The 220,815-nt window shown below is 45.9% G+C and overlaps 3 protein-coding genes and 1 non-coding gene across 9 annotated transcripts; 2 read left to right on the top strand and 2 right to left on the bottom strand.

The window, feature by feature from the left end:
- Positions 1–21,099: 21,099 nt before the first annotated feature.
- LOC142557414 (complement C3-like) lies at positions 21,100–163,875 on the bottom strand. 2 transcript variants are annotated; one of them, XM_075669237.1, is made up of 41 exons: positions 163,704–163,866; positions 159,287–159,447; positions 157,649–157,849; positions 153,423–153,493; positions 135,850–135,993; positions 135,136–135,178; positions 133,029–133,113; positions 130,830–130,935; positions 128,124–128,357; positions 123,570–123,746; positions 121,891–122,016; positions 118,880–118,945; positions 115,751–115,954; positions 114,260–114,412; positions 107,761–107,890; positions 106,226–106,288; positions 102,535–102,753; positions 88,956–89,115; positions 88,140–88,368; positions 83,482–83,691; positions 81,263–81,362; positions 73,977–74,078; positions 67,369–67,557; positions 66,807–66,885; positions 65,055–65,211; positions 63,356–63,454; positions 59,617–59,776; positions 57,352–57,524; positions 54,894–55,052; positions 46,457–46,567; positions 43,321–43,426; positions 43,197–43,232; positions 38,894–38,975; positions 37,297–37,384; positions 35,460–35,531; positions 33,407–33,512; positions 29,794–29,883; positions 29,009–29,113; positions 27,784–27,867; positions 25,464–25,608; positions 21,100–21,350 (listed from the first exon to the last, which is right to left on the bottom strand). In XM_075669237.1, exons 1-41 carry the CDS (start codon positions 163,769–163,771, stop codon positions 21,158–21,160), a joined length of 5,286 nt encoding a protein of 1,761 aa, XP_075525352.1. In that variant the 5' UTR covers positions 163,772–163,866; the 3' UTR covers positions 21,100–21,157. The 2 variants fall into 2 exon arrangements, 1 of the variants encoding a protein (XP_075525352.1); XR_012822768.1 differs by lacking the exons at positions 21,100–21,350; positions 25,464–25,608; positions 33,407–33,512 and having other exon boundaries at positions 27,835–27,867; positions 163,704–163,875.
- Positions 158,845–158,917, top strand: TRNAS-CGA (transfer RNA serine (anticodon CGA)). Its single transcript has one exon. It is a non-coding gene; the product is annotated as a tRNA-Ser (tRNA).
- Positions 163,876–171,413: 7,538 nt separating the features above from the next.
- LOC142557415 (post-GPI attachment to proteins factor 2-like) lies at positions 171,414–188,219 on the bottom strand. The gene is made up of 4 exons (XM_075669239.1): positions 187,799–188,219; positions 186,694–187,062; positions 180,992–181,100; positions 171,414–171,753 (listed from the first exon to the last, which is right to left on the bottom strand). The coding sequence occupies exons 1-4, from the start codon at positions 188,147–188,149 to the stop codon at positions 171,605–171,607; spliced, it is 978 nt and encodes a 325-aa protein (XP_075525354.1). The 5' UTR covers positions 188,150–188,219; the 3' UTR covers positions 171,414–171,604.
- A 5,012-nt stretch (positions 188,220–193,231) lies between these two features.
- On the top strand, positions 193,232–213,440 carry LOC142557416 (uncharacterized). 5 transcript variants are annotated; one of them, XM_075669244.1, is made up of 5 exons: positions 193,232–193,640; positions 205,679–207,306; positions 209,506–209,651; positions 211,175–211,212; positions 211,962–212,018. In XM_075669244.1, the coding sequence occupies exons 2-5, from the start codon at positions 205,742–205,744 to the stop codon at positions 211,995–211,997; spliced, it is 1,785 nt and encodes a 594-aa protein (XP_075525359.1). In that variant the 5' UTR covers positions 193,232–193,640; positions 205,679–205,741; the 3' UTR covers positions 211,998–212,018. The 5 variants fall into 5 exon arrangements, with proteins under 5 accessions (XP_075525359.1, XP_075525355.1, XP_075525357.1 ...); XM_075669240.1 differs by lacking the exon at positions 211,962–212,018 and adding an exon at positions 212,753–213,440 and having other exon boundaries at positions 193,234–193,640; XM_075669242.1 differs by lacking the exon at positions 211,962–212,018 and adding an exon at positions 212,753–213,440 and having other exon boundaries at positions 193,234–193,619.
- The last annotated feature ends 7,375 nt before the right edge of the window (positions 213,441–220,815 follow it).

The following is a 220,815-nucleotide window of genomic DNA, read 5'->3' on the forward strand; positions in this document are numbered from 1 at the left end:
AATTTTATTTTCTGATCCCTCACCTCAAAAGCTGTCCGGTCTATATTCCCCTGCACAGCTTCATTTGCAGTCTCCCCATAAGTGCAAAATGCGAGGTGTCCCACTGACCTTTGGTTGCCATCTAGTCCTGATTATACCTCCGAATTCAAGCAAACAACCGCATTTCCAAATGCAAGACCTGGAACCAATAGACCATTCCCCATACCTCAAAGCACCTCACACGTATTTTATCCCCGTTGCGCTCTGTGTTTTGTTATGGCTACATTTCTCTTCTCATATGTGTGTTGCCTTCATTTGTCCATGTACCAAGGTATTTGTATTCTTTTACTTGAGGTATTTCCTGAGCCCTGTATTGATATTATATGTTCACTGCCTTCATCGACTCATCACCATAAAACATAATTTTTTACGGCTAAATTTCAATCCTATAAATTCTCGCCTTCCTATCCACAGATATTAGCCAGACGTTGCATATCACTTTGCCTGTTAACAAGCAACACGTTGTCGTCTGCATAAAATAGTCCTGGAAGCTGCTACACTACTATCGTGCGCGGATTTTCTATGAGCTGTTAAACCCTATATTGATTTGTCCTAGTGTCCTTTCCGTCCTTCATATGCTCATCATAAGCAACAGTGGTGGATAAAGGGCATCCCTGTCTTAGTCCATTGGTATATGAACTTTCACCTCGCTTATTATCCCTTCCCCTTCAACGCAAACGGTATTTGATGGAGACATCTGCCTCAAAAGCCGTAGACAGTTGTTTCCTAAGCCTTCCCTTTCCAAAATATCCCAAGAAATATGGCGCACCACGCTGTCATACGCTCTGGTAATGTCTGAAAACGCTACGTATAACGGTCTCCTATTTTCTCTGGATATTTCAATACAACTGAGTAAGAACGAGTAAGCTATCATCCAGATGCCTTCCTATTGTGAAGCCATTCTGAAGTTCTCCCAACATGCCATTATGTTCGGCAATGCTTGCAGTATTAATTTAATCGCCTGCATTACCACCTATATATACCAATGTAACCTATATATACCAATGTAATGATCAACGGTCCATATGAACGGCATTACAAGAACTTTCTGTGGGCCTAGTTGTCGCAAACATGACAAATATTTTTAAAGCGCGAACAAGAGTCTCGGCACCAAAACAAGGTCATACACAGGATAGGCGCTACTTTCAACTATTCATTCGACGACGTCGACACGAAATATATATGACGCAGGCACATGCGCAGATGCGTTTATGGAAAAAATGCAAGCTATGGATATATGATCGAGAAACGCCTATTTCATATGCGCGTCGAGGTATGCATTCTCTCTTGTGTACAGGCTTAACGAAGGCTCACTGATGCAACCTTCGCCCCTCTTTATCATGTGATATGCTTGATATATATGTGATATGCATTGACGAAAACCCCGAAGTCGCCTTCCACGACACAGTGGGTTCAAGTAACTTTTTTGCTGTATTAGAGGCTTAATTGCATTCCACTTTTATATCTTTTGACGACAAATTCTTTTTTCAGATGGAGGAAATATGGAGGTCCCCGTGTGGCGCCAATTTTATGCGATATTTCTCTTTTTTGTCCCAAGTCACCCGCACACTGGACCATGCGTTTAAAGAAAGCGGGAAGGCTTTGCGTGTTAGATTTGGTGATGACCTTTTATCATTGCTAACGCCACAGGCAGGCTGCCTGTGTGAGCCCCAAGAATAAGTGATTTTAGATACTTTTAAACTACATGGCAAGCGATATACCTTCAAATATGAACTTCCCTTTCCGAAATCGCTTCAATTTGCTTTGAATCTTCGCTGAAGAAATCGTGCCACCACAAGATGCAGGAAAGCTTTCAAGCGTAGGCGACAAAACTGCTGATAGAAGGTTACCCCCGAGAATCATCACTGAAGTTGTTCAGGTTCCTGTTACAGACGTCTAACGAAAGAAACAACATTGACATTAACAATTTCAGGGAAAAAAGCGTGCGCTTGAAGTGGTTCCCTGCATTCGTATGGTCTCGCATAATCTCACGAAGGTCGCGAATAGGCACGAATGAGTGGTTTTCTGTGCCCTCAACAAACTTGACCGCCTATCCCCCTCGGATAGCTACAACAGGCGAAACAAGTCGAGGTTGCCGAAAAAGGCACCGTTGGCCCTATCTAAACTGCACCAGCGCAGTTGCCTATGACATTCCTTTGATCTGTGGTAAAAGCTGTATCGGTAGAACAGGAAGGTGTGTCAATGAGAGATTTAGTAGCGCGTCTTGAATATTAAAAATGTGGAAAAAACCATTTGGCGGATCACGTGAACTCTTGCGAAGGACGTATGACATCATTTCGTGACGGAAAGATTCTAGGTAAAAGCCGCATTGAGTGGGCCCGCTTGATACTGGAAGCATATCACATAAAAAAAGAAGGGGCGAAGGTTGCATCAGTTCAGCCTGTGCACAAAATTTTGCATACCTCAACGCGCATATGAATTAGGCATTTCTTGTTCATATTGTGGGGTCTCTCACACCCGTGCTCTTGGGACAAAGGAACGACAACACAGTAGTGCAAACAATCACAAGGGCATTTATTGCACCTTTCATAGATCAGTGCCTGCTAGCCGAGTTGCTACCCACAAAACATGCCGGTGGGCGCGCGACAAATCCAGAAGTCCGACTCACCGCGACCGGAAGCGAGCGAATATGTTCGCCCCATGCTGGATCCCAACGCCTGGTCCTTCGCGTGTATGGTCACGCGAATCGTGGCGCGTTCGAAGGCGGCCACGCGAGGCGGTCTCGCAGAAGCATCGGTCGGCGGCGCGCGGGATGTCCACGCCGCGCGCCGACCCGCCGGGGAAGCCCCAGCCCGTCCTCCCCTGCGCCCCCAAGTAACCCTGCCGTGAGGCGGCGTTAGCAACGCAACACTCGCGCCATCTCTCGCACTGCGCCCCAACCACATCGACTGCCGTGGACATCCCGCAGGCCACACGGCGAAGCCGGATTACAGGAGACGCGCCATGCGGGAAAAACATATCAGGGGACGCGCGAGAGTCGCGCATCCCCACAATATTGATACGGAACAGCCGCCACAGTCTGGCTGCACTGAGGAGGATAAAGACGTCGTGTGTGCCCGTTTGATATAGCGTCGCCATTTTGGCCTCCGTCAGCTTCCTTGTAAATAAATTATGAATAGCATTGGGCATCACCTACACGTAACAATACATTCACATCTTGTATTTTTTCCATAATTGCATCTGCGCATGAGCCTCTGTCATAGATATTTCATATCGATGTTATCGAGTAAACAGTTAAAAGTAGCGCCTGTCCTGCGTATGACCTTCCTTTTGTGGCGTGTCTTTTGCTTGAGCTTTAAAAGTATTTGTTTTTATGAGTGAATTCTACCTTCTGCTCCCTTATCTTCATGTGTTAATTTGATTCTACTTTGTCGCCAATCGTCTGGCATTCGCCTATTTTGTAAGCTTTTTTCGACTGCTTTCAAAAAAGCTTCCTCACCTCTTGCTCCTACTTGATTAATCAATCTAACGGGACCTATTCTACCTCTGTGGTTCTGGGCTTCTCTTCTTCTTTTCGATTATTGGTGTTTTGTCTTTTAGCTTTGTTTTTTATAGGTTTTTTTTGCTTTGAATGCTGCCGAGCGTTAGCTTTTTCATCAGGTTTCGCTCTTTCCACAGTCACGTTTGCAAATAGCCGCCTTCACCCCCCCACTTCCCGTGGTTGTTTTCATTGAGGCACATTTTGAGCATTCGTGCTTTCACGATGTCATTGGGACATTGTTGATCGGTGCAATTTCCCCCGTTATTGCGGTGTTTATATATATATATATTTTTTTTTTTGCTTCAAACGATTTTATGCCCTTATCTTTCGCCTTTACACTCGTTGTTTGGTAAGTGCCATATCCGTTTTCTTCACATATTCGCGGTTTCTGCCGGTTTTTGTTCCTGCGTTTTTTATATTATCTCCCTGTTTTGATGAGGCTCTAATAATGCATCATGGTTATTTCGGTGATCGCTTGTCACAATCTTGGACTACAACGTTACCCAGCAGGTAACTTTTACGTTTGTATGTTTATCGGCGCATGTGAGAGTGACAATGTGGACACGTGGACCGGTTCTCGAATGAAATATATGTAGGTTACTTGCTGTTCAAAAATGAACAGTGTGCCGTCTTCGCTCGTGGTGTGGTGTGCGTTTCTTTCTTGTGTCTTCCTTTTTTTTTTTCTCGCAGTTGTAAGAAACGTTCGAAACAGTTCGGGCCTTTAAACCATGGGCATTCCGATTTCCCCCTAGCCCCTAACTTTTTCTCCGATTTAGTTCAGTCGCACCTTCCCCAAATATACGGGTAATTGTCAATCAACTGGTGGCTGTTCCAATTTTCTAAGGTAGGCCTCTATAGCCGGATACACACCTGTTTGTTCTCTTCTTAACTGCTTCTCAATCTCTGACCACTTTGCCTTTCTTCTGTCGCCCTGCATGTTTATGTAGCTTATTGCACGGCGAGTACTCCTCTTTCTTCCAATTTTTTTTATAAACCGTATGCTAGTCTGAGGTTCTCCTTGGTGATCTTCATTACCTACCCTGGCCTTCTGCACCCGCACCTCCCCAACACACACACACACACACGCACACACACGCACACACACGCACACACACGCACACACACGCACACACACGCACACACACGCACACACACACGCACACACACACGCACACACACACGCACACACACACGCACGCACACACGCACGCACGCACACACACACGCACGCACACACGCACACGCACACGCACACGCACACACACACGCACACGCACACGCACACTTGTTTTTAAGCACGTGTTCCTAAGTACCAAGGTGAAGCGACAGTTTCAGGGTGTGCCTCTTATATTGGGGTATTGTAGTTGTGCGTCATAGCATACGTGACAGCGGGAATTTTGAGGTATTTAAGATCGTACGACACTTGGTGACGATAACAAGAAACCTTGAGGAAATGCCCGTAATTCCTGGGCGTGAAAGCCTTGCACGGTAGGCCCCTGATGTTGTGCGCATGTGGACAGCTGTACGTCTGGAGGGGGAACATGTCGAAGGACGACACGGGGAAGGCGGGAGATCAAAATTCAAGACGATGAGCAAAACGAGAACAAGGTGAAAGCAAGAGCCAACGTTTCGAGAAGTGGACTTGTCTTCCAGGCACCCTGAAGGAGACAAGTGCACTTGTCATAACGTTGGCTCTTGCTTTCACCTTGTTCTCGTTTTGCTCATCGTCTTGTCGAAAGACGACTGACAGACCTCGGTTTCCACTGACCTAACTGTCAACCACTATTATTAACTACTTCACACACCAGCGATTAATCCGCCGTACTTATTGGTCACAGGTTGTGCTTATTTATTTCGATGTCAGTAATGCGAATCTATGATACCAGTAACCTTTTTTCGTGCTGTGACACACTGCCGGCGATATCTTAATTTCTTGACCTATTCTTTCGCTAATATCCTTGAAGCTTCATTTTTTTCTTTTATTTCCACTTACAGAAGCTTGCAATGAAAGGTAACATGTATGGAAAATGATGGCTGACGCGAGCTTCTGTTTGCAGGATTGCAAACAGAAGCTCCAGCGCACTTGACACTTAACGACCGCAGAGTAGAGACGCTGCTATTGCGAAAACTAACAAAGTTTTCTTTTCCTTTTTTTTTTTTTTACAGGCCACGACTTCTTTGTCATCGGAGATCTGGCGACTATGGTCACCTTTTTAGTGTATATAGTGTAAATAGTGTGAACAAATACATTCTTTTCTTGCTTTTTTTTTTGCTTTTGTGTAAATAGTGTATATAGTGTAATAGTGTAATTCGTGTGAACAATTAATATTTTTTTTGCTTTCTTTTGTTGCTTTTTATTCAAGTGTATTCTGTTCCTGAAAATAGATTGCCAACCAGCTTACTTTTTTGTTTGCTTACGTGTGGATTTGAGAGGACTTTTATTTGAGTATTTGAGAATGGTCACGGGATACCTGCGGTCATGGGACCAGCAGGCAGTTTCTTTTATTTATTCTTTTTTTTTTTTTTGTGCCTCGGCATGCAGTCTTTGCGCGCGTGTACGTGTGCTTCTCCCGTGGCACTGGGGAACGGGACTTCGTCATCGCTTCGTTCGTGCCTTGTGGCTGCTGTCGAGAACCTTGCTCCAGCTACGACCTGTTTCGCAGCCGCTGTGCCTCGCCTTTGTTTAGCCAGGGGCATCGTGCACGACATCGCTTGCTGCTTATTAAGCCGAGAGGCTTAGGTGTCTGTGTTGACGGTGACTTTGGTGAAACCGCACGCACCGTGATGAAAAATAGCCGACGTCGCAAATAAAGAAAACACGTCAAAAAAAGCTTGGATTTGCGTCACATTTCTCGCGGGGGGGTCCCTGTAAACAAAGCAAAATAGTGGCTTTGAAAAGAAAATTTTGTAAGATTTGGTCTGGGTGGGAATCGATCTCGGGCCTCCGGGGTGCGAGAGAAGCATGCTACCCGGACGTAAAGGCGGGTCCACAGTTTCGCATCAGCAACTATGTTAACGCATGAAGCAGCTACGCTCGACGAAATCCGAGGACACATCTACGTGAACTGAAAGCACGAGTGGTTGAGGCTGCACGTGAGTAAAACCGGCGCCGGAGTCTCTAATAACTTTTGGCTCCTTCAGTGCGACTGTAGTTTGCGCTTGCTATTTCACGTATTGCATGCGAAACAAATGACAAGGAGACCTCTCCCTGCTGTATCGTGCAGTGCATATCGCTTCTAGTCTTCGAAGTGCGTGATGTGGTCTAAATGTACCTTGCAAACATTTTGTAGCGTTACCCAAAAAATTGCGTTCAGAAACCGGAGGCAAATGTCTAGTTTCAGTTCACAACTTTTTTTTATGCACTAGCTACAGTGGCAAAGTTGCGCTTGAGCTGAAAAAAAACGCGATAACCAAATAGCTTGAATCGCAACAGGTCACACAATACACTTTCTGGGAACACTTCAGTTGGGTTACTTTTTTTTTTAATAATGGGGTTTTCCGTGCCAAAACCACGATATGATTATGAGGCAGGCCGTAGTGGGGAACTCCGGATTAATTTCGACCACACGGGGTTCTTTAACGAGCACCTAGATCCATGTACACGGGTGTTTTCGCATTTCGCCCCCATCGAAATGCGGCCGCCGTGGTGCGGATTCGATCCCGCGACCTCTTGCTTAGCAGCCCCACACCATAGCCACTAGGCAACAATGCGGGTAACGCACCTAGACTTTAAGAAAATGAAAAAGCAGTTTCTAAGAAAACAGTGCATATTGTTTACAGTACAGCGGAGCAGCCGCCAGTAATTTTTTCGTTCCTGAAAGTAATTCGACAATTGCAATTTACTGTCCAAATTATGAAAGTGTCAATGAGGCATTTGTAGGCCCCCCCAGGCACCCCCAAATGACATCTGGCTGATGTGTTTTCAGCAACGTCCTAATTGTGTGCAATTTTTCCGACTTTCAAACAAAGCTCGCGAAATATGAAAAATACCACGTGACTGCGCTCCCACCATCCTCGTAAAGCAGCGCCCTCAAATAAGCTCATTGAAAGCAACTGCACTGCCTGCCGCAAATCCGGAGAGACAGCGCATCACCTTGATGAAGGTGCGGAAGGAGCCCCAGCAGCAGGTTTCGCGGCTTTGCAGCTATTCCTTTCTCTCTACCCGAGACTTGTTATCCATCTCTCAAGGCCGACTGATCACGCTGATAACAAAAGCCCCTTGATAACGCGGCCGAAGCGCCGCTCTCACCACGCGCCAAACGCGACAACCAGTGGAATAGGCATCTTAAAGGGGCGGCGCAAGACGACGAAGACCAAAGGCAGGAAACACAGGACAGCGTTTTCGTCTTGCGCTGCCCTTTCAATATGTTCAACCAGTACTAACTCGCCCAAATGTCGATTGTTCCGCAATAATAGGCACAGCATGTTTCAAAATCCCGCTTTGCTCGAACCACATCCACAGAGTGCGCGCGAAGCTATATTTCGCGCTAGAAACTTGCTTCGGAGCAAAGCCAAATTAAAAGGACGGTTCTTATACGCGTTACAAAAAAAAGAAAGAAAAACAGGTTTATGGCATAAAACGAAAGCGACATAAACAGAACGGGCGGCGAACCTCGTGTTGAGATAAGGCAGAACCGATGCGTTCAAGAACGTAAATAACCAGTTGTAAATGCGCCGAATTGGCAATCGGGACGCCTGCACAATAAACAAAAAAAGCATGCATCATATTTCAGTGTGCTCTTATTATCTATGAATTCGTTAGCGCCGTTGAACACCGGCTGCTGCCTAGAGGACGTATTCGAATAGGTGTCCTTCTGCAGCTACGCAGTACTGAGTCCGCTTTATCGCATCTTCCAGCAGCTTTGTTGAAGACCGACGCTCAGAAGCCTACGGCAGGCATCTGTTATCCTTGTCTTGCGCTAATCTGACGTCCGTTTAGGTCGTGTAAGCACGATGTTTCACATAACCCCAAAGAAAGAAAGCGAATGGAGAGAGGTCAGGTGACCAAGCCGGCCGATATACAGGCCAGTGCCTTTCAATCTATTGCGCATGAAAAGTCGCATACAGCCAGTTTCGTGCTCAGCTGCTGCTGTGTGCTGGCGTCCCGTCTTGCTGATACCACAGATGTGGAAGACGTGACAGCGGGACTTCGCTGAGAAACTCATCCACCACTCCAACGATTTCGTCCGCGTAACACTGTCCAGTTAGCGTGTGATCGAAGGTGGGACTGATTATAGCACCGGTGTAAATTCCGCACCCCACATTGAACGACCAATAGTGCTGATACCCACTGCCTTTGACCCAATGTGCATTCTAGTTACTCCAATAGTGCGTATTATGCAAATTTACCTGGGCGTTTCTGTGAAAATTGGCCTCATCTGTGCAGATGATGTGCCTCAAAAAGTCCGGTGACTCATCGGCTTTTGTGAGGACCAAATTTGAGAAATCTAGACGATTCTACATGTCCCTAATTTCCAAGCATTGGTGCTTGGAAGATAGGAATACGCACCCAATCTAACGAACATATAATACGTCATATAAGTATTATTGAGATTAGCCAACAAACAAGAAATGATACGCATGAGGTGCAAATGCCACGCAAACCTCTAAATGGTGCGAGTTCTATCGTGTACATCTTTATTCTGTTTATTTCCTTGCTCTAGTGCTCAAATACGTAAATGTAGGCTCACAGTATTGCGCAACAATACACAAGCTGTAGCGAGCCACTTGCTACGCCTTGCGCGTTTCCTAAGAAGACGGTGTGCACCTGAGCTTCGACAAAGATAAGCAACTAATTCTCAAGGCTAATGTTGACAAGTATTTCGCTGACAGTAAGGGATTAACAATTACCTGACTGATACACATGTGTTTGTTTGGTTGTTTGTTTTCTCTCCAGCTATGCGTTCAGGCAGGCGGAATCTGACTTGCGTTCCTTCTAAAACCTTGCTTCCAGGCTAGCATCCCCAAATTCGTCCACCCGCCGTGGTTGCTCAGTGGCTATGGTGTTAGGCTGCTGAGCACAAGGTCGCGGGATCGAATCCCGGCCACGGCGGCCGCATTTCGATGGGGGCGAAATGCGAAAACACCCGTGTACTTAGATTTAGGTGCACGTTAGAGAACCCCAGGTGGTCGAAATTTCCGGAGTCCCCCACTATACGGCGTGCCTCATAATCAAAAAAGTGGTTTTGGCACGTGAAACCCCTTAATTTAATTTTTTTAAATTCGTCCAAGCACATTGCTGTCTTTTTTTCGAGAAGCGCAGGAAGCAGACGAGCCCCAACAAGGCGCTCTGGTTTGGACATGTCATTCAGCATGGCGGCGACAGCCGTTCCTTAAAAGTTGTCGGGCCGTTTCTGCATGAAAAATAAAAAGCCTAAAGCACTTGCTTCGCGCACTGTCAGCGCCAGCCGCGACTAAATGCAACATTTGAGCTCGCCGCTCGTACATTCGCACGCTATTCAACTTAGAGAACGCATCCACCCGTTGTCGAGCCGTCCGTAATAACAATATTTGGGGTTTTACGTGCCAAAACCACTTTCTGATTATGAGGCACGCCGTAGTGGTTGACTCCGGAAATTTTGACCACCTGGGGTTCCTTAACGTGCACCTAAATCTAAGCACACGGGTGTTTTCGCACTTCGCCCCCATCGAAATGCGGCCGCCGTGGCCGGGATTCGATCCCGCGACCTCGTGCTCAGCAGCCCAACACCATAGCCACTGAGCAACCACGGCGGGTAGCCGTCCGTCCTTCAGTGGAAACGAGAGGGATTTCCAAAGGATCCCTGCAGGCAGGTGAATAGATGTAGCGGAATGAACTTTAGTTTTAAAGTATCGACTCGTATCGCATTCTCGCCGTCCTTTATTTCCTAGGACCCGTAATTAAGAATTGGGTGATGTAGGCATCTTAATAACTAAATCTTAAGAAAATTTGCCGACGACTACGCTTCTTGGTAATGCGATCTTTGAGTGCTGCTGCTGCCCCATTTCAACAACACGCAACCGCATACAGAACACGCAGCGCCGAACGGGGGCGGTTCTGCGTTTCCGATTGGGGCAGCACACACCGCAATCCGCCGCTGCGCCACCGCGCCATATTATAGTGGGTCACAGCCGCGAAGAGGAAGGGAGATTAGTAATTATTATGTAATGTTTCTTCTCAGGTGGGATAAGGAAACGGGTGGGGAACAGGGATATTGATTAAAGGTCACACACACATTCAATCACAGACAGGCCTGAATGTTAAGGGGACGAAACGCTATAACTGATTTTCGAGTCACCGCAACGGCACTGCGCCAGGTAAGAAGAGGTATAGGGCGAGTGTAGAAGTACAGCCAAGCGCAAGCACTTTTTAGAGATGGCAAATGCCACTGAGGTACGCGTTCCGCAAAAGGGGGAGCGAGAGACACGGCTGAGAGCCGTACACCCACGCGAAGCGGAGACGGAGGAGCGGAGAGCCGTGAATCACGCGCGAGGCTGCAAGTAGCGCCCGCCACGGCAGGCACCACGGCAGTGCCGCGACGGCGAGGGCGGAGTGGACGGTAGCGGCGAGAGTCACTGCAACGGCGCTGCGCGGAGGAAGGGGCGAGAGAATAGGCGAGAACACGTGATCCGGCTTTGGAGGTCAAGGGGAGGGCAAGACTCGCGCCGCGCGCGACATTGCGGCAGGAGCGTGCGCAGCATGACAGTGCGCGGATGATGCCCTTGGTTACTGCTAGGTACTGCTAGGGAAAGCCAAATGTTGGCTTTCCGCTTCCGCTTTTAACGGTATATCCCCGCTCAGACACTTAAAGCTATTAAAATGTTGCACTAAAGAACGTTTTCTATGTCGCAGATGAAGGATCGGATAATTTTTTTCTAAAAGAAGCTCTCCAGACGTACATTAAATTCATACCTCATGGCAAGAAAAGACTGGTTACAGTGGAATTTGACAAGTACGCCAAAATAACCCACGGTCGTCGTCTTGTGAATTCGACGACTCGTCAAAGATTTATTGATAAAGTGAACGTTGTCAGACCTAATATTAAAACGTGCATCTGTTGCGGAGTTGAACTGGCACTGCAGGTAAGCAATTTCCCTCTCCTCTTTTGCGCATGGTTGTCTGCGCTTGTCTATTCTATCAGGCCGTGACAGATAAACCGCACGTTCCGATTCGCCCGTCTGATCCGGCTGCCCGTCGGCTCCTCTGGTAACGCTGGTCATCCTACACTGGCAGCTTCCAAGTGAAGCATGGTGCTCAAGATTTTTTCGTTATTTCGCCTACTTCAGCCGCGTTGACAATCAATTTCAATTTGGGCAATTTATGCGTAATTCCAAATTGGTTTGCTTGTCCAGGGGTTACATTGCCAACCAACGTGTTTTACTGTTAATCTTAACTGTAAATGCAAAAACTGAATTACCTTATTAATCGTCAGCTCATGAGTAAATCCGAGACCCATGCCTTCTTTACTAAAAACAGCGAGAATATCGCCAATGTTTTTGGAACTTGCTTGCGAGCGAATAATTAATAATTAGTCGACAAACCTAAAGTGCTTAATCATTGTTCCTGTAAAGACGCTCTCGAGCACTCGGTCTAAACTGTTGAAAAAAAATCTCGCCAAGAAATTCGGGCAGCCTGAAAGCCTGAGCAGGTCCTATGCTTCTGAATCATAGCGTCACCATCCCAGGTAAAAAACATGGAATTTAAATAAAGAAACAAAAGCTTGAGAAATGACTGAACCGGGACACCGCTCTCATTCCTAAACTTTAACTCACCGTTATCCATAATGCAGCCTTTATCCTCATTAGCTGATTTTTTTTGGAAGGGAATAATATAAATCTGACGACTGGATGCCCCTCTTGTAAATATCTAACGATTTCTTCCGAATTAAGTCCTATAGACAACCGGAGACTATGGTTGCCATGCGATTCTCTCAGACACAACTGTACGCAAAGGTTGCTGAGGTTTGTGGGTCTTTATCGCAAACTTCTAGGCTGCATCCCCGACTTTTGTTTACTGTGCTAGATAGACGCTCGAGGTTCTAATCCAGCAAAAATATTGTTGCTTGATCTTTAACTTTCTAAGGTTCGAGGTGTGCCTTCTTGAAGTATTTTTTGTCAAAGCACTTGAGGCTTTCTCAAAAAACTGCCCTTCCGTTAGGAGCACGAAGTAACCTTCTTTATCAGCAGACATACCTTCCCCATCGTTTTCTGCTAAAATTGCACAAGCGGTTGTACTTTTCGCATACTGCCATTCCGGTTTCCTTGAGATTTAGCTAACACGTCTGCTCAGAAATGCACCTGAATTTATCATCTTATTCTACACGCCTGGACACTGATCTAACAGTGGCTCTATTATAGGCCGTGTCTAAGCACGGCTCTAGGCAAAGCGTTGGTCCTAATTCAAGAAAGTTCATGCGCTTATCTGGAACGGCGACTTAAGTCAGCTTCAGCACATTGTTCGTCGGCTTCGGATACTTGTCCCTCGAAGGTAGGCTGCGCCAGACGTCGCTCCAGAGGAAGTGCAGTGAAGACCGGCTTGTTCTAGACCACTCGCCTTATAGACGGCTCTCCCGATGTCTTCCTTAGATAAAACCGCAAACTGATTTGAGGCAATCCCTCCGCACCCTGGCTTGGCGGGTGCAATCAGACCGCAAGATCTTGCATATCCTCCTGGTATGGCCAACCGTGGGGCGGCACATTCCGCACCTAACTTTTTCAGGGCACGTACTAACATGGCGAATATGCCAAGACGCCACCCTTGCACGGCACTCACACACAGCTAATCTCGCGTTAAAGTAGGCCGGGTCGTGACAGGAATGACAGGAAAGGTGGCCCTCGACGAAGTGAATTAACACAGCAAGCTGGGCAAGTTGATAACTGAAAATGTTCCTAGGGGTGGGCAGCGCAACCCAGACGAAGCAAACAGGATGTAGATGATACGAGCGGTGTATGACAACTGGCTTTCTTCAAACAAATGATTAAATATATACATAATGGGATCAAGTGACGCGTACAAGCGGTGAAAGGGCGTCGGGCTATCTTGCGATTCAAAAAGACTGTTTCTTCATCATGCGGAGAGATAGAAGTCTGCTGACGCATGCGCCTGAGTTAACATGCAAAAAGTAAGCTCCCACAATCTCATAATTGAGTTGGTATGGTATTCAAGTATTTTTAAGCAAAGGTTTGCATTCACGAATTCTACAATGCGGGGCCAGATTCGAGCCGGTTGAATTCCTGATAAAGGCTTGGTGCTCCCTGAGGCCGAGGTTAAGGAAACGTCCTCTCTGCCCAAAGTGCCTTCTGCCGCACGAAAGTGGCATGACGTACACAACTCCCACTGAGCACGTCATGAAGTGCCCCGTGTGCTTGACACGGCAAATGACGTTGGACGCCTACATAGGTCTATTAACACGAGTGCATACCTTGTTTAACGTGTTCTTGGCGGAAAGACGACTTTGACAACATATTTCATGGTTGTCTTTTTTAAACCATGTCCCACCTGATGTATATAAGGAATGACTGCTTTCTTCCCATTTCGATCTGCTGCTGGCATGATTCCCCTTTTTTAAGCCTCCTCTGTTTTCAGCCTCATGGTTCCTCGGTACCCTCTTATGCTCTATGGCCTTTGTTTCATCTCCCGCTGCATTCCGCGTTTGCTTTCATTCTTCGCGCTCGGCGCTCATTTTCTCGGTTACGCCGAAGCCGTCGGACAACGCCGACGCTCGCTGCAGGAACGGGCGCTGAAGAGCTGCGCTCGAACACTGTGCGTAAGACCGTACAAGAGTGCACAGATCACCACCTTGCCTTGCCTGGTGTTTATGGATCCGCTTTCCTCGTATTTCTTGTATGAAACCGTATAGCAAGCTTAAATTCGGGTGCATATACAATATGCTGCGTTTTATTTATTTATTTGTTTGTTTTTTTGCAGAATAACCATAAAAGGACAATTCGGCTCCTTTAGATGGGTTGTCTGAAGGACGGAACATAGCATGCATAGCATGCAGATCGCTCTCAGGCTGCGGCCGTACGGCCGCGCGCAGGCGTCATATGCGCAGCTGCAGCCGAAGTGGAACGCCCCCTCAACCTCCACCCCCGGTGCCTCGTGCACGATGGGAGGCACGCTTTCCTGCCCGTTCGTTTTCCTATCACGCGGGCACGATTGAGGCGCGATCGTCGGCTCCCCTCACACGTCTTCGCTCGCACATACAGCGTAGGGCGCGCGGCAACTTTATCGCCCTTGGATTTTATACGGCGTATCACGGCGACGCCGACGGCAGAAATGCGACTGGAGTGTCCATATGATTGCTATCGCAGTAAGAGCAGCTGCAGTCCTCACTAACGACGATTGCCGAAATGTTGCCTCCCAGACTGGTTTCTTTTCTTCCCCGCTACCTAAGAGTTACATTAACGCGACAGCGTTAATATAACTGTAATATAATATTGTAACTATATAACTATATAGTGTAATATATAACGCGACAGCATTAAGGAGTCCGTGTCGCAGAAAAGCCGGTGTCGTCGGCGTCAGCACGTTGGCCGTGAGCAGTAAATCTGGGAATGCACTTAATAAAAAACGTGCAAGATGGGCTGGGTGGGAATAGAAGCAGGGTCGCCGGAGTGGGAGACGGAGACGCTACCACTCAGCCACGAGTTCAATAGTTCAAACAGGGATAAAAGCGCCTCTAGTGAATGCGGTGTTGCCTTAGAAACGTGCCGTAGACAGTTATACTGCGATGTATATCGGTAATTATGAGCATGTAAATTACAGACGTCGCAGTTACACGAGTAGCGAAGTACGTTTCTGCTACATTTCTTCTGCGCACACGCAGAGCCATCTTGCGGCAAACACAGAAGACCCCGCTCCTCGCAATGCATGGCGCTGCCCCCGGCACGTGGCGCGCCACTCGCGGGGCTTTACCTATGATCGCGTCTGCCTTCGTGGCGCGGCCCGGCTGTCCGTGCCGATCGCGAAGTTTGGCTCGCGTAGATCGTTTGAGTGGACGGTGCGGACGGGGTGCGATAACACTATCGCGTTCCACTCTTGAAGGTGAAGCTTAAGCGTCCTCCAATTTCTTTTGTTGCAAATGTTTTCGCTTATTTACCGATGCTGCTTTCCGCAGTGCTCCTTGCCGCTTTTTGACGTCCCTCGATTCTCCTGCACATATCAGCGAATGTTTGTTACATTCTGTATAGGGCTTTCATCCTTTACGTTTAATGTGTTGACGCTTATCTTTTTTTTCTGTGTTTTTGTTCTTGTGATAGGTTATCACTGTTGCATTGTGTGATTCTGCGACATAATTTAAGATGCCTGCTCACGATGTTACTTCTGAATTCGAACTTTTTGTCCTGCACCGATATAAAATGGCACTGTTTTTTAATATTATCTTTCACTGCTACTGAGCAAAAGCAAGGGGGAGGTACCTAGAAAGGCAGTGTTAATTTAATCTGCCTATAGTCCTTTCAACCCAGGCAATGCATGTCTGAATAAAGCGAAACTGAAATGCTCTCGTTGCTGTTCCTGATCCACATGTGTTACTGCAGCAATATTTCGTACTTGTCGTTTAAGTGAGTGCTGAGTGCTCTGGGGGTACTGAGGTGGTATCTGCAATGTACAGGTGCTCACCAAGCCCAACTGTCTTCCAGAAGGTTCCCTGGTCATTCTGGTCACCGACGGTGCTGAGAACGCGCGACCTTTCCTGCAGAGCGTCATTCCCAGTCTCGTGGATTCCCTGGTTGAAGTGAGCACGTTTGCGCTAGGACCCGACACTGACCTCAAGCTTGAGCAATTGGCAGCACAATGCGTTGGCGGGCTAGTTGGTGCGAATCCATGAATACTTTGTTAAGTATTGTAAAACATGCAAGTGCAAACCCATGTTTCGTGATACCACAATTTTGAAGAAGAGTCGCGACACCACCGCCCGAGAGTTATCAGAAGCATTTTTCATTCAGTCATTGGGGTCACAGTGCATTAGTGTGCCTTCCTTAACCTTGTACAGCGCTGAATTTGGTTTTTTGGATTCTGTCGCATGAGTGCGCTCTTGGGATCGGATGTTGGTGGCTCCACCGCATGGTGCTCACTGCGCATGTTCCTCTGGTTTGAGCGGTCTATAAAGGAGTGACGCAATAAAATGTCAGTTGAGAGTAGCGCCTTGTCCTGTCGTCTTTCTTGTGTCTGTCTTTTTGCGCTTAACAAAGTATTCATGGAGCAATTGGCAGTCGCAACGAAGGGCAGGACGTTCTTTGTCCCAGACCACCAACAGTTCCCAATTTTACCAATTATGTCGTGATATTTAGCGGCTTTATTGTCTTCAACGACGATAACTTAATTCATTTAGGGATCGACGGCCTACTTTCACTGGGCAACTGACGACCTTTAGGCAGTCGAAGTTCATCGCACGGAGCAGTCTTACTGCTGTAGCTTTTTTGTACTTGCGCTAAGTAGGTTCGACTCGGTTAAAACACGTTCGCGGGCTAGTTGGTTAGAATCCATCGTAGAGTGTATAAGCGCGACTGAACGAGGACGTAGAAAGAAACAGATACACAGACACAGCGCTTCTGTGAAGCGCTATGTCTGTGTATCTGTTTCTTTCTACGTCCTCGTTCAGTCGCGCTTATACACTCTACCATAGGTTCGACTGCTAGACATTCCCAAGCGAAGTATACATTTATAAAATGAATTGCTAAAGCATTAGGCATCTCGTACGTACTGCTCCAACTAAGGCATTTTTCAGGAAGCTGGCTTTCGAAAGTCGCAGGGTTTCTTGCAAAGCGTCGCCACAAGGCCCAACGTGTCTACGTTAGGCGAGAAGTCTTGCGTACGGTGTGATCATCTGTGTAACGACAGTGGCATATGGCGACGCCAATGCTATAACAGCAACGATGATACCATGATTGCAGATTTATCGCTCTATCCTCCAACACCATCTCGCTACTTTTCGCTTCCAAGTGACACAGTGAAGTGTCTCCCGGCTAACGCATTACCACTTCGCCCCTCAATCGATAGCGGCCGTCATGGTGCTACTAAGCCGTGGTGTGCTCCCGTCCGTGATGTCCGTGAAGCCGTGATGAGCTCCCGTCCGGCTTGTGGTGGCGGTTCTATGGCAATATCTTCCATTACACTGATGAGGCAGACTAAAAGCTCACCCTGCTGCCAAAAAGGGCGAATGCATGCACCAATGCACTAATAACTTAGGCAAAGCGGGCGATGTGGCAAGATCAAACCTCAGCGGAAGTTGCGTGCAGCATGCTCATTGGGACGCTCGGTACCGCGCATGCGCTATACTTGCAGCGCATGAACCTGTTGAACTGCGTTGCTGTAAACTACGCCTGAATCGCAGAAGCCGATTCATTCTCACCCTGCTGCCAAAAAGGGCGAATGCATGCACCAATGCACTAATAGCTTAGGCAAAGCGGGCGATGTGGCAAGATCAAACCTCAGCGGAAGTTGCGTGCAGCATGCTCATTGGGACGCTCGGTACTGCGCATGCGCTATACTTGCAGCGCATGAACCTGTTGAACTGCGTTGCTGTAAACTACGCCTGAATCGCAGAAGCCGATTCATTCTCACCCTGCTGCCAAAAAGGGCGAATGCATGCACCAATGCACTAATAGCTTAGGCAAAGCGGGCGATGTGGCAAGATCAAACCTCAGCGGAAGTTGCGTGCAGCATGCTCATTGGGACGCTCGGTACCGCGCATGCGCTACTTGCAGCGCATGAACCTGTTGAACTGCGTAGCTGTAAACTACGCCTCAATCGCAGGAGCCGATTCATTCTAGCAGCTGATTGCACTGACTGGCGAAGTGTATGCGAAACATGGACGCCTATTTACGTTGCAGTAGACTTCACGTGTTCCCGAGCTGTCCGCCGAAACCTATAATTGGCCTTTGCAAACTTTACGGTTTGCAAAGGCCACATACCTCTTCTGACATAAATATATCAAAAGTGGTAACAGCCTGTGCCAGGTTCCTGACTTGGCAAAATGTGTGCTTGAAAATGCAACAGACGGCGTCTCCTCTCGAAGTGAAAAGCACAGTGTGCGCGGTAAAAATGGTGTACTTCGCTGCCATCTCTGTCTTCGCTGTCATCTGTATCTACGTTTGTCAAGTTTTTGAAAGCCTTCTATATCTAGCAAGCGTACATTGGGGAATGGTTATATTAAAACCACAGCCACATAATCTTTACTGCCAAGCAAATTTACGAGCTGTGAAGTAGGAGGGACATATCCGCATTTACACGTGCTTGCAAACATCGCAGGTTGCTTTAGACTTTGGTTATGTCAGTCCGTTCGGCCGAAAGGTAATATCTCATTCTTGGCGAACCTGTAGCAACTGCTTCCATATAAGTGCGCACGCTTATCGCCAACTTAACCGCAGCAATTGCTGAAAGATATGCTGTCACGCCGGAAATACATTCTAACCAATATAACCAGACTAACTGTTTTTTACGACGAATCACTTGAAATTGGCATACGTGCTGGTAGCATAACGCAGCAGTAAGCGCGATTTAGCTCGCATGCTACGTGTCTGTGAAGGAAAGGCAACACTGTCGAGCACGCTGGTTGACTGATCTCAAGGCAAGATGTGGCATCTGTCTTTCTCTTCTGCGTCAGTGACTTATTCCAGCAGAGTAGTGTGTTCCGCAAAGCTGCCCCGAAAGGCGCGGTTGGGGCAATATCCATAATCGCGAGCTACGCGTGCCTATGTTTTTCTTTGTGTTGATTCCTCGGTGATTCCTATGTAGGTGGACAAATCCTCCACGCCATGTGAATTAATTATAGTGAAGAGAAGGAAGACGGCGAGAAGAACTCAAGTTGTTTCGTAAACAAGTTCACAGATGTATGTTTTCTTCAAACATATCTTCCGTTCATATGCCAGAAATGATTGGCGCGCTGGCTGGAGCGTTCTTTCAAATATGTAGATTCGTTTACGGTGTTCAAACATTATCAAGTGCAATGAGTGCTAAATGTTCAGAAGTCATTATACTGCAAATAATACGCAGCACAGCAATTCTCTACACAATGAGCATTATTGAGAGCAAGGACGAAGTCGTGTTTTATCTGTCTGCTGTGTCCGAAACCCTCACGGCAGTACTTTCAATTGTGGCATCACTTTCAGGAAAGTGCAAGCCAGCCAACCAAATTCCAAGAGATTGCTTCGGCTCTTTCAACGGTATCTTCAAGTACAGCGACCTGCGCCCAAAAGAGAAAATCAACTACCCTATACAAAGGGCTATCATGGGAGGATCATTTTATGTGGTAGCTAATCTTCCCAAAGCATCATCCCGCCAGGCAAAGTGTGGTGACTAAGCGTCTCTAATGCGAGACCAGGAAAAAACGGCACACTACTTGTCGAGATGAGATGGTCGTGGTCGGGGGCTCACCTGACCGCTGGGACATGTTTGTATTGGCACTGAAAGCGCAAAACAATTTCTTAATATATAATTAAATCGAGGAACAAACTGCTGGCACTAGACATGATCCTAGAATTAGACCTGCGTTAGTGGTCAGCTAGAACAAATCCATCGTGCGATGAGTGAAAGTGAAAAAAATATAACTGCCGAATTGAAATGTTTGAACAAGACAAAGTAAAAAAAATAAAGCATAGTCGTGACTTTTTATGAAGCCAACAAGTAGTTGTGTCTGTGCTCACGCACGCACGCAGAATGGATACAGTTCAACGGGATACAGGCCTCTAGGACTTCCGTAGTGTTCTTTTAATATGGTGTGTATGTACGTGCTTGCGTACACGCGCTTACAGTCAGACGCCGGATTAAGGCCGGACCCCGGCCGAAATGTCAAAATTAAATGTTTGTTTTTCCGTTTTGGTGGCGCCTACACTTCTTATATATACATATATATATATATATATATATATATATATATATATATATATATATATATATATATATATATATATATATATATATATATTGCATTTTTCAATGGGCGAAGGGTATACACAACGACAATAAGCACAACTTCACGCTTATATATACATATATAATCCACTGTTTGCGATGTACGCATTGTTCCAATTTGCACACCTGCACTATGTTTCTTTTTAATGCGCTTTAAATCCCGAGCGACCTTTTGCTTCTCGGGCGTGTCACAGTAGTACGCACGCAAATCTCTTATCCAAAGTTTGTGACTATCTCTCAGCATTACACTACTGCTATAACTCTTTATTATTCGTCGAGAAAACGACCATAGCCTATGAATATAGAACCAAATCCTCGCCATCCAGCACGCCCGCGATCGCGCCGGCAGACTAGATCTGTCAGCCCCGTCGTGGGATTAGCCGGGTGCGCGTTTTATCGGGTTTTGCTGGACCCAATAAAAGTTTATTCACTCACTCACTCACTCACTCACTGTAGACATGCATCGTGCTGCACTCGCTATATATTGTCTTGTTGCAATAAAGCTACTGTTGTTAGCCAGTGGCTTGTGTTGTCTTCTCACTGTCAAGTGTTCGTTCTTGCTGCGCTGTGTCGCACCTCAGAAACCATGTTGTTACTACTTGCCTTAGACGGAGTTGGGTGCAGTTGCCCGTGGCAACCGTGGAAAGACAATGCCACCTGAGAGTATTGCTTCCATCAGAAAGCCCTTTACAAGCAAAGGAGGAGACCTGCCTGCACTTTTGCTAAGCGTCGTGAACTGACATTGACCGCACGACTCTAGAGTGCTCCGCGCAGCCTCCATGCCTCTGGAGATGCGATGACAGCCATTGAAGAACTGAGTAAAGCCTTGCAGACCTTCGAGAGTAATGCCTGCGGCCCTTCCTCATATTTTGTGTGTTGAAGAGGCGCACGTGCTTGTCCATGCTGTATCTTATGCTGCAAAGAGAAAGTGATGAAAAAAATTTTGCGGAAAGAAAATCGGAGGAGGGTGCTCAAAGTCAAGCAATCGATTCAAGGTAGAATTCATGACAAATGCGCCTAGACACATATGGGTAAGCGCTGTAAGGGAGGGGGGGGAGGGGGGCATGTGCATGATGTGACGCTGTAATGTTTTCTGGTTCAGCCGGCGGCCTCGAGCAGCCAATCGCGAGGCAATTTTGCGTGCATTTGCGGGCTTCTTTCACGCTCGAAAGAACACTTTTATGTAGCACGTATTGAGCAACAGAAAGCTGTATGGACAGTTCTCATGTCACTTTACAATTTTCTCATTTACACTTTTCATCTAATAATATTTGGAAAGTTGATTAATTATCACTAATTATCTAATTAGGCAAAATAAAAAAATAATCTGAGTATCTCCAAGCAACAGCAAACAACATTACCTTGGTTCTGTCCAGCTCAGTGGCATTCGCATATTTTTAAACTCTGGCTAAAGTTAGCTGGGACACCCTGTATATAACTTCAAGGTGCAGGTATCTATGGTTGCCGCAAGCTTACGATTGAAGAGTTGGTGCACTTCTTAAAAAACAATTGTTTTTTGTGTCGACGTTTCCACCTTTCTTGAGACTGAAAGCAAAATGTAGAGTACTTTTTGATTTCATCTTTGAGAAAGGTTTTCTCTGGCTGACCTATTTACATAGATGCGTATGAGCAGCTTCACGTTGGCAAGCATAACAAACTTATTGGGACGTTCCGGCCGGTCACAAGCCCTAACATTGTAATAAATTTGTTTTTTTTTTTTTTTCAAAGTGCATTGACTTACTCAAATATGCATACGGCTGCCAAGAGATAGAAAAATAGATACAAACGTCAACGATATGCTGGAGAAGTTACCCAGGCTAATCACCTGGATAGCCCGACTCCGTTTGCTGGGCACAGTGGGTGACGTACACACAGAAATGTTGCATAATGTTACAGACACAAACATAGACAATGAAGATATTCCCAAACTTTCGTTGAGGCCTGTAAACCTCGGAAACGCCTGCATCACTTTCGGGTAATGCACCGGCTGTGTTTTACCACGGGCCGAGAAAGTGCCACTGCTTCAAATCCGGGTTGTGCTGCAAGTACACTATATCTGTGGGTGTGTGTGCATGTGTGTGCATGTGTGTGCATGTGTGTGTATGCGTGTGTATATGTGAGTATGTGTGCGTGTGTGTGTGTGCACTTGTGTGTGTGTGTATAGACACGTGAACTTGTATTGAAACGTGTACTTATCGAGTGACCGCATTTCACGGTCTGCATGTATCGGAAATTTCCTGAAAGTCATAGAAGATTCCAGAGTAATCGACCTTCGGGTCTTCCAGAAAGTTCTACACCATTCACATCGCGCAAGGAAATCAGATTACACAAGGTTCGGTGACAACACACAGCAGATAGAACCATCAATAATTTTCTAGAAACTTCTGATACATGCATGCGCGTCCCGCACTGTTTGGTAACATTTGTTAGGCGGTGAAACGTGGTCACCCGATACAGATAAATAAGTACATGTGTCAACACACACACACACACACACACACACACACACACACACACACACACACACACACACATATATATATATACACACACACACACACCTGGTCGTGAAAGCCGACCAGGTGGTAAAATCCGCGTCATGATTGCGGAACCATAGGTTTGCCATGTCAGTCAAGTAAAAGATGACATTTGTGAGCTTGTCGCGGTCGTCCCACTTACCGTATTTACCCGCGTATAACCCGCCCCTGCGTATAACCCGCACCCCTAACTTTGAACTCGGCGGAAAAAAAAAAAAAAAACTCGCGTATAACCCGCACGTTTACCCGAAAAAAAAAAAATGAGCGCTAGAAAGATGCAACTCACACTCAGTGATCATTTCGTTTTCAGAACATTTATTCAAACGACCGCCACCACGTCACTGGTTATCCGATTCTTAATCGACGCCGCTCTCACTACTGCCATCCGAGGCTTCATCGCCACTCTCAAAGACGTAGTCGTCCTCGGAACCATCCAGACTATTACTGATCGCACATTTTTTAAAGCTTTTGCGCACCAAATCGGCCGGTATCGCTTTCCACGCATCCACGATCCACTGGCACAGCAATGGAATATCAGGCCTTCGCACGCGTCCCGTCGGTGTGAGGGCGTACATGCCGTCGGCCATCCACTGGGCATACAGCCGCTTCACGTGTGCCTTGAACGGCTTGTTCAGGCACACGTCGAGTGGCTGTAGCATGGACGTCATGCCGCCAGGTATTATGACGAGGTCGGTGCTGGTCTCGGCAAGGCGAGCCTTCACCGCATCAGTGCAGTGGCCTCTGAAGGAATCTAGTACGAGCATCGACCGGCGTGCCAGCAAGGCACCTGGTCTTCGCTCCCAGATTACTCGAAGCCAGTCACCGACTAGGCCACTGTTCATCCACGAATTTTCTTCCGCACGCACAACGATTCCTGGGGGCAGTGGAATGCTAGGTAGCGTCTTGCGTTTGAAAATCACATACGGGCGCAGTTTCGTGCCGTCAGCCAAAGCGCATAGCATGACTGTGCAGCGCAGCTTGGCATTTCCGCCGGTCAGCACGCTGACTGATTTGGAGCCCTTTTTTTCCATGGTCGTGTCCATCGGCATCTCAAAGTACACAGGTGTTTGATCAGCATTTCCCACCTGAGACAGCAAATAGCTGTGCTCCTTCCGAAGTGCGATCACATATCGTTGAAAGTTCAACAACTTTTCCTCGTAGGCTTCAGGAAGCCGCTGGCACATGGTTGTTCGCCGCCGCATAGAAAATCCATGTCTTCGCATGAAGCGCTGAAGCCATCCACGGCTTGCACGAAACTCACGTGGAATGTTCAATTCCCGGGCCAACTTCAGGGCTTCCATTTGCGCCATCTCAGTCGAAACAGCGTGGCCACGACTTCTCTGCTCCTCAATGAACTTCGCAAGCTGCATCTCGAGGTGGGGGTACGCGCCAGTCTTCGGACCCCGAAACGCTCGCCTGTTCCGGTTCGTTGCTTCGAGACTCTTTTTTTCTTCCTCCAGTCGCGAATGCACGACTCGTCGACGTCATGCTGTCTTGCAGCAGCTCTGTTGCCGATTTCTTCGGCAGCGGCTATAATCTTTAGCTTCTCTTTCGCTGTGAAACACTGCCGTCGAGTCGCACTCATGATGCCAAAACAAAGCAGGCAAACAGTGCAAACTGGGGTAAGTACACTAAACAGCGCCTAACGCGAGGCTCAACAATGCTGGCCTTTCGTTGGCCCTTCATCGGCTTGACAAGCGTCGATGACGATGGGGATGGCGGACTACACGGGGAGGCCGCCGCACATTGCGGTGAAGCCGACCCCCCCCCTCCCAAGGAAAAAATTCGCAGATAACCCGCACCCCCACTTTTTAAACGCGTTTTTTCACATTTTGGTGCGGGTTATACGCGAATAAATACGGTAATATAGGCGCTTACACGGTCATATTTGGCGAGCCAGTCTTCCACGTCGTGGTCGTCTGTGCCGCTAAATATAGCCAGATCGCACTGCCGGATGATGCGGGGCACAGGAGCAGCAGCCTGAGATGGTCCTGGTTCATTTATTGCAACAGCTGGTGGTAGCGTCTGATTGCGGAGCTCCAGGATGTCGAAGAGAAACCCAGCACCTCCACCAAATACAACGGGGGTGTTCGCCTAGCAGCAATAGTTCTAAGTGGTAGCGGTAGGCTTAAACAGGTCGGTGCTATATCAAAACGGGGAAACCAGCACTTCTCGTCGTCGTCTTCTCTTTCACTAGCACCATGCCCACTACCTTCAGTACAATCAATGTATATGTGTGGGTGTGTGTGTGTGTGTATAAAGCCAAAAGGTAATGAAGCCAAAGAAAGCATCAAGGAGATTACCTGCGGTTGAAATTGGAATGTAGAAAATAATTCGAAAAAGGGAAACGAAAGTGGGCGAAAAGGTAACTTGACACCGCTGGAAGCTGAATCCACAAATTGCGGCGGTTGTGGATTCGGCTCCTGCCAGCGGCAAATTAGGAAGTTAAAAGACAGGGCCAAAGCGAAGGCCCATATATTCAGAAACTTACCCATGAGATCCGTTTTTTGCAACGGGCTCGCCATCTCGGCCGAAGACAAAGTAGCGTCCGCCTTCACTCAAGTCTGCCGTCGTACAGTGATGCGGAGCCAGGAACAACTTTTCACCCATCAAGACCGATGTGCTGTTCTCTGCACCTGAAATGTTCGGGTTGATAGGACGAATTGAGAAAGTCTAATTTCCGACATTTATGGCTATCCTCCTACTTTAAGATAGGAATAGAATTTAATCTTTATTGTTAAAAGAATAGCTGGATCGATTAACACTGCCTTTAGGCTGATTGGCTGATCTATTGATTCCTGATTGAGCGATTGAATGACTGATTGTTTCACTGCAACCCACCTTTCGGACCGGGCCTGATCTGACCCAGTCCGACTCGACTAACTGAACGATTGATTTATTTATTTGTTGAACGACGGATTGATTAAACGATTGAATGACCGACTGAACAATTGATTGAACGACCCATTGATTAACTGATTGAATGACCGAACGATTGAGCAACCGATTGATTGAACGACTGACTGAACAACTGATTGAACGACTGAACAAGCGGACGATTGAATGAGACTGATTGAGTGAAGGTTTTATTGAACAACCAAACGATTGATTGAACGATTGCACGACTGACTAACGACTGACCGAATGACTGATTGAACGACTGAATGACCGAAGAACTGAATGACTTACTGACTGAACAAATGAATGACTAAACTGACTGAACGAATGAACTAAACTGACTGAACGACAGTACTGACTGAATGACTGACTAAATGACTGACTGAACGACAGAACTGACTGAATGACTGACTAAATGACTCACTGAACTGACAATACAGCTGACACGACAACCAAACGACTGACTAAATAGTTGAACAACTGACTGAATGACTGAACGACTGACTAAATAACTGACTATACAAGTGACTGAATGAACAATTGACTGAATGACTGAGTAACTGGCTGGACGACTCATTGAACGACTTAATGACTGGAAGGGCGACTGAATGACCGACTGACTGAATGACTGAACTGTTGACTGACTGAACGAATGACTGACCAAACGAATAAACAACCGACCGAATGACTGATTGAATGACTGAACAATCAATGACTGACTGAACGAATGAACGAGTGGCTGAATGACGAATGAACGAGTGAATGGCTAAACTGAATGACTGACTGAAGGACTGACTGAACGAATGGCAGAAAGAGCGACCGACCAAACGACCAACCGAATGACTGACTGAAAGACTGACTGACAGACCAAACAATTGATTGATTGATTGATTGATTGATTCATCCACTGGTTGAGTGATCAATTTATTAATCACAACCGCACGAGTGGCGTTATTTATCATTTTCTGTGTGGATGATGTGCTATTATGCATGCCACTCGAGCCGATCGTGGTCCTGTAAGGAACGAGTAGTGCGCTAAACAAATAAATAAAGTAGATCACTTGGAATGTCCAACTCACGCATGTATTACACCCTCTGCGTTGAGCAGACGCCCGAACAAGTCGATAGGGGCACTACAAACAAATACGCATTTAGGTTATACTAGGTATACGGATTATGCAAACCTGGAATCACGAATAGGTCAGCCTTACAATGACCGGCGCATGCTGAGCCAGGACAGGCACAAGCGAAAGGTGGACGGTGACACCACACCGTATATTTCTTACCAACTGCCCGTGACGTGATAGTTCTGTAGTAGTGACCACTCAGCGCTAGTTTATTGTTTAATGGTAGAAAACTATTACACCGAAATCAAAAGTAAACGAAGTCTGATCCTGGTATCTTTCACGCACCCCTACTTGTCATGAAAGGGCACCAAATACAATAAATACTGCGAAATCTGTAATGTCATGCTGATGTTACTGCTGACGCACTCTGTGCATGGAACTCGATACGGCAACTTTGATATTCATTGTCACCTCGAATAAACAATCAACTGCATCAAAAGAATTCCACAGATAGCGTTTAAAATGTAATCTACTAGTTTAGAATGACTTGGTCATTCTCATTAGAATTGATTGTTTGATTGATCGATCACGACCGCACCAATGGCGTTTCTTTTTATGTGCAAATGACAGGCTATTATGCATGCCACTCGAGCCTATCATGGTCCTGTAAGCAACGAGTAGCACGCTCACCTGTGATATTTTATTATGCGCTCACCGAAAGCTTTCGCATAGACAAACTTCTTTTGCCTCATTGACTCGGGATCATCTCCTAAATCATCCTGTAGGGTGTTAAGCTCAAAAAACTATGTAATCGATACCATGCGAGTATCAAGTCACTTCCATTACCTTCTTTGAGCACAGTAGTGACGCGTAGACGTATGTGACGGAAGCCGTTGATGACGCTGTTCCCAGACACATATGCGATCCATACTGCACGTAAAACCACACGAAAATTAGCAAATGCGATCACGCTTCTTACATGCTATATGGTGTCATGGGAAGCACCCTGCAGCTGTTATCAGAAGGCTAACCAACATATTTTAACAATCAAATAGGTTTTATACTAGCCAGACTTGGTACCGGTAAATACGTTATACGGTGGTAATGACCAACTAGCGGAGCTTTTATTAACTTAATTGTGAATGTACAGTAGAACAAGAGAAAGCTTTCTTTCGATCAAGTAATTGCGCTGTGTTGACAGTGCCAATGACCTGATTCAAGTCCTGAGGTTGAATTGCGTGAACAATCACCCACTGAAATACCCGGAATTCTGACAAACATTTTTGTAGCCGAATGCTTCACTTATCCACAAATAAACATCACTGTCAATTGAGCAATAATAGGTACACTTCTTCTGTCCTCTAAATTATTTTAATGAGATAAGCAAAGGTCTCAAATGTTATCGGTAACGTAACCACTTTCCTTATAGTTATGAAAATTTTCAAAACATACTCTGTTCATTGTCGCGCCCAACTTACTCATGATACTTCTTTTTTCACCTTTGAATGCTTAAATAGAAATTTTGCATTTCTCTCTTTTTTATACTGTTAGTGCCTGCATTCTTTTTACTAACTAAACAAGCGTTTACCAGTTATTTAAAATGTGTTATCTGTTAACTATTATAGTTTCTCTGCTTTACAAGCTTGGCAACTTAGTATAGAAATGTGTAAATGATATGTGTATTCATGTCTGATATTTATCTGTTCTATATGCTGTGTTGCGCGCTAACCATGATGTACATAGAGTACTTGCATGGTTTTATTGTACCATTTGACCCACAATTATAGGCATCGGCAATGTCCAATCAGTTATAAAAAAAATTTACTTCAGTAAAACTTTTTTAATGTTTTTTTTGTAACTAGTTAGACACAGCTGAAGCCTATAATTCTGGATCAAATGGTACAATAACAACAATGTTAAAAAATTAGGTTTACTGCAGTAAAAATTAAAAACAATATGATTGATTCAATCTGTACAGAAAGTCATAATGAAAGGAAATTGTCCTTCCCGTTACTTTTCTTTAGAGTAAACAATGCAAAAAAGAAGAAGAAAAAACTGAATACTCTTTTACCAAAGTCATGCTCCTTGCAGGCCATCTCTAGGAGCATCTGCCGCTTTATTTGCACTGGTATCACTCTTTCAACGTTCAGAAAGGGCTCTCGTCTAGGACACTCAGCTGTAAGGCAGAAAAAGAACCACCTCTGTATCTCTGTATATATATATATATATATATATATATGAGAAGAGAGGGGGTTAACCGAGGGGCCTGATATTTATTAGTCATATCATAAGAGGCCAGCAAACACTGACACCAAGGACACCATAGGAGAAATTATTTGTGCCTAATAAATTAATTAAAAAACGATAAAATATTGGAAATGATAGTGGATGAAAAAACGACAGAAAGCTGAGCTAGTTGGTAAGGCTTCATTATGCAAAAAAGGTGAGGCATGCAGACAGGACACAACAGAAGTGGACAACATGTGCAGACAGGACACAAGAAAAGAGAAGTGAACACATGTTGTCCACTTCTCTTTTGTGTCCTGTCTGCACGCCTCACCTTTCTTGCATAAGGATAAAAAAACAACTTGCCGCTGGTAAGGAATGATCCCACGAAGGTGTGGGATAATTCTCCGCCTACGGCAAGTTGTTTTTTCATCCACTTTATTTTCCATTAATTTATCGTTGCTTTATTTCATTTACTAAGCACAAGTAATCTACCCTATGTTATCCTTGGTGTCAGTTTCTGTTGGCTTCTTATGATATATATATATATATATATAGTTACTGGTTCACCGAGAAGAGGTAGGAAAGAAGAGACCGAGCTGACAGCTCTGCACTGAGTGGAGTCATTACCTTCTATGCACAGGCACTTGCGTCCTTCGCAGGCCAGCTTAAGGCGAGGGTCCGTCGATCCGATTCCGTAAAACTGCGTGCAAGAACGCGCTGTCGAGAGACAAAGTAAAACATGCGTAGTCAGCGTGACAGCATTCACCGGTACACCAAACCTTCCTATTCATCCCCACCATAACTTGCCGCGTTAATTTAGCCTGTAAGCGCGCTGTAAACACGGCAACCTTCATTAAACTGCGCTTTTTATTTGCATTTGATGAGTAACTGATTCTGTAAGACGTTCTTGAGGGATAGTTGGTTCATACTTTTACATATACATACAACAAACAACTGCAGTCATGATGTGTTGTGCGTTTCTCTCGCTTGTCTTCGTCTTTTCGCGAAGTTTAAATCTCCCTTCAAACCGAATCTGCTTACTTTATTATTTCTTTCATTTATGCGTACTGTCAGTCTTGGTCGGGATTTAAAATGACGAAGACATGGTGCACAGTGCGGAGGAAGGAAATAAAACTCGCACGGAGCATTGCATTCCCCTAGCCAGCCTCCGCAAGTCAAGTCTACGCGAAGCCGTACCCTTTGTTTTCTCTCTCTCTCTCTCTCTCTATCTATCTATCTATCTATCTATCTATCTATCTATCACACACACTCCCATTTCTCCATATGTCGGGCCGACACGTCACCCATGAGTCCCAGCTGCACTTGCTGGGGCTTGGGCCCAGTGTGTGGTTCCGGGCAGGTTCTTGAGGCGATGCGTACTCGTTCCCCATGCTTTGACGAATGCGAGCTCTCTGTACACATTTTTCTCACAGTATCACGTGCGCAACTTCAGTCGTTTCTTAAAACGTATACATTTACCTTCTCTAGTTGTCAAGTGCCGGTGTGGTAGCCATGCGTTGTGGTCATAGCCATTGCGTTATCGGATGAGCGCGCGCTGATCGAGGGTCGGCAGCGGAAAACAATAAAACCTACCACAACACGAACACTTGCCAAGTCATGGCTTTCTATATTTTTTCAATGTCTGCCCAGTCACTCCCCAATACGTGGTTGCCACTGGGTCATTTCGGCGAAATCACAATCCCAATAAATACAAAAAATTAATTATTGGGTTCCCAATTCAAAAAAGAGGCAAGCCGCGCAGACACGGACACAAGGGGAGAGAAATGGACAACACAAACGCCACTTATTCTCTCTTATGTCTGTCTCTGCATGCCTTGTCCCTTTTTCTTGCATTATGAATCCTTACCAACAAGCTCAGCTCTCTGTCGTCCTAAAATTATTGGGTTTTACGCGCCAACACCACGATACGATTACGAAGCACGCTGTAGTAGGGGACTCCGCAAATTCGGACCACCTAGGGTTCTTTATTGTCCGCCTAAATCTAAGTACACGGGCATTCTGGCATTTCGGCCACATCGAAATGCGGCCGCCGTGGCCGGGATTCGATCCCGCAACTGCATGCTTAACAGCCCAGCACCATAACTACTAAGCAAACACGGCGCGTAATCCCAATCAATATATTCTTGCTGTTGCAAGAGTGTGGACAACTTTAGCTTGGCACTGCTGCCACACTCCGTGCCCGCTCCTTGCCTCCTGCATAGCATCCGATCACGTGCAATGGGAGACAGCTGACGTAAAATTAACACTGCCCCCATAGACTGTGACCAACTACTGGGAAAGTGGCGCCCTTTCAAGGTCCCCCGGTCTTTGGCATCGCTGGGCTGGCATTAATACATACAGGAGGCTATTTATGCCGAACACTTTACAGCGATATCAGGTATACGGACACTCCAGGCACATTTCCGCTATCGTCATCGCCGTGATGTTCCATATAAAGTCTAAGTGCAATAACATCGTCGCCGCGCACCCTTGGCTGTACGTGCGAGTGAACGCGGGCACGGGGCGAGCCAACAACGGTGGGTCAACTTCGTGCGTGCAAGGGGGGAAAGCAGGGAGGTAGCGTGCCGTCTTCCATCCCGCGCAACGCGGGGAGTGCGTTCTACTCCAGTGGCGACTGCGTATGGCACAGCCACGCATGCCTTATCTTGAAGACGATCTGCGGTGGGGACGGAGTGTGCAGAGTGCTGATAGCTTCATGTGTGTGCTGTGTTCTCACCGCTTAGTTCATGTTTTCGTGAGAGGCAGCCAGCCCGAAGGTGAATTGGCTCGCGGCTGCAAGTGCTCTCGAAAGCGACCGTCTTGCGTCACAGATGGACGCACGGTTCCCTCGTTGGGAGGGCAGACAGGTTTACACACTTAAAAAACGTATCTAAATATATGTGAGATACAGTCGAACCCGACTATATCGAACCCGTTTACATCGAATTATTCTATATATCGAACAATTTCAGGACACGATATAATTACAATGAGTATATATCGCAAAAATTACGCTTACATCGAACAAAAATAGCAGCGACACCCGATATATCGAACGTCAAGCGGCGGAAAGTGCCCCCGGAAGTTGGCTTTCCCTCGCGATGGCGGAGAAAACCCGGCTGCGCGGCTCCATCCAACCGCTCTCCCTACCGTGACCGCGCGCGACCGCGCTGCCTCAGACGAGCCGTCGGCACCCCCCCTGCAAAAAATGATCCTGGCCCGCCCACAGCGCTTGCTCAGACAGCCAATCAGATACTCTTGTGCCCTCGTCGTGCAAGATGGCGAAAGTGCGAGTTGTCTCGCTGTTTTTGTGTGCGCCTTGTAGGCCTTCTCACGCAGTGTTGCCGTAATGAAGCGGCAGAATTTGCCTTTTGTCGTGAAGCTCGCAATCATAAATCGTGTCGAACGCGGTGAGAAGTCGGATGTCCCCGCAGAGCACAAGATTCCGAGGAGCACTCTCGGCACGATCTTGAAGAATAAGTGGGAGATTAGGGCTAAAGCGTCCAAACTCGCGACCCGGTGCCCGTGGCGCCCGACCCGTACGCACGGCCATGTACGAGTGGTTAATCTGAAATTGCTTTAGCCGTGCCGACTTCCGCGTGCTCGGTGATGACCGTAACTTCTGATGAATGCGACGAAGCCGTTGCCAGTGTTGTCGAAGTTTGGAGCGAACTGTCAGAATTTCCGGAAGCTGTTGACGAATCAACGGTGGATGAGTTTGTGAGCGCAAATGATGTGTCGCGACCACGGGAGAGCCCGAAAACGAAGACTACATTGCCAACATCGTACCGAGCACAAGTGAAAGTGGGCACAATGAGGAAAGCAACGACGGTCCCACATCCTCCGAAATGATTGGTGCGCTCGCAATAGTCCGGTGCTTCTGCGCGAATGCGGAAAGTTGCGGCCTCAGCTGCTCCGACTCCTTAATGTGGAAAAGTGCGTGCGTCGCAGGCAGCGAAATTGCCAAAGCAGAAGAAAATGCAGGACTATTTCGTGCGAAAGTAAGCTAGTTTAATCAATAAAGTGATTTTATAAATGGTATGTGCTTTTATGACGTCCAATTATTTAGCAGGCTTATATCGAATTATGCTCTATATCGAACTGATAGGCGTTTTTTTGCGAGTTCGATATAGCCGGGTTCGACTGTATAATGTAACTTCTATTTTGTAGCTGCTATATGCTTTTGCTTTAACCGTGATGTGTCATGTGCCTGCAACGCCGCGGAAACGACGAAACTCACAGGGGTCGCTGTGGTCGTACACCTTGACTGCTGCCGCCTGGACATTACGGACGACGTGCTTGCGTTCCGTCTTGAATTTCACGCAAGTAGGTGCTTGCCATGGTATCTGGGCACCGACAAAAAAACTTTTAAGAGGGCCACTGCAAAGAATGCATTGTGTGCCAGCCAAAAAAGAACGACAGCTCCCCTGAACATTTGCATTGTCGTTTTGACTTAAAGGGACTGACAACGGGCCAGACTGTGTTGTGAGATGTTGATGAAGATTAAATGATCACGCTTTATAGTGATAAAATCCATGCTGTTCACGATTTGGGGAATTTTAATTTTAGATTGTCAAAGAAGTTTAAGAAACAGTAAGTGGCGTGGCCTCGTGGTGAAATTATGGAATTTCAAGGTAGGCTATGAGATTACTGTACGTAGGTCGGCTCTTATTAACTACAACATATTTATTGGTTAAACTTGCAGTTATATTATTCGACAATTGCGCTTTACTCTATGCTTCGTAAATCAAAAGCGCACGCATAGCTATGGCAACACGCTGAACAGTGTACCACGCGTGAAAGCGTCATTTCGTTTTAGATACGATTGATTTCGTTTTTCAGGGTAGTGGGACAGGAATCCACGAAAATACATAGCTATTATAGCAGAAATTATTTACCACATCGGAAAATATAAATCGCGGGAACATCAACTTGATAAGCAAAATAATAATTTCTCACACGGCCGCACTTGTCGTATGAATCCCATTTATGCCGGCCTATAATTGCTATCGCGCTCACTTATCACAGTTTTCAGCATGCTTCCAGTGAATTACTATATCCTCAAAGCAGACCGAAAAATTTTGATAAACATGTTCCACGGCATTTTCCATGTTACCACTTCATGAATTGACACTGCGAACGGTACTCTTTCCATTGAATTAAAAAAATTTTACCATAAAAATTGGTTGCCAGTCCCTCTTAACCACGGCGTTTACTTCGACTCTTTATAGCTCACAGCCTTTCACGAAAATGAACATCAAATTTCTCATAATTCTTAGAGAATTTCTCATGCTAAATGTACTTAACAAAAATAGCATTAGTTGATTTCCTGTATTCAATATAAGCATTGAGTTACGCGTCCAGACAAAACATTTCACATGGGTAAAATTCTTTAATATTATTGTTAGCACTCATGACATCAATACGTATGTTAAGTATAAACCTACGCGCATCCGTTCCCGAACACAGCCTCTAGCAGCGGATACTCAGGACTGGTTCCCTCAGAAAGAGATAAAGCAATATGCACCATGAACGAGTGGGACTCGTCAGTGGTTAAAGGTTACAGGTGCTTACAGAAACATATCTCTAAGGCGGTGATTTTCCGGACTGTGCACACCGGACGTGATTACGGAGCCGGAAAGACGTCATGACAGTCATATTTTAGACGCCACCTAAATCTGTTAAAATTGGCAGGACAGCTCGCCCTTTGAGGCTAAGGACGAGATTACAAATTTAAATACGCGACACAGAGCCTGGACGTCTAATGATTTGCAATTTCGTTGGCATTTGCTGGGCAAGGAATCGTGAATAATTTGGAATTTGGTGCAGCGGCCTTTCATCAAGTCATATCACAAGTGATAGCATTTAGCTAGAACATTCCAGCACATGGTCCACAATTGAAAATACTTGTTACAATCTGGGGACAGAAATTTATTCATCAGCCTATGCGTCGTCAAGATTTAGATTATATTGCACACTACACAAGGAAACGCTGATTACTGAATTACTGAAAAAAGCACTCATGAATAATTAAAAAAAAATCATTAATTGAGACATGGAACCCTTCAGAATAAATATGACAAATGTACCACAAAAGAAATGTAACATGTAAGAAAGACATACCAGAAAGTGGTACACAAGGAAGATAGGCAAGGGCTTTGTTTTATTTCTTGCGTGTTGGTATGTGTAAGTTGTGCGACACTTCAAACCGAGGACACAGTGCATGAATAATCGCATGCTCAACAAGCAAGCTGGATTCACGAATATGAGAATGTGGAGGAACGCATCCTCACCTGTTTAAAATAGAGGATCACTTTTATCTCGGTTAAGACGTACTTAGCCAGATGCGGATTCCCTGTTATTGCCTGTAAAACAAAAAGAAACATATTAAGGCTACGTTTCTCTCACGTCCGGCATTTCAGCACCTCTCAAGCTGCACTTGACCTTCATGACAATTTCAGGATTTGTTAGCAGAATACTTCAAAACATGCCTGCTTACAGTTCGCGTAAAGAACAGGTTTTTATAAGAGAATACCAGCAAACTTGATAAAGGAAGAAATCGAGAGGAAGGCATAGACAAAGTGACAGGAAGGTGACTGTCACTTTGTCTATGTTGTGTGCCTCTGGATTTTCTCCTTTTCTGCGCTTGCGCTCCACTGCGCTCTCCAATGGCCTCAATTCCAAACGCGCCATCTCTGCTTCGATTACCAATCTCATTTTTGTTGCTCCTCCATTAAAACATGTGCAATACATGTGTACTTTGCAGTAACTGATTATTCTAGAGCTCAAAATAATTAGAAACCGTCACCTTGTTGTAACTAGCAAGCTCACGCATATTCGATGTTCCCATATGCTCCGATGAAGTGCAATAACAGCAGAAGCGGGGGCATTAACTTGACTTTATCAACTAGTATTAACTACTAAGGTCCTGCTTGTTATGAAAAAGCCCAGAGATGCCAGTTGAAATGACATGATTGTTATTGCTGAAAACAATCGACACATCTGGCTGATTGATTCAGCAACACTGGTAGCCGACAGCGCTGCGAATTAACTTCGACCCCATGCGATTGTTTAACGTGCAACTTTACTTAAGTAAGCGAGCTTTCTTAATTTCGCTTCCATTTAACCACAGCCGAGGCCGGGAATCGAACCCAGGTACTCGTTCTCAGTAGCACAATGCCTTGGCCATTGAGGCTAACGTGAACCCCGGGTATCGACACGCTGCTCGACAGAACGCAAGTGGATGAAGCAATAATGTTTGACAGCGGGCTAGTTAGTTATGCATTCTTCACAGCAGTGTCAAAGCCCACGTAAACATAGAGGAAAACAATTCACCGGCGATTACGATAGTTCGTAGTGCAAAATTTGAGTGCAGCTTATACGTGTTTTCATTTCCCAATATATTGGCTGGCGCGGACAATCTGTCTCGTGCGGCACGTCGCAAGCAGAGCGAAGTTTGGCGCTTCTACCTCACTAACCAGGAGATCACGAGAGCCAGCGTGTAGGTGAAGTGCGGGCGCAATTCACAGCAGCCGCGACAGACAGACCTCCACTCATGCAGCGCTTCGTTTCCACACCGACGACGCGCGCTACTCTGGCACCATCTCATAGCCATCTCGCAGTCATCGTCGCTGCAAAGCCAGACTTGCGCAGCACTACGCTTTCATTCTCACGCTTTCTTCGCTGTCGCCGTCTTTCGTCTCCCATTGCACTCGGCGTTCCCTTTCATGCTTCGCCGTGCTAGTTCGCTCAGTTACGAGGGACAACACCGATGCCAACACTCGCTCCAGGAACGGGCGCCTAAGAGCAGCACGCTAAAAAAAAAGGGACCGGACATAGTGCCGACAACAAATCAAAAATTGCTCAGTCTCCTCAGGAAGCGACTGGCCACACAGCGTATGGACTTCCCAAGAAAGATTAATATCGAGGACCGCGTCCACACGCTGGGTGGGGTACCGCTTCCTGAGAACACTGAATGAGTTATGAGTTGTGGTTGGCACTGTATCGACCCCTCGTTTTTCCTATGTTTGGATATGCTGTAATGCTGATGTGTATGAAGGAGTCGGCAAATTTCTGCACAGGCCTACCAAATATATCTATCAGCAGAAGAGTGCCGGAAAGCATTCTTACAGCGTTCAAGTCTTCGACCACCGGATCGAAACCGCTGAGTAGTCCAACTTCGATGACAGCAGCATTGGAGTCTGACTCGCCGACATACCTAAAGCAAGATGCAATTATTTCAAGATTTTTTTGAGGCAACATCAAGTCTCCACAATAACCATACGTAGCTGCCTTAAACGCTGAATTACAGCCTGTATGCAGAGTTCCCCGATCAAAACCTATTGATCCCTATGTCTAACAGTTCCCTATGAACATAAGGGTGTCCCATGTAAAAACTCATGTGCTCCCATATATCATATCATGATCCCCATAAGGTATATAGGAACATACGAGTTTTTATTCGGGACAGTCATCTATTCCTACGAAATTATTAGGTATGTGGCAAACGTCTTTTTTTTTCGATAAGGAATATTCGAGAGCATCCTCAAGAACTTTCAGGGCCCCGACAAACCATTTTGAAAGATTAAAGCAACATAACGCCTGACAATTCAAAAACAAAACACGGCGTTGAACAACAAGCAAGCTTTTAAAACGTTTAGCATTAGACACACACTTACTTGACGCACTTGACGCACTTCCCAGCGCCGATCGGTCAATTGGTCTGTCACCGTTTTCCCACCAACTTTGGCCATTGGGTAGTCCATGATCTAATGGCTAGTACATTGAGCTGCTGTGCTGAGGGAACCGGGTTCCAAACGAACCATCTGACCAACTTGGATCCCTCGGTATTTACTACTGGGTATGTGCGGCTCTTCAGTGAACCCATTTGACGCCACCACAGGCCACTGCTTATATTCCACTTGGTATCTACAGCTTGGTATGCACCGCTCGGTATATGCCACTCGGTATGTGACGCTCTTCAATGAACCTCTTTGACGTCACCTAATGTCAAGTGTACTGGTCACTAGCCATGTTCCACTTTTGGTAATGATGATTATATAAAACATAATTAGGAATTACGCCCCACTCAAGCTAGAGTGCTAATCGCGTTAAATGTCGTCATTCATTTCTAACGAATGGATACACCGGCAAAAATTTTTTTTCATTTCGCACAAAAAAAGACAACTTCTGCTGAGCCATTTTTGTGGAAACCTTAAGAAGCTTTTACAAACAAGATGGCTCCTTACCATAAATATGTTAATCGGATCAGAATGGCTTCACTCCTAGCTTGCAAAAACCTCATGGTCAGATGCACAAATAAAGTCGACCAACCTTAATGGGAAGCCTAATTCAACGATTTTGGAGCCCATCGTGAAAGTTAAGCACTTTTGAAGAAATAAAAAAGGCACTTTCACCTTCAAGGGTTTTTTTTAATGGTTTCAAGGACCTTTACAAGCCCTGAGTCGTCAAAATGTATTATTATCAACACATCAAATTATGGGGTTTTACGTGCCAAAACCACTTTCTGATTATGAGGCGCGCCGTAGTGGAGGACTCCGGAAATTTCGACCACCTGGGCTTCTTTAACGTGCACCTAAATCTAACTACACGAGTGTTTTCGCATTTCACCCCCATCGAAATGCGGCCGCCGTAGCCGGGATTCGATCCCGCGACCTTGTGCTCACCAGCCTAACACCATAGTTATCAACACATCAATTTAACTTACTGTGAGCAAACTTCAATGTCGTAAACAAGCTTGCTCCCCTGCGGTTCGTTAGGTGGTCTAACGGTGCCGTACGGACTTGTCACTGAAAGGAAACGTGAATTAGGTCATTAGAAACAAGAACGAAGTCGATATGTCCTTGTCTATGCCAGGCTCCGAATAGCTTTATATCTTAGATATTGAGCTATGACAAGTTTATTGCATTTTCATCATCACTAAAAATGCTGCAGAAGGCCAAATGAATAATGCTGAAGTTTCTGTGTCTTAATGCATCCAAAAAAAAATGAAGACTTCAAGCCTTAAGCCACCAAAATACTTAAGCTGCTTAAGAAAATAGGTATTTCAAGCGTGTTCGTTCTCAACAACCAAAAAAAAGTGAGCCACGTCAGACATTATGCCAGTGGCGAATCCTCTGCATCAAAAATAACAAAAAACCATAGCCAACCCACCGCATGCTGACATACGATTGTCACAGCTAGCACGCATATCTTTTCGTTACCGCTATAAACGCGCTTTTTATGGTGCTTTTACGTTTTAACGATCTGTTTCAAGACATAGTAGAAGCAATGTATACCACAATAGATAAAATTATAGCCCGATCACTGTTGGTTCGAATGGATGTAAAGCAGTAATGTCTGATAAGACAGTTTCGCAGAAAGCTAATGTCAGACTTCAAAGAAACACCTCAAGGAATACGAATGAGTTTTTATTCATTATTTTTGGTATAATTACTCAGAGTAACCAAATCCAAGATAAGCACTTGGCTCCTAGTTTCCAGTTTTTGTAAGTCAGATCGAGGAACAAATCACTACGAATATTTGTTGGCGTCAATACTAACCATAGTTGTGCTCATGCTGTGCTGGAAACTAGTAGATACACAAATGTTGAAACAGGTAAGTTCATATTGTGCAGGGAGCATTGTTTTTATTTTGCAGTAGGCACGTTTCATTTTTGTTTTACTGCAATCTTTAGGCTCACAAAACAATGTTTGTCAACTGAGGGAGCATGAGGACGCCTCCTCATACTTTATTGTTGCGTTCAACCAGTTTGCCCCGCGCAAGCAAGGTCGCCTAGTGCGCGTTTAACTGGCGCTGCAGCCTGCACATGTTTTCTTCAGATCCTGTACAATGATGTGCAGTTATCTAAAGCGTCACAAAATACTGTACAGTAATGAATAACGGAACTTGCACAGGTGGCACTCAATATGTAGGAGATTAGCCTGCTAGACAAGGTTAGGTCGAAGGTCAGTATGAAATTAACTGCCTATTCTTGTGCTATGGAAAACCCCACATGCCGGGAGAGATTGTGCGTGATAATAGGTACTTAGGCTGCCGAAACGCTATCGGGTAAAAGCAACTTGCGGTGAGAAAAATAAAGTTGCACATTTGAGCATCCTACCATCATTTGAGACATAGTTTTAAAAAAAGCCGGCAGATCCCACGCCCTGTGGGAACCGATGTTAAGCGAAGCAGTCTGCGGGGAGCCTACCAAATTAACAAAATCACCATAAGAGCACCAAGACACAGGCGGCTGTTTCGTGACCTACATGACACACATCGTGACTGATCATTTATGTTCGTCATACACTCTTGTCATACAACGCAAGTTTTGGTACATACCAAGTTAACGAAACGACTGTAAGTGCACCGAGACACAGACAGACAGACAGATACTGCCAAACTGCATAAGTTCGCCAAGAAATGCTTTGCATTTAGAAGCCTAGACGTCGGATCAGAAAATTAGAGAAACAGAGAAGCTACTGTGTCTTCACTACTGCTGTCATTTAAAAATTACGTTGCTCCAGTCGACCAAAGTGCAAATTTTGTGTTGTATCACTGAGGAAGGACTAGGAGCACTGCAGGCTAGCTTTGAAAATATAGCTCGTCAAAGCTATATTTTTCCGGACTCCCCAATAAACCAAATTGGTCATATCTGACTTAAAATTCCGCCATCCTTTCAGATGGCAAAATAACGTTGCTAGTAGAATTCCATCGGAAATATTTATTAGCTCGGAAAAAATGCCTTCGGGCACATTGATCGGTTTCTATAGGCGTGGTAACGAAACATATCTGCCAATCTTGCAAAGCACTTTTCTACCACGTTTGGCACATTTAAATATTCCGAGCATGGTTTCATTCAGAACTCTCTTGATATGCATGCGACGCATTTTCGATATCCCTATTTTCATTTGTTCAACAGATTTAGAGGCGTTATGCCTGCGTGTACATTTGTGTACACAGTACTCGAATGGTCTAAAAACATCCCTGTAGGCTCACATCGTTTGACCTTTTGGACTATTCTAAAGCACAACCACAATAGGCCTGCTCATGCTTCTAATCCTATATTCTGCAGTGTTTTTCAGGTGATGGCCTAACTGCACCTAAAATCGAGAACAAGCGCTGGACAATACTGCCTCTATATATCAGTAGTAGCTCGGAAAGGTAATTAAAAATTAATTTGACCTATGAACAGTGCCACAGAAACCGGGACACAAGTAAGGACACACCAAGAAGGTCTCAAGCACGTTATCATCATCTTCGTGTCTTCCTATATGCTTTGCGTAGGCATCGTTTTAGAGCTCGGAAAAACCAATTAGGCGAACAAATGCATTAAGAAAGTTACCAGTACCTAAGAGGTTGCCACTCCCATCTCCAAGGAGGAGGAGGAAATAACTTTATTGTGTCCTGAGGAACCCCTCCCCACCCACTCTTGGTTTAGTGGCCGGCAGGGGTCGCGGGCCGCACCTACGTTGGGACGGGAAGCCCGTGAGCCTCCGCCTTTTCGTGAGCCCTCTGGAGGGCCCGGAGCTGGGTCTGGTGTGTGGTCATCGCTTTGCAGGGCGTCCACCCAGTCTTCTTCTTTAGTGAATATGGTGCCGCTTAACGCGGAGCATTGCCAGAGCATGTGCGATAGCGAGCAGTACGATTCGCCACAATCCGGACATTGCGGCTCTACTTCTGGTGAATAACGGCTCAGTCTGCCTCTCGAGGGGAACGACCCTGTCTGAAGCAATCTGAATATCGATGACTGTGGTCTAGTGAGTTTAGCGTGGGGGAGTGAGAAGATCCTCCTCGACAGCTGATAGTGTGTTGTTATTTCGTTGAAGGTGAGCAGTGTGTCTCGGTGCTCCCCTCCCTCCCCGCCACTTCGCTTGCCACGATCGCCGATCTCCAAGATTCCAAATTTTGAATGGACTGTGGCACATTTCCCTTTTCGACATATTCAACCCGTTGGTCTTTCAATTGTTGAGTTTAAGACTTCGCCCCCTACCACTCCATAGTGTAGGCTGTTTGTGCTCGTCTCTCTCTCCCCTTCCACTTGCACTATTTTTATCACCCTTAACCCTTCCCCCCGTGCACTGTAGCCAACCGTAACTATCTCTGGTTAACCTCCCTGCCTTTTTAGGCATCATTTTTCTCTCTGTCTCTCTCCAGTAGATTTTTAACCCACTGAACCCAAACAAGTCGCGCTCGACCGAACAGCGTTGTGGGTAGGGGTAAGAGGAAAGTGGTATGGGAGGAACTGTGAACATCATGTGTCATGCACATGCCCCTTTTTACTCATTTTTAACAAAAGGCACTCACATTTTGTGTTTACGAGTTCAACAATACACCGTGTGGAAAGTCGGCGGTCCTGTTAAGTTGGTTGACAGGCCTAGAGCACGGCTGCGGGTAATCTCATAATTTTATAAAGCGCACAAACGCCTGTGTGTTTCCCAGGCAAAAGCTGGAGTAACACAAATCAATTTTTCGCTTTTATTGCTTTCAAAAGACAAGGATGATCTGTGATAACTGCTCGAAGCAATCTTTCTGCCTGTGTGGTGATTCCATAGTATTCATCTGCATTCTTCTACATGCACCAGGTGCTCTCCTTCCTATTCATTTATCTAATCTCTCTTTACTTTGTATCCCAGCCTCGCAGGGAAGACTAGCAAGCCTAACGCCTGTCCATTTAAACTTCCTGCTTCTTCTTTACATCAGTCTCCTCCTTCTCCTCCTCCTCCTCCTCTCCTCTCTCTCTCTCTCTCTCTCATTTAATTTTTCAGTTTGGTGCAAATTACTGGTACATTTAAAGCTTAAAAGATAAACTACAGCTGTACGTTTATCAATTAGCTACTCGGAAATACGAAATATTATCAAGTGTTTTCCAAATTGAATATGCTAAGGCACCTAAATTGTAGACGACACGTAACCACAGCTCTCACTAATATTAGTAATTTGTAAATCGACCATTAGCAAAATACTATTGTGCAACACTGAAGTCGGCGAAAAACAGCAACTTGATCTGTAAAATTAATGTAACTCACCATGCAGCGAAGATCCAAAATCCACAGATCGACGTTCTGAAGCAAAAAAAAAAAAACATGCGAAAGTGAATCGGAATTCATGAGTCATTTTCTGCACGAAAGTTCCTTGTGCAAATGATTTTACCTCGGTCGAATCCAAGAAGCTCATTCAAAAGCTCTTCTGGGAAATCATCCAAGGCAGCGCTCTTTGCTTTGGGTGCATGGATGCCAGCTCGCACAGTTACGTTAAACTGCGGATGAAAGGTCAAACATTGTGCAGCATAATCATTTACTCTTGTTCATGACTTCACGCCATACCACAGACCTAAAGGACTTATGCCAAAAATAGTAAACAATCACAGTACAGAAAATAAAGCTCTGCGCTATCAAAATACGTAATAAGGTGGAAATATATACAGAACAAATGCTTCAAATCACTGGATTAACGTTGAGCAGCCGATACTTAAAAGGATCCACCTGTAAACGGCTTGAGATGACAAACACATAAAGCAGTTTAAGGTAAGAAGCAAACTCCTCATGCTACTCATTAGCGACTGTAATGCGATAACATTATCAGGAGTGACTCAAATACACTTGGAATCAGGGTGTCTACCAAGTTGACACTTCCCAATTCCCTGAGTTTTCCAGGTTTTCCCTGAGTGCCATTGCAAATTTCCCTGAGTGATGCAGAACTATGTTTTATATCAAGACGGGCTGAAACCATATCACCTGATGCTGTCACTCTCTAGTAAGCACATGAAAAAAATAAAAAAAGCAACTTAATTCAATTTGAATACTAAGGAGCAGTGCTTATGTTATTCAAAAAGAGAATAGAAGGCAGGGGTTAGTAAAATGCACAGCAAATAAAGTGTCTTCGAAAACAATTGCAAATAGGGTCGGACATTATCAAATACGAATAAAAAGGAGATGCATATAGAAGCAAATATTTTCTAATATGAGCTATTTCTATCAACTGAGAGCAACCTCAGTGGGATGAGGCCTGAACTCTGTCACAATTGAGATTCTCTCTCAACAGCTCGTAAGTCAACCTCAACAGTCCTGACATACTCTCAGCGCGCGCACGATGCCTGAGTGTTGTGTTTCACTGCTTTAAAGAGTGTATTTTGGTTTGGATGAGGGACACCTGCATCTCGGCATCAGCCAAAACTTTACTTTTTGAGCTCAAGCTCTTTCAAAACGGCGGCAGCAAGCTTCCTTTCTCGTTTATTCCCCAATGCGTAGGTCACTTCTGTTCTTGTCCGCCTTCCGCCACTCGTTCGCCCCAAGGACCATTTGAAGCATCTTGATCAGTTGCACAGTCCACGACCGATTTTTCGAGCTCCCTAGGGGCCGCGAAAACGTCCGAAAATCGGCCAGTTGGAAAAAAATAAATGCGTGTCATTTACTGCTCTTAGGGGCTCAAACCGCCACAGGCACGTTCGAAAACGCTCTGAAGGCCTGTCGGTACACATATTAGGCATACCTGTGCTCGTACTGTGACAGGAAATGCCGGGTGCCCGCGTGTATAATTAAAAAATACATACTGTGTTCCGTGGCAATAGCCCCTTCCCACGCTTGTTATGCTTCACTGCAATACTTTTCCGTAAGCTTTACCGAGTAACATTTCTGTACAGAGGCGAAGCTGACTTTCCCGAACCTGCATTATGCAACGCACCATGTTTTCCAAGTTTCTAAGCCAATCGCGAGGACCACAAAGGTGGAATCCGTGCCATTGCTGACAGCAGCTAATTCTTTCAATAAAAAGTTCGGCACCCAATGGCAAGAAGCTTCATAGCGAACGTCGAAGCAGCTAGGCCTAGCGTTGCCGCAGTGGTGGCAACGGGTGCCAGCGGATCTGCGTGCGAGAGTGCCGGTTCGAGGCGGCGAAGTAATCAAAACGGCAGCGGTGGTGCCTTTGATTAATGCCGTTTCGGACCTGCGGTCGCGGCAAAACGTCTGGAACACCGGGCGGCAAAGAGTTCTTGCGTCGGGAATTTCACACGTTCTGATACGTTGACACTATGGGGTACGAGGTGGTGCCGCGAAGCCGTCCAAATTATCGGGAATCCGGAAAGTCGCTCGTTGACTGTACACTGGCAACTCCTCCTGCCGACGACAGGGCGTCAAAGACGATTCATTACGATTCCTGTCTGCTACTCGAGCCAGCATTACCGCGACTTTCGACCCTTTCAATAATATTGCCGCTAATTTTCCCTGATAGAGGCCCAAATTCCCTGAGTTTTCCCTGACTTTTTCCAGACTACTCAAAATCCCTGAGAATTCCCGGTTTTCCCGGTTGGTAGACACCCTGGGAATACAATGTCTCCGGTATCGGCCCACGTTACAAATGACATCAAGGCTAGGGACCTCTGGTTATTCGAAATTTCAAATCCAAATACAGAGGTAACCGTTGCTTGATTTTGTATTCCATTTGAGAATTATTTAATTCAATGCATCAGATTACGTTTCTTTCAAATATTAGAGGAATAAGCACTTATTGAAATCTCGAAGGAGACAAAAAGATTGATGTGATGGTTGTTTCGATTAAATCTACTATGGGATATTAGTGGTTTCTGCGCAGGCGGCATCAGTTACTGAGCGAACACTTACGGAGCAAATAACTTCTAGCGATGCTGTGTATGAATGTTTTCGGGAAGAAATCATCGTCGCGAATGTTGCATAGTATTGATTCAGTCTATATATCTATGCACACCTGTGTAAATCAATTCTGTTGAAAGCACCTTCTGTTGTCATTTGTTCTTCTTCTGTCCTTTTTCATCCTGCACTACTTATTACAAAATCATGAACTAACAGGCCCTAAAATATACAATTTTTAAAGCCCGAATTAAAACATTTCTGATGGTACATAGCAAGCTCCAGAATAAATATATCACCCCTCCTCCCAAGCGCATCTGTGACCCAGTCTTGGGGATCAGTACTCTCTAATTTGCATCAACCAAACAACAAAGGTCAGTGAGTTTCCTGTAAAAGGCTGTCATTAGTGGAGTGTGCGCAGCTTGAAACAATGGCCAAAAAGTAACTATGATGGCGCGTCTACTGCTGCCATTCCTGCAGCTTTTCTGGCCTCAAGATCTTGTGTTCCAACAAAAGAACCATTCTGTGAAACCACTCCTTCATGCAGTAGTACACAGATGAACACAGGCAGTGCGTAGACTTTATAGTAGGTACTGCCCATGCAAGATGTGTTGTGATAAGAACTGGGTTCATTTAAAGTTTAACAGTGGAGTGCTTTGCATAATAAACTAAAGCGGTAAACTTACCTTGCACAACACTTCCAGTGGAAAAAGAACGTTGTACTTCATCCTAACGGAAAGCAGCCCACTTCCGGTTCCGTTAGCTGTCACACGCAACTTGCCCGACATGTCGCGAATCTGTAGCATAATAAAGTGGCAACAGGAATCCAATCCTTCTCACACAGATGTAATCAGCTTTACCACTGAAGTAACTTATCTACGACGTTTAACACTTCGCATTATACTAGCTGTCTGGACTTCAGCAGGCGCGCTAGTGGCGACATCGCGGGGCGTTGGACCAACCACAAACATGGTGAGGGAAGTTTTTTTTTTTTTTTTACTGTTCTCGTAAAATATTTTTTCAGGCCACCATACTTTCATAACTGTGATGGTGCCAATGTGTTTACATGAGCTCCTGAGCAGCGCATTTGACCGCAGTTCATGTAATGGTTTCGTACGTGCTGATTTAGCACAAGTTCACCAGATGGCGCCACCATTGTTGTTCAGCTATAGTATATGTACCATATGTATAGCATACTTGATGAACTCAAGCAGGCTAGATAACCATTTGTCACCGCCCCCTTCAGAGGGGATGCCAATAAATCATCGTCGTCGTCATCAACAGGTAGGTGTCTGGTAATTTGTCATTTCGAAAAAATTTAACTTTAGGTTGTCCGTAAATGTGTTGCCTTTTATACCTAATGTCTCAAGACCACAGACGTAGAAGTGAACGGAAGCAATCGTGGCACCATCTGGTGAAAGTGTGCTGATAAGTTACAGGTGCAAAGGCATTGGCAACATGAATAACAAATTTATAATAGATCTTACTTTCATTTTGCGCTTTACGAGAACATGCGACAAAAAGATTACGGTTATAGGTACCTCACGATGACTCTCGACGATAATGTGGTTAACATTCAAGAAATGTAGCGATGCATCATATTGCTGAAAATACGTTTGCTTAAAATTAGTAGTGGTCATCAAGGCCGCCCATGAGCATGATGGCAGACGACGAATGTATGACTGCGACGCAGTGACTAAAAAGGAATGACGTCGATGGAACTACAAAGGTGGTGTGATGACAAGGAGATAACGATTGGGAATTTATGATGATAGTAAAACGACAAAAAGCATGACGATGACGGCATGATAGTGGGATGATTCTGAGTGTATGACGACAACAGCGTGACGAAAACAATGGATGGGACAACTGGATTACGAAGCTAGAAAGACAACAATGGCACAAGCATGACAGCATGGCTCCAACGTACGATATGACAATGGATGCATGGCAACGACTGTGATGAAGACGCAATGACGCCAATGACGTGAACACGGCGGCATAATCACGACTGAATGGCGACGACAGTGTGATTGCGATAGAATTACGAACGAATGACGTCATTGGACCGACGAAGGCGGTATGACAATGACAGCATATGACGAAGACGGCATGACGACAATGTAATGGCCTTTCTAAAGTGATAATTGTAAAACTCAGGGTGTCTACCAAGTTGACAATTCTAAAACCCCCGAGTTTTTCAGCTTTTACCTGAGTGCCTTTGCAAAATTCCTTGGGTGATACAGAACTATGTTTTATGTCAAGACGGGCTGAAAGGATATCGCCCAATGCTGTCACACTCTAGTAAGCCTATGAAAATTTTTTAATATGACTTAATCCAATTTGAATACTAAAAAGCAGTGCTTATGTTATTCAGAAAAATAGAAGGGAGGGGTTAGTAAATGCACAGCAAATAAAATGTCTTTGAAAAAATTGCAAATCGAATCGGACATTCTCAAATACAAATAAAAAGGGAATGCATACAGAAGAAAATAGTTTAGAATATGAGCTATTTCTATCAACTGATAGCAAGCTCAGTGGTTTGAGGCCCAAACTTTGTCTCAATTGAGATTCTCTCGCAACAGCTCGTATGTCAACCTCAACTGTCCTGACATACTCACAGCCCGCGCACGATGCCTCAGTGTTGTGTTTCACTGCTTTAAAGAGTTTATTTTGGTTTAGATAAGGGGCACCTGCCTCTCGGCATCAGCCAAGCACGATTGAGCTCAAAATGGCGGCAGCATGCTTCCTTTCCCTTTTGTTCCCCAATGCGGAGGTCCTTTTTGTTCTTGTCCTCCTTCCACCACTCGTTCGCCCCACGGACCATCTCAAGCATGTTCTTGGTTAGTTGCACAGTCCACGTCCGATTTTTCAAACTCCCTAGGGGCCTCGAAAACGTCTGAAAAATCGGCCAGTTGGAAAAAATAAATGCATGTCATTTACTTCCCTAAGGGCTCAATCTGCCACAGGCACATTCGAAAACGCTCTGCAGGCCTGTCGGTACACATATTAGCCATATTGGTGCTCGTACTGTGACAGAAAATACCGCGTGTACGAGTGCATAATTAAGGCAAACATACCTTGTATTGCAGCAATAGCCCCTTCTCATGTTTGTTATGCTTCACTGCAATACTTTTGCGTATGCTTCACTAAGTAACAGTTCTGTACAGAGGCGAAGCTTACTTTCGAGAACCGGCATTATGCAATGCACCGTGCTTTCCAAGCTTCTAAGCCAATCGCGAGGACCACAAAGGTGGAGTCTGTGCCATTGCTGACAGCAGCGAATTATTTCAATAAAAAACGAGGCACCCAATGGCAAGAAGCTTCATAGCGAGACGAAGCAGCTAGGCCTAGCGTTGCCACAGTGGTGACTACGGCTGCCAGCGGATCTGCGTGCGAGTGCTGGTTCGAGGCGGCGTGGTGATCAATATGGCAGCGGTGGTGACTTTGATTAATGCCGTTTCAGACCTGCGGTCACAGCAAAACGTCCGGAAAATCGGACGGCGAAGAGTTCTTGCGTTCGAAATTTCAAACGTTCTGATACATTGACTCCATGGGGAACGTGGTGGTGCCGCGAAGCCGTCCAAATTATGGGGAATCCGGAAAGTCGGTCGCTGACTATACACTGGCTACTCCTCCAGAAGATGACAGGGCATCAAAGACGACTCATTGCGATTCCTGTCCTTTACTCGAGTCAGCATTACCGTGACTTTCAACCCTTAGAATAAAATTCTAGCTTATTTTCCCTGTAGAGGCACAAATTCCCCGAGTTTTCCCCGAGTTTTTCCAGACTACTCAAAATCCCTGAAAATTCTGTGTTCCCGGTTGGCAGACACCGAAAAAACTATAATGTGACGAGGACGGTATTAGAGCAATTGTATGAGGACAGTGTGGCAACGGTGGAGTGAAGACAGAATGACGAAATGCTGATGACGAATTCAGCATGACGAAGGTGGAATGATCATGACATCAACACAACAGTGTGACAGAATTCATGATGATGACTGTATTATGACTACAGCATGACAACAGTATTGGGACAATGGGATGACGACGAGTGCATAAGGACGATGGCGTGACGACTGTATAACGAATACTGCCGGCAATGATGGCGTGACCACGGCATGATGAGAGTCGATTGACAAAGCTCAAGTGACGAAGATGGAACGACAACGATGACGTCACGACAACAGTATGACGACTGCATGACGAATGTATGACGACAACGGTGTGACGAGATTTGTAACACAAAGCTGGAGTGGTGAAAATGCAACAACCACGAGCACATAACTTGTGGCTCAAACTATTAGACAACTTGGGCAACTGGGTAGGCATAGAAGGCATGATGACCACGACATGATAAATAGAACGACAGAAAGCTGAGCTAGTTGGTAAGGATTCATTATGCAAAATAGAAGTGACGCATGCAGAAAAGACACAAGAGAAGAGAAGTGGACAACACGAACGCCGTTCAACTGAAGGGAGCACTGAGGCGAAAAAACAAAGACACAAAACTCAGCTGGCGCATGCTCAGGAATGGTAACACCACGTGTCAATCGGGTACACGTGCCGGTCTACATGAGAGATAACTGTTAAGGCACTTAATCTCTTCCTTATGTAAAGTAATCAAAGGCTGACTCACGCACGCACTACCACCATTATAGATATGCCATGCCTCTACCATAAGACGCGTATCTTCATTCTTATGCCTGTACAATATCGCGCATTCATCTAACTCTGGTGTGCAGTTACAATCTCGGCAATGTAGCGAAAGATTAGAAGGCAATCCACCGGTTAACAACCTTTTATGTTCCATTAGCCTCGGATTGATACACTGTCCCGTTTGCCCTACGTAGACCTGCCCACAGCTAAGGGGAATTTTATAAACCACACCCACACGACAGTCAGTAAAACTGTTGTTCTTATTGTGCTTCATATTGGTGTTCGTGTTGTCCACTTCTCTTGTGTCCTGTCTGCATGCCTCACTTCTATTTTACATGATGAAATTGAAATAAGAAAGCTGAAATGACAACGGCTGGAATGACCAAGACAGCATCACGACCACGAACAGAGACCTAGTGGCGTCAGCTCGCAGACAACTTGGGTCAATGGATTGGCATAAGAGCTTATACATACATACATACACATACATACATACATACATACATACACACACACACACACACACACACACACACACACACACACACACACACACACACACACATACATACATACATATATACATACTGTAGTGGGTAACATGCATGTGGCGCTGTGCGAACTGCCACCGCTGCGGCGCGAGACCCGAGCTCGGGCTGCTGATGCGAACGGCTAGGACTCGCGATCAAGAGCGACTTGCGATCCCTCGTACGAGCTGCAATAAACCCCCTTTCATTTGGTGGAGGTGCTGGGTAGACCTCGGAAACTGGAACTCCGAAGCCGGACGCTACCGACTGCTACGACCATGCCTGACGAAACCACCCAGGAAGATGCACCACAGCCTCCGGCGGTCATCGTTTCCGGTGTGTTGCGCCAGCGTGATCCTGCCATCTTTAGCTGCACCGATGATCATGACGTGGAGGATTGGTTGTCATCTTACGAACGGGTGAGCCAGCATAACAAGTGGGACGACGTCACCAAGTTGCACAACGTGTTGTTTTACTTAACCGGCGTCGCGAACCTCTGGTTCCGAGACATTTTGTATTCCATTGATTTCTTTGTGTTAACTTGTTGCTCCCACGATGTCATTCTCGGTTGGGATTTTCTGTCGCGCCATCATGCCGTCATCGACTGTGCATGTGCTGAGGTTCAGTTCTCCGTTCTGTGCGATTTGCCATCTCGCGACTTTCAAGTTCACGATCTTAGCAGGATCTGTGTAGCTTCAGATACTGACCTTCCTCCTCACAGTGCTGTATTTGTCCCTCTTTCATGCGAATCGCTTGCCGAAGCGACGGTCATGTTTACACCCGCTGCCGTCTTCATTCGCCGCCAGCCTATATTGTTGCCTTTCGCCCTCCTCACGGTTCACCATGGTGCTGCAGAAATACTGATTTCTAACCCAAATTCGTGCACTTTGGCTTTGCACTGTGGCGAGACTATTGGCACCATCGAGTCTGTGGACGCTGACGCTATTGTGCACTTCCCCATGGCCGACGACGTCGATACTGCCAACGTAACAGCACTGACGCCCCCTGTGCCATCTAACCGAGTCCCACCGGATGTTTTTTGTCGCTCCATTGCCGATGACCTCGAGCCGACACAACGTGAGCGGCTAATTACTCTTTTAAATGAGTTTCACGCGTCTTTTGACTGGAACCAAGCATCGTTAGGCCGCACACGTACCGTCTCTCACCACATTGATACGGGACACCACGCACAATTACGCCAGCGTCCGCACCGCGTGTCATCCACCGAGCGTCGTGTCATCACCGAGCAAGTTGAAGACATGCTTGACCGTGGTGTTATCAAGCCATCCTGCAGCCCTTGGTCATCGCCCGTAGTACTCGTTAAGAAAAAAGATGGCTCGATTCGTTTCTGTGTGGACTATCGTCGCCTCAACAAGATTACACGAAAGGATGTCTATCCTCTACCGCGCATAGATGACGCCCTGGATTGTCTACATGGTGCTGAATTCTTTTCTTCTTTGGACTTGCGATCGGGCTATTGGCAAGTGCCAGTGGATGAATCCGACCGCTCGAAAACAGCTTTCATTACGCCTGATGGCCTGTATGAGTTTACGGTAATGCCATTCGGCCTCTGCAATGCGCCAGCGACATTCGAAAGAATGATGGACAATATTCTGCGAGGCCTCAAATGGAAGACGTGCCTGTGTTATTTAGACGACGTGGTAGTTTTCTCCCCTAATTTCACCTCTCACCTCTCTCGTCTACGCGACGTCCTTACTTGTCTTGCCACCGCCGGCCTTCAACTTAACTTGAAAAAGTGCCGCTTCGGCGCCCGCCAGCTGTCCATACTTGGCCATGTCGTTTCCAAAGACGGCGTCCTTCCCGACCCTGACAAACTTCGTGCTGTCGCAGAATTTCCGCGGCCGACTACACTGAAAGAGCTCCGAAGTTTTATCGGCCTTTGCTCGTATTTTCGACGCTTTGTAGGCAATTTTGCCTGCATCATCGCTCCTCTGACGAAGCTCCTGGCTGGCCCAGGTGACCTTCGCGATTGGACTCCGGCATGTGACCAAGCCTTCACCACTTTGCGTCGTCTGCTTACCTCACCACCTGTTCTACGCCACTATGACCCGACTGCACCGACCGAAGTTCATACGGACGCCAGTGGCGTTGGTCTTGGAGCCATCCTTGCGCAACGCAAGCCTGGCTTTCCGGAATATGTGGTTGCATATGCGAGTCGGGCCCTCACGAAGGCAGAAACCAATTATTCTGTCACAGAAAAAGAATGTTACACAAATTTCGCCCTTACTTGTATGGCCATCCGTTCGATGTTGTGCAACCTTTGCCGTGTCCTGCACGTCCTTTTGATCGGATTGGCATTGACCTCTATGGGCCTCTTCCATCCACTGCTAAAGGAAATCGTTGGATAATTGTTGCAGTAGACCACCTCACAAGATATGCCGAAACTGCTGCACTTGCTTCGGCTGCTGCTCGCGACGTCGCCGCATTCATGTTACGGCATTTCATCTTACGGCATGGCGCACCGCGAGAACTGCTCAGCGACCGAGGCCGTGTCTTCTTATCCGAAGTTATTAATGAGCTACTCGCCGCTTGCCGCACTATTCACCGCACCTCTACGGCGTATCACCCACAGACTAACGGTCTCACGGAACGGTTCAACCGCACTCTGTGTGACATGCTCACCATGTATGTTGCGTCTGATCATTCCAATTGGGACGATGTCCTCCCTTTTGTGACGTACGCGTATAACACCGCCGTTCAGGCTACCACAGGCTTCTCCCCATTTTCCCTTCTTTATGGACGTGAACCATCCACTACCCTCGACACCGTGCTACCATATCATCCGGATGCCTCTGAATTCACCCCTCTTTCCGAAGTTGCTCGCCATGCTGAAGAGTGCCGCCAACTGGCTCGCTCGTTTACGTCGGATACCCAAGGTATCCACAAAGATCGACGCGACAACGGGCAGCCCACACAGTCCTTCGCCGTGGACTCTCACGTCTGGCTTCAGCTGCCCTTCCAATCCCCTGGCCTTAGCCCAAAGCTTGCTCCGAAATATCAGGGTCCGTACCGGATCGTCGCGTGTACATCGCCGGTGAATTATGTGGTCGAACCGGTGACGCCATCTTCGGACAAACGCCGCCGTGGCCGCGAGACGGTTCACGTCAGTCGCCTGAAGCCGTACCACGACCCCCTTATCGTATCATCACCTTAGGTCGCCAGGATGGCTCCTCTTCGCCGTGGGGGCAATTGTAGTGGGTAACATGCATGTGGCGCTGTGCGAACTGCCACCGCTGCGGCGCGAGACCCGAGCTCGGGCTGCTGATGCGAACGGCTAGGACTCGCGATCAAGAGCGACTTGCGATCCCTCGTACGAGCTGCAATAAACCCCCTTTCAATACATACATACATACATACATACATACATACATACATACATACAAGTGTTCTTGCGAAAGAAGTTCGTTGAAGACCAGCAAGTACGTACACGTTGCCACATGCTCAGTGACCCAAGTTTGCCTCATGGTTGGTTTCTAACCCTGTTACCTCAGCCCGATGGGCTACCCATTCGACCACTGCGTAGTGACCCAGGTAGGCGGGAAAACCGGTTACATACATGCATGCATACATACATACATACGTACGTACGTACGTACGTACGTACGTACGTACGTACATACATACATACATACATACATACATACATACATACATACATACATACATACATACATACATACATACATACATACATACAGACTCAAAACGCGCAAAGCAGGTAAAGAATGCTAATTTCAATACGATTGCTTCTGACGCTTTGTGTTTGAACAAAAGACCAAAAGATGCAGCTACTAGCCCACATCTACATTGGTGTGGTATTCCGTCAACTTCATTACATGCCAAGAGAACTACGACTCCTTAATTGTACAGTTTATTTGACAAGCTAAAGGTAATCTTTCATGAGTATACTCACATCCACCGCCTGGGGCACTGCCGCATTGTCGGGCCTTATCCGAATGCTCTTGTGGAAGTACGGCTGTCCACTCATAGTGACGTCGCACATGAGGTCCATGTCGGGTTCCGAAGACTTCACGTCAAACTCCATAAGCGCCTGGAGGGCTACTGCGGCATCCTGAAATTAAGATTTCTTGCGTGCACGGACACCCTCTACGAGTCCCCATTGAGAACTCGACACCTTCGGTTCTACTGCAACTGTAGCCATGACCTTAAGCATGAGCGTGTCCCCTTATGTACAATCGCCTTCTGTATGAGCTGAAACACGGTGCTAAGGTCAAAGAGGATCTCAGTGTGCACGGCGGCGCCAACGTGTGAAAAAAGTTTGTTTCGCCTGAAAGATGAAGCGTCATTAGCAATAGCAAATTAGTAGACAGCTATAAAAAAATAAGGAATCAGCTGTAAACATGGAAACATGCGCTCATTAGTGAATTAACAAGCATGGCAACATGCACTGGCAACACGCAATGGCAACGCGCACTGGCAAACATGTATGCATCGCACTCAATGACTGCGGATGCTCGCTGTCAAAACGCTGGAGTGAGCAAGCGCAGCAGTAGCAGCAGCGAGCGAAGTGACTTTTGTTGCTTCGACGCAAACTGAGCGGCCAGAATAAAGCGCGCACAAAGGTATGAGAAGTCCGGAGATCGCTTTCAATTTACGACGCATGCAACCAGGCACGGCCGTGCAAAGTAGGCAGTTGCTGGCGGAGCAATAGCCACCCTCTCCCTCCTGCGCTGCCTCCTTGCTTTCCTTCCCCGCACACGCGACGTTGAGCCGCTTTAGTTCAGCCGCGATCGTCAGGTCCCCTTGCGCCCGGTCGCGAAATAGGCAGTTGCTTCCAGAGCACAGCGCCGCCCCTCTCCCTCCTTCCCACACCCCAACGGCCTTTCGGCGACAGAAAAATGTGCGTTTGCTCTGCGCTTTCCTCCCTCGCAAGCGCCAGATTGAGCCACAACAGTCGCGCCCCTAACGGGCTTTCACTGGCAACGGTGTTATCAGAGTTCAGTCGGAATTCGACTGTAGGCACCGTGCTAAACTCATATTGAACGTGACTGTACTTTGGAAGCAGCTATGCCTTTGCCATAAATGTCCGTAATATTGCAGGGAACCCAAGTCATTTGTCTTGAGCGCGAACTAGTAAAAGAAGCATCAGCGCGAGTTGACTTCTTTCTGCCCGAAGTGCGACAGCTCGGAAGGCCGTCATGAATTTTGCACAACAGAAATGCAGTGGGCCGAGGCTGACAGCCCAATCGAAAGGAAGTTATTAACAAGGATACGCAGTAACCTGCCGATGGCGAGCAACTGTGCACTGAACAATACTTCCAAAGGAATTGAAATAGAGTCTGAGATTTTCATCTGATATCGCAGCGAGTTAGTGCAATGACCGGAAGGAAGCTTTGCAGACAGGGAGCTATTTCTTCAATAACTTTAAGTATTTACCTCCACCAGAAGTTCAGGACCCGCGTGCGAACACAAGTCCCCAATTCACCTAAGGAGCATGAGGATTTGCATGCATGCGTGGCAGCATTTTCACTGGTCAGGTGTGCGCAGATGTATGCTCACTCAATACAAGGATGAAGGTGGAGGCACGTCTAAACATGTTAACAAGATAATTTAACGTACAAACACCTAAGTAGTAAAATGAAAAAAGCTAGCAGACCCAATAACTGAATAAGATCACATGCTATACATGTACTTGACAAAAGCGTGAACAAAGCCAACAGTGACATTGCAGGAAAACGTAAAATAAGGGCACTAACGGGTGCTTCGAAAAAAAGAATTTGTGATACCCTTACAAAACTTACACGGATTCTGTTGTCCTTGTATTGAGTTTCTTTCTCTTTTTTTTGAGAAACAGTTGGCTATATTGCATTATTCTCGCAGACGCTGTTTTCTGCTGGCCGCTGCGAATTTGCAAATTTGACGCCACTTTTATACCACCTGTTCAGCAATGATGCCAAAGTTAATCTCAGTGATTACAAAATGTAAACAGAACCTCAACGCGCAACAAATCACATGATTGTATAACTTTCCTCTACGGTAAGCTGTAACGGCAATGTGGCCCAAAGTTTATCCACGAAACCAAATACGGTGGCGTATTCCTTTTTTTTTTTAATCCCAGATATTTGTTCCGCGCAATTAAAGTTGATATAGCCGGCCTTTTGTCTGGACAGAAGCCCACCTTTTCTTCGTGCTTTAGATACTTATCTTGCATCCCCTACAATTCTAAGGTCATTCGCCTTTTTTTTTTTTTTTGCCATCGCATTCACCGACTAAGCTACATCATCTAATGCATATGGGGACTCATAGAAGGTTATCTTAGTTGCACAGTATAGGGGTGCTGAAATCTATACATACCTATACATACAAAAAACGTACGTTTCTTTTTCTTCTACATAAAGATTTAAACTCACGTGTGTTGAAGAGGAAGTTCCGGACAGAGGGCGATGAGTGTTGAGCCAGTTCACAACGGTCTGGATCACATCGGCGTCGCTGTTGTCGCTGGCTAGCAGGGCAAGAAGTGCGTAACTTGTGCCTTCGACAACTAAGGGAGTAGCATTGCCTCCCGTACTTCGTGTGTTCAGCACTGCGACATAAGTGGAGTGTTTAGCATGACATACAGAGAAGTCTCAGTCTGAGAGCAAGTGTGGAATAGTTTGTCGCCTTCCGTGAAACCTCCTTTGCACCTCGAAAGCAATTCATTGCTCGGGATAATTGCCTGTTTAACTTTGTTCTACAAAATGTTTTCAACGAACACTTTTCAAAAAACATGCCAATCCAACCCACATATTGGCATCTATGTGCTAAGCAAAGCTTTCTCAAATCACTTATTCAAATGCTGTGCAACTGTTCATCTGCCACAGCTTTTCACAGCGTAGCGACAGCTTGCCTGCCAGGTAAAACTACAGGACGCGGAGACCTCTACCGCATGACCAACGCGGCCGTCGATTACGCTACCTCCAGGATCGGCCCACTTCACCCGGCAAGAAACTAACTGGACCGACGCGCCAAGGCCCGGGAAGAGGGCATTGAATTTCTCTTTTTAATAAAAGAATCACGGTTTTAAAGGAGTAGTGTTGTCGCAGTGAGGGTATTTAGGGTATTTGAACACTGCTATTTAGACAGCGCCTGTTATGCCTCATGATTCCGTAATGAACAGAGTCAGCCCCCGACACATCTGTAATGGCAGTACGGGTAGGGCTACATATAAATTTAGCGCAGTTAGTGCACTGCTACCAGTGCTGACAACACGAGCAAGACTTCCCTAGATCCAGGGATTCTCCGCTTCGCTTGGGAAATTTTTCTTTCGGATCTAGGGAAAATCGGTGCTACGACGTGGAGAAAAAAAAAGACTCAAAGACAAGAGAAACCACTACCACCACGCCGAAATGATCGCTACGAGGAGCTGCTGATGCGACGACGTTTTCCTTTCACTCAGCCCAAATTAGTTTCACATTAGCCAGCGAAGTACAACTTGTCGTCCTGCTGCAGTGCAGTGAACGCCTCTCATCAACTGGATATCCCCCTTTAAATCAAGTATACTCATCTGTAATCGACAAAACGAATGTATGGCGCAATGCCAGCTAGAGCCGCACCTGCAAATCTCAGCGTTAGCAGACACTTAAATTTAGCGCCGAGCATGACTAGGTGGTCGGGGTACTGCGCAGCCGACTATGCAGTGAAATTAGCCATCCATAGGCAGGGAGCATCAGAATCACATTGTAGAGTCCCAGTAGTCACGTGCTTGGGCGTATTTTGGCATAGGGGAAAGAAAAAAATATTGGCCGCATATCTGCGCGCTTCACTACAGATGACTTGTAAGCGAGCAAACGTGGTGCTGGAATGTCAGTACATCACAGCATCTCCGAAAATTTTAGAGCACATACTTCAAATTGGTGTCGTGAAGGGACACACTGTTTTGACATTGCTACTTTATCTGCTATACGGCGTAGTCCTGTGCTCGTTTCCTCACAATTCAAATAGGGTTCCGTGTCAACCTGGGCATATTTTGCTTTTGTTCGAATTCATTTTGCACGTGGAGCGAGTATAAAAGCGCTGACATCTCGTTTTCTGAATGTAGTTTTAAGAAGGAGACTGTATTGCTAGCACGAACAACTCTGGTTTGCGTGGCTTGCAATTCAACATTATTTAACTTCCGAGTGCAGCGATTTCATTGTTAAAATTTACAAAACAAGCTTGGAAATAAATTCGAACTATCAATTTTCCATATATCTGTATAACATAGAAGTATATATTTAAAAATTCACACATACAAACTGAATAAATTTATCTTACAAAGTTCTGTGTAAATCCAGAGAATTTCTTGAAACAGTTTAAAGGAAAAGTGGCTTCAGAGGTAGGAAGCACTGACTGCTACACCTTCGTATCACCAGAACGTGCTGGCATATGATAACTGCCTCGTGCCTCTCTCTATGCTAGGATACTATGGTCGTAAAACTAAGATGAAAAAATAGCAGCCGATACGGACAAAATTAATACCATAGTAACATCTCCTCGCCATACCGCGTTTTTTTTTTATTCTTTGCTTGTCTTATTGAGAAATTTGCAAAATAGGTTCTAATCCGCACTCTAATATCACTATTCCTCTCATTTGATCAGTTGTTTTTTTTATTGTAAACATGCAGTGCTATAAGCAAGGAAGCGCATAAAAGACTTACAAGGTTCGTGGGTGAGCTTTTGCATGAGGGCCGACAGTGCGCTGTCTTTTCCCGTGACGTTTCCTCGCATCATTGCGTACGCTGCGAGAGCCGTTGCGTGGGCGTTTTCATTTCTGAAATCTGTCTCGCTCAGGTACGTTGCAATGGGATACCAGTCGGGCTGCAAAGTACGCAACGTGACACAAAGCCATCTCTGACTCATGCCACTGTGAAGATGCAATCGTACATGCACGGTGTTACTGTGGGATCGTTAGTAACGTCCAACAATACGGTCTTCGGAGTGTGTTAAACCACAAATATTGTGGACCATTTTCCGAAACGAAAAGTTTCTTGGGCCGTGACCCAAGAGACGACATCACCAACCATTACATGATGCAGAGGTGCACTTATCCACCACCACATCCCCAACTCAGTAGATCGCAAGCTGTCCAGTTGCAACTACACACCAAATCATACAAGAGGCCAATGCTGATGCAGGCTATTTATCCAGACATATACACAACAGATAGTTGCAAAGTGTATGGCACCAGAGCCACGCTAGAACACATGCTATGGGAATGGCAGGGACTAATACAGGACAATGAGAGCGAAGCCTCCGTAAACAGCTTCTGCGCGCGATGGCAGGCCGGGCTGCTCAGCTCGAACCTAGAAGACCAACTCTGGGCCGTCCAGCGGGCCAAGGAGGCTGCCGGGAGGCAAGACCTCTTGGTAACTTCGGCGGGTGCCCCAGCCCACTAACTCACTGGACACGAATCATTCTGTTCCGAAATAAAGTTTTCTCACTCACACACTCCCGTGGCAGCCCACGCATACGTGGGAGACTTACAAAGCAACGCAGGCATTACTGCAGTTTGTGAAATTGACTGCGTTATGTCTGCTAGTGCCTCGCTCAGTCTCTTTTTTTTATTTTGTCCCTTAACCCCCCTCCTTTCTCTGCCTAGGGTAGCAAATCGGACACACGTCCGCCTATAGCTTTCCTACCCGTGCATTGAGTCCTAGTAGTGCTCGATGCACAAAAGTTCGCATTACGCACAAAGCTTGCGGCAATGCAAAATACGGAAAATGCTTGAGCTTATAATGATGTTCCGCAAACAATTGCTGAACATCCCAAAGTTCTTGTGCTCAAGAGAACTTATGCCATCTAGTATTATTCTGCGAGATTCCGAGTACTGCACGATGGGCTATCTCTCACGCTGTAGGCAAGTGTTTCGGAGTAATCTTTACCGCCAGGGATTGTTTAACGTGCACCCGAAGCACGGTGCACAACCGTTGTTGCATTCCGCTCCTGCCTCCCATAAGCCCCTTCCCCTGTGTAGGGTAGCAAACCAGACGTGCGTCTGGTTGACCTCCCTACCTTTTCTGCATTCCTTTTCTTCCTCCTCCTCCACTCCCGCGGAATGCTGCCGAGAACAAAGTCGGCGAGCTTGTGCTAAGGAGCACAGCGCCCCACCTACAGTGACACCACAATGGGTTCGAACATCAAATGTAGCTATATTTTTTGGGAAAATATTACTAAAATAGGCAATACCGGAAGTTCTCAACAGACAAAGCTTCTTCAGATTATTTCCCGTCACGTAAGAGTGCCGACGATAGTGCTTGCGCAACCAAGCACCACGTAAACATAAAACGAGTCAGGAGAAGTTATCGCACATCCCTGCATTTCTCAGTTGTGTTGTGCATTCTATCTATCCGAAATTTTTTTCCTGCACCATTTTCATTCCTCGATAAGCGATCGCCGAAACAAGCTAACCAGGGCAAGAATTTGTCAGTACTTTGAAGCAGCTCATTTATTAATTAGTGCGAAGAATTCTTTGCCTCATTCTTCGCATTTCTTTGCAGCAAATGGGTAGGCACATAGGTGAAGGTGCCTGTCTCGCTTTATTTCACAGAAAGTCCATTCCAATTCCAGCCTTCTCTTTGAAACAAGTGGCGAGTGCACCCTCACCACTTCTTTATTGTTGTTTTTTCTTGTGGCAACTCGCGCTTTGAGGCGTCGTGTTGGACCGCACAATCCTCAGTACCAGCACAACCCCTCCCCCACACCTGCCTCGCAGCAGTTCATGCTACTTATAAACTGTGCGACGGTGTACCAACTTCATGAACGGCCAAGGCGATCACGGTTTATCATTTCTTCATGGTGATCAAGTACACTCAACGTTTAAGCACGCACCACGCGACACAGACTTAGGTGCGTGTGATAGTACAGCACATAACCGATGATGGTATCCCAACCTGTGTGATCCTCACCTGTGCCTTTACTCGTCTGCTACCTATGCATAAATTTTAAAAAGAACTGCCATGTCGTAAGAATTCGTGCAGTTGCCACCATACGACCGTCTTCAGCGCGGTCGTAATCGCACTGCCTTCATCATACTCGCGAACGCTCACGACCCTACACGCACAACTTCCGAATTTAGACAAACTCGTCGGTCCGCCTGGTATCGCTTTGCAAGAACACCCCCTCCCCCCGAAATATAAGAATGTTCGATAACCAGATGCCTGCAAATGGTTCCCACAGTGCGTGGGATCTGCACAATTTTTAGATATTTGTTTTACATCGCCCCTAAAACGGCCTCTTCTGAGGGTATTATAAAGGGATGTGTGTGTCCTAAACATTTGCAGCCATAAACAGTCCAATAATTCCTACACACAAAGGCAAGACAATACATCAGAGAAAGAAGGCAAAAGTTCCATAGTAATCAACAGCGTATTTCTAATTAGGGCAAATTAGAATTGATACAAAGATAATACAAACGTCACATTCAGTGGAACGTAAAATCAGTTAGAGAAAATGCATCACGTTCCGCGACAGGTGTTGTTCACAAGCTCACGAAAATTTATGGAGGGCGAGAAACAGTGACTGTGTCGGACGACAGATCAATCGAATCAGCTGCGGTTCTAGGATCGAAAGATTAAGATAAGTAGAGTGTGTTAAACATGCTAAAAAGGAGACGCATTTATAAACAAAGTCTTCGCTGAAACAATTTCCCTCATTCGCATGTTCCCAAATATATTCCTGCAATCGAGCAAAGATTCGCTGTTCGTTTACATCTGATCGAGAAAAAAATATCCCCGCATAGTCGCAAACTCAGAAGCTCAGGTGATCAAACATCACTGCAGACTGTGGTAATCTGCACGTCAGGTTTTCTCTGCGGTACTGCTAACACAGACTCAGCACCTGAACTGAAGACAATTTTCCTGACAGCCCAAAATGTCGGTTGGCACACTGGCCTCGGAGAAATCACACGCTCGTTGCCCTATCACCAACAATGCAGAGGATTTTCAATCTTTCAACCCTTGATTACATAACCGCAAACAGGCCTAGAGGTCATTATTTTTTTGTTTCTACAATTATATGCTTTTGGACTCCTAGTTGATGAACTTGAAGTTTATCTCCTGCCTGATTATTCACTGGAATATATTGTATGCCTACCTCAAGCAAAAATCTTGACCACCCATACCTGACTACAATTTTTTTGAGCTGCAGCAGTATCAATAAAGGTAATTTTTCTCTTGGCTGTGCAAGTGAGATTGAAATTCGAGGGTGTATTACGAGTCGTTAGGGGAAGCATCTAGTGCACTCCCGAAAACTTGTTTGAATAGCTTGACTGATAAAATACTTTAACATTTTTTTAGAATTTCTCTTCCAAAAGTGTTTGTGGTCAAGAGAACTTATGCCACGAGAATGCTTCAGTGACGTACGAACTGAACCCGCGCTAATAGGTGAAATGACAGTCACCTTCCTGATCACACGTATCTTTTCTTCCACGAACGGATTACATTCCACCAAGGTGATGAATACGAAGGCTGTCATGGCCGTAAACTTGTCTTCAGTTCCCTGTAAGATTCAGAAACAAGAATAACAAACCACTGTTTCATTGCGCCAACATTGGAATCACGCGTGTCGCTCATTTTTGCAGCTATAGTAGCTCAAAGATTCAGTTCTTCATATACAAACAAGTCAGCGGAGGGCCTGCATTCCAAGTCATGTCTCAACCATTTCTGAACTCATTATACGGCATTCGCCACAAGAAAAATATGGCACTATCAAAATGTTAGAGAGTTATCTGTTAAGAGCTTATCGACGAATTCCCACGTCATTCTCGTAGCCCGTTTGGTATTTGGTTTAAGAGCTTATCGACGAATTCCCACGTCATTCTCGTAGCCCGTTTGGTATTTGGTTTCTAAGGAATTATTTTCCAAGCCTTCGCAGAGTAGGATTAGTGCGCAAGGCATGTTAATGATGATCCTATCCCCTTCAGTCATGGCATACACATTTGTGGACGTGACCTACATTTGCCATTACTTTGCAGTGGTTGCAAGGAATAGACAACGAACATTAAGCTTTCAGTAAAGTGAACATTCTGCTTCCCTAAAGTACACCCATTTCACTTCTGAGTGAATTTTATTGCTTCAGACGACAGCTTTGGTGAAGGCGCTAGCGTGTTTGACGGGACATTTGAAGTGGGGCGTTATGGTAGAAATTGCGAAACATTTTCTTCCCTCATTGCAATGCTTCCACCCAATAATTAACCTGTGCTTGTATTTCGAGCGGGTGATTCATTATTTTTAATGAAGAAACATAGCATGACTGACTGTACAATAAATGAATAATTAATCGCTATGTAATTATGGTGACGGTCTATAAAATGCAGAGTTATTCTCATCCCACCTTGACTTGCTTTCTATGGAGTCTCCAGCACCGTGGCATAAAATTATGTAAATTTCACACATTTATCAACAGTTGAACGTAATTTGGGACTGAAGGGGCTATTGAGGCTATATTGAAGGTATATTAGTAATCTACGCTGATAAGGAAAAAATGTAAATGAGCCACTTTGACCATGAGGAGCAAAAATAACCCAGACACAGCGCAAAGACACATAAACATCAGGTCGAGCTCAAATACACTATCTCTATCTCTTTCACAACGCTACGTTAAATTGATAAGTTGTTGTTAAAGGCATTTGTTCGACACGTGCTTTTATTAAAAAAGAACCTTTACGGCTTCCTTCGTATTCGTAATTTCCTTAACTCACTAGTGGAGCTTAACTTTTCTCTTTCAATCTAAAGCTATCCCTCACCTTAAAACTCTGCGCCACAACACATATCACTAACCAAGCTAGGCCCAGTTCGTTTTCTTGTACCAGGTAGACTTCAGTACTACACTTCAGTTTGTGCGAGCGCTCCTTTATAGCAGGTTGTTCAGTGGCGGTGATGGTCTGTCGCTGAGCACGATGCCGAGTTTTTCGATGGGCGCGAAATGCAAAGGAAACGCCCACTCAAAGAGCTCTGAGTGCAGAGCAAACGCACCTACGTTGCCAAAGTTAATCCGGAACGCTCCACTGCGGCATCTTTCATAGTCCGTTTACTGCGTCGCATAGATTAAGCAAGATCGGGCAGCCAACCAGTCAAGGTCCTTCAACTTGCTAACTTACCAGAATGCTTTCCTCGGCGTAAGGCCACTCTTCCTGGAAAACAGCCCTAGACTTCTTTTGAATCAGTATCCACTGCAGGCCATATAAAATGACCGAGTCGTCGATGCTAGTGTACTGCCTTGCTTTGCACAACGTGCGCGTGACGAATGCTGTCAACCTTTGCAAGCAAGAAAAATTACAAATGAGAACAAATAAAACAATAGGACACGTCGAGCAAACGCTATCAAACAGCCCTGCGCATATTTCTTGTGTGGGCTCTCGTACCGGATGCATACAAATGCATCCAAGTGAAAAACTTCCGGAAACATAACTTCTGTAGAAACATTCAAAGATGACCGTCAATGTAAGCGAATGGCCAAACGCTTTAAGAGAGATATTTACTTTAATAAAGAAATGATGCGCTTGAAGGCATATATTTGCTACAGTGAAAAAATTGAGGCAGCGCTTGTTCTTTCTTTGCCTAATTCCACAGAGAACAAAGGCGTTCACCTGTACATCCGCAGCAGTAATTAGAGGTCCATATATAAGCCGATTCGTCACATCCCTGTCCCCTCCAGCGACGTTGTGAGCACCGGCATAAAAGGCGACTGTCGTCCTCTTCTCCCGACAATAGAGCCCTCTCTAGCAGCCGTCAGAGGGGGAGAAGTTCCTGGCCCAACTGCTTTTTCCGGAGCACTCCATAACCACGTCTACACCAGGCATAAGCCTCGTATAGGTCTCGTACAAAGCACATATACCATGTCAAGCTCCCACATGAGAGCACGTGCCTCTCAAAGAGCTATATAATGTCTGGTGTTACGCTCCCCCGAATTCGGGTTTCGCAAGAGTATGCACCTTTTGTATCGGCGCCGTTGCATCGGCGCGTAAGATTGCGACCCACACTGACGACCTCGAGAGTGCGTGAAAAGCCAAAGTCATTCTTTTCGGATCATGGTACAAATAGTTCCTGTAGGAACAAAAATCATTGGTGACAACTGCTTTCGTAAACACAGCTGGGTAACTTTTGTATAAAGCCTCCTGTACCATGACGAAGGCCGGCGTTGCTACCTCTCTTCATCACGCCGGTGCATGTGTGACAACATGCTTGTTCATTTAGTAAGTCAGCGTTTACAGGACTTTATGCAACTGCTAAAACGACTAACCTTACTTCGTATAGCTGTCTAATAATTTGCTACCACCATCAATGCTCCGCCTATCGGACGAACCTGACTTTTTTAGTTAGCAGTTTCCAATTGCAAGCTCACTTCAGCAGCCGACTGGTGACGCCAAGTTTCACCTTTGAACGAAAAAGCATTAGGACAACACGCAATGAGTGACAAAAGAAGCCACAGCACAATATGCGCGTTCACTTGCCATACACCGTTTTCCAGTCTTTAGCGTTGATTCATTCGAAGACGTTTCCATACAAACTAGCTCGGCTTCAAAGCATAATGAGCTTCACCTTGCCACTAGCTTGCGGCATGTCAGTAAAATACGTCCCCCCCCCCCCCCCCGACAAAATGGTACACTAGCATATATGGTTAACAGCGCGACAATCTACATGGGAAGTAAGACAAGCAGCAGGAAAGAGAGCTGCTTACTTCTCATGTAGGTCGTCATGCTGTTAATCAAAGATGCAACATTACCAACATGCCCCTTTCAGCCACCCTTGCGTACCCTAGCATACTTGAAGTCTGATGCAGAGTATTATAGCTGATGCGATTAAAGTGCTCCGCCTAAAAACAGTGAATAGGCAGAGACTGTGGAGCTTACCACAGGCTACCAGGCACAGTGTTCCCAAATTTCGAGAAAAAGCCGGTCTCGTTCCGAAAAGACAGCTGCCGTTGATATCCTACGCGGGGAAACAAAGGCAAAGACTTCCCATCAGGCTTTCCTTCGGTGCACAGACAAAGCGTTATAATTTCAACGTACATTTTTCCTCGTGTTACTGAAAAACAGAACACTCCTCCGGATCCGGTCAGTCAAGGAAGCAATTAAGAGAATAAATTGCAGGAATATATTCGATTACTAGATCTATACTTTAGATGTGCTCACGATTTATTTTATTCGCATATTACTTCATAATGTTTGGTTGTTCCTGCTCACCTCATTTTTCCCCTGCTGATTTGACAATGCCTGACAGTCTTTGTACTTTCTCGGCTTCCTCCATCATTTGACGTGCACATTATCACAAGCCCGTTTGCAATGTTATGTAAATTTTTGAACTTTTTTTTTTAACCAATGTACTAGAAACATGTCCATGCTGGTGAGGCCAAATTACCTATAGTGTCTTGAAATAAGAAGAAATAAATAAATAAGAAAAATATAAGCTTACCATCCCTTAGGTACCGAACCCCTTTCTCTTCAAGTGCACGGTCAGTAACATTCCTCCTTTTGAGGTATTCGAAAACATACAGCGTTTCTGCCATGAGCACAGCGTTCTCCTCGCCGCTTCCGCTGGGCATCTTCATGAGGACCCCGATCTTCTCCAGCGTCTCTTCAGCCAACGAGCCTACCTGGTTTCCTAGGCGACGAGATGATTTGGAAAGTCATCATTACACCCGAAATAAAGAGCGTGTTCTGGACCAATAACTTTCGGCAATGCGTTCGAATCTGGTTATAAAACAACGAGGTTTGTGCAAAAAAAAAAAATTTGTTCGATATATCGGGTAGTTCTATTTACTCAAACTACCCCATAACGAACGTGCACGAATTTCCGGGATGTGTTCATTACACGTAGAGTTATCTGCTGAGAAAGAAAAGAAAGAGAAAACCTATTCTTTTACGACAAGGCTACGCGTGGTAAGAGCACCAATGTTTGCCTGTGCCTTGAAATGGTTCTCAGTGTACTAAGAATGGCATTCTCAATGCTCAAGATTGCGTAAACGTGCTAAGTGGCTATGATATGTTGCTGCTGAGAGCTATGTTGCAGGTTCAATTATCGATTGAAGCGGCCCAACTTTAATCTAAATCGAAGGCAAACACCGTCGTGGTCTGCGCCTGGGTGCTTTAAAGAGACCCACAAGACTCGTGTGGTCAAAATCAATGCAGAGGCCAGCACTAAGGTGTTTACAAAAAGCCTCAATGCTACTTTCTGTCATTGAAAATCGACATCCAATATCAACTGTAAATACAGCTCGACAGAATCCGAAGGGCAAGCCATAGTGTCTAGGTAGTGTACAACCCCGAACTACAAAAACTGTTGCTCTGGAGCTAGTCCCACTTTAAGTCAATTTCCTCCTGAAATGCACACGGTGCTGACCAGACGTATGCACGAGACATGACGCACAGATATTGTATTGGAGGAGTTATCTCCTGCAATTCTGTGCCCACGCTCAAACACATTTTATTATTGCGATAGCAATTATATCGACACTCCAGGCGCATTTTTGCCGTCGGCGACGCCGTGAGGTTTCGTATGAGTGAAAGCATGTGGAGGAGAGCCGGCGAACGCAGTTAAATCTGTGCACGAGCGAGGAACGCGGCCTGGATGCGTGCCGTCTCCTGTCACGTGCGAGGCCGAGGGGTCGGGCAAGGCAGGAGGGACGTTATTCTCCGGCGGCTGCTAGGGTGCCTCGATGTCCTTCTCGCCCGCCGCTCCATACATGGTGGAGACAACGGCGGCCTCTACTATGGCATTGGTCACGCGAATCGTGGATGCCGTAGTAGATCCCTTTGGCGGATGCCATAGGGACGCGTTACTGGCGCTCGTGTGCCTTGAAAGCAATCTGCGACGTGGCAAAAGCACGCTTATAATATTCTTATACTGTGAGCCAAAATGCGCGCCCATGCTCACCTTATCTTCAGAGTGGTCAGCGATGTTTGCAAGATAAGCGTAGCACTGGTAGTTTCGTATGTGCCGTATATTCGGCGTTTGGTTCGCGTGGAAGCGAGAGATGCATGAAAGTCAATTCGCTTGCTGCTGCCGCGATTCCTCACTACAGAATTTTGACAGCGAGTATCCGCGCTCATTGAGCGAGATATGTTCATGTTTACCTGTGTGCGCGTGACACCGTGCTGGTTAACTTAGTTTAAGAATGTTGGTGGGCTAGTTGGTTTGAATCCATGATAGAATATGTAAGCGTGACTGAACAAGGACATAGAAAGAAGCAGACACACAAAGACAGCACTGTCTCTGTGTGCCTGTTTCTTTCTACATCCTCGTTGAGTCACACTTACATATTCTGTCATTGTTAATTTAGTTAGTAAGCGAATGTTTGCAAGATTATAGGGCTGATAAAACAACTATCCTTACTTCGCACAGCTATCTACATATTTCCTACCGCAATCGGTGCTTTGCCTTTCAGGCGGAAGTGTGATTTTTTTGTGCTAAACTTATCGTCCGCTCTGACATGACTCTAGACAAGAACCCGGGTGGCAGACGTACGCAACAAGCCGCGTACATAGAAGCTCTCTTCTTCAACTCGAAGACGCCCGCTTCTGCGAGTACTCACATTCATTTCACAGGCGACAGAAATATCATATGTCATAACAACACAAACTATTAATGCCATATACAGCGCGAGCAGGCCTCCTCCCTGCACTCAATGCCAATTTGCTGCACGCTCTTGATGCTGACGATTCTTTTGTCCCAGTGTTTCAGCCCATACAAAACGTAGAAAAAAACACAATCAGCCACAGAAGAGAGTGCTGTGCCTCGAAAAGACACACGTCTGTCCTGCCCCTTGTTGCTCTTTCTTACGCTGCCATGAAAAAAGACTGCCCTGAAAAATACTAGACAACACACCTAGAAATAGGTTGAATAGGTGCTTTTCTTATTCAGTCCAAACCTTAAGTTGGGAAAAAAGCCACAGTTTCGCCTGAAAGTAAACCATCAACTGTGATAGCAAATTAGCCGACAGCTATAGACCTTTTCTTCGGCCGAAGAGGAAAGGGTGCGCGGCAAGCCTTTCCTCCTCTCTGGCTTGTGTGATCCGGCGCGACGCTGCTTGAAAGTATTGCCGTCGCGTGCTGCGAAACGATTTCGATATGTTTTAGATCGTACTTTGCGAAATTTATGCAATGTCCGTTCATATAAGGTCATCAGGGAAGCCTTTCGGGGCATCGGTAACTACAGTATGTGAAATATCTCTTTCAGGCGCAAACACGCGACGCGCATTATCAGCCACAGTGTATGTGTTGTAAACTATTTTGCGTATTCGGTTTTAATTCAACGAAGAGAACTGGTGTCTCTGTATTACCAGCATGAAATGGTAAATCTGATCACTATCTGTTAGCATGGCGTAGGCACTAAAACATAAGAGCGCATGCTCGTGTACGGCCAACCTAAGGAAACCATGAAACATCTAAGTGGCAGGCGCTATCAAATAATTGTGATACACCGGCACCCTTCCGAGACATTTCAAGTCTAGTAGGCTTGAAGTCACTATATGTCATCACTAGCCTTTCTGCGCGAGGCCAATGGCACTGCACAACACAGCTATCACTGCGGTTGGTGAACCAGCATGTTACATATATAAGTTGTGTGCTTTGGCATTACCTTTTTGCCCTGTAAAGCCATATCCGAGATGGATCGCATAAAAAAATTGCAATGGCTATTTTTGAGGACAAAATTGCCTTAATACGTGTAAGTGGGTCGTAGAGAATGGAACGAACAAAACCGAAAAAAGAAAGATTCTGTTGTCATCCCCTTTCTCGAAGAAAAAAAGAATAGAGAAAACGGGCTAACAGCGCAGTACGGCCTCGCATAGTCACACCGCACAATGTTTGTAGATCTATAAACATTGATACAGCATGCTTGACCATGCGCTATATAGAACAAAGATATCTGCGATCCAGTATCTGCCACAGCTTAGGATGCTCGCACAGTTCATAAACGGTCCCTTTGCTGGACAAGTATAGTTCACACCGTAAGGTATGCTGTTATTACTAACCAAAACTATCTTATTCATGGGTGGAAACATACACAGAACCAAGTAGACACGAAATGTAATCTGTAGCTAACAGTTTGAATGCTTGTCAAAGTATAACAGCACAGCTCCGGACTATCGTAGCAGAACGGTACCCACGCTGTTGCGATCGTCGCGTATGTTCCATTGCTCCTAAACCGCAGCTTAGAACTAGAGGATAATACTGCAATAAAGTCACATTATTGAATGGAACTTTCAGAAATACACAATTGATTTCCGATTGTAGGCTGATTGTAGGCTCAAACATGCGAGCACACATTGCGCTGAGTGCTCCGTTCGCCTCAATGCCAGCAGAAAGTCCAGCCATACCGACTTAAACCACTTCAGTACGTCTCACAGAACCGTTTTCCACCACGTAGAAAACGCCGCGTCATCCTAAATAGACCACACGAGCGCGCAAACAAATGCCAGAAACTGCCACCGAGCATATACTTGCCATGCAAAACGGAGCGGTCGCGCAAGCAAGCATGCCGATTGCCCATAGATGGCGCCACTGCGTAGCAATATGGTGGTGCCCGTGAAAAAACGGTCTGTACGAAGTAAGGACAGTAGCTTTATCGGCTGTGTATATGAGTAAGCATTCGCTTACTAACTAAAGTAACAAGCCTGGTACCACTCGCACACAAGCGCACAAGAACACGTCTCACTCGATGATCGTGCACACTCGCTGCCAAACAAACGCTGGAGTGAGAAGGCGCGGCTGCAGCAGCGACTGAATTTACCTTCTTGCTGCCTCTCGCTTCAACGCGAACTACACACAAAGCTATGAGCCCTCAGCGCCTCTAGACTCTGTATTCATCGCAGACCGTTTTAACGCAACAGCGTTAAGGCGCTCGTGTCGCAGAAAAGCCAGTGTCGTCGACGTCGGTGGCGTTGGCCGTGAGCGATAAATCCCAGAAGGCACTTCATAAATAAAAAACATCTTGCAAGGTGGGCTGATGGCAATCGAACCAGGGTCTCCGGAGTGTGAGACGGAGACGCTACCACTCAGCCACAAGTTTGCTCCTTTAAAACGACACAAAATCGCCTCTAGTGAATGCGGTGTTGCCTTAGAAACGTGCCGTAGAAAGTTACACTGCGGTGTATATCGGTAATTATGACCATGTAACTTACAGAAGTCGCAGTTTCACGAGTAGCGAAGTACGTTTCCGCTGCATTTCTTCTGCACTATGCGCACATGCAGAGCCATCTTGCGGCAAACACAGAAGACCTCCTCGCAATGTACGGCGCTGCCCCGACACGTGGCGCGCCACTCGCCCCATGATCGCGTCCGCCTTCATGGCGCGTCGGGGCCCTGCTATCTGTGCCGATCGCGACGTTTGGCTGGCGTAGCGCGTTTGAGTAGGCAGTGCGAACGGGGTGCGATAACGCTATCGCGTTCCACTCTTGAAGGTGAAGCTTAAGCGTCCTCCAATTTTTCAAGATATGGGCGGCACGGCCTCGCCGTACGCAGTAGCCACCGCAATAGAAAGCCCCCACCCCCTTCCCTCCTCCTCCCGACGGAAAACGGCACGATTTGTGCCGTTTTGATTTGCGATTTGATTTGTGATTTGTGCCGACGGAAAACGGCACGCTCCTTCCCTGCTTTCCTTCCTTGTGCACGGGAGACTGAGCCGCCATTGTCAGCTCACCTTCGCACACTTTCATTCAACAGCATGCAGCGCGCAGCGACGTTATCACCCTTAAACTTTACACAGAACATCACGGGTACAACGACGCCTACGTCAGAAATGCGCCTTGAATGTCCACATAATTGCTATCCTAATAACAACAAATAATGCCAGTTCTGTTTTCTTCCATGAGTGTTCTTTTTCTTACTGCGCGGATGTGTATAGACTATAACTAGCCTAGAAAGAAGTATTGATGAGTTCAAAAGGCGCATGTGTGTGTATGTGCGTGTGTTGCAGAGTAATGTGCGTTTCAATACATACCTGAGTCAAAAACTAATACAAATATTTGATGCATGTTACCCATATGAGAATTCCTCACAATGATTTCTTACAACCACTGGCTGTCATTTTGCATGCTCTCCACAACATGGATTATATGCGAAGCTACGCGAGTTTACTTAAACGTGTGTGCCAACCGTATCTGCATTGAAATATAGCGAAACAAATTTGTTTTCAGTATAGCCTGCAGTCATTCTTATTTTAAACACTCCTTCGAAAGTTAGGCCACTGCAGGGCCTTTTGTTTGTTGTTAAACAAAAATAAACAACATGGACTTCTGGAAACGAAAAGCGCGTCTGAATGAGCTGTTCAAGAAAGGTCAAGGGTTCCAGCCCAAGCTTGCGTTGGCACCTGTGTCAACGAGACATCACACGAAGAGACCAATATCGAAAATACATATTTTTACAAGGGAGTTGTCCAATAAACACTCAGGTTGACGCTCCGAAATCTTTATTTCTGAAAATTATTCAACGGCAGATTTATTCATTTCTATATGCTCTCCAGCAAGTAAAATGCACGCGTCCCGTCATTTCTATCGAGCTTACATAACGTGAGCAAAGCAATCTTTTTGCCACCATATTAAAAATCGTCTCCAACGTCCACGAATTACGTCACGTTCCATGTCCAACTACATGACAAATCAACTTGCATTTTTACCGTTCTCCAAAGCATTACAATGGTCCCCTGATGCGTTTTCTACAGTCCCAGATCGAGCATTCCCGACTTCTTTACGTACCTGGGGGTTGAAGAAGGCATTGCTTTGACATGGAAAAAGGCGTAGTTATAGTGCATTGGAGGAAATGTTTAAAAAGGGCTAAAAAGGTGGCTTCCATCATGTTATCCAGACTTGGTGGGAACAGACAGATGAGTGCATTTCAGTTACTGCAGAGACTACAAAAAGGGATACAGGCGGCAATAAATAATGTCCATTAAAAAAAGATTTGAAAGCATCGGTCTCAGTCTTTATTGAGCACCCCTTGCAATCTGTACCCCACATAGGTAGCAACTTCTACTGTCATCAGTCTTGTTTGGGTAAAACAAGACAATACAACGAAGCCACTTACCCATCAGGGAAAGCGAACAGCGCATTGTGCCTGGCACAGCGTCCGGAGGCGAAACAACATCAACGGAGATGGTTTGCTGGTTGGTTTCCGAATCTATGAAATCTGTAGAATAGATGAAGCAGGAGGTCATGGCCTGTTAAATCTAGTATTGGAAATGGCGAATCACTTCTATGGAAGCCTGCACAGTGGAGGAAATTAGACGAAAGGGTAAAATTGACATCCAGCCGAAATGTAGCACAAGGCTACAAGCTACTACTTGAAACCCAACCATTAATTCACATTGAGCACGATATGGAAATACCGGTAGTGGTTATAGTTGTGCATTTTACCTGTCTTATGCTGATGGTAGCGATGATGTTGATGATCATTCCTATACAAGCTTTTTATGAACAATGCATAACTTTTTCCAAGGATGCAGCTGTAGATCTGTCTCTGCATGTTTGTTTAGAAAAACGGCGCCGGCCTCTAGATACTATTTCATTTTTTTCACTCAATGACTGTGAACAGACGTTATGAAGCTACTGCTTCTATTATCCCTAGAAATATCTACTTGACGTTGAGGGCAAGCCTAAAGGTTGCATGGCGGGAAAACTCTGAGATGACTCAGGTGGCATCTTAAGAATCTCAAAAACGCCAATAAGCTTCCTCGCTAGAAGGACATAGACGCAGCTGCAGGATGGTGAATCAATTGCACCCTGTCAAAGGAGACTACAGAAATATATCAGGCCGAGTTAGATCGATAGATTATTCATCTAGAAGTCTCGCATCGCTTTCAGGTTGCCAACATATGATTTTGTTGTGTAGGAAATTCAAACCCAAGGCACATGTGCCACTCCAAAGTTTGAATCGCCTGTTGGCCTGATCTTGGCCTGATCTTGATCTTGGCCGTTGGCCTGAGCCAAAGTTGGCCTGATCTGTACGTGACCTATCTCTTGGCCACTCTTTGTGAATCAGCCAGTGCTTACATCACAAGAGACAGAGAGAGAGCGTATGTCCAAATATGGGAGTGTTCCACTCCGATTTCTTTCAGTTTTTCATTTCCTCGCTCACAAAAAACTGTTTTCACTACAATTGAATGACGAAATTCGCTACCACAGAAGCTTAACTTTTCAACTTTTGGCAGCAGCAGTGTTCGGAAGAGCGTTTGCCTAAATGCTCCTGCATACTGTTACAGATAATTCTGGATCCTAGGACGACACCACTATAAGCCGAGAAGCGCACGTTTTCTGAGGCTGCATTTCGACTCCGGTTATCAACTAAGAGTTATCAAGGACGGACGTCACCGGCTGGCATCACCTGGCGTGGCGCTTGCATCGACGCATCTGCTATAAAGCTACGGCATCGCATCCAAGACGGCACTTTGGCAGCAGCAGTGTTCGGAAGAGCGTTTGCCTAAATGCTCCTGCATACTGTTACAGATAACCCTGGATCCTAGGACGACACCACTATAAGCCGAGAAGCGCACGTTTTCTGAGGCTGCATTTCGACTCCGGTTATCAACTAAGAGTTATCAAGGACGGACGTCACCGGCTGGCATCACCTGGCGTGGCGCTTGCATCGACGCATCTGCTATAAAGCTACGGCATCGCATCCAAGACGGCACTTTGGCAGCAGCAGTGTTCGGAAGAGCGTTTGCCTAAATGCTCCTGCATACTGTTACAGGTTAGTGGCTTTTTTAAGGGGGGTGTTATTGTGTTGCTGCCACTGCTGCTGCCAAAGGAGCGAACCTTGTTTATGTCAGTATGGAGTGTGTTGAGTGTGAACAAGAAATCTTGGATCCCAAAGAGAGTATATCTTGCATGACTTGTAAGCTTTCGTACCATGTAGGAAGCTGCGCAGGAGTGTCGGAGGCAACAATAAAATCTAAGAAATCAACCTACCAGAAATGGAAATGCCCGAAATGTAGGCTACCAACCTCACATGTTAACCAGGATGAGAAAGAAAAAGCACCGTTGACCGTAGAAGATATGTTGGTCGTACTTCAGGAGATTAACCGAAAACTTGATGTTTTGTTGCCACTGAAAGAAACTGTCGATGGAATTGAGCAATCGGTGCAGTTTATGTCCGAACAGATGACAGACCTGTTGACGCGCACAGAACAAAATGAGCGAGATATTAAAGCAATCCAGACTAGGCTCGCAAAAACAGAAATGAACAAAGAGCAGCTTGAATCGCTCAGTGTCCAACTCGATGACCTCGAGTGGCGCAACCGGAAACTGAACTTAGAAATTCATGGTGTACCACAAACGGAAGGCGAAAATCTTTTGTCCAAACTTAATGCTTTGGCCGGTGAAAGTGGATTGCCCCAGCTATCAGAACACGACATCACGGCAATTCATCGATTGCCGGCAAAGCGTGACAAAGTGCCTGGCATCATCTGCCGTTTCGCGAGACAGAGCATGAGGGACAAATGGTGGGCTAGCAGGCGGGAGTTGACCACTGCGGATGCCAATGTTCACATGTTGGAAAACCTGACCAGGCGAAATCGAGAACTGCTGAGGGAAGTGAAAGAATGGGCAAAAACAAATCAGTACAAGTATGTCTGGCACAGCAACGGCAAGATTCTGATAAGAAAGACTGATGGCGCGTCAGCAATGCTAGTGCAGCACTCTTGCGACCTTGGCAAGCTGCAATAAGAAGGGAGAATTGATTTTTTATTTTTGTTTCCTGCCAAAAATGCAGACTGTAACAGAAAAGAATTATCTACTCCCAGAGAACTTCAAAGATTACCTTGGCCCGGTTTTCCAGACGTCATTCAAATGTCTTCATATCAATGCTCGATCTGTCAGACGTAAAGAAGCATATTTCGACACTTTCTTTCAACAACTAAATGTTCCCATTGACGCTATCATGATCAGCGAAACTTGGTCTACAAGTGATTATGATGTCTTTCGAATTCCTGGTTATGAGACATTTTTTCTGAATCGTTACGCTGGTATTGGTGGTGGCGTATCCATATCATTTAAGAAGAAGTGGCGGCCTGAAATATTAGAGCGATTCACAGTTTCTGTGAAAGAATATGAAATCTTAACAATGTGTTTGAACAACACTATTTTTGTAGTGTGCTATCGTCCACCAAAGGGTTGCGTAGCCATATTCTTGAATTTTCTTGAAAGCCTGATTTCATTTGCAACCAGTCAGCATTTAAACATTGTCCTTGGTGGTGACCTAAACATTAATATGTTATCGGTTGATGCATCCCAAATGAGTTTAGATTTATTGCTTAGAACACATGGACTTCTGAATGCAATCAAAATGCCAACGCGTGTTACGATCACGTCTTCATCGCTGATCGATTTGTTTATCACTAACCATGACCCTAGTATGATCACATCTGGAGTAATAATTTCTGACATCAGCGATCACTTGCCAATATTTATGTGTGTTAAAAACATGTCTAAAAAGAAACGTAGTTCAACATATTCTTTCCAACTTATATCTGAAAAAACACTGTCGACATTTAGAAACTCGGTAGAAAAGAACAACTGGAGGCCTGTCCTTTTAGAAAATGACGCCAATAATGCTTACGAGGCATTCTTAGGTATTCTGAAGCCGATTTACGAGGCCTGTTTCCCAATATTAACAAAAAAACAAAGGCGTCACAGTCGCAAACCATGGGTCACACCGGAGTTGGTGGCAAAGATAAACACAAAGAACATCCTATATCATAAGTTTATTAAATCGAGAGCTGAATGTGATCTGACAGCGTTTAAAAAATATCGAAACCGCTTGAATACTGAGCTCAAGAAAGCCAGAAACGCCTATTACACAAATCAATTCACGTCAACTTGTGGTCGTGTCGACATTATGTGGAAGCGGCTAAACGCAATTTTGGGGAGAAACAGCAAATCAGGTGAATTAAATATGCTAAATATCGATGGTGTAAGTATAACTGGAAAAGAATTAGCAGATACGTTTAATACGCACTTTATTTGCGCTTCTAGAAATCAAGTCCCACATAACAATCTCAGTGATGTCGTTCATATAAGCGACACTATATTTCTCAAACCGGTTGAAGAAGCAGATGTAATGACAGCCTTCCACGAACTAAACAATAGCACATCCATTGATATTGATGGCCTCCAGATAAAGCCTATACGGTATATTTTTGACCTTATTTTACCATACATCACGCATATCTTAAACCTTTGTGTCAGTACCGCTGTATTTCCTCGTAAAATGCAGATTGCACGTGTAACAGTTATCTTTAAAAAGGGTGATAAAAACCAGCTCGGGAATTACAGGCCAATATCTATCTTACCCGTGTTTTCTAAGCTACTAGAAAAAGTAATACTTAGAAACTTTTTGCAGTTTGAAGAAAAACACAAAATTATAACAGCAGCTCAGTATGGCTTCCGTAAGCACCGCTCTACTGAACTTGCACTATTAGATCAACGAGAATATATATTGAACGAACTCGAACATAATAGGATAGTCATTGGTATTTTTCTTGATTTTTCGAAGGCATTCGACTTATTAAACCATACAATACTTCTTCGTAAACTTGAGCGTTGTGGCTTCCGCGGCCATGCACTATCGCTTGTGCAGTCATACCTCATGGATCGCAAACAGGCAGTAGCAATAAATGGTCTCCTCTCAGATATGCAATCTGTAGGCTGTGGCGTTCCACAAGGTAGCATTTTGGGTCCATTTCTGTTTAATCTTTACATCAATGACATTGTACATGCAACTCCATTCGTTAAATTTATCATCTATGCTGACGACACCAGTATTTTTCTTGCCGGAGATAATGCAGCCGAACTCACAGATACTGCAAACAATGCACTGAGGCAAATAGAAAACTGGAGTAGCAGAAATGCGTTGCGAATTAACACAGCAAAGACTAAAGTCGTTGTTTTCAGAGGTAGAAACAAGAAGGTCCGTCTCACTAAGAATATATTCCTTCAGTCCGTACCCTTAGAAGTTGTGCCTTCATTTAAAACATTAGGTATATTATTTAATGAAAGAATGTCATGGGATGATCATGTTAGCTTTGTAACAAATAAATGTTCACGTATTATTGGTCTTCTTTACAAGAACCGTGAGATACTACCGCGAAATGTAATGCTAATGCTATATAATTCATTGATACAATCGCATTTCAGCTATTGCCATTTAACCTGGGGTGCAACAACAGCAGGCAATCTTCAGAAACTACACTTGTTACAGAAAAAATTTCTAAGAATTGTTGAAAATGTTCCGCATACCTACCATACGGCCGCACTTTTCTTAAAGTATAACTTACTACCAATTACTAAACTTTATGACTATCGTCTGAGCAAGTGTGTGAAAAACGAGGTGTTGAAGAACATATCTTTTCTATCAAAATTAGCTGGTTTAGAAAAACGAGATGCAATGTACAGCACAAGAAACATAGCACAATGGAACGTAAAAACATACAGAACTTTCTATGGTAATCAAACATTAGAAAATAAACTACCACGACTTCTTAACAAACTCGCACAAAACGATATTGATCTCCAAAACACAACACGCCACAAACTGTTCGAGTATTTTTTACACTACACCTAACCTTTTTTTTTTTTTTTTTTTTTCTGTGATTTGTCTACCCAATTCTTCTTTCTTTCACCATCATTGTAAGTTTTCTTTCCAGCCAGGACAATGCTGTTGATTTTATGCTGACTACTGTAACCGGATAACAACTCTGCTATATGTATTTTTTTTTTTTTTTCCTTTGTTATCTGTATTTCCTGTATTTTCTTTTCTTTTTCGTGTGTGTGAAAAAAAGGAGAAAGAAAAAGGGAAAAAAAAAGGGAAAGAAAAACAACCACTGTATTGCTGTCAAAGTGGGGGCCCGTGGCCTTGTCAAGCTGTCCAACGGCAGCTTTTACTACGGGTCCCCGCCATCATCTGTACCATGGTGGCAAAATAAAATTTGAATTTGAATTTGAACCAGCTTGACCCATTTTTCTTTAGTACTCCTTTAAGAAGCACGAGGTGGTCAATTTCTGACCGCTTCAGTTTGCGAGTGCAACAGTCAGGTTCTGACGATGGCAGAATGGGAAAACCACTAGTGGGCCGTCCTTTGCGTGTGCTCATTGCAAAACTGGAGGCGGTCAAAATTAAACCGCGGCCCTCCACAAAAGCCTTCCCCTCAAGGCCACCTGCGCCACCATCACAGGGCTGAAACGCCAACCAGCCTGATTGTGGTGCAGCTTAATAAGTGAGGTTAAAACAGCGAATTTATTTTAATTTTTCCACACACGAAGTCTTTCGCATCGGTTCTCATGCAGCCACAGTGAATAAAACAGCACCATTCATAGGCGTGATCGGTATCAAATGTCAATCAAAGAACATGCAGTAACTTAGCCTATACTGAAGCTCCGAGACGGCCGTAAGGCCGGGGGATCGGCAAGAATGCGAGTCTCGACGCCAGCGTCGACGATGAGCTAGCACGAGGGGCATATTCGAGAAGTCATTCGAGAATATTCCTTGCCGTGCTATGAAGGTGTTGAAAAAAATAAAGCTGCTTTAAAAGTGTATTACGAAAATAACCAGGAATTAAGGTGATGATATTGCCGCCTTATCATGAGCGACGCAAGCTGAAGCTAGAATTAATGCTGTGCTGCCCTTTAGTAGACATTTTTCTAGAGCCGCTAGAGCGCTTTGAAACGACCACCTGAATATGCTGCAAGAAAAGCCAGCAGTGCGGCCGTTTTCTTCAACCCCGCCATGGCCAGTCTGCCACACCGCCTCGCTGAGGTTAACGACCTGAGGTTTTGAATCTGCGCAGATGATATATTACAATTTGGACGACGCCCATATCACTGGCAGACCATGAGGGAATGGAGCAGGATGGTTTGTACATAATTACGTCGCCAAAGCGAGCCTTTCACCATTACCTGATAGGTCAATCTGTCTAGTGCTTGGAAATGGGACCGCTAGTAAGCGCGCTAGCTTTCTAGGCTTTCTACTCACATAGAACTTCAAGTATTGGTACAAGGAATTAAGCAGAGTGGCATGAGACAAATAGAGCACCGCTAACACATTCGGCAGGTTCATTCAGAAGGCTGCACTCCAGTTCAGAGCACTAAGAAAGGCTCCCACGAAACCTGAGAGACCACGACCAAGATCCCGAAGAAACTCATCACGTGTCTGAATGCTCCAGGAGCAGCTGGCACCTACGGCCTGGGCCAGGATTTCCCTGGCTCCAATTTTGTCCAATTTCAAGAGGGCTCTCCATCACTGCAAACTGAGTCTGAGCACGGTAGGAACCAGTCGAATTAACACTACCTTCTTGCAAGCTGCTACTAAATCTCACTCACCATAGTACGTCTCCTCCGACGCCCCCGGCACTGTCCTTTTGCGGGCATTGGCCGGGTCGATTGGAACGGAGAAGACCGTCTCAACTGGCACTCCTTCGGGCTGTTGAAACAGATAAGATTCTGTTAAGCACAGCATCACCGACCACAGCTGCGCTGTGGCACAGGCTTTCGGATAACCACACTACCACCAGCGCTTTGACCCATGTCCTCGAAGAACAGCTTGCCCGCAAGTCTATCACTCGATCTCAGAGGTCCTGTTTGGTTTGTAAAGTTTCGTACTGACAGTACATTAAAAAGTGGAGCTGCTACTGTTCAACCACATTGCGAATCGTTGGTAGTACGCAGAACTTGAAATTTATTCGTTCAGAAAGCTGAATGCAGCTTATCTTTAAGTTTTTCTTTTCGTTCAGCTATGTCACCTACTACAGCCTCACAAGGCATCTCTAAAGTAGTTGAAGGCACTAGAGTTTCAGATGGTTAGCTTTAATGAATTCATATATAACACCATATTTTTGATTGTGATATTTTCAATCTTCATACTGAATACTCGTAACGAAAATGTATGTTGACAATGGATATTAATTTTTGTTCGTTGTAAACAAATGAGTTTGTAATGTTCTGGAAGGTTCCAGAGGGTTTAAAAAATGATCGCCAAACTTGGTGTACCATTACGCAAATGCTATCTTCCTTGGTCTCTGTTCATTCCTAAAGTAACATTACGGGCAGGTATTACGCCAACGTACGTGTACTAGTAATATACAATTCCTAAAACCTCACAGCGCTTCCTTCGTGCCAATCAAAGATCTAGTTCCAAAGAAGACCACGACAGAAGAGGTGGCATTCCTCTAGTGCATTTCAAATCAACCACCACGAGTGAGGTGGCGCGACAATGCATACATCATCCCCAACTTTTACTCCATTTCTGAGTAAAACAGTGCTCGGGGGTCTGCGCTACGGTTTAATGCGATTAGCATTATTAGGGTACTTCCCTCAGTTTCCGAGGAGGTTGGTCTGCTGATGTCTTTAACCGTTGCTCTGCCAACTTGAAGCACTGGGTAGTCCATGAGCTAGTGGCTACAGCATCAGGCTTGAGTAACGAGGGAACCGGGCTCGAAACCAGTCGTGGAGGCAACTTGGGTCACGGGTATGTGACGTTGCATATGTGTCATCAGTCTATTAAACCCCTTCCCGCCAACCTGTGTTGCTGGGTATGTGCCAGGACTCATGTGCCACTTTTCAATGAACCTTTTCACGCCAACTTAGATCCATCCCTGGGTATGTGAAAACCAAGTATGTGCCACACTACATCAATAAACCTGTTTCACGTCAGCTCGGGACACTCGGTATGTGTAAGTGGGTATGTTTCACTCTTCATTGAACATCTTTTACGCCGTCTCACTAGCTACATGGAACTTGGTATGCGCCGCTCTTCAATAAACCTCACTGAAGCCAACTTCAGTCACTGGGAGTGCTTCACACGTATGCGCCACTCTTCAATTACAAAAATAAATCATTTGAATCTCTCCAGCGGTGGGCGGAGTCGATCCCGCATCATAAGTATTCCCACTGCAATACCCGCGTCATAAAAATTCCGTTTCTGACCTGAAAGTATGGCGGGTAACAGGGATTTTGAGCGAAACGTCGTGCGCCATCGCTCTCGAGGGAGATCCGTCCCAGTCAGAGAGTCAGGATTGCACCCACAAATGCTTCTATGAAAGATAGTCAAGGGCACTAAGGCATGCCTACGTGGATGAATGCAAAAGCACTGCGACATCTTGCCAATGACGACTCATTTTACCAAACGAAATAATATTGTTTTCACGTTGTCTTGTATGATTTTTAGCACCGCATGCTTCGCACTCATTCGCGTACTTGCCTCCTGGTGGTATGGCGATAGGGTGATTCCATTTCTTTTACTTCCTCCAATAATGAGCAGATTTGAAAAACTATTTCGTTAAAACTGCCCTAGACGGCGTGTAAGAACTTCCATCTCAAATATTGAATTTTGCAATGGGGCATGGTGAGCGGTTCTTTGAAGAAAGGCATATGAAATATAGGTGACGATTACTGTTTGGGGACAAGATTTGTCCCAAGGGGCAGAAAATTTGCTTAGAGCGCTTCGGACATGTGGCCCATTAATGCCATCCTGGATGAATGGATGTGATGGGGCACTGGGGTAGAATTCCAGCTCCACATCATTTTGAAATCGCAGCGCTTACCACTACGTTGAGTTCTTTCTCGACGACGTCTTCGCCCTGAGGACAGTGCACGTGGACCTTGATGATGAAGATACCTTCTCTGAGTGGTACCACGGGAAAGGCGATGCTCGCCGCAGAGTTGGCATCAACTGACATGGTTCGCCTTTCGGATCGTTCGCCTTCCTGAGCACCCGCACATATTCCTTCCACACCGTACACGTAAACATTGCCCTGTCGATGAAAAATAAGTGCATGCGTGTCTTTGATCAGTGAAAATTGCATTGTATGCAAGCAATTGTGTGTACACCCTTGCAATTGTTTAACAGTATCACGCGAGCGTCGACCGCACGGCGTGTCAGTGGCCTTGTAGCAACGAGGGATGGTGGGATTGGTAACTTTATGTGCGGTCGTGCAAGGAGAATCCTACTTCGAATGTGTCCTGCTGGGCTGTTCATTTCAGGAATGCCCCTCACTGCTAGAAGGCCACTACCCCCCGTGCAGTCGAAGCTCGCACAATATTGTTAAAATATTGCAAAGGTGTACATGCGTATCCAAGGTAAACAATTGGCAGAGATCCACACAGTTGAGACCAGCTAATAGGAACACATATGAGCACCCCTACAGCTCTCACCATACGACCCCTGAAGACATAGCCGGTTGGAACCTTGGGTTTGCAGTAAATTCCTATCGGCACTTTAGATCAACATATCTACGAATTTTGTTCTAGGGCAGTGATATGTATCAGTTCATGGCTCCTGTGAAGCTGCCTGTATGTACATTGGGACATTTCAAGCTATATCTGTCTATTGCGATTAACAGCGGTCGAACGAGGATTGTGGTTGGAAGGAATGTTTCGGCAACAGGTCTCATCTCATCTTAGTGAAGGTGAAGTGTACTTGCCCTTGTCGATATGTTGGCGCCAGTAACATTTCTTGTTCGATCACTTTTAATCACTTCAAATCTCCATCTTCCTGCAAACAGTTTTCTTGTTTTGATTCTGTAATCAGATATTTTGTGCTTGCAGCATTTATCAGACTAATGGTTACGCTCTTACGTTTGCGATAATGTGCAACTTTTGATAAACTTGGCTTAAGTATCATGGCATCAAAACTCTGCGATTTAGTGTAATCCCTTCTTCTTTATAGTTACCTACCAAGGCATATAATGTCGTTAATATCGCTGTTTCTCCTCAAATGGTTTCTCAAGGCATTTCTTCTTAATACATAATCTCGATATGTGTACCCTTGTGTGTTCTGTACTTTTCCTTGTTTTGTGTTCACGTATTTGGCAGAGATATATTTGTATCTGATCAAGTGTTTTCACGGTAATTATCTTTTAATACTGGTGCTGCCTTATTCATTAAATTTACCACTGCAACCTTGATCATGAGTCCCATTGCAGTTCTATGACTATAAGAAGCTAGTCTGAAATACTTTTCGGGGCATATTACATGCTTTATCAGATCACAAAAGCATAGCAGCACCCGGCACCACCTGCTGGTGCCAACATTTTTCTTTTAATTATAAGTGTACTGTAGCGAAAAATTCATTGACTATTACGATACTCCCTAACGCGAAATTTAAGCGCAGCTCTACACGTGTTTTCTATCTGCGATACATTGGCCAGCGTGGACAATCTGCCTCGTTCGACACGTTGCAAACGGAACGAAGTGTGGCGCGACTGCCTCGCTAATCGGGAAATCGCGAGAGCCAGCGCGCGGGTGACGCACTGGGCGCGATTCACAGCAGCTGCTGCAGAAGATGCGCGCTACTCTGGCGCCATCTCAAAGCCATAGTCGCCGCACTACGCTTTTTTTTTCTCACGCTCTTATCGTATTCTCCTTCTCCGCTTTCCTCCTTGTGTCTTCCCCCGCTGTGCTCTGCATTCGCCCTTTCATTCTTCGCAGAGCTCATTTGCTTGGTTACACAGACACTCGGCACAAGAAACGGGTGCCTAAGAGCTGAGCCCTTAAAAGCAGGACATCTGAAGAGAAGGTACCAAGCAGCGAGGGCAAGCGCCCAGACACTAACTTGCTGAGTCATCGTCATAATTATCACCATCAACACATTTTAGGCCGATTCTGAAACACTCCTTTCCTTACTAAAGATGTCTCACACGCTGTAAGGCGACTTGGTGTCGATTCTGGAACGTACCTTACTAAGGGGCACTAAGAGCCTCCTTGGTGCTTCCCCGCGCTCAGGGAGCCGGCATGCTACCTTCATGCTTCCTAACCGTGCTCCTCTACCTGGACGCATGCTTCTCCACACGACTTTGCACGCGGCACGCTCGGCTAGGATAGGTGCTGTGCGCAGTCAAGGCCACGGTAGCTGGCCACCGTGTATTGACGCCCAGTTTGGTTCAGCGGACCACGTTTTGTGCCATATCTTTTTACTGTGATTTTGTGAAAAGCGCGTGGTGAGAATGACGGCCTTGCCATATTTGTCCAAAGACGATTTGGCTTTTGTTTCAGGTTGTCTCACAGTTTTTTTTAGTTGTTTCACTTCGCGTCGGCGCACATGCAGCAAGCTGTTATATTTTGGACACAGCAGTTCCCACGCTTTCGCCTTCACGTTCAGCGAAACAGCATCTGTTTTCTGGCTTTCAATCACATTGCTGTACCTGTGTAGAAGTTCCGTGAACAAGTCATTTTCTTCCTTCGTGAAATAAGCTTTGCCCGGCATGACAAATACACACACACGCAAAACAAAGCACACGCAGAAAAAAAAAGCGACACCCAACCAACCAAACTCAGATGCTGCCATAGTTGCTAGACTGAGTTTGCTTTCCTGAAATATGCATCATATTTGAACTATTTTTACGTTAATAACCAAAGAAATGAAACTTATGCCCCGGTATAGAAGTACAAATGCAATTTTAACAGTCCTGGCTCTTTACCTTGACAATTCACTACAAATATTTTGCATGTTTTGTGAGTAATCCCGAAACCAGAAGCCTCTAACGTTACACTTCCTTTGGTGAGTGCTCCTTCCGCAGGGAAGGCGAAAGGAAGCTTTTAGAATTCGCAGTGGCCTTCCGAGGGCGCCTAACGTTTAGGTAGCATGGAGGACTCCTTGCGGAAAGTAGGGAAATTGTCTCAGGTTAGGAGCATTTCAGAATCCGGCCCTTGGTTCTTTCCAAGCGATCCCGAGGCAGCGCTGTCTCTGTTCAGACAATTCTATCGCATGCCTGCCATACACTATACATAACATCAAAATCATGGAGAGAATTTAAAAAATTGCTGTTCGTTTTATTTATTCTAAGTTTAAGCACACCGATTCCCTTACACATTCAATGGTGGCAAACGACATTCCCTTCCTCAAAACACGGAGGCAGGTGCTTCGCTTGAACTTCCTACAGCAAGTAATTAATCGTGAATTATCCTTAGAACCTTCGGTATACGTTACGCCTTTCTCCACAAGGCGTACACGTCATGATCGCACATATGCATTAACGCCTCATTTCGCCAGCACAAATATATACAAATTTTCTTTCTTCCCCAGAACAGTGTTCGAGTGGAACTCCCGACCGGTGATGTATTAAAACCTTCCCAGTGAAGTGATAACTCATATGTCCTCTGTTATGCATATTTATTTGTGTTTATTGTATAGTATTTATATTTCTATATTTGCATTTTCTTTTTTTGCTTGCCTTGTTTCCAGTTTGCCTTGTACGCTTGAGTACTCTTCCTGCAAAGGACCAATGTGTGGTCTGCAGTATGTTATAAATAAAAAAAATCCTAATCTCATGACAACCTGTGATTCTCTGTCATCCTCTACTACGCTTCTCTTCGTTCGGTAGCGATTCTGTAGCTCTACAAGACTACCCGTTATCTGACTCAAGCTTTAGACGATTCCTTCTCGTCAACTTAATCTGCTAGAATACCAGCTGTACGCTCTCGACTCTAAACCCCGCAGATACCTTTCTGAGTCCTAATGTCGCATGCCTGTGTTCACCTTACCATCACTTTTCTCTCAAGCTTATTTGCTGCCACACAAGTTTTTGGCCAGTGTCCTGACACTGACAGAGTGCGATGATATATATTTTTATGTTCAAGTACGTCAATTAAATTACCGCTCTTAGGTACAATGTGACTAACACTTGATGGCTGCATGGAATAAAATTAAGGAAAACATAACTTCCTTTGTTCAATTTCGTAGGCAAAATTTACTTGGGGTGAGGCACTAGGTAAAAATTGTTCTGTTACCTGATAAAAAGTTATTCTGAACTTTTTTGGGAACCTAAGCGGTAGCCGATGCCGCCATGCCCGATTACTTGAACATACCACTTGCTTAAATAATTTAATCAAACAGACAAACTATACCCAGTCACGGCGAACAATTCACAATGAATGGGTAGTTGTGCCGTTCCTACAAAATTGGGAATAAATTTCCCTCATTCACTCATTCATTCATTCATTCATTCATTCATTCATTCATTCATTCATTCAATCAATCATTCCTGCTGCTAGACAAGAGAATGCAACTTCGATTCTTGGCCACAGCGGCCGCACTCGTGGGGATAAATGCAATAAATTTCCTTGGCAGTCGAAATCATTGCAGATAGCCCCCTCTCTATCAGCCCCCACTCGCCTCACTTGCTTACGATACATCCAACAGCCCGTGTGCTGCTTTGAAGAGCTAAGTCACACTAATTCAATTCGGCGACGACATAGAACTCACTCGGATTGTTTCGTTGCCGTAGTTGTAGACAGTCGCGAGCACTTCGATTTGCTCATTGCGCACCACTTTGTAAGGCAACGCCACCTGCAGGAAGACCGGCTGGAAGACGCCCACCTCCCTTGGTTCGGGAACGCACACACCGCCAGAGGGCGACACGCTCACTGCCTGCACCGACCACGTGGTGATGCTGTGAGGAAGGCTCACCACGATGTCTGCCACGCCCTTCGGACTGCACCGAGAGTAGAGCGTACAAGAGTAGCCGAAAGAGAGAATTCAGGGCTGCGCTAGAGGGAGCGAATTAATGCTGAAGGTAAAGCCAGACTATTTTACACAGACTTACAAAACAGAAAAAAAGTTGCAAGACTGCTGCAAGTGTTTACGTGAATGTTTAAGCATTAGTTTAAGCGTTAGCTCTAGTGCAGGCTAGGTGTTCTCACTCCCGATCTCGAGAATAGTGAATCGCTTGAGGGCCTGAAGATCCTGCTTTCTCTATGACATGTCAGTGTAATGGATGTCTTATGGCATTCTAGTTTTAAAGTGCTACGCTCCTCTGCAATGCTCCAATGCTCATCTTTCACATACACTGTCAAAGAAGGACGATGACCGTGTCAAAGGCCTCATAATGGGGTGTCAGGAGCACCTGCTCCTGACACCATGATGTAAAACATTATCTCGTTAAGGAGACGCTAGGGCAAATGCTCACGTCGCCAACGACTCGCGAAATAAAAGACAAGGCATGACCACGACCCTGCAAGATTGTCACGATTAACAAAATGAGCGATAAATTAACAAAACTGATGCCGACCGCGGACCTACCCAATGATTTGTTCATCGAAAAGCCACGTTTCCCGGAAATCCTTGCGGATTGGAGAAGCCAGAGGCAGGACATCGTCATCTTCATCTACCTTGTCAAAGGAAGGCGTCGGCTTGATGCGACTTTCGATGCCCGGGTTAAGAAGCGCAGGGTCGTCCTCTCCTGCATGAGCACATAAACCAGTTCAGCTTTCCCGATCGTGCATGCGTTGTGTATGCGCATGTCTGTGTATGTCTATGTGTCTGTGTACTTGTTTGTTTGTTCGTGTGCTTGCGTGTAAGCAAACGAAAGGGAAGGAGGGCATGTGCGTTTATATTGCAGGTAAATTACAATCAGAGCAGTTTGCAGCTGCAAAAGGGTAGGTTTGCAGCAGGAAAGTAACGTTTTACAGGGACTATATGCACCAGCTAATTTCTCGCAAGAAAATTGATGTCCAGTAAAGTGACATAGGGCAGCGTTAGAACGATCAGTTGTTTGTTTCAAGGTCCTTTTTCACTACAATTCATTAGTACAATCTACATAAGTGCATAGAAAAACAACATTAACATCAAAATATACCATCAGTTGTCAATATTTCTTCAAGTTGGTTTTCTACTATCTCAACTTCAATGCGAGCATATATATATATATATGAGATGCTTTTTTGTTATGTCATTTTACGTACATAGCGGCCATGCACGTCTGGAAGAGGGCTGAGCGAAACAAGCTAAATGCCATGATAAGGAGGGGGATCAAGAGCGCACTAGGACTACCCAACTACACACGCACCGACCGACTCCTGCAGTTGGGTATTTATAATACCTTGGAAGAAAGTGCAGAAGCACAAGAAAGCGCACAGATTTTCAAGACTCTCCGGCACCAGGGCGGGCAGACGACTCCTAACAGAGATGGGCCTCCGCCCGGGCGCGGTCGAAGACGCCTACCAGGGCCTTCCGAAAGAGCAGAAAGACAACATCTTCATAGCCCCCGCCCTGCGCAATATGCATCCCCAGCGCAACGTAGAAAGAAGGAAGGCCAGGGCGGTGGCTCTCCTATGCCGCGCAACAAAACTCCCTGGCGGCAGATGCTTCGTTGACGCGGCCCAGTATGGCAACAGCAACAATTTCACGGTAGTGTCGATCAACCACAGGGGTTCGACCATTTAACGCTGCTTCGGTACAAAGCACATAGCATGCGGCCGAGCAAGTGGCCATTGCCTTGGCCCTCCTGGACGACAAACATTCTAATATATTCAGCGACTCCAAGGCCGCCATCCGTGCCTTCAGCGTTGGCGCTGTGTGTAAAGAAGCCTGTCACATCCTCAACGGCAAAAGCATCGCCATCCACACTCTCATGTGGTTTCTCGCTGACATGGGATCCATCATGGAAGGCCCCACAAACCTCAATGAGCTGGCCCCCTCCAAGGCACGAGGTCTCGCTTTCCACGACCATGGACACTACCCTGCCAGCCCACAGTGGTGGAGAATAGAGATCAACCGACCACATACAATGAAATTACACAGCACTTTTATCTCAGCAGGAGAGACTCACCCCTTCCTCACAAGAAGTTAGAGTGCAGGCATTGACCCTCAGATTATTGAATACAGGCTCGTATCCCAGCCCGGCTTTATTTCACAAGCTTTATCCCAACACTTATGCCAGTAGTTCTTGCAGGCACTCCATCCATCCACTGCATCCATCCATCCAACCGGGTATCTGCCTTTACGAAAAAGTTATTATACTACATTGCAGCGCTACCACCGCAAATATTGTGAAGGCTTATGGACAAGCGAGCCATCCTGTTTAAAAGTTAATGTAGCCTATTATTGTTATAAGTCTGCAAAGAAACCTCACCTAAGCATGCTTCAGCCACTTTTATTGGACAACGATGTTCTCTTGATGGCCTCGGCACACAAGAGTGCCAACTTCTGCCTACCATTGTGCCATGGCAATTGAGCCTTAAGAAGGCTTGTTAATGCACGGCAATGTCCAATACTTCAGAAATAATATACATTGTAGTGGAGAGGAATGCTCGGTGCTGCACTCACATCGCCAGTATCTAGGGGAGCGCGAGCACGAAATTACTTCCGCTGCTCTGGTTAAAAAACGCTGCCAATGCTTCCTTCTGTCCTCGTGTCATGCCCTTCGTTCGCTTTTAGAATATATATATATATAATGCACTGAATGCATCGGGAAGTGGGCATAGTGCTGGTGTGCTGGTGCACGAGGAGACGACGACGAGAAGTGCTGGTTTCCTCGTTACAATATAGTGCTAAGATCCTTCTGCTAAGCGAACACCCCCGTTGCATTTGGTGGAGCTGCTGGGTTTCTCTATGATATCCTGGAACTCCGCAGTCGAACGCTACCACCAGCTATTGCAATGGACGAACCGGGACCGTCCCAGGCTGCTGCTTCCGTGCCCACCGCCATCATCTGTTCTGGCGTCATCCGGCAGCGCGATCCGGCTACATTTAGAGCACAGACGACCACGACGTGGAAGACTGGCTCGCCGAACATGACTGTGTAAGCGCCTATAATAAGTGGGACGGCCGTGCCAAGCTCACAAATGTCATCTTTTACTTGATTGACGTGGCAAACCTATGGTTCCGCAATCATGAAGCCGATTCTACCACCTGGTCGGCTTTCACGACAACTTTGGCAGAGGTATTCGGCCGTCCCGCCATTCGCCAGCTTCGCTCTGAGCAGCGCTTGCGTGGTCGAGCTCAACGCCAGGAGGAGACCTTCACCAGTTATATTGAAGACGTGCTCTCGCTATGCAAGCGCGTCAACTCATCTATGGATGAAGCTGACAAGATCAAGCACGTCATGAAAGGCATGGATGACCATGCCTTCCAGATACTCGTTGCGAAGGGTCTACGAACGATTGCCGAGGTTGTACAGCTTTGTCAGCAGTACGACAAGCTGTGCAAGTAGCGTGCCTCAACACGCTACTTCCACAGCTTTCTATCTATCTGTCTCCGTTGGATTTTGGCCGCGAAGCTGCCGACATCTCTGCTTAAATGCCAGAGATAAAGCAGTTCATCCGTCAGGAAGTCGCACGCCAACTCTCTCTGGCGAAGAGCACATCCAAGCCGTCGACAACCTTGGCTCCTTCGCTTCGCCACGTCATTCAGACGCAAGTAGCCGCGGCGCTTCCATCTGCCCCTCCTCCGCAGCCTGCAGCCTGACCGCGAACGTACACTGACGTTGTCACCCGGCCTTACGCTCCTCCAGCTCCTGATGCCTACCGGGCCGCCCACTGGCACCTTCCATGTGCCGCCGCCACCTTCACACCCGATTGTCGTCCCTTACTCGGCCGCTGGAGCCCCTGTCGTCAACCCGTGGCGTACATCTGACGGCCAATATGCTATTTCTGCCATTTTCCGGGCCACGTAGCACGATTCTGCTGCCGTCGCAACCACCGTTTACCTGACAGTGGGGGCGCCTCAAGCTACAGGCCTGCTCGACTTCCGCGTCAGGACCCATCTAGCCTTCCTCCAGACTCATCTTACAGTCGCCTCCCTTTCTATGCACGCCGGTCACCTTCCCCACGTCGCCGATCCATTTCCCCGATGGTTCGCCGACCCAGCCCAGCCCGAGAGGAAAACTAACAGTCACAGTTCCAGAGGCAAGAACTGCGTTTACGTCGAACATTTCAAGGCCTCATTCTGCCCCGGCGAACGAAATTAAACTGTCCGTAGATAGCGTCACCGTACACGGACTTTTCGACACCGGAGCCGCAGTTTCTATTATTAGTGAGAAGCTTTGCCGCGATTTGAACAAAGTAACCATTCCCCTTACCTCTCTTTCTCGGCGTACGGCAAACTCGCATCGCATTCAGCCTTCAGCGTCGTGCACAGCCCGGGTTGTCATTCAAGGCGTTATTTATGTTATAGAATTTGTCGTCCTATCTCGTTCCTCACGACGTTATTCTTGGATGGAATTCTTGGACGTTATTCTTGGATGGATCTGTCAATCAAGCTCTTATCGACTGCGCTCGTGCCGAACTTACGATATCAGTGCCGTGCTTCGACCCTGACGACCATTCTTCTCCAAAAGTTGTTGCAGCCTCCGACATCGATATCGCACCTTTCTCCGCCACTCTGGTTCCTGTGTCATGCAACTCTGCTGAGAACTCATCTGTTCTGCTTACACCATTGGCCACTTGTGCGCGCCGCCAGAACTTTCTGCTTCCGTTTGCTGTCGTCACTTTTTGCGACGGTTCTGCTGCCCTTTACGTGTGCAATCTGTTCGCCTGCCCATCATCCCACTCCGCGGCGAGTGCCCGGGTACCACTGAAGCTTTCGATAGCGTTCTCCCAGCGACCATGTTTGGTGATACGGCATGACTTCCGATTTGTTCCGTCACTACTCCCACCGCGGCTGATGCCCCCGTAGACATCTTCGCTTGTGCCGTCAACGCAGAACTCACACCTGCACCGCACACAGAAATCGTCAAGCTCCTCCAACGTTCTCGTTTCTCATTTGACATTGACCAACCATCCTCGGGCCAAGTGTCCGCAGTTGTTCACCGTATCGACACCGGTCAACAAACACCATTGCGCCAGTGTCCGTATCATGTGTCGGCTGCTGAACGCCGTATCATCGACCAGCATGTTGACAACATGCTGGAGCGTGGCATCATCCAGCCCTCTAACAGTGCCAGGGCATCTCCGGTTGTCCTCTTTAAAAAAAAATGGCTCCACTCAGTTCTGCGTCGACTATCACCGCCTTAACCGAATAACGCGCAAAGATGTCTATCCTCTGCCGTGCATCGACGATGCCTTGGACTGTCTGCAGAGAGCGGAATTCTTTTCCTCGCTGGATATGCACTCCGGGTACTGGCAAGTGCCAATGGCAGAGGCCGATCATCAAAAGACAGCCTTCATAACGCCTGATGGGCTATATGAATTTACTGTCATGCCGTTGGGCCTCTGCAACGTGCCTGCCACTTTCGAGTGAAAGATGGACACCATTCTTCGAGGGCTGAAGTGCAAAACGTGCCTCTGTTATTTAGATGACATGGTTTTTTTCAACCGACTTTGTGTCGCACCTCATCCACCTCGAGCAAGTACTTGCGTGCCGCTCCACTGCAGGACTGCAATTAATTTGAAGAAATGCCACTTCGGCACTCGTACGCTTACTATTCTCGGCCATGTAGTTTCAAAAGACGGTATCCTCCCGGACTGAACAAAACTTAGCACCGTATCCGAGTTCCCTAAACCAACTACCATGAAAGAGCTTCGCAGCTTCATCGGCCTGTGCTCATATTTCCGACGCTTCGTCCGTAACTTTGCCTCCATCATTGGCCCCTTGACGCAGCTTCTCACCGGCAGTTCTGACCTATCAACCTGGTCCCTGGCGTGTGACGACGCATTCTAAGAACTGCGACGCGTTCTCACCTCACCTCCAGTACTGCGACACTTCGATCCCTCTGCTCCAACTGAGAATCATACGGACGCTAGTGGTGTCGAGCTCGGCGCTGTTCTTGCACAACGCAAGGATGGCTTCGAAGAGTACGTCGTCGCGTATGCCAACCGCATCCTTACCAAAGCCGAGGCGAACTACTCAGTTACTGAGAAGGAACGTCTGGCCATCATTTGGGCTATCAGCAAGTTGCGTCCTTATGTGTACGGGCACCCATTTGACATCGTGACCAACCATCATGCCCTCTGCTGGTTATCTTCACTAAAAGATCCAACTGGTCCGCTTGCCCGTTGGGCATTGCGCCTACAAGAGTACGACATCCACATTGTTTATCGCTCAGGCCGAAAGCATTCAGACGCAGACACTTTATCCCGGTCACCCCTGCCCTCTGGTCCTGTCCACTCGTCTATTTCCACCTGCGGTGCCTTCGCCCTCAACATTTCCGACATGCCATCAGAGCAGCGCAAAGACCCATGGATCTCTTCGCTTATTGACTTCCTGTCTAGCCAGTCGCCAGCATCGATCTCTCGGACGCTTCGTCGCCAACGCACTTCATCATTCAGGATAACCTGCAGTTCCGCCACAACAACAATTCGTGCGGCCGCAAGTGGCTGCTTGTTATACCTCGACACCTCCGCTCCGACATCTGCGCCACGTTCCACAACCCACAATGCGGCCACCCTGGTGTATTAAAGACATACTCTCGCCTCCAGCTTCGGTTCTACTGGCGCGGTATGTACCATTTCGTTCGCCAGTATGTCTGGTCATGCCACATATGCGAACGACGCAAGACACCACCTCAACATGCCATCGGCCCTTTGCAACCTTTAACATGCCCCGCGCGTGCGTTCGACCGCGTCGGCATTGACCTGTACGGTCCGCTTCCTAACACTACAAGCATCAACCGCTGGGTTATTGTTGCTTCGACCATTTCACGAGGTATGCTGAAACTTCAGCCCCAGCATCTGCCACAGCAAAAGAGGTCGCCAGTTTTATCCTTCAAAACCTGATTTTACGCCATGGAGCACCTCGAGAACTACTGAACAACCGCGGTCACGTTTTCCTCTCAGATGTCATTTCAGCATTACTAAATGAGTGTTGCACCATTCACCGCACTACCACGGCATATCATCCTCAAACTAATGGGATGACAGAACGTTTCAACCGCACCCTTGGTGACATGATGGCCATGTATGCTTTATCTGACCACTCGAATTGGGATCGCATCGTCACCTACGCTTACAATACCGCCACACAAAGCACCACTGGGTTCTCCCCTTTCTTTCTCCTTTACGGACACGAACCTTCATGCACTATGGACACGATTCTACCTTACCGGCCAGATGCTTCGGAGTGGACGACTGTTTCTAGAGCAGCTGCTTATACCGAAGAATGTCGCCAGCTCGCTCGTTCGTTCACATCCCAGGACCAGTAGTGCCAAAAGCTTCGCCAAGATTCATCCACTAAGGCTACGTGCTTTGCGCCTGGCTCGCTGTTCTGGTTGTGGGTGCCCTCTACTCCTCCAGGCCTTTCCTCCAAGCTGCTCCCCAAGTACCACGGTCCTTATCAGGTACTGAAACAAACATCCGCGGTCAACTACCTCATCGAGCCAATCGAAACGCCTTCCGACGAGAAGTGCTGGCTTCCCCGTTACGATATAGCGCCAACCTGTTTAAGCCTAACGCTACAACCTAAACTAGTGACTCATCTGCTAGGCAAACACCCCCATTGCAATGTGTGTATATATATATATATATACGGTTTACTATGTGCGTTACTTGGGTGATTTGTTCATGGAGTATGTGTAAGGTATGTGGCCTAGTACACGTAGTCTGTCTACTCTTGGAATAAGGTTGCCATTATGATGCAATGTGATGGTTGGTGGAATACCGGCCGTATTGCGTTTTTTTAATACAAGCAGATGTGCCGGCTCTTCAGATGCACAGGTGAATCATCCGGCTGTTGCATACTCTTGTACTGTATTTACTGATGCCTGTAGTACATATTGAATAATGCCGTCTGACCCTGTGCTCACCCAGATTGTTACATCAGTGTACAAGGTGCGCTGCACGTTCGAAAGTTTGTTGAAGAGAGGTGGTAACTTTGCCATCGCCACGTTGAACAGAGTGGGTGAAACGACCGAACCCTGGGGAGTCCCTCTGCCAGAAAGTTTTATGATACAGTCGAACCCCGCTACAACGAACGTCGCTTCAACGAAATTTTCGCTTCAACGAAATATTTCCAATTCCCCGTCAGCTCGCTATACAAAGTAATGGAACAAATTTCTCATCACAACGAACCATTTTTGGGGCGCGTTTCCGCTTCAACGAAATTTTTGCTATGCGAAGCTCGATTTAAAAATATATCTTACAATAAAACAAGCATATCGCCGCCCATCTATGTACTTCCATAGGCCCACGCTGCTTTGTTTCGCTAAACATTCGCTGGACCAAACTAATCCACTCACTGAAACGCACATGATCACCGCCATAGCTTGGTGTTGATGACTATCGGGCTGGCTGCCTTGCGACAAGGCGCGGGGGCAAGCTCCCGTTTTCTTCCAATCCAATTCAGAGCCGCAACCAATCCGTTACCAAAGGACGCAGCAGCCTGGCAACAGCAGCGCGTTTGCCCTAGTTTTTTTCACTCGTGCTTGTGCTGCTAGTGCGCTGTAATGAATGCGAGCATGGCGACTTCATCTAGAAAGCGGAAGTTCCTCTCGCTTGAAGAGAAGGCACGGATTATCAGCGCGGCATCCAGTGGCAGGAAAAAGGGAGATGTTGCAGCGGACTTCGGCATCTCACAGAGCACGCTGTCAACGATCTTGAAGTCGAAAGACGCGATAGCGCAAGCTCTTTCTTCGGGGACATCCGCGAAGCGGAAAAAGCTGACGCAAGCGGCTCATGAGGACCTTGAGAAGGCTCTGTACACGTGGTTCCTCGACGTGCGCGCAAAGAAGATGCCGGTCAGCGGAAACATGTTGCAGCAAAAGGCACTTGGCTATGCCTGTATGCTGGGCATCAATGATTTCAAAGCCAGCTCAGGGTGGCTGACCCGTTTTAAGGCCAGGCATGAAATCGTCGCTAAAGTGCTGTGTGGGGAGTCGGCCTCATCAGACGCCGACGCTGCATCTGCTTGGGCATCAGCTACTGTGCCGGAATTAATGGAGAAATATGCCACATCAGACATATACAATGCCGATGAAACGGGACTTTTCTTCGAGCTCCTCCCCTCCAAGACGCTTCACATGAAGGGCCAGCCATGCAGCGGAGGGAAGCATAGCAAAAAGCGTGTGACTGTGCTCCTGTGCTGCAACATGGACGGGTCTGACAAGCGCTGCCCACTGGTGATAGGCAAAAGTGCGAAGCCGCGGTGCTTCAAAGGTGGCAAGAGCCTGCCCGTCAAATATGTTGCCAATAAGAAGTCTTGGATGACACGGGCCGTTTTCAAAGAGTGGCTAACCGCTTTCGACCGTGACATGACGGCAAAGAAACGTAAGGTTTGTTTGCTCATCGACAATTGCTCAGCGCATAACGTTGAAGACGTTCAGCTTCAAAGCGTGGAAGTAAGATTCTTCCCGCCGAATTGCACGGCTTTAATCCAGCCGCTGGATCAAGGTATCATCAATAGCGTTAAAAGCGCTTATCGACAGCGACTGATTCAGCGGCTGGTGTTAAACATCGACACCGGTCGGGCAATCGAAGTGGATTTGTACATGGCTGTACAGATGGTCTCAGCAGCGTGGACGGCAACCAGTCGCAGTATCATCTACAACTGTTTTGTGCACGCCGGCTTTCACTCCGATGCTCAACTGGCAGCGAACTCCACGTCGGACGAGGAAGGCTGCAGTACAATTGCTCCACCCTCCACAGAGGCCAATGCGGCATGGGCAGCCCTTCAGGACTCCGGAGATGTGCCGGCCGATGTTCACATCGGCGACTACATCGCTGTTGACAGTGAAGTGCTAGCTCACGAGGAGCTGAGTGACGAAGCTATAATTGAGGGCGTTCGCCACAACGACGCATCATCGGATGATGACAGCGACGCGGAGGACTTAGCACCACCACCTGCAATAAAAGTGATGGATGCTTTTGATGTGATCCGCAGATTTTTCGGTGCTCACGATGACGACGTCGCGATGCAACTGTTCACCGAGTGCGAAAGCCGCGCCACTGCACTCGTGGCAAAAAAAAAGAAGCAGAAGAAGCTGACCGACTTCTTTGGAAATAAATGATGTTTTGGGACTATGTGGTCCAACCTGACAGTGTTTTTGGCCTGTTTTCGCCTCAACGAAATTTCGCTTTAACGAAATTTTTCGCGCGCCCCGTCAGTTTCGTTGTAGCGAGGTTCAACTGTATATCGCCTAGGCCGATGGTGGCCGTGTGGTCAGATAAAAAGTCTCGGACATAATCATAGATACGTTCTCCGCATCGGGAGGATGCAAGATTGCTTAGAATGAGGTTATGTGAGATGTTGTTAGCGTCTGGGCACGTGGGAGTAAAGAGTTTTAGAATAGGGCTTTGCATTTGCAGATTGCATCTTGCGCTTGCAGCACCACTAAGGCGTCAAAGAAAAGCTATCTCAAATAATTAAGTAAAATATACCATTTTATGATGAGAAGAGTACTTTTGACATTCCAGTTTCCACGTTAGATTACAATTTAGAGGTTCTTCTATTAGCAGCAAGCAATTTGTTGCACTTAGTTTTGAGTAAAGAACTTTACGTGCCTTCATCAGCCAAGCTAAGCCATGTTACACCTACGATCCATGAAATCGACAATGAAATTCAGAATCAGTGGCGTCTAATGAATCAAACTTCATAAAACGTGTTAGTTGAGAGAAAGTGATAACCAGTCACTTCTCCTGGCTCGCGAACTTTATGCGTTTTCCCGAATCGAACCCAGTTTGGTGCTAGGTTAGAGCCGTCACTTCGATGGGTGTCGCCATGTTTGTTGGCGCAACGCTTTTGGGGCTCCCACAAAATCAGGGAAATAACGTGCCGGACGCAAAACCCAAATGCAGTTTGCTCCTCGCGCATGTGCAGTGGCGTTGAAGCTAAGCTACTTCTTGGGGGTCCCAAATGCTTCGGTCTCCTATTCTAAAACTCTGATGACCGTGAACACGTAAAAAAAATTGCATACAACGGGAACTGTGAACACACTTGTTTGCCACCACCAGTACAACTACCACCACGTCATCACTTTCATATCATGCACTGGCTGTTGTCTTCTTTGGGTGTCGCATAGCAAAATTATTTTTGTTGTCATAGCCACAGAAACTCATTCGTAAAAGCAAAATTCTAATCATAAAATAGTTATTTTGCTCCTTTTTTGAGCACTATATCTGAAGGCCAGCACAGCGACTTAAAATTAGACATCATTTGAATAAATTTCAAGAAAGGCGCTTCTATTAGGCACAACAATGCATGGTTAATGCATGCACGTCACCTTAAGGTCGTGGGCATTCTCGTGGTTTTCGTGAAGTCGCGTGACAGAGAGGCAAAGTGAGCAAGGAAAGAAAAAAGATTTTTTTTTACCAATCACAAAGTGCTAATAGCGATAATTAAACAGGAACGCATTGAAACAACTTTGCATTATAGAGACCCCGCATTGCACAAATTCTTAACAAAGGCGGTCTACCAATAGAAAACAGCACTTCGGAACTAAAAGGTTTGTGACTTTGGCCCATGTCCCTGAGCAAAAACCGCCCTAACGTACGGGACCTCTGTAACAGTATGGACAACTGGGCTAGCTGGTTTACTTGCATCTTGAAACCGTAAAAGCACACAAAGACTGTCTATCTATCTATAAAAACCCATAAGCTCGATATGCCCTTCATCATTCCCGAAAGAAGCACTTGGAAGAACGTAATCTCTAGGTATCTCCAAAAAAACCTGGAGTGTTTAACTATCCTTGATCCCTATCGTGTAATCGATTCCGAAGCAGTGGTAAAGTTTTTAAAACAGATAATGCCAGTAGATGCAATTCATTTAGTGTCGATATCGAAGATCTGTATTACTCTATACCTCATGATGATCTAATGGCTTGGGTGAAAGAATGTATCACGGTCGATAATGATGAACTTTCTTTTAGTCTAAAAAGTGCAACCCCGGTTGCAAGCTCTCTCGAGTTGCTGAGCTCTTACCAAAATTGTACGTACGTATCTTAGGGGAAGGGAGAACTTTACGTTCAGCGTTCAGGTATTTGCATAGGATCGCCAGCTGCTCCAATCATAAGTGAATTTTTTTAAGAAAGCTCGATAGAGGGCTACAGCCTGATCTATCAGGACTAGTAACTAATGTGTTCGGATATGTAGACGATTTTCTGGTCTTAACTTGTTCCATTAATCCAACATGGGACGTTGTAAACATTTTATATGTTTTCAAGGAAAGCTGCATGAAATAAATTTTTCTTTTGAATCACCACAGGATAACCAATTACAATTCCTTGATCTAAGACCAGTCTTTCAAAAGCTTCATGCCTGCTGGTATTACCGACCCAGTTCTATTAAACCTACCCTTAACTATCGGTCGGACCATTCATAAATTGTAAAGAAGGAATAATAAAGACCAGCATACGTACCGCATTGAAAAAATCATGTCAACACGTTGAAAACGAGCTTTTACAACCAGATCGACAAGCTTGAATCAGCAGGTTATCCTCAGAATGCCATTAAATCAGCACGCACTAACACTTCAAAAGAAATAAAAACAAAAGATTACAGTCAGATCACCGGGGCAGATCGTCGTAAAAACAATAAAATAGCCGTCGCTCTGTACCTACATAGAACATCGCACGAGTTACAACATATAGACACCAGGTATAAGGTTGCGGTTCTTTTTTCAGTGAACAAACTTCAGAAAATTTGTTCGTGCATTCGCAGGAAGCCATCGCAATACAATATTAAGCAAACCGAAAAACTTGTAGATCATGCACTGGGTATAGTATATACATGTATGATCCCGTTTAAGTGCGGTAAGGTTTACGTAGACCAGTCTGGACGTTGCGTCAACGTGTGGCTAAGAGAGCATCTGGCAGCGTACTATCCATCAGGTACGACACATCTAGATGCCCACTGTAGGGATTGCAGCTGTTATCCTGTTCTCGAAGATACTCAGGTTACCTTCAAGAGCACTAACCAGCTAACTCTTATAATGGCAGAGGCCTTCCACATAAAGAAAAGAGGACATAACTGTGTCAGCCGCCCCTCGGTCTTGCTACATGAGAAGGAATTCAAGTTTCTTGATTGTTACTTTCTTTAAAATTTTAACCCGTGATCCCTGACATGCATGCGCAGTCGTCATAGTTTGTTTTTGTGTGCATATATTGGTTTTGTTTCAATAAAAATATTTCCTTTGCGAGTAAGCACCTCGTCCTGTCCGTTCTCCTCGTTCTCGTCTTTGTACGCTCTTACAGTTTCAAGATACAGTACCTCCATGACATCATACTAACGCATCCGCGCTGCGGCTCGGTCATGGTCATTTCAAATGGAAACTTCGCCTTTCGTTTGCTCCGCTAAAAACCAACCTCTCTTGCCCAAATAGATGCAAATATTCTTGCAAGGTCTACATATTTTAACCAATCAGACAACCTTTGCATTTCTCTATTGTGTCCCTTTAACATTGTCTTGCTAAAAGTAAACTTGCACCGTCTTCTTTTTCCAGTAGTGACTGTGATGGCAGCGCCACGGAATCTTAGACATGTCACTCAGTGCAGCATGTTCATAGAGAAGTTGCAAAGCCTGACGTCATGAAGAGGAGAAGCGACACAGCGGGACGTCGGGAAGATGCGGTGTGAAGTCATTGTGAGCTCATGATGCTCCGCATCTTTTTTTTCTCTCTTCATGATGTCAGGCTTTACAGCTTCTTTCATGAACAGACTGCAGAGCATAGCGTCACAAAGGTGCAGAGGCGCTGCCGTCACATTCACCACAGGCCCCCCCAACAAAGCTCACAAACTCTACTGGCCTTAACGTTCTGACCTGCAAAAATAATAGCCCCATCCAAATTTAAAGCACTTTCGTAATAATAATTGTTTGAATCAGCAACCAGCGAAGAGGAGACGTGTCAACGTAGTCATCGTGCACTTAGCAGGTGCAGCGTCCACATGTTTACACCATGCAACTTGTCTCACAGCGGTGGTAACGACAAATCCACACTTCACCGCAGCCATACTCACGGGGGCGGCTTGGCCGCATGACGCTAAAAACGAGGGGGCCTTCGTCAAGCTTGTGTGAGCAGCATTCCTCGAAGGCATCTGCACACTGCTCGCCCTTCTGTCCGCTGATGTAACGCCGCACGATTGAAGATCTATTAATGCAGCTCCGTCCGGCCCAGTCTCGCTTCATTCCCAGGGAGCAGCACTCTTTCAGGAACGGGTCCACTGCATACTTCGACACTGCGAATACCAAGAGTTTACAGGAAACGTGGTTGAAGCGAGGGAGTGGTTGAACAAGGGAGGCCTCAGCCTGGAGCCGATATTTCACCAAGAGGGATTTATCTCCATCAGGGCGAAGACAAATGTTGTCGAATAACCCAGGTGGAGACATATCATGAAAAGCCAATAAACAAGAATGCCAAGGGGAAATTACCTGTATGTACTAACTGAATTAAAGAAATGATAAATTAATGGAACTGAAAGTGGACGAAAAGAAACTTGCCACAGGTGTGGAACGATCCCGCGTCTTCGCATTACGCGTGCGAGCATCGCAGGTCCTGATGAAGACCCTGACAATGACAATCTCGTTTCTCGAAAGACACATACAGAGGCGGTGTAAATAGCCTGAGAAGAAAAGTCCATTTGTCAAAACGCTGGTTCTACCTGAGGCTTCCCTTGTTCACCCCCAATTATTCAATTCAACTCTGCTTGTGAAGCAACAGGCACCCTAAGAAACCTAACGAACTGCTGTCGAGTCCTCTCGCAGAAGAAACGTCCCGTCCTGTATTTCACTTCAGATATACTTCTAATACTCCTGCTATGTTATATTACCCATTGCCATTGCCCTTTTTTATGTACCTTGGATCACCCAGCGACGCAGCAACGCGCAGACCCTAAAGTCAGCCACTCTCAGCCAACACCTTGGTGGCAGCTGCGACAGTTGAGGAAAATAACGATGGGCAGCGCGTGCTCAATGCGCAGGCACGACACGGCAGTTCGGTTCTAGAAGCCTGCTACGCTGGCCCTCTTGTGCTGGCATTCTGCTGCGACCCTCGGTTCCCCGAAGTAGTGACGCAATCATGATTCGAACACGCAACCTTCCGATCTGAAACTTCTGAACTCGCAATCCAACACACTCGTAAGCAGTTATGTTCAATATCCACCCCGAAATGGAGTTCATCGCATAGCGAACTGTACGGACATGGTTTATTCTTGTTCTAGCCATCAGCTTTCAAGAATATTTACAACAAATTTTACGTGGACCATTGCATCGTCGCAGCCTACAAAAACGTTGCGTGAAGTACGTGCTTAGAGTACCCCACATTCGCGTGAAATTCTAGGATGTAGCATCAACAAGGCAACCCACCATGACATGTTCCATCCTCATTTCTGCATTTAATCAAGTAAAAATTGATTTTACCACAAGAAAGATGAGGAGGCAGTTACTTTGTTGACATGGATGTGATTTCGTTGGCATCTAACTGCAGTCTGCTGCTGGACATCTGGACTGAAAAGTACACTCACCGGAGGGTGAGGAATCAAGGTCACTTTTCTTCAGGAGATAAGACATCTTACCCATCAATCTTTTAATGAAGTTTGCTACTACTACCAGCACCAAAAGTGGGCTCTTCAAGTTCATAACATGTCAGCCCGCTATGAGAGCCATCAAGAAAAGCAATTGGTTTGCTGAGCTGGCTTCGCATCTAGGAGAAAATATTTTGCACTCGCTAGAGATGTCAGTGATTAGTGGAAAGTACATTTTAAACAGGGAGAGCGTGAATGCTCGATAATGGAGTAAAATATGAGATAATGAAGCAGCTGCAGCTGCAAAAAAAGGTGAACTGAGAGCTTCTCCAGCAGGCATAACTGCTCGTTTTATAATTAACCATGCTTTTGATGGCTTGGTACACTGGATGAACTGCGTTCACTCTATATGCAAAGTGAGCTTACACCATTTAGGTTAAATACAAGAAAATTAGCAGCAACTCCCACCAAAGCACTTACTCCGTGATGTCAGAATTATGTAACAGTGTCCGTAGTTTCAAGGAGGAATTCAGGATGTTCAATATTACCCCGGTTAATACGCAACAGTTTAAACCAGAAAAAAACGCCAAGTTACTTCTGTAAGATTATGTACCTAATCAACATTTTAGCCCTTTCAAGAGCTCCGGATTGGTCATTTTCAGGAATACTTTCGCTTGGCGTGACGTAAAGCACTGTGCACTGGGACTGATTGCCCCAACATACATCCTTTGGATGGATTGAAGAAATGAAATAACGATGGTGGGAGGTGTGCCATTTCTTTTTTTTTTTTTCGTCCCATTCACTTCCCCTGGCTCGGGCCCTTACCATGAATTGAGACTAACACTTCGAAAACCAACTGATTATCCGCGCAAGACCTATTACTTCTTAAAGGGCCCCTTATCTGGCGATATAGCAAATTTCAGTTACACGCTGGAACTTGTAATGTGCCCTCTAGGAAGCGTTCTGCCGCAAGAATTTTTCAAAATGGTTCATTATTGGCCGAGATAGAAATATTTTAGTGCCGCAAACCCATGATTTCAAGAGGTGAGGGCCACTGCCAAGAGAGACGCTCTCCACTCTCTCCGTCTAGCCTCCGCAAGCGAAATTCCTTCCTTGCGTTCTCCCATACCAGAGCTCGAAGATCGTGTGACGCATTCGTCAAGGGCACCGCCTTCATTTCTTTTTTTCTTCCTCGCTTTTTAGCTGCGCGACGCACTTTCATTGACGGCGTTGCGCGCGAGCTGTCGCGTTTGTCTCGTTTCACGCAGCACACGATTTTGTGCGCTGTGAACAAGAACATCTGACTAGCGGTATAAGTCAGTGCTGCATGAATAATGAGGCGCATGATCGTGCGCTGGAACACGGTAGAAAATGACAAACTTTCGTTGTTTGCGCGCGCGACTGAACGACGTGAGAACAAGCAGACAGAACGGATGGACATCTCTCTTGCTGCAGTGCGAAGTAAAACAAGAACACGGAGATATTCAGTTCGTGTGTTTTATTATTTCTCTAAGCTTTAATTCGTCCGTTAAAACAACAGATTACACAACTAACAGATGCTGCCCTCAATAATTCTCAAAGTCACGTGTCACTACAATCGACGTCACAGCAGTGCGATGTAGGTAGGCGCACTTGTGCGATATACGTCGACTATCTAACTGGGAGTGCGGCGCCCATGCGGAGAAGGGCAAACGGCGTTTGGTTCGATATTTCAGCTCCTTCCACACACATAGCGACGTAATACATAGCAGACGCTATCATTACCCCACATTGTATGCACGGCGCTTGTCAGCTCAAAATGGCCAGACCTGGTGAGGAGCCCTTTAACACTCACTTTTCTTTTCCACTTAAAGAACAAAATTTAACGCTGTGTCAGTTCTGCAATTTTAAGCACAAACTTCCAACAGGACACAAGTACTGAAGCATTCTTGTGGCGTGCCTCGCTTAGATGTGTTCGTCAATCTTGAACTTCTTGCGACCCTTTATATAAAAATGAATTCAGGCAGCCTATAGAAAGACCTTCCAACAGAACGACTGAATGGGACGTTTGTCGGCAAAAAGTGTACGGCCTTGTGCCTCCTTAAGTATCGACAATCAACAAATTTCTGAGAAAAACATCGGCAAGCACTCTGTAAACTTCCGAATAACCTTTTTTTGTGAAAAAACAATCACGAATTCAATGACTTACGTGCGCTGAGCTCCACTTCCCCAAGACTCCTCCGATGGCGAGACCGGCGTCGACGGCCAGTTTCTGAAAGTGTGAAACACCAGTAAAAGAAAATCGAACACCCGTGAATTCGTAAGATTTAATACGCGCACAATCTTTCAACACATTTTGACATTCGGTTTGGCATTCCTGGGAGCCAAATTAAGCTATAACTATGCTTACACTTGCCTTCACACGGCTCCTGAACGGCTTGTGTCGGCGGAACCGGTGGACGCATGCGCACATATATACGACATTACGCGTCCACTGTCACGCAAAGAACGACACGTGATGAAAGCATTCTCAGTTGCAAGTTTCGAAGTGCAATTACACATGCACTGCTTTTCTTTTTTTTTCTTGTGGCACCGCTTCCACGCTCTCTACACGAGCGAAAGCTGAGCGCAACACAGATCACCTGAATTCCCTCGAAGAGAGCGACGTCAAACAATCCTCCCCAATGCTGTAAGTGGCGTTGTTGGTGTCGCCACCTGGTGGTGTAGAGCTCAACCAGACAAATTTTTCAATTAAATTATGGTGTTTTCACGTGCCGAAACCACAATCTGATTATGAGGCACGCCGTAGTGGAGGACTCGGGATGCATTTTGACCCCTTGTGTTTCTTTAACGTGCATCCAAAGGTAAGTACACGGGTGTTTCAGCATTTCACCCCCATAAAAATGCAGCCGCCGTGGCCTGGATTCGATCCCGCGACCTCACGCTTAACAGCGAAACACTAAAGCCATTAAGCAACCACGGCAGGTTAAACCAGACAAGCACAAAGCTATTACTGCAGTGACCAATCGTGTTCTACTTGGCTGCCGGTATATATTTTCGGCGGCGGTGTTTTAGTGGACATGTGGCCTTTTAAAATGCATTTTTTTTTTACGACAAGGCTCGTGGAGCAGGAAAATATGTTTATAAGGCACTGTGGTTAGACGAAGCGTCACAATATATCGCTACCAGCGTCCAATTTAATCCAGTATCAAGCAAACGCCACTGAGTATACCGGCATACTGGACGCGCTAAAAATCTCAAGTGTCCCATGGTACAGTTACTGTGCATGGACCGGTTTATGACGTGAATGTCTTTGAACTGTTTGAAGTTTGTATCTAACGCATTTGATGCTAACATGTTAAATATTTCTTTTTATTTCGTTAAGCACATATAGTATAACATCACGATCCTCCAATTCCGTCGCCTATATTGGTTTCACCAATGATAAAAGTAACATCTCACCGATCTACTGAGAAACTTGATAGACATACACCAGCTAAGGACAAAGCTTTCTAGCGTGCGCAATAAATTGCAAATGCATTCGTTAATTCATTCAAGAGTATTAATTGCTTTTGCTCAAGTATGCAGTAGTTTACGCGAATAGAATTAAGGAAGCCCTCGAAAGCTATTTGAAGGCTTCCCGTTCAAACCTCTGAGGGGGTCGAGGGATCCGATGCAGGTGAGAGCTTCAGAAACTAAGTTTCGTGTGATCTCCTTCCTTTCGAATGCAAATCAGGTTCATACCATTTACGTGAACAACGTCCGGCGACTCCTTGCTGACGATGACAGTGCCGAAGTTGGACAATACATCCGCAGTCGTCTGACCACCCCCAGGACCATAGCCCATGTCGTGCGACTTTAACATCGCAAACAACTGTTGGGAAGAAAAAACAAAAAGATGCTAACTTAAACAAAAGCAAACAGTACAAAGTTTCGAAAAACCACGAAATTCGAACTGTCGTGTTTGAGATCTCAACATTTTCACATTGGGTTGTGGAGAATGCCACATAGTTCGAAAGCGACGGGATAATTTGGCCACTTACAGATTCCTCTCATGTTCCCGTATCGCGTGTTGCATGAGCGTTTTTTGCATTTGGCCCGCATCCAAGTGTGGCCACCGTGGCCAGGTGTCGCACCCGCAACCTCGCGCTTAGCGGCATGTCATCATAGCCCCTCAGCCACCGCGAACAGTTAGTAAAATGATCGCTCCGGAAGCAGAAAAATGGCGCTATAAGAACGATTCTCGTGGACAAACATGGAAGGGAGCTAATCACTGCGGACCGAACAACGAAGCAGCAGATTACAACAGCTACATTAAACGGACGCTAAAGAGAAACAAGAAATCAGTTTCGACGGATTAGGGATTCTTCCCAAATTCTATTTTCGGAGATTTCACGGTAATATACTGATTATTAGATGAAAACTTTAAGGTAAAATTTCGTTTGTTTGCATTTTTTCTTCTTTAATTTGGCGTCGGAACCCGAGTGCCTGTACGTCAGTGAGATGTTAACATTTTCAAAATGTTTTTTTTTTTCGTGCTTGGCTTATGGTGGCTCAGGAATTGTTCTCGAAACTTGCTAAGTTGAATAAATCTTTAGCTCCTTTAGAATACAACATACGCCATGTTAAGCTATAAACAACTAACTAGGCCCAACCACACGACTTGACAGTGCATGACTTCACTGTGCAGCTATATGAGACAAGGAGGCGGCGCCATCTGTCTGCCACCTTTGCAGTTTCTGGCTTGCCAAGCCGCAACTAGTAGTACGAGTTGCTTTTGTGCGTGCGTGCGTGCGTGCGTGTGTGTGTGTGAGCGAGTGTGTGTGTGTGTGAGCGAGTGAGCGAGTGAGTGAGTGTGAGCGAGTGAGTGAGTGTGTGCACACGCGTGCGTGCGTGTGCATTGTGTGTGTTGCAGAAGTTTGGCTGATATTGCCAATATTATTTTTTCTATTTAGTGCCTTTTTAAGAGCTGAAAATACTTCAGCAGAAGTAATGGAGTCGATGACAGTAGATTATAGTACACTAGTTTAGATACTGAAGAAGAAATGTATGCGTGAAGGTGGCATTGCGCACAACTAATAGCTCATTGGTCTGACAGCTACAGAATCGGCATCAGTGGAAGCAAAGCGAAGCTTGTCGAGAACGGTAATTGATTACACGGAGTAGTGAAAATTCTAGGGCGGTTCGAGTCGAGAAATTTTCCGCTCGAGTCGCATATTGTCACCTCTGCGCCAAACAAAAATCTCACACATCATCGTCAACACGGACAAATATTTCAGGAAGACTACGATCCAATATGAATTCGAGTACTGAATGTTTTCCTCAAAAATTCTGCGCAGCCTGTTTGGCAATAAAATGCCTATTTATGCTATTGGATACATCTAATGCTGGACCAAATGGATGTAAGGTCAAATGAGAAGCTTATAAGGAGAAACAAAAAATAGGTGACCGTACCTGGTGCACCGTGACAATAATGACATCTATGGCACATCACCAGATGCACATAGTGCTGTAGTTGAAAGGCCTCAGTTCAATGCTAAAGCACCGCACATCGTTTTAAACGATTCTAAATGTGCTTAAAATAGCCAAATAACAAATTATTTCGTATTTCGGGTGGGCTCAGCGGCTGTGCCTCTAGCATGTCCACTAACCCGCTGCTCTTCGCCATGCAGGTGTTTACCGAGGCAATCATCCTGACGCTTCTTCGTGTTCCGGCCGTCCCCGTTCCTTCGTGCATGCCAGTTGTGTGCGCATCATGGCCCCACTCAAACGATGACCCGGTGGCTATTACGACGCATCTTCGTGCATCTACTATCAACGAAACTATACAATCGGTATCGCCCTCGCTGTTCCTGGACCTCGGTCAAGCAAATCAAGCACCATCGTCATCGACAGCCGCCTTCACGGCAGCTATAAATCCTCCGCATCTGTGCGACTTGTTTCGTGGGCTCAGCGGCTGTGCCTCTAGCATGTCCACTAACCCGCTGCTCTTCGCCATGCAGGTTGGTTCACCACGCAGTTTATTTGCTAAAAGGACGAGCAATTACCTTTTGGTACAGCTGCCGAGCCCCCAGTGTTTGTTTTCTATGGCGTGTGAGCGCGTTTCCTGTTGCTGCAATCAGGCGATATTGAGCTGAATCCTGGACCCCATACAGCAGCAGTCTTAGAGGAGCTAAAGAAGCTATCTTCTGGGCAATCTGAACTTCTCTCGGAAGTCCAGAATCTTAAACATCAAGTGCTGGCAACTAATGACGCCCGGTCGAACTCAGTAGACGTTTAACAAGCGTTGAAGCAAACTGCCAGCAAATTGAGCCCTTGAGGCAGCAGCTCGGAACCGTGCAAACCGACACCGCTGAGACGGTTCATCGGGTTTGTAATCTTGAAGCTCGTATTGATGATGCCGATAATCGCTCTCGGCGCAATAACTTGATCTTTTATGGCATTACGGATACTAACAAATCTGAATCATTTGCTCGGTCAGAAGAACTGGTCATTCGGCTGTGTTCTGACCAGTTAAATGTTTCTTTAGAGCCAAGGGAAATCGAGCGAGCGCATCGCCTTGGTCGATACATCCCCGGTCGTAACCGGCCCATCATTGCCAAACTTTCCTGCTTTAAAACAAAAGAATCCATCTTGTCGAATGGCCACAAGCTTAAAAACACTTCATACAGCATGGGTGAGGATTTTTCTAAGCCGGTACAGAACGCGCGAAAACATCTTGTCGCTTTTGCACGAAGCCAATCAGTTCCTTTTTCTCTTCGCTTTAAAACATTATTCATAGGTTCAAAACGCTACGTCTTTGATCCAGCTTCCCAATCCGTGAAAGAACTATAGCTATCGCGTTGTCACCAGCATTCGTCCCGACGTGCTCTGCCTGTCCCTCGAGAACCTTTTTCAATCTCTGTTATTTTTACTAACATAAGAAGCTTTCTTCCGAAAAGACAACAAGTATCAGATCTAGTATCTTCGTCTGGCAGTGACCTACTTATACTAACTGAAACATGGCTTACCAATGATATAACTGACGGTGAAGTTCTGAGTGAACTATCGAATTTCGATGTTTTTCGTAAAGATAGGCAGGGTACTCGGGGCGGTGGCGTTCTTATCACAGTAAAAAAACATCTAATGTGCTCCACAGTTAATGTGGCCACTGACCTAGAAGTTGTATGGCTTATCATTCGCGCTAATCAGCAGCTACTACTTCTTGGCGTCTGTTATCGTCCCCCCAACACTAATCCTGACTTCCCCCGCCATCTGAATAACACCTTGAACCAACTAACAAAAAAATTCCCGAACGCTTGCATCTTGCTCTTTGGGGATTTCAATTACCCACATATCAATTGGTCATATTATTCTAGCACAGTTACTAGCACGACAGGAGCTAGAGAATTCTTAGATATCTGCCTTAATTTTAACCTCTCCCAGATGATAACAGAGCCAACGCGTGCAACTCATGGCTCAGCTAACATACTAGACCTCATACTAACCACTCATCCTGAAAGCATGTCCTCCATTAGCTACCTACGCGAAATAAGTGATCACAAAGTAATCGACGCTGTTTTCTCATTTTCACCTACAGTACGTCGTTCAGATCAGAAAACAATCCGCCTGTATGAAAAAGGGAATTATACCACCATAAACAGCGAACTAATCGCATTCTATCAATCATTTGAATTAGGTTTTGAAAATCGCTCAATACAAGAAAACTGGCTACTCTTCCAAAATAAGATGACTAACCTCGTTGCGCAGTTTATACCAACTATCTTACTTCGCTGTAATCGTAATAAACCATGGTTCTCTAACGCACTAAAAAAACTGGAAAACAAAAAGAAACGTCAATTTCGCTTGGCCAAACTGAGGCCAAGCGCTAGCTCCTGGGAAAAATACTATGTATCTGAACGCGCCTACCTGATAGCTATCCGGCAACAGAAGCACTCATTCTTTCATTCAGACCTACCCCGCATGCTCAGCAGTAACCCCAAAAAATTTTGGCAGGTTATCAATCCCCAGTCATCCCCTGGTGTCAGAATTTCGAAAGATGGTGAAATCTTACCTGATATTGACTGTGTGAAACTGTTTGACAATGTATTTTCATCTGTGTTCACTACCGAACCACACGTGCCTCTTCCTGTTTTCACTGTTGCTCTAATGGCTCCAGTGCCGGATATTATTTTTTCGCCAGATGGAATATCCGCACTAATTGATAATCATAAATTATCCTCATCAGCTGGTGTCGACGATATCACGTCAAAGCTCTTAAAAAACACGAAGCGCATCTCTGCCATGTATTTAACCCTGCTGTATTCCCAATCACTATCATCAGACACGCTTCCTAACGAGTGGAAAAAGAGCAAGGTCGTTCCAGTCTACAAATCAGGTAACCGTAATTCACCCTTAAATTATCGTCCAATTTCCATAACTAGTATACATCCCTTGCAAAATAATGGAACACGTCATATACTCACACGTAATGAATTTCCTAGACAGTAATAACTTTTTCATCCGTCGCAACATGGCTTCCGTAGAGGGCTGTCATGTGACACTCAATTAGCTACATTTCTTCATGACCTACACTCAAATCTCGATACTAACACTGTGACCGATATAATTTTTCTTGACTTTGCAAAGGCGTTTGATAAAGTAGCTCATCAACGCTTATTATTAAAACTTTCTCGCTTGAACTTCCACCCCAATGTCCTAGCATGGATAAAAGAATTTCTTAGTAACCGATCACAGTCCGTCAGTGTTAACAATACTACCTCAGAATTTCTTCCCGTAACATCAGGCGTACCCCAAGGTTCAGTCTTAGGTCCCCTCCTGTTCCTAATATACATTAACGATCTTCCATTGCATGTTTCCTCTCAGATTCGTATGTTTGCTGATGATTGCGTTGTCTATCGAACTATCACTAATAGTAATGACTGCATTTATCTTCAATATGACCTGAACAACATTACTGCCTGGTGTGATCAATGGTTGATGGTACTAAACAATAATAAATGTAAATCTATGTCAATTTCCCGCAGCCGTAATCGGTATGACTTTATCTACACAATTAATGACATCCCAATCGACACTGTAAACTCTATTAAGTACCTAGGCATTACGATCACTCATGACTTAAACTGGTGCTCGCATATAACTATGTAACATCATATCATCTGCTAACAAAACCTTGGGATTTCTGAAACGCAATCTCCGCAACGCTCCTCAACAAGTAAAACTACTAGCATATAAAACACTGGTTAGGCCAAAACTCGAATACGCATCACTCATATGGCATCCTCACCAGATTTACCTCAGCAACGCATTAGAATCCATACAGAACCGTGCCGTAAGATACATTCACTCGACATACTCATATGATATCAGCTTATCGCCATTAAAAGTAGAGTCTGGTTTGGACACACTAGCGCACCGTCGCCGCATCGCGAGCTTATCATTATTCCATAAATTCTTCACCAGCTCGCTTCGCCACGCACCTTACATTGTACCACCTTCACGCATATCGCTGCGCACAGGCCACCCACTAAATGTTGCTCGCCCTAGCGCGCGCACTGTCACCTGCTCGTCATCATTTTTTCATCGTACAGCTAAAGACTGGAACGGCCTTCCCCACCACGTCGCTGCCATCACCACCTCATCTGCCTTCGTGGATCAAGTAACGAGTATTCTGTCTTGAAAATAAGATAGTGGGCAACCTCTTGTATTTTTGTACCACCCACCCCTTATGTAATACCCCGAAAGGGGTCTTTAAGGTAATAAAATGAAAATGAAAATGAAAATAAATTGAACAGCCTATTCATAGTCCAATGCTTAAGCGACGGCTGGTAGCTACTGTGTGTGAGCAAACTCTCCCATGCGTTTCGTCAGTTGCTGAATCGCCTATGCAACAGCCGCGGGTCTCATGGCGCAATGTTATCAATAAGGGTCTCTTTTTCGTACCACCTTTCTCCCTGTAGACTGCCACAATTGTTTTTGCCCCTTACAGTAGTCGACAACTTCGAATAGCAGTTTTTCTTTACGGTAACTGAATACAAATATAATATCCAAGACCCGTTCAATTCATGTTAGCAATTTCCGATATTTGCACATTCCCAAATATAGAGAATCTGTAAGTGTAAAATGAGTTGGGTTGAAGCAAGAGAGGTGTAATTGGAGAGCGCTTACCAAATGCAAACTCTCAAGTTTTTTTTTATTTTAAAATATTAAACAGCTTGAAGTTAGATGTTGATCCCGATACCTTATCTGAGGTAAGTAGACCTTCCTTGCCAGTCAGCGAGTAAACTTGCTTGTCGACACCCAAAATGCCCACATGCGTACCGGAACTTCCCAAAATTTTTAAGGAACCATTGCTCCCAGGTCGGTTGCTCTGGAAGTCCGGCTGGACTGTTACCTGCGTGCATGCAAAGAAACCGTATTATCAGCGAGAATCAATAAGAAAGCTTATCAAAGCAATCGTTATACTAATTTGCATGACAATCATTGCATTAAAAAGGCAGTGCAACACTTCTTTACTATAGTTGTGGAACGTGTCTGGATGAATTGGGCATCTCCTTGGCTAATCTCCTTCAACTTTGTTATAGTGCCTCGCGTAGGCAGAGTTGACAGCAGCCTAATGATTCCCCTATGCCACGCCGCCACCCCTGCCCCGCCGTCACGGCCCTACCTTTCCGTTTTGCCCTTCACACAGCGCTGGAAGCTATGCCGCTGTGCTAAGATGTCAGCCTCGCGCTCCGCCCGTCACTGCGGCTGAGCTTTTGGTTTCAACATGGCCTCTGAGGTGTGTTCGTCGTATACCGCCACATATCGGAGGCCACGGAACCTGAACACCGGGTCATTTATTGGCCCCACCACCTTATCAGTGCAATCAAAAGTACTTTTTTGTTGCTTTTGTTGCTGTTGTTTTGACAGCCCGGAAGTCACTGCATAATCCGCACGTGTTCAGAAATATTACGAACAGCCATCACATTTTATCAGTGCCTAACAATGAGCACGAGAAACCAGAGGCGGCTTGGGGATGTTGAAGAAAATTGCAGGCGCTTTATGAGCGAGACAGTGGCCACCATGCAGGGTGTTGGTGATTGCATCCCCTAGCGATTAAGCACGTCCGGAAAGAAAAAACTATGGAGAATGCTTAAGCTTCACCTTTAAGAGTGGGACGCGATAGCATTCAAAGATCCCCAACTGCTTTTCACGCTTCGTGGCAACTGCAGCTTATATGTAACTGCAATGCTTTCCCGAAAACGGTGGCGGCAAATGCTAGGCGCGAAGACGAGCTTTCTGGGGCGTGCCGCTCCTCCTAACAGACCTCAAATGGCAGCTAGAAATGGGGTTTGTGTTTGTTTCGACGTAACAAAAATATGTTTTTCCGTATATTTAAATTACAGTCCAAAACTACCATATCTGGAGGTCGTGTGTAAGTAATTTTACTCATTTTCCGACACATTTTACTTTCAGAAATCCAGTTAGTTCAGTAACGCCTCTGCGCCACTCGGAGGGCCTTCGTGGTTGGGGATGACTTTTTCTCATGCGGACAACGTACGTTGCCGCGGGCTGAAGCCGGACATATTGCGACACAAAGGGGGGAGGGGGGGCCTTAACGCTGGCCCGATAATACGTTTCTGGACCACCTCATTAACTGAAAAGGAGAACCGTAACGCTTAGTGATTCAGCGGTAACGTTTACACGTTATACGGCCCGCAAATCGGAGGAAGCGACAGAGTGTGCTCACGGCTGCCTGGTGCGAACAGGCTTCCTCAACCTCGATGACGATCGAGTCGGCGAGCAGGTGTCCCTCGTGGAAAGCGTACGCGAGCACGCGCACAGACGGGGACATGTCCGAGGTCACTGGGAAGCGCTCTAAATGATATAACGAAGGAGGCTGGTCAGTTTGCCGTAGCACGCCCGTACGTTTCACCTGGCCGTTGTGTGTGACCTGCAAAAGAAAAGCGAAGCAGACAGCATGTCATTAACCTCGTTGATCGAAAAAGCAGCTGCCCCCAGCTTCGCCCGCACCTTTTTAAGAGCAACTATGGATCTTCTTTCTTATTTCATGTCAGGAAAGTTGTAATGTTCTGCACCTAACATCATGCCCAAGGTACTTCGACTTCTATAGAACCGCAGGATCAACTTTAAAGAGGTCGAAACTGAAACTGACGCAGATAGCCCGGAGAAAGTCCTTCCGAGAATGTTGCCTTTCGTGACATCAGTGGTGAGGCTGAGAAAGGAGCAAGCCGGAAACAGGATCGCGTGACAATCGTCACAGTTCCGAAAAATGTGTTCAGCTAAGACAAATTCAAAAGATATGCGCGCCGCAAGATGCACCTCATTGGTGCTCTTTGACCGTTGTAGCCTTTGCGCCATAAAACTCCATTAATTTTAATATTATAAGACCCTCTCATGAAACAAATAGAAAAAAAATATAGCTCGCATCATGGAACAGTTTTGCTCTGCAGGAAACGCAACGCTAGAATATATGTCGAGCGGCCAATGAGAATTCTACAAAAGTTCTTTTACCCTGTCATTCCTACTGTATTACTTAAGCTACGCTGAGTTTGATGTCTGAAAACTCTGGTTTAGGCACGGGAAAGATTACGCATAACCTGTACTAGCGTTTCTGTTATGCTAGAGTGAGTTTTCTGTTGAGGACCGTTCAGAAAACAGATGAATTACTTACAAATTTTATTATTATTATTATTGTTGTTGTTGTTGTTGTTGTTGTTGTTGTTGTTGTTGTTGTTGTTGTTGTTGGCTGTTGTTGCTGGTGCTGCTGCTGCTGCTGTTGTTGTTGTAGTTGGTGCTGTTGTTAACCTAACTACAATAATACTTCATAGTTTTTCCTTACTTTCTTCTTTTTTTCATATGACTCTTCAAGGCTAGGAGTAAATGTGAGTGAATTCGTACAATTTTTTTGGTTTGAAACTGTTAGCGAATTACAGTGTTAAGAACAACTTCACAAGATTTCACTACGCTGCGTTGCTATCGACCTAGGAGTCGCGAGAGGCAGATACACTGTGTAGAAATAACCAGTATAAATAATCGGTTCCATGGCACATGTCGAAAGTCGCGCGTGCAAATTGCGAAACAAAGAAAGTATTAGATGGGAAAGCTGTGCTACGTCTAGCGGCGGCTTTCAGTGCACGCACGTGACCGGAGTGCCTCAAGCAAACTATTCCCGCTGACATTTCCATCCCTTTGTGTCACTGAAGCCACTATTCCAGATGAAGAACTCGAGTTGAGCAGGACATGCATTGTGTAATACAGACAAACAGTGCACAAATACGTATCCACAATACGTGCTTGTGAAGGTAACAAAATGAAGGCCAAGTGATCGAGGGCGGCCGCTAATCAGGTGGAGTAAACAAATCAGCAATTTCGCAGGCATAGGATAGTTAGTTGAGGCGCAAAACAGAGGAAATTGCGGGGAGAGGCATTATGGTGCGGATGACGATGAGTACACTATATATATAATTGACACCGCTGTATTTAGCCAAAATGCCCTACGTATGCTGCAAAACAAACGTGGGCAATGCAAACGTGCGAAACGTAAACTGCTGGGAATACTAAGCTTTTAACAGTCTAGTGGTTTGGGCTGCAGTTGACACACACAACGTGGCTAAAGATAGGAGCTCGGAGTAAAACAGTAAAGCAAGGAAAGGGCCACATGAATGTAAAGTACACAAATCCACACAATATAAGGTACCTCTTATTGTCGGTTTCGTTTGCTTTCCTTATGTACATTCTTCTTGGTCATATAAGTAAACCTTCGTTATAAAGGAATTCCTTTAACAGAAATTACGTTTTATTCAAAGATTTTTAAGGTTCCAACCACAGTTCTTGAAATAACACATTGTGTACCGGATAATCCGAAGTGAAGTGGCGCCGGACTCCGCTTAGTGCGAAGCAGAGACTGAACTGTGCAGCAAACGCGGTGGCCATTTGTGTTACCCTCTATTAGCTTGCAGAGGCAAATAATGCTGCGAGATGGCGGCAGTGTAACTATATTGCGTGACGACAGCCAACGGATAAAACAGCTGCTTACCGGTGTCAGCAGAATTGCTCCCCCTCGCATGTCCCCACTACCCCACTGTGGGGTAGGGGAGCGGTTCCATTTCCAGTTTAGTTTTACGTGCTTCCACGCTGCTTGAATACGCGTCTCGGTCTGCTGTGACTCTTTTAGAGCACATCCATTTTTAACAAAATACCCCTTATAACGGTCGTACGGATTCTCTCATGACGGCTTTGTTGTAATGAAAATTTACTGTATAGGATTCAAGCAAAATATAGGGAACCTGGATATTGAAAATTATTCTCTCTGTCGAACACATTAAGCTTACTGACCGATACAAATGTAAAAGAACTCCCTCACAACGAAATAGACATTGGCTATGTCAAACATGGGTCTTCGCTGCCAGCACGAGAAAGCCATTCGCATGCTGCAAACAAACAATTAAGTGGGGTCCATTTTCTGCGGTGGAAGTACTTTCGGTAGTGAATGTGCCGAGCCGGTATGCTGTGATGTTATCAAGGGAAGTGAAAAAGGCACGCCTTCGTAATTTTGCGCATCGAGAAGGCCTTTGTATTAACAGTGAGAAACAGTTCAAGGTACACGCGAAGCTACTGCCTACTACGCATAATTTCGTTTTCAACAAATGGGTTCCTTGCTTGCATCTTATATACATATGAGGAGAACATATCCGTCTATCACGACTGCCTTAAAAAAGTTCGTTGAATTTCGTTATAGGCAAGTTTGAGCCCATCAAATTACTTGATATGACAGACTATTATTAGCGAATGAGTCGGTTCGTTATACCAGCGTTCGACTCTTATCAATTTTTTTTGTTTTTCAAGCAGGACTCACAAGGTAATAGGCAGGTGAAGATGTTGGTGGGTAGATCCCGACGCGCATTAAAATGTCGCCTCCTACCTGCAAGCAGAAAAAAGAACTGTTAAGATGGATTCGCGATTCATATGGGCAGAATCATGTACTATAGTCACCTTAACAGGACAAAAGAGGTTAAAATTGCTACAGGCATAATGCCGTAGAAGACCAGTAGGAAAGCGATAATAATAATAATATTTGGGGTTTTACGTGCCAAAACCACTTTCTGATTATGAGGCACGCCGTAGTGGAGGACTCCGGAAATTTTGACCACCTGGGGTTCTTTAACGTGCACCTAAATCTAAGCACACGGGTGTTTTCGCATTTCGCCCCCATCGAAATGCGGCCGCCGTGGCCGGGATTCGATCCCGCGACCTCGTGCTCAGCAGCCCAACACCATAGCCACTGAGCAACCACGGCGGGTTGTAGGAAAGCGAGTACTGTATGCAATGCACCGGTAGGTAACATGTCACCACCGAGGATCACCCAAATCAAGCAAGGGGCGACTTTGTACGCAGAGAGCGAGTTCGAAGATGAGAGCCCAAACTCAACTTCAGGAAATGCAAAGAAGCTTGAAAAGTGGGTGCAGTCAATGCCACGTCTCACAAGATGGTGCGAGGCATGAAGGATAGAGGAAATTCCCTCGTTAGTGAGAGACAGCGCTACCACTTGGGTTTTCAGGAAAGCCAGCACACGAATGATTGCCACAATATCGATTTGACTACACTCTTTCCTTGTACTTTAGCAGGACAGCGTGTATTCAAACCCACAAAGCTCCCTTTTAAGCGCAAATTTCTTTCATGAATGCACATAGTCTTACTTCCCATGTAAGTTATGGTTTTTAATTATGTTTGTTATCTATGACTATGAAAAAGACTAACTAGGTGCGTGCTGACCGTTGCTTACCACATACAAGGCTATTCTTAGTGATAGGTATACTGGAAAAGAACGTAATTTACGTATGCGCTCAAATTTAATGTCATAAACAAAATTTGTTGAAAACGAGAAAAAATGTACAGCTCCAAAGAAAAGTAATGAGCTTAGCACAAAGGGAAGTTGTAATATATAAAACAGTCCAAGAAGTTTCAGTATTCTGTCACTCAAAAATGAGAGAGGAATAGTGGCGAAAACATGGCGCCCATTACATACTTCCAGTGCCTGCAGTCACTACCTGCGCTACGGATGAGCGAAAGCATAGGTTTCGAAATTAGTTTTATTACTCTGAAGGATTCATCTTTGCGTTTTGCACTGTGTATCGAAGTCCATGTACCACCCGTGATTCTAGAGTGACCAAAGTACTGAAACGGCCTCTGAGATTACTGTCTTGAACACGGCCTCCACCATAAGGCAGGGCGCACACAACATGTTAGCTGATCTCAGAGGCTGCAAAGTGACGATGATGAAGCCGACGACGTGAGCAGAAAAAACAAGAAAAATAATGCTTGGCTCTGCTATCGCAAACACCAGAGACCAGTGGAACTGGAGGAAGGCCAGTAGAGTAGTGCCAAACCGCACACAAGACACACGAACGCCGACAATGCGTCCCTACGGCATCCGCCAAGGCGTCTACAATGGCTTCCGTGATTCGCGTGGCCAACACTGTAGTAGACGCCGCAGTTGTATCCACTGTACGGAGCAGCGGGCGAGGAGGACATCGAGGCACCCCAGCAGCTGCCGAAGAAGAACGCCCCTTGTCCCTCGCCTGACCCCGCCGCCTGACGCGCCACAGGAGAGGGCACACATCTGGGCTGCATTCCTCGCTCACATGCTCGCAGTTCCTTCTCCCCCGCTAGCCTCCACCTACCCTCGCCGCATCGCTATGCTATTTTTATACTCTGTTTTCACTGTCTCTCAGCTTTCTCTCCCCCAGCTCGGTGAAGCTGCGCACCTCAAGAGAAACTCGGCGAGCGTCTAACAGCTCCACTGTAAAACAAGGTTGACAGAGCAGGAGTGAGCATGACGTTTTGGGCAACTGCTTATGAAGCTCTCTTCGCCTGCTGTTCTGTAAACTATCAACGCATACTGCCCCTCTAAATTCAGCATATTTCTTGAAATGCCACTAGCCACCCAGAGGTGAGAAGTTGAAAGTAAGGTAGCTTAAAATGCACTTGCTCTGAAAAGCTTAAGAGACAAAATTGAAGCTATATAGAAATGTATTCAGCTCGGTATGATAATTATAAGTTTATCATATTCATTGTTATAATATATTATTATTATTATTATTATTATTATTGTTATTATTATTATTATTATTATTATTATTATTATTATTATTATTATTATTATTATTATTATACAAACAACATAGGTACAACAAATACTGGACGGAGCTGCGAAATATGAATTTCGCATTTACTTCCTATCGCACTAAATGCTTCGAATGACCGCAGGGAATCATCGCAGTTTGTTCCTGTTTCATTTTTGTTTCCTTTGACGGAGCTTTTCTGTGTATCCGAGTGAAACACTCCAGGATTTCCAAATTATAATTCCGCTTTTAAAGGCCTGTAGCAGCGCACTTTCTTTCTTGAAGTAACGAAACAAGCACTGCTCAAGAAACGGGGAACAAAGAGAGAACGACCCCCACGAAGAACACAAACCTAGCACCATATGCGTTCTATTTCTTTTGGGTTTTTTTCTCCCCGTCCCCTCAGCGATAAATGGCCAATATGCCCTGACCTCTGCCCTTGAAGCAACCAATTTCACTAAACGATAGGTGGAATAGTTGCCCAGCGGAATAATGCCCCCTTTTTTATATTAGGAAGACTGGCGAGAAGGCGTAACACAGCAAGGAAAAAAACAATTAATGTAAAAGCAAATTAAAACAAGTACCTCCGTGCGACATGGGTAGTGAAACAATCACAGATTTCGCATTCAATCAATCCAATCGCCTTTAGCCAGCCGCTTATAGGAGCTTCGCATCTTCTGGTATGCAAGAATGCAAATGTCAAAGTTACGGCGCAGGCGTGAAGCATTGTCCTAAGATGACGTACCTTTGCAGGTCTACCTGGGTCCACAGATTCCAGGAATATGAGCGCGTTGATTTGAGATCTGAAGGCCCTTATGTCAATATGTCCTATGGCTTGCAGATGGGTTTCGGTTGGCAGCAAAGTTCGCACCTGCGACAGCATGGAAGCGTAAATCTAGAGCAAGGGTGTGCTAATGACTGATACACTTCATATTTAGTTGATCATGATTGACTGATGGATTCCATTGCCACAAAAGCCTAATAAACTCCGCCATTATGATAACACATCCATAGCTATAGTGCAAATTATATATGTTATCTATTGCTCGGTTAGTGTGCAAAAAATCAAAATGTCCTTATCATTATTCAAGTAGGTAATACCGTGGCGAAGCATTTTTTGCCTCTTGCCAGGAATTTCCCATTACATTGGTAGGCATAGGTTCTTGTCTAGTTTGAGGACTCTTCAATAAAATACGTTTTCACTTCTTGTTGCTCGCTTAACTGTCTGCCTTCATGGAATGTATATGTGTATTTTTCTTTGGGCGGGGAGGGAACTAGTTAAACTGTCTGTTCAGCTTTTCTTTTTCCTCTACTTCCCCCATCACGTTGATGGAAATAAAGCTTCCCATTATTAAAAAAGCGAGTGAACAGCGGTTGGAGGCCTTTTCTGATGCATCGGAGACCTTGTGGTTTGTTGTCGAGATTGCACTCCTGCAAGTGGAGACATGATCGGCACGATCGTTTATATGCGCCTTTTAAAGCTTGGTCTTCTGGCTCTAGAAATAGCTGTCGCCCGTGATGCCTGCAAACGTATGCTGACCTATGATCGAGGTTAATGTCGTTCGAGATCAGCGTGCACGCGTGATGGCGATTTCGGAAGCCACGCGAAGTGTTTTGAATGAAGAGTTTTGGTTAGGAGATGCAAGAGGCTTGCGTACGCAAGAACGAGGGGCAACGGTACTGCACATGTGCAGAACCAGACGTAGGCGTCTGGGCATGCGAAACACTGTGACCCTTAGTTCATGCGTACGCAAGCCGCTTGCGTCCGCTGATCTAAAGCTCTCCACTATTTGAGACTGGAAAAGGGGGGAAAGGTCAGCTGGGCAGCTGGTTTTCCGCTCGTGTGGCAGGCATCTAGTAAAGGAGGCAATGGCCCAGCTGACTCGGCACTCTTTCAGAGGTAAAGGCAAGGTGCATTGCGTTTGTGTGGGTGGAGCTCGTCTATGATTGTTAGGTTGTCCACGACCTCATATATAGGAGGCCGTTGGAACGCGCGCCAGACGCCGGCACCGCTAAAGTCGGCACAGAATGCGGAAACATGCATAACGTACACTCCGTCGTCTGATGTAATTAAGAGCGTAGAAGTAAACAAAGTACAACGCTGAGCGAATGAAACGCAATAATCGGCACGCATGGTGGCTGGCAATTTTTCTTTGTTTTTTGGCCACCGATGTGCGCTGGGTTATTGGTGGTCGCGCGAAAGGTTGAGATATAGCGAAATGATTTGCACCGGATGTAATGGATCGTTTGGAATGTTTTGGGTTGGTTTCTGGCAGTAGCAGAATAGGAGGACATCCAAAGGTTGCGGGAACCGCCTTACGCAGCTGCTGTCTTTGATGTATGAGTTTCTCGGATTGTAATACAACTGCATTTGTTTATGTTTTTTGATGTTGTACATAGGCCACAGTGCAAAATATTTCTTACCTGTACCACAATATGGTTGTGTGTACGCTCTGTGAGCACACTGAATGCAATACGTCCTCTGGTGTCCGTGACGGCCACATCACGATCAACGGGAATGTTCAATCCCTCGTCGTCCTCGGCTATGATGGCGCAAGGAACCAGGGCAGCTGGTCGGCCATTGGCGTGCTTGATATCCGCCTGCGAGAAGCAGTGAGACAGCGACGATAAAGTGTCTTAACGCACCATTCCACCCTACCATAACCGCAGAGCTTCTTACATAAACGGCTAAAGAGAACTGCCACTGTTCACCTGTTGTGACAATAATCAGTAGTACATGTATTTGTCGATCCTTCGTGCTTGGAGCTTCAGGCCTTGTTACGACGTGATTTATTACCATTTACGCTCCTGCATAAATGGTGATTTTCAAAGCCAATGAAGATGATTTGAGACCACTCACATTATCATTCAGAATTACTACGTGTATAACAACATATATTTTGTTGGAACTCATCTCTGTTTAATGTCAAAAAGCCATTTATAGCCAAAAGAACGAAGTTTTAAGCTACATTTATGCATCACCCATAACTCAGATATGCGTGGTGATCAATCTTAATTTTAGCTCATGCTTTTTTTAGTTTCGGTAGTGAGCGAGCGTGTACAAGTTTACACAGCCGATAAAGCAACCATACTGTTTTAGTATAGCTAATAATTTGCTATTGCAATCGATACATCGCCTTTCAGGCGTAACTGCGACATTTTGTTTTTCAGGTCATGGGATTTGACCTTCAAAAGCTGCGCAGGAATTGCGAGGGACGGCCTAGTGAAGGACTCCGGGTTGACCCTGTGATACCCAACTTATCATTTATGCTATGCTAAGGTTCATATCTCAAAATTTTGGTTTGCGCAAGGTAAAATTCACAGCATAGCCTGGAGTAGTGTTATCGTTGCTCCGGAGTGAGGTTTCAGTTGTGGATAGTTTAGTAAGCCAATTACTACATAATTACTATAACAATAAGGCTTTTGCTCAAGTAACTGACATCTCATTGTTAGTGTCCAAATGCACTCCACATCACAAGAAACAAAAGGTGAACGAGTCCTAATTTTCGTTGATGTAGAACAGTATGTGGAAATAACACAGTTAATTCTTAATTTCTTGGTTTCCTAAACAAATTCCCACAGCAAGGCAAACATGAACATTCTATCGTTACGTAAGCCATCGAATGCAGCCGCGGCGGCGTTGACTCATACACAAAACCACGTGCTCAGACACACAATGCCATAGGCGGTGAAATTGTGCCCAGACAAAAAAAAAAACAACACTCATAACAATGATAGCAGACACCAAAGTCATTGGTCATCTAATCAAAAAACTGATTCGTCAAATCCATCTGCTGCATACACATACGTATATCTGAGAAGATTTCAAAGTAATCATTCGTGCTTGCCTACATACAAGAATGTACAAAAGTATTAGTGTAGCGCGCTTATTTTGACAAGACACGTTCACCATAGAATCGGCGACAACATTATAGAAACTAGGATGGGTGTGGTGCTTCTTGCGCCTGTGATAATTAATAACAGTGATAATTTACTGAAGAAAGGGTCTCCAGAATTTTTTTATGAATGTTCGCGTGACAATGTACGGCTGGTGTTGTAAATGGCTACTGAATATACACGCTACGAAATGCGAGATTACGAGTGTAAAGCATCTGAATTATACGAGTGTAAGCTTAGTCTTTACATTGGACACTTTACAATGACATCAATAAAGTAGGAACGTGGACCGGTTACTGCATCATACGTCAGGTTTCGGGGACAATGAACGCTTAGACGATGCACAAAGAGTGCCATAATTGTGCCTGTGTTTTTCTTGTGTTTCTACTAAAAATTGGTCGTCTCAAATGCGAAATTTATCATCAACCCTACGAGTCTGTATAGGCCCCTTAAAAAAACATCTGACCCACAAACTCTCGTGAAATACGCACGTTGAACCCGCGTCGAATAATGCTAATCACGAGTCTGAATACCAAACCCGAATCCTTTTTTTTTTCCTTCTCCCTCCCTCCTGAATAGACTAGGCTAGATTGGACTGGACTGGACTAGATTATTTTGACTGACTGAAATGTATAGTATTCATTTGTATACCCACCAATAAAGTCAAATTTTGATACCATTTAAACAGCTTGCTAAAGGCGCCATCCGGTGGCACTTTAACCATCATCAGCGCGACCAACGCAACATGATGTGGTGTTTGTTTTAGAAAAAAAGTCGCGGTTTCGCCCTAAAGGCGAAGCAGCAATTGCAATAGATAGCAAATTAGCAAAAAGCTATACAAAATAAGGATAGTAGTTTTATCGCCCATATAAACTTGTAAACATAGGCATACTAACTAAATTAACAAGCAAGGTATCATGCACGCACAAGCAAGAATGAACATATCTCACTCGCTGACCGTGAAACCTCGCCATCAAAACGCTGGAGTAAGAAAGCGTGCTAGTAGCAGCGAGCAAATTGACTTTCGTGCTGCCTCTCAAGCAACGCAAACTAAGCCAGCGCACGACGGGCTATATCCATGTCGCAGATGGCTTTCAAGAAACAGCGGCCCGGGCAACCCCAAAGTAGAACCCTCCCCCCCCCTTCTTACCTTTCCCCCGGAGGCTTGCGCCGGATGAAAGACGGCACAGCCCCTCCCAGCTTTCCTTGCTTGTGTGTGTGCGTGAGATTCAGTCGCGATGCCGGTTTGCCGTCGTGCGCTTTATGTCCCACATACAGCATACGGCTCGCTGCAATGATATTATCGCCCTTCGACTTTATACAGAAGCTCACAGCGGCGGCAGAAATTCGCTTGGGGTGTCCATGTAATTGATATCGCAAGAAAAGCACACATCTAAAGATACCGTACGGTGGCTTTGCCTCAATGCAGCTTGAACTACGGCGGTACACTCCTTACACGGATATAGCATAATGTGGTTAATTTTCGACTCGGTGCTAATTACAGCCGTACCACTAATTTTACTTACTATGCGACTAAATCTCCCTCCTTGTGGGCACCACTAAGGCTGCTTTTAGCCCTAATTGCCCCGTGCAAGCATCGCTTAGTCCAAGTGAAATCACTCCATTCACTGAAATGTGTGCCGTATGGAGGCATTGAAAGCCATCTGTCGCAGATTGCTTTCACGACACAGCCGCCCGGAGTAGAACGCGCGCCCCCTTCCCTGCCCTACCCCCGGAGCCTTTCACGCGACGGATGTCGGCACACTTCTTCACCACTTTCCTCCGCTGCGTGCGCAAGATTGATCCGTGATCGCCGGCTTGCGCTCGCACGCTTTCACTCGCACATACTGCATATGGCGAGCGACGATCTTATCATCCTTGGATTTTATATGGAACCGACAACGACGCCGATGCCGGCAGCAGAAATGCGCCTGGAGTGCCCATACAATTGTTATCGCAACAAAAGAATGGGCTCCCATCCACGCTGTGAAGGTAATCGGCCAGTGAAGCTGTGCTGTGACCTGATCGGATAGACCAATGTGACGTAGCCTCCAATTGGGTCCTGCCGAGCTTGAGCACGACGCCGTTGTGCATACTGACGCTGCTGTTCCTTTTGTCGCTCATCGTATTCGCACAGGTTTTCTGTAGTCTTAACTATGCATGGCCTCTCCATAACGCTATCAGAGCACAACTGAAATCAGTTCCTAGGCTTCCGAGTTCTTTGCTATTATTGACCTCGCATGGCCGGAACCGCCGCCGCTGCAGTGATGATGATTTATTGGTAACCCTATTGAAATGGGGCGGTGACAAATAGAGACCTAGCCTGCTTGAGTTACTCAGGTATGCTATGCTTGCTTTTCGTTCTAACACTTTTGCATACATCACTAATCTTTTTTTCTTTGTCAAAACTTTCCTAGCTGCCTTGTATCACTACTTATGCTCGTAACGGATCATGTCGTATCTGTCTCTACCCTGCACTTTCTTTACCAATACTCAAAATGTCTATTGCATATCTCAACTGCTGACCAGTTGATGCCTCCGTCCACTTTAACTTCAAGGGCTCCTAGAAGGTGTACGTTACGTACGGGTCTCACAGTGTAAACCCCTTCGTATTCTATTGGGATGTGCTGATTGGTCACCGGATTTTACAGCCAAGCTGCATACCTTTACCCCCGAATGCATTTGTCGCGTCCATGGACAAAAACTCAACCAATCACAGCGAGAGGCGCACTTTGAATGCGCCGCTGGGTTCTTTGAAGAGCCACCAGATGGCGCTCGCTTCCACGCATCTGAACGACCGGAGCAAATATTCGCAACAAGTTGAGGCATGTGTATGTTGCAGCAAAAAAATGTCTCGTCTAGTTGCGCTTATTTGCTCCGGTTCCGCGAAGGCACAGAGGCACGGAGGCGAGCGCCAGCTGGTGCTGCTGCAAGGAACCCAGCGGCGCACGCAGAGCACGCCTCCCGCTATGATTGCCTGAGCTTTTGTCCAAGGACGCGACAAATGCATTCCGAGGTAGAGGTATACAGCTTCCCTCTAAAAAAAAATCAATGCTGGTATATACGCACGGATTACCTTACCATGACCGTTTTTGGACCGCCAGGCTTGAAGTGCAGGTCAGTGTGGTGAAAGCTGACGTGGTAAGGCGACGTCGCGTACACGGCCGAGTCATCCATGGCTGTCACGAGCTCGCTAGTCGCCTTGTCAAGCACTTCGGCTTCCACTACGAGTCTGGAACCGTGAAATAAGGGATATGGGCTCCAGCCCCACAGTTGGTAGTTCGGCACTGCAAAGGTCACCTCGCCTTGCACAAGCTGCGTTGTAACACAGGATGGAGGAGGAATCAACTTTATTTAAAGAGCAGACAACGATGAACACGGGCAAGAAAGAAAGATATATTTATAGGGTGTCCCAGCTAACGTTAGGCAAGCTGTTCAAAGAACGAAAAGATGTTGATAAAGAAAGAACACGTTACAAGGTACGATATCAAGAGCTGCGGTATTTAGTCATGAGGAGTATGATAACCAAACACCGTAGGTCGTAAGACCGTACCTTGCATCGTGATTTTTCTTTTCGTAGAATAGCTCGGTTAACGTTAGCTGGATCACACGGTATATTGAACTGTAGGATTTGACGCTGCAAAACTGCACGGTGGGTAACGAGGGACGGCGTAGTGGTGGGCTCCGGATTAATTTTTTGGCCACGTGGGGTTCTTTAATGTGCACTCAATGCACGGCACACGGGCGCTTCGATGCGAAAGCATCAAATTGCACACTGAACGGAAAAGTCGGCACCTCTGGCAGTGAAACGGCACCTAAATTCCTATAAAACCCCTCAGTTTTCCTAAAGTAGCGCCATTCTTAGATTTTTCCGCCACCCCGCTCTCCCCGATGTCAACTCTTCCACGGCTACTGTCACCCCAGTCTCCTCCACTCCCCCATTGGCCAATATGTATCACGTGGAAGCAGGCACCGCGCTTTTGTATATTTTTTCTTTCCAGTGCACTGCGACCGCCATTGTTGGCCCAGCGTGACGAAAGTATGTATGTGCCAGTTAAAACTAGCGAGTGTCAGCCAATGATCGTGGCACCGGGTGGATGGCAAGGCCGGGGGGGGGGGGGGTGCGGCCTTCTACTCTGGCGGCTGCTGCGTACGGCGCCTTGAAAGTGATCTGCGATGTGGACAAAGTGCACAGTCGCACGGGCCTCATCTCCGACGCGATCTGCCATGTGTACGAAGTGCACCGAGTGCTGGTAGTTTGATATGCGCTGTGCTTTAGACGCTTAATTAGCGGTGAAGCGAGACGCAGCACGAAGGTCAATTCGCGCACTGAATTGATGCGCTTCTTCACTCCAGCGTTTTGTCGGCGAGTTTCCGCGGGCATTGAGTGAAATGTGTTCATGTCGACCTGTGCGCACCTGACACCGCGCTTGTTAATTTAGTTAGCAAGCGAATGTTTACAAGTTTATGCAGCCGATAAATATACTATCCTTACTTCGTATAGCTGTCTACTAATTTGCTATCGCAATCGATGCTGCGTCTTTTGGGCAAAACTGCGACTTTCTTTTCTGAACACGACAGAAGTAGGTCGAGTCACCCCGCAGCTTTCCCCAGCAGCGGGCAGCTTGTGCGCTGCGACGGCGAGGAGCGCAGAGCAACAGCATGTCGATTGCGTGACGTAAGCAGAACATCGTATCGAGGGGCATGGTTTTTGCGCTCGCTGCAGCCTCCCAGTTTCGGTTTCAGGCGCTTTCATAGCTGATAATCGTCAATCCACAGATCCGCGGGTAATCAAATTTTTCCAGATCTAAAAGCTTATATGGCTTGTACAGAGAGCTCACTTTTATTTTCATTTACGATGACCCCACTGACAGAAAATGGTTAAAAGTTAATTAGTGACTTATTACTACGTATCACGCGTCACATGATGGTCGCCACCTGTCACGGCATCTCTCCAAAGGAAACATTCCTTCCTTTGAACATGGCTATCTTTAAATATGGCTTAACGTCTTCCTAGGAACACCAGGTATACAGGGTGTCCCAGCTAACGTTAGCCAAGCTCTTAAAAAAACGTATAGAATATACGAGGATGCAGCTAGTGGTATTTTGTTAGCAGTGACGCATCACACCACCACGATTTTGTTGCATAATTGAACTATCTTTAATTAGACGAGATAACTTCTTAACTACTAAATTTATGATGCAAATTTTGATAGAAAAGTAGTAATTGTGTATTAAAATTGATTCAGTTCTGTCAATGTGCTGTCTCGCGTAATTATTTTTTTTCTGCGTTAAGAAGAAAACGTGCAAAATAAAGAAACAGCCGCATGAGTATACGCGCCCGAGCGCCACGCCAACAGCGGTCCCAGGTGTTACTCGTAATAGTCAAGTCTCATCTACCATGGCCTCCGAGATCACCGTCACGCGTGGGGGCGATCTCAGAGGCCATGGACCAATGCCTGAGTTGGCCGTCACGTGAAAGGGGACGAAGCATCGGTACTGGTGTTGGTCACACCGCGAACACCAAGCTGCCTTTGCTGCCCTTACGGCGTGAAGCGCGAAGCCAAAGCAGGCAGCAGCAGCATTCAGGGGGAGGACAAAGTGACTGTGTGCGAAGTGTGCAATAAGAAAGTCTGCAATTATTTAGTCGATTATTTTTTTAGTTCATGCAGGTGTGACATAAGCGGGCATTACCATAGCTATCAGCAGTACCGACTAAAATGTTCGTTGCACCAAGCAGAGAAATACAAGTCGTTTCATAATGAGGAAATGGTAACAAGGTCTTACCTCCCTTGTTGATGCTGTTCCAAGTGCTCGTTCTGCCCTGGTGCTTTGATCTCTTATTTTAAATCGACAGGTCACCGAACCCTGCACTGGCTTTCCGTAGGGGTACCTACAGAGAACAGAATAGAGCCAGAAAGGTGACTGCAGAAACTCCCTAGTGGAACTTCTCAGATAATGCGTAAGCATTATTTTCAGGTGCTGCTCTTGCACTCATGCAACGAACGATTGACTGAGGGACCATGTTACGCACCCTAAGGCTCAGTGATTCAAGGATGACGCAATGCGATGCAAGTATTGCAATGCCCGGCAGCAATTACCTAATTTGTGAACGTAATTATTTGTAATTAATCTTACTGGACAAACATAATGTAATCGTAATTGTACTGTAATTGCAATTGTAGTGTACTCGTAACTTGAATTGCGCTTAAGGAAGCATTATGAATCAATTTTCATCACCCTTATTAACATTTCTTGGGCTGAAGTAACTTAATCGTGAATATTTTGATTAGCCATAGGTGATGTTAGTTATGCTTAATTCTGATTAGCCATAATGAATTCATAGTTGGTCAATCAGGAAGGTTAAAAGTAAGTCTTCCTAAAGGAGCCTTGAACCACACCTCGGGCTTGGTGAACTTCCGTAGCCCGCAGGTAGCACGCTGCTGTGAACATCTCAGCCATGTTTTGCTGTTGTACGCGGCGCGTGGAGCTCACAAGCTGGTCGTGAAGTCATCTTTCTCTCAAACGCTCTCTCTTCCACAGAAGGCCCAGTCCTCACTCTCCTGAACGCTTTATTTCGTCATAGAACGCTTTATTTCGTCATTGCCTTAGACGGCTGCTACTGGCCCATAGCTGACATCACGCTGCGGTTGGCTACATGGCGTAGATACAGTGGCCACCACGGGGTGCCGCCACGAGTCCACTGGCTAAGCTCACTGCGGATCGCTGAGGACTACACGTTTGGCTCATGTTTAGCGAGTCGTAAGGCATCAAAGGCGGCAGTCGTGGCATCTACGTTAATATCCAAAATGAAATTTGAAGTGCACACCACAGCAACATTCAGAAGGTGTAGCACCGTAGCCTTCGCAGTGCAAGGCATTGAAGAAGGAATGGGAGCACAGCGGATGCAGTGTTTGATGCCAATAACACCGCTTCTGCGAAATGCATTGAAGTACTTTTTGCGGCAAGCTATTTATGAAATAGCCTATTTTCACTTCAAATGCCTTTATCCGCTTTGATACAAAGTGTTTCAGGGCCACTTCAATTATTATTGATTAAGCTTAATGAATTATCCTTAAATGATGTGCAATTATTTATATGTTTAATACATTCGTTAATTATTCGCCATTAGGCTCCCTTACCATTAATTAGTCTCAAGGATCCTTACTTAGACCTAAATAATTTCGTTGTAGTTAATCTTATCGGTCATTTATTAACCATAATTATTCCTAATACCTATCCCACGCTCACTATATATATATATAGTGAATACGTATCGTGCGACCTTACCTCGTGGCAACTACCTCGTGGTGCAACGCTTCATCTCACAGTCGCATTTCGTCAACACGTTTTTAGTAAACTGTTCCTCCTGGAGGACGCACATGATCAAAGTGACTTTCACCTGACATGGTAGTCACTCTTCTTGAGGCGCTTGCCCTTGTAAGTACGGCATGTATTATTGATAATCACAATTTCCAAAGTGCTGAGCAGTTAATCTGATTGTGCACGTTGTATATGACCTTTCCTCTTTTCACTTCTTTTGCGGTCTTACTGGTAGGCACAACTCGGCAGCTTGCTTACGTGTTCATGTTATCTGATTATATGCTGTCCTAATATACTATGGAAAAAAATTTGAGCTGATTGTGGTTGGAGCATCAGTGTTTTGGAATCGGACATACGAGGCATGTTTTGTTCCTTTCATTTCTTTTTAATCTTTGGCAAGGCTATATCATGATGATGATTATCACACTGTGGCTTGAACAATGACGCAATAAGACAGCACAACAAGCGGAATTGTACACAGTTTTCTTGTTTTTTTTTTTAGTTTGCTTGTTCAGTGCTGTCTATGTACTATTACGTGTCTACATTTCGAAGTATGCCATCACCAAGGCCTCCAGCTGTTCATGGGCGTTGTGCACAAATGAATTAATTAATTAATGATCTGTAAAAAATATCGCTGTGAATACATGCACTGCTCATGCTTACTTGGCTTCAACTGTGACTGTCGGAGAATGCGAGTCCGGTAGAATGACGCTGGGTGCTGATATCCGTGCTGAGAATGTCGGCAGGACTAATGAAAGAATAGATAAACACCTTACATAAGACTATGCGAATATACATAGAATATACTAGAATATACATAGAACCTAAGCAACACCTATGACCGGACCATTAATGACCCGAAAAAAGACTTGAAGATACGATCTTCAACTGACGCACGACTCTTCAGATGGATCGCTTAAGTGACCCGCTACTTTGGGCTCAATGGATATGGCGTTCTGGTGCAGACAAGGAGGTCGAAGGATCGATTCGAAGCCTCCGCGGCTTTGGGAAAATGAAGGCTTGGCCTTCATCTCGCAATCAGATTCTTAACAAGAAATTAAGAAAAACTGACTTTTGAAAGAATAAACTATAGCCTCAGCTGATTTATTGTTTCTCCTCGGTGTCCTTTTAAGCAGCCGGAAATTCAGGAACATGCTAAGCTCCTGTAACAGGTGAAGGCGAAAGCCTGCTGCGCATGCGGTAATGCACTAAGTCATACGATCAAACGGGATCAGACTTCTTGCGAGACGTAACGAGCCGCGTTCCGAAGTAAACGTACGACGCTGTAGGTCGACTTCTTCAACGACACACGCAAGCACCTAAGGCACTACGAAAAGGTTCTTTTGTTTTCTCTTTCTTTTGTTCCTTCTTTCGTTTCTTCATTCATATTTAGCCATTGCACATTTGCTTGCTTATGGGAGTATCAGCCATTCCTGACGATACTGTCATGTGGTAGTGACAGTGAAGGCAGCAAAACTGATTAACGAAACTAGCGTTTTATTGTGCCCTCGAAAGCAGGCTACACTCAAAGAATGATAGCGGCAAATACACTCGCCGATCGTCGAAAATCTGATCAGCGGGTCAAGCGCGTAGGCTCTTATACATCAGTCGTCGAATGTTCCAGAGTAATCGCTGGGACCCGCGTGCCTTCCACAAAGTTCTACATTATTCGCGTCGCGCACGCATGCAATCAGATTACACAGACAGCGGATGGAACCATCGATAACATTCCAGAAACTTCTGATACATGCAGGCGCGTCCTGCGCTGTGCAATAAGAGTTGTCAGGCGGTGAAACGCATCGCCTGATAAAGACAAGTACACGTGTCAATATTTTTTTTACATCAATGGGCTAGATGCCGCTTTTTACAGCAAAGTTGTACATAGATACCCTCTGGCGGTGATCGATGTCCATCCACCTGCACGTCGCATTGACACGAACAAAATTTTCATCTCCAATTTCTCACGAATGCTCTGTAGCTCTTCAATCTAATGTAGGTATCCTGGAAAAAAATTATACTGAAATTGACCGATAAGATGACTCTCTTACGCCGAGTTTCATTTCCTTGTTATATTTAGTTAGTTCGCAGCGAAGTTGTAAACGTTACATAATTCCCGTCCGCTGTCAATACGTGGCCGTCCACGGAGGTACTATGGTTACAGAAAACGCCTATAACACTCGTTTTATCGAAACTATCCAGAAACAAATTATATAAAACAATTAGCCACTAGGACGACACTAAGGCTTCGCCGAGTTTCATCTAATTTTCATAATTGCGTAGTTCACACTGAAGTTGTAAATACTGTGGAATTCCTGTCTGCCATGCGGTGGTACTTGTGCATGTCACAACTACATAATAGCATAAGAATAAATCACTCCAGTCAAAAGATGTGTTCGCTGTCTGGGTCCTTCAATAATACCTATATATACATAATTGCGCCGATTGAGGTAAAACACACCGCAGCTTTGCTGCTTGTCCTTCTGTGAGTAGAAGGGCCAATTTTTTGGGGGGGTATTTGCAACAAGCCACTTAAGGCTTTCACCTTAAAAAGCTAGAAGTGCTCATGCTGACGAACATGCTACAGAAGCGGCACATATGTACGTTGACTACAGCCAACATATTTGTCTGAGTGCACTTTGAAAATTCCTAGTGCGAATGTCTCGAGCTGTCAGTGCATTTTGATGAGAGCAAACATTTCTTTTTATGATTCAGGCCAATGCCTTTGCAAATGTCACAATGGCAGCTAATGAAACACTGAAAGAAAACGCACCATACTCTTGAAGCTCAAAAGTGATGTTGGTCTTTTGGCTGAGCTGCAAAAAAAATTGTAAAATGTTAGGAAGGAAATAATGCGGACGGTTGGCGAAACGAAAGAATTTTGCAGTGGTCACGAGCAGTACAACGACCCACCACGGCAGCCAACAAAGTTGTAACTAAAGGCACAATTGGGCTTATTGTCATTCTACCACGATACACTTATTAAAAATGATAGAAGTATAGTGCTTATTCGCACGATTTGCTTGACAAGCGTCCATTGTTGTACGATTGCGTCACTGTTAGACTACTCAAAGCAGGCAACACCTAACAGATACAACGGCAGAGACACAAAAAATCGGGGGTGACTCAGTGGATAATAATCTTGCTAGGAGTATCTCGGCAGCGTTAGTTGATAACGCCTATAAGTGGTTGAGAGGCAGCATCAGCAGATTATAACGTCGTAAATCTGCAAAAGATGGTGGGCTGAGAACGAGGTTGATGTAGACGTTGATGAATAATCGTCAAATGATTAGCGCGTCGCAATAGTGCAATTCTACCGCATTACCATTGTTCAGGCATGGCAAAATAACATCCTAGCTATTTATCTGTTTTTTCGTCTAAATTATGGGTCCAAGCACCAAACAAAACATCTGACAGAAAGATAAATGTTCTTGAGCAAAAGAAAATGTAAAACAGAGTACGCCGATAACTGAAGAAAAAAGCTTACACGGAAACCGTAAGCGACGACGGCTGTCCACATACCAAGCATCGGTGAGGTGGGGAAAGGGTAGGAGTGACTAAACATGCCTGTCGCTGTGGTGTTCTCCCTGCCACTCAGCGACGTCTCATACGTCACCACTCCTTGCGGGTTCTGCAAAGCATTGTGCAAAGCTGTAGCATTCACCACGCAGCCATCCCATACATATTAAAGTCATACGAATGGCAGCGTAGCAGAAATACATAGGTTGTGTTAGTAAATCAAGAATGAAAACGAAAATATAGCAGAAAATCTTATGATTTGGATTCTACATACAGCGAAGCTTTGTGTTGGTACATAGAGAGTCGAAACACGAGTTTGTTTTCCGGCTTCTCTTTTTTTTTTCGCACGACGGCCGCCGCCGTGGATGCGGATGCGCAGGCGCGAGATGGTGGTGCAAGCAACCCAGCTGTGGTGACGTCGCGCGCCTCCTCCGCTGTGATTGGTTGGCCTATTCGGCAGAACAGCCACATAGCATTCATGGTCACGAAAATCCAGCGAGGTTCACAAATAAAAGCTTCGCTTTTAATTTAAAAGGAAGGCTTGTCACACTGTCACCTGCCAATCCCGTGGACGACATGCCATCACAATGTTCACACACAGATCATTAGAACAGCAAACATGACAACGAAGCACAAATTAAGTCACACAAATACACACGCATATATACCTCTGAGATGTAACCATTTCTACGTGGGACAGTCAGGTAGTTGCATGAACGACAGGCCGCGCGACCATAATATTAATGTAAAAAAAGATGTGGTTGATCCCTCTCATAGGAATCGGCAGAACAAGAAAGCGAAACATGTCTTCGCAGAAACCGTTGCATGTTTGCTTCGTGAACTCATGGTCCGCTGCAGCGAAAGGTGCACCACTTGCGGGTCGGCGACCGTGTTGCAGGTTTGCTAGGTGAGCGGCGCCCAGCTGCTGCTAAGTCGGTTCGGCGAAGGTACGAGCATTTTGTTCAGGCTTCGTAGTGTCTTGGGCAGGCTGTTGAGTTGCGACGCACTCAGCTTCAGGAATGGGAGTGGCACAGTGCGCTGCGTGCGCCGCGAAGGCGTTGTGCTTCACGCTGGCGTGACCCTCGTGGGGCCGAAGTGAGATTTGCCGTCAACGACGTTGCCTTCTTGCGCCACTAAGCGCAGCAGTTTTCTTAGTCGGTGCCATCGCAGTAGGCGGCATGTAAGCACTGCTGATGCACATTGAAGCTGCACTCCGCTACAGGCTAACCAGACGCGAAAGACAAACCATGTGTGCAGAAACTGCATCGTCACTTCTGCAGAAGGCCTACACTGCTACACCAGACTACACCGCGTTGAAGCCTCCACTGCGCTGAGACTACAGAGGCGCTCACTGTCGACGCTTGTTAGTGTCATGATGCAGTACTTCGCTTCACCGCTCCTAGATGGTGGCGCCACCCTGTCAAGAGAGCATGTTTTGTGCGTTCACGCTGACGTCACATTTGTTACAGAAAGTTGATGGTGGACCCCGGCATAAAACTTTCATGATAAAAACAAGACAGGTGGATGGTTAGGCATTCATTGCAAATATATACACACTAAAAGTTTTACCCCCTTAAGGGTGTAAATGAGTGTCACCAGATGGACACCCTAACGGCGCTGTTGCCTACACCCTGCGGTTGCAGTGCAATTATAGCACCCCAGAAGTGTGTCCAGCAAAATAAATTTAGGGTGTAAGAGAGCAAGCCTGCATTAACACCCATTTACGTGGCTGTTGGAAGGGTGTAAACATCTTTTATTTCTGGTGTGCATGGAATGCAGGTTCGGCAGTGCATGCTTTCAATTATTACTATGTACAGCGATCCAAGCATATGTACCGTGTGTGCCAGAAGGTTCAACCTCGGCTACAAAACCCACCGTCCAACAGTCGGCCTTGAAACTTCGATGTGGGCATACACAATACCTATATGTGCGCATCACATTAAATATTAGTAACTCAGGGTGTATAAAACCTGTCTTCGCTGCACAAATACACCCTAGCAGATTGGACACATTTGAGCATGTACATCAACAGCAACGGTTATCTCGATTTTCAGATCCGTATAACATGCAACGCACACTGGCAAGACATACGCTGCATCTTCAATAAAAATATAAATATATTTATTGCATGCTGCAATACAGAGTACAATATATACGCAAACCACATGAAATCTTAACATGCATAATCACTAAACAAATTGGTAAGTACAAGAACATGTACATTTCCCACAAGCATATTTAAAAATATATGAATTGATCAAGTCTGCCCTTATTAGAGGAGAAACTACGTATAGCGGCACTGAAAGAGCCTGGGTTGACCTCGCAGTGTTTTGGGCCACTAAAGGAATAAATTTTCAGTATTAAGTTCCAATTAACGAAAATTGAAGTTTTGATGCCTTGAAAAGAAATGGGATATCGCAGAGGTCAATTAAGGAAGTAAATGAAATGCAGAACAACAAGAAACACACCTGTTGTTTTGTACACCAATTTCATGGCAAAGCATTACGAAAAGTTTGGAAAGTTGATGTAAGGCATACCTGGCCAACATTTTTTAGAAAATATTTTCCAAGCCATAAACATGCCTTAAATAAGGTTTAAGCCAGAAGCATTATTCCAAGTTTTCCCTTTTCAATTATATTACTTGAGCACGAAAATCATGTGGATTTTTTTAATGCCTAAATCTTATTTTTTTTCTTTTGTGAAACGAGAGTTCTCGGGGCTGTAAGTGCTGTGTAGAAGATTCTCTAATTACAATTCCAGTTTATTTAAATTTTTGTTTCCTAGCCCAAAGGCACTGGTCTACTAAACAATAAGTAGCTTGAAAATGGGCGCTTTTCTTACTATAAAACAAAAGACTGAATATTCCCCATTTACTATTGTTTGGGTGCAAAGTGCAGTATCAGTGAAGGCCTTATAGAAACAAACCACTGTTGATTAAAGTATTTTGCTGAGCACAAAAGGTGAAGTGTTTCAAAATACATGGTAAACTTCTAAATTACAGTAGACTCGCGGTAATTCAAACTCTGATAATTCATACTTTCGGTTAATTCAAACAAAAATCAAATTTTTGGTTGGTTTGCCATGCTTTCAATGTATTTTAAGGCCGCTTAAAGGGACACTAAAGGTTACCAGAAACTCAAGTTAAAGTGGTAGAGCAATGTTCTAGAACGTCTAAGGCGTCAATATAATCGCGAACAGAGCTTTAGTAACCGAGAAATTGAGGTAAATGCATGACACAATTTGAGACCCCCCAGCGACATTCCGGTACTAGCCCGATAACGAAAGGACTCCTCATAATTTGTGTTACTAATACTCAACTACTCGTATTAAAAATATCATTTCATTCGATTATAAGACGAAAAAAAATGCTACTTGTCTACGTCTATTCGATTCTAAGAAAAAATAACATTTTGACGTTACCCTTCAGTAATATGGGTGTTCAAAAGGTTTCGTTTTCGCTCGACTCTGCGCGCTCGACTCTGCGCCGCGAACGCTTTGGAGTTTCAGTAGTTTCGTTATCGCGTCGTGCTGTGAGGGTTCTGCTGGCTCGCGAAACTTTCATTTGGAACAAGCAGCCAGAATGCCACGTCCATGTGATGTCGTGGGAAGCCCTCGTTGCTTTCCCGCTCCGGAGAGCCGGTGTCGAGGCCGCCGTCGTAGTACGCAACGACACCGGCAGTGCGAGCCCTCAGCAGCAGGTCGCGCTCGTCGGTGCTCAAATCGCTGAAGTTTAGCCCACCATCGCGAGCCAATCTGTCGGTGTCAGGGTCCATTGCGACGAGCGTCGAAGTTAGCGTCATAGAATGAAGTACCAGCTTATGGGCGTATTGCGCTGGAGTTTGAGGTATAGTAGCGGCGCCTGGTGGCGGTGCGGGAAACGACATCTGGGTTGTGCCAGCTTGGGTCGTATTGAGCCCTGGCTGTGGCGGAGCACGTTTCTAGGCCGAGTTTTGCGTCGATTCGCACATTTTTATGCCCTGTTGCGAGTGCGAAAAAGCTCGTCGCTTCTCATAGACCACGCCGACCACGCTGCGAGCTCGCCGCAGCCTATAGTTTAACGAAAATGGACTCTCCGTGTGCCGTGGGACGTAATTCGTTTCTCCTTCCGCTAGCCACCATACTCCCGCTTTCGCTCTGCTGTCGGCTCTGTCTTGGCTCTGTTCCTGGCCGCGCGTTCGCGTTTTGCGCAGAAAAGCCGTAGCGCTGTCTGCGGACGCCGTTCTACTCACCGATGGCGCAACGTCACTATGAGACCATGATGTCAGTACTCCTCGATCGGAGGGCGGGCGATTTGAACTGCGCTAGAGGTACGCGGACGCTTCAGAACGCATTTTCTCTTAAAATAAGTCTCTCCTTGGCACGAAACAAGCGTTTCGAGGTTTCTGTGATGATATTTCTACAGTCCACGTTGACTTAATAGTAACCTTTAGTGTCCCTTTAATTCAAACACCGCAATTCGGTTAATTCGTACTTTTTGCTTGTCCATACCGGAAAATTATCGGCTATCGTTGCCACCACTGGTGAAAAATCTGACTTCTTATATCACCACAACAGCGTTGTGGTGATATAAGAAGTCAGATATATATAGAGTAGATATATATAGAAGTCAGATATATATATAGAGTCAGTATATATATAAGAGTTGAGGCTGGAGCGAAGAAGACTTCTGTGGCATTGAAGTATGGAATCACAAAAAGTACGCTGACAACGATTGTGAAAGCGAAAGACAAGCTGCGAAACAACGCAGGCCATTTTGCTCCCTACAGAAAAAGGCTTAGGGAAGCGGCGCATCCGGAGCTTGAGAAGGCAGCCGATGATAACCTCTGCGTGTGCAGGGAAGACACCCTGGACGACTTGGTGGCTGAGGTGCTGCCCGCACAGTACAGCAGTGAAAGTGAAGAGGAATCAGAAGAGCAATCCGCTGTGACAGCAACACAGGCCTTCCACTACCTTGCCGAGGTCCGCAAATTTCTGACTGTAGAAGAAAATTCTCAAGAACTGGCTGCTCTTAATGGAATAGAGAACTTTGTTCTTAATGCACATGTAAAGAAAAAACAATCAACAATTCATGATTTCTTCAAACGGTCTAGTCAGCCATAGATTTCCATTAAACTTGTTCTGGATCCTTCACCTCTGCTCTGTTTTTACTGTGTAATTAAAGAGTGAAATGTTTAAAATATGATTTAAGCGGATAATTAATTGTAATGTGCGCTGTAATCTTGCTCAGAGTCATATACGCGAGAACTTCCGATAATTCAAACTTCCTGATAATTCAAACAAAATCCTGGGGTCCCTTCGAGTTTGAATTAACGAGAGTCTACTGTACTTGCACTTAAGATGCGGTAATCCAAGCTTAGGGCTTGCTGTAGCATGTGAGTATGGAAATGAGTAAATATGGATTTTTAAGTCAGCCATGCTCTGGTTACTAAAAGAACATAGGCACAGGCAGTCATGCATAAGTTCAAGTTCAGTATCACACTTGACATTTGCCAGTAAGAAATGGTTGCATCAAACAGTATAAATATAACAAACAGTGTATACTAATTGATTCAAGATTAGAAAAAAATATGGTACGCATTTGAGCAACAAATGGCATTTAGCTTTCAAAAAGAAAATAAAACCCTGTTCGAAGTTTACGACAAGGTACAGGGACTCTCCATTCTCTGAGCATCTTGACCAATAAATGCAGCGCATGGCTATACTGGAATCTTGCAATCCTGCATTAGCAAAATAAGAACAGAATCATGAGAGTTCCGTCTGTGCAATTACACATGTACACTGCAGAAAATTTGATAAGGCAACAAGCCCCTGAAAACAACTATCCTAATTAATATGACTGGGCACAATGCACAGCTTAGGTAACTGGGCAAGACAAATGAAAGGCAGGAGAAATTTCTACTTTGTAAATTTAGGAATTGCATGTTACCGTGAACACAAACCACTATGTCATTGCGAATACAAAATGGCACATACAGCAGCAAAATCAAATCAGTTTACAGTAGCCTCTTCACCATAGAAAATAAGAGTGAATAAAATTTAGACACACTACCAATGATATCTCTCAACAGCAGACATTTATCCAGGAGCGTGTGTGTGACCTTACTATAAAACTGACATTATGAAATCTGCAATATATCTGTGCATTAAACTTCATAAGCACTGCAGCTGACAGCCTTACGGGACATGGCACATTAATACTGAGATGCATAAGACATGAAAAAATGTTTTTAACACAACTATATTACACTAGGAGACAAAGAGTACTGTTTTACAAAGAGAATGCACACCAACTGTTAATGAGGAAGCCCCCACTGGCATTTTCACCTGCCCTGCAATACATGCATCCAGGCACATGATCTCCAGCTCTCCAATGCAGATATCAGGCACTTTCTGTATCCTAAAATTTATTATTGTGCATTTATTTACTAATTTAGTAAAAATTTGCATTTTGGCACACTTTTGTGGAAAATTTCGCATGTCTTAACTATATTCCTTCGAGCAGGACCTCCTCCTTCCAATCGGTTAGCTTGGCAATACAGTGACAAGTAGTAGTTCCTTATTTAAACTTATAATCCGTCCTCATGCTCTAAATTGCTACTTTATGCTCTAAACAGTAATGTCCCTCCTACCCAGTTTATGCTCATCATCCATTACATACATGGTCCTTGCTGTAGCCTCTCAGCTAGAGCCTGAAATTTCTTGTCTCCTAAAACAATAATCTTTACCGCCCAACACATATTGCACGTTTCCCCCTCATTTAAGGGGGGGAGGATTGTATATAAGTATTCACATATTCGATGCATCGCAGAGCCACAACCATTTCTCATCCTGTGTTGCGATTAATCGCATGAGTCACAATAGTTGTAAATTGGCTACCCGCCCTCTATCACTTAAAAGTACATTTTGACACACGGAAAATGATTACAAGCATTGCATTTGATTGAATGAGTGCTCTGTGCATGTTTTTTTTTTCTCGTCTTGCAATGGCTAGGTTCAACACAGTCAAGTTGCCCAAAAACTCTCTAGCCCCAACCAATGCTTTGTATAGTTTCAAAATTATGAAACATTCATTCAAGACTTGTCCCAAATTAAGCACGACAGATTTTCACAATGTAAACGAGGAAAGGTTGTGCTTAGAGACAATGGCAGGCCTGCTATTGGCTGCAAAACTGTGAAATGAAATATACTTGCAATTTTCATAAGCAGCTAGCTCAGTACAAGAAATAGGCACATTGCCTGTTGAAACAGTGATTTAATGCCAACGAGAGGTCATGGTTTTTTGTAATTTCTTGAATTCTCTTGCAGTCTAGATTGCAACCCGGTGCAATTTGATACTCTACTCAAAATAAAACCAGCTCAAATTTTAAGGTTGTGAGAATTATATGGAAATAAATTATAGGTTGAGGAGTTTACAGCAATGAGCAAATAAAAAGTTCATTGCAGAGAGTAAACAAATATTCCTTTCCTGCAAATAAATTGGTAGCGGGAAGGTCATATGAAATTAGAACTGAACGCACGATACCGAATATGATGATGCAATGCCCCAGTCTGTGATTATTCTTGCACAAAGGAAAATCCTCATTATGAAAGGCCATCAAGAAACTGCAAGTGTATACTTCGGATCAGCAGTCATACCTGCACTGTGCACAGTACCATCTGCAATATTTAAAACCACACACAACAGCACACGATATCAAGCTTATGCCGCCAAGGAGCCTCAGAGTTTTAAATGAAAACTTGACTCATTATATTAAACTACATGCCTATATCTACTAATGATGTCGTCACAACTGCATCGAACAAAACATCAGCCATCTGTCTGAAGGCGAACGGAAGTGGCTTGCTCTTGATGGAGGGCACCAAGGCTGGGCATTGTGAAACTGCTACTATCATCCGCATGACCTGCAAGGAACAACGCTTTAAGTTAAAGATAAACAAATGCTATTAGAACAAAAGACAAGGTCACTGGCAATGAGCCTCGTTTTGGTTTGCACAAGAAAAGCCAAAATATGGACTTTGTGCTGCTTACTGAAAAAGAAGCAAGTCTCCATCCTGATGTTGCAGTCATGCATTAAAATTGTCCCACAGCTACATGTTTGTGTGCTTACATGCTGTCATCACTGTGCCAGCATGCTTTGCATAATTTATTATTTGAAGTTTAACTGATTATTGTGTTTTCTTGCCAATTCTTGGCAAACAGCACCAGCAACGAAGCCAGCTCACTTACACACGTACTCCCTTTCAAGGAGCGAATTCACACACACACACAAACGCACGTGCGTGCCTCTACCACATGACCAGCTTCCCACGCTTATCACGCATGCACTTTTTTTTATACTTTGACACTCCTACTGCTATAGCATAAAAAAGCCTTTGTGTGACCAACCGCAAACTTCGCAACCTACACTTCCAGCTTAAACACTTTCTCGAGAGCCAGGGCATGCTTTCGAGCTTCCACAGTGCTCCTAAATATAGTTAAAAATTCCAATAAGGCTATAGGCGACAACTCTCGAAGGGCATGCAAACTACCCAGAGAGCTAGACCTAAAGCTTGTATATGATACCTCTAAAGCACAGCACTTCAAATCTGCAAATTCATTAAAGCTCGTGAAGCCAACTGATATGTATGCAGAACGTCTTGAATAACCTACCATTCACAATTTATGCAGTTGTCTACTTAAAAAAAAATTATGGTGTTTAACGTGCCAAGACGACTTTCTGATTATGAGGCACGCCGTAGTGGACTCTGGAAATTTCGACCACCTCGGGTTCTTTAACGTGCACCTAAATCTAAGTACACGGGTGTTTTCGCATTTCGCCCCCATTGAAATGCGGCCACCGTGGCCGGTATTCGATCCGGCAACCTCGTGCTCAGCAGCCCAACACCACAGCCATTGAGCCACCCCTGCGGGTTAGGTTGTTTACTTGAACGGAAATGTTAGGAATGGCAAATCCACGCCTTTAAGATCAGAATTAGTGTAATCGTGAAACACGCTACCAGATTTCTTATTCATTTATTTATGCTCTGGATGTAATGTTCGCTTCGCAATAAAAATCAAGGATATGGAATTCATCAGGGCAGAGGACGGAAAAAGGAGTAATACCTGACGCCTTCCCATTGGTCCTCCCGAGAAACAGCGCCTCATACTGCATTTGTCCAGAATGGCTCGAAACGAAACTCGGCTTTCACGGCAGGGACACTCGCTGCATCAAATTTGAAACAGAGTATTATTGCGAGTAAAACTCTAACGACCTTATGCAATACATGCGCACACATACGACTCACAAAGCGCAGACAAAAGCACGCACGCGCACATTGATAAACACAAACAAGCAGACATACATACAGACAGACACACACGTGCACGCCCACACAGCGACCCACACAGAAACATGCGCACGCACGCACGTATAGACAAACATGCTCACAAAACACGTACGCACCAGACACACGCAAACACGCCGACACATACAAACCGGCATGTCCGCGCGCGCACACACATGCATACACACACGAAGCGAGCCGAGCGCGCACGCACACACACAAGTCGAAAACACGCTGAAAGCGTCCGACAAGCAGCAACATCAGCACGCGACCGCGCCAGGGAGAAACAATACCGCGCCGGTTTTTTCGAAAGGTGGCAAAGCCAGTCGTCCTTTTTCTACGCGACGCAAAAATGGTCGACCACACTTCATTTAAGTGCGAACGACCGTATTACAACAAGCCGCGCTGAACTCGCAAGATAACCATATTTCTGAACGTTCAAACGCCGAGAAGCAATGCGGAACTATACAGGCGCACCACGCCCGATGTAGGTTTGACAGAAACATTAGTCACACGGGGCGCGATCGAGGAGGTAACTTGCCTTACTACTTGCGCAGCTGCTCTTGCGCTTACATTAGTGAATTATGCTACGAGATCACAATGAGATGATTGTAGAGCCAACAACAACACGTAACCCATCAAACAAATAAACGGGCACTTGCCTGAAAACTTCCACGATGACAGTACTACCGACCGCTGACACCGGTCACGTTGCAAATGCTTGTTGCAGCGTCCGTGGATCCATCTTCCAGCACGTACGAACGCTTGGCTTTGAAGTGGGGCACAAGTAACGCACAAAGCACGGGCCACCATCTTTTTCTACACCGCGCACAAATCCAAGGACACGTAGCAAATTACCTCGCGCGCGAGACGCGAACACAGGCGAAAACAGTCAATGCATTTCATGCAGCAAGAGCAGAGAATGCAAGCATAGAGGAAGATGCAAGGATGGAGCAGCTTCCGCCTTCCCGTCCTGCCGCGCGCCTAGTTGTCTGCGGCCATTCTGTGACGAAGCAGCGTCGTCGCATCACTTCCGGTCGCTTTTCATTGGGCAGGGAGCGGCTGCGTACAACAGGTGGCTTTGTTATATTGCGCTGCGCCGAACTCCGTCCAAATATTTAAAAAGAAGCATTCGCTGCAACCCGTTTATTGTAGAGTAGTTTATCCTGACAAGTTTGCTTGCTCGCATGGCCGCCTGTTTGCTGCTGTTTTGTCGTGGTCTCTAACTAAAGCGGTGAGCTAGCTGCTACTACGTTTCGTGCCGAGCATTCCTTTTTTTTTTTTTTTTCGGGGGCGGGGGGCGCAGTCTTTGCCGCATCACTTTGGGTGCAGCACTCAAATCGTGACCATGAGCGAGACGATCGGCGCTCTTCTGCTGTTGCGATTAGATTACTCGCTGCGTCCGAACGAAGCAACCTTGCGAGGTCACAGCGAAGTTTCAGCGAGATCGCGGCTCGATAAGACGCTGACATCTTGGTTGTGCGGCGGCGAAGGGTAAGTATACATGAGGAGACTGAACGCTGCGTTTGTAAGAGCTTATGCTGTGGATAAGCAATTACAGCTTTGACGACACCAGCCCCTAATATATACGTTGAGCCTTACAAACTCTGTCTAAGGATGCGCTTAGAAAGCACATCAGTAGCTTAGTAAGCTCTGCATAACTTAAGCAGGGTATGTGGAGGCAGGCACGTACCCAGGATTTCTTTCGGGGGGGGAGGGGGCAACCCAATGCAACTTTCATATGCAAATGAGGGGGGTACCTTTACTAGTACAAATGTGAATAACACCCACCATTCGCCATAAAAACGCATAGACCCAAAAAAGAGAAGTGAAATAAGTTGTATTTTGCAGGTACGCCTGTGCGATACCTCTCTTTTACTTGGCAAACAAAGAACCACGTCAAATGAACTCGCGCAGGAAGAACACTGCCAAGAACAAGTAAAGAAGCCCGGAGAGTGTAAAATAAAGTTAACTTTAGTCGAATAGAACTTAAAACAAATAGCAGTTGACAACAAAGGCACACGAACTGCGCGGAGTTGTGTTACTCCGCCAGCCAATCGCAGCAGCAAACAAGATCGTCGTCATGCGGCGTTTGCAAAATGGCGTCGTACTTGATACCTCCGGAGCGTCTACTGTTCTTGAAGAGTCTTTTCATCGGCGGAAGCAATGAGTTGTGCAGCAGACATGGACAAAAGATAAGGCGTATGAGCATTTCACTCCTCAAAAGTCTGCGGTGCAGTTCATTTCACTGCTGAAACCGTTTTACTCATGAAACTTCACTGCCAACTGAAGTGAAACTTCACAACAAATAGCTGTAGCGAAGCAAGCATGTTATTTCAGTTCAATAAAAAATTAGGCATTCACCATTCCACTATAATAGGCGAGGGGAAAGGTAGAAAATTACGCGCTAATAATTTTATTATTGTACTTACCGCCTTATTTGGGTAACAGAAAAAGTTTGAAGTACGAATTATTTGCGGCCTCGCAGAGGAACAGTGGCTGGCGGTTATGAGGGCGTGGGCGGGGTTTCATTACCAACTTAAGTTGTATCCGACTATAGCAGCGTTTTTTGAATTAGCTCTAGAAGAATTATACAGAAATATATATTCGTGGAACAATCACAGTTCTTTTGGATTCCTCGTTTACTTCTCTGACAGAAGTGCCACAACCGACTCGTATTGTTATTTGGGAAATTACGTAACGATGCGTGGCCGTCAGTCGCGTACAACCGCTTATGGCGCGGGAAGCTGCGATTCTACACGTACAGCGCCCACCGCGGGAGGTTAGAAAAACACCTTAAGCACAGCAGAGAAGCGGCTACGTTAGGCGGCTCGAATAATAACTGTAGAAGCGCCATTAACACACGGAATTGTGCTCCACATCCGACGGCGTTATCACTGCTTCCTCTTTAAATAAAAGATGTTGATTCATCAATGTTTTCACAAACAACGGGTAAATTTGGTAATTTTCGCTTTCTTTTTCCCTGTTTGGCTGTTGCCTTGGCTCTCTCTTTTAGTAGATCGCTTAATTTGTCAGCTCCTTGCTACTCTTGTTTCCAGTTGCCCATTTTGCATGAGAACGCTGTACAATTACGGAAAAAACAGACGAGGTAATGGGTAACAGTCATATGGCGCAAGGGTTTAACAGTTATTTCAGGGTTTGATGATGGACGCTGTTTCGCATTATTTTATTTTTCACCTCATCTAACCCATATCACGGGTATATGGTTCTGAGGATCTCTCACCGTCGCAGCGAGCCGTCACTCGAGGAAATAATGAAACAAAAAGAAAAGTTAAACGCAACTGGCGTTTTCTCTGGCCGCAACTCGTTCCACGTGCATACAGACCAGCTGACCACGAACTGAATACCATTCCTGGTCCCTGGATCAGTCTAAACGAAGAAGGTTGAACTAAGAAGCAACAACGATGCACGTGACCGTTGAATAGACGGCGACAACTGAATGCATCTCGAGTTAATCGCGCGAGAACCGAATTGATGACGAAAGTGGCCTTCACATCCCAGGAGACGCCGATAACTACCGCCATCCAAAAGGAGTGGACAAGGCAGCAAAATGTTGACCGCCGAATAGCTGTCAAGTCTCAACATTGATTTGGCGGCGCTTTAGGAATGTGTGTGAGAAGTGGTGGCGTGGGAGGGGAGGGGGGGTATGCGTCTTAATTTAGAGAAGGGGTGCCGCCCCCCCCTGGGCCCGTCCCCTTGGGTACATGCCTGTGTGGAGGTTCGAATGACCTCGACGCTTTAAATGTCTTCTTTATGGCTTCACCAAGCAAATTGTATGTTGACGCCATTTTACAGCAGAGGCTCGTCTAACAGCGCGTTCCTCTTTGTTCAGCAATGTATCCAGAAAGCTTCTTTAATTTCGCCACTTTTTGTTCGGCTATCAAGGGCACCGAAGTATTCGTGCAGAATTGTGCAAGTTGCTCCTGTGTTTTCATTCTGCTATTGCAGTTTGTCTTAGAAGTGTTCAATTGCACTATAATACTGTAAACACAATATATAATGACAATCAATTAAATTGTAAGTGAAAGTGGGTACTTTTGCTGGATGATAGGTTTTGTAGTGGCCGTCAAGCCAATAACATCAGAATCCTAAAAGAAAATCGACAGTCACTTAGGAATGCGAAAACTTAATGACTTCACGGATGTAACCTTCCAATTAACACGTGACCGTGGTACGTGAGGTCACACATTGTCGCGTGTCACATGTCCGTCACAATGCTACATTAATCGGCCGAAATCCACCTTGCTCTCATTTGCACCAACATAATTTCACCTTATTCCGCCTTGCTATAATTTGTACGAACCTTAATTCTATTTATTCCACCTTAATTCAAACTACTTCACATTAATTACCCATCATTACTAATAATTAACGTTGTTCTAATTACTACCTTCTGCATTACTACTGACGTCGTACAAGACGCTGATGACGTCATATTTATTTATTATGGATACTTTCAAGGCCTAGTAGGCATAGGAGAAAGTAGTGGTGAAAATGTACAACATTTGCAGTACAGGGAAAGAATAGAAAATCAAACTATAAGACACTTTGAACGGCGATCTTAAAGTTAGTGGAGTTATAAATTGAGACTGGAGGCAGGAAGGCGGTTCCATTCAGTGGCTGTTCTTGGCAAAAAGGAAGAATGCACAAATTCGTTCTACAAAATGGCACTTCAGTTTTGTGTTGATGGTCAATGCGAGACGAGATGTAATTTGGTGCGGTGAAAATATTTTTTTAAAGAGAAGGGTTAAAGTAGCATATTCTATGAAAAAGACTGAGACGAAAGTACTTGCGATGTAACCAAAAGTCAGGTAGATCTAGTGTTCTTTTCATGGACACGGCGCTAGAATGACGTGACTAATTTGAGAGAATAAAACGGGCGGCGCGGTTCTGAATGCTTTGAAGGTAAATTGCAAGACTGGCATGAGCAGGGTCCAATATGGATTGTCGTTGCGGAGAACGCCGGTTTTTCTCCCTGAAAGGACATACAACGCTTTCGCATTAAAAAATGCAATACAAAACACATTGCTCAATGCGCGGATGTGTAGGCGTTACCCAGATTTATGCATCAATACGTTCAACGCCCTTCAGTCATCGATTTAACACCCTTCTTTGAGCAAAGTCACACCTTATCTGCGGTTTCACCCTTATGATAGGGTGTTTTTTTGTGAAAAGGGTATGGGCATGGGTGTAAATGCAGAAAACACCCTTTGTCGCAGCCATAAGGGTGTCAAGTGTTCATTGTGAAAAGTGCGGATGCAAACTACTGCTCGACGAGTGCACGATAATTGCAAAAAAAAACAAATGAATTGACCCGTTCGATTATAGAAGCACACACTACTTCAAATATGGAAGACAGGTGTATCAGTCTGGCCTTGATTGCATTGTCAGCGAAAGAAGTAGCATTTTTTAGTAGCTGCACACAAGGAGTGAGTTTTGTCAGGACATGCGCACAGATGTACGGCAATGTATAAAAGGTCGTGATGGTTTCGTAATAAAATTGTTGGCAGCTTGCGCTGTGCGCAGTGGTGTAGCAACAGGGGGGGCTGTGGGCCCCGGGTGCAAGGGGCCAGAAGGGGGGTTTTGTCATATAGGTCTGAAGACACCCGGAAATTGTTGATATCTTCGCCTTCCTCGACTACACATGGGGGGGGAGGGTCGTGACAGACGACCTATGGGCGCCGGGTGCCAGACGACCTAGCTACGCCTCTGGCTGTGCGCGTATCTTCGTTCCTTGCTTCCGTCCGTGTCTTTCACGCGCAACGTTGCATGTATTCCCAGGTTGTATTCTGTTTAATCTATAGATTTAAATTTAAATGGAACCTAAAAGTCCTTCACGGCTACATGCCAACCTGACAATTGATACGTCAAAGACAGCGAAGTTGTATCAGCGAGCCCTTCGCATCTTAGGTAAAGTTATACACTCGCGGTCAGCTTTTCCTGGCTGAGAAGCAAAGGCTACGAAACCGAAGCGCACCGGCGGCAGCGCCGCCGCTGGAAGTAGACTCGCAATTTTGTTCTCATTTTATTGCGCGAAGAACATTAGAGAACACAATTGATTTGAAATTTGAACGTAATTTGAAACGATAAGTAGCACTCACTCGCCAGGTACTTATGCGTCGTTGTATTTTTTTTTTTATTTAGTTCGCCCTTTTCGAGTTTTCGCGCACACCGAAGGCGGTGGTCGCACGTTTCGCGCGTTCCTCGAAGGTGACATGGCGCCCAGGTCTTCGGGCGAGTGCTTGTCACCTGGTGTCGCGCCTGTCAGCTCTCCCGAGATACTGACGACCAGCTACGGCAAGAAATGGCGGTCGGAGTACACAGGCGTGTGGGAGGTGTACGCGGAAACAAGGAGCACCCACTCTGAAAGCACAACCGTCGGCGTTTATAGAAACGAGTGAGCAAGCCGACTTACGATGCGCCGAACTGCATCGAATTCGGCGGTGGCGCGTTCTCATCGAAGACGAGGTCATGCGGCTGCTTCCGGGCTCCGAAGCACGCCGCTGCCATTTGCTGGCTCTCCATAACTCGATACATGCAACCGGTCTTCAACACCGATTGGCGTCCAGAATTAACGCCCAAGTTAAAGGGACACTAAAGCTAAACAATAAATGAGTTGAGACTAATTAATCATTGTTTGAGAACCCTGCAGGCAGTCATTTCGAAATAATAGTTTGATTATTAGATGAAAAAATGAAGGTCGAACTATCAGTACTTGAACCCCGACGCCGGTACGTCAATGTGACGTCAGTGATTCCAAAGTATATTTTCGCAGTTGGGCCGCGTCGGCCGAGTAAAGGTTCCCGAAACTTGCCATGTTTAATATTTGGTTCCTTTAGAACATTGTGTAGTAAATCTGTACCGCTACATAATCAAGTAGGCCCTAGAAGATGTCATTAAAATGAATGACGTCACAGCAACCAGGTGCGGGAACTTCAAGGAGGCGTCGCCACCCGTCTTTCGCTCTTGCGCTTTTTCTGGTTTACCAAGCGTCCCATCGTGGTAAGAGTGGTGTTTTTGGAGTCATAGAAAGGTAATTTACTGGTGCAGAAGAAATTATTTTTCTATTTAGTGTCCCTTTAACTACGTCTGCATTCACTAAAGCCGCCTTGTCGAGTTTCCAGTATCGAACATCTTTCGTGAGTGACCGGGTGCTAGAACGCGTGCGCCAGTGCAGGAACGTTCTTACGCGAGATAAGTTTCGGTGACCCCGCCCCCCTTCCCCCCCCCCGCGTCTGGTCCCCCGCCCAGTTCGTCTAATCACGACAAAGACACCCTCCACGCAAGTCTTGAAACCCGAATTGGGCGCGACAAGCCCGAGCTCCACTGGAGAAGCATATGAATCACCGCCCGAACGTGTCTGTGACGCCAAAAGACGACTTATATCGAGGTATTATGAGCTAGATGCAAAAAGACGGAGCGCTTCGTCTTACCTTGTGTTCTTCTCACGCGCTTGCGTTATTCGAAATCCTTTACCATGGTAAACCAACAGGTCCAAACTACTGCGGTTGTGGACTCACACGCCCCCGTACAACAATCATACATGCTCACGTAGGCATACACGGGAATACAGGTTTTCAAACGGAATCCTACGCTACCATATAGGATTATAGACGCTGGACATGTGGAGCATACGGTGTTTTTTTCAATCTGTCTATAAATCATTTATTCACATAAGTAGTTTTGAGCCTGTACAACTTTTATGTACTTGCTCGTTGTGTATTTATTGTGCAACTGTACCCTAAATTCGTGACTGATTATTACCTCGTATATTCAATGGCTTTTTTTAATTGCTTGTTCACTTTGCGTGAACGCTTATGTGCAAATCGTTCCAAATGTCTTGTGGCATAGGCTAAGTTCATCGAATCAATCTCCCTGTATAAGGGCTCCTCGTTCTACCCTTAGGGCCAGGAAGCTTGTCTTTACAACCCATATATATCCCCCACCCCAGCGCAGGATAGCAAATCGGAAACTCGCCTCTGGTTAACCTCCCTGTCTTTCCTCCCTCCCTCCCTCCCTCCCTCTCTCTCTCTCGTGCCTGCGCGTGTGCGTATGTTGTTGTTTGCTTATATCTTCGTTTCACCTCTGTATATTAGCTAGAGTATATATAATGAAATATTGCCGCAGAACCAGCGACAATATCTGCCAACTTTTTCCCGACGTCGTCAAGTAAACCAAACCAAATAAGTTCCTTACCAGGATCTGCAGATTGAGTTCTCCTGCAGTAGGGACCAGGTCCTCTCCTACGGCGATCACTCGGAAATGGGCTGAAAAAATAGACAGTTTCAAAATTGCTTCAAATTAGAACATCATTACAAACACTTTGCTCAACGTGCTCAAGGACACGAGTTTAAGAGGACCTTCTTTGCCTCGAGTACAACTATAGACTACGCCGCCTATTTATAATACATGTAAAACACAGAAATGCTTTCATGACATAATGCCTAGACCAATTTGAATGAAATCAGTCGCATTTGAGAGAAGATTAAATGGCAACAGCCGCTTTGGCTTAGCGGCTATGGTGTTGCGCGATCGCGGATCACGAAGTCGCGGGATCGAATCCCGGCCGCGGTGGCCGCATTTCGTTGGGAGCGAAATGCATAAACGCCCATCCCGTGCTTTGGGGGCATGTTGAGTGTCCCCTGGTGGCCAAATTACTCCGGAGTCCCCCAACCACTACGGCGTGTTTCATAATCAAATCGTGGTTTTTCTCACGTAAATGCCCACAATTAAATTCAAGATTAGATCGCAGTGACGGCGACAAGTAGAATTTAGAGCGTGGAATTTTTTTAGAGAGATTTCTAAATTTTCATAAGTCTTTAAAGGGGTGGAGACATCAAAATTTTCGTTCATGCGTTTGTTGATTCAAACGTTGCGGCATGCTTCAGGGAGCACGATACACACAGCGGGATTCATATATATCCGATAAATAATTTAATAATAGCATTATTATACCGAGCGATTTCGGTTTCGGTTTCTGGGCTCCGGGGGGATGCTATGACGTCACAGAGGAGGAAACGCAACATGGCTTGGTCACGTGGCCCACAAAAAATAGTGACGTAAAACTATGCTGCGTCGTCTGCTCGCGCATACGCGTGCTCTGCCAGCAGGGGTCAACCACTGGCGATTCGAAGTGCATGTCGTGATTATTATAATTATTGCGAAGAGCGACAACAACGGTAAGAAAATATTGCGGTTTGTGAGAGTCGGTGATTCATTCCGAAGCGCCGTAAGCTCTAGCTTTGAAGTGAACCGGAAAAGGCCTAGCGACGATATCGGCGGCGCCGAACGATCAGAGGCGGTGAAGCTGCCGTCGATGCCAGAGCGACCACTCCTCGGTCGCTGATTGGCCGCTTCGCCGTACGGCTGCCGCACAAATGGGTCCTGGGCCCGTCCTCTCTACGGCAAGGAAATCTCGCCGTTCGCGAGCAAAACCGCCGTCGCACGGGGGCCCGCGAACGGCAAACGGCATGCGGCGAGTTTCCGTGCCGGTAACGTGGACGGGCCGGTAACGTGGAAAGGCCAAGCGAAGGAGATTCCGCTCCGAGCTGCCGAACTATGCGACTATGCGAGGAGAGAAGCAGACAACACGAACGCCGCATATCTGGTCCCTTTCGAAGTCGGCCGGCGGCGAGCGCTCAAACGTGTAAAGGCCCGTCCGCAGGGCAACTCGCCGCACGCAGTTTGCCGTTCGCGGGCCGGCGTGCGGCGTTCGTGTTGTCCACTTCTCTCCTCTTGTGTCCGTGTCTGCACGCCTTACCCCTTCTTTGCATTAAGAAAGCATTTCTATATGCCTGTAGCTCGGTCGTAGTGGAGGCTATGCTCGGTTGCTCGGCTCAGCAGGCTCCGTAATCGGCATTTCATCGCTACTCATCATACGTCACGTTTTTGTGCTGGTGTGCTATGACGTCAATATTTTCGTTCCTCCTCTGTGACGTAGTAACTGCCGCGCTAGCGATGGGTCTCGACTAAGAGAAGGAGTTTTTAATGACTCTTTGGAGCTCAATTAAAATTATTTTGAAATGTTTACAGCGTCCAATACCTCGTTCTGGGTGTCCTTGCATACGGAAGCAGCCTAGAACATGCTTTTTATAGTCTCAAAATTTGGTGTCTCAACCCCTTTAATAAATGAGGCATGAAATTTATCCACCCGTAACTCTACAACAAAAGTACATATCGCAGTTTTGTAGCATGTAAAGCAGACAAACTTGATACATTATTTTACAGCTTACGTCAGCTTATTTATTTATTCATTTATTTATTTGTTTGCTTGCTTGTTTGTTTGTTTGTTATACCTTCGCGGTGCAGTTGTTTACTATGTTTATGAGGGTTTTTCAAAAGTCCTGCCGTCAAATTAGTGGCCTTATTCAAAGCGGTGTATAATGTATCATTTGTATATGTTTAGGTGCATTATTATGGGCAGCTTACAAAATACTTTATTGCTGAGTTACCGTGAGGTAGCTTTAGCCAGACTCCTATTTAAATGCATGGGAATGAAGAAATAGTTTTTTTCTCCGGTGAGCAGTGCACCGATTTCAGTGAGGTTCACTGCATCTAAAAGCAAACGTTACAATGTAGCAATCATAAGAAGTCTATTTAAATGCGTTTTGATCCTTGAATATCTCGAATTTAAAAAAAACTAAGTTATCACATTTATAACTCAGTAGCTCAGCAATAGAAATGATAGCACTATAATCTAAGGTGCGCCTGATAATATATGTAAATCGGACAAAATTGATATATTACACACGGCTCTCACTTACATCAAATGGTCAGATCAATGAGTCAATGAATCAATGGAACTTTATTTTCAAGAATAATACAAAACTTACTTACACAAAAATTATTTGAACCGATAGCCTAAAGTGGCCAGTGGCCAGTCCAATGCAGCATACAACATAATATGCACAGGTCAGCTAAGGGAAAAGAGGCATACAAAGAACATACATACATACATACATACATACACACACACACACACACACACATACATACATACATACATACATACATACATACATACATACATACATACATACATACATACATACATACATACATACATACATACATACATACATACATACATACATACATACATACATATATACATCGCAAAACCTTTATGCGTGTTTGCGCAGCTTGTCTGCCGGCGTCATGATGCCCGTACTATCAATTGCTTTACGGCTGCGCTATACAGAAAGCTGCATTGGGTATTTCGACAGCGAATCACTTTTCTGCTGGTGGGTTTTTTGCACAGCTTCTAGGGTGGCTCCGAGTACACCCCGGCCTCCATTCATACTCTACCTTATTATGCCTTAACTTGCAATAAATATGTTTTGTTTACCATCATCATCCTCACCATCACCATTACCATAATCATCAACATCATCGACCACAGCACCGAATTAAAATCACCACATGACAACGTGCTGCAATGAAGGCGACTCGGAAAACGAGCCGCTCGCACAAGAACGTTGATCTGTCTCTTCCATGGTAGAGTTTTTGTATTCACCCTGCTGGTCCCATCATCTTGAATTGCCGAGCGACTGACCGCTCGAGGCACTCTGAGTGTATTCGCAGGCTTCTTTCACGCTCGCAAAAACACTTTCATGTAGTACGTACTGAGCAACAGAAAGCTGCAGCGGGAGTTTTTTTCACGCTGTTCTAAAATTTTCTCACTGACACTTTTCATCTAATTACAATATTTGAGAGGTTTACAAATTGATCGAGACAAATTATGTAATTAGGCGGAATGCAAAAAATAATCTGGGTACCTCCGAGCGACGGCAAGCAACTTTGGTTCTGTTCAGCTACGCGGCATTTCCTTATATTTAAATATTGGTGCATGACAGTTGAGGCACCCTGTACATATAGTTGAATGATAAGAGTTTCTGGCAACAGGATAGTAAGTTGAAGATATCCAAGGTGAAAAACATCACAAACGTGTTTCATTCGTTGGTTTTGAAATAAACGTGTTATGTTCTTCTGACGCGGAGTTCTTCAAGTACATAATAAATTGTGGGGTTTTACGTGCCAAAACCACTTTCTGATTATGAGGCACGCCGTAGTGGAGGACTCCGGAAATTTCGACTACCTGGGGTTCTTTAACGTGCACCTAAATCTAAGTACACAGGTGTTTTCGCATTTTACCCCCATCGAAATGCGGCCGCCGTGGCCAGGATTCGATCCCGCGACCTCGTGCTCAGCAGCCCAACACACACACGTGCGTGTGTGTGTGCGTGCGCGCGCGCGCGTGATGGCTAATTTGACAAGAGTAATGGCAAACAGCGCGAAAGGCACAGACGGAAGCAAGATGTAAGACACATTAGGCACCAACAACTTCCATTTTTCTCGCTTTGCAGGTGCTTGCATACAAACACATATAATTGTTGCTTCTATAATGCGGTGTATACGCTCACCTGTCTGCCTAGGAGTGTAGATAGGTTTGTCGCTCTGCAGAAGCAGGTATCCGCTCCTGTGACTCACAGGTAGACGGGCCTCCTTGGTGTAGACCTGGCCGCACTCGACCATTAAGGACACGTAATGACGAAGGCCACTACGAAGCAGGTCAGCGTTCAGCTTGTCAGGGTCAATCCGAATGCGCACCACTCGGTGCTCTCCTGCATAATACGAGCACGTGTTAACGTAAATACTTGCCAGTTCCGAAGCTCCGATTCACGTTCCCGACATGCTCGGGTGCCTACAGAATTGTGTTTACGTGCGTTGGTTTGTACATTGTATATTGGGAGAAAAGTACATTTGACGAGACACAGACCCCCAGAGAATGAGCGACCTAACGAGGCGTCGGCAATAGCAGCTGCTGAGTTTGTTGCTTGTTTGTTTATTTACATACGTAATAATAAAACGAACGTGCAACCGGAAAGCAAACGAAACATGGGCTTGAAATCATGTGCCCACTGCCTACAACTTCAGGAATAAGAATGATGGACGGACGAATGCATGAAATGATGGATGGACAGATGAATATTATGGACACTCCCTTCGTAAAAGAGAAACGCGTCGCTGATGCCAGCATGCTTCTTAATAATACCTCTCTTCTAAAATTATTACCCACTGCTAAAATGGAAGGTTAGCGTTAACAAACCATCGAAACGACATCGACTGACGCACCACCTGTCGCCGGCTTCAAACGACATCGAACTATTCGTCACCCAGCGCGAACTAATAGGTGCTAGAAACGGCACACCCGAAAATTCTGTTGATTGAAAGTACTGCTTATTTCGCTTTGCTTACAGTACGTGCCGAGGTCCTACACGAAGCTGGATGAAATTACCAATGCTGTTACATGTTGCTCAATTGATTAGAGCATCGCACGCGTAATGCGAAGACATGGGATCGTATCCCACCGGCGGCCAGTTGTTTCTTCATCCGCTTTCATTTTCATTTATTTATCGTTTCATTAATTCAATTAAGAATTGAAGATTATTTTCCCTGTGTTGTCCTAGGTGTCATTATTTGCAGTATATATATATATATATATATATATATATATATATATATATATATATATATATATATATATAAAGCGAGAAGAAAGGAGGTTAACCGAGGGGCCCGATTTTTATTAGTGGGCCCGATTTTTTAGGGAAACCGCGCCGCGGTAGCTCAATTGGTAGAGCATCGCACGCGAAATGCGAAGGTTGTGGGTTCGGTTCCCACCTGCGGCAAGTTGTTTTTTCATCCACTTTAATTTCCATTAAGTTATCGTTTCTTAATTTCATTTATTAAGCACAAGTAATTTCCCCTATGTTGTCCTTGGTGTGAGTGTTTGTTGGCTTCGTATGATATATATATATATATATATATATATATATTCCGGCACACCGTCATTTGCACTTCGCTCCTCGAAGAGGCAGTGCGTGTGTCGAGTGAGCTCCTGAACAAAACTTTGCAATGTGTACGGTGAACGCAGTTTAAATCTTTGGGATACGAAACGAAACCTCAAAGAGGTCCGATGTAATTCTAACGCATTTCCGTCAAATTTACCGCTAAATTGCCACACAATCTTTTTATTCATGTTTCGCTATTGGGCTTACCTTCACCGATGCTGATGGTGTCTCGGAAGATCGTGTGCTGTCTCTTCGGGAAATCCTGTAGGGTTAAGGTGACGTCCTCTGATGACTCCCGGTTGAAGACCACAAACGTCTCCTCAACTCCAGGTCTTACTTCTCTGGGAGCTATGACCATGCAGCTTTGCCTGCGAGTTTAATATTTTATTTTATTTTGTTCTTGTTTTTGATTTTCTTTGCTTTTTCTGCAGCAACTACACTGAAGAACTTTACACCATTTGGAACGTATCTTGTGTCCCCACAACGTCACCTGCCTTTTTTTGCGTTTCCTTTCCCGAAAACTCTTCTATTTTTGTGGAGAATGCTTTGTCCCACTGATAATCTGCGCGCCGTCCATGACCTGGAGGTACTAGGCGCGCAGCGTTAAATAAATGGAAGGCATGCAAGAGAGATGACGATTACTGCTTGAGGACAAGATAAGCTGCCAAGAGTGCAAACTGTTCTTAGAGTGTAACTGTTTAGTGGATACTTAAAAGGCAGCTTCAAGTTCATTCCCGTGAAATATATTCTTGAAAACTCCATTTTCATCTTTCTAGCGAAAGAATACTTGTTGGCATGGAAAGTGAAGGGAACAGTACCCCTCCTCCCGCCATTACCTTTTTTTTTTGTTATTTCGGGCGAGAACGTTATTATTTCTTGGCTTCATTATCTGTTGGTCTTATATGGTTGTGAAGACCAAAAATCGGCCCACTTGGTTTCCTCTTTCTAGTGTGGTATCGCGTTAATATTACGTCAGTTACTTTTAACTACGCTCGCAAATTTTGGTCGTTTGAGTGTAGAAAAATTTCTCACAACCCACGGCATCGAGTTTGATCCTTGGGCAATGCACGTTCCTGGTGTTTCTGAAGTGTGTCTTGCGCAGTAACCACGCTTGCCAAGAGGTTAGTGATCTTGTTTAGCGATAACTTTGTTTTATGCTTCAAAATGTAATTCAGCCAGTCTGTACTTACAGACTACAAATAGAATCTGTCGAGTTTTTATAGACTAGCTTATTTATCTACAGGAAGTACTCAAAGAGTGTACAAATAAAGCACGGTGTCAACTCTATTTTCTTCAGAATATTTGGAGTCCATAATGAATGTATAAAACTTATATATGTATGTATGTTTCTCGAGCGATAGTGTACGACCTTAAGTCCTCAGGTCGTCTATGAACGTTCTACAATGTTCACAAAGACATCTATGAACTTTACATAAATTGAGCGAGAACCCGCCGCGGTAGGTAAGTGGCTATAGCGTTGCGCTGCCGAGTGCAAGGTCACGGGTTCGATCCCCATCCCAACAGCCGGATTTCGTTGGGGGCCGAAAGCAAGAACGCTCGTGCAGCATGGCATTGGATGCAGGTTAGAGAACTCCGGGTGGTCAAAAATTAATCTGGAGTCCCCCGATATTCATAATCAGATCGAGGCTGTTAGCGCCTAGAATTTGTTCATTTTCTCGTGCTGACAGAAAGATAGAGAGAGTAAGTGCAATCTTCACTGGTTGTAAAAAAAGAATATCTATTTACATCCGAGCCAGTGTATGCCGGGCGTAACTCACCGTTCTTCTCCCATGTCTCGTTATCACTATCAACGGTGCCACACAACATCACCTTCACGGCCGTCTATGACATTTTGGTCACAGCTGGCGTGCCTTAAACGCCTTGCTGACCACAGCAGTCCAACGTGTGGAGCGGGCACAAAGCTAACGAAGCTCCTCCAGCTGGGGTGCTACTTCGGGCCCCGTCTAACCCCACATGCGTTGTCGTATTCTGTCATGCAGGCGCGTTTGAGCCAATCGGGGGAAGCGCAGCCTCGCTCTGAGCCAATCAGAAATGACACGGTGGCGAATTCCACAACGGGGCCGAGGTGAAAACTGTTCGGAGTAGTACTTAAGCAGCGACGGGTACAGATCGGATTGGATTACAGAAATCTTAATGTCAACGGCGACAGCGTTTCACTATTGCAGGTTCGGTTCCGCACTCGCATTTAAACAGTACATTTACCCGTACTTACAACATACTTAAATTCAGTCACAATCGCTAGCGTCAAGTAAATGTGCAAGTCTAGAACTTAGTCTTTCTACACTTACTTCCAAGAGCCATCTCAAAACGCCTCCTACTGCGGTGAAGGCGATACCGAAAAAAAACTGCTTCAGCGTTTCCTCTTCCCCATTACTCAGGAACTTAAAAAAAAAACGTTCATTGAATAGCGGTACACGCCTACTGGCACATATCCAAGTTTGTCCAATGGTTGGTTTCAAAGCATGTTACCTCAGCCCAGCAGCCCGATGGGATACCGATTCGACAAACTGCGTAGTGACCCAGCTAGGCGGGAAAACTGGTCACACACACACACACACACACACACACACACACACACACACACACACACACACACACACACACACACACACACACACACACACACACACACACACACACACGCACACACACGCACGCACGCACACGCACACACACGCACACACACGCACACGCACGCACGCACGCACGCGCGCACACGCACGCACAACCCCAGAAAGTGCGTGAAGTACCCCAATAATGCTAACGGATTAACAAAGAGGTATCCACCAGTGACCCTTTGTGGCCCATCGTGCAACATTACAGGCAGCACCCACCAACAGTCCAAGTGTTGAAAAGAGGCAAATAATGTTCTCTTCAAAAAAAAAAAAGTATATGGATTCCACGATTTGTGGGAATCGGTTCAAGCTAATCTTTCATTGGTGCTTGCGATGCACGATGTTCTTGTTTAATGACCAATAAACGTACTTATAGTTGTCGCGTAACCCCACGAAGGCAGCTTCTCACTGTGCTGGTACTTGAACATGGTGGGCACAATAACTTCAGTGCACCATATTAACACACGTTACACAGCTTGTTTTTTTTTTTCACGGTCCCGTTTTCCGGAGGATTATCGCGATTATTGATTTGTCGTCGCTCGGCGCAGGACGTGCCTGTCGTGTTGCCACTTTTTTTTTTTTTGCACAGCTTAAAATGGCGGCCACGATGATGTAAATGCAAACCATCACATGACAGAGTTGGACACATTTTCACTGGGAGACACCTCGGTTAACGTATACTTCTGCCTCTACAACATCCGGATATTATGCGCATGATGCGAAGGAATGAAGCTGGTGTAAGACAACGACGGCATGAACATGACAACAACGGCATGCACGCTGACAGAGGGACATCCATGGCGTGACAGCGCAAAGATGGCAACGCTGAGGACAATGGCGTGTCAACAACGCGATGACATCATGACGGTGAGATAATGACGAAAGAATGCTGATTATGTTGGCGACGATGGATCGAACAGTGACTCCACCACGTCGACGCAATGGCGACGACGGAATGATGACGCAACGATGGCTATTACGTGTCGACAAATTAATGATAAAAAGGGAATGGAGGCGATGAAATGACGATGGAATCATGGCGGCGTGTGTGTGTTGGAGCTCTAATCCATGCGCACAAACAAATAAAGCTTCGCTTTAAGATGAAACGCGATGCTCGTAATTGTCTTTATTTGCCACACCATTGCAACGTGTTTATGGCCCGCACCGGTCAAACATCCAATGTAAAGGAATGTTTACCTTTATGCACTTCGCTGTGCACAAGCTATGACGAAATGCCAACGGCAGTTAGTGCGAATGCACACTGTGGGGTGTCAGTGCAGTTATGTCACGAGGACGAAGGGAAACTTTGATATTGACAGAAGAACTGTAAGGCCGAGGTGCACGCAGGGACAAGCGCGGTGCGAAATACGGTGGTACGGTTGACTGTTTTCCGTCTGTTTCATTGTCGCGTGCGCAAGCTAATGAGAACTGCCCCGCGAGCACATGCCTTCAAGTTTGCCAGGCAACGCGACTCGCTCAGTGACTCGACAAGATATGATCACGAGTAGCAGCCACCGTGGTCGGCAAAGAAAGCTTTGCGTGAAAGCTCTGGCAATGCCGCGTGCCGTACACACTGCTGTGCAGGATCGGCCCACCATGTCGCCATCATTGATTACATAGCCTCCAAGATCGGCTGGCCGTGCTGCCATTGTTGATTACATGGCCTCCGGGATCGGCCCAGTTTTCACTATATTTTCCGCGCGGTCAGGCCACGTTTCTCGGCGACACAAACGACGGAAAGCTGAGCTAGTTGGTAAGGATTCATTATGCAAAAAAAGAGGTGAGCCGTGCAGACAGGACACAAGAGTAGAAAAGTGGACGTTCGTGTTGTCCACTTCTCTACTCTTGTGTCCTGTCTGCGCGCCTCACCTCTTTGTTGACACAAACGACAGGCCTAGACTACCGCGGGGAGGTATGCATAGGAGAAAGATTAGCTTTCAAGTAAAATTTTTAACAGGAAAGCGTAACGACGATTTCGGAATACTCACGTCGGCGCCGCAAAGACGAGGCACAGCCACAAGAGCCGAATTTCACCGAGTGCGACTGGCATCCGCATGCTCGTAACTGTTCACCGTTACGAGAGCGCTCTCTCCAACGGCTGCCAGGACCGCAAAGGCACCACAGACGACTCTGAGAGACGGGCAGTTTGGTTATCGGTGCCCGCTCGTCCAAAATACGCTGTGAGCGGCGTCTCCTCGGTGTTATCTATCTATGGTTTCGCGTTTCGCGGTCGGCGGAGATGTAGACGCTTATCTGCAACCGTAGCCAGTTTGTTGTGGTCGCTGAGACAGCGGCGACCACAACCGATGCGTGCCTGGAAGTGATGTGGGCTGGACGGCATTGCATGTTGGCGTGCAATAGAAACAAGAAGTTTGGAGGATGCTTAAGCATCCGCCTTTAAGAGGAAGCTTTTGCTCGGGCCCAACTCCGACGCGGCCTAATCAAATACATGTAAAAAGCAAAAACGCTTGTCTTAAATAACCCCTGGACCGTTTTTAATGAAATGTTTGTTGCATTTGAGAAATTAAGTTAAATTCTAGTGACAGTTGGAAGCGGAATTTTGATTTAGGTCCTCAATTTTGTTGAAAGAATTTTAATGAATTCGCATGTTTGAAAAAAAAATAGATGCACGAAGTTTATAAATTAATTGCTCTGCATCAAGAACAGATATCGCGGTTCTGTAAACGCCACCCATTAGATCATTCAAGGTGGACAAATTGCATATGTCAATTTATATGTTACGTGAAATTGTCACGTTGGGTTCTGAAAAAGCTATATTTCCATATTACTGAATTTTTTTTTAGCTTAAGTACACAGTACACAGAATTCTGATATCATTTTTCCTTGCTGAGTTACAGAGTTGTAAACATGATACTTTCGTTTTCTGAAAATTTTCGATTTTTGCCTATTGTTAATAAAAATTTTTAAACCAAAATGTCACTAGATTTTAAGTTTGTCCTTTAAGTGTAACAAACCTCGTCAAAATAGGTGCAGTGGTTGCCGAGGAAAACGAATTCTCCTTTTACATGTATTTAGATAGGAGCACCCGGTCGAGCTAAAGCTTCCTCCCCCTGAATGCGATAGATTTAAAAGATTCCTGACTGCTTGTAACGCTTCCCGGCAACCGCAGCTTTACTGCGAGTGCGCGGAGCCGAGCGCGACAGACGTCAGACTCTGGAGAATAAACATTTGTTTCGCAAAGCAAGTGGAAAATTTCCTTGATGAGTGGGGCCCTCAGTCCGGGGCTCCACTGCCATGCGCGACTTCGCGAGCCCGCTGGATCAGCCGTTGCTGTTACTGCTGGCTTGTGCTGAGCAGCGCAGACTCCCAAGAGGAAAGGGTAGGGTTGGGTATAGGAGGAACACCTGAAGGGTTAGGGCATTCCCATATGGAGTGATACACCGTGGGTTTGGCCCCACAGTGGGGACAATAGGAAGGGTACAGGGTGGGATGAAAGATATGTAGCATGTGGGGACAAGGAAAGGAATTGGTCTGCAGTCGCCGCCAGACAGCGGCATCTGCCCTATTAAGCGAAAGATGTAACTGACAATACAGACGCGCTTAGGGTGTGTGCCACAGTTCTAACAACGCACAGCTGCTCAGCAGAGGAAGGGGCAATCGCCCTGGCCATTGTCCACGCCTCGACCCTTTCCGCACAAGTCACCCCCATCACCCTAGTGAAAGACTCGCAGGCTGCCTGCCGGGCCTTCGCGCAAGGACTCGTGTCTGCACACACACATCGAATTCTCTCCTCTGTCCCCCCTCCCACGTTACACAGGCTGCGTATCGTCTGGGCTCCTGGACACGCCTCTCTCCATGGTAATGAACGCGTTAATGCGGTAGCCCGAGGTCTGACTGGCCGGGCACCATCGGAAGAGCTGTCAGACCCAGAAGACGCACCGCCAGAACCCCTACAGTACACCGAGACGCTCGAGTACTACCGACAAAGTCGCCATAACTATCCCCCTCCTCATCCTTCAGACTCTGGAGTTTTGCTAGACGCGTAGCGCCACTGGCCGGTGCGAAGAGGCAGTAATTGAGTGATGCGAAGCCCGACTCCCTTGCTAAGTTGCCTATGTAGCTATAGCGACTGCGAAACATCGATTTAACTAGATTTTGGTCCACATTACGAGTGTTTCGTGCATTTAACACCCAGACAGAGAGGATTCATTTATAGCACGCATTTCCTCGCGTTTGCGCGCCTTACTCTAGCAGCTAGCGTGCAAACCTTACCTGTAGTTCCACTTCGTATGCGACTCGCTTCACTTAATTGCGATTGACACCGTGCTAAAACTTCGCCGCCTAGTTCTTGAACGGCGTACACGTATTTGGCACTGCATAATTTCTTGCCTTTACGCAGCGTGCCACCCCTGAAAAAAATCTTCGGCGCCCGATATACGCAGCAGGCCGTGCTATACAACACAATTCCGAAAGTGGCGGGTCCATATTGTAAACGTGCTTTCCGAAGCAGACGAGCGAGGTTGGTACGACCCATTTTAGGACAGAGGGCGCTTTTTAGCACCTTTCTCGCAGCGCCCCCTGGGCAATGCAAGAGCCCCATGATCGCGCGTTTCTCCTTCCGCTAGCCACCATACTCCCGCTTTCGCTCTGCTGTCGGCTCTGTCTTGGCTCTGTTTCTGGCCGCGCGTTTGCGTTTTGCGCAGAAAAGCCGTAGCGCCGTCTGCGGACGCCGTTCTACTCACCCATGGCGCAACGTCACTATGAGACCATGATGTCAGTACTCCTCGATCGGAGGGCGGGCGATTTCAACAGCGCTAGAGGTACGCGGACGCTTCAGAACGCATTTTCTCTTAAAATAAGTCTCTCCTTGGCACGAAACAAGCGTTTCGAGGTTTCTGTGATGGTATTTCAACAGTCCACGTTGACTTAATAGTAACCTTTAGTGTCCCTTTAAGGTATATCACGCACTTTCCGGGGGTTATCTATCTATGTACTTGCCTATGTATGTTTGTATCTAACCATTTTCACGCTATACTGGGTCACTGGCCAGTTCATGGTTCATGGTATCGGGCTACTGCGCTGAGGTAACAGGGCTCGAAACCAACCGAGTATGTGGCAACGTGTACGTACGTGGCGCTCTTCAACAAGCCTATTTCATGCCGACATGGGTCACTGTAGACGCGGGGCTGGGCAACTACCGCTGTCCGAAGAAACTCTGTGACGCTTACGTCTAACACTGTGTACGTGCCGCTCGGTCTGTGCCAGTCTTAAATGAACCTCTTTGACGCCAACTTGGTTCGCTGTGTATGTGGCTCCGGGAATGTGCGGCTCTACAATGGCGGGAAAGCTCCCTCAAATTTCTGCGATGCCGAGCGGAATCGAGCCCACGTCACAACGGTTCCTCAATGACGGCAACCCTATGCGTTATCAGGCTCCAACACAAATGAACGGGGTATATCTGCCGCTTTTCAAGGAACGTGCCTTTCGCGCCAACTCTTTAGCGGGCTGCGCCATGGATGCACCGGGTATGTGACACTCTTCAATGAGCATCTCGCCAATTTTGGCTTGTTGAGCATGCACCACTGAGTGTGCGGCAAGCGAGTGAAGAATTCTCAGCGTTCGCAGGTCACCGGCGGGCCACGCTTCTCCTCGCGGAGGCCACGCGTGGACTTCTCGGCAGTGCGGCTAGATGGCGCAGCGTGTCCAGAAAGAAGCGCGAGAGAGCAGCTCCCGGTTGGCTGCATGACGCTTCTCTCAGCGTTCGCGCGCACTGGCGCGTCGAGCATTTCGGGGGACACGTGTGGGCTTCGCGGCGGCGGCGCTAGGTGGCGCCGAGTGTTCTTTGAATTTTGCATCTCTTGTTGCGGGTCCGACTCCCACCAAAGGTCGTTGGTCCGAGTTCATTAACTCTATATGAATCACCATTGCGTTAATTAACTGTACCTTAATTAACACCAATAGTAGTGGGTTCGACTCCCACCAAAGGGCGAGGCTTCGACTCCCACTAACGGTCGTGGGCTCCAGTGCCTTACGTAATTATGTCTTAATTAACTTTGTCTTAATTAACATGACATGTCGTGGGCACGACTCCCACCAAAGGTCGAGGGTTCGTAGCCTTAAAGGGACACTAAAGGCAAATAAGTTGACGTGGACTGTTCAAATACCTTTCCAGAAACCTCGCAACGCTTGTTTCGTGCCAAGAAAAGACTTCGTTTACAAGAAAATTTTATCTCAAGGGTCCGAACACCGTTTTCGAAGTTCAAATCTCCCGCCACACAACCGGGGGAGTGGTGACGTTACATACGCCATCGCCCATCACCCTTTGCTGCCGTCGGTCAGTAAAACTGCGACCGACAGGCGGCGGCACCAAGCCAAGACAGACCGGCGGATTCGCTGCTGCAGCTGCTGTTAGGTCAGGTGGCGCAGACCGTCCGGTTATCCCGCGACATCACATGGAAGTTGAATTCTCTGTTACTTTCAGTTTTCGCGAGCCAGCAAAACCAGCGCAGCGCTACGCAATCACGAAAGTACTGAAACGCGAAAGCGTGAGTGGCGTAAAGTCGAGCGAAAATGAAACCTTTCGACCGCCCGCGTCGTTACCAACGGTAATTTCAATTAGTTCTTTTTTTCTAAACATGGAATGGAACGGGACAGGTGGCATTTTATTTCATCTTATAATACAATACGAGGATGCTTTTGCAACGCGTAGTTCAGTACTAGTAACAAAATTTAACTGAGGAGTGCTTTCGTCATCGGGCAAGTGCTTGAATGCCCCGGGGAAGTCTCCAATCATGTTCTGTATTTACCTCGATTTCTCGATTATTAAGGCTCTGTTCTCGATAATATTGACGCCTTAGAGATTCTCAAACGCTAATCTATCCCATTACTTGACTTAGTATTTGCCTTTAGCGTCCCTTTAATTAACACCAAAGGTCGTGTGTTCGACTCCCACCAAAGGTCGAGGGTTGAGAGCCTTGTATTATCGTGTGGTCACGCCGCCAACACCGGATTTTCCGCCTAATGAGCCATTTATTGCTTTCGCATTAATAAAAAATTCAGGCTGAACGCATCTCGTCAATGCGATTAGCATCGAAGCAATGTGCCAGGCTCCTCTCTCGCGCTTCCTGCTAGAAACGCTGCGCCATCTAACGGCGCCGCCACGAAGTCCGCGCATGGCGCGTATGTGAATGTGTATATTGAGACATGATTGTCTTAGTAGATAAGACGTGGGTTCGGTTCCGCCTAGCACTTCATAATTCTTAATTTTTTTTTCTTTAATGCGACAGCAATCACGTCCAGGGCTAGTTCGCCGTGCTGCTAATTATGCGCTCCACACAACCGTCAAGAGCTCGGAATACCATCGTCAGCTTTCGGCTGTCCAGAGTGCCTGCGATGCGACCGTTAGGTTAGGCCTAACTGTCTCCACGCGGGAGCGGCCCGCGATGTCGCCGTAAAGGGCGACGCTTTTCAGGATCCTTTTAGTAATGTTCTTCGTATCCGTATGCGAAAGCATTATAAGGCTCATGAGGTGCAAAATCCGGCGTAGTTGTCGGCGTTGGCGTGACCACCGATGGGCCAAAAAGCCATCGAACCCTATACCTTTAGTGGGAATCAAACCCAGGACCAGTGTTGTTAATTAAGGCGAAGTTAATTAAGGGAGTTAATTAAGGCTCTCGGACCCACGACCATTGGTGGGAGTGGGTCCGAGTCACGGATTTGCGTGATGATGATTGTGACGTACGCATATGGGACATATTTGCTTCGTCCTCCCCCCCCCCCCTACCTACGTGTAGATTAAGAGGCGGGCACCCCAGCTTGGTGGAATAATAAAGTTTTCAATCAATCAATCAATCAATATTTTCGGTGGAGCTCCGCATAAAACACTTCCGTGTTAACAGTGGAGCGGGCGATGTCATCGTCATTGCCAAAGCCACAGGGGGGCCCGGGGGGATTCGCAGCCCCCTCGCCTTCATTTTTTAATGAGGGGCTCTCCCCTCCTCAGCAGGTCAACTGTAGCACTGCAGCACCAATTCGACAAGCGCTGGAGGCGATTTTATTACCAGTAATGCCTTGTGCTGGGCAATTCTAACACCCCAATTTTTCGAATAATGATTCAAAAGCCATTAATCAGTTGGCGTGGCACGAACAAAAACAGGAAAGCAGGTATTGTCATACTGCTGCATGCATTTCTCCGAGGCACTGTACATGAAGGTCACCACCCTTGTTCGATTAATATTCTTGGCACAGTCTTCTATTTCTCTCTCTCTCTCTCTCTCTCTCTCTCTCTCTCTCGGCACAGTCTACTGGTTCATGAGGCACCTGAGCGTCAAGCTACCTGCTCGTGAATTAGTGAAAGTTCACCTTTGGTTTTTCAGGTTACCAGTTAATTTTCATTCGATTAGTTGTGCATTATGAGTGCTGTGTTATACCAAAGACGCATGTGTGTTATGCACTTTTGTAGGTAAGTATAGGTGCGATACCATCAACTATATTGTTGCAGTGTCTGAGTTTATCAATGAAGCAAGGCCACTAATGTTCCATTGCAGCTAGACTTATTCGCTTTGAGTTCACATATAACCCTTTACCTGCCGAGTTACTTTTGAAAAAAAAAAACGTTTCCAAAGGGCAAATTTATTCTAAGTGTTTGGAATCAGCACTTAACCAAAAGAACCGAAATACACATTCACAATAATATATTTACTTACAGAACACCCACTGAAATGCTAATTCTAGAGAAAGTTAGCTTCATATTACACTGCTTGAAGTTGGCTCTTTGAGCGCCAATAAACTAAACAAAAAGTGAACCTCCCAAACACAACTTCAGTGGCGCAAGGAACTCGGGGCGGCTTGCATGAGCATTTAGTAACGAAAATAACGAATTTCAGAACGCGTCCTTGTGCGGACTAGGCGTTGTATATGGAACATTTAACAACGCGTTATTATTTTCGTTACTAAATGTTCCTGCGAGCCGCTCCCGACATCCGCGGTTAGGACTCGAAACTGCGACCTCGTACTCGGCAGCTCAGGGAACCTACAGCAACTAAACCACCGCGGTGAATCAAGAAATGAAAAATGAAAGAAAGGAAGAGGGAAAGAAAGAAAGAATAAGATAATCTCAGTTTCGCCAGATAGGTGCCAATAGGGATAACAAAGCATTAGGCAACTATGTGGAGGTTCTCAGTTCTATCGGCTTTGTAAATTGCAGTAAACAATCGCGTACTAATTGAATTATTAGCATTATGTCGCACGCACGCAAACAAAAAGATCTCGCCGAATGACCGCGAGCGCTCGCTCTCACAACGCTTGCGTGGTGAAGAGCGCCGGCAGCAGGGAAAAACGCTTCGTGCAGCCTATCACTTCACCGTATCTTCGACGATTAGATTACGCAATCTCAAACACTAGGCGCGCCGAAGACAACGCGCACGAAGCCACCAGCCATCTGGTCTCGCCCAACAGTTGCACCCGCCGCAGATAACCTCCAAGATACGGCGCGCGGGTAGGGCTAGAGGAGGAGACGCGCTTGATTAAACATTATGGTGTTTTACCTGCCAAAACCGCTTGCTGATTATGAGGCACACCGTAGTGAAGGACTCCGGAAATTTCGACCACCTGGGGTTCGCGCGCTTGATCCTGTGACCCCCAGGTAGTGGGCGTGCGGGAAGACTGCGCGCATCGAGCCGTCATACTCCTCGTCTCACCCACACGTGCTTTACCTTGCACCCGCAGCATATGGCGCACGGGCCTTTCATAATTATTACGCGCTTGGGCCTAACACGAAACATCACGGCGACAATTCGCATGTAGAGTCTCCGTACGATCGCTGTCGGGATAGTATACAAACAGACAGACAAACAGAAAGCATGTATTGGTAAAGTCTGTAAATAAACAGTAAACGGCGAAGTCGGGGGGCGAAGAGAGGCGTGTTTCGTCAGCCGTGTCGGCTGTCTCTGCGCAGAGCCCTCCGCCGTGTCGTGCCCACGATGACCTCTCGGTTCGGAATGTCGTAGACGAACGTCAAGTGGAAGGCCACGTGGCACATGGCGTACACCCACTGGCACACCGGGAACCACGATTCTGCTGCGGTGTGTGCATTTCGAAACGGGCGTCATTTACGTGGTTAACCGCTAAAGCAAGTGCCATGCACCCCCCCCCTCTCACCCGTACCCCGTTTAGAGGAGCACTGACACACATTTTCGAAGTTGTCAAAATTATACCACACGCTTCTCACGCGCAAAAGAACGAGACTTAAACAAGTATGAAGGTTGGGAACGCTTTATATATTTCGATATAATCCTAAAGTTAGTCCTGAAATGCCAGACCTGGCCAACACCACCTAGATAGCGCAAAGCCTGTTTACTCCGATCCATGACGTCACGCTGCCTGGCCCCAAATTTCCATTGACAAGGCTGACGTGATGAAAGCGGTGACGTCAAAATCACTGTTGCCTAGTCGGGAGCGTCCCCACTAGATTCTATGGCAGTCGGGCCAGGTATATAGCATGGCGTCATGGATCGGAGTGAAAAGGCCTTGTGCTATCTAGGTGGTGTTGACTTGGCGCGACGTCATGACACGGAGCAATAGTCGCTGACGTCGAGCAGCCGTTAGCCTGCGGACGAAGACGCTACACAAAAGCATTTGGACAAAAGGGCTGCAAACGTGTCTCCTATCTGCGCTCGCGTGGGGCAGCTGCAGCGTCCGCAGAACTAGAGCGAGGCAGTGCGTCATGACGTCACGTCGCGTCTCACTCCTCAGCAGCGAAAGCGGTATGTAGAAACAAACATTATATCAAATTATCTAAGGAGCTCTGACGCCTGTCAGCATGGAGTAGAAAGTTAGCCATTTGCGGATCACCCGGTTATCGGAGGCGTGAACGTGAGCGGCCGGTTTGGTGGTGGCACCTGGTGGCACAGAGCTCGACCAGACGGACAGCTTATTATTGCACAGACCAAGTGTATTCTACTTCGCTGCTGGTGCAAATGTTCGGCAGCGACTTAATCGTAAACACACTGCCTTTTTTTTAAATGTGTTCTTTTTGGACAAGAACACTCGCGGAACACGGAAACGTGTCTTATAAGGCATTGTGGTCAGACGAAGTGTCAAAAGATGTCGCTGTCAGAGTCCGGTAGCCCGGTATAACAGAAACGCTACTTTGTATGCCAGAATACCGGAGACGCTGAAACCTATTGCATTTTACGGAATACCGGGCTACCGCAGCCGTAAGCATGAGCGGCTAAGTCGATGACGCCATCTTGTTAATCTGAGTACAATCACGCAAAAAATAGCTTTATTTCAGAGATTACCATATTAAACTGCTATTGTAAAGCGTCTGCGGCGACTTAATCTTCCCCATGGAGGCTTTCTTTTCTTTTTCGACGAATATACCTACGTAACAAAATAACAATTCCAACGCGTAATGGTTGAACAAAGCATCCCAAAATGTCGCAACCACCGTTGCTACTTCCACACATGTCTCAGGTGAGCGCATAATCCACAAATGGCAATACCTTTACGAACAACCTAAGCTCTCCAGCATTTGTTCTAGAGTTTCGAAGGCTTGAACCTTCACTTAACGAAAAAATTAAAAAAATACGTCATGTGGTAAATGTCATGCCAGTATACTTTAAAGAAACACTAAAAGCGCAATTCTGTTCAAGTTTATTCATCACGGTATTCTTCACCATCACCAACGCTATTCTTTCCCTCTCTCCTCGTTTTACTTCCCTTCCCCAATTGTGAGCACATAGCAGGTCAGGAGTTTGATCCAGGCCGACCTCTTAGCTTTTTCTGTCATAATAAATATCCATTTATTTCTCTCTCTCTCCCAAAAGAGCAATTTTTTACTAAACCCTATATTTATTGGCTTGACAGAATGTTGTCGATTACTGCGGAGAAAATGCAAAGCCATACCTATATTCTTATTTTTGTTTTTAAATTCAGCTCCGTAGCCTCAGTGCCATTTCATCGGTTTGACGTCACAAATGTCAAAATTTTCTTATTTCTTTTCTTTTCTTTTTCTATTTGGGCCGTTCTGAAGCACGAAGAGTTCTCGAAACTTTCTAGTTGCAATCTATGTTTCTTTTTTCACTTTATAATATATTTTACAACGTGTGCAGTGTTTTACCGACACACCATTAAATAGTTCAAAAGTACAGACTGGTGGGTTGGTTGGTATGGCATTATTTACACAGAAGCGCAGAAGCACATGGATATATATATATATATATATATATATATATATATATATATATATATATATATATATATATATATATATATATATATATATATATATATATATATATATATATATATATATATATATATATATATCATTACCCGCCGTGGTTGCTCAGTGGCTATGGTGTTAGGCTACTGAGCACGAGGTCGCGGGATCGAATCCCGGCCACGGCGGCCCCCATTTCGATGGGGGCGAAATGCGAAAACACCCGTGTACTTAGATTTAGGTGCACGTTAAAGAACCCCAGGTGGTCTAAATTTCCGGAGTCGTCCACTACGGCGTGCCTCATAATCAGAAAGTGGTTTTGGCACGTAAAACCCCATATATTATTATTATTATTATCATCGCACAAAACGAAGGGAGAAGGAAGACACAAACAAATAAGCCCAGCAAAGTCATTTGACACAGGCAGCTAACACGACAAAAAACATCTTTTTTTTTCTCCATTAAGGAGACCGAGGGGCAACTAACACAATCCCTGTTCCTAATCTCTTCTAGTATTTCTCCTGTGAACTGGTTAGGATGCCTGGCCAGCGAATGAGTGCGATACAACAGAAGCTTGCGTCCGCAGCGTGAGCAATGCACGCTTGGCGCGTGTAGACAAACAGAATCTGTGACGTCACGCGACGAGATGACGCGAGAAGTTCACGGTGGCGGCGCTATCTGTATTTCGTTTACTTAATGTCTATAAAGCCCCCCCCCCTCCCTTTCCGCTAACGGTAAGGGTGGCCGCTTTGCTTCTATTCCAGAAAAAGGTATTTTACTGCTACGGGTGTAACGTAATATTCCAAGTGTCATTTCACGTCTAGAATAGTGAGTGCTCTTAATAGTCACCAGACCATCTTCCAGTGAATAACGTGCTTATGCAACCGCCTTTGACCGGCTTTTTCGACGAGGTTATGCTGCACACGTATCAGAAGTTTTGTTCTACAGTTAACGACATTTCCAGAAAAAGATTGCCTGCGGCAGTGAGCGCATCTGGAATCCTCGAGCTTGATTATATTTGAAGTGGCGGACATCACTGGCACCGTGCATCAAAATGGATGCCATGAATTTTTTTTAAAGAAATGCGCGACAAAAGGCGCACGAGACGCCTGGGGCTGCCTGACTGAACGGACATGGGAAAAGTTTTTAAGAAGTCGAATCTCTCCAAGAACGACGTTGCTATACATTATAATTCGACTGATTTATGTAAAGAACACATTTGCGAACATCGCCGGCAAATTTCACTTACATGACCAAAAAAAAAAAAGAAAGAAAGCCGCAGGTTCCTCGGCAGTTTCATTACCTCAATGAGTCCGACATTCAAATTAACAAACTGCCCAGAAACCTACATCTTTATTGCCACATAAGTGAAATTTTGCCTGCGACATTGCCAAATGGGTCAAACCCCATCTGATACAAGCATTCAAACTAACAAACTTGTCCAGCATACGGCTATAGGGTTCCAAAGAGTGATGTATAGGTAGACAAAATTGTTCTTGCACCTAAACGAATTTTTATTGAATTCTATTGTAACCAGCGTAAGAATCATCGAAAGGTGGTATTAGGATTCGGCTCATATCGGCTTCTGACTTTCAGCCGCTCCTGCGTAAATAAGTGACCCCTCATAGCGCCAAGACCCCAATCGAGCAATGACAGACGGGCTTGCATAATACGCAGCCCCTGTGCTGTCTTTACGCCTGTAAATGTGTGAGTTATAGGCCGATTTGCACCCTTGAATACCCAAAATGGTGCAAATCGGTTTACAGTGTAGGAAAGCAGTATAAGAAAAGCGGCAGCACTGGGACTTTACATCCTTTACACCCTTTAAACACTCTTCCCCTAATGTGTATGGGTAAAAAGCTACCCAGACACACCAGGGGAGGAGTGCTGATCCGCCCCCTAGGTAAAAGGTTCATAGGTAAAACCAAGCACCACACCGAAATCGGTTTCATTTTTTCGCTGTACATAACATAGACATCAATTTTCGGTACGAACAATTTTGGGCGTGCGAATAGTGGTTTTTGAAACAGAATCCAATACGAGTAGTTTTCGAATGGAGTTTTTTTCTCGAATAATGAACAGCCGTTATCACAATTAATATAAAACAATGTTCACATCCTAGTATTCTTAAAACTAGCAAGTTTCTCTCATGACATAACACATTACGAAACGTTTTTTATTAAAAGCACAAATTGAGCATTAGAAAACAACTAGTTTATTCCCAAGCACCGGACGTTTCAGAGAGCGCGAATGATGCTGTATAGCCTGTAAAGTATGGCTACCTAGACGAAGTAGCCTGCTGTACTGCACAAGTTCTCGTGCTTCATGTCTATACTATGCCAGCGCGGGTGAAAAATTTACCATGCCTCTGCTCCAATTTTATGTTTAATTAGGGTGCAGTCGATGTTCCGAAACATTCAAAAAGTATTCAGAAAATATTCGCATTTACGAATTCTGTCTATTTGATTCGTTATTTGAAAGTTTCGAATATTCGCACATCCCTACTCACGATAAAACGCTAGCGGAGCCAGTTTTCAAGCCAGTTTTCCAAAGGCAGTATGAAATATTCGTTTTTTTTATTTATTTGTTACATAATTGCCACACGTTCACCAAATTTTTTTAACGAACTGTACATATCCTCAAGGCCCAACGTAATGGGTTCCGGAGGTTTTTCCTTTCGCTTCTGGCTTCACTGAGCTTATTTTAGAGGTACCGACAACCGCCCAGAACGTGTCACGAAATTTTGATGGAAATGAAAAGATCACGACTTGCCGTGATAGAACACAGCCCCCTGCTCGCGGTTTCAAAAGCGGAAATTATAATTTCCCATCGTCACTGAATGTCGCGAAAAACGGTACATATCAGACCACTTTGCGGCGAGAGCTCGGCACTCGATAGTTGGATGCTAACCCCGTGACCGCAGATTATGCTGTACGTAGGTCGGATGTTAAGTTCGCCATATGCACTGTTTGAAATTGTACCTTTCACATAATACAGGCGTTTGCGCTTTATTCTGTGCTCACTACTATCTGCACTGTTTAAAATTGTACCTTTCACATAATACAGGCGTTTGCGCTTTATTCTGTGCTCACTACTATCTGCACTGTTTAAAATTGTACCTTTCACATAATATAGGCGTTTGCGCTTTATTCTGTGCTTACTACTATCTGACAAGCGTTCTGCCTAACAAGCGGAGTTGCCCTCGTGACAGCGTATACGAGTGGAACTACAGAAATGTGGCGAGCCACGTGACATCCCTCCTTAGTGTGTGGTGGTGCACATGAGTTCTTTCCTAAGTGCGCGAGTTTGCGAGTTCTTCGCTTCGAGTGCTGTGGACTCTCTGTGAGACATAACATGTCATCGCGTGAACATCGTCTTGATGAACAAAATATTAATTTCTTACAGCTACGGGACCGCACTCCTCTGCTTGCCACCAATGCCGGCGCAGAATGGCTACTGCGCTCACCTATCACTGTTGCCAGCCTGCTTCCAGTGTATGACTTCGTAAACACGATCGTGAGTGCAGATCGAAAAAATTCTGATCCAGAAAATGTTACACAACGTTTTCCTCGTTACCACTGCAGCATTGGACACCGACCAGTAAGCTTGCCGCTTCAGAAAAAAAAAATGGCTGCCATAAAAAAAAATTGGTTGTCGTTCCCTTTAAGTGTGATATCGACATCGAGACTGTCGTCTGCGGTAAAGCGTTACCAGATACAGCTTTAGACGTTTATCGGCATCACCAGACCAGAGGGTCCATAGATCACGTTCTGCTTTCAGCCTTTCTCTACTCAAAGCTTTAGGTCAGTGCTCCGAAAGAACATCCGCGTTGAAGGCCTTACCCGCGTTATTAAGGTTCGTGCGGTCTACGGGGCTTCGCGATAGACTTTGAGAACGCCGCCCCCTAGCTACCGCTCTAAAGTCTACGCGCTTTGTTAGTGGTCGTCTCTCTTTCTCTTTATCTCCCCCTTACACTAACAAGAATGTAGTTATTATGGGCGATATCAATATAAACCTTCTGGATGACACTTCCCCTACCTGCTCCCTTTATAGCAACTGTTTTCAGAGTTACGGTTTTGAATGTTTGGTAACGCTACCTACTCGTTGTAATAAGATAAATGAGGGCACACTACTAGATCATGCGCTAAGCAACATGACGTCACCGCCAGAGGCTGGTATCCTTGATGTCGACATAACAGACCATTATCCTATCTTTATTTTCCTCAACTCAGAGCCGCAGTCACCCACTATTTCATACTTCAGCTACGTACTGAACAAAGATGCCTTTTTGGAATCTGTGACTACAACTGACTGGTCTGCTGTCCTTGAAAATAATGATCCGCAAGAAGCCTTTTCTCAGTTCTCCGCAATTTTGTTATCATTAATCGATTCACATACCGTCAAGAAAAAATGCAAGAAAATCCTCTCCCTTCCTCAAAACCCTTGGTTAAATGCTAGCATACTAGCCAATATGCGGAAACGTGACAACCTATATAAAAAAACTAAAAGGCAACCTTTTAATGTCGCCCTCTCTGCACGATACAAAAAATTTTGCAACGCACTCAACAGCAAAATAAAGAATGCGAGGAAGACCTACTATGAGCACAAACTTGGTCAGTCTGGCAGCAACTCGAGGCAAAAGTGGCAAGTTTTAAATTCATTTTTGCGCAGAAATGAACAACTCTCATTCATCGATACCATCACAAACGATCACATTACATATGATCAACCATTTCAGATAGCAAGAGCGTTCAGTGATGCCTTTTTTCCGGACAAACCAGTCATCAGTAGCCGTCCTTTGTCACTGAATCGTGTGCCGCATTCATTTTTTCTTTACCCTACAACTCCCCATGAGGTTCTTGATGTCATTCGCAAGCTGAAAGTAACCAGTGCCGGTCTTGATAATATTCATCCTAGTAACATAAAACTAATTGCTCATCTCATATGTGATGTTTTATGTTTTATTATCAATTTAATATTCAGGACCGGCATTTTTCCATCTGGCCTGAAACGAGCAAAGGTAATTCCAGTTTTTAAGAGAGGCGATCGTTCTTTACTAACAAATTACCGCCCAATATGTATACTTCTATTCTTTAGTAAAGTAATTGAAAAGTTGACTGTTACTCGATTAACCAATTACCTGTCTAAATTTAATATTCTTTCCAATTCTCAGTATGGTTTTCGTCCTGGCTATTCAACCGACCTTGCACTTATCTTCCTAACGGATCGCTTAAAAGAAGCTATTGATAAAGGGTTTTTTGCTGGTTCAGTTCTTATTGATTTTACGAAAGCTTTTGACACTATTAACCATCACATTTTGTTTTTAAAGTTGGAAGCTCTAGGCATAACTGGGCCAGCGCTAATGTTCCTACGAACCTACCTGCAGGATAGACATAACATAGTTAAAATTTCTAATGTTTTTTCGGAAGCCAAGGTTACTAACCTAGGGGTACCGCAGGGTTCTATTCTGGGACCTTTATTATTTTTAATTTACATTAACGATCTGCCTGACTGTCTAACATCCTCACAATGTGTGTTGTACGCCGACGACACAACCATAATTAACTACGATAAAAATATTTCGTCCTTAGTTACTAAACTAAATAATGACTTGGCTAAGGTTACAAACTGGTGTATAGATAATAATCTAGTTATTAATCCCTCGAAAACCAAGTTTATTGTATTTAATTCCCCCCAGAAACCATTTTGTTCAGTTCCATTGCTGATTCTTGGTTCCCATTTAATCTCTTCTAGCACTCATTGCTCATTCTTAGGGGTAGAACTAGATACTAACCTCAAGTTTCATCATCATATCTCGAATATCAAAAAGAAAGTTGCTTACGGCATTCGGTTATTAATTAGAGCCCGCCAATTTTTTAACTGTTCTACACTTGTGTCACTATATTACGCTTTTATACACTCACACATTAACTACTCGTTAATATGTTGGGGAAATACATACAATACTCACCTCAGTTCACTTCAAACTTTGCAAAACCAAGCAATTAGAATAGTCACCTCTAGTCCCTATAATACTAGCGCTCTCCCATTGCTACACCGTAATAACATTCTGTCTGTCAAAAAAAACTGTGATGTATAATCTGGGTATATTTATTTTTAAGTTATTGAATAATGAAGTTCCTGCATGTATAATTCCTAAAACCTGCCTGATCAACACTAATGTCACTAGATTTGCTTTGCACAATAATCTAATTTTACCTCAAGTGCGCACCAACTATGGCAAACAATCAGTTCATTTTGCTGCCTTTTCATTTTGGAATTCCATACCACTTTGTGTCAAAACTTCGCGTTCAACATCCGTATTTAAAAAACACCTCAAGAACTTTCTTCTAACAGAAAATATTTAACGTTAACTTCTTTTTTTTCTTCTTTTTTTTCTCTTTTTCTTCACCCTTATTACTTCAAATATTCTGCTATTCTGATACCTTTCTTTTTTATTAATAGTCATGTGTATTTCAAAGTTGTTTTGTTGTTGTTTCTACTGTTGCATTTATGGTCATGTATATTTGAAATTCCTTTTTTTTGTGTGTGTGTCTTGCACGTTTGGGTAAAATTACCTTTACTGTTCAATTCGTTTAGCTCATTTGGTTTTACTGCATTTGCTCCTTGCAATTGTATAATTTCCTTCGTTAGATTTCTTGTAACTAACTCGTAATCTTGTTTTGCATTCTCCAGTACTTACTTTCTTCCATGTTTGCTTATATATGATTTTAATGTAGTTCAATTCGTTGCTTTAGAAAGCGCATTTTTATAAATAACAGGAGGTCCCGATACAGTCATTGACTATGGGACCTCCTTCTGTATATTATTTGTTTTTACAACCTGTAATCTATAATGAATAAAATCAATTTCAATTTCAATTTCAATTTCTCTTTTTATCCCTCTTAACCCTTCCCCCCGTGCAGGGTAGCCAACCAGAACTACCTCTGGTTAACCTCCCTGCCTTTCTCTCTATTACTTCCCCCCCTCTCTCTCTCTCTCTCTCTCTCTCTCGGCCTTTTTCTCGGCACCATCTTTTCATTGAAAAGGGGAGAACTTCAGGCTTCAAACGTCGTTGTACTGTGGGCTTACTTTTTCCGGAGCAGTTGGCACGGTGCTCATTGACGTACACGAGAATGGCTGCGGCCACCGCCCCTGCCAAGGTGACCAGGCACAGCTTGAGGCGCAGCGACCGACGTGCCTGCGCAGGTTGCCAGACGCGCCTCAGTCGGCACACAATTTTGTCAGCAAGCGATTCTGTCTGCTAAGGTTGATATCCTTATTGCCGGCGTGTTATTGTTGCCTTAAAAACTCTGTGCAGTGCTTAAGGAGGCCAGAGAAGGCATTTTCAAAATACAGTGCAGGATAACTTGGGAAGAACTGCATGAAGTGTGTTGTGCCAGTTGCGCATAGACAGGTCGAACTTACTGACGTACCTTATTCTCATTATTACGTGAGACGCGAACCAAAGAGAAATACGACAAGGACAGAAAATAGCGTCACCAGAAGCCAGTGTGAATGAGTAAGTGTGACGTTATTGGCAAGGGGGGGGGGGGAAGGGGGACTGACTTTACAGGCTATAGCTTATCGGATGAAAATTTAGACATTTTACGCGTATATAAACCCTCGCTTTCTGCGGGCACGTGCGGCTTAACATACTTCTATATCACAACCCTGTAGAATTCCGACTGCAATATTGCCCTCAATATTTTTTCCCAACGCAGCGAAATATTTCCGCCCTTCCCATACTACAATATCGCGCGATAGGTTTCTCTATATAGCTTGGGCAAACATGAACATTCCATGTCACGTTTCATTTGATCGAAGACACTTCCTTTTCAACTTTTAGTACGGCTTAAGAATTCCGAGCTTGCTTTCACTTAAATTCGCGATAATTTTTTTACGCATTTATGCAAAAAGTACGTGAAATGTAGTACCTATACAATTTGGAGCAGCCGTGGTTCAGTCGCGAATAAACTACTATTCAGTTCTACTCTATTCTAATCTACTCCAGTCTATTCTATTCTACTCCATTCTACTCTATTCTATGCTACTCCGGCCTATTCTATTCTAGACTATTCTAATCTATTCTACTCTATTCTATTCTATTCCAATCTACTCCAGTATATGCTATTCTACTCCATTCTACTCTATTCTATGCCACTCTAGTTTATTCTGTTCTACTCCAGTCTATTCTGTTCTACTCCATTCTACTCTATTCTATGCTACTCCGGCCTATTCTATTCTAGACTATTCTAATCTATTCTACTCTATTCTATTCCAATCTACTCCAGTATATGCTATTCTACTCCATTCTACTCTATTCTATGCCACTCTAGTTTATTCTGTTCTACTCCAGTCTATTCTGTTCTACTCTATTCTATTCTACTCCATTCTACTCTATTCTGTGCTAGGTGGGCTCGGTGGCTGCGCCACGACACCACTGGTTTTCGCCATGCAGATGATCGCCGCTGCCCTTTCGCACGTGGTGCTGCCCGCACTGGCGGCTGCTTGTTCTCGGACCCCCTCGGAGCATGCGTCATTTTGCCACCGGTTTTCGGATCAGCGAGGCGTCGCACATGACTGCGCCTTTCCGGTTACCTATGTACTGCCAGCACAGCAATGGATGCTCAATGCATCGTGGGCTCCTGCATCGACATCGACGCTCTCCAGCTCGTCGACCATAAAAGACAGCCTACCGCTCCGGCCGCTCTGTGGGCTCGGTGGCTGCGCCACGACACTGTCGTCTAACCCACTGGTTTTCGCCATGCAGGTTGGTACAAGGCACAGCCTTTTTGCCAAGAGGTGTAGCGACTATTGTCTGGTGCAGCTTCCGAGCCCCCATTGCTGCCTTGCTCTTATGGGTGAATGTGTGGAAGGGATTCGCCGCTTACTAATACTCTCCGGCGACGTTGAAACTAACCCGGGACCCGACACGAACGTTGTGTTGAAAGAATTGCAGAAGATTTCAGCCAGTCAGAATACACTAATCAGTGAAGTTCAACGCTTAAAAAGTCAGATTTTAAATACCGATAAGGTTCTAATGGACTTGAACAAACGAATGACCGGACTGGAACATCATTACCAGGTCATGATACCACTTCAAAATGAATTAGAAGCTGTCAAATATGCCGCTGCTCAAACTGCCAGCGTGATATCCGGCCTCGAAAATCGCCTAGACGATGCAGACAACCGGTCCCGAAGGAATAATCCAATTTTCTGTGGCCTTCCTGATACTAACCCAAAAGAAACCTTTGCACAATCAGAAAAGCTGATCATTGATGAAGTCGCGGATATCATGAAGGTAAACCTTGAGTCCATAGATATCGAACGTGCTCATCGCCTTGGACGCTATTCAATTAACCGGCACCGTCGCATCATTATCAAATTCACGTCATATAAAACGAAAGAATCAGTCCTGTCTAACGGCCGCAAACTGAAAGGCACAAGTTATAGCGTGAGCGAAGATTTTTCACCCGCAGTTCGGAACGCCCGAAAACATCTTATCGCCTACGCCAAAAGTCAATCTATGCCTTCTTCCATGCGTTTCAAAACGCTCGTTATGGGTTCCCAGCGCTATGAATATGACGATTTGACGAAATCAGTTAAAAATATTCAGTAGCAATTATTGCACAAAATTCGTGCAGTTAACAACCGCCCTTCCGCCGCTAAGAAAAACCTTTCCCTATCTATCGTTTACACTAATGCTCACAATTTCATTCCCAAACGTGACGCAATATCAAATCTCGTGACGTCATCTGACAGCAACTTGCTAGTTCTAACGGAAACGTGGCTAACAAGTGAAATTAGGGACGATGAAGTAGTCCAAGACTTGCCAAACTTCGATGTTTATCGCTGCGACCGTCAAGGGGCACGCGGGGCTGGCGTTCTTGTTGCTTGTAGTCGTGAATTATCCTGTACGCCAATTATTATGTCTTCCAACTTAGAAATACTATGGCTTCTTATTCGCTCTTCCCCTCGATATGTTCTCCTAGGTGTGTGCTACACGACACCTACCAGTAATCCAAACTTCTCACCAGAACTTAACAGTACTTTATGCCAGATTACAGTAAGCCATCTTAACGCTCATATCCTTCTGTTCGGTGATTTCAGCTTTCCCATTATTGATTGGAATAACCCAACTTCCACAATAAATAACACAGAGGCGAAGGATTTCATCGAGATCTGTTTGAATTTTAACTTAACACAGCTTATCTCAGAGCCGACACGGGTAACGCGCGACTGCGCAAACATTTTGGACCTCATACTTACTGACCATCCAGAGACATTATCATCGGTTACCTACCTTCGTCGTATCAGCGACCACAGTGTAATTCATGCCACATTTGACTTTGCCCCAGCACCCCGTGTTCTTTCCAGCAAAACTATCAACCTGTATGAAAAAGCAAATTTTGAAGCTATAAATGAAGAATTATGCACTTTTTTTGCAGTCTTTGAAACCTAATTCAATGAAAGATCTGTTCAAGACAACTGGGAACTGTTTAGAAATAAAATGAATGAACTAGCAAACAAGTATATTCCGAAACTAACATTCCGAGCGAATCATCAGAACCCCTGGTTCAATGACAATTTAAAGAGGTTGGAAAATAAGAAAAAAAGACTTTTTCGTAATGCCAAGCTGAAACCAAGCCCAACTTCATGGGATAAATGTTACGCCGCTGAGAGTGAATACTTACGTGCTGTCCGCAATGCCAAATGGTCTTTTTTCAATAATGACTTACCTAAAATGTTAACAGACAACCCCAAGAAATTTTGGAAAGTTATCAACCCAAGTAACACACGCACTGTAACTCTTGTTGATGATATGGGTGAAATCATGCCTGAAACTGAGTGTGCACTCATATTTAACAACACATTTCCGTCAGTATTTTCTAATTATTATAACGTTCCATTGACTAATGTCCCCTGCAACATAGCTTCTAGCATGCCGAGCGTGGTGTTTTATCCTGATGGTGTTTTGCGCATAATTGAAAACCTTAAACTTTCATCCTCAGCAGGTATAGATGGTATAAACTCTAAACTGCTAAATAATACAAAATATATTTCTTCATCATTTTTGTGTTTTATATTCTCGCAGTCACTTTCTACAGGTTCCATGCGTCACGACTGGAAGGTGGGGAAAGTCATTCCCATCTATAAGTCTGCTAATAAGAACACACCGCTTATCAATTATCGACCCATCTCTCTAACTAGTCTTCCTTGCAAAATCATGGAACACGTCATCTACTCCCTGATCATAAATCATTTGGACGCAAATCAATTTTTTTCATTCGGCACAGCATGAGTTCCGCAAGGGTTTCTCTACCGAAACGTAACTAGGTCTGTTTCTACACGACTTACATGTAAACCTTGACTCTAACCAACAAACTGACGCTACTTTTCTGGACTATGAAAAGGCCTTTGACAAAGTTTCTCACCGCCACTTACTACTAAAGCTTTCTTCTTTGAACTTACAGAGTGACGTACTCAAATGGCTCGAAGCGTTCCTCACTGATTGCTACCAATTCGTTTCTGTAAATGACAAATCATCCACTCTTCTCCCTGTAACTTCTGGAGTCCCTCAGGGATCATTTCTCGGTCTTCTCTTTTTAATTTATATTAATGACTTACCCCAACATGTACCTTGTAAGATACGAATTTTCGCCGATGACTGCGTGATTTACCATCAAGTTTCTAATGCTACTGACGAAAACACCTTACAACAAAGTCTTAACAACGTGCAGTCTTGGAGTGAAAATTGGCTGATGACTCTTAATCCCAACAAATGTAAACATATATCTTTTACCCGTCGCCGTAACCCTTTCCTGTCCTCTTATACAATAGTAAACGTTCCCTTAGAATCAGTAGAATCATTTAAGTACTTGGGCGTCACACTTTCTCGTGATCTCAGTTTGGGTACGCACATTTCCAACATACTTTCATCAGCTAACCGAACTTTTGGCTTCATGATGACGACACTTGCGTGACGCCCCGCAGAACGTAAAACTCCTAGCTTTCAAATCCCTTATCAGACCGAAAGTTGAATACGCATCACCCATCTGGAATCCATATCAAGTCTATCTAGTTAACGAGCTCGAGTCCTTTCAAAACCGCGTCGTCAGATACATCCATTCATCCTACTCATACGACGTAAGCGTATCATCCTTAAGAGCAAAATCTGATCTACAGCCCCTTGCACGTCGCCGCGCTACTGCCAGCCTTTGCCTCTTTCATAAGTTCTTTTACAGTTCCTTGTTGCACAAGCCATATATCACACCACCCGCACGCATATCGCTACGAACTGGGCACCCATTAGAAGTCTTACGCCCACGCTCCCACACTACTTTTTCCTCGTCTTTTTTTTTTCCCGCACAGCATCAGATTGGAACGCCCTTCCCCACCACGTAGCTGCAATCACTTGCCTGACATCGTTTTTCGAAACTGTGTCTTTGTTGGCTAATCAATAACCTGCTTTTTCACGTGTTATTCTTTCTGTTTTTATGCACTTGCGAAAATGTAGCTACCATGTACAAATTTTTTCTGTATACCTGTGTTTATATTTGCATTATCAACTATACCCACCCCTTATGTAATACCCCTAGCAAAGGTGTCTTTAAGGAAATAAAACTGAACTGAACTATGGTTTATTCTATTCTACTCCAGTCTATTATATACTACTCTATCCTGTTCTACTCTATTCTATTCTAATGTATTCTACTCCAGTCTATTCTATTCTACTCTATTCGATTCTATCCTGTACGACATACCTGAACGGCTGTCCAATCAGTGCTCACCTTGTGCCCCTGCTCGTGCTGGCACATGCGCAGCGACAGGCACGCGCTCAGCATGAACATCAGCGAGGAGACAACGAAGTGGGTGTAGATGCGCTCGTGCGCCGGGTACTCCTGGTAGTTGCGCAGTCCGGAGACGAGGCTCAGCGACAGCGTCTCGGCCACGTGCAGCGCCAGCCCCGCGTGGGTCACCAGCGCGAACAGCGAGCGCTCGGGGGCCGCCACGAGCACGGAGCGCCGGCCCAGGTAGTGCCAGTGCAGGAAGGCGAGCACGAGCCGCGGGTTCAGGTCCAGCAGCAGCGCCAGGCTCCACACGTGGCGCTGCGGCGCCACGCCCGTCACCAGGTCCACCGAGGGCAGCAGGTCGTAGACCTGCGCCCCGGGGAACGGGCGCGGCCGTTAGGATGGATGTAGCTGGGTCCCTTTCAAGCATACTTTTTGCATAAATAAAGAAATGCCACAATAAATGAAGCGGTGAAGAGCGACTGGGTCTGAGCGTCCCAAAACAACACAGTGCGCGAGAAATTCCCGGCGGAAAATCATAGTCAGCCAGCGCCAATCAATCAATCAATCAATCAATCAATCAATCAATCAATCAATCAATCAATCAATCAATCAATCAATCAATCAATCAATCAGGCGATTGGTTAATCAATAAGTTGATGTCTAAGCGATATGGAATCAAGGTCCCAAACGCTAGGGTTTGGAGAGTTGCCGTAGAGCGCCCTTGTACGGCAACCCAGAGTTTGGATGCTCAACCATGTTGACCCTAACCGGTTCTTCTAACGTCTCATAAATACTTAAAGAAGGGAATTGCGCTAAAAAAAGACACGGACGAGTAAGGACATGGACTCGTCCGTGTCTTTTTTTAGCGCAATTCCCTTCTTTAAGTATGTACGACCGACTCGCCCAACAACGTGCTCTCCTGAATTACGTCTCATAAATCAATGTCTCATCAATGAACGTCATGGATCAATGTCACTAAAGTCTGGTCGATAGGGTTACGCTACCCAAAGCGACGCCAGGTCTTGGAGAGTTGAATTAGTGGGGAGGAGTCAATCTGGAAATAAATCGCACACGGATGCGACAAGAATATCGGAACGCTTACTACGCAAGAGTTCGTGCTCGCTGTGGCGCCCCAGAGCAGGATGGGCGCGGCAAAGCTCAGCAGGAGGCCGAAGAAGCGGAGGCCGAAGGACAGGTACACGATGGTGTGCATCCGGAAACGGAGCATGACGTCGTCCATGGGAATGCCCACCGCGTCCATTGTCCAATGACGGGGCTCTTCGTCCGAGGTCGTCGGGGCGAGGCGGGTTGACGCTGCGACGCTTGTAGCGTAGAAAAACGACAGTATATAGAACAAAGGTCGCGGCAGCACCAGGCACACGACCTTCGAATCTTCATGCCACGCGCTCTCGAGAAATTGCGCGCGTATTGCCGAGACGCCACTGGTGGTCATCTCGGAGGCCTTGCATGTCAGCTTCGAAGTTTCGGCCACAGCCAATGGAAGCTGCCACCAGTGAAGGACATTGTTCCTCTTAAGACACGCGTGTCTTGGTATCTCCATACAGGTGCGATGCACTTCTGCTTGTCGCGCGTCGCCTTTGCGCGTTCAGCTGTACACAGGGCCAAGCGCGGCGAAGTCACTCAAGAGGCTGCTCTTAGAATGGCAATATAGTTACTCGGAAGCGATTTCGAACGTCCTCGTTCAGAAATTCAACGCAACCACCGCGACGGCTCAGTGGCGGCATTATGCCTCTGATAGAGCTAGAGGACGCGGGTGCGGTTCTTAGCCGAGACCGCTGACCTGCCTCCGGCTTGAGCGGTCCTCTAGTAGGCTGCCACATGGGGTTGCGCAATGGATGTCGCCATAGCAGACGGCATAAGCGAGCAGAAGAGAGTGCCAAAACGTGGCGATGTTCTGCGGGCCCACGTGACCGCCTTCTGCGATAGGACTCCACGGCGCAGACGCCTTCTAAGAAACGAAACCGAGATAGGTTGTAGAAAACGTATTATAATAAATTATTTGGAGCGCTGTAAAGCTTGTCAGTATGTTTTGTATAGGATTTCGAAGTCGAGCACTTTTTTTTTAATTTAAAGGAAAGAATTCCGGCAGTAAACCATCCCGCGATGAATGCCGACGTTAATGCGATTATAGTGTTGAACCAATGGAGCGCACATCGTATTGCCAAATTCTTCAATTCTGTGTAGCCGAGTTCTTCAATTTTCCGTTGCCAGCATGCTCAATTCTTTGTAGTTTAACGCTCCTTGCTTGGTTATTATTCATTTGTGACGCTTACCCACTACGGAGGATTGGCCAAGAAGCCGGTGGTTAAAGGTTGAAGAGAAGGGGGAGCGAGAGAAACTTAAACGAGAACGTAAATCAGGGTGAGGTATAACGCTTATAATTAGGAAATAGATTTACCTGACAGATACAGAAAGAAAAATAATTGTAATTACATATGAACGGCAATTTTGTTGCGTTATTAGAATAATTTCGAATGAACTGTGAGCGATCTAATGAGCTACCAATTATTGGTTTCAAGAATTAACATGGCAGCCTTCTTGTGTCATAGAGGTGGTCGCAAATGGCCACGCAAATGTTCCTGTGGCTAAAGCCCAATGAAGAAGCCCCGAAGGAGAAGATGTTTTGAGTAGGTAAAAAATACCCAATGTTCAGAATTAAAAGTTGATTTCTTCCGATTTCTAAATCGGCGGCATTGTAGAAAAAGCGGTCAATGTTTTCATGTTCTCTTTCATGTTATCATTGCTGTTGATTTCGTCTTCTTTTTCTTGCATCAGAAGATCTTCAACTCAATGATACGCAGCGAATTAACTTGTAACGAATATTTCATTTCTTTTGATGATAATTGAAGATTGTGAACAAAGCAACTGTACGGATCCAGGAACATCGTCTTGTTTTGACTATGGTCAGTGAGTTGCTTCTTTGTCTAGTGAATTTACCCGACAAGACGGTATTCCGTTAAACCGTCGACTACTTCTTTTCAACGCATCATCTAGAAGTGTTCAACGCCAGTAATCAAGTATTTTTTTGTAATCAGCCAGTCAATAAATTATTTATTTCAGTGCCAGGCACACTTGGTGGGTACAGAAAAAGAAAACATCACCAGGCTTGACAGGGTCTGCACCCCGAACAATGGCAAACGCGTACGGTAAAACAGGACATTTGTTGAAGGGCACACAGAAGTCAGGTATCCTAATTGAAAAGGTTTTGATTCAGCTAATAATGACTGAAACGCGAGACAAGAAGATGAACATGTAATTAAGTGTGTGTGCAGTAAACGCTTGTACATGGAAACAAATTTGCATGAGTACGCGAACAACACATTCAAATGCACATCGTTTCGCAATACAATTAACTTTAAGAAAACAAAAAAAAACAAGAAAGCAAAGGAAGAAAGACACAGTATCTAGGATTATTACAGAAGAGCACATAAATCGAGTAAGTGTATTATATACGGAGCTCTGAATTATTGAGCAGCACACGTAATTGGTATTTTAACATCCGGATTTCGTAGTTCTTTTTTTCCGCGTTCTAGGCAGCCTCCGGAGTTTATGCGCCTTCAGTGTACAGCTAAGCTCAGAACTGGCTTAGTGCAGACAATTTTGTAAAAATTGTTTATTATGATTTTAGTAGCCACTAATGACCACTGCCCCGATGTGACCTAAATATTCATACTAGAGCTATTTTATTTTCTGAGACATTAGCACAGTTTTCCAGAAAAATAAAATATATATATGTATACATATGGAAGCCCTGACAACACTCAGTCCTAATTAGTAACAGGGGCAGCCAATAGTACCTAGACAAAGCTATCAATCCCCGAAGGCGGTTTCTATGGCGTTATTCATCGCAATAAATCTCAACTCTCCGCGCCAGAATACGCAGATCGCACATAGGATATATACACCGCTATTTATTTAGGAGATAACCAAGCTCCGCGACTCGATGGTGTTTTATGACATTTGCACAGCATATAAGCTTATCACTTCCAATCAATCATCCCTGAGCTACAGTTATCGCTTCAGCGCTGCTACACGCTCGCTTAATTGTTTGCCACTCCACCGAGGCGGCTATGCCTCTCCCCCCCCCCCCCCCCCCCCCGAGCGAGTACAGTACTTGGGGGGGGGGGGGGTCTACCCTAGTGCTGCAATCGCTCGTAAGCAGTGCACGCAGCGGGAGTGCACTATCGCTGATGCCGATAAGTGACGCCTGGCCATCCCAGCCGAGATGAGATCATGCTTTGTCCTCCAAATTGGCACTCGTAACTTGAATCGTAATGTGGTAACGTCACGCGGTGTTGCTATAGGCGACGGCAATCCGCGCAGAAGAGGGAGAAAAAGCTGTCGACGTCAGTGGTTCCTCCACGGCTGAACTCCACAGAGTTCATTGAAAAAAATTACACAAGGAAGCTCAGGCTCCAAGAAAAACAAAAATATTACCGCCCATGCACCCCGTACAGATGGTGAACCAGCGAAACTGAAATGTGCGGCCCCGGTGTTGATCGCTGGGTTAATTCCGACGGTTTATTAAACTCTTTCTCAATTATTGCTCACGTCTTTGCGTTTCTTAATGAAGTTACGCACACGTTTGGCTTGGGTTTATTACATTGTTTATTTGAAATTCCACACATTGGGGGCTTCGCACGATCATTATCATGGAGGGGTGCAATGAGCGGTTCATTGTGTTAATCCAGCGGGTTCATGAAAGTCTTTCTGAATTACGTGACGCATTTGTGTTTCGTAATGCGTTAACCATGGTGCTCATGGCTCGGTTATGCACTGCAGTTACCAAGTGACACACCGGGGCCGCACATTTCATTTAATTAAATACAGGGACACATTTTCGAACCTATTGCGAAATCGGAGAGAGACACTGCTGCTCGGGCGCTCTGCTGCGAGTAAGAAACGACATCACTGTCGGCGTAGCCAATGGCGGGCCACAACTTTGCTGCGAGATAATTATGTCATCATGATATTGTCTTAACCCCGTCCCCCTCTGTGTCCCTTCCCTGTGAGAATACGTAGATGATTGTATGAGTTTTAATTGCGTAAGCATTTCTATCCCTACCCAACGAGAAATTTGTCCATCCGTCACTTGACGTAAGACGAATGCAGTGGGTCATACCCCCCTGAACAATAGAGAGTTTTAGTTAAGGGGACGCAAGTGGCTTGCGTACGGAAGAACTAGGGGCCACGGTACTGCGCATGCGCAGACCCAGACGTAAGAGTCTGCGCATGCGCAGTACCGTGGCCCCTAGTTCTTGCGTACGCAAGCCGCTTGCGTCCCCTAATCTAAAGCTCTCTAATGGCTCATACCTCCGCAGTAGGGTTCCTGTGGTCGGACCACGAGAAGAAAATTCGGAATGCATTTGCCCGTAGGCGTTTTCGAGTCCACGCCACCCCGAGGAAGCTTCGCCATGAGAGCCAGAGGTGTTACCCCTACTCCACACCAGTGCTGGTGTTATCGGCGAGACGAAGGAGGACCCAGTTCGCGCGGCGCGCCTAGCCGCGCGAAGTGACGTCATGACGTCACGGGAGACGGGAGCTCGATGCACCTGTGGCGTGGCGCGCCTAGCGGTTCGTGACGTCACGGGTTCGTCACTTGTATATGATATGACGCGCGCGTTGGCTTGTCTCCATTGGGTGCTGTAAAACGGATACAGGGGAATCTAGCTCGGCGACGCCTGAGAAACCACGTGGTCGACCCCGAAAGTACGCCTCGGAAGACCGGCACAGCGCAAAGTGGCTCGGTGTGCAAAGCGGCAAGAGGACGCCGATCTCCGTAGACACACTGGGGGACTACATTAGGAAACAGAAAGTGAATCATAATAGTTTCCTAATGTAGTCCCCCAATGTGTTCCCTTTAGTGCTTTCGCAGTAGCCCCCGGAAGTATTGCGGGCTGCCTTTTTTTTTTTTTTTTTTACAAAGCGGGCAGATAACAGCGCCAAGTGTTCAAATTGAACGACCCGGACCATAAAACGTGATTCCGCGGCCAAATTTTTGCAACCTCAAAGCATAGGTAAGCAAGAAATAATTTTAAATCGAAGCTTTCTTGCCTCTTCATGCCGCTTTGAGGGAGCTGGCTACTTCTGTCTTGCAGATTATACAGCAGCTTGGGCCGAGCACGAGCACACCAGGCACGTGGAGACCCCCCTCCCAAGCTTCCACTTTACCTTCGAAATATCTGCATACCAGGGCACCCGCCAAAAAAAAAAAAAAAAAGAAACGCGACGTGCGACAGCACTCGTCTGCTCTTACCACCTTCTCCCGATCGAGTACGTGCCCTGAAAGCAAATTCCTGGCGACGTCAATGAGCCGGTTATACAGACCACTGCATAATCGCAGTCTGCTGTTTTAAAGACGAACGGGTCCCATAAACGCGCTACGGGGGCGCTGCAGGAAAGCAAGCTTGATGTGTTCCGCGCCATAATTGCGTTCTGTGCCCATGTTACGTACAAACGTAGCGCCACGACGCAAACGACGCCAGCGACCGTTACACGTAGCGCCATCTGCACACAATTAGAAAGCACACTGAATACGCTAAGTGGCCTCCGAGATTGGCTCGTTGCGCCAGCGCCATCTCGGAGGCAACGAGGCCTCGCGTCAGCGGGTGCATAGAGTTACTGTACTTACCTCCATGAGCGGGTGGGTCCACGCGCGAGGAACGGCTCCTTGACGCTTCGATAATATTAACGCCGTGCGAAACGAACACCGCGAGCTTGCTGTTTGATGTGTAGTCAATCGGTGCAGTTCGATCGCTGCTGAACCTTGTCGCGTTTGGTGCTCGAAGAAATGAAGTGTTTGGTGTCTTGCAGTAGTCCACCGTAGTTACACCCCACGCGCAGGAAGCCCGCGTGCGGAAACGAAACTTTGCCGCCGCCAACTACGACGAGACGAGGCCGAGGTAAGCAAGAGGACCGGTGCGGTGAGTGCAGTTTGGTCTTTTATCTCAGAGGTACGGAGAAAAGAAAGCTGGAGGCATTAAGAGAAAGCTTTAGCTCGGGTGCTCCTATCTAAATACATGTAAAAGGAGAATTTGTTTTTCTCGGCAACCACTGCACCAAATTTGGCGATGTTTGTTGCATTTAAAAGAAAAAACTTGAAATCTAGTGACTGTTGGTTTCCAATTTTCGATTTAGCTCCTCAATTTGTTATTAAAAATTGGCAAAAATCGAAAGTTTTCAAAAGACGAAACTATCAAGTTTACAACTCTGTAACTCAGAAACAAAAAACGATAATACAATTCTGTGAGTTCTGTCTAATAGTACATCTAAAGCGGACAAAATTGATATGCTATACATGAATCTCAAAAAATTTAGTAATATGGAAATACAGCTTTTTCAAAACCTTTGTAAACAACGCAACAAATTCACGTAACAAATAAAGTGACATACCGAATTTGTCCGCTTTCAGTAGTCTAATGGATGCCGTTTACAGAACTGCGATATCTGTTTTTGATGCAGAGTTACGAATTTGTAAACTTCGTACTTCTATTATTTTCGAACTTTTGAAAATTCTTTTAACAATATTCAGGACTTAAATCGAAATTCCGCTTCCAACAGTGACTAGAATTTAACTTTCTCTCTCAAATGGAACAAATTTCATTCAAATCGCTCCAGGGGTTATATCAGAAAAACGTTTTTGCGTTTTACATGTACTTGGAACAGGCCGCGTCGGAGTTGGGTCCGAGCTAAAGCTTCCTCTTAAGTGCACGCAGTGCGCTTGGTACCGTGTCGGGAACAAAAAACGGTGGACAGTGGCATTCAGCCCCCCAAGTTGTGCAAATCGTAAAAACTAACCATTGTCCAGTGGCATGTTAGACTAAAAAGCAGACGTTATACGGGTTGGACTTCGATAACGTCTCAGTCACGCTATGAAAGCGCGACGTTCTACATGCGTGGCGTCAAGCTAACGGTCAGTATATCTATGTTCACTGCTATATGGTATTTGGTGATCAAACCGCGTCTCCAGGAAGGCAGGTAATGGCGTGCTCTGCCCGACGGAACGGAGTGGTGAAAGCATTACATGAGGGGAAGCGTTGACTTGTTTTGCAGAAGCTCGTAGGAATAACAAGACAATAAAAGTAATAATAAGCCAAACAGAAGCGTAGCAATGAAGCTTGAGTAGTGTGATGCACAACTATTGACAAAGAGTTTTGTTCGATTGCGACAATTATTATGCAGTTCTAGCGCAAGGTCATTCTGCACAATTGTAATTTGTTTGACAGCATTATAAACATTAAAGGTAGGGCATACAGCAATTTACGCGGCATTCGAGACACGTACACGGTACACGTTCGCAAGTATTTCGTATATGTATTACGTTTTAATACGCGAAAATGTATGTTTTACCATGTCCTCGAATTTCCAGGGAGTCTGTACATGTGACAATATTGTCTTGGAGTGTTCTATACGGCTAAAAGCTTCGCGTAGTCAGTCGTTGCCGGCGGCACGCAACGTATTTCTTTTTTATATGGCCTCGAGCTCCACCACTGGAAAAGCTGGCGCCACCGTCGGCGTGACGTGCTAGGAGGGATCACGTGGACATAGCGGCCGCGTCGGCTGCTTCGGGCGCGCCGAAGCCACGGAGGCCGAAGCGAGCTGAAAACGAGTTTAAATTCCCTCGTACGCTGCGGTTTTCATTTAGTGGCGAAATTTTCCCGCTTCGAGTGTCTCCTTTACAACGCTTGAAAGTACTACAATAGGTAGTGGCTGCCTTTGAAGGCGCGCGACATGGTAGGCTACTGCTCGGTGCCGCAGGGCCGGACGCACGTAACGGAGGCCGGTGTCAGCCTTATTCACACGTAGCCGCAGGACAAGAAGCTGTGTGAAGCTTGGCTCGCGGAACATAAAACCGGCAAACAGTCATCGGCTACAACTCGGGTATGCAGCAAGCACAGACGCGAGGAAGATTTCTGCTACGGCGCCCGGTCTGCGATGTTCTGAAAACGCGCACTGAGACGCTCGCCCGAGTCCGCTGCCCGACTAATGTCATGACGGTTTGGTCTATGAACTTGTCGATGCTATAGATACTGGCAAGTTCACTGGAGTGGAAAGGGAGCGGTAAGAAACCCATCAAAAAAAAGAAGCGTGGCATATGGTCATGTTTGTGTTGTGAATTAATGCACTGGATTACAAAAAAAGGAGCAGCGGGAAATTGCACGCTGAGAACACCGATAAACATACAGTGCGACGCAACTCGAGAAATAGTATTGAACGGTCAAAGAATTTAGAAGAAAAAAAAAGATTGAATCGTCGCGACGGCACATCGAAAGCGTCGAAGTCTCTACAAAGAAATTATTTTTGAACAGCTCTGATAGCGCCAACGCAACAATAGTTGCTTGTATACTGTCAAATGCTCATATTCTGCGGCCTAAAGCTCATGGCACGGTGCGAAAACGCGCGCGCGGAGAAAGCGATACAGTGCGCGGACAAGCATGCAGACGCGCAGTCGGTCGCTGCGAATCTGCGCGATCGCTGCATTGAGGCTTCATTCTATTACGCTCCATTTAGTTATACAAACACTATAAGAACACATTTCACATAGTTTGCTCTCAGCGTTTACCTACCTTTCACGCAAGAAGCCGGTTCGGGAGACTCCACCGCGGCGAACGTGCGCAGTGGCGTTCACTGTACGTATTCGGTAAAGAGATAGCGGCTGTAAACGATTGTGTGCTTTCAGTTTGCCCAAGATTATTATTTAGACAGTAAGAAACTTCTCTCGTTTCGAAAGTACTTACAGAAATGTCCGGGAGAGCTCGCGCGCGGCGTCTTCAGGGAGCGCTGACAGCAAAACCTATGAGGAGCGCGCCACGTGATCCCTCATACTACGCCAGCGAGGCGCTTCCGATAGAGGGCGACTCCGCAACTCCTCGCCGCCAATAAACGTCTGCGTCGACCGGTTTGAGCCACTGTCAAGATCCACTCATATGCAGAGATGTTTGAAATACCTGTAGGAATGCGGAAAGGTGACCGGGGTCTGTTCAAGCAGTACACTATTATAATATTGCGTGATTACTGCACACAGTGGCGATCGGAGATCGTTGTTCGAAACGCGCGTTGAGCATGCCTTCAGTTTCGCCTCACGCGCAATTGGGCCTAGGCCGCGTCGGCCTCTGGAGCGCGCCCCTGGATTACTATAGGGCGTTTTAGGGCTCCGCTGCACAGTCCCCATCAAGTCACGTGCCGTATTCGAGCATGCTCGCGCGGCGCGGCTGCCGCTTGCAGGTGCCAAGTGTTGAAGATATTAGCAATCCAAAGGTCACAGTGGTTTGCTTGAATGCAACTTGATTTATTAAGGGAACAGAAAAAAGAAAGGAAGAATGCTCACAGGGAGCAACGCAGGCGCTCAAGTTTGCCGCACGGGAACTCGCACAATAGCGCCCGTCGAACACGCACACGGTCTCTCGCGCTCACACTCGCACACCTTCGTCGTCGCACGATCCAATGCGCACTTCCGAACAAAGTCCCGCCATATGATCGCCTAGAGATGTCGGCCAGGGGGCTCCCGGACGTCTAGGAGCCCAACCACATTCAAATAGATTCAATAAAGTTTTATCCATCCATCCATCCATCCATATGATCCCACCGCCACTTGACGCGTCTCGGCCGCAGATGGCGGTGTACGAGGTCGGGGGCGCTTGCTAGCAGCTTGTGAAGTAGCCAACAAAAGCTACTAAAGCTATGCCATTATTATTATTTTTATGCATCGCAGCGCTGTCACGTGTCGGTGACAGGCACCACGCTAACCGAACGTAATTGAAAAGTGTGAATGGAATTAACTCGTCTCGAGTTACACATCAAGAGTGAATCGGTCCGGTTAACCAGACACCGCCGCTCCATGTGAACGGCACCTCCTAGGCGCATGCTTTAACCGGATGCTCAAGCAATAGGAGCCTGCCCTGGCGGATGACGCAAACGTCCGGCGATCCCATTACGAGCACTGAAAACGCAGTCGTCGGTGTTTTCAGGGCTATTGACTAAGCAAGGCCCACGATGCGGTACGGAAATCGTAAGCGCCCGTTCACTGTTTCAAAAAAGGTTTAGTCACTTACTGAGTACCATGCTGGTATAGTTGATTCGGGTTCAGTGGCGCAAAAACGTTATAAGGCCATGCTGCGCTAGCCACGAGACATTGCAAAGTCAAATGTGACGGCAGCAAAAGCTGTGTTACTTTATAGCCTATGCAAACAACCGGTTTAATCTAAAAAGTTGAACAAGTTAGTGAATGGCACCAGCGGATCATCTCCCGTTATTGAGGCCGGGTGTAAAGCTATATACGTGCAAGTTATGTAGGTTGTTCAAAAGTTTTCGTCTCTGTGTTTCAATATGTGGACACGTCATAACAACGTGCACGACTGTATGAGGGCTCATGGCACTTCACGCAAGTTGGCGAGTTTTCTTTTTCTGAACCAGTAAAAAAGTGTGTGTCAGATTTGTGCGCCCAATTCGAAGTCGGCATACGACTACCTCATGGAACTGTTCCTGGTGACAGCACAAGTTCCACTTGCCAAGCAGGGGTTTAGTTACGTGTAACTTGTTATTTATGCAAGAGTCCCATTCTTGTTGCCATTTTGACTCCAGTGCCTTACGAATTGCTGGGATACTGTCTTTGTATGGAAGTGTTGTGTGAGTTATACCTTTGTGCACTGCCATGGACGCACATTTATCTGCTGTTTCGTTCCCTGGTATCCCAACATGGCTTGGGACCTATAGCATAATCGTATGGTATGGTATTCTGTATTTGTTATAAACCACCGTGTTTAAGATATCGCCAAGCAGGGGTCCACACTCGCAGTTTAAATTTAAAGCTTAGAATGCACCTAACCAGTCTGTATAAATGATAGCTTTCTTCTGCTTGTCGGGGATAACCTTCTTTCGTTTTTTTCTTCTTTTCTATGCCGTCCATATCGCTTTGGTGGTAAAAACTTTGGCGGTAAAGACAGGGGCAAAATGATGTATCCGAATAATAATCTCCCAATTTTCCGTTATGGTTCTGACACTCACGCAGTCTTGTGTTTTAGAACCATCTGTGTAAGATTCTGTGTGATTTTTGTATTTGTGTCCTCAAAAGCGCGGAACTCTTGCATTATGTGTTCTTGTGGGATGTTTTTTTTTTTTCCTTTTAAGAAGAGGCCACTCGGATCGAAAAATTCTGTTTTAGGAAATTTCTATTCGATGTTGCAGTTTAACCTTTTAACCTTTTGCACTTCAACTGCATTAACTTCTTCAACTTTTAACTTCTTCAACTGCATTCTCAGTTTCGAAGAAAATGTTATCTAAGGGCTCTTTAATAGGCGTCATCTCATTAAAGTCGTAAACTGAGCAAGTTGTTATGAATTCACCGTTCTGTTCGTGCAATGCTCCCAAAGACGAGAACAAGACGAAGAAAAGCAGAGGACATGCGCTGTCCGGTGCGATGAAAAGATTGTTGCGAGACAGCGCACGCCAGCACTTTTTCTTCGCTTCGTCCCCGCCTTTGGGAGCACCGCGCGAACCGAAAGAAGAAAGCGTTGTATCTCGTGTGCAGACGTTGGCAGAAAAAGAGATTATCTTATTTTTGACTTCTCGAACGACTACGTCATCTATGGCCTGCTGCGGCGCAACCCTGCTCGCGCCGGGCACACGCACGAAACCCGCGCGTTCTCGCTATAGACGTGGGACGCTGCGGCCACGGCGAACACAGCACCGGCAAGCCTTTGACCCTTGCGGCTTCACAGTGAGGTGGCGATAAGTGTACACGCTCGCTTGAATATATGCTCGATAAAAGCCATTTCGCTAGAAAAACGAAACAAAGAACGCCTGCATAGGCGCGCCGACAGATATCACATATCGATCGTCGACTCTTGACGCTATCCGCAAATGCATTCTGTTGGTCGGCTATGTGCGACTGTGTACGTACATCTCAATTGGAACAGCGAACACACAAGCGAGGACGGCTTCTGGTGCGTGCTGGCAAAGGGTACGCGGAACAGGTGAGCAACGCCGAGTGGATTGCATGATCAAATACCACCGAATTTATCAATATACCGCGACACAATTGCAGCAGCCTGTGCGTCACGGCACTGCTGCACGAAAGCGAGTGTTGGTGTTACCATCGTTTCCGAGTTTTGTAATTACGCGCATCTTCGTCTTCCACGACGACTGCGAGTAATCGACCACGTCTGTAGCGCCAGCAGACGACCTGGGAGGGATCGCCTGTGCGAAGCAAGTACAGTCGCAGAGAGAGTGAAACGAAGAGGGAAAGGTAGGGAGGTTAACCAAGGACGTGCCCGGTTGGCTACCCTACACTTGGGGAGGGGGAAATGGGAAGAACAGATAAGGAGAGAAAATAAAAATACTAGTCAGTCATTCACAGTTAGTCGCAGAGGAGTGTCCACTGTCACAAGCGTTCATACGGTCCAGTGTCCTTCAAGAAACGCAGAAGGGCTTTTGTGGCCTTTTGCATGCAAGAACGCGTAAGCCATGGTCCAAGGATCTTTTCTTCTGAGGGCGCTCTATGGTCTAGCAGGTCGAGTTTCGCTTGTAAAGTACGTCGTTGAGTGTCGAAGGATGGGAAGCGACACGGAAGGTGCTCTAGGGTCTCATCGCACCCGCACAAATTGCACGCCGCACTGTTGGCGATTCCTGTCGGGAATGAATAGGAATTTGTAAATGCGACGCCCAACCACATGCGACACAGTAAAGTTGTTTCGCGACGGGAGAGGCCAGGTGGCAGGTGAAGTCGCAAGCTAGGGTCGAGAGAATGCAAGCGCGAGTTGGTGATACCCGGTGAATTCCATCGTAGAAGTGTGATGTGGCGAGCAAGTGATTGAAGTTGTCGCGCAGCATCAGTTCTTGAAAGTGGTATAGGAACCCATCACAGGCTTTATGACCGTGAAGATGGTAGCGCGTGCCGTTCGGTACAGGCAGATCTGCACTCTGGCGAGCGGCTGGCGCGCTCCTTCAGTTTGCGTAGGCTTAGCGGACGCACTCGCTAATCTCGCTCGCGCGTCGTCTGTTGTCGTTACTACCGCATGGATGGTGTCTGGCATAGAGCTTCCTGCAAAACTTACCAGCGGCCGGGAGCATTGTCGCTAGTGTCTGTGGAAGCTGCACACACGGCAGCTCAGCCAGCATGGCAATGATGGTCAGTATGCATTTACTTGCTTAAACTTCGTCCTTCCAGCTGGCTTCGAATGGCTTTCTTACCTCGCAAGCTGATCATTTCTTTAACGAGATATTGCGTTATAGATACAACAGTGGGCAATGATTATGGATGTGCGCCAAGCCTCATCGCATTCTGTGTTTACAAAAAATGGAATTCAGGCCAATACAGAAAGATGAATCGTATAGTAAGCAAAAAGGTGCGTTCGATTGACTTGACACTTCATGAAGTGGGCTCGGGCAGTGGTGCACTTCACCGTTCGTTTCAGCGCTGCAAGCGTGGCACCTCTGCGCGACGCCGTTCCTTTCAAGAAGTGCAGGAAAAGTTCAGGCCCATGTTCCTGAACTTTTTGGACCGCTGTGACTGTTAGTCCAGACGTCAGGCAGCGACGAAAGGACCCCCTTCGATTCGCCCGCACCACTCTGAGCCAGTTCACGCACGGCGGTGCGCGAGAATTTCGGAAATGGTGCAGCTCGATTTCTCTGGTGCAGGTACACAACTCGACACTCGAAACTAATGCCTAGATGCAGCCTTGATGCAGCCGTTTTGGCCGACTAATGTGCATCCGTTGCGTAAGTTTGACGGTTTCGAACTGCAGGTATGATCGGCGTCTGAGGCGTAAGCGCCACACTTGCGTAGACGCACGTAAGCGGGGTTTTTAACGGTGCTCGCGCACATGTGCAGCCAATGCCATCGGTGCAGCTGAGTCGCAGGCAATCTCGTCACCACGTGATCAAACGTGGCGAACTTCACGTTATCGATCGCCTGGAAAAGGGTGTATAATCGCACCTTGTACGAGGTTTTTACTGCATTTTTAGTCCCTTTAAGCAGCTTGGCTAACTTAGTTGGGACACACAGTATACTGTTGTGAAGCCAGATCCGCTACAATATAGACTTTTGGCGTGTCCGCTATTCCGGCAAACGGGGGTAGTTTGGGCGGATTACCGGATGGTAGGGGGCGTAATTAACGTGAGCGGCCGCAGCGGTGCAGCCACCTGGTGGCGTAGAGCTCAACCAGACAAACGCAGAGCTAAAATTGCAGTAACCTACTATATTCTGCTTCGGTGCTGGTGCAAATTTTCGGCAGCGGCGTAATTGTGAATACGATTACGCCGCTGTAGAAAATTTACACCAGGAGCTAAGAAGAATACAGTAATTTGATCTGTGTTTATGTGGTTGAGATTTGCCCCACCAGCTAGCGCCACCAATCTGGCCGCTCACGTTCCACCGCTAATCCGGCAAACCGCCCGCGCTTGCCGGAATACCGGACGCACTAAAATTAGTGCTTTTAAACGGCAACGATTACGTGAAGCGTATCTTCAAGGTTATTTTTATTGCTTGGGTACCTATGCCCACTCATGTACTCCGCTGTTTTTTGTTCTTGTGCTCCTCTGAGCCCCCACCCTTTTTTTTTTTCTCTAGCTCCCATTGTTCATTTACTATTTATTGTTGCGGCGCCCCCCTTACTTAGTGCCCCATGCCGGGCCTGCAAGGTGTTTCTGAATAAATAAAATTAAATAATAAACACTCGCCATGGTAGCTTAATGGCTACATGGCGCTGCGCTGGTTAGCTCAAGGTCGCGGGTTTTACCCCAGCTGCCGTGGCCGCAGCTCGTGTACTTACATTTAGCTGCACATTAAAAAAACCCAAGGCGATCAAAATTAGCCCGGAGTCTTCCCACTATGGAGTGCCTCTTAATTAGATCACGGTTTTGGCTCGTAAAGCCCCATAGTTTAATAATAAAAATAATTGCTTTAATTATTCGCTTGTGTTTGCACTGTTGTCTTTCACGATAATTTACTCTCATCTCTACTATTTGCTCTTATCTCTACGCATGCGACACTCTGGCAAGGCAGGTGGGGTTCCCCAAGCCCAGAAAGTTTGGGAACCGCCTGCTCTACACAATGATACGCAAATATATAAGACGCAGGTATAGTAGCGGGTTACAAAGAAATAAGCAATAACAGTGCATGTTTTCCTTATATGTGGTTTCTCAAGCGACCTTCTACGCTGACCGAAATGAAAGATGTTGAAAGATGTTTCACGTCAAACCAAAGACAAAAAAAGGCGCTTGCTGCGCTCGGAAAATGAGCCACAAATACGATCTGCCATTCAGACATTGAACACTGTGCGCGCTTTGCGTTTGTACAGCGTGCTATATAGTTCCTAGCGCCCGCACTGTAATTCCGTTTTCGTTTTTCTTGGCTGCGATATGCAATTATTTAGACTATGTGATTTCTTTTTTTTTTTTTTTGTACGGTCCACTTTTGACAGATGTTCCTTGAATTTTCGTTCGTTATGCTCATGTCAAAGCGAATACGCGCAACAGGAATCGCAAGTCGAGCACCGTGGAAAAACCAATTAAAACAATTTACATATGCCGCTACGGCGCGCACTACGCGTGCTTTACATGCGTAGTGTGAAACTGGCAATTTCTGGTCCTGTCGATTGTTTTCGCTGTTAGCGTTGTGCATCTACGTATATCTTGATTGATCCTGTAGATGACCGGTTACTTGTGTTTAGATTCGTACTGCCACTGTGTTGGCATATGAACGATGTCGCAATGTATTTTTTCATGTAAACCCCTACCTGCTTCGTCAACTTGGCCGCAGTATGTTCTAAACAAAACAAAAAAATACAAGCCTTTCCGTTCAAGAGCGGCCATATGACTTGCAGCACCCTTGTTCGTGGTTGAAGGGGCTCCAGGGCTGCGCAGCGGCTCTGACATGCAAAATAGCGGTTTAATAAATACGACTAATTGAAGCTGTGTTTGTGTCTGGAACTTACCCTGTGTCTGCGCAGGCGCACAGTTTTGGAGCCCCTTTGACCACGGGCGCCGGTGTTTCAGGTCACATTACGCGTGACTGTATACTATGTTGCTGTACTTGGCGAGGTTTACTGTACATTCGACGGCGCGAGAACAGACGCCGCAAAGTTGGCGTACGCAGCGAAATAGTGTACACCCGCATTCACTATTAAAAGGGTGTAGCTTATTTTAGGGTAGTGGCGCTCGTTCGTGTTACCGTTAAAAGAATGTACGGACATTTCTCACTCACGATATCATCGAGAGGCCGACGAACATCGATCGTTGGTTTTAGTCAGCCGCTGTATGTGTATACTGCCGCGCAGTAGTGAAGGTGAAGAAAGCAGCAAAACTCTGAATGGCGAAACTAGTGTTTTATTGGGCGAACCTGGTGCCCTCAAAATACAGGCTACACTCAAAGCACAACGGTAGTGGCGAACACAGTCGGCAATCGCCGAAAATCTGATCAGCGGGTCAAGCGCGTTGGCTTTTGTATATCAGTCATCGAAGGTTCCAGAGCAATCGCTGGTGCCCGCGTGTCTCCCAGAAAGTTTTACACCATTCGCGTCGCGCGATGAAATCAGATTACGCAAGGTTCGGTGACAACAGACAGCGGATAGAACAATCGATAACTCTCGAGAAACTTCCGATCCATGCAGGCGCGTCCTGCGCTGTGCGATAACATTTGTTAGGCGGTGAAACGTGGTCACCCGATAAACAAGTACACGTGTCAATACGATGTGCAAGTTCGGTCGGAATGAAATGTGAAGTTCGCCGTCTGTTTTCGCTACTATATAATGTCATTTATTCGATTGTACTTCTGGGGCCCTGTAACGCCTAATTATTCCAATCTGTTTTTATTCCAATCTCCTGACGTCAAATTTACGTAACCGCCGACGCAAGCACCGGGCTGTAAACCCGCAGCGTTGTTCGAAAAGCCCTATCAAACGCGCTTCTAGTTTATAGGATGTCACTTTCTTTCTCTTTCAAAGCGAATAGCATTGCCTACATTCAGTAGTTTTTCTTGTCTAATTGGCTGAGAAGAGGCGAGGAGCACGCGCGCACAAGTGGAGAGAGTTTCGATGGGGTCCAGCTATAGCACAGTGAAAGTAAATACCCGGATGAGGAGGGTGGTGCCAGCGTCTGCGATTGGTCCGCTTCCCCTTACTTAGCTTGCCGCGGCTGGTCAAAAATCGCGGCGGCGTGCAACGAAAGGTTGAAAATGCCGCTAAAGCGGATCCACAGCAAAGAAGACTTGACAGAGCGATGTCTTGTACGTGCCCAAAAGGTCCGCAACGCTATACTACCTTGCAAAATATTTTATTATACGCAAATCCATGCATGCTCCCCGACAGCATCGAGTAGTCAGTGCCACAGCAATCGGCGGGGCAGTCACCGGCTATTAAAAAAAATCAGTTTTGTTCGTCATATTTAATGCGTCTAACGCTTCAGGTTCAACGAGTACACGACACTTTCGCGCTGTGAGTTTTCGCGGTTTGTGACGTCGTGTGACAGACAGGTGAAGTGGGCACAGCCCAAAAACTTTTAACCAATAGCAAATGGTCAGACGACGCTATTTTTTCTTTCGTTCGGTCTAATCATGCATAATTAGTGTACACACATCATATCAGATGGGGCGTTTATGCTGTTTTGGTGACGTCACGTGGCAGACAGGCACAGGGGGAAGGTTTGAAAATTTTTGGACCCATCGTGACAGGCTTATATTGCAAAATTGGAATAGAAAAGTTTGGAATAACTTTACGTTATACCGCCCCTGGTTGCTTAATGACACCTACTCCGTTGCTCCTTATACAATTGTATAGGCGCGTTTGCTGCGTCCGCTTGTTCTTATCCTCCTGAAGCGTTATAAATCTGCGATAAGAGTGTTCGGGGTATTTAAGCCAATATCTTTCTCCTTAACTGCCAGGAACCGGTCAAAGTTGCCAGACGCTTGCCTCGTCGGCACCTTTTCAAAACTTTGATGCTAACCTCGGGCGCTCGTTTACCTCCCCAGGACCCGACGGCGACAAACGTCAACACCGAGATCCCTTAACAAAGACGCAAGAATTGAAATACGATGGCTACCAGCAAGGCGAACGGTGCGACGAACAACTATCAGAATGTCAAAGGCCGTGTCTACAGCACGTTCCGCATCTACGGCTTCATAGACGTGGATCTTTCTCTAAATGACCGTGTCTACTTTAATTGCGACTCGTTTGAAGACGGTCGGTACGCCGACCTGCTCGCCTCGGGGCTAAAGGCAGGCGACCGCGTCATCGTGGACTTCGCCCAGAGGCCCGGCACTGACCGCTACCGCGCGTTGAGCGTTCGGCGCGAGGGCTACGTTCCTCAGCGGCAAGAGACAGCCGAGCTTCCATCGTACTTAAACAACGAAGAAGGCGTCATATGCGTGCTCAGGGAGTCGCACGCCTACGTGAGGGTCCCCAGGTTCCGCGGTGTCTCGGCGAGCTTTCAGAAAAGTGACCTCGAAGCTTACATGGGGCGGCGCGTCGTCACATTGACGGACGTGCTCAAGCTAGGCCTCAAGCTTCGCTTCGACGCAATGCGCAACCCGGACGAGCGGTCGAAGACCAAGTGGATCGTCGAGAAACTGCGTTTCGTCGATGGCGTGTCGTCTGCTACTGCTGGGGGTGCGGTCACTCCACGCGACTCCAAACCCAACGGGTCAGCTGAAGGAAGGCTCGTCGGACGCCGCGGTCGCGTTCTAGAAGTCTCCTCAGACCACGCCATGGTCAGGTACGGCGCGCATCCTTCGAACATTGCCTACATGCACGCAAGTGTGGTCGAGAAGTCCCTCAGAGTCGACATCGAAGACCTGCGGGATGTTCTGGAGGAAGGCAGCAGGGTGCGCTTCGACGCCGACGCCAACGGCTTCCAATATGGCCGCGGAAAGTGGCACGTGACGTACGTGGAACTTCTCGACGACTCGAGCTCGTGCGCGAGTGTTTCCTCGGTGCCGTCGTCTACCGTCAGCCTCGAGGCGCACGCAATGTCTCGGCTGTTCGCGCACGGACTATCGGGCACGGGCGACGCCGACGAGCTGTACGAGTTGCCCCTGGAACCACGATCTCGCCTAGGCTCGGGTGAGGAGGAGGAGGATCGTTGTGACGTCACAAGCGTCCGCACCGACGTCACGGATACCCGCAGCAGACGAAACGTCGCCGACGAATGCAGGCGATCGCCGTACCTTGTCGACGACCGCGACTTTCCCGCGCTACCGTCCCACGAGATTGAGGAAAAAACGCCTGAGGAAAAAACGCCGTCTGTTTCCATCTACGAGAACGTCTCGGCCGTTGTTGCAAGCGTCACGGCGAGCACGGCGACCTGCTACGTCGAGCAGTCGGGCTCGACGAGGACGGTGCGGTTCGGAGCTCGCTGCTTTTACAGAAACGGCGAGCCCGCTTCAGGTAACCTCTGGCAGACGCTCGGCAAAGGCGACGCGGTGACGCTGGACTTCATGGTGGGAACAAGGAACGAAGGCGGCGACATCGTTCACTGCAACCTCGCCTGGCAGGGAAGAAAGCCTCTCCGGGTGCCTCGGATGAGCGCCGAGGAGATGCTGGACAGACTGGGCGGCAGTGAACAGCTTACGAGCGAGGATGAACTATTTCTGCACGAAACGTGAGTTGCGTATTCCGCGCAGGACCGCTTGGCTCTCTTCTTTCTTTCTTTTTTTTCCTTTAGTGCGAAGCGTTATTGGCGAGTCCAGCCCAGCTTTCTGTAACGACTATCTGGCCGTTCTCGTGAGCCGATCCCGAAGGTAGTGCAGTACAAAAACGTAGGCTGTTCCCGCGGGTATATGTGGAGTATGAAAGTGTGGGCCGATCTCGAAGGTATACAGTGCAGTCTGAATATTTGGGCCGTTACCTTTTGTGTAGGTGTCGCTCTTCAGCAATAAATAGCAGTCAGCAGTATTGAACAGTGGTCGTTATACAAACTGAAAAAATATATAATTAAAAATTAAATTGTGGGGTTTTACCTGCCAAGACCACGTTCTGATTTTGAGACGCCGTTGAGGGGGACTCAAGAAATTTGGACCACCTGGGATTCTCGAACGTGCACAGGCCTATAAATCTAAGTACTCGGGTGTTCTCGCATTTTGCCCCCTTCGGAATGCCGCGGCCGTGGCCGGGATTCGATCCCGCGACCTCGTGCCGAGCAGCCCAACACCATCGCCCCTAATAAGCAACCACGGCGAATTCCGAAAAAATATAGTCAAAGAGGAAGAAACTATAGCAGTGTGCATGGAAAAGTAAAAAAAAAAAATGTCAGTGGCGTAATGGAGAGAACAACTGTACTATCACACATCGTAATTGTCTAACATTTAGTACCTCAAGTAAAAGGAACGTCTGTGTGGTTGACTGCATAGATCCTTTGACAATAATTCACAGAAACCTGAAGGGTTATGTTCTTTTACTCTTGTATTAAGCAGTTTATACCACAGTGGTAAGTGGAAGGAATGATTGCTTAAAAGAATTAGTCGAAACATGCGTTCGTTATGGCGAAGAATCTACCGCACAACACATTTCCGTCGTCAGCTAAGGAGCGACGAAAATTAAAGGCGCTGAACGCAAACCCGCTGTTTCCTTCCACATTGGTACCGAGTGTATAAATTGAAACGCAAACAGGAAAAGAAATTGCGGGACAAAGTACAAGTATAACGTACTAATAAGATGCTATGCAATGATACACGTATTGCGGGTGCAAATATATCTTGTTCCTGCTACGAAGTCGATAAGTTATCAATGCACGCGTGTGGCTTTGTGCAGTCACGTGGTGCGATTGCGCTTGTTCTTACGTTTGGCTTGGTGGCCGTAAATAGATAACCGCCACAGAATAAAGCGTTCATTGTTCTGGTAGCATTCGATCCGTGTCGTTGCTTCGGCCGCTGCGATCACAGCCCAGCGACCATACAGCGCTTTCCTAATTAGTTACCCGCGCCACAGCCGGTGTGGGAGGCTTCACTTCTTCGCCTCGTCTGTGTTCCGCCAAAGGACACAGACGACATATAAAGGAGAAAGGTGCAAAGAAGCTGTCCGCATGACTGCGTACACCCGAGCGATTGCACAATGCGATTGCAATGTCAGCATTACCGGGACTGCAGTGCCGTCTGGATCGGTTCGCTTTACAAACCACAGTAAAGACCCCTGCGAAGACGTTGTACATGTCTTGCACTGGTGTCAGGATCGGCCCACCAAGTCAGCGCCTTTTGATTACTCATCACTCACCGTGATCGGGCCAGCTTCATTGTACTGTGCCCAGGATCGGCCGGAGATGGCGTAATCTCTCGCCGCTGCCATATCTTCACTATCAAGCGCTGATGTACAGTCATCGTCAGCACGAAAGGGAACAGCGATTTCTTTTTTTTTAAACGACGATAACTCGTGATGCACGGGCTTAAATCTAGGAACTTGATAAATAAACTTGATAAGTTTACCTGTTGAACATTTAGACTAACTGAACAGTTTTATGGAGGGAATGTATGTTTAGCCCCCTGCGGGCATTCGAAAAAAAGTTGGGTGCTCCCTTACGTATTTATGATGGCTGTACATGTTTCAGTAAACGTTTCACGAGCTGTCACGCTTTTCCGGTGCAACCATACTGTGGTTCCCTTAAGCCTCTCCGCTTTTAGCGAAATTTTGATTTTAACGAAGTACGAGCAGTTCCTGTCCCGATGACTTCTTCATGACGAGGGTTTACGGTAGTCGGGTGCAAGCGAACGCTGAAACCTGTACAACGCGCTTTTCTTTTTTTTTTTCGTTATTGACTTGTTTGCGTTCGAGTTTATGCGACACACGTTCGTGTCGACTTCTGCCACAGGATCGATGACGACGAACTGAGTGCACTGCTGGGTGAACCCCCCGCGTCTGACAGCGACCAGCGAGGCGGTGCGAGCGAGGCCACTGAAGAGGATTCCAACACGAAGGCCAATCTCCTCGCCGAAGCTGCAGTGAACGGCGTGCAAGGTAAGAACGTAATGCACGAACGCAATGTCTTCGCTCTGTGTTTATGTGCGGGGCGACGAAATGGCTGCGAAAATGACCCGCATAGCGAAGAAACGATGCAGTCCCGTTTCTATGGGGGGGTCTGTGCGGTGCGCGACCTCGTAACAACGAAGTGGCCCGTGTAACGAATGGTGATTTCGGAGGCCCCGAGCACATTGTTTTAAAGGTGTTCGTCTGTATATACATATCTATATTTGTACAGGGTGTCCCAGCTAACTTTATCCAGAGTTTTAAAAAATATGGAAGTGCCACGCAGCTGGACTGAACAAGGGTAATGTCGTTTGCCGTCGCTTGGAGATACTCAATTTTTCTTTCCCTCCCACCTAATTGGATAATTAGTCTCAATTAATTAGCCAACTTGTCACATATATTATAATTGGATGAAAAGATGAGAAAATTGTAGAGCGACATGAAAAACTTCCGATACAGCTTTGTGTTGCTCAATACGTGCTACATAAACGTGTTTCTCCGAGCGTGAAAGGAGCTCGCAAAGGTTCGAAAAAATTGCCGCGCGACTGGTCGCTCGAGGCACTTTTCGTGTATTCGCGGGCTTCTTAAATTTCACGCTCGGAAAAACACTTTAATGTATAGCACATATTGAGGAACAGAAAGCTGTATCGGGAGTTTTTCATGTCGCTCTACAATTTTCTCATTGACACTTCATGTAATCATAATGTTTGAGAAGTTGCTTAATTGATGAAGGCTAATTATCTAATTAGGCGGAATGAAAGAAAATAGTGTCTCCAAGCGACGGCAAAAAAGCATTACCTTTGTTCTGTCCAGCTGCGTGGTATTCGCATATCTTTAAACTCTGGCTAAAGTTAGCTGGTACACCCTGTATGTGTGAAAGACCATTCTTGCGTACAGTACAGGCCCTAAGCGCTTGGCTGGTGTCAATTTCGAGCTTTTGCTGTAAGCGCATATTTTGAATAAAGGAAATTCCAGAAATAGCTAGACCAATTTGCCCATACTTGAAGGTGCATAAAAACGCATAGAATGGCTAATAATTGGCTATTTCAGTTGTTGGTGTGAGGCGCCTCTTTATTCTTCCGATAAAAGTTTGTTTTGCTCTCTGATTAAGAAACCGAATTTTTTTTTTAGTGCTATTTATGAGTTACAGTTTAGTGCCTTTCGACAAAGTTCACGTGGTGCTTACGCCGGAGAAAAAAAAAATCTTCGCGAGAAATATTTCGTTAAATGACCTCATGTTTTATATTGAAGGACTTCCAATTTTTCTTTGCAATAAATCGCGAGTGCTCGAGCGCAAAAAGTTGCGAATGTGGCATGGATGACCCTATGTATGACTGCCTTCCAAACCTGACATTTCGAACTCTCCAGTGCCCTCGTTTTGTGCTTATCAATTACGAATAAATGCAGCTTCTTTTTCTCTTTTCCTTATTTAGGAAAACCTGCGGTCCGTGCACTTTTGTTCCCGAGTGCGTGTACCTTATCTCACATTTACGTACATCCGTGTCTTCTCGCAGGGGTGGCCTGCGGCGGCGGCATACGATACGTGCTTACGGTACGTATATTACCTTTTGCGTGACTTCGCCCGTACATGTGATAACAAAATTCTGAAAAAAAAAACCAAATTATAAAGCTTCCAGACTCCAGTGACTTTAGATTTCCTTGAAGTACTACCGACACACGTTTTCTAAGTTGCAGAAACTATGCCACACCTTTTTCGCACGGGAAAAAAAATGACACTTAGCAAGTGTGAAGATTTGGAAACGCCAGATATATCTTAATTTCCAACTAAACTTAGTTTCGAAATTCCGGAGCTGGTATCAACGACATCATCGTGAATTCAAAAGACGCACAGCAAAATTCACTGACGTCATGTGGCAATAATGCTATAGCTGCAAAGGTGTTGCTCATTAAAAAAAAAAAAAAAATCGGCAAGAGTGCCGCTCGCGTTTCTTCTTACTGAGCTCGCGTGCTGCAGCCACAGCCACCAGCATCCTATTTTTTTTCCCCAATGCCAGTCCAGTGACGCCAAGCCCGGAGTTCACTGAGACGGCGCCACTTTCCCAGTATACTCTGTCACAGTTTATGGTGGCATTGTTAAGGTCACGTCAACCATCTTTCATCGCACGTCATGCTGAAGACTCCGAGCTCCAGAAGCGCCCAGCTAAAGTTGGCCATGCTCTATCAACAAGATTAAAATGACTGGGAATGTGGAACCACTGCAGTGGACCGCTGGCTCGTGCATTGCGGAGCGACTTCGCAAGCATTAAAAAAAATAATAATAATTAGGAGGCTATGCCGCAGGTGACCACAGGAACGGAGCGTGCCGGTGTATCATGAAGTCACGGCGCATGCGCATCGTAGGTACCGTAACTTGTCTACACCTAACTTAATGCATGTGAAAGTGCGGTATAGATATGTTTTCTCTCTCTCTCTTTCACTCCCCATTCCCCTCCCCACGTGTAGGGTAGCAAACTGGTGAACCTCCCTGCCTTTCCTTCCCTTCTCTCTCTCTATAGGAACGAGTGGTATATTATTTACTGCGCTTAGACGAATTATAGAATTTCCTCTGGTGTTTATTAAAGGCTTTAATATTTCATTTAATGCAACCAAATAACGCGTCGGAAGCGTTGTAGCAGTACATCCTTCAGCTCAATTACCGCGAGCAGGAGTTGCGAGCCCTGCCAATCCTGGACTTCTTTACTAAACATTTCTAGCAGTTTAACTATTTTAAAAGAGCAAACGTTAAGCGTCTTGGAAAGAATATGCATTAAGCTGGGAAAATCAAGGTAACCTATAACTATCCGGAAATCACTAGCACAGCGGTCACCACATGGTAGCAAAGTTACACAAACTGTGTACAGGAGGGTTCCTTTCGCTTTAGGTACACATGCAAACGAAAAGGGAGGAGATTTAATAGACAATTATTTTCGAATATCGGGTTACAGTGTAGCCTTCAGTCAAAATACAACAGGGAAACCCCGCGAATATCAATGGGCGCCGGGTGCGCTTGCATGTGGTGGTGTCGGCAGAATGCTTGCACGATCTGAAATCGGCCTCTGTTTTCGTGTTTTTTTTTCTTCTTTTTTTCTCAGGAGATGCAAGTACCTGCCTTCGCAAGGTTGATCCTTCAGCAACTGGCAACAGCGAGCCACCAATCTAAAAGTCGAGTCAGTCTCCGGCACGCCAGCACCCAGACGGAATTAGAATAGACCCTGCATCGGCGTGGCTTTGGATTTTATTATCAGGTTTTCATCGCGAACGCTGGTTTTCTTCAAACATTCCAATCAGCGCGCGACGGGCCTGTTTTGCGATCTGTATACGGGACCGTTCTGCGATAAGTAAATGTATACTTTCGGGGGGAAAAGCTTATAGAGCGCGGTAAAAATTTGGTTGTTTGCCGACACAGCCGTCAAATGTGGAATCGTGACAGGGCATCGCATTGGTCGCGCATGAACGCGTGGAATATGTATAGCACTCGATTTTGGTGGGAATATGTCAAGGCTGAAAAAAAAAAAAAACGCGTATTCTGCGATTTTCACGATTTCACTCGCGACTGTACCACAGTGTTTTAGCGACGGACACAGAAAGGACGGACATGGACCAATCTGTGTCGAACAAGCTAGCCCAAGAGTATCTTCTGAACTTCTGGCTAACGATGCCTCCACACAGTCTTTGAGGGGACAATTACGAGCACCTGAGTCAGTTGAGACCAATCAAACATTCTTCCAAAACTCAGTTTTCGTTCATTTGACAGAAAAGAAGGTTGATTATCGGAACAAATGACCGCAGTTTTTTCAATCTTGCGCTGAAACCTGAGCACGTCAGGTGGCATGTTGCCAACTGTTTTTCTCGTACAGGGTTGGAAGTGCTGCGCCAACGTGCGCCAAAACACTACAGTAGGACACAACTTTAAAAAGAAACAGCAGTTGGCAACGAAGGCACACAGACCGCGCGGAATCGTTACTCCGCCAGCCAATCACACAAGCAAACAAAATCGTCGTCACGCGACCATTTCGAAATGGCGTCGTACTTGATACCTCCGGAGCGTCTGCTGTTCTTGAAGAGTCTTTCCACCGGCGGAAGCGATGAGGTGTGCAATAGACACGGACAAAGTGTATGGAGTCTATGAGTTTTTCATTTTTCAAAAGTCGGCGGCACAGTTCATTCCACTGCTGACCCCGTTTTACTCGTGAAACTTCACTGCCAATTGAAGTGAAACATGACAATAAATAGTTGCGCCGAATAGTGCTTTTATTTGAGTTCAGTGAAGTTAAGGGAAAATGAGACATCCACCTAATCATAGCAATTGCTGCAAATAAAGCCCCTCCATACACGTTTCCGCCGACCAGGTTAACCCTTTGTGGGACAGTGGGACACATACGTCCCACATAGTGCTCCACTCTAAAGGGCTCGTACGAAGCAGAAGGAAACCGGAATCATTCTTGTGATGTGCTACCACCTATTGAGAGGTTTCAGTACTTCTTTTAAATATAGTTTCAGCAGCCTCCACTAGATGAGGCAGTGAGTCCAGAACTTGAAACTTCGTTCTTTTTTTCTGATGCATTGGAAGTTTTCGACTATATGCGATCCGGCAGAAAAGAAAATCAACATGCCTGGTAAGTAATTCCTTTTTTCTGCATTCAGAGAAACAACCCTGGATTAAAATCAGCTCTTGTTTCTGAGATTTGAGCTTACATATAATGAGATAAATGCAAATTTTCAATACCATGCTGAAAAAAGTTGCACATTTTGCTAAGCCTAATGGCAGAATTTTGAGCGGTAATTTTCGAATTATTTGATCTAGAACTTGTCGTTGCTTTCTAATGCAGGCAAGCGATTTCTATCACAAGAAGAAGCTCTCGAGCTCTATTTTAGCATATCGGACGATCCGGACTCCAATGATTCGGATGGGGAAAGCACAGACGAGAATGTCATTCCCGAGCTTGCGCCTCATTGTACAGATGAGGATGCCAGTGCAGATGAAATGGCTGCGTCAACGAGCAGACAGGCAACACGCAAGGCAACCTATACAAAAAAGAAAACAAAGAGGCGGAAAAGATCGCTAGACCTGTGCGACAACATCGTGGAAAATGAGGAAGAAACGCCGGGCACATGGGGTTGTGACGAGCCAGACCATGTTCTGCAAGTCCCAAAAACATGGGATCCTGAGATGTCACAAAAGTTGCCATCCAAACCGATTGAAGCTTTTTCACTCTACTTCGACGACGAAGTAATGCAGCTCCTTGTAGAGGAAACAAACCGCTTTGCAGAACAGAAAAACCGGCGAAAATGGAAAACGATCACGTTAGATGAGCTTCGGGCTTTCTTCGGCATTCTGATTCTCATGAGTGTAAACCCGAGACATCAGCTGTACCTTTACTGGAGCAGCGATAACTTTTTCAATGCACCAGAAATCTCAAAAGTCATGTCGTTCAAGCGATTCCAATCCATCATGAATTGCCTGCATTTGAGTGACAACACGAAAGAAAAAAAAAGAGGCGAAGATGGATATGACCGGCTGGCAAGAGTACGCCCTCTCATCGATGCTCTGAACAAACGTTTTCAGAAAGAGTACACGCCATCGGCTCATCAAGCTATAGATGAGAGTATGATCCTATTCAAAGGAAGATCGTCTCTGAAGCAATACATGCCAATGAAGCCCATCAAACGCGGCTACAAGGTGTGGTGCCGGGCCGATTCAGAAACCGGCTACCTGATTGCGTTTCAGGTGTATGAAGGAAAAAATGCGAAGCGTCCTGCCAACCAAGCACTTGGAGAGTACGTCGTATTGTCTCTGGTAGAAGGCGTTGAGCCTGGCACGCAACTCTACTTTGACAATTTCTTCACTTCCACTCGCCTCATGGAGGACCTTGCACAGAAAGGAATTCTTGCTGTTGGTACAGTCCGGACAAACAGGAAGGATCTGCCTGATGAATTGAAAATGGACAACAAACTCCAGAAAGGAGAATATATCTGGCGATCAAAAGGAAGCATTGTTGCATATCAGTGGCGTGACACAAAAAATGTGCATGCTTTATCGAATTTTCACCACCCAAAGGACACAGAAGAAGTTGTCCGCAAGCTTGCAAATGGGTCTTCGGTTTCCGTCCAGTGTCCAAAGGCTATATCCGACTACAACACTTGGATGGGAGGAGTCGACAAATTCGACCAAAAGCGCAATGCATACCGAGCTGACAGGAGGTCCAAAAAGTCCTGGTACAGAATATTTTATTTCTTGCTCGATGCAGCCATCGTCAACGCGTTCATTCAAGTAAATGCTGTGAATCCAATGACCTACTTATGGTTTCGATTGGTTCTTGGACGGGAACTCATCAATGGCCAGACATTCAGAACCACCGGCAGCAGGAAGCCGTTCAGAATGAACAAGGAGGGTAGAAAAAATGGCCACAAAATGGTTGGCGTATCGGATGAAGTTCGGTTCATGGGAAGAGAGCACAACCCTGTGAAAGTGGAAAATAGGCGCAGATGCCGTTGGTGTTCCACGAGGGGGAAAGAAGTGCGAACAAGTTTCTTGTGCAAGGCATGCTCAGTCCCGCTTTGTGTGACCTGTTTTGGACCATTCCATGAAGTGGTTAGTCAGAACTAACCTAGTGTGGCACCCGTGTAGGTCAATGGGATAAATACGTCCCACATTTCATTTTCCCATTTAGTGTCAATGGGACAAATGCGTCCCACATTTTTTTCTTTAACTATACATAATAAAACTGTGAAATTTGTTTAGAATCATTTCTGTACACCTCATTTTCAAGTGTAATAAAAAATTTTTTATAATTCTTGCAAAAAATATATGTTGTCCCACAAAGGGTTAAGTACCGCCAACCTGCTCTCCTCCACGCCCCTCTCCCACTCACCCCCTTAGCTTCCGGCGTCAAGCGGAACTTACGTAGCTGCAGCTTCCCGTTCCGAGTGGAAGTGACACTGTTTTTTAGCGTTGTTTACTTTCGCGCCGCTGGAGAGGCTTTAATTGCACGAGCTGCGGTTGAAACTGCGAATGCGATTCCATCCAAGAACCACCGCCTACTGTAACCAGCGATCTGCTCGTGTTCGCTGCTTCGCGTCAACCTGCGACGGGTTGTGGCACAAGCGACAACGTACAGTGGAATGTAGTGCCTGGGCGCTTGGAGACCACTGCCGTTTTTCGTGCATTTGGACAACAGCGACCGTGAACTACTACTTCAGCGGAATACAACAGCTTGTCCCCTTTGCGTTCTTCTTATGGTGACTGCCACAGCTCTGCTAAGCACGCGCGGGCGTCTCACCATCGTCTAACAGCAGTCAAAGCAGCAATTCCCGCACATAGAGTTTCTCACTACATTACCTAGAGGGATATCTGGCGCTGCTGCACTGTGGTATGCATGGGAATGCCGGTATATTGTGGATTCGGATTGGCATCGTTCTCGTAGAGACAGGACACCTTGAAGACGCGCTTGGCAAGTACCGTTCCGTCTGTCACAATGATTCATTTTCTACTAAAACAGCATGTGAAAAGCTGTTTTAGCTTTATTATTACGCGAAAACATGTTTTGTCTAACTATGAGAACTTGTTATTGTGTGTACGACTACATGTTACGTAAAAAGTATCAGCGGGCCGCTAAAGTTGGAGGACAGACAAGGTTCGCGCTCGCTTTGAGACAGTTGGTCGTCTGTTCTTGCTTTTCTTCGCTTGGTCATACATTGTGGGTGAGTAAAGATGTAATATGCGTGAATGGAAACATTTCATGATTATTTTACTTTGAGAACGCGTTATTTGCCTAGCCATATCCACGTTTTAGACGAAGCCTCTTACAACATCAGCCAACACGAGCCTCGTAGACACATATACCGTCATTCCCATGACGGAACGGTGCCCCCTTAAGAAACTCCCATAGACGGTGGCGCCAGATTACCCTCTAGGTGTTATAGTGAGAAACTCTATGTTCCCGCAGCGCAACTACAGGAAGCGGAAACGTCGGAACCGGAAATTTTTAAACCGGAAATACCGGAACCGGATTTGGTGTGAGGGGAAAAGGCGTCGCACAACAAAGGTTGTCGCTACTTAAGAAAGCGGCGGTGGCGCGCAGATGCAGGGGTTTTAGCTGCAAAGGAAGCCCATACGGGTTCATCGACATAAAAGCCTCGCAGTTGAAGAAAAATTTGTCCTGGTCCGGGACTCGAATCCGGGACCAGCGCCTTTCCGGGGCAGCCGCTCTACTATCTTAGCCGGGCGGCTAGCAGATGACAAGGTGAAGTCGAATTTGTCAACAACTCGAAGCAAAGACAAAAGTTTGACGTAATCCACGGCAACCCGCAAGGTGGAGAGAACTTAAGGGAAAATGAGACATCCACCCAACCGTAACAATTTCTTCAAAGGAAACCCCGTACGGGTTCCTCGAAAGAAAAGCCTCGAAATTGAAGAAAAATTCCTCCTGGTCTGGAATCGCAGCAATTGCTACGATTGGGTGGATGTCTCATTTTTTCTTAATTCAGTAATTCTCTCCACCTTGCGGGTTTCCGCAGAACTATTACATCAGTTTAATAAAGAATTAGGCTTTCACCGTACCACTATAATAGACGAGTGAAAACGTACAAAATTACGCGCTTATAATTTTATATTTATGGTCACTGCTTTATTTAAGTAACAGCTAGGGAAAGATTGAAGTACGAACTATTTGTAGCCTCCTGGGGGAACAGTGGCTGGCGGTTATGAGGGCGTGGGCGGGGCTTTACTGCAGACTTGAGTTGTATCCGACTATAATTTCGAACGAAGTCGCCAAATTTAGCACGATATGCCTGTCCAGCGGCAACCACAGCCATAGACATACTGCTACGGTCTTGGGCGAGTTGCGCATAGGTGTCGGCAAATTGTTCTTTCTTTATCCCACGTATGAGGAACCGAATTTTCTTCTCGGACCTGTCCGGCTAGGTGTGGCGCAACAGGCGCGTCATCTCCTCGCTGAAGGTCGCTGTGTTTTCCTTGGGCAGTTGCTAGCGGGTTTCCAGCAGAGCTTAAAAGCTCGCTCTTTGCTGAGGACGCTCGTGAAGGTCTGCAGGAAGCCGTTGCGTAACAGGCCCCAAGTCGTCGAGGTCGATTCCCGGTCCTCAAACCACGTCCTGGCGGCGTCTCCTAAGGCGAAGTACACATGTCGCAGCTTGTCATCGGAGTTCCAGTTACTGAATGCAGCGACACTTTCTTATGTTTCCAGCCAGTTTTCCGGGCCTTCGAAGGTTGATGCGCGGCAAGTCGGTGGGTCAGTGCAGCGCGATGGGGGACGCTGGGGCTGCCATTGGGGTTGAGTTGGCCACGATCTTCGTCGTCTAAGGCAGAAGTCCGTGTTCCGGGGGCAGGTTTTGTATCCTGCGGCTTGCTCGATTGTCCGGGGCGTAGTTGGTGCAGTCTCCGGCTTGGTCGGCTTGGATCGCGGCTTTGCGGGGGGCGTCCGGTACATGAATGCACAAGCACTTCCACCATATGTCACGTAGTATATAGTGATGGGAAAGAACACAGTAGCAAAACTGTGTATATATGACTTAACCTTTTTTGGGGCGAACCTGTGCCCACAAGAGCAAGTTGCACTCAAAGTACAACGGCGAACACAGTCGGCGATCGTCGGAATCTTAGCAGGTCAAGCGTGTCGGCTTTTATACATCACTCGTCGAAGGCGCTAGCGGAATCGCTACGTAAAAATTACTATCTGCTCTTTTCAGGATAGAAAAGTGTTGATTTTATTCATGTACCCGAGCCTTGTAGAATCGCATGGACCACATTTAAAGGGCCCCTGAAATGGTTCGGACGAATTTTGTAAACGCGTAGCGTACAGCTTAAGTAGAACATTCGCACCACAATTTAAGTGAAGCGTTACGTATTAATGGAGCTACAAGCGATTACAAGTTACTCTCCTCCCTAGGCACGCTTTTCCTCCTCAACTCGTTCGCCGAGCGATCGGGGCTAAGCTCCGCCTTCACTGGCTCTGCGTCACGATGCGACGTCACATCGTCCGCTTCCGGTTGTTTTGGAGCCCGCCCTCGACCGCGAGAAACCTCTCCGTTAGCCGCTTGGCCGTCGACCCCAAGCGAAAGCTATCGAAGCAGCGTGCGTTGCAAGCATTCTGTCGTAGCGCCGAACGTGTCTGTTATTCCGGTAATCACACATTACCTGAATATTTCGACGAAACGATGGAGGCATAAACTCAAGCTGGTGAAGTAACTTTAGCGTAGACGTACGTCAGCTGCCTGATACGGGTGCCTGCCTCCACGGTCCAGCCACCCGTTGGCGCAGAGCTTAACCGTCCAAAGAAAGAGCTAATATTGCTCTAACCAAGTGTAACATATTTTAAACATATATAAAAACAACGTGTTAACGATTACACCCCTGCGAAAAATTTACACCAGCAGCAAAGAAGAATATATTTTGTTACTGCTACTCTGTGTGGTTGAGCTATATGCCACCAGGTGGCTGCACCGTGCAGACCATTCACATTTGCGCTTCTGTTCATGGCCAGGCCCTGTCCCCTTGCGCTTGCGTTTACCCTAATACCGGACTCGCGAAACGCTATTGCGTTAGTAATCTTCCGGTGTAAAGTGACGGCCGCAATCGCACAAATCCTGGCGCCGATCGGATAGTGGCCGTCCGATGCGCTGCAGCCAGTCAGCTCGTGTACTGGCTTGCAGAGGGACACGATGTCGCAGCTTGACATTGCCAGTCGCTACGTCTGCAGTCCACAACGCAACAAAGTCGAATCAAAGTGCTCGCGAAAAGACAAACCGATACTGACGGCGGAGCTCTCGTCAAAGACGGAGCACATTGTAACACAAGCAGACGACGCTTGCTGTATGCCGGAAGTGCTTAAGTGTACTGAAAAATTGTGCTTGTGCATTCTCTCTGTTATTTTCTTTTTATAAAAACAAATTAACTAACATTCCAACTATTACGAACATCATTTGTTTAGCATAAAGTTTGAAAAATTATCGGTCACGCGCCCTGGTCAGCCAATCGGATAGCTCGCCCCACTGACGTCATATGGGTGATTTCGGTCATATGGGTAGGGGCGGCTTAAAATTACGCCGAGCAGTGTGCTGAGATCAGCAGCGATGTGCATTTTTAAAACCTTATAATAAATTACACGCTTTACGCAGAGCACTTAGATGTGTCAATTAA

The sequence above is a fragment of the Dermacentor variabilis genome, chromosome 9 (genome assembly GCF_050947875.1).
Source record: "Dermacentor variabilis isolate Ectoservices chromosome 9, ASM5094787v1, whole genome shotgun sequence".
In the NCBI taxonomy this organism is placed as follows: Eukaryota; Metazoa; Arthropoda; class Arachnida; order Ixodida; family Ixodidae; genus Dermacentor; species Dermacentor variabilis.

Bases quoted from the DNA above. Each gene is read 5' to 3' on its own strand.
- LOC142557414 (XM_075669237.1), bottom strand. From the start codon at position 163,771: ATGCGGATGCCAGTCGCACTCGGTGAAATTCGGCTCTTGTGGCTGTGC. The intron at 88,369-88,955 runs GTAGGTCCGCGG...CTCTCGGTGCAG, and splicing joins TTCGATGAACAAATCATTGG to TCCGAAGGGCGTGGCAGACA. The intron at 43,233-43,320 runs GTAAAATCATTT...TTTTTGCTTCAG, and splicing joins GCTTCTTGGATTCGACCGAG to AACGTCGATCTGTGGATTTT.
- LOC142557415 (XM_075669239.1), bottom strand. From the start codon at position 188,149: ATGACCACCAGTGGCGTCTCGGCAATACGCGCGCAATTTCTCGAGAGC. The intron at 187,063-187,798 runs GTAAGCGTTCCG...CCCGGGGCGCAG, and splicing joins CGAGCACGAACTCTTGCGTA to GTCTACGACCTGCTGCCCTC. The intron at 171,754-180,991 runs GTAAGCCCACAG...CACACACCGCAG, and splicing joins TGCCAACTGCTCCGGAAAAA to CAGAATCGTGGTTCCCGGTG.
- LOC142557416 (XM_075669240.1), top strand. From the start codon at position 205,742: ATGGCTACCAGCAAGGCGAACGGTGCGACGAACAACTATCAGAATGTC. The intron at 207,307-209,505 runs GTGAGTTGCGTA...CTTCTGCCACAG, and splicing joins GAACTATTTCTGCACGAAAC to GATCGATGACGACGAACTGA. The intron at 211,213-212,752 runs GTACGTATATTA...TTTTTTTCTCAG, and splicing joins GCATACGATACGTGCTTACG to GAGATGCAAGTACCTGCCTT.